General features: G+C 44.1%; 1 protein-coding gene across 1 annotated transcript; it reads right to left on the reverse strand.

The window, feature by feature from the left end:
- Positions 1–25160: 25160 nt before the first annotated feature.
- On the reverse strand, positions 25161–179834 carry ANXA10 (annexin A10). Its single transcript, XM_073644296.1, has 12 exons — positions 179679–179834; positions 133179–133263; positions 99367–99461; positions 89643–89756; positions 69052–69142; positions 63943–64022; positions 60674–60727; positions 59244–59337; positions 54504–54599; positions 44592–44650; positions 34196–34318; positions 25161–25379 (listed from the first exon to the last, which is right to left on the reverse strand). Exons 1-12 carry the CDS (start codon positions 179694–179696, stop codon positions 25311–25313), a joined length of 978 nt encoding a protein of 325 aa, XP_073500397.1. The 5' UTR covers positions 179697–179834; the 3' UTR covers positions 25161–25310.
- Positions 179835–288358: the final 108524 nt, after the last annotated feature.

Here is a 288358-nt window from a genome sequence, read left to right on the forward strand (position 1 = left end):
TTTTGCGCAAAGAGCCTCAGGAGTGGGCCTTTTCTTTGCAACCTAGTGATACATGCTTCAGATCAGTGGATAGTTTTTTTTCTGCTTTGGGGCTATTATATGATGATCCTGACCGTGTCTCATCAGCTGAGACTGAGTTAAGACGTTTGAGACAGGGATCAGGTAATGTGGAAAAATATTGTACTCATTTCCGTCGTTGGTCTACTCAAACAGGGTGGAACGATTCTGCTCTGAAAAGTCTATTTCTTGCTGGGCTCAATGAACGGGTTAAAGACCTGCTAATTGCTTATCCTACACCTGAAGATTTGCAACAGGCTATGCAATTAGCTATACGGGTGGATAGGAGACTGTGTGCAAGGGTTAATGAGAGCAAATCCTCTGCTATGTCAGTTTCTGGTTATGAGAATGTGTGTACTAACAGTGGTGAACCGATGGAGATTGGATCGGTGGCACCTCGCTCTCAAGAAAAAGACCGTAGATTTTCTGAAGGCTTGTGTTTCTATTGCGGAAAATCTGGTCATTTGATTAAAGGCTGTGAGCTTCGTATGAAGAAAGAAAAAAAAATGGTCAGTCATGCCCGTATTGCCTGTTTAAATTCCAAGGGTGTATTTTTAGCTGCTTCCACGATTGCTCAGGAAAAATTAATGGAATTTTGGGTGTTTGTTGATTGTGGGTCTACTCTGAATGTAATTGATGGGGGATTCTTGGAAAGACTCAATTTAAAACCCGAACCTTTATCATCCCCCATTGCTGTGGTTTCTGTGGATGGTTCCCCTTTGAAGAATATTACTCTCAAGGTCTGTGAATTTCCTCTCACTATTAATGGTGTTCACCATGAGAAATTGGATTTGGTAGTTTTGAATAACTTGCCTTCTCCAGTAATATTGGGATTGCCCTGGTTAAAATTTCACAATCCTGTACTGGATTGGTCTACCAGTGAAATTAAATCCTGGAGCCATAAATGTTATGACAAGTGTTGTAACGGGCGTATTGCAGCTTTGGATAGGGGAGAATTGCCTGTTCCTATTCAGGATTTTTGGAGAGTTTTTTCTGAGAAGGAATCGCAGGTTTTGCCTCCTCATAGAGACTATGATTGTTCTATTGAATTTGTCCCTGGAGCGACTCTTCCTAAAAGTCGTTTATTTAACCTTACTATTCCTGAGAGGAAGGCTTTGGAGGAATACATACAGACAAGTTTGGCCGCCGGTCACATTAGGCCCTCTAAGTCTCCTGTGGCGGTTGGATTTTTTTTTGTAAAAAAAAAAGGACGGCGGTTTACGTCCTTGTCTGGATTTTCGTGAGATTAACAAAATTACTGTACGCAATCCTTACCCACTGCCATTGATTCCTGATCTGTTTAACCAGTTAATGGGGGCTAAGTGGTTCTCTAAAATTGACCTTAAGGGGGCATACAATCTGTTGCGCATGAAGGAGGGTGACGAATGGAAGACTGCTTTTAACACTCCTGTGGGTCATTTTGAGAATCTGGTTATGCCTTTTGGTCTTACTAATGCTCCTGCATTTTTTCAGAATCTTATTAATGACATCCTTAGACCTTTGATCGGCAAAAATGTGGTTGTGTATTTGGATGACATTTTGATTTATTCGCCGGATCTGGAGTCTCATTGGCGTAGCGTACGTGAGGTATTACAGTTATTAATGGACAATTCGCTTTTTGCTAAGCTGGAGAAATGTGAGTTCGCTGTACAGAGAATTAGTTTTTTGGGTTACATTATCTCCAGCGAAGGTTTTGAGATGGACCCGGTTAAAGTTCAAGCTGTACAGGAATGGCCTAGGCCTATTGGTTTGAAATCGATACAGAGGTTTTTAGGTTTCGCCAATTATTACAGAAAATTCATAAAAAATTTTTCTAGTATTGTCAAACCTCTGACCGATCTCACCAGGAAAGGTGCTGATGCGGTTCAGTGGTCTTCTGAGGCCATTGAAGCTTTTGTGTATCTCAAGGAGAGGTTCACCTCTGCTCCCATCCTTATGCAGCCTGATGTGACTAAGCCGTTTTTGGTTGAGGTTGATGCTTCCTCTGTGGGGGTTGGCGCAGTATTGTCTCAGGATAACGGGGATGGATTACATCCCTGTGCCTTTTTTTCAAAAAAATTTTCGGAGACTGAACTGAATTACGATATTGGTAATCGGGAATTATTGGCTATTAAACTCGCATTTGAACACTGGCGCCACTTCTTGGAAGGTGCGGAATTTCCCGTTCAGGTTCTTACGGATCATAAAAATCTGATATATCTTGATGCTGCCAAGCGCCTGAATGCCCATCAGGCTAGGTGGGCACTGTTTTTCTCGCGGTTTAATTTCTCCGTTACTTACATCCCTGGTACTAAGAATGTTAAGGCGGATGCCTTGTCTCGCAGTTTTTCTCCCATAGTCGGTGCTGAGAAAGAGGAGAACATTTTGCAAGAAGGTGTTGTGATAGCTGCTTTGGACTCCGTTTTGGAAGATGAGATTCTTAAAGCACAGGAGAATGCCCCATCTAACACTCCTCATGGGAGGTTGTTTGTGCCTGGGACCTTTAGGAGAGATTTGTTTGTTGAGTGTCACGAATCTCGGTTGGCAGGTCATCCCGGAATCTCTGAGACCAAGAGACTGGTGGGTCGCAGTTTTTGGTGGCCTGGATGGCAGAAGGAAGTCATTAAGTGGGTGCGTCAATGTACTATATGTGCTAGATCTAAGTCCTCACATACTCCTGCTGCGGGGTTGCTTTGTCCTTTGGAGGTTCCTACCTCCTGGAGAATTAATCCGGTATTTCATGTCTCTCTGTTGAAAAAAGCTGTTGTATCGGATTGTGACGCCTCTGCCTCTGTTCCTCCGGTGGTGGAGGACGGGGAATATGAAATTTCTCGCATCCTTAACTCTAGACGGTATAGAGGTAGTTTGCAGTATCTTGTGGCCTGGAAAGGTTTCGGACCCGAGGATAACTCTTGGGTGAGGTCGGAAGATGTTTCCGCGTCCAGACTTATCAGAGCGTTTCACAGGAGATTTCCTGATAAGCCTGGTCCTAGGGGATCCGGAGGATCCTCTTAGAAGGGGGGGGTACTGTTAGAACCTTGCTCTTAGGTTTTTTCCTTTGCTGGTCACATGACCTTGTTGGCCTATTTAATCCTGCTCCGCCCTTCTGGCTTTGCTGGACTTCATTGTATAACTACTTTCTAGCTAGCCTGTGCTCTGTATCTAACTCTGTTAGTTTGCTTGGTCTACGGACCTCTGTGTTCTTTATATTTTGTTTGTTCGTCTGTCTGCTACTATTTCTGTTAGGAGGTGTCCCATTTTCCTCCCAGTCCTTAGTACTTGTAGGGATTCCTTCCCCACATCTATAGGTCTCCGTACAGACTAGCTTAGGACTTTAGCAGGTCTGATCGCAGGATCAGGTCCCCTGTTACATCGTAGGGATTAAGCTGAGTTCTATTGTAGGGACAGATCTCCTCTCTTTCCTTAGCTCTGGTAGCAGAACATAACAGTAACTTGTTATGAATGTTTCTCCCTGCTCTCTATGATATGCACTTTAAGTTCCTATTCTTTAAGTGTGAGTTCCTATTCTATCCTGATAAGGTATATAAAGTGAACTTGGAACACCTCCAACAAAAAAATAAGTTTTCCAATTTTGACAACAATGGAAGACCAACTGTATGATCAGATTTGAGATTCTACACTGCAACAGGACAAAAGTAGTGTGAACTCGATCATCGACAACCTGATGGATCATTTTCAAACAGATCACAACATTTCATCTGCCTACCACCCACAAACAAATGGCCAGCGGGAACGTGACAATCGAACACTCAAAGAATCTCTTAGCAAGCTTGTCATTGACCAAGGAACTAACTGGGACCAGTTCATCCCTGGTGTTTTGTTTGCCTATTACACATCTGTGCATGCCTCAACCAAGTGCACTCCATTTAAGGTCATGTATGGACGAAAGGCTAAGTTCTTATTGACCTCAATACATCAGCAAATGACACTGTGGATGTCATGTCTCTTTCAGATGATGCCAACCCTGATGTGCTAAATACACTCACAACCATTCATAACAGGATCCACTCAACTGTAAGTACCAACATCCATTCTGCTCAGGAACACGAAAAGTGTACCTTTAATCACCGACACAACAGCAACAAAGAAATCACTGTTGGCACCATTGTTTATATCAAGAATCAATATCGTATTCATCGCATGGGTTCAAATATGGAACCACGCTGGGTTGGACCCTACTTAGTTGTGGAATCCTTAACCAAGGAATGAGTAAAACTTAAGAACAATAAGACTGGCAAGATACTAAGCAACACCTACCATGCCAGCAACCTTAAGATTTACCAGGATGAAGAGACTTCTCTACTACCCCAGTCCCCTGATGACTGTCCCAGTGACTCTGCCACAGAGAAACACAATCAAAGCAAGACTTTCAACCCACTACCAAGTTCAGGAAGGAAGTATCTTACCACCACTCTTGACCTTATGTTTAGTAGGGTTGTGTACTTTGGATGCACAAGAGATCTTGGACAACCACAGCGTACATATAAAACCAAAGGTGATGGGAACTGCTACTTTCGGGCCATCAGCCCTGTTCCTGACAGGAACAGAGGACAACTACTCCCTTCTCAGAGCTAAAGTCATCCACCACATGAAAACTGACTTGTCCAAAAAACTACAGGGCTACTTTAATCAAAATGTGAATGAATATGTGAACACCTCTGCCATCTCTCGTGATGGAGTCTGGGCAACTGATGCAGAAATCATGGCCACAGCAAATCTGTTGAGTTGTGACATCGTCATCCACACAAAAGTCGGTGACACCATGGATTGGTTGACCTATCCCGCAAACTTCAATCTGCAGTCAACAACAGAGCATGCACTTTATTTTGAAAACAAGCATGATCATTTTAATGTTGTTATCAGTGTTCACTTATCATTTTAATGTTATCAGTGTTTACCTTTGAACGTTTATATTGTAGTGTCCTGTCACCAGCCATGTGTACGATTATCGGCCGAAAGCCTCTCTGGAACCAATAATCGCCCCATGTAAAGGTACCTTTATAAGTTGAAGTTTCAGAATGTTATGAACAAGTTTTTTATGAACCATCAAGGTTTTCTAGTTGAAGTAAAAAAAGTCTGTGTGTTTAGAGTTTGAAACAATAAAATGTTGAAAAATTGTTTTCTGGTTGAAGTAACAAAAGTCTGTGTGTTTAGAGTTTTAAACAATAAAATGTTGAAAAATTATGTAATTCTTGAGTATATCACTCAATGGTGCTCATAAACGTGAAAAATCTGATCTTTAATATACTTTAATATACTTTAATATTTAATATACTCAAGAACAGGGCCCCAGACATCGTACAGGGGCCCCAGACATCACACATCGCACAGGGGCCCCAGACATCACACAGGATTGAGTGATATACTCAAGAACAAGGCCCCAGACATCGCACAGGGGGTCCCAAACAGTGCACAGGGGACCTAGACATCACACAGGGGCACCAGACATCGCACAGGGGCCCCAGACAACACACATGCGCGCTGTCTCTCCCCCACCCTTGCGCCCTGTCTCTGCCCCCCTGTGCGTTGTCTGGGGCCCTGTGCACTGTCTCTGCCCCCCTGTGTGCTGCCTGGGGCCCCATTATTGAGTATATCACTCAATGGTTCTCAAAAGCGTGAAAAATCTGACCTACAGCAGCTGGGGTATATTCTGACCCGGAGGGGTATAATCTGGCCTAGGACAATTTATACCCCGGGGTATAGTTTGGCCTAGGCCAGAATATACCCGGGGAATATTCTGGCCCATAGGAGTATAATCTGGCCTACGCTAATTTATACCCCGGGTTATAGTTTGGCCTAGGCCAGAATATACCCGGGGTATAATCTGCCCTAGGCCACTTTAACCTCGGGTTTATTCTTGGCATGGGATTAATCTGGCCTGTTACACCGGGAGATCTTAAACTATTGTAGGTCCTGCCCCACCAGCCAGATAACCCCGCCCACATCCCACTTCCGTAGCCCCTTAGTTCCCATACCTGTGATAGAAGTTCCCTTTGAAAGGATTGCCATGGACCTCGTGGGCCCCTTAGTTAAATCGGCACTCGGAACTCGTCCAGTAGGAGCATAGCTCGGGAACTTGTCCACATCTTTGCCAGGACCGGCCTGCCAAAGGAAATCCTGATGGAGCAAGGAACCCCATTCATGAGCAAGGTGATGAAGGAGCTGTGTAAAGTGCTTCGAATTACCCAGCTGTGAACCTCCGTCTACCATCCGCAGACCGATGGCCTGGTGGAGCGCTTTAATAAAACTCTGAAAGCAATGCTCAAAAAGGTCTTCAAGAAGGATGGTCGAGACTGGGACTACCTGCTTCCGTTTCTACTGTTTTCCATCAGGGAAGTTTCCCAAGCCTCCACTGGCTTCTCTCCGTTTGAGCTTCTGTATGGCCGGCATCCAAGGGGTCTTCTAGATATCACCAAGGAAATCTGGGAGGCTGAGGTCACCCCCCCACCGGAGCATCATCGAACATGTCGCCCAGTTACAGGAGAGAATGGCGAAAGTGATGCCCATGGTGAAGGAACATCTCTTCCGGGCACAGGAAGTCCAGACGAGGGTGTATAACAGGTCGGCAAGGCTGAGACAGTTCCAGCCTGGGGATCGCGTTCTGGTTCTCATTCCCACTGTTGAAAGTAAATTCTTGGCCAAGTGGCAAGGCCCGATTGAGGTGGTGGAGAAACTCAGTGAAGTGAACTACCGAGTCCACCAGCCTGGCCAAAGAAAGCCACACCAAGTATACCATGTGAATTTGCTCAAGCCGTGGCGGGACTGGGAACCGGTGGAAACTCCTTGCCTGGGAGCCACTCCTGAAGGCAAAGTGGAAGATGTCACTATAGCAGAGACTCTATCGCAGGCCCAGAAGCAACAATGTCGAGAACTACTACAGCGAAATCGGGAGTTGTTCTCAGAGTTGCCAGGGCATACTCAGGTGGTAGAGCATGACGTACTTACAGAGCCACATGTAAGAGTGAATCTGAAGCCGCACCAGATTCCGGAAGCACGCTGGAAGGTGATCTCCGACGAGGTAAAGAGGATGTTAGACCTCGGGGTAATAGAGGAGTCAAAGAGTGGGTGGTCAAGCCCAATCGTCCTCGTGCCAAAACTCAGTGGAGAATGGAGATTTTGTAATGACTACCGCCGGCTGAATGAGGTATCCAAGTGTGACGCGTACCTCATGCCCCGCGTCGACGAACTCATCGAGAGGCTTGGACCGACGAGGTACATCACCACTCTTGACCTGGCGAAGGGCTACTGGCAGATCCCCATGTCCTAGACAGCCAAGGAGAAGACAGCTTTCTCGACACCTGATGGGTGCTTTCAATATACTCTGATTCCATTTGGACTACTGGGAGCCCCAGCCACCTTCCAGAGGGCTATGGATCGGATCCTAGCCCCACATAAGAAGTATGCCGCAGCCTATCTAGACGACATTAATACAAAATGAGATGGAACTATTTAAATGGGTATGGACCATAGTATCAAAAAAGGGTCCTCCCAGACTAAATGTATGAAACAATGCTGAACAAAAAAGGAGTTGTGACCCAAGAAGCAGTCAAAGCAGCAATAATAAAACGTAATGACATTTATTAAATCCATTAAAAAACAGAACTAATCGCACACATAATCGTGGAGGGTGAGAGATAAAAAGACACAAACATGTGACAAATTTGGCACTGCTGTGTAATATAATATTGCACATAGGGTGTCTAGACATCTGGAAGAACTAAGATGCAAAGGGACAAAATCCATATGAGGAAAGTATCTAAGGTCAATTGTAAAGTCCCTATAACAATTAATTAATGCATGTCCAACGTAATTCCAGTATTGGCCAGAGGGGCCTTCTGTCCAGAAAAAACACAATAGCGTATACGACCAGTAAACTCACCCATAAAGTGCTGCAGTGCCAAATTGAGTCAAACAGACAAACAAACAGGAGCCCCTATGTGCGTTTCGCGTGGGCTTCGTTAGTTCTTCCAGGTGTCTAGACACCCTATGTGCAATATTATATTACACAGCAGTGCCAAATTTGTCACACGTTTGTGTCTTTTTATCTCTCACCCTCCACGATTATGTGTACGATTAGTTCTGTTTTTTAATGGATTTAATAAATGTCATTACGTTTTATTATTGTTGCATTGACTGCTTCTTGGGTCACAACTCCTTTTTTTTATCTAGATGACATTGTAGTCTTTAGCCCAGACTGGGCTAGTCATCTACCTAAGCTACAGGCTTTTCTGGATGCTCTAAGGAAGGAGAGATTTACTATAAATCCGAAAAAATGTGCCGTCGGAAAAGAGGAGGCCAAGTACTTGGGCTATGTCGTCAGCAGAGGCGAAATAAAGCCGCAAGTTAATAAAGTGGAGGCAATCCAGACCTGGCCGAAACCCCTCTCCAAGAAGCAATTGAGACCGTTCCTGGGAATGGTGGGATATTACCAGTGGTTTATCCCAAATTTTGCCATGATGGCCGCGCCACTGACTGATCTCCTAAAAGGCACCAGATCAACCATGGTGAAGTGGACGGAGGAAACAGAGACCGCGTTTCAACTGTTGAAGTCAGCACTGTTGAAGTCAGAGTTTGTGGTCCAGATAAACGCTTCAGAGGCTGGTCTAGGAGCCGTATTCTCTCAAGAGATAAAAGGGGAAAAACTACGCAATAGTAGAAAAAGAGTGTTTAGCCATGAAGTGGGCCGTAGATACACTAAGATACTACTTCTAGGCCGGAAGTTTAAGTTGATGTCAGGCCATACCCCATTGAGATGGTTGAAGGAAAAGAGGGGTAAAAATGCCAGGGTAACTAGATGGTTCCTAGCTCTTCGGGACTTCAACTTTCACGTAGAGCATAGGCCCGGAAAGTTACACGGGAACGCTGATGCCCTTTCTAGAATTCCCTGTCTGGTATCGGAGGGTGCTCAAACCCCCGGCTTTGGGCAGAGGGGGGAAATATGTGACAGAGTCACTGGTATGATCTATGAGGGGAGGTATGTGTCGCACAGGTTGCTAGCCTGTGTGAACTGAAACCAATGGACTTTCTGCCAGCTTGTTATGCTGGTGGGTTAACTCACTTAAAGGGCGTGGTTTTAGGGGAATGACATAGTGATGAGAGGGACGTCATTCTCCATAACTCCACCTCTAGGTGTGGCTGAGCAACGTTTAAATGTTCAGTCCTGTTTTTTTTTGTCTGTATTGTGTTTCGAGAGGCAATGTCTCCAGACTGGACAGCCATAGCTCAGGAGGGAGCTGAAGGCTGGACACAACTTGTGTGAGCGACCCACACACACATATATGGACTGTGCTATAGTTTATCATTTTTTTGCTGTTTAGCCAAGTAAGGCTGTGTTTATTTTGCTGGAGTGCAGAGCTTTATGCTGTTAATAAAGCCTGCAAAGAAAACCCGGGTTCCTGAGTCTACTTCCGGAGGTGGCCAAGCGAGTCATCCTACCACACTGAATAGCAGACCCTCTCCTTTCTAATGGGAACATGTCATTACTGTGGGCCAGCTCTATGTGTCTTTAAATTGTTAGTGGGGTTTTTCCTAAATTTTGGCAGCCGTTGGACTCACTGCATACCCTATAACTGTATAGCAAACCCTCTCCTTTCTAATGGGAACATGTTGTTTCTGTGGCCCAGCTCTATGTGTCTTTAAATTGTTAGTGGGGTTTTTCCTAAATTTTGGCAGCCATTGAACTCACTGCATAGCCTATAACTGGATAGCAGACCCTCCGCTTTGTAATGGGAACATGTCGTTACTGTGGCCCAGCTCTATGTGTCTTTAAATTGTTAGTGGGGTTTTTCCTAAATTTTGGCAGCCATTGGACTCACTGCATACCCCATAACTGGATAATAGACCCTCTCCTTTCTAATGGGAACATGTTCTTACTGTGGCTCAGCTCTATGTCTCTTTAAATTGTTAGTGGGGTTTTTCCTAAATTTTTCAGCCGTTGGACTGACTCCATACCCCATAACTGGATAGCAGACCCTCTCCTTTCTAATGGGAACATGTAGTTACTGTGGGCCAGCTCTATGTGTCTTTAAATTGTTAGTGGAGTTTTTCATAAATTTTGGCAGCTTTTGGACTCACTCCATACCCTATAACAGTATAGCAGACTCTCTCCTTTATAATGGGAACATGTTGTTACTGTGGCCCAGCTCTATGTGTCTGTAAATAGTTAGTGGGGTTTTTCCTAAATTTTGGCAGCTGTTGGACTCACTGCATACCCTATGACTGGATAGCAGACTCTCTCCTTTCTAATGGGAACATGTCATTACTGTGGCCCAGCTCTATGTGTCTGTAAATTGTTAGTGGGGTTTTTCCTAAATCTTGGAAGCCGTTGAACTCACTGCATACCCTATAACTGGATAGCAGACCCTCCGCTTTCTAATGGGAACACGTCGTTACTGTTGCCCAGCTCTATGTGTCTGTAAATTGCTAGTGGGGTTTTTCCGAAAATTTGGCAGCCTTTGTACTCACTGCATACCCCATAACTGGATAGTAGACCCTCTCCTTTCTATTGGGAACATGTCGTTACTGTGGCTCAGCTCTATGTGTCTTTAAATTGTTAGTGGGGTTTTTCCTAAATTTTGTCAGCCGTTGGACTGACTCCATACCCTATAACTGTATAGCAGACCATCTGCTTTCTAATGGGAACATGTCATTATTGTGGCCCAGCTCTATGTGTCTTTAAATTGTTAGTGGGGTTTTTCCTAAATTTTGGCAGCCGTTGGACTCACTGCATACCGTATAAATGGATAGCAGACCCTCTCCTTTCTAATGGGAACATGTCGTTACTGTGGCCCTGCTCTATGTGTGTTTAAATTGTTAGTGTGGTTTTTCCCAAATTTTGGGAGCCCTTGCAGTCACAGCTTGGGCATTACCACTATAGGAAACTCACTTCTTTATAATGGGAACATTTTTTTTACTGAGACCCTACTCTATGTCTCTTCAAAGGGATATTGGGTTGTGTCCAAATTTTTGGCAACCCTTGCAGTCACTGCATAAGCAATAACAGTATAGGAGACCCACTCTTTAATAATGGGAACAACAAAGCATAGCCAACTGCTGGCCCTTTAAGAATAGTAAGGCTGTAAAAATAGTGTTCCTGACTTTCACAATCCCTCCTTCATAAATGAAACAGGATGTATCTGATGGTGTTTCACACACCACATGGCCAGATAAGGTTGTAAAATGTTAAAATGACATTTCCCAGTGAATGCATTTGTCACGGCTGAAAGCAATGCAAAAGTGCAAAAACGCATCAAAAACGCTATGTGTGAACATAGCCCAAGGTGTGGAGGAGCATTTTTTTGGGTTATTTATTTTGCCTTATATACAAGTCATTACCCTGGAAAGGATGTTGCTTGACATATTTCCCAGGAAATTCTATTTTGGCTTCGTTCTTGTATGTTTTATTGTGAGTCCGTAAAAGTGGCGTAATACCTCTGACAACATTGTTGACAGCAGTGACCTGGGAGTCAGAAATGCTTCCAGGTGTCTTCCCCATGCTGTTCTCATGTCATTTGAGCACTGTTCCCATCGATTTGGGCAATTTTTAGGCTCTCTGCAGACCGCTGGGGGGTGCCGCCGTAAAAGTGCTCGAGTTTCCCATAGACTTACATTGGGCTCGTTACTCGGACCGAGAACTCGAGCATTCCAATTTGCTCTACCCGAGCAATGAGTACCCGAGCATTTTAGTGCTCGCTCATCACGAGTCCTCACTACTGAGCGAGCTAGAATGTATGGGCTGCAGTCAGGACCTGGAAGGAGCCAATACATTCTAGGCTCAACCATGGAGAGATGACACCAAGGAGTTGAGGTGTTTTGTGGGCGCAGATAAGTGGATGTTCTGGTATGGGTGCTGCATGTTGGAGGGCTGCTCAGGGAGCAGGGGAATTTTGTAGGTGTGGGGAAGGAGGGGGTGCTGTTACTTGCATGGGGCTGTGTGCTGGGGGTCTGCATGGGAAAGGAGGGGCCCTGTTACTTGCATGGGGCTGCATGCTGTGGGTCTGCATTGGAAAGGAGGAGGCCCCCTTACTTGCATGGGGCTGCATGCTGGGGGTCTGCGTGGGGAAGGAGGGGGCACTGTTGCTTGCATGGAGCTGGGGGTCTGCATTGGAAGGAAGGGTGTTCTGTTACTTGCGTGGGGCTGCATGCTCGGGGTCTGCGTGGAGAAGAAGGGGGTGCTGTTACTTGCATGGGGCTGCGTGCTGGGGGTCTGTGTGGGGAGGGAGGGGCACTGTTACTTGCATGGGGTTGCGTACTGGAGGTCTGCGTGAGAAAGGAGGGGGTCCTGTTACTTGCATAGGGCTGCGTGCTTGGGGTCTGCGTGAGGAAGGAGGGGGTCCTGTTACTTGCATGGAGACGCGTGCTGGGGGTCTACATGGGGAAGGAGGAGGTGCTTTTTGTTGTGTGAGGCTGCATACTGGGGAACTGCGTGGGGAAGGAGGGGGTGCTGTTGCTTGCATGGGCCTGGGGGTTTGTGTGGGGAAGGAGGTGATCCTGTTAATTGCGTGGGGCCGGGGGTCTATATGGGAAAGGAGGGGGTCCTGTTACTTGCATGGGATTGCGTGCTGGGGATCTGCACTGGAAAGGAGAGGGTGCTGTTACTTGCATGGGGCACTGTGCAGGGGGTCTATGTGGGGAAGGAGGGGGTACTGCTTCTTGTGTGAGGCTGCATGCTGGGGGTCTGCGTGGAGAAGGGGGAGGTGCTGTTGCTTGCGTGTGCCTGCGTGCTGGCGGTCTATGTGGGGAAGTAGGGGGCCCTGTCACTTGCACAGCCTCCGTAGGTGGAATCGTGATCCAACCGCAGGTGTTAACATGTTAAATGCCGCTGTCAATCTTTGACGGCGGTATTTAACTGACGCTTACATGAAGCGTGTCACTAACGCCGCCCATGGGCACCCATGTCACATGACTGCAGGTCGCCGATGGGTTGGCGTGACAACCCGAAGTCTGCAGGAGCCCCCTACGGTTGTCATTGCCAGATTGCTATGAGCGCCGCCCAGCGGTTGGCGCTCATTGTAAGTGAGCATTTCTGCTACACACAGGCAATCAGCTTCTAGACTCCCATGGAGACTATTGAAGCATGCAAAAAGTAAAAAAAAAATTTTTGGAAAAATAAGTTTAAATCAGTCCCCTTTACGCCCCATTCAAAAGAAAACAATAAAAAGAAAAATCAAATATACACATTTGGTATCGCCGCGTTCAGAATCACCTGATCTATCAATATATAAAAAGAATGAATCTGATCGCACCTGTTCACACCTATTTCTTATTTTGTAAGTGGCAGCCAGTTTTTTCTGATTCTATGTATAAGCTTTGACTGTGCACTCTTCCTCTAGGCCACAGGTGCTTTTAATTGCAGCAGGATCTTATTATCCCACACACAAGCAGACATTTGTCTCTTAGAGAGGAGTTCACATTGATAGGGTCCTGGTATTTTGAGAGACGCCTTACTGCGGCTACCAGGTGCACATGAATTGTGGGGCCCATTATTCTGTATGGAAGACTATGTGGGGCCCATTATTCTGTATGGAGGACTATGTGGTGCCCATTATTCTGTATAGAGGACTATGTGGGGCCCATTATTCTGTCTGGAGGACTATGTGGGGCCCATTATTCTCTATGGAGGACTATGTGGTGCCCATTATTCTGTATGGAGGACTATGTGAGGCCCAATATTCTGTATAGAGGACTATGTGGGGCCCATTATTCTGTATGGAGGACGATGTGGGGCCCATTATTCTGTATGGAGGACGATGTGGGGCCCATTATTCTGTATGGAGGACGATGTGGGGCCCATTATTCTGTATGGACGACAATGTGGGGCCCATTATTCTGTATGGAGGACGATGTGGGGCCCATTATTCTGTATGGAGGACTATGTGGGGCCTGTTATTCTGTATGGAAGACTATGTGGGGCCCATTACTCTGTGTGGAGGACTATGTAGGGCCCATTATTCTGCATGGAGGACGATGTGGGCCCATTATTCTGTTTGGAGGACTATGTAGGGCCCATTATTCTGTATGGAGGACTATGTGGGGCACATTATTTTGTGTGGAGGACGATGTGGGGCCCATTATTCTGTATGGAGGACGATGCGGGGCCCATTATTCTGTATGGACGACGATGTGGGGCCCATTATTCTGTATGGAGGACGATGTGGGGCCCATTATTCTGTATGGAAGACTATGTGGGGCCCATTATTCTGTATGGAGGACTATGTGGTGCCCATTATTCTGTATAGAGGACTATGTGGGGCCCATTATTCTGTCTGGAGGACTATGTGGGGCCCATTATTCTCTATGGAGGACTATGTGGTGCCCATTATTCTGTATGGAGGACTATGTGAGGCCCAATATTCTGTATAGAGGACTATGTGGGGCCCATTATTCTGTATGGAGGACGATGTGGGGCCCATTATTCTGTATGGAGGACGATGTGGGGCCCATTATTCTGTATGGAGGACGATGTGGGGCCCATTATTCTGTATGGACGACAATGTGGGGCCCATTATTCTGTATGGAGGACGATGTGGGGCCCATTATTCTGTATGGAGGACTATGTGGGGCCTGTTATTCTGTATGGAAGACTATGTGGGGCCCATTACTCTGTGTGGAGGACTATGTAGGGCCCATTATTCTGCATGGAGGACGATGTGGGCCCATTATTCTGTTTGGAGGACTATGTAGGGCCCATTATTCTGTATGGAGGACTATGTGGGGCACATTATTTTGTGTGGAGGACGATGTGGGGCCCATTATTCTGTATGGAGGACGATGCGGGGCCCATTATTCTGTATGGACGACGATGTGGGGCCCATTATTCTGTATGGAGGACGATGTGGGGCCCATTATTCTGTATGGAAGACTATGTGGGGCCCATTATTCTGTATGGAAGACTATGTGGTGCCCATTATTCTGTATGGAGGACTATGTGAGGCCCATTATTCTGTATAGAGGACTATGTGGGGCCCATTATTCTGTATGGAGGACTATGTGGGGCCCATTATTCTGTATGGAGGACTATGTGGGGCTCATTATTCTGTAGAGGACTATATGGGGCCCATTATTCTGTATAGAGGACTATGTGGGGCCCATTATTCTGTATGGAGGACTATGTGGGGCCCATTATTCTGTATGGAGGACTATGTGGGGCTCATTATTCTGTAGAGGACTATATGGTGCCCATTATTCTGTATAGAGGACTATGTGGAGTCCATTATTCTGTATGGAGCACTATGTGCGGCCCGTTATTCTGTATGGAGGACGATGTGGGGCCCATTATTCTGTCTGGAGGACTATGTAGGGCCTATTACTCTGTATGGAGGACTATGTGGGGCCCATTATTCTGTGTGGAGGACTATGTGGTGCCCATTATTCTGTATGGAGGACGATGTGGGCCCATTATTCTGTATGGAGGACTATGTAGGGCCCATTATTCTGTATGGAGGACTATGTGGAGCCCATTATTCTGTATGGAGGACTATGTGGGGCTCATTATTCTGTATGGAGGACTATGTGGGGCCCATTATTCTGTATGGAGGACTATGTGGGGCTCATTATTCTGTAGAGGACAATGTGGGGCCCATTATTCTGTATGGAGGACGATGTGGGGCCCATTATTCTGTATGAAGGACGATGTGGGGCCCATTATACTGTATGGACGACAATGTGGGGCCCATTATTCTGTATGGAGGACGATGTGGGGCCCATTATTCTGTATGGAGGACTATGTGGGGCCTGTTATTCTGTATGGAGGACTATGTGGGGCCCATTATTCTGTGTGAAGGACTATGTAGGGCTCATCATTCTGTATGGAGGACGATGTGGGCCCATTATTCTGTTTGGAGGACTATGTAGGGCACTTTATTCTGTATGGAGGACTATGTGGGGCCCATTATTCTGTGTGGAGGACGATGTGGGGCCCATTATTCTGTATGGAGGATGATGCGGGGCCCATTATTCTGTATGGACGACGATGTGGGGCCCATTATTCTGTATGGAGGACTATGTGGGGCCCATTATACTGTATGGAGGACTACGTGGGGCCCATTATTCTGTATGGAAGACTATGTGGGGCCCATTATTCTGTATGGAAGACTATGTGGTGCCCATTATTCTGTATGGAGGACTATGTGAGGCCCATTATTCTGTATAGAGGACTATGTGGGGCCCATTATTCTGTATGGAGGACTATGTGGGGCCCATTATTCTGTATGGACGACGATGTGGGGCCCATTATTCTGTATGGAGGACTATGTGGGGCCCATTATACTGTATGGAGGACTATGTGGGGCCCATTATTCTGTATGGAAGACTATGTGGGGCCCATTATTCTGTATGGAAGACTATGTGGGGCCCATTATTCTGTTTGGAAGACTACGTGGGGCCCATTATTCTGTATGGAAGACTATGTGGTACCCATTATTCTGTATGGAGGACTATGTGAGGCCCATTATTCTGTATGGAGGACTATGTGAGGCCCATTATTCTGTATAGAAGACTATGTGGTGCCCATTATTCTGTATGGAGGACTATGTGGGGCCCATTATTCTGTATGGAGGACTATGTGGGGCCCGTTATTCTGTATGGAGGACGATGTGGGGCCCATTATTCTCTATGGAGGACTATGTGGTGACGTTATTCTGTATGGAGGACTATGTAAGGCCCATTATTCTGTATAAAGGACTATGTGGGGCCCATTTTTCTGTATAGAGGACTATGTGGAGTCCATTATTCTGTATGGAGGACTATGTGGGGCCCGTTATTCTGTATGGAGGACGATGTGGGGCCCATTATTCTGTATGGACGACAATGTGGGGCCCATTATTCTGTATGGAGGACGATGTGGGGCCCATTATTCTGTATGGAGTACTATGTGGGGCCTGTTATTCTGTATGGAGGACTATGTAGGGCCCATTATTCTGTGTGGAGGACTATGTAGGGCCCATTATTCTGTATGAAGGACGATGTGGGCCCATTATTCTGTATGGAGGACTATGTAGGGCCCATTATTCTGTATGGAGGACTATGTGGGGCCCATTATTCTGTGTGGAGGACTATGTAGGGCCCATTATTCTGTATGGAGGACGATGTGGCCCATTATTCTGTGTGGAGGACTATGTAGGGCCCATTATTCTGTATGGAGGACTATGTGGAGCCCATTATTCTGTATGGAGGACTATGTGGGGCTCATTATTCTGTATGGAGGACTATGTGGGGCCCATTATTCTGTATGGAGGACTATGTGGGGCTCATTATTCTGTAGAGGACTATGTGGGGCCCATTATTCTGTATAGAGGACTATGTGGAGTCCATTATTCTGTATGGAGGACTATGTGGGGCTCATTATTCTGTAGAGGACTATGTGGGGCCCATTATTCTGTATAGAGGACTATGTAGAGTCCATTATTCTGTATGGAGGACTATGTGGGGCCCATTTTTCTGTATAGAGGACTATGTGGGGCCCGTTATTCTGTATGGAGGACGATGTGGGGCCCATTATTCTGTATGGAGGACTATGTGGGGCCCATTATTCTGTATGGAGGACTATGTGGGGCCCATTATTCTGTATGGTGGACTATGTGGGGTCCATTATACTGTATGGAGGACTATGTGGGGCTCATTATTCTGTATGGAGGACTATGTGGTGCCCATTATTCTGTATGGAGGACTATGTAGGGCCATTATTCTGTATGGAGGACTATGTGGGGCTCATTATTCTGTAGAGGACTATGTGGGGCCCATTATTCTGTATAGAGGACTATGTGGGGCCCATTATTCTGTATGGAGGACTATGTGGGGCTCATTATTCTGTATGGAGGACTATGTGGTGCCCATTATTCTGTATGGAGGACTATATGGGGCCCATTATTCTGTATAGAGGACTATGTAGGACCCATTATTCTGTATGGAGGAGTATGTGAGGCCCATTATACTGTATGGAGGACTGTGTGGGACCCATTATACTGTATGGAGGACTATATGGGGCCCATTATACTGTATGGAGGACTGTGTGGGACCCATTATACTGTGTACTGGTTATCCTGCAACTTTGTCCATGTTTTTCTTTTGGCCCTCTATGAGTTTGAGTTTAACATCCCTGACTTAGAATGTCCCTGTCTCTTCTCTAACAAAATCTCAAAAGAGAGGAGGGGGAAGTCTGCTATCACAAGCTGTGACAAGACTGTCATAGCTTTCCCCCATACCTGGACTATAAATTAGCAGTCAGGGTATGGAATTGTTTGCACTATTTACTATTATTCTAAAGCACTGCTTATGGGGTTAAAAAAAGTAGATAAAGAAGTGAGTGTGGTTTGTGTGGCAAATGTGTGAAACTAGCAATTCTCACTCCAGTAGGGAGGCAGGGTGCGACCTGGTGGTAAATTCTCTACTTGCAGGCTGGTAAAATTAAAATATTTTTAGCAAAAGTCTTTTTTGTTTTTTTTTCATTTCTGTATTCTTACTCAGTGTGATTTTACGATACTTTTTCATTTACTGTTGGCCTCTATCACACCAGTGTACATTACTGTATACTATATGAAGAAAAGTAAGGGGAAAACCTGCACATTATGAATTGTTTTACTTTGTGTCAAAAATTTGCTACACAATGTTAGTGTAATCTTTGCGGGCAGTGTCGTATTTTAAGTCATGCTCTCTCCCGCTAACACTTGTTGAGCAAGCTTGTGAACCGTCTAAAACACTTAGTAAATGTGGTGCAAAGCATTTTTTTGGTGCAAGCTACACCATATTTCTAGTGCATTTAGCATGTCTCCTTCACTGTTTCTCATCCAACATCCAAGCCCTCATTCAAATGTAGCAAATTATCATTGTGGATTTAAAAGGTACCTGCCACGCCGGATAACCTTATTAACTTGCACATATAGGGCTTATCTGCAGGTTAATAGTGTTAGGAGCACAGCCACCGTACTGAATGCACAGCTTTCGGGAGAAAGTCAACTTTGTTCCTCCCGGAAACCACTGGCTTACAGTCACATAGGTGTGCCGACACAGCTTCAGTCACGGCTTTGATCAGCTGTCATGTGCCTCTAACAGCCGTGGGTGGAATTGCGCTCCACCTACGGCTGTTAACATGTTAAATGCTGCTGTCAATTTCTGACAGCGGCATTTAACTTGCGCCTGGCGGAAGTGCGTCACAAGACATGCCCATCAGTGTCCCTGTGTCATGATGGTGGGGCGCCGATGGGTTGTCATGACAGTCGAGGGTCTGCAGAAGACCCCCGTTCTTGTTATTTCTGATCTCCTATGAATAACAGAGATGATGATTTCTGCTACACATAGCAGGGCTGAAGTCCTCCTATATGTAGCATAAGCAATCGGATTATTGCGGCTTCAAGTCTCCTAAGGAGACTATTGAAGCCAGTAAAAAGTTAAAAAAAAAGTAAAAAAAATAAATATAAGTTCAAATCACCCATCTTTTGCTTCAATCAAAATAAAACAATAATAAAAAAAAATTACACATATTTGGTATCGCTGCGTTCGGAAATGTCTGATCTATCAAAATGTAAACTAAATTAATAAAATCGGTAAATGGTGTAACAAGAAAAAAAAAATCAAAACGCCAGAATTATGTTTTTTCGGTCGCCACAACATTGCAACACAATGCAATAACAGGCGATCAAAACATCGTATCTAAAAATGGAGACGCTACGGGTCTCGGAAAATGACACATTTTTTTTTTCTTACAAGCTTTAGATTTTTTTGTCACCACTTAACTAAAAAAAAAAACCTATACATGTTTGGTATCTGCGTACTCATACTGACCTGGACAATCATAATGGCAGGTCAGTTTTAGCATTTTATGAATATGGTAAATAAAAAAATAAAAAAACAGTTGTGGAATTGCACTTTTTTTGCAATTAAATTTTACCAGTACCTACATTACAAGTAGGAGTATAATTCGCGCTTGGGTAGTGGGAAAAGGGAAATTAGGGAGATACCAATGAGAAGGCGTTACTATGGACTAGTCGTAGATTGGATAAAAATTAAATGAGCTTTATTTGGAATAAATAGATAAAAAGTATTAAAAACATTAAAAGTTGATGAAGTCTCCGAACCAGAGGCCAGTATATCTTAGAGAATAGAAGTAACTTATTTTGATAGAAGATGATCCTTAACGTGGTCCAGAGGTGTAAAACCTGTGGAAAAGGGTAAGGGGGGTTAGTTTAGTGTGATTCTATAATAAGGTCTAGATGAGATAGATAGTAACCAATGTACCTGTTATAGGGTCCTTGTTCTTATTTCTGCACTGGTGGATAGGTACCATGGACTATGGACTGCTAGGTAGGTGATCTTATTCCGTGGTGGGAGAACCAACGGGGCTAAATAATAGATATGGAGGATAAATTTAAATAGAAAGGTGCTGTAAAGTAAATGGAATAAATAGAATGAATGTACCTATTGTAATCCGGGCGGAAATTAGTTTCGGGTAAGAAGAGGTCCAGGGTCTCTGGGCTTCCTGTAGAACTGGGGTCCTCAATAATCACTTTATTCTACCTACGGTGCGAAGGTAGAGAGTAGGTAAAAAACGATTTTGCCCTGGTGGGGGCTATAATTAGGTAGTAAATAGTTACCTGATGATGCAGGTGTGCTCCAGTAGGTGACCTGTAGCAGTCAAGGGGAGGTCTGGTGGGTCTCATACTGTGGTGGCCCTGTACGTCCTGGTGGTTATGACAAATATACCTGTAGTGAGGTAAGTCACATGGGTCAGGTGAAGCAAGATGTCAACCAAGTCAAGGTAGGAGAATCCTTAATAGGTATACCTTGTCAGGGGAGTTTGTTTATGGCACGGTGGTTCCCCTAGGTCCTAGAGCCGGTTGGTGCCAGATAGAAGAATAAAATGGTAGGGGTAGCCTCTATGTATAGATAGGCCTGGTTCTAGGAGAGAACCGGCCGGTTAATCAATATAGGGTAAAGCTGTGTATGTTGACGAAGCAGCGCAACGTCCAGTTACTCACAGTTGGAGAGGTCTCCGTGGATCTAAATAGGACAGTAGTCCCAGGGTCGGTGGCGTCCTGTCGGCAGGTACCGTGACTGGTATCCGGAACGAGAGCGGAGTCCCGGCTCTCGGATAGGGAAAGCGCGCACTTCCTGCAGAAAGTGCGCGAGACTTGTGTGACGCGCTGACACGTAACACACAGGATGCAGCGGTCTCTTAGCGCTAGTGTGAGCTGGGATAGGACGGGTCCTACGCGTTTCGAAAGATTCGTCTTTCTTCCTCAGGGATAGTCCTACCCAGTATTAGTGCCCTTATGTACTCTGGGCTACGGAATCTACTAAAAGAAAAGAGGCTGATCAACTGACAAGAAAGTTCCTTGAGAAAGGATATAATGCTAAATTTCTTAATGAAATAGTAGATTCCGTAGCCCAAATACCACGGGAAACCCTTTTGAACCCATCCAGAAATACCAATAAAAAACCACAGTATGATAGTGAACAGCTTAACATTCCGATCATCACACCATATTGCTCCAATATCCATCTATTCAGAAAAATCGTGGGGAAACATTGGCACATACTCAGGGATGACAAAATAATCGGAGACCAGATACCTGACAAACCCCAATTTATATATAAAAAGGCACGGAATCTAAGAAACATATTAGCAGCAACAACAAATAATTTTTCATTAAACAATCAAATATACACCCCTTTTAAACAAAAAATTAAAGGTTTTTTTCCTTGTAAAAAATGTAAAATGTGCAGAATGGTAAAAACCTGCAAACAAAGTACTGTCAACCATGGAGCTGAAACATACCCCATTAAGGACTTTATCACCTGCACAAGCACAGGAGTAATATACGGTCTGACATGCCCTTGCCAAAAGATGTATGTAGGGCGAACTAAAAGACCTATGAATGTCCGAATAAACGAACATCTAAGGAACATAAAAAACAAATATAAGGAACACCCGCTCTCCAAGCATTACATGGAAAAACATAATGGATGCATAAATGGGACCCAAATCACAGGTATCCAGATTGTACCAACACACTGGAGAGCTGGTAATTTTATTAATACTATGTCCAGAACAGAAAGTAAGTGGATATTCCAACTAAACACCCTTAAACTCAAAGGGTTAAATAGTGACATCGAGCTGTTTGCATTTAATGACTGACAGACCTGTGCGTGTTCAGTAAACATGCACATGACTGACAGGTAGTTATCAAGACCATTCCCGACTAGAGTATATAAGGGCACTAATACTGGTTAGGGCTATCCCTGAGGAAGAAAGACGAATCTTTCGAAACGCGTAGGACCCGTCCTATCCCAGCTCACACTAGCGCTAAGAGACCGCTGCATCCTGTGTGTTACGTGTCAGCGCGTCACACAAGTCTCGCGCGCTTTCTGCAGGAAGTGCGCGCTTTCCCTATCCGAGATCACGCGAGAAGCGGAAGTCACCGGCCGGGACTCCGCTCTCGTTCCGGATACCAGTCACGGTACCTGCCGACAGGACGCCACCGACCCTGGGACTACTGTCCTATTTAGATCCACGGAGACCTCTCCAACTGTGAGTAACTGGACGTTGCGCTGCTTCGTCAACATACACAGCTTTACCCTATATTGATTAACCGGCCGGTTCTCTCCTAGAACCAGGCCTATCTATACATAGAGGCTACCCCTACCATTTTATTCTCCTATCTGGCACCGACCGGCTCTAGGACCTAGGGGAACCACCGTGCCATAAACAAACTCCCCTGACAAGGTATACCTATTAAGGATTCTCCTACCTTGACTTGGTTGACATCTTGCTTCACCTGACCCATGTGACTTACCTCACTACAGGTATATTTGTCATAACCACCAGGACGTACAGGGCCACCACTGTATGAGACCCACCAGACCTCCCCTTGACTGCTACAGGTCACCTACTGGAGCACACCTGCATCATCAGGTAACTATTTACTACCTAATTATAGCCCCCACCAGGGCAAAAATAGTTTTTTACCTACTCTCTACCTTCGCACCGTAGGTAGAATAAAGTGATTATTGAGGACCCCAGTTCTACAGGAAGCCCAGAGCCCCTGGACCTCTTCTTACCCGAAACTAATATCCGCCGGATTACAATAGGTACATTCATTCTACTTATTCCATTTACTTTACAGCACCTTTCTATTTTAATTTATCCTCCATACCTATTATTTAGCCCCGTTGGTGCTCCCACCACGGAATAAGATCACCTACCTAGCAGTCCATAGTCCATGGTACCTATCCACCAGTGCAGAAATAAGAACAAGGACCCTATAACAGGTACATTGGTTACCATCTATCTCATCTAGACCTTATTATAGAATCCCACTAAACTAACCCCCCTTACCCTTTTCCACAGGTTTTACACCTCTGGACCACGTTAAGGATCATCTTCTATCAAAATAAGTTACTTCTATTCTCTAAGATATACTGGCCTCTGGTTCGGAGACTTCATCAACTTTTAATGTTTTTAATACTTTTTATCTATTTATTCCAAATAAAGCTCATTTAATTTTTATCCAATCTACGACTAGTCCTTAGTAACGCCTTCTCATTGGTATCTCCCTAATTTCCCTTTTCCCACTACCCAAGCGCGAATTATACTCCTACTTGTATTGGTACTATCCCCTGACACATAGTGGTTTGTGTCTCTTTATTCGCTGCTGACCAGTGACCAGCCTACTAGCGCCTCCTACCTTTCATTTGGCTAATTGGATCAGTACCTACATTACTATAACTTCTTATCCATCTAAGTAATCATTTGTTTTATTTAGTTGATTACTTACTAGCTACTCTTATTGTTGATTCTTGGTTAATACTTTGCCATTTGATTATGTTTGCTATACCTTGCATGTTTAGCTGCAGTCTGATTTTCTACTTATACTACTTTTAGTATGTTTACTATTGTCAATAAAGATTATTTTATGATAAAATACCCTCTTGTCTCTTGTATCTTGGGCTTCATTCAGTCTGTTATCCTAGTGTTGCATTGTTATATTTGAGTTCCTACTTTATTATAATTAGACTTCACAAGGGTACTTTGTTGCAATTTTTCCATGAAGACTACTTCTGGCCAAACTTCTCTGAACAGTAGATGGGTGCAGCTGGGTCCCACTGGTTGCTGCTATTTCTGAGCTGATGGCACCACTGGACATCTACCAATTTTGAAGGGAAGTAGGCATGAGGTGTCTTTCAACTACTGCACTGTTTCCTTGGGAGACCATTTTGTCTATGGTCCTGAACTAGTTCCACTATTCCCTCCCACCTCCTCCAGTCCCTTTCCCCAGCTATCATTATCTTCCTAATTAAATGTTATCTCTCTTTCTTCTGTTATCCTTCCCACCTATTTTAAACATGCAATCCTAACACCATTACTAAAAATACATCCCTTAACCAGAACTACTCTGCTAATTGTAGACCTGTCTCTAATCTCCCCTTCATCTTTACTTGCATTTTGTTCTTTGATATCAGTAAACAATTATTAACATTTCAATTTTTTAAAGCATTTTTACTTTGCATTATTTTTTCCATACCGGCCTAAAACTTTTGCACACTACTGTAAAAGGTGTAATGATAACATCCACGGGCCAGACAGGTCCTTTCAGGAAGAAAAATAACCACCGATAAGCAGTATGTTTGCCTAGCACACCGGGTAGCATAAACATATACCTGTTGATGCAACTTCAGGTGGATAGCTATGGCCTCACACCCCTGTTCCATCCAAACTCTACCTATTTTGGTGATGCTCTGCGAAACTGGTGTGAAAACTCCAAAAGTAGCAACATGTAGTATGCACAACTCCGAGTTAAGCAAAAATTTTGCAACTTTTTAAAACTTTTTATGACAGAATTCTGATGTAAAAGCTTTGATGAATCAGGGTCACAGTGTTAGGAAAAAAAACAATCTTCGGAACTATACCAAAGTTATTACCAGATAAAATCAGGCATCAGAGTTGAGAAATGGAGCAGATCAAAACTTGATTCGATGGTAAGGGGTTAAGGAAATGCTTTGCAGAGGGAAGGCTGATTTACATTGTGTGACGCGGTGTCGACTAGACATAATTACATGTCATGTTATTCTATTTTTGCTATGTAGAAAGAAAACATTTTCTTAAATTAGTATTTATGGGAATTTCGATGACTCTTTATTTAGCACATTGGTTAAGAATCGGATCATGAACATGTTATGATTGAATATTTATATTCTGCTGCAAGTCAGTGATAATTTATTATCATTCATGTCATCAATTCACATTCTCCCGGAGCCATCTCTCAGAAGTCCTGTCCATCACCTGCACAGAGCGCGAGCAAGGCTTTCTCATAGTGTCCTGAAGCAAAGTGCTGCAAAGGAAATTAGAATCAGGTTAGTTTTCTTCTCACATTATTCTCATTCATATGATTTCAGTGCAGACTGTAAAAATTATTTATATTTTGTTGTCAGATACTAGTAACAGTTAAGTTAGTTAGAACCCCAGCAATCAGCAAGTTGTCACTTATCTTATGGATAGGTGATAGCATTAATACTTGTTACAATCTCTATAAAGGTAATATATCATAAGAAAATAACCTATAATTTAACCTCTTACCAACATATGATGTAATGGTACGTCATATGTTGGCTCCCTGTTTTTGCTGCAGGCTCAGGAGCTGAGCCTGGATCTTTGCCTGCAGATAGCAGGGTACTGACGTGTTGCCATGATGGCCGGCATCTGCCTGTCGCTGGCATTTATAGAAGACTGATTTTTTTTATATATATTGCCAAATATAGTACAAATGATCAGCTGATCGCAGGTTCAAGTCCCCTAAGGGGACTACAAAATACAGTGAAAGGTAAAAAAAAAAAGAGAGAAGGTTGGATTACCTCTTTTTCCCCCATGAAAGATAAAGAAATATTAAAAAAAAATACATATGTGTGACATCTCCAATTCAGTAAAAGTCAGATCTATCAGCATATAAAATTAATTAAATCGATTTTGTATACCGTGTAATGAGAAAAAAATCTAAATGGCAAAATTGCGGTTTTTCGACCATTGTAACACCGAAAAAAAAATTCAATAAGAGTCAATCAAAACATCAAAATGGCATGAATACATCATCAGCTTAGTGTAATGTCTGCCTGAGGCCACAGGCTGAAAGGATTGCCTAGGACAAACTTGGCACAAGCCACTCCAGAGAAATTCCAATACCCTACAATAGGACCCAGTGAAATGCTACCATCCAAGGACTGTCGTCCAGTGACAGAAATGGTCACCAAGCAGGGTCAGAGCCAAGAGGTGACATCAAGGACAAAATCAAGATCCGTAAGAATAGTCAGAAACAAGACGGGTCAAAATAGGACTACATTAAACCAAACAGGAGCAGAAGCCGCACACCTAGCCAAGGAAACACTAAACTATATCTGGCAGCTTCCAGCAGCAAGCTGGAAGCCTTTGTAGGGTGTGGTGCTCTCCAATTGGACAGAGCAGGGAGCTGATAACTTTGGCTGGACAGCACACACGCCCATACTGCCAGACTGGACAAGATTGTAATATGAAAAAAAAATGGCAACATTTTTTTAAAAACACATTTAGGGAACCCAACAGCTGATACATGCAATAGCTGCTGGAGGCTGAGCCACACAGGAGACTAGTGTCACGATTCCTCCACTCATTGTGGTGAGTAGCAGTTCAGCTATCCAATCTGGGCCAGGGTCGTGCTGAGCTGTCAGTATTGTGATAGACAGCTTAGCCATCCAATCTGATACTTGTGCATGCTGGGCTGTCAGTATTGTGATAGACAGCTCAGCGGTCCAATCTGAGACTTTGGTGTGCTGGAATGTCAGTATTGTGAGAAACAGCTCAGCTGTCCAATCTGAGGCTTGAGCGTGCTGGGCTGTCAGGGTGGAGAGTGACAGTCGAGTCGCCCAATCAGGGTCCAGGCATGCTGGGCTTCCTACAGGTGTCTCCTGTTTGGAGTGATTCCCAGGCTATGTAGCTGTCTGTCTGCCTCTCTTCTCTGCCAGTTGTAGCTTTCAGCTCTGTGTGGCTTGTCCTCTGTGCCTTTTTCCCTGACTTCTGATATTTTGTTGCCAGACCCTGGACTTTCCTGTTGACTACCTGTTTGTTTTGCCCCTTTTGCCTTGACGCACTCTGACCTTGGAATTCTGACTCTGGACCGTGACATGACTAGGCCTTTTGTCTTACCCCTTTGTATCTGACGATCCCTCTTGGTATTTGACCTTGGACCTCTTGACTATCCAAGCCTCACAGCTTGCCCATGAATAGTGACTAGCATCACAACTAGCTTCTCCCCATCCGCTCTTTTTGAGTAACAGGTCTCTCTCTATACATGCATACAGGGTTACTCCAGTGTAGCAGGCATAGAGAAGCCACCGGGAATCTGCTTGTCACCCGTGTGGCTCGGTCCACGGCAGCTATTAAACTATGTTTTTCTCTGAAACATCGCAGCATTTCAGAGCTAAACATACAAGACTGTTATCATACAGCCAGTGGCTGATACATGCTGCCTGTGGATCGGACAGCATGTATGAGCTATCAGGTTCCCTTTAACATGAACCCCGGATTTAAACAATAGGTTATTTTCTGATTAAACATTCCCTTTAAGCTTTAGTTGTAAAGATATAATGACATAACTAGTAGACATCCGGAACAAACCCTTTAATTATAGAACTATCAGTATGATTTTCCTATGGTGTGTCTTTCATGATATATTTCACTGCAATAAATAATATGTTTTATCTTGTTATTGAGAGTTCTGACTGCAGAAATGACTAGATCAGCAAGTATCAGTAGTGCCATATGCAGTGCACTGCCATTCAGATAAACTAGCAGGGTTCTCGCATATGTATTGTGGATTTTTATATCCAGTATGACATCTCTTTGCAAATAAAAAAAGTCATGAGAGACATTTGGATTTCTTTGTTTGTAGCAATGTCTTACTAATTAGATGGAAAGAAAACTGAATTTGCTGTTTTAATAGCATTTGACATTTTGTGTTATGCGATGTGCTGCATATCTGCAAAATGGCCAAATAGGATTATTACTCCTTCTGGCTAAAATATGCTGCAACTGAGATGTTTTATTTTAGGGAATGACAAAAAAGAGACCAATACATCTTTATTGTAAATTAAATATGTGAGAACACCATATGGCATTTGTATTATTGACTATAAACAGTGCAGGAAGCCATAGAATGAAAGGTCTGGAGAAAGTGAAAGCTTTTGTTAAGTCGTGGCATCTTCTCTGCATGAAATCGTAGTGTAATTGCTCAGCATTATTTTCAGATAGGAGAAAATATAAAGAGTTCAAAAAGTGTTGACTTAAAGGGATTAGACAGGTTCTTGTTATGTTCTTTTTCCTAACACTTTATACTAAAATTTTACCGGTGGACAGTATATTAAATAATAACAAAGTGATACTCACTTTGCTCCAGCGCAGGCCCCTCCATAATCTGTTTCCACCAGAAGAGAGATGGCACTGTTCAAGCTGCAGCAGGACCACTGTGATTGGCTGTCGTGGTCATGTGACTCCAGCAGCGCATCATCGGTGATGTCAGTGTTGACGCATTGCTGAATTTTCCTGACCGCAGCAGCCAATCACAGGTTGCAGCGGTCCTGCTGCTGCTGGAATGGTGACAACTCCCTGCGGTAAAATGGAGCGGCCTGCGCTGGATTCAGGTCAGTGCCGTTAGGTGAGTATCACTTAATTAGTTATTTTTTAATATTTCAGGCCACCAGTAAAATTATAATTTTGCCCTCACAACCCCTTTAAGCTGAAAGAGGGGGGACATTTAAATCACTTGGTTATCTTTTCAATGTAATGCACAGTCCTTGAGGACCACAGAATAGACTGCAGAATGGACATCTCATGTTATATGAAAAACATACTGCGGCTGAACTTTATAGGAGAAAGTTAGTTTATTTATACACTGCAATACAGTAGTGTTATTGCGGATTCAAGCCTACTAAGAGGACTAAAAAAGTAAAATAAAAGTTGTTAAAAATTTAAATCACCCCATTAATTGTAAAAAAGATTTTAAAAAGCTTATTTGGCATTGTCACAACCGTAATCTATCAACAGTCCGATCTATCAACATTTTTTAATTAAGCCGAATTGTAAACACCATAATGAGGAAAAAATCAAAATACCCAAAAATGCAGGGGGGGGGGTTTGTTGCCATGGCTCAAAAAAAAGTATAAATAATAAATACAGATCAAAAAAGTCATGTTTGTCTAAAAAAGGTATCAATAAAAAGTGACAAAAAGCAAGCCTTTACATAGCTTAACTCCTTCGAAGGTAAAAATAAAAAAATATGTTTGGTATTACTATAGTCATACTGACAAGGAAAATCATGTTGCAGGGTCATTTTTATCACACATTGAACATCGGAAGAACAAAACCCATTAAAACAATGGCAGAACGACATTTTTTTTTGCAGTCTTACCGTACTTCAAATTTATTTCCCATTTTGTCAATCAAAACATTACGCAGTTCCACAAAAAAAAAAAAAATAAACAGACCCTCATATGTCTATGTTGGCTTAAAAATAAAAAAGTTACAGCTCTTGGAAGAAGGGGAGGAAAAAACAGAAGCGCAAAAAATTAAAAATCACCCTTTGATGAAGGGGTTAAATATGTCTACACTATGGACATCAATTTGCCATTGGACATTCTGTAGGACAAATACTCATCAACCTTCTTCTGTATTAGACTTTTAAAGATATCTACCATAATTTACAAGAGGAGAGGACAGCAATCAGACTGCAAAACTTGATGGCACAGGCTTTAAGAATGCCATTCTTTATCAGTGGTCAAAGCAAAAAGAAAAGGCAGTGACTTTCATGTGTCTGCTAATCGTCTCAACCCTAGGCAGGCTAGATGGACTTTGTTTTTTACTAGGATCAATTTTTTGTCACTTTCCGTCCAGGGGTCAAAAACATCAAGGCTGATGCGTTGTCCCGGTGCTTCCCTGGTGGTAGTGACCATGACAACCCTGTCCCTATTTTGCAGAAGGGGGTGGTCATTTTGGCCTTGTACCCTGTCCTTCGGGGAGGTTGTTTGTGCCATCTAATCTGCGCCGTAAAGTAATTAGGTAACATAACAACTCTGTACTTGCTGGTCATCCAGGTAGTAAGGCAACTGTGGACCTCCTTTCCCGTAGTTTTTGGTGGCCGAGATTGCATCAGGATGTGGTTGACCATGTGTCTGCTTGCTGTATTTTTGTGTGCTCTTAAGTATCGCATACTCGTCCGTCTCTTCTGCTGCTGCCTATTCCTAGTAGACCATGGACACAATTGTCCATGGATTTTATTACTGACCTACCAGTATCTGCAGGCAAGACTGTGGTTTTGGTGGTTGTGGATAGATTCAGTAAGATGGTACATTTCATCGCATTACCGGCACTTCCGAATGCCAAGATTCTGGCTTAGGTATTCATTAATGAGATTGTGAAGCTTCAAGGGGTTTCTTCTGGTGTGGTGTCAGATCGGGGGACCCAGTTTATTTCTAAATTCTGGAAAGCTTTTTGTGCTCAACTGAGGTTGCAGTTATCTCTTTCTTCTGCCCAGGAGGATTGGGCATTGTAATGCACACGCCCGGATTGACTGGCGTGTGCGTGTATATGTAGTGATTCCACTGGACCGTACTGGAGAGTGAATGCCTGGAGGGGCGTAACTAAGTATCCACCCGATCCGACCAAGGTCGCACGACGGCATACGACGCCAGTGCACCAAGGAGGGACCGAGCAGAGGGACCAGGTGCTACTCCAGGTCAGACCCCAGACACGGCTGTTGACCCACACCGGGGAATACAGGAACAGGCAGGTTAGGCTGGCACACAGACTGGTGGGTACAGGCTGACACGGCAGGTATGCAGATGGGTGGATGCTGGCAAGCACGACTGGCATGCAGGCAGGGAGGTACTGGCAGGTACGACAGGTTGGAGCACAGAGTGGATAGGACCCAGTACAGACTGGGACTCAGGAACAGAACCGCAGATGCGGTGGACAAGCACAGCAGAGTGAGGCCGCCCGGAGCGGCGAGCAAGAGCAGAGCAAGACGAGACCGCCTGGAGCGGTGAGCGAGAGTAGAGCAGGACGAGGCCGCCTGGAGCAGCGAGCAAAGGGTCAGAGCAGAGCGAGACTGCCAGAGCAGCGAGCAAAGGGTCAGAGCAGAGCGAGACTGCCGGAGCAGCGAGCAAAGGGTCAGAGCAGAGCGAGACTGCCGGAGCAGCGAGCAAAGGGTCAGAGCAGAGCGAGACTGCCAGAGCAGCGAGCAAAGGGTCAGAGCAGAGCGAGATTGCCGGAGCAGCGAGCAAAGGGTCAGAGCAGAGCGAGACTGCCGGAGCAGCGAGCAAAGGGTCAGAGCAGAGCGAGACTGCCGGAGCAGCGAGCAAAGGGTCAGAGCAGAGCGAGACTGCCGGAGCAGCGAGCAAAGGGTCAGAGCAGAGCGAGATTGCCGGAGCAGCGAGCAAAGGGTCAGAGCAGAGCGAGACTGCCGGAGCAGCGAGCAAAGGGTCAGAGCAGAGCGAGACTGCCGGAGCAACGAGCAAAGGGTCAGAGCAGAGTGAGACTGCTGGAGCAGCGAGCAAAGGGTCAGAGCAGAGCGAGACTGCTGGAGCAGCGAGCAAAGGGTCAGAGCAGAGCAAGACTGCCGGAGCAGCGAGCAAAGGTTCAGAGCAGAGCGAGACTGCCGGAGCAGCGAGCAAAGGTTCAGAGCAGAGCGAGACTGCCGGAGCAGCGAGCAAAAGGTCAGAGCAGAGCGAGACTGCCGGAGCAGTGAGCAAAGGGTCAGAGCAGAGCGAGACTGCCGGAGCAGCGAGCAAAGGGTCAGAGCAGAGCGAGACTGCCGGAGCAGCGAGCAAAGGTTCAGAGCAGAGCGAGACTGTCTGGAGCGGTGAGCAAGGCCGAGCAGGCAAGAACCGCCGGAGCGGCGAGCAAGGCAGAGCAGAGGGGACAGGGCTCTGTTCACATGGAACAGACAGGAAGGGAAAGGCAGAACCAGATACCCACAGGGTACTTGCAGTGAAGTAGCGAGTGACCACAAACTCATAAACGGAAGTACAGTGACAATGAGCAGGAGTTAGGTACGAGTTCAGACTCAGCAGAAAAAGGGAAGATATGGGCGTAGAGAGAAACGGGAAACAGGCTGGAAGATAGATAGGGCAGGAACAGACACTGGGAAAAGACACAGACAACAGATCTAGGTATACGGCCCCTAGAGGGCAGAAGGAGCAGGCTAAGAGCGTGTTCACACGGGCCTGGAAATACAGCCTCCAGGAAAGGCAGCTGGCTAGAATACACAGACAGGACTCAGTTCAGACACGGGAACTGATACCGCAAGGCAGGAAACATAGACAGGACCTGGCACATCAGTGACAAGACGCCAACTGACAGAACAAGATGCTCAGGCGAGGATTCCAGGGAGGAGCTGGGTTAAATACCAGGTGACAGACAGCAATAGGCTGAGGACGCATTAGGGGTGTGTCTGCAGCAGCTACAAGAAACAGGAAGTTCAGCGGGCGTCGCCCTAAGCAGACAGAGGAGAGCAAAGCAGACCATATGGAAAGAAGCCAAAGTGATAGTCTGGACTGGAAATCAAGTGTGCGCTCTTGCACAGTGGGAGATGGACCACTATGCAAGGACGCCACCAGGTATGTTACAGGCATCTTATTTACCGTTGGCCGAGTTTGCTATAAACAATCGTCACCACAAGTCTACTGGCTGGTCACCTTTCTTTGGTGCATGCAGTTTTCATCCGCAGCTTGGTACCTTTAGTGGTGTAGAGGCTTCGGAAGTTCCTGAGCAGGAGCATTTTGCTTTGTCGCTCTCTTCTGTGTGGCAGGAGTTTCAAAATAATTTGAAACTCATGGGAGACAGATACAAACATATGGCTGACAGGAAACGCTCACCAGGTCCGGACCTAAGTGTGAATGACTTTGTGTCTTTGTCTACCAGGAATATCAAGCTGAAGGTTCCTTCCTGGAAGCTGGGACCTAGATTTATTGGTCCCTATAAAATAACCGCCGTCATTAACCCAGCAGAGTTTCATCTGGAGTTACCGCAATGTGTTTCACAGGTCTCTGCTCAAGAAGTATGTGGTACCTCTTGAGTCCTCCCCCTTACCGCTACCCCCAATCATGGTTGATGGCAATTTAGAGTTCCAAATATCGAAGATTGTGGATTATCATCTTCAGCGTCGTTCCCTTCAGTACTTGGTACTCTGGAGGGGTTACGGTCCAGAGGAAAGGATGTAGGTTTCAGCATCGGATGTGAATGCCTCTAGGTTGGTTCGTTTATTCCATGCCTCTCATCCAGATCTGGTCCTGAGTGTCTAGAGACCACTTCTAGAAGGGGGGGGGGTACTGTCACGGGTGTATCAGGGTTGATAGACAGTCATACGGTGTCTGGCTGTAGAAGGTCAATGCATTTGGCCTTATAAACATCTCTCTGATCCTTTTATGTTTCCTCTCCATTTAGGACCCTGAGGTATCCTCACCTTTTCATCATTAATAAGCACTTCCTTGCTGTGTCCATAAATACACTCAGATTGCTCAGAGAATCGCTGGTGATAACGTTTTATACCTATTCAGGCTTGGGATTCTAGTAGTTGGCTAGAATTATTTTGGAGTTCCTTTGTGGATTGTTTCTGTGCTTTCTCCACTGTCATCTTGAAGCTAAGTGTATTCCCCTGTTTGTTTCCCCTGTGTGTACTTTAGTTGGTAGTGGGGCTGACTTGGTCCTCACCCCTCCTGCCCCCTACCTAGGGCCTGGCCTTGGGGTCAGCTAGGGCCAAGCTTCCTGCTCGGCGATAGGTGCAGAACCTATTTGTGGTCTATATAGAAGTCAGAGTTTGTTGTTTAGATCTGTTTAGGGATCTCCACTCTGCCTTTCCCTAGTTGTAGGGCTCCCTTCCCTTTTCCTGTCGTTATGCGCTGGGTTCTCTCCATAACTAGCGTGACACCGGGACCGCTAGTGCCGACAATGCTGGAATGGCGCCGGCATGGGGGTGAGTATAGGTTTTCTTTATTTTAATGGGGCCAAGCATGGGGTATGATAAGGAGTTGTCCAAGTAGTGGACAAATTCTTTAAACACAGACTTGTGAAGGAGGCCTAAGAATTAGACAGTATTGCTAATTATACCCCGATGTCTTTTCAATTTACCTTAATGTCATGGTAGAGGGTTTTTCCATATCTCTCCTTGTATCTCTGTCTGATAGTCAGGAGATCTATTTCACATCTGGCAATGATGGTTCTTATTACTGTTTTATTGTGGAAGCCAAAGTCCTAAAGAGAAGAAGGGACAAATCCAGGTCACATATGGCAGCATACTAAGAAAACTGAACTTTACATTACATTCCTACATATGAACTATAAGGAGTAAAGGGCACTTCTATTGAATACTAAAACCTACAAAGAAATGGAAGTACTGTATAACGCCCAGAGATAAAATGAAATATTTTTTTCTAGATTACAAAAAATATATAGAAAAACAAATAGAAAAAGGGGGATGGATAATGTGTACTGAGATACTACGTCACTCAAGTGTCCCAGCAAATAATCAAGACAAATGTCACATGTATGCCAAAACCACCAAAAGACTAAGCAGTCAAATAAATAGTGGCAAATGTTGTTACAAAGTGATTGGATGGCAGAGGATGGTATTTAATATTTACCATAGATGACTGTAGGTTTTGTGGCCATATAAAAATAGATGACCCACATTCCAGTAGACTTAACAAAAATGGAGACAATAACAGTTTAATAAGTGACTTGTGTTATCTTATATCACACTTCAAAATATAATACCATCAAGTCGGAGTTGCCACAATGTAGTGCAATGTCCAATAGTAAAGAAAAAATATATAAAATACAAATTAAGACCAAGTGGCCATAAAAATGAGTGTTTCATGATACAATGCTCTTATGCATAATAGGAGATAGTAAAAATACAGGTATTAAACGGACAAGGCAATAAGGATAACCAGTTTACACACATAAAAGTACATAATATAACATAAGCAACCAAAGGCATGAGGCAAAGCTGGGTAAATAACCTGAGTGGCAGTAGAGAGACCCCGAAGCGTGTTTCGCGTATACCTTCTTCCAGGGGAAGAATAAAGACAAAAGCAAACAATGCTCTGATGATCAGGTAATTAGTTACTCACTACAGACTTTCTACTGTTGTAATTGAAGGGAGCTACAAATGGCCGCTTATAAATGTCATTTTAATGAATAGTCCTCAATGTTATTCAAAGTAGTACCAAGTCCATTAGAGCAGAAACTCCTCTGTGCATAATAGAGCATATGTCGTAATTGGGCACATATGATAATACTTGCATAGTGCTCAGTGGTGCCCCAGTACTTAATGGGAACCTGTCAGCCTGGAAATGCTGTTCAAGCTATGGGCAACATGTCATAGCTCCTACTCTGGGTCAAGGGGCAGTGCTAATCAATGATTGACCTCTCTCTGTTTACACACTTATACAGTAGAGGATGGAAATCACGGATTAGGATCCCGCCTTCTTGACTCCTAAGCCCAGACAGATTTCATTAATTAAACTACAAGTCACACCCAATCTGTCCCATACATCTATCTATCAATCTATTTAGCTTCTTCCGTTCTATACCACACAGCTGGCAGATCCCAGCGTGACAAGCTGCCTTTAATTGCAGTGCACTGTACTGGTTTCTCCAGGTAGCTTGTACCTTCTGTGCAGAAAACTAGCTGAAACCTTTGATTCAGTGATGCAGGGTGACACTTAGCAAGTCACCTTTTTCTCAATACATACAAAGATATTGGAAATATCTGATAGTTGTTAAGTGTGATTAGATAGGAAGATTGTTTTTTTAAAGACTTTGGAGTTTTATCCACAGTGAGTTTTCAACAACGCTGTTTTTCTCAGCTCTTCTTTCTTTCTGACGTCTCTTTGTAAACACACAATGCCATCTGTGATCAAGTGTGATTCATTCTGCCTGCTATAGAAACACTACACGTCTGTATAACAGTCATGAAAATGCCCTCTGTGTTGTAGGTGCCCTAAATGCTCCCCATATTATGTATTCATCCATAGAAAACGGCTGTAATGTAAAAGGGCTATTAGGTGAGTGTTGAAAATGGTCTCTATATTGAAAGTGGGCCATTTAAAGGGGTTTACTGAGATCCATGTCAGCACCTAAAAACCTCCAAATTTCCCATAATATTTATAAATAGTTCAGCTTTGAATATTATATAGCCAAAAAATTTTTTAAGCAGGTAACTACAGCCCTCAACTTTGTTTGTTTACGGGGGCCGTAAAAATTATGCCCACAATATCCATCCACAAAGTAAGTCTTGTAATAATGAGAAATGATACAGGGAAAAAGTATTAAGCATGCTTACTGAAATTTATTTTATACTTCGTACAAAAGTCTTTTGGTGATGACAGCTTCAAGGTGCCTCCTGTATGGAGAAACTAGTCGCATGCATTGCTCAGGTGTGATTTTGGCCCATTCTTCCACACAAACACTCTTCAAATCCTGAAGGTTCTGTGGGCTCCTTCTATGAACTCTGAGATTTAGTTCCTTCCATAAATTTTCTATTGAACTCAAGTCCGGTGATTGGCTGGGTCATTCTAGCAGCTTTATTTTTTTTCTCTGAAACCCATTGAGAGTTTCCTTGGTCATGTGTTTGGCAACATTGTGTTGCTGAAATGTCCACCCTCGTTTCATCTTCATCATCCTGTTAGATGGCAGCAGATTTTTTATCAAGAATGTCTCGGTACATTTGTCCATTCATCCTTCCGTCAATTATATGAAGTTTGCCAGTGTCATATGCTGAAACACAGTCCCACATCATGGTGTTACCACCTCCAAACTTTCCTGTTGGTATGGTGTTTTGGGGGTAATATGCAGAGCCTTTTGGCCTTCAAACATGGTGTGTATTCTGGCATCCAAAGAGTTCAATTTTGGTCTCATCTGACCAGACTATATTCTCTCAGTATTTCACAGGCTTGTCTAAATGTTGTTAAGTAAACGGTAAACGTGCTTGAACATACTTTTTGTTCAGCAATGGAGTCTTGCGTGGTGAGTGTACATACAGGCCATGGAGTTTGAGTGCATTACTTATCATTTTCTTTGAATTTTTGTACCTGCTGATTCCAGGTCTTTCTGTAGCTCTCCACAGATGGTCCTTGGCTCCCTGGGACCTTCAGTTGTTCAGACATTCTTCTCTAACCATTGCCATTAGTATGTTTTGCAATAATAGGATTGTGAAGATCTTGGGACAGCTCACTGGTTTAACCCATCAGGAGATGTTTCTTGTGAGGCACCTTGGTAATGAGACACGTTTTTATAGGCCATCAGCTGAACCTGCTATTATTTTTCACTAAGTGGCAGGATTGCTTTCTAATTACTGATAGATTTCAGCTTGTGTCATGACTTTCCATGGCTTTTTGCACCTCTCTTTCTTCATGTGTTCAATACTTTTTCCCTGTCATTTCTCATTATTATAGATATAGGATGAAAGATTTGAGGAGTTTTTCGGTGCTGCCGAAGATTGAAGACATCAGATGCCAGGAAATAATACCATGCGGTTTTATTCAACGAAGTATAACACACTTCTTCTTCAAGAAGTAACCACATAGAAGTGCATTGACATAAAAGACAGTTTTACTGTAAATGGGTGAATTACAAATGAAGATTGGAGCCCCATCTCATTTTGCTATAGGGCCCTATGACTTCTAGCTATGCCACTATCACTACATTGCATTCTTTAATGCTGTATTTACCGTATTTTTCTGACTATAAGATGCACTTTTTTCCTCCAAAATCTTGGAGGAAAGTGGGAGGTGCATCTTATAGTCCGGATAATACATTCCGGCTGTGGATGGTGGTGGTGGGGGGGAGTGGCGGCGGAGGAACAGGGCACAGGCAGTAGCCGTAGCCTGCTGATGCCGCGATCACATGTGCCTGCTACTAAGGAGAATGAATATTCACTCCTCCCCACGCCCATGGGAGTGGAGAGGAGTGAATATTCATTCTCCTTAATAGCGCACACTGTCAGTTGCAGCCGCCAGCTTCCTGCAGTAGCTCAGCGATCCTGAGTGCCCGCTATTAGAGAGTATGAATAGTCACTCCTCACCACTCCCATGGGCATGGAGAGGAGTGAATATTCATTCTCTTTAGTAGCAGGCACATGTGATTGCCAAACTGCAGCCGGAAGCCGTGGCTGCGATTAACAGTGTGTGCTGTTAAAGAAAATTAATGTTCACTCCTCTCCACGCCCATAGTCCTGGTGTAGAGGGGAGTGACTATCCTGGCAGCAGATATCAGAGTGTGAGGGCACATGGCAGTGAGGTCATGCCCTGCTAGCACACTGAGATCAGCAACAGGACACAGCGCTGGAGCACAGGGAAGGAACATGAGTAGAAGTGTTTTTCTTTCATGTGTGCAGTGATGGGGGGCCTTGCAAACCAGGATAGGGATGGGGTGCCATGCATACCAGGATTGGGAATGAGGGGGCCATTCTTAACAGGATGGGGATGAGGGGGCCATGCATACCTGAATTGGTGATGAGGGGACCATGCTTACCAGTATAGGGATGAGGGGGCCATGCTTACCAGGATGGGAATGAGGGGGCCACACATACCAGGATGTGGATGGGGACAATGCATACCAGAATGGGGATGGGGGGCCATTATTACCAGAATGGGGATGGGGGCCATGGATACCAGGATGAGGATGGGGGAGCCATGCATATCAGGATGGGGATGGAGGGCCATGCATATCAGCATGGGGATGGGGGGGGCCTGCATATCAGGATAGAGATAGGGGGCCATGCATATCAGGATGGGGATGGGAGGCCATGCATACCAGGATGTGGGGCCATGCATACCAGGATGGGGATGAGGAGTGCCATACATACCAGGATGGGGATGAGGGGTGCCATGCATACCAGGATGGGGATTGGGGTGCCATGCATACCAGGATAGGGATGAGGGGTGCCATGCATTCCAGGATGGGGATGGGGGGCCATGCATACCAAGATGGAGATGGGCTACCATGCATACCAGAATGGGGATGGGGGGCATGCATACCAGGATGGGGATGAGGGGTGCCATGCAAACCAGGATGGGGATGGGGGGCCATGCATACCAGGATAGGGGACCATGCATACCAGGATGGGGATTAGGGGACCATGCATACCAGGATTAGGATGGGGGCCATATATACCAGGATGGGGACATATATGTACCAGGATCGGGGACATTAGTACAGAATTGTGGGAGATTACCCCTATAACAGTGTCAGCAGCAGACCTCCTTCCTCCATAACAGTGGGTCATGACCACATATTTTGCTTAAATCTTTTTTCCTATTTTCATCCTCTAAAACCTAGCTGCACCTTATAGTCCAAAAAATACGATACATGAAAACTGTATCCCTCCATGTGAAATCTGAGGCATACAGAATCTTTGTAGGGCTCAAAAAACCTCTATTTGCGCCATTACGGCTTCACATATTTAACCCCTTTACAGCCCAAGGCGTACTAATACATACCTGCGCCCTGGGCTTTAAGAGCCAGGTACGTATTAGTATGCCCTGTTGATTTCGATGCGATCACTGCTGGGTGTCAGCTGATTGTCACAGCTGACACCCGGTGCTATGTGCTGGGAGCAGTCCCGCACCACTCCTGGCACATTAACCCCCGCAATGCTGCGATCGCGGTACTCACCTCCTCTCCCGGCCTCCAGCGCTGTCTGCCGCGGCTTCCCAGATGTGCATGACCAAAGTATCTTCTGCATCTGCAGCTCTGACAGACTGTATAGCCCTGGGATGGTGCTCCATCCCTATGCTATACAGGCGATCAGAATGTAAAAAGTGAAAGTCCCATAGTGGGACAAAGTATGAAAGTCCAAAAAGTGTTAAAAAAAGCAAAAAAAAAAAAAAATTGTAAATATATAAAATAAATTTTTTTTTAAAAAAATCCACCAAAAATAAAAATATAATGTACCCATCAATAAGTATTATTATGAAAAAAAACAAAAAAACAATAAAAGTACGCATATCTGATATCGCTGCGTCCGGTACGACCTGACCTATAAAACTGTCCAACTAGTTAACCCCTTTAGTAAACACGGTAAAAAAAAATAATAAAAAATGAAGCAAAAAACAATGCTTTATCATCATACTGCTAAACAAAAAATGGAATAACACGCAATCAAAAAAACAAATATAAATAAAAATGGTACCGCTGAAAACGTCAACTTGTCCTGCAAAAAACAAGCCACCATACAGCTCCATCAGCCGAAAAATAAAAAAGTTATAGCTCTCACAATAAAGCGATGCAAAAAATATTTTTTTCTATAAAATAGCTTTTATTGTGTAAAAGCGCTAAAACATAGAAAAACGATATAAATGTGGTACTGCTATAAACATACTGACCCGAAGAATAAAGCTGCCTTATCAATTTTACCACACGCGGAACAGTATAAAAAAAAACCCATAAAAACAATTCTGGAATTGCTGGTTTTTGGTTATTCTGCCTCCGAAAAATCAGAATAGAAAGCGATCAAAAACTGTCACGTGCCTAAAAATGGTACCAATAAAAACGTCAACTCATCCCGCAAAAAACAAGCTGTCACATGACTCTGTTGGCCAAAATATGGAAAAATTATATCTCTCAAAATATGGCAATGCAAAAACTAGATTTTACAAAAAAATGCGTCTTTTAGTGTGTGACAGCTGTCAATCATAAAAACCGGATATGATTCTAGTATCGCTGTAATCGCACCGACCTGAAGAATAAAGTCGTCTAATCAATTATACTGCACTTGGAATGGCGTCAAAAATAAACTTTAGGGTTAGGGTTGTGCTAGGGTTAGGGTTAAGGCTAGGGTTAGGGTTGGGGTTGGGGTTAGGGTTGGGCTAGGGTTAGGGTTGGGCTAGGGTTAGGGTTGGGGTAGGGTTGGGGTAGGGTTGGGGTTAGGGTTGGGCTAGGGTTAGGGTTGGGTTGGGGTTAGTGTTGGGGTTAGGGTTGGGGTTGGGGCTAGGGTTGGGGTTGGGATTAGGGTTAGAGTTGGGCTACGGTTAGGGTTGGGCTGGGTTTGGGCTAAGGTTAGGGTTGGGGTTGGGCTAGGGTTAGGGTTGGTCTTGGTTTGGGCTAGGGTTGGGGTTGGGGTTAGGGTCATGCTAGGGTTAGGGTTGGGGTTGTATTAGGGTTGGGGTTGTATTAGGGTTGGGGTTAGGGTTGGGATTTTTTGCAAAAGTAAAAAAAAAAGATGACAATATGGCGACTAGTGTTGAGCGCAAGTGCTCGCTACTTGAGTTTGCATCGGGTGCATGTCACTCGAGCACGCACGATACTTGGTGCACACCCAAGTACCTGATGCAAACTTAAGTAGCAAGCACTTGCACTCAACTAATGACCACTTATTCAATATGATGATCCAATATTATCAAATTCTGTGTCGTACCTCTGGGTTCAAAATGTTCACTATACCCCTTGATAAAGTCCTTGAGGGGTGTAGTTTCCAAAATGGGGTCACTCATGGGGGGTTTCCACTATTTAGGCACATCAGGGGCTCTCCAAATGCGACATGGCGTCCGCTCTCAATTCCAGCCAATTTTGTGTTCAAAAAGTCACACAGTGCTCCTTCCCTTCTGAACCCCGCCGTGCGCCCAAACACTGTATTTTCCCCACATATGGGGTATTGGCGTACTCAGGAGAAATTGCACAACAACTTTTTGGGGTCCATTTTCTCCTCTCACCCTTGTGAAAATAAAAAAATTGGGGCTAAAACATAATTTTTGTGGAAAAAGTTTGATTTTTTTATTTTCATGGCTCCATGTTATAACATTCTGTAAAGCACTTGGGGGTTCAGGGTACTCACCACACATCTAGATAAGTTCCCTGAGGGGTCTAGTTTCCAAGATGATGGCACTTGTGGGGTTTTTCCACTGTTAGGCACATCAAGGGCACATCCGCTAATTATTCAAGCAAATTTTACATTCAAAAAGTCAAATGGTGCTCCTTCCCTTCCGAACCTGCCGTATGCCCAAGCAGTGGATTTCCCCCACATATGGGGTATCGGCATACTCAGGAGAAATTGCACAACAAACTGCATGGTGCAATTTTTCCTGTTACCCTCATGAAAATGCAAAATTGGGGGCTGAAAAACATTTTTGTGGGAAAAATGTGAAAATGTAATTTTTACGGCTCAATGTTATAAACTTCTGTGAAGCACCTGGGGGTTCAAGGTGCTCACCACACATCTAGATAAGTTCCCTGAGGGGTCTAGTTTCCAAAATGGTGTCACTTGTGGGGGGTTTCCACTGTTTAGGCATATCAGGGGCTCTCAAATGAAACATGGCATCCTCTAATCATTTAAGCAAATTTTACATTCAAAAAGTCAAATGGCGCTCCTTCCCTTCCGAGCCCTGCCGTGCGCCCAAACAGTGTTTTTCCCCCACATATGGGGTATTGGCGTGCTCAGGAGGAATTGCACAACAAATCGCATGGTGCAATTTCTCCTGTTACTCTCATGAAAATGCAAAGGCTAGAAAGAGAAATATTGCATCCTGTGTTGCAAACATGATGCCTGTTGAGAGCTTTTGCTGCAAACATCTAGAAGGTGGCTCAGTGGTTAGCACTGTTGCTTTACAGCACTGGGGTCCTTTGTTCAAATCCTACCAGTGATAACATCTGCAAAGGGTTTGTATGTTTCCTCCCACACTCCAAAGATATATTGATAAGGAATTTGAAATTATGAGCCCCAAGGGGGACAGTGATGATGATATCTATAAATCTCTGTGAATTTATTGGCTCTAAATAAGGGAGTAATGTATTAAAAATAACAGAAGGTGAGATCAGTTCTAAACTACTATCAGTTGTCACAGATCTAATAATTGTATCTGATATAACTGCAGTTGTTGGAAGGATATATTAAAACTCAACACCAGGTGGCAGCAAAGTCCAAATAAAAATATCTCAGCACTGCAGAAATAATAAACATTACAATTTTTAACTACTAGTATTTCTCCACCAGCCACCAATTATCTACAGCCTTTTATCAGCTCAGAACAAGTCATTTTTATCACAAATGTATTATTTTACAGCAAAGGCAGTGTAGCAACGGAGTGCTTGAGCCAAGTGACTTCTATGAGGTGTAATATTTTAGGCAATGTTAAATTTGAAATGATAAAATGTTCTGCACAAACTGGTAAAAACACATGGTTTAAACTTTAACCTCTGGGCCCTTTAGCAATTATCTCAGATCGGGGGGACTTTTATTATCAACTGGGGTTATCAGACATAGACAGTAGGTCTAATGATAGGACTCTGTTCACATCTGCATCCCAGGCATTAGAGATCCGGCCAAAAATACTGACTAAAATAGTGCAGCATGCCCCATGAGAGAAGCTGAGCTATACTGAGATTAGGATTGTGTACAGTATGTCAGGGATTCGGTGTCGCCATTAATTGAGTTTTTTTTCCTACTCTGATGGAACAGGACCATTAACATTTATTAAAAAGAAAAGAAGTGAACAGAGGCTTACCTAATGCTCTAAGTATATGTTAAAATTGAGTTTTTTGATGATTTTTTTGCTGCGGATTCTGTTCAAGAATCCAAATTATTAAAAAAATTAATAAAAAAATGCTGAAAACATGGGTCAAGAACTGCACCAAACTAGCATCAAAAACTGTGCGTTCTTACAAAGTCATGACAAAAAAAAGTGTCTTTTAGGCTATTTTTGGCATGGATTCTTCTGGCCGAAAAATCGACACCTAAAAACAGCTTCTAAAATACATAATATACATTATTAAAGAAAATGTGTTTTTCAACAGTTTTTTAATGCAGTTTTTGACGCATTTTTTAGCCTTAGTTTTGAAGTGTTTTTAAGTAAAATAGGTGTGTTTGTGGTGATTTCCACAGAAAAAACCTTGACTAAAAACACATCGAAACACCTATTTTGAAATGGTTTATACATCAAAGAGTAGACATAACATGTAAAGCGCCATGGAATGAATAATAATAATAATGCTTTTTCATATAGGTATAACCAAAAGGAGTGGACAAAAATGTGGCGTTCACTATTGGCACTTTTATTCAAATGAATGAGAAATCTTGTTGCAAGCAGATTTGTAGCTGTTTTTATGCTGTTTTTAATACTGAAGCCATGCCAAAAATCTCTATAGCCTTAGAGGAAGTTTTTAGATGTGGATTTCTCAGCCTGAAAAATCCATGTAAACAAACTTTGTATGATTGTACCCTTTCAGGGTATATATACTTAGAGATTGATTACCGAAATGTAGACAACAGAAATCTGATCCTTATACATTATGTGAGTTGGTCTATTTCTACAGCAAGCATATGGATTAAGATGAATGGGGAAGTTGCAGAAATTGTGGCAACAAATCTGCTGTGTGAATTCACTCTAATGATAATAATTTTAAGTTAAAAATCCTGAATATCTCATGAAGCTCAGATCACCTCTGAATTAGGTTGTGCTCTCTACCTATTACCTTTGATGAACAGTACGCATAATTATAATATGTATGATAAAGAATATCCACTTACATGAATTGCAGCGTGCAGCCTGTATGCAAAGTATGATGGCTTGTCTCGAACACAAGACACTGAGAAATAGACAAAAATGTAAAATAAAGGATTCATTTTATTTTATAATCAAGCATTTGTTAGGTGAAAGATGACAGTTCAACGTCTGTTGTTTTCCATCACATATTTCACTCATTGAAGAGGTTGTCCGGTACTTTAATATTGATGGTCCATCCTTAGGCAGGTCATCAGTATCTGATTGGTGGAGGAGCTGTTCCTAATTCCAGTGGCTGAATGTGCTCATTTGCGGAGCTTCACAACTCCATCAAATGTATAGTGGCCATAGCCAGGTACTGCACATCCATCCCATATTCGGGGGGTGGATATGCAGTACCCAGGCAAAACCACTATTTAGTTGATGGAGCTCTACAGCTCCGCAAATGAGAACATCCGACTGCCACCAGCACTGGAAACAGCTGATTGACGGGGGTGTCAAGTTTCGTACCCCACTGATCAGATCTTGATCACTTATCCTAAGGTTAGGCCATCAACGTAAAAGTGCTGGACAACCCCTTTAAGACCTGTTTCACATCACGTTTTTGTAATTTTTAACAGCCTCACCTTATTATATTCTAAACAAAAAAAAAACTAATATATTGTAGAATTGATTCAAATGGATGCATTTTCAAAAGCAAGATTTTTTCTTTCCTTACCATAAACATTGCAGTCATTTTTTAAAAAAAAATTAAAGTGGATCTGTTTTGTTTTTAAACGATATGGTGGAGGGAGAATTACGAGATCATGGTACTTGTTTTTTGATGTATATGACAAAACATGCATATTCAAAATGTTGAATAAAAATAATGTTTCTAATCTTTTTTTTTTTAGAGATGAAAAAGCACAGTGGATTGTGTTTTTTGCAACCTATAAAAAAAAACGGATCACAACGGATTTGTGCACAAAGGTATGTGAAAAAGATACCTATATGACATACATTTTTGTCATTATATTTTACTTATAGGAGCACTGCCACAAAGATTTTTTTCTACTAAATGTGTGTATATATGCATGTAATGTAGTGTGAGCGTATTAATATACTCACCTACTGCTGCTCTCTCTGGTGTCCAGCTCCTTTCTGCTCCTCTTCTCAGTGACGTCACCGCTCTTCAGACTCTCCAGATCACTTTATGCTTTATCGTGAGCCGGAAGTCTCTTTTAGGCCTCCTTCACATGTCCATGTCTCCGGTACGTATAACATCTGTTTTTACACGTACCGAAGACACGTATCCACACGTACCTATTAAGTCCAATGGTGATCTTCACATGTCCGTGTTTTAATATGGACCTTGTGTTCATGTGAACCACACGGAGACATGTCCATCATCCAGCACGGATGACAAGGGCCAATACAAGTCAATGGGTCCATGTAAATACGTACAGCATACGGATGACATCTGTGTGCCATCCGTGTGACACATACCAGAATAAAATGCATGTATAGCTGATTGTACATATAATATCCTAATAAATAAATAAATAAATGAAATAAAATGACTTGGGGTCCCCCCCATTTTTGTTAACCAGCAAAGGCAAAGCAGACAGTTGAGAGCTGATATTATCAGGCTGGGAAGGTGCATGATTATTTGGCCCTTCCTAGCCTAAAAATACCAGCCCTCAGCCACCCCAAAAGTGGAGCATCACATGAGATACTCCAATTCTGGCACTTCGCCTTGCCTCTTCCTGATGCCCTGTGCATTGGCAATCGGGATAATGGTACTTTGGGTTGATGTCAGCTGTGAAGTGTCCAAAACACAACTGACATCAAGCCATGGTGCTAGAAATGGAGAGGTGTCTATCAGATGCCCCCATTACTAACTTAGTAATAAAAAAGAAACACACATGAAAATACTTTATTGAAATAAACATTCCCTGACACTTTCCCTGGTTCACCACTTTATTAAAAAAAAAAAATCCAACACAGCTTCGGCGTAGTCTACCGAATCCAATGTAGCCCAGCGAATCTGTCGAAGTCTAGTGAATCCGCCATACAAAGCCTATGGAGCCTCATTCTGACGCTCTATAGCCTTTGCAAATAATCACTTCTGGGTTGCACAGCGCTGCATGAGACCCGGCGCCTCTGAAGAGGGCTTACGTCAGTAACGGAAGCTGGACTTCGACAGATTCGGTGGACTACGTCGGACCTGCATGGGATTTTTTTATTTTTTAATAAAGTGATGAACCATGGAAAGTGTATTTTTGTGTATGTTTCTTTTTTTAGAACTGGGTTAGAAATGGGGTCCTCTCCATTATTACAGGGCTTGATGTCAGCTGTGTTTTTGGACAACTCACAGCTGATATCATCCTTAAGGACCATTACTCGATTGCAAACACACCAGGGCAATCAGGAAGAACCAAGGCAATGCGCCAGAATTGGAGCATCTCATGTGATACTCCACTTCTGGGGCTGGTACTTTTAGGCTGGCAAGGGCCCAATAACCATGTACCTTCCCAGCCTGATAATATTAGCTCTCCACTGTCTACGATCTATCTACACTGTGTGCAGAATTATTAGGCAAGTTGTATTTTAGAGGATTATTTTTATTATTGATCAACAACTATGTTCTCAATCAACCCAAAAGACTCATAAATATCCAAGCTTAATATTTTTGGAAGTTGGAGTGTTTTTTTTTTAGTTTTGGCTATCTTAGGAGGATATCTGTTTGTGCAGGTAACTATTACTGTGCAGAATTATTAGGCAACTTAATAAAAAACAAATATAATCCCATCTCACTTGTTTATTTTCACCAGGTAAACCAATATCAGTGCACAAAATTTAGAAATAAACATTTCTGACGTACAAAAACAAAAAAAATTAGTGATTAATATAGCCACCTTTCTTTATGATGACACTCAACAGCCTTCCATCCATAGATTCTGTCAGTTGGTTGATCTGTTTTCGATCAACATTGCGTGCAGCAGCCACCACAGCCTCCCAGACACTGTTCCGAGAGGTGTACTGTTTTCCCTCCCTGTAGATCTCACATTTTATTATGGACCACAGGTTCTCTATGGGGTTCAGATCAGGTGAACAAGGGGGCCATATCATTATTTTTTTTTCTCTAAGACCTTTACTGGCCAGCCACGTTGTGGAGTAGTTGGATGCATGTGATGGAGCATTGTCCTGCATGAAAATTATGTTTTCCTTGAACGATACCGACTTCTTCCTGTACCACTGCTTGAAGAAGTTGTCTTCCAGAAACTGGCAGTAGGTCTGGGAGTTGAGCTTCACTCCATCCTCAACCCGAAAAGGTCCCACAAGTTCATATTTGATGATACCAGCCCATACCAGTACCCCACCTCCACCTTGCTGGCGTCTGAGTCGGAGTGGAGCTCTCTGCCCTTTACTGATCCAGCCTCTGGCCCATCCATCTAGCCCATCAAGAGTCAATCTCATTTCATCAGTCCATAAAACCTTTGAAAAATCAGTCTTAACATATTTCTTGGTCCATTCTTGAGTTTTTATCTTATGTTTCTTGTTCATAGGTGGTCGTTTTTCAGCCTTCCTTACCTTGGCCATGTCCCTGAGTATCGCACACCTTGTGCTTTTTGTTACTCCAGTAACGTTGCAGCTCTGAAATATGGCAAAACTGGTGGCGAATGGCATCTTGGCAGCTTCATGCTTGATTTTCCTCAATTCATGGGCAGTTATTTTGCGCCTTTTTTGGCCAACACGCTTCTTGCGACCCTGTTGGCTATTTGCCATGAAACACTTGATTGTTTGGTGATCACGCTTCAAAAGTTTGGAAATTTCAAGACTGGTGCATCCCTCTGCAAGACATCTCACAATTTTGGACTTTTCAGAGCCCGTCAAATCTCTCTTTTGACCCATTTTGCCAAAGGAAAGGAAGTTGACTAATAATTAAGCACACCATATATATGGTGTTGATGTCATTAGTCAACACCCCTTCTCATTACAGAGATGCACATCACCAGATTTACTTAATAGGTAGTTGGCTCTCAAGCCTATGCAGCTTGGAGTAGGACAACATGTATAAAAAGTATCATGTAATCAAAATACTCATTTGCCTAATAATTCTGCACACAGTGTATTCTATCTATTATCTTTGCACATGTTTAATACATAAAAATCAGTAATTTCTTAAATGCATTTTATTTCAGTACGTGTCACACAGACGGCATACAAATGGCACACGGATGGTACACACGTACACACGGATGGCCAACAGAAAACCACATGAATGGTAAAAGCAGACCGTCTCATGCGTACGTTTCTTTAAGCGTGTGTATGAAGGGTGCCTTACAATGTAAGCCTTTGGAGCATCGTTCTGACTCTACACAGGTTTACATTGTAAGGCAGCGACCCCACTCTCAGTATTTGGTCAGTATTCAGTCAGTATTTTTTCTCAGGAGTGGGAGCCAAAACCAGGTGACAAACAATCAGAGAAAATGTATAATAGAAACAAGTCACCAATTCTGCATTTATCACCCACTCCTGGTTTTGGGTCCCACTCCTGAGAAAAAATACTGACTGAATACTGATGAAATACTGATGGTGGGGCCGTGGCCTTAGAGCCACTTCTGGATCACATATAGAGTGACCTGGATAGTCTGTAGTGCAGTGACGTCACTAAGAAGAGAAGCAGAACAGCGCTGGATTTTGGAGAAGGTGGCGGTAGGTGAGTATATTAACACATACACACTACATTACATGCACAGATTTAATAAAACAAAATCTTCATGGAAGGGTTTCTTTAAATACAAATGTATCCAATTTAATTTTTTTTTTTAAAGTACAAAGGATATATCAGGTCCACCACAAAAAATGTGGTGTGAAACAGACCTAACAGGTTTGTCCAGAAATTAGTTATGATGAACGGTCCTTAGGATAGCTCGTTACTATCATCGGTGAGGTCTGACACCCAAAAGCCACACTGATCAGCTGTTTGCAGCTCTCTCTACAGCCGAATGTACACAGCTGCAGCACCTAAAAATGACCATTAGGGAACGCTCACATCAGCGTATATAAGGTAGCAGAGATTCTCAGCCAGAAAAGTTGGAGAGTGTGAGGCGAGTGTCATGCGTTTTTTTCCTCACCTAGCATCTGTATGACATGGGTAAGTAATCTGTATGCAATGCGCTTTTAACATCTGCTTTTACATACAGTAATTGTCATTTCAAGCTAGTTTTCTAACTAATAAAGCAATCTAATATACAGATATTGATAGATAGTTAGATGGATGCCCCCTTCTCAGACTATTAAGACCAGCTCTCAGCTGTCTGATTTCCCTCAGCTGGTAAAAAAAAATAAGGGGGACCCCACTCCATTTTTTCTTTTACTTATTTAATTATTAACTAAATATACACTGCTCAAAAAAATAAAGGGAACACTCAAATAACACATCCTAGATCTGAATGAATGAAATATTCTCACTGAATACTTTGTTCTGTACAAAGTTGAATGTGCTGACAACAAAATCACACAAAAATCATCAATGGAAATCAAATTTATTAACCAATGGAGGCCTGGATCTGGAGTCACCCCCAAAATTAAAGTGGAAAAACATACTACAGGCTGATCCAACTTTGATGTAATGTCCTTAAAACAAGTCAAAATGAGGCTCAGTATTGTGTGTGGCCTCCACGTGCCTGTATGAGCTCCCTACAATGCCTGGGCATGCTCCTGATGAGGTTGCGGATGGTCTCCTGTGGGATCTCCTCCCAGACCTGGACTAAAGCATCCGCCAACTCCTGGACAGTCTATGGTGCAACGTGACGTTGGTGGATGGAGCGAGATATGATGTCCCAGATGTGCACAATCGGATTCAGGTCTGGGGAAAGGACAGGCCGGTCCATAGCTTCAATGCCTTCATCTTGCAGGAACTGCTGACACACTCCAGCCACATGAGGTCTAGCATTGTCCTGCATTAGGAGGAACCCAGGGCCAACCGCACCAGCATATGGTCTCACAAGGGGTCTGAGGATCTCATCTCAGTACCCAATGGCAGTCAGGCTACCTCTGGCAAGCACATGGAGGGCTGTGCGGCCCTCCAAAGAAATGCCACCCCACACCATTACTGACCCACTGCCAAACCGGTCATGCTGAAGGATGTTGCAGGCAGCAGATCACTCTCCACGGCGTCTCCAGACTCTGTCACGTCAGTCACATGTGCTTAGTGTGAACCTGCTTTCATCTGTGAAGAGCACAGGGTGCCAGTGGCAACTTGCAAATCCTGGTGTTCTGTGGCAAATGCCAAGCATCCTGCACGGTGTTGGGCTGTGAGCACAACCCCCATCTGTGGACATCGGGCCCTCATACCTCCCTAATGGAGTCGGTTTCTAACCATTTGTGCAGACACATGCACATTTGTGGCCTGCTGGAGGTCATTTTGCAGGGATCTGGCAGTGCTCCTCCTGTTCCTCCTTGCACAAAGGCGGAGGTAGTAAAATAGGGGAAAGGAAGAGAATGGGAAAAAAGTGTGGATATATACTACTATAATTAAAATAAATTATATTTATTAAATTTACAAATTGTGGACATTTTAAAACCTAATACTTTATTAAATGTATTAAAATATAGTGAATACACATGCATCAAACGATGCATATAAGGCAACCTCCCTGTGATTTCCAAACGTGGTGCCCACTAATAAATCTGGCTGAATGAGGTGTGGGATAAGTTAGGAGTGCCTCAGTCCAGTCCCTTAATTTTTGGACTGTGGCTGTATATTATACAAGGAGTCCCCCATATATAAGAATTGACTTGATGTTTGTACCACATCAAATAGCACAATTGAATTGAATTAATAATAGAATTTGAAATAAACGAGGTACTTGGATGCCTCAATTCAGTCCCCTAATTATTGCACTATAACTGTATATTAAACAAGGAGTCCCTCATATATGAGAATTAACTCGGTGTTTTTACCATATCAAGTGACAAAGTTTAATTCAATTATTGTAGAATTTGAGGTACTTGATAGTATAGTAACAGATTGTAATTTAAATGTTGCGCATATCATGTAACAGTCAGCCTATCTGGCGTAACTGTTTGACAGAAAATAAGGTGTATACCCCTAACTGACAGTCGCCAAGCAGTGAATAATGTTAAACAGCAGTGAGGAATAGTTAGTTATGTCAAACAACTCCTGACACCTCTATCACGCTATCCAAACATGTGGCCGGCATTCGCAAGTAACATAGTGTGTATGAGCTGCTGCACACATCACACTACAAAGCCGGTGAGGGTGGTCGGTGCCGGCAAGAGGTGATTATCTCACTGCCAAGCGGTCGGTCTGTATGGTCACGGTGAGGAGCAGTCCGCTTTGCCGAACACCTCCTCACACCCCTGCTCCCGCTGTTTACACAAAAGGTCGGCGTGTCCTGGTCACACAGCTGACCGCTGGAGTTGAAACCACTTGGACAGCTGTGTTAGATATGCAACATTGTGACTGTGTACAGATTCTTAGGGCTAATCCATATCCGACCTAAACACTCTCATTCAAGCTCAGATTGTGATCCCTGACGCGCGTTTCGCCGGTATACCGGCTTTTTCCTAAGGGTCAAAGGTGGAGGTAGCGGTCCTGCTGCTGGGTTGTTGCCCTCCTATGGCCCCCTCCACGTCTCCTGGTGTACTGGCCTGTCTCCTAGTAGCGCCTCCAGCCTCTGGACACTACGCTGACAGACACAGCAAACTTTCTTGCCATAGCTCGCATTGATGTGCCATCCTGGATGAGCTGCACTACCTGAGCAACTTCTGTGGGTTGTAGAGTCCGTCTCATGCTACCATGAGTGTGAAAGCACAACCAACATTCAAAAGTGACCAAAACATCAGCCAGAAAGCATTATTACTGAGATGTGGTCTGTGGTCCCCACCTGCAGAACTATTCCTTTATTGAGGGTGTCTTGATAATTGCCAATAATTTCCATCTATTGTTTATTCCATTTGCACAACAGCATGTGAAATTGATTGTCAATCAGTGTTGCTTCCTAAGTGGACAGTTTGATTCCACAGAAGTTTGATTTACTTGGAGTTATATTCTGTTGTTTAAGTGTTCCCTTTATTTTTTTGAGCAGTGTATATACCGTAATCTACACACGCACTGCACTAATTATATATGTCACTGACATCTTTTTATCTATCTATTCTATCTATTCTATTCTGACAGTTCACATTGTGAATTTACTGTACTCGGCTGATGAAATGTAGTGTTTCCTATGAGATGGGTGTGATTTTTTTTCTCGCACCCAGTGACTTGCATTGGTGAGTCTCGGCCATTTTACCCCACCATACGCAGCATGCTGCGATTTTTTCCTCACCCTGATTCCAGGTGATGAAAAACTCACAGATGAACATTGCCTTATTGTATAACGTTGTGGTGAGTGCAATGCAATTTTTTTCTCACATTGCGCTCACCAGAAAGCATATTCATGTCCCTTTCAAGTTAAGTGCTGCCATTTTTTACATGTATTTTGTTTTAAAAAAAAGTGTGTAAAGGAAGCCTAAAGTATCGTCAAGTGGATGGGTAATGTTTAAAAAAATAATTACATTTACTCCTGGAATTAGATGTAAGCAGGAATCACATTAGAGCCTAGCAGGCATGAGTAAAGCAACAGGGGTTTTCAAAGAAACATGCTACCTTGACCCTAGGCTGCTACTTTCTATTAAGGGTCATATGAAAAATATTAGTTTAAAATGTTCCCCATAGACTCAGCTGGCATCTCACCTCAAAGCTTGTATAAAACAAATGTCAAGAAGGAAATTAACACATCTACATCCTAGCTTCAGGGAAGGGAATTGGGGATCAGTAATACCCATTACTTTAATTAGATAAGATTTTATTTTTTTACTATGTTCAAGTCAAGGACTGATGTAAATTGCAGGATCTTCCAGGGATGTGTCCTATGTATATATTTAAATACCTGCATAGAGCCAATAGCAATGGTGCAAAAGTGTTTCCCTTTTCTTTATACAGGTAATTACCAAAGGGAGATTTAAAGGGAACCTGTCAGGTGATACATAATGCCCAATCTGTGGGCAGCATATATCAGCCGCTGGCTGTACGATCAGAGCTATGTATGTTTGTCTTTGAAACCGCCTGTGCGACTAGTGCACAGTGCGGCTCGGTCCCCGGCAGCTTCTCACCACCCGCTGTCAGTGAGTGACAAGTCTCTGACTGTATGGGCAGAGGATTGCCAATCACTGTCAGTGGGCAAGGAGAAGCCACCGGAGACCCGCCTATACGACTAGTCACCCGTGCAGCTTGGTCCCGGTAGCTATTAAAAGTATGTTTTTCTCTGAAATGCCGCAGTGTTTTGAGACAAAACTACAAGGCTGTGATCATACAGCCAGTGGCTGATACATGCGGACCACGGTTTGGGCAGCATGGATTATCTGACATGTTCCCTTTAACTAGAAGCTGCATATACAAATTGTGGTGAATGAAGATTATGATGTACCTTGTTTGTCTCTTTTTGTAAAGAAGCAGATGGAATAGGTCTGAATATTCACACAAATCTCTTTCCGTGGTAACAACATAGACAACAACTGACCCAACAAATATGATTTGTAGAAACAGAAGCGGGAGCTCTTATGTACGATGACATTTCATAGTAATGCATTCTGCCTCAAGCATCTTGCAAAATAAGAAAGAGTATTATCCCAAGAGGAAATTGCATTTATATAAATTAATCTTCTCTGTATGGATACAGAACATTACTCCCATTGTAGAGTGAAAGCTTCAGCATACTGTATAAATTAAATCTTATTCGCATTTCAAGTCCTGACTATTATGTGGTATAAATTGGCCACTTCTACCTTTTAAATAATGAACATCATTTAAGGATACTAATTATAGATTAGCAGAAACAGGTGGTAAATGTATATCTAACACATGGAATAATATAGATACTAACCTATCGCCAAGAGCAGCTGCTGAAAGTATCCATCGTAGCAATTTTCAATGACCACTGCTATGTCTTGTCCAGAAATGTTTTGAAATTCCTGAAAAACTTAAAAAGATAAAATTACTTGAAAATGTTGTAATTATCCAGTTTTTCTTCAATATAACCTTTGAGTAGCATGAAATGTACTTCATTTTATGCACCACCTGCAATATACATCAGTTTAAAGGAGTTGTAAAGCCCCCCCCGCAAAGATTCCAAAAAGCAATGATGGTTTCAAAATAATAAGATCAGACAACCCTAACCTCTGTGGATTCATTTCAGACCATTCTGCACCAGGACAGTGTAAAGTAAGTTCCTTTATCTGTGGTTGTCCAGCACCTTTAACTAGGGCTTCCACGGACAGGCTAGCTACTCTGACTATCAGGCAAGGAGACAGTCAAGGGACTAATCTTAACTGAGTCCCATGAAATTAAACTGGCCTGCCTTGTTGCCCAGCATCACCCGCAGTGAAGGTGCAGTGCCTCCCAGTGGCTGAAGATTAAACAGAGAAGGCAGGTATCAACATGCATTAGGACATAAGGTTTAGTATAGGGCTTAGAGGTTAGGTTAGGAAGGAAGATATGCAGTGGTGGGCATATTAGTAGTAGGATATAGTTTACAGGTTAGGATACAGTTAATATGTTTGGCAACAGCCCAGCATGGGAGGGGGTAGCTCAGACAAAAAGGGAAAGTATTTCCTGATTAGATCAGATAGTGATAGGCAAAGAAAAAGCTGAAGGTCAAGGGCAGTGGGCTGTGGAGGCTTAAGAACTACCTATTGTTCTGCCTGTATGGGATGATTGGAAATTCCTTACTGACATTCCTACAACATCCGGAGCCTCGGGCTCGAGTCAGTGACTAAAGAGAGTGCTGACAACCCTTCCATAATGTAAAAGTTGGATGTAGCACCGTGTGAGTGGAAGATAAAGAATCTCATGGGTACTGCGGAGCCGGATTGGAAATCCCTGAGGCTGATGGAGAAAGTAAGCGGTGGGATAGTTCAGGCTGAAGGAACCGAGAACATGAAAGTGTACTGTGCTATGGACTTAAGAGGAAAGGAAGGTTGTGCCCAATAATGCATGTTGTCATTTATTGAACTTGGGCTGTTAAGTAAACGTGGACTGGTTAATCTGAACCAGGTGTCCCCTAATTTATGTGCAGCTGTTCCTGGATCCGTAGGCTCGGAGACAGCGGCGGCTTGTGGCCAAAACGTTAGTGTTCTGCACCACACACACACGTTTTACTTGTAAGGAGCAAGGGAGACGTGAGGTAGGCCCCTAGACCCTTACTACCGCCCTGCCCACCTTACAAATGTACATTCAAATATAATAAAAAATTGGGTTTAAAGTTTGTGGTTGAAAAATTTCTATACAATGAAATGCATAATGGCAAATTTGCACAAAGCGAATAGTGAAAACTTCAGATATGGGTAAATCCAAATTTACAAATGCAATGCATAATAGTAACCTATAAATAACGGCTGCTGAAAAACAAGTACACGTATGTGTGATGCACTGGAGAGGTGATACATCTTTGACAATAGATGTGAGGTTCCAACCCTGAAGGCTCTCTGCACCCCAACATGAGTTTTACTTTTGCTTCTTTTCTTCTTCAATTAACCTCTTGGAAGAAGCACAAGAGATACAAACTTTGCGTTGCAAAGAGTATGCAAAGTTGATACTATATATATATAAATATATATATATCTATATATTGGAATGTACACTTGTGGCTTTTTTGTTTTATACTCCATGTTTTGTGCATTCAGCCAATGTGCAATTCTATATTATACATTTTTTATGATGGTAAAATTACTATTTTATCCTGATGGAGTGTAAAGTATGTTTTTCTGTATAGAATTTGAGATAGTTTGGGTACTCTACTGTTTACTATGATTGTTCTTCCTTTCTTCTTTTTCCAAATACAATGAGATGCTATCTCTTACATACACACACATATCACATCTCTAGCTGTGAGGCAAGCCTCTGTGGCACAACGTGAAGTCATACCAGGCTCCTTCCTAATAGAAGATCATTGACAATAGTCTCTAGCCCAGGGGCGGACCTACCGCCCGTGCAGCCCGTTCATTGAACGGGAGCCCCGAGGGAGAGGGGGCCCCTCCAGCCTCCAGCAGGGCCGCCATCAGGGCATGACTGTCCTGACTCCAGTATGGTGCCCGGACGGTCGGGGCCCCCTCGGAGGCCCGTTGGGGCCCCCCTCTTGTGCGTCTCCTCATGGGCCCCCGCAGGGCCAGCGTCAGCACTAGGGCAAATGCCGGGGCCCTGAGCAGGCGGGGGGGCCCTCACCGTCAGGCACCCCGCCCACTATGGGGCCCGTAAGCGGAGGAGAGCGGTGTCAGCGCCCGCTCCCCCCCGCTTGCTCAGGACCACGGCACCCGTCACAATACTTACCCCTCCCCATGCCTCCGCAGCAGCTCCTGCATCCTCCGCGGCTGCTGCACTGTGATGTCTCAGGTCAGAGGGCACGGTGACGTCTTTACACCGTGCTCTCTCCTGAGCAGTCACAGCGCAGAGCGGGATGAGGCCGGCGACCCTGGAGTCTGGAGCAGCAGCAGGTGAGACGTGAGGTGAGTATTTGATTTTTTTTTATTGTATGGAGGCCTATGGCAGTATAAGGGAGGGGGTGAGGTGGGGGTGTGTGACATCCTGCATGGGGCATTATAAGCGGGGCGTGACATCCTGCATGGGGCATTATAAGGGAGGGGGGGTGTGACATCCTGCATGGGGCATTATAAGGGAGGGGGGTGTGTGTGTGACATCCTGCATGGGGCAATATAAGGGAGGGGGTGTGTGTGACATCCTGCATGGGGCATTATAAGGGAAGTGGGTGTGTGACATCCTGCATGGGGCATTATAAGGAAGGGGGGGTGTGACATCCTGCATGGGGCATTATAAGGGAGGGTGTGTGTGTGACATCCTGCATGGGGCATTATAAGGAAGGGGGGGTGTCATCCTGCATGGGGCATTATAAGGGGGGGTGACGTCCTATATGCGGGGGAACAGCCTGCATGGGGCATTATGTGTGGGGAACAGCCTGCATGGAGCGTTATATGGGGGCCAGTATTCTGTATGGAGCATTACATGGGGGACAGTATTCTGTATGGAGCATTATATAGAGGCCAGTATCCGGTATGGAGCGTTATATGGGAGCCAGTATTCTGTATGGAGCGTTATATGGGGGCCAGTATCCTGTATGGAGCGTTATATGGGGACCAGTATCCTGTATGGAACATTTTATGGGGGCCAGTATTCTGTATGGAGCATTTTATGGGGGCCAGTATACTGTGTGGAGCGATTCGCTGGTTTCTGAGCTATTGTGGAATTTACAATAGATATCACTAATGTAATGTAAGAAGTGAAATGTTTGCATTGTACTATATATATATTTCTCTTCGGTATCTGTGCATCATGAATCGTGGTATGTGTTAAAGGGGCCCACTGAGACTCTTTCGCCTGGGGCCCACAAAAACCTGGAGCTGGCCCTGTGCCCCTTGCCCCATGCTGAGCGCTAAGCGCCGGGACATTTCAGCGCTGCTTTCCTCTGTGTAGCAGTGCAGCGCTGCAGCGGCAGCGCCTCCATGATTCCCCTGACTTCCGGTCATGTGACGGCGCCGTCACATGGCCGGAAGTCAGGAGAACCTGGTGGAAGCGACGTGGACGAGCGCCAGGATTCTGCAGGGATCACATGGGGGCAAGTATAACAAGTTTTATTTTTTTTTAATACAATTAATTAACTAGGAGTGAGGGGAATCAGATATGCACAGGGGGATGAGAGATGCACGGGGGGGGATGAGAGATGCACGGGGGGATGAGATGCACTGGGGGGAATGAGATGCACGGGGGGGTGAGATGCACGGGGGATAAGATGCACGGGGGAGGGGATGAGATGCATGGGTGAGGGGATGAGATGCACGGGGGGGGTGAGAACTGCACATGGGGGGGATGAGAGCTGCACATGGGGGGATGAGAGCTGCACATGGGGGGATGAGAGCTGCACATGGGGGGGATGAGAGATGCACGAGGGGGATGAGATGCACATGGGGGGGATGAGAGATGCACGGGGGGATGAGAGCTGCACATGGGGATGAGAGCTGCACATGGGGGGATGAGAGCTGCACATGGGGGGGATGAGAGATGCACGAGGGGGATGAGATGCACATGGGGGGGATGAGAGATGCACGGGGGATGAGAGCTGCACATGGGGGGGATGAGAGATGCACATGGGGGGGTTATGTTTGCATAACTTTGTTGCCCTATGAAGGGCAGGGGGAGGGGGGGGGGGCAAAAATTTATTGCACAGGGGCCCACTACAGTCTGTGTCCGCCCCTGCTCTAGCCACATGGTATTATGGCATTTGTTGATAGAAATAAGGAATGGGCACTTGGATTTCAATATGCCCAATCATTTTGTTCCCAAGGAGCAAGAGATATCTGCCAGCAGTTTGCTCCCCTCATCCCATATAAAACACAGACACACTTTGTCAAGATGAACAATGCATGCTTATGGGAATATAGAGGAAACAACTGTCAGCCAAATGAGTGCATGTAATGTGCATGGCTTGCTTAAAAGTAACTTATTTTCGAATGACAGCCTTAAAAGCCAGTTCTGTCAGCTTCATGCATCTCACAAAATAGTATTTGTTAATAAAAACATTTTCTTATGTACAGATACAATAATAAGGAAACATTACCCATCCATAACTGCTGGTGGCTTTTATTACATAAGATCATTTGCATCATGTTTTTGTGCTCCCCTGATCTTCTTTGACATGCATCCCACAGGACCTAGAACATATCAAGAGACAACTTTATGCTATTTAGGACTAGTTCACATGTTAATTTTTCACACACGAATGTTACCCTTTTATTTCAGAGATATCATTCCTACCTATGATACTCTATATCAAGGCAGAAGAAAGTCGGAACTCCATTCTCCTTGGTTCAACATTTTATAGGAAATCAATGTGCAACAATGACAATAAAATCTTCAAACCATCTGACGCATTTTGGAATACAGTTCTTTAGTCATAGTCATTCTCCTTGGTTGAACACTTTATTGGACATCCATGTGCAACAAAGATAGTAAAATCATCAAACCATCTGATGCGTTTTGAAATACAATTTCTTGGACATAGTAATCTATGAATTATATTCCAAAATGCGTCAGCAAGTTTCAAAAATTTACCTGTCATTGTTGCAAATGGATGTCCAATAAAGTGTTGAACCAAGGAGAATGACTGACACATGGATGTCCAATAAAGTGTTGAACCAAGGAGAATGGCTATGACACATGGATGTCCAATAAAGTGTTGAACCAAGGAGAATGACTGACACATGGATGTCCAATGAAGTGTTGAACCAAGGAGAATGACTATGACACATGGATGTCCAATAAAGTGTTGAGCCTAGGAGAATGGAGTGCTGACTTTCTTCTGCACTGATATTTTCTATTCCCTGCTCAGGCCGCCATGCACCCCTCAGGTTTGGTGAGCTGTCGTTGTTCGTGTTGTTATGGTACTCTATGAGACTGTTCACATGTCAGATTTTTTCCTCTGCCCGATTGATCTGTGCAAAATGACAGAGACTTCCAAAATTGATATGAGTGTCAGATCAAAATCAACAAGGCAAGATGATATCCGTGTGCTTTCCGATTTTCACTGACTGATAAATAGGAGAAAGTAGAGAAACTTTCTTTTATTTTCTCATCAGTGAAAAAAACTGATGAAACTCACCAAACTCTAATGAAAATCATTGATGAAACTTGGTCAGTTTTTCTCGTTCTTGAAAAAAAACCTCATATCTGCATGAGCCCTTAGGTGGAGAACCTGTTTACACAGTAGCCAATGAATCCAATTGATATACTAGTAAACCAAAGAGAAACTCTCATTTTTATTAAAATTAGTTTTCTATTTTCTCATTATATACAGTGACCTCCCAAAATTGCAGTGAAAATTGTCTTTGGAATGGAAGGTGGCTCTCACATAAAAGAGTAGCTTTGTATAAAGAGGATATAACGGAAATTCAAAAATGATCACATATTTAAATGACCACAAAAAAAAATTAAATTCTAAAATACTGAATAATAATCAATTTTGTTGCCTGCGAACCACACAGCACATACCATAGCATCCTGCGCTGCCATGCCAGGATCAGCATATCCTTCCTCTCTTACTCCCTGTAACAAAAAGATAATATGAAGGTACCACTAATGCATGTCATTACTTTAATAACATTGTCTTTAAAGGGAACCTGTCATCAGATTCATGCTGCGCGATTTCAGCCAGGTATGTGTGCTGCGGCGTCTCAGAGTACACATACTAAGTGTCTTGGCTCACTAGTCCAAGGCACGTCCTTTGCCAATGTCTCCCCGCTGCAGTTGATCAACAGATCTCCCCCTGTCATCCACACAGAGAAAACCATTGTTTAGGCAGCATGAATCTAATTACTGGTTCCCTTTAATGGATACATTAAGTGACAAAAATGAGTTTTAATGTGTATATTATCACAGTAGTCAAGCAGTCGTAGAAAAAAGGCAAATCTGTGGAGGAATTATCATGAGTGGAATGGAGAGGAGGGAATCGAGCCAACATGGACATGTGATTGGTGATGCCGCCTTTTGTAAAGATTATTGGCACTCCCCAGGCTAGTGCATGACAGCGTCTTCCTCTTTTACTGTCGCTGCCGTATAACAGAAGGACCTTAAGAAAAGCCTCCAAAAGAATTTAGTTCTTGACTTAAAAGGAGAAGCCCATCGTGGGTCAACAAACACCAAATGAGATCAAGACAGTCAGCTAGAATACAATCACAGCCCCATAGTCACTGCCTGTTGTAATGGTTGATGGCTAAAATATAACATTAATACATTGATTATATGTGCAGTATTTTTCTAAAAAAATATGTATTTTCCCAAAAGATTAGATCAGATTTTTTTATATGTAGAAATAGTGTAAGCTAATACTAACACAATGTACAATGTACCGTAATTGTTCTGCCTCGAGATGACAATATATTTAAGCTGTACATTGTATGTCTGAGTATGGCTGCTCCTAAACAGCAAAAAATGTAGTAAAGCATGACAATGCATTTAAAACTCGATAGTTTCACATGGGATTTTAAAGAGGTTCTGCTACAATTGACATTTATTACTTATGCAAAAGATAGATAATAAATGTCAATCATTTATCGACAGGACTTCTATTGATAAATCATTGGAAGTCTTGACGAATACCGCTGTGTTCAGTGTTTGCCTGGTGCATTTTAATCCTTGTATGCGAAACAACAAAAAAATCCTTTACACAAAGTACCTATTTCATCTAGAGCAATGGACTTGGCACTCTCAAAACAGAAATAAAGAAAGGGATTCTGTCACCAGGTATTTGCTAATCTGAGAGCAGCAAAATGTAGGGGCAAAGACCATGATTCCAGCAATATGTAACTTACTGGACTGCTCAGTGTAGTTTTAAGAAAATAACTTTGATCAGCAGGAGATCATCACTAGAGGACTAGTAACCCTGCTGTCATGTAGTCCTCCATATTCATGGTCTCTGTATAACCCCCACCACTGATTGGCAGCTTACTGAGTATGTGCAGAATGCTTCCAATGAGTGATGTGGGAGGGATTATACAGAGCTCAGCATTCAGACACCTGCTAGAGCCCAAATAGCCCAGTAAGTGACACATCTCTGGAATCGGTGTCTCTGCCCCTACATTATACTGCTTTCAGATTGACTGACAGATTTCCTTTAAACTTTGAAAAAGGACATTTAAAAAAGCAATGAAAGAGTTTAAATGATAAAATAAAAAATAAATAAAATTCAGATTAATTACCTACCTGTAGTTCAGAGCTAAGTAATATGCAAGGATCTGCTTGGCAGATGACATTTATATTTCTTCTACAGACACAGGAGTATTAAAGGGAATCTGTCACCCCCTGGGACTTATCTGACCTCTAATATGGGCATGCATGTGATAGAAATGTAAATCTGTACTTACCTGTATGCCTCATATTAGAGGTCTTGTTGCTGTGAAATAGATTTTTATTCAGTTAAGTTTCCAATGCTTGGGGGCCCGCGGCCTGGAAGAAATCCTGCCTACTGTGTTAATGTTTCCCCCCTCCCCTGCATGTCACAGTAACCCTGTGACGTGCCATTTCGGCGGCCAGATCCTGCGCACTTCACCTTTTACGCAAGGCGCACTTGTGCTATGTACTATGCAGTCATATTACTGCAGGGATCTTGTGCGCAGGCGAGTCACTGTGACTTCCCAGGTGCCTGCGCACCACATCTCTGCAGTACTATGACCGCATAGTACATAGTACAAGTGCGCCTTGCGTAAAAGGTGAAGTGCTCATGCACTGTATGTATGCCCATATTAGTAGGTCAGATAAGTGCCAGGGGGTGACAGATTCCCTTTAAGCTTGGAAGTGTATTCAGGTTTAAAAATAATGGTCTGATTTTTTTTTCCAAAAACAATGCAAAGTCTTTCCATGGCCTATGACTGGTATTGAAACTGAGCCCTATACATTTAAAGGGAACCTGTCACATCAAAAAACGCTAATAACCCTCATGGTTGATCTGCAGGTTTCTGAAGCTGCCTGGCGCCCGCACTGAGAGCCCCACTGCTGGGAGGAAATTAACTTTATCCCCCCCGGCAACGTTTGGCCTTTAGTAACAGGGGTGGTGCCAGCATGGGTTCAATTGCCACTCTGTGTATTGTGGGTGGCAGCTGTAACCACACCACCGACACTGACTGACAGCAGCTCAGCATAAGGGCTGGCTGTCAGTCAGTGTCAGGGGTGTGGTTACAGCCGCCGCTCTCTATACATAGAGCGGTGACTGACCTAATGTTGGCGCTGCCCCTTTGACTAAAGGCCAAACGTTGCAGGGGGAATAAAATGAATTTCCTCCCGGCAGCAGGACTTTCAGTGTGGACACTGGGAAGATTCAGAAACCTGCAGAATAACCCTATATCTGCAGGTTAATAGTGTTTCTTCACATGACAGGTTCTTTTTATAAAGGAGATGAGCTGAAATATCAGACACAGCCAAGAAATAGATGTGGGTCTGTTGTTTTCTATTTCTGCAAATCCCTTATCACTAAAAGGCTCTGAAATAATTGGAACTCCTACACTGAGAGTAGTTGTCGTTAATGAGAACGCTGTAAATTGCAATTGACCATGATCATCAACTTTTAAAAACAATATGGTCAATGGCGGAAATTTTACTGTATTGATGTAAAGCTTGTAAACATCGTTATTTATATTGAAAATATTTTTGTGGTTTTAACATGTTGGATTTCATTATCTATTATTTTTTTTATCACAGTTTCTTGTGATTGCATGTTCTGGTTATAGTTTATCTTTTTACAATAGAATACAATATATATACAGTACCTGGGCTAAGTTTATTAAAGCATCTCTAAAATGCCCTGAGGTTTCCGAATAAATGTCTTGATCCAGATTGTTTCCATATTCTACAAAGGAAGCAAATGTTTGCATATTATTTTAAATGTCATGCATGTGTTCTATGAAAACATCCATTCTGTGTAATCAAACATCTGAAGTGCTGAGTACGTCACCACAAATGTTTCTGTGAAGAACAGTTTTGGGCAGATCTTCAAAAAATATCGAAGACTCATCAAACTGCATTCAGAGCAACACAAACCAGACACCCACCATGGAAGTAACCTGCTTCTAAAGTGTTTGGGATACCCAAAGCCGAATAATCAGGCTTTTGGGCTTTAATCTTTTATCTTTTTTTATGTCTTTGAAGCCCCCATCTAACAACATTTCCAGTGTATACACAGTTGTTTAACTGCACAAAGGCCCCTTACACATCTATAATAAAAGGAAACATCAAAGTAACAAATGTACAAACACCATACGACTATAGAAAGTAAACTGTATGGTTGCTCATTTTTGTCAGACTCCTCTAATCGATGCAGATTCTTATTATTTTTCTTTAGCAAACCTTGTAGGGTTTTTTTGCATACTGTTTAAGACTGTATGTATAATGAATTTTTAAGGGAAGTCTGTCAGCAGAAAATGACCTTTCAAACCAAGCACAAGTGTTCGGTGTAGACAAGACAGTTCAGTGCACCACCTACTTATTTAGCATCTATTTCTGCCCTGTGGCTTCACAGGAGATTGATGGAGGGCAAGTAGGTAAGAAGGTGAATTGAACTGCTCGGCCATACCAATTATGCACCGAGTACATATGCTTGGTTTGAATAGTCATTTTTGGTTGACAGACTCCATTTAAAGGGAATCTGTCAGTAGGTTTTTGTTATTTAATCTGATAGCAGCATAATATAGACGCAGAGAGTCTGATTCCAGGGATGTGTCACTTACTGGGCTGTTTGCTGTAGTTTCAGTATAATCAGTGTTTAGCAGCAGGAGATTATCACTGCTGGACTAGCTGACCCATACAGCTAATCTGAGTAACCACGCCCCCACTATTGATTGGCAGATTGCTGACAGGACACAGGAAGCTGCCAATCAGGGATGTGGGTTATACACAGCTCAGCATTCTGACCACTGCTACATTTGCAGCAGAGAAAACAGGGATTCTATCAAAACTGCACCAAGCAGCCCAGTAAGTGACACATCACTGGAATCAGGCTCTCTGCCTTAAATAATGCAGCTCTCGGATTTTATAGGAAAAGCCTGCTGACAGATTCCCTTAAATAAACATCTGAGGTGTATAGACATTACATTAAATATAGAACAGACAATTGTCTAAAAAAAAAAGGAGAGAAAGGAGATAGGTTGTTGCACTTTCTCGCCTAGAATATCTCCATTGGCAGTCTTGTGCCACTGCAGGAAATTAGTCATATGCTAGCCACCGAAAACAGCCACATCCTAATGAATGAAAACTATTTCAGTAGCAGAAATTTCTGCAATAAACTACAGCATGAAAATCCACCTCATGTCAATGGCTGTAATGCAGGCCTAGTACTGCTGCAAGCCCCGGCCTAATTGAAAGCCTTCCAAGCAAAACTAAGGACATCATTGATCAATATGAGACTGTTAATTTATATTGTATATCTACTCCAAGTCTGTGATCACAAGTTCCAGCAGCGACATGCAGAAGAGAACATGGACAGTGTTTTTAATTGGCCTGTAGACAGTCCACAGTGTGGCAAGTGTGGTGCTGTTTCTTAAAGAAAGCAGCCAAGTTTTTGCAATCTTATACTACTTCTTTAAGGGCTCACTCACACTTGCGTATACATCGGACGAATGCTATCTGATATTTTATTGGATAGCACCCGGACCAATGTTATTCAAAGGGGAAGTGCAGATGACTGATTTTTTTCACTGACAGAATTTGTTTCACTCTGAAATCGGATGGCACTTACTCATTCAAGTCTATGGGTGCGTGGAAAACATCAGACTGAACTTGGATGACATCAGAGTGCAGTCCGATTTACAAGGACTCACACAATGGAAAAGATGGAGAAATTTTGTTCTCCATCTTCTCACCTGTGCCAAGGTTCTCTCACACTAAGCTGACACTCAGATCAAAGATTGATCGGAGTGTCATTAGCATAATCGACCCAATTCTCTCGGATGAGAATCTACGGTCGTGTGACCCTAGCCATGCTAAATATGGAGTGAAAACTAATGCCCATAAAAATGCACTTAGTCACATATAAGTGATCTTTTCTTGAGATTTTCAGACAACTTTTGTGTGACAGATACTGAGGTAGCGTTTCATAAACTAGCACACAAGAAAGATATCACAATGTAGAATGTTAACATTTAACATTACAATAGCCACAGAATTTGTAGTTAGGTGTCAATTGTCTCTTCAGAGAGGAAGAGAACTAGAACTCTAGTGCCACCTATTGGAAATTGCTGTCCTAAAAGTCAATATTGACCCTTTAACAAGCCTTGTCACATGACTTAAGATAAAAGCCAAGACCAGAAACTCAATTTGCAGACACTGTGTTTCGGGGTACTGCCCCTCGTCAGTGCAAAGTGTGAGTTCTGGTATGGCTGGGTAAGAGGCATTAGACCGGTATCTAAGAAGTAACGTTTCTCCTTGTGGAGAGCGACATGCTAAGCACGTCAAGGCTTGAAAAGTCTCCACACCTTGACATGCTTAGCATGTTGCTCTCTGCCATGCACAGGCAATCCCCGCATGTTTTTTTTTGGGAGTCCGTGAAACATACGGGGCTGGGACTCGAGCACGCGCGATACTTGGTGCATACCCGAGTACCCAATGCAAACTCAAGTAGCGAGCACTTGCGCTCAAGACTAATGACAACTTATTCAATATGATTACCTAATGTTTTAAAATTCTGGGTACCTCTGGGTTCAAAATGTTCACTATACCCCTTGATGAAATCCTTGAGAGGTCTAGTTTCCAAAATGGGGTTACTTGTGGGGGGTTTCCACTATTTAGGCACATCAGGGGCTCTCCAAACGTGACATGGCGTCCGCTTTCGATTCCAGCCAATTTTGCGTTCAAAAAGTCGCACAGTGCTCTTTCCCTTCTGAACACTGCCGTGCGCCCAAAAAGTGTTTTTTCCTCACATATGGGGTATCGGCATACTCAAGAGAAATTGCCCAACAGTTTTTGGGGTCCATTTTCTCCTCTTAACCTTGTGAAAATAAAAAAATTGGGGGCTAAAAGATATTTTTTGTGGAAAAAGTTAGATTTTTTTATTTTCACGGCTCTACATTATAAACTTCTGTGAAGCACCTGGGGGTTCAGGGTGCTCACCACACATCTAGATAAATTCCCTGAGGGGTCTAGTTTCCAAAATGGGGTCACTTGTGGGGGGTTTCCACTGTCTAGGCACATCAGAGGCTCCCAAAATGCGACATGGCGCCCGCTAATTTTTCAAGCAAATTTTACATTCAAAAAGTAAACTAGCACTCCTTCCCTTCCCAACCCAGCCGTGCGCCTAAACAGTGGTTTTCCCCCACATATGGGGAGTCGGCTTACTCAGGAGAAATTGCACAACAAATTGCATGGTGCAATTTCTCCTGTTAACCTTATGAAAATGCAAAATTGAGAGCTGAAAAACATTTTTGTGGGAAAAATGTGAAAATTTTATTTTTACGGCTCAATGTTATAAACTTCTGTGAAGCCCCTGGGGGTTCAAGGTGCTCACCACACATCTAGATAAGTTCCCTGAGCAGTCTAGTTTCCAAAATGGTGTCACTTGTGGGAGGTTTTTACTGTTTAGGCACATCAGGGGCTCCCCAAACGCGACATGACGTCACCTAATTATTCAAGGAAATTTTACATTCAAAAAGACAAATGGTGGTATTCCCTTACATATGGGGTATCGGCGTGCTCAGGAGAAATTGCACAACAAATTTTGGGGTCCATTTTTTCCTGTTACCCTTGCGAAAATAAAAAAAAATTGGGTCTAAAGTAACATTTTTGTGAAAAAAAGTTAAATGTTCATTGTCTTCTTCCACATTCCAAAAATTCCTATGAGGCACCTGAAGGGTTAATAAAATTCGTCTATGTGGTTTTGAGCACCTTGAGGAGGTGTAGTTTTTTAGAATGGTGTCACTTTTGGGTATTTTCTGTCATATAGACCCCTCAAAGTTACTTCAAATGTGACGTGGTCAATAAAAAAATGGTTTTGTAAATTTTGTTGGAAAAATGAGAAATCGCTGGTCAACTTTTAACCCTTATAACTTCCTAACAAAAAAAAATTTGGTTCCAAAAATGTGCTGATGTAAAGTAAACATATGGGAAATGTTATGTATTAATTATTTTGTGTGACCTATCTCTTAATCTGATTTAAGGGCATGAAAATTAAAATTTTGAAAATTGCAAAATTTTTGCAAAATTTCAGATTTTTTCACAAATAAACGCAAGTGATATCGAATAAATTTTACCTTTATCATGAAGTACAATATGTCATGAGAAAAACAATCTCAGAATCAGGGGGATCCGTTGAAGCGTTCCAGAGTTATTACCTTATAAAGTGACAGTGATCAGAATAGTAAAAATTGGCCAGGTTATTAACGTGCAGATCTCCTTTGGGTGTCTTATGCATACACGCCCTTCATTAAGACTTGCGTATGAATAGTCAGTTCTAATGAATTGGGGCCTTGGACTAGAAAAAGCTTCACAAATCATGTCGTCTGGGGCTGCACATACTTTTTGTAATCCAGTAGGTTTTTTTGGAATTGTTTTGAGGTTTGCGCATGACTTTCATGTAACTTGTGCACAACTTTTTACCTAAGATAATCATTGTGGGATTTTTATTATTCATCCTCAATGTCTCAGTATTTCCATAAAGAGCTAAATAAAAAGATGGCAAAAAGACTCAATTTGTTATATATCCTTAATGAGCCAAACACATTAGAAACTCTACACTATAAGACATACATTTAACGGACCCAACCACAGCTGCAGTTCATTTGATAAATTGCACAAAAATAATTGGTTTGTTTCCTCTGCGAATGCTACAATGTAGACAATGCAACAGTTATTTAATTAGTTTAGAATATTGTGACTAAAAGAATACTCACGCATTAAATAGACTTCCTTCAACTGAAATATATCTGAAGTTGTTCTTGAAGCTAAAATATCAATAAGGCAATTTTCATCCGTGCCGGCTCCCTGTAAACAATTGCGTTGTGTGAAAAAGATGTGACACAAGTGAACAAATTAATGTTTTTAAAGGCAGTGTACAATACTGTCACGTCCTGGGTACATACTGTATGTCATAAACACAACCACTACCAATTAACATGACTGATAAGGGACATTCTTTTTCAGATGGGCATGAAATGTACATTTTAATGAGATAGTTTTCTAGGAAAATGAAGCATATGATTCCATATGACACAATAATATGATCCAATCATTGCTTATATCTATTTATATGCTGTTCTTGTGCCCTGGGAATAGTAGGAATTATGTAAATTGTTATAAGTTTTCAAAGCTTTATTAAAGCATTACGCATCCTATGTCTCACATTATAGACCACTGCTACAGCCAGGGTTGTGTTTTTTCATATGGATCATATCAGCAGATGAGCAGCAAGTGCATGGGGCGCTGCAACGTCTGTATTCCCTATTCAGATTAGATTAGATTTCCACATAATGGGGAGAATTGTTAAAACTAAGGGCTCATTCAGATATCAGTTTTTCTCATCTGTTTTTTTTACAAATAGCACTAGGACTTATGAACTTATGTCTGATTTTTTTTCCTCCGACTGAGTAGTCCATTTGAAAAATTGGAGACAGGTCCAATTTTGATCCAAGGGTCAGATCAAAATTTGTGATGCAAATGTATGGGTCTGTGAAAAATGAGACTGCACTCAGATGGTCCGATTTTCATGGATTGTCGTATAGAAGAAGGTGAAGAAACTATTTTTTCATGTACAAGAAAAACGAATGACATTTGGACCATATTCTGTTCAAACTCTTATCAAAGTCTGATCAGAATAATCGGTCGGTTTTCCTCATACGTGGAAAATACTGATGTCTGTATGAGGCCTTAGAGAACTGAACAATGGAGACGTTTGCAATGGCAACCAGGGACGGACTGGCCCACCAGAGGATTGGGAAAACCCCCGGTGGGCCCTGGGTCCCGTTGGCCATGCCCCCAAGCCCCGCCCTCTACCCCCCCAGGCCCTGCCGATATGATTAGTGATGGGCCCTCTGCAGCGGCGAAGCAGGGAGCGCGATCTCCCTGCTCTGCCTGCTGCCGCAGTGCCCCTCTGCCTCCTCTGCGCAGCGCGACACTGACGGTGCGTGCGCAGGAAGTCAGTCTCAGGGCGATGACATCATCGCCCTGGGACTGCTTCTTGTGCGCGCTGTAGAGGACGGACCCGGCGTCGCCCCAGGCAGCGGCAGCAGAATCCATGGGATCCTGTCAGGTATGTATTATTGGAGGCAGCAGAATGTATGGGCTCCTGTCACGTATATATTATTGGAGGCAGGAGAATGTATGGGCTCCTGTCAGGTATATAGTATTGGAGGCAGCAGAATCTATGGGCTCCTGTCAGGTATATAGTATTGGAGGCAGCAGAATCTATGGGCTCCTGTCAGGTATATAGTATTGGAGGCAGCAGAATCTATGGGCTCCTACCAGGTATTTAATATTGGAGGCAGCAGAATCTATGGGATCCTGTCAGGTATATATTATCGGAGGCAGCAGAATCTATGGGCTCCTGTCAGGTATATAGTATTGGAGGCAGCAGAATCTATGGGCTCCTGTCAGGTATATAGTATTGGAGGCAGCAGAATCTATGGGCTCCTACCAGGTATATAGTATTGGAGGCAGCAGAATCTATGGGCTCCTGTCAGGTATATATTATTGGAGGCAGGAGAATCTATGGGCTCCTGTCAGGTATATATTATTGGAGGCAGCAGAATCCATGGGCTCCTGTCAGGTATATATTATTGGAGGCAGCAGAATCTATGGGCTCCTGTCAGGTATATATTATTGGAGGTAGGAGAATGTATGGGCTTCTGTCAGGTATATATTATTGGAGGCAGCAGAATGTATGGGCTCCTGTCAGGTATATATTATTGGAGGCTGCAGAATCTATGGGCTCCTGTCAGGTATATAATATTGGAGGCAGCAGAATCTATGGGCTCCTGTCAGGTATATATTATTGGAGGCAGCAGAATCTATGGGCTCCTGTCAGGTATATATTATTGGAGGTAGGAGAATGTATGGGCTTCTGTCAGGTATATATTATTGGAGGCAGCAGAATGTATGGGCTCCTGTCAGGTATATATTATTGGAGGCTGCAGAATCTATGGGCTCCTGTCAGGTATATAGTATTGGAGGCAGCAGAATCTATGGGCTCCTGTCAGGTATATATTATTGGAGGCAGCAGAATCTTCTATGGGCTCCTGTCATGTATATATTATTAGAGGCAGGAGAATGTATGTGTAGCACCCCGAGGGCTCGGCTGCTACAGGGGTATTGCACCTCAAACCAGAGGTGTGATATTCCACTCCCGGGTAAGGATGAAGTGTGGACCAGGACTCGTTTAGCTGCATGCACCACACACACCCCATTTCCAAGGGACAGGTCAACGGTGCTCCCACTAGACAGAAGTGCAGGCACGACAGCATCTGTCCCTGGCTGGAGTGGGGCGTGGGGTGGAATACCCAGTGGTGTAGGAGCAGATAGGGGTGGGTTTCTGGGCATAGGTAGGAGCCCATTGGTTGCAAGTCACCTGGGCTCACACATAGAAGGAGGTATTTAAGGTGGGCACCATCTTAGGACAGGAGCCAGTTCAGTCAGTGTTAAAAGTGAGAGGAGAAGACAGGAAGCAGAGCCTCTGCATGGGCTCTGCTCCGCAGGCAGGCCTTGTCAGAAGGCTGGAGCCTGAGAGAGAGAAGAAAGGATAGAAAGGAAAGTAAGAAAGGAACTGGAACAGAGGAGAAAGGAAGCAAGGAACACAGAGAAAGGCCCAGAGACACGAGGACAGAAGGAACCCCATATGCCCAGGAGATACAGGGTGAAGGGTTGGCAGAACAGGGTACCGGAACCCAAATTGGTGGAGTCAACAGATTCCTCAGCCAAAGACCGGAGGTTGTTACCACATCTTGGTGCGACCCCTCACTACATCCACCAGGAAAGCATACCGCATAGGGTCAGGGAAACCGGAGATAGGTTTCGCCAACAGAAGGCCCGAGGGAGCTGGACAAAGGTGGGTCACTGGTGGGGACGGCCAGAGAAAGGAAAGGAAGGGAGCCCTGTGCCACGCTCTGGAATTGCCTGGGAGTTGGTCGAGTCCCTTGCCTGGTGAACGCAGCACGGCTCCGGCGGTCCCTCATGTGCACAAGTGACCAGAATAACAACTGTGAGTAAAGCATTGGAAACTGCAATTACAAGTCTCTGTGTTTCATCGCCGCACCAGCACCATTAGTACCGGGACCCTCACACCATCACTCCAACCATCTTCTACACTAGCTGCCCTGAGGCAATACTTCTCCCGTGGGGAGTTATTCCATACTCGGCTGCGCAAACTACATCAGCCTCAGCGGTCTGCAGCGCAGCGGCGGTCCCCACTGACCGCAATCCACGGGTGGCGTAGTCGAACATTGTTATAATACCAATAGACTGCCACTGGTTTGACCGCCCTGGTCACGGACCGGGTCGCCGCCACACGGAGACTACAACCCCCAGCATCTTACAGAAGGCCCGGCTCCGGGTATCCCCTGCACAGTACAGGCCCAGGGGGCGCGTCAACTTTTGGCGTAGTCGGCAGGATCTTTACCAACCCGCCACAAGCGGGTATTGCGTGCCTGAAGAAGATCGTACATGTACCTTGAAAAGAAGTCTCCCACTATTTCCAGAAGTTTCCCGCCGTCCGGAGTCGTTTCCCGCCATCAGACGCCATTTTGGACCGTTTCCCGCCATCTTCATCCGTTTTTCCCGCCCTGGCAGAGCGGACACCATTATATGCGCACCAAAGGACAGCAGGAAGCCGCCTCCTATCGTGGGCCAGGTCCCAGAGTGGCGCCAAAGGAGGGGCCCGCCCCCGCCAGCCATAAATGCAGCAGTGGAGATGTCCATCAACGTGGGGGGGCTGCCCCTAAAGGTGATTGTCAGCAGATGCCCCCAAGACCACCCCCCATGGGGGCGGATAGGAAAGAAAACTGTGGGGCCGGGCGCGGCCTGGATCAGTCTGGACCTGCTGCACCCGGAGATGGAGGGAGCAGAGAACTCCACCAGCACCCTGGCCCGCAGCCTGCTGCAAGCTGAGCCACCCTGCAGCCTGACTGAGTTGCTAGCCCAGCTGCCCAGGGATCCGGACAGTGCGCGCGCAGCGGTGGAAGACCTGAACAGGAGGATGGTCCGGGCGCAGCGGGATGTGTTTGCCGGGTGGAGAGAGGAGATGGCCCGGCAGCACGAAGGCAGCCAGCGGAGGACTCCACCGGGACCGGGCAGCGCGCTTACCGCTGGGCGCGGAGAAGAGGGACTGGCAGCTGCAGACGATGCCGCGGAGGAGGCCACGGAGACCGAGGCAGGTAATGGGGACGCCACCACCCCAAGCCCTGGGAACACCAGCCTGCCCTCACCCTCCACTGCAGGACCCGAAGCCCCGGGGACCATACCTGACATCATGCCTCCACCGCCGCCAGTTAGGCCTCAGGCTGCAAACGTCACCGCCATGCCCCGCCCCGCGCTGTGCCCTCTGAACCCGGGCGCCGTAAAGCGGGAGACGTCACAGGCCGGGACGCAAGGCCCAGCACACCCAGGCGCCGCTGCCTCACCAGCGCCCCCTACCTTGGCGGTGCCACCCCCGGGCGCGACCAACAAGCGACCACCGGCCTGGTCGCAAGGCCGAGTGCCCCCGGGCGCTGCCACACGTCTGAAGCCCGCGGTGCCACCCCTGGGTGCGGACCTGTACGCCCAATATACCAGCCTGGACGGGCTGCCCTTTGAGTGGCCACCGGAGTTTGCCAACCCCCGTCTCCGGAGAGAACAACCCCTGAGCGAGCCTCTGATCCCGGCCCCGGAGCCTGCCAACATCGCTCCACCCCCGCTGGAGGATGCCCAGTTTGCATGGGACCCCACCGGCGAGAATCCCATGGGGTTCACCCAGGAGACCCGGGAGGAAGCAGCCCAGTGCCTGGATTGCTGCCGTCAGCAGCTGGCCATCTATGAAAGGGAGCGACGGCAGAGGCGCATCAGGGAGGAGCGACTCCAAGCCAGGAGCGCGGAACAGAAGAGGAGGGCCCGACAAGACGCCCACGCCATCCGCGGTCCCAGAGCCACCGGGACCGTAGTAAAGTTCCAGCTAGAGCATGGCTGGGGCTTCATCAGAGACCCGGAGGTTGACACCGACGTCTTCGTCACTAGAAGGGATGTTGAAAGCCACTTGCCAGAGGGACATCACGGCCGTGACCTTTACCCCGGCGACGTGGTCACCTACACCCGGCACAAGGGCGCAAAGGGACTGTATGCCCTCCATGTCCACCGTCTAACGGAGGAGAAACTGCGGTACCGCCCAGACATGGACTACCCTGAGGATCCGGACGGACCTGAAGACTACCCGGAAGAGCGAGGAGGACACCGTTACCAGTAAATGGTAAAATGGAACTGTTCCCGTTTGTGAAAGTGTGGTCCCCGTTGGGACAAATAGTGAACTGTTGACTGTTTAAAAATTGCCCCTAATCCCTAACCAGGCTGAGGACTGTGAGCAGCCATTCTCCTATCCCCACTGGCCGAGGACTGAGAGCGGCCACCCCTTGTAAATAGTTGCGCTTCTTAAAGCGCCCCCTACTGGTTTTATACAAAAACCGCAACGTCTACCTCAAGGCGGATTAAATGGACTGTTGCACCTTTTCCTGGTCGCAAGTTGCACAGCGGCCAGAGTTCAAGAACCTGTTTGAAAATGTTTTACTTGAAAATGTCTTAAATTGAAAAGTTTAATATGCTGCTAAAATAATAATGCCAAAGTTTTATATAGTGTTCTATAAAAGAGTTCTGGTGGCATTAGTAAAATGTTTTATACCTGTAACGTTAAAAAGAGAAGAGTACCTCCCATAAAGGGATGAGTGAAAAGTTAATGTCTTATATGCAAATGCATTCTAAAAATTTTGTATGTTTTAAAATTGTTTTATTCTATTCCAGCCCGAGGACGTGCTGTGATTTACCAGGGGGGAATGTAGCACCCCGAGGGCTCGGCTGCTACAGGGGTATTGCACCTCAAACCAGAGGTGTGATATTCCACTCCCGGGTAAGGATGGAGTGTGGACCAGGACTCGTTTAGCTGCATGCACCACACACACCCCATTTCCGAGGGACAGGTCAACGGTGCTCCCACTAGACAGAAGTGCAGGCACGACAGCATCTGTCCCTGGCTGGAGTGGGGCGGGGGGTGGAATACCCAGTGATGTAGGAGCAGATAGGGGTGGGTTTCTGGGCATAGGTAGGAGCCCATTGGTTGCAAGTCACCTGGGCTCACACATAGAAGGAGGTATTTAAGGTGGGCACCATCTTAGGACAGGAGCCAGTTCAGTCAGTGTTAAGAGTGAGAGGAGAAGACAGGAAGCAGAGCCTCTGCATGGGCTCTGCTCCGCAGGCAGGCCTTGTCAGAAGGCTGGAGCCTGAGAGAGAGAAGAAAGGACAGAAAGGAAAGTAAGAAAGGAACTGGAACAGAGGAGAAAGGAAGCAAGGAACACAGAGAAAGGCCCAGAGACACGAGGACAGAAGGAACCCCATATGCCCAGGAGATACAGGGTGAAGTGTTGGCAGAACAGGGTACCGAAACCCAAATTGGTGGAGGCAACAGATTCCTCAGCCAAAGACCGGAGGTTGTTACCACATCTTGGTGCGACCCCTCACTACATCCACCAGGAAAGCATACCGCATAGGGTCAGGGAAACCGGAGATAGGTTTCGCCAACAGAAGGCCCGAGAGAGCTGGGCAAAGGTGGGTCACTGGTGGGGACGGCCAGAGAAAGGAAAGGAAGGGAGCCCTGTGCCACGCTCTGGAATTGCCTGGGAGTTGGTCGAGTCCCTTGCCTGGTGAACGCAGCACGGCTCCGGCGGTCCCTCATGTGCACAAGTGCCAGAATAACAACTGTGAGTAAAGCATTGGAAACTGCAATTACAAGTCTCTGTGTTTCATCGCCGCACCAGCACCATTAGTACCGGGACGCTCACACCATCACTCCAATCATCTTCTACACTAGCTGCCCTGAGGCAATACTTCTCCCGTGGGGAGTTATTCCATACTCGGCTGCGCAAACTACATCAGCCTCAGCGGTCTGCAGCGCAGCAGCGGTCCCCACTGACCGCAATCCACGGGTGGCGTAGTCGAACATTGTTACAATACCAATAGACTGCCACTGGTTTGACCGCCCTGGGCATGGACCGGGTCGCCGCCACACGGAGACTACAACCCCCAGCATCTTACAGAAGGCCCGGCTCCGGGTATCCCCTGCACAGTTCAGGCCCAGGGGGCGCGTCATATGGGCTCCTACCAGGTATATATTGGAGGCAGCAGAATCTTCTATGGGCTCCTGTCAGGTATATATTATTGGAGGCAGCAGAATCTTCTATGGGCTCCTGTCAGGTATATATTATTGGAGGCAGGAGAATGTATGGGCTCCTACCAGGTATATATTATTGGAGGCAGGAGAATGTATGGGCTCCTGTCAGGTATCTATTATTGGAGGCAGCAGAATCTTAGTGCTCCTGTTCGGTATATATTAATGGAGCCAGCAGAATCTATGGGCTCCTGTCAGATATATATTATTTGATAATCATGCCCATTGCCCAGCTCCCGCCATATGTTGATCGCCAGCCAGATAAAACAAGGCAGCTGGGGCCTGGGATTCGCAGCATGGTAAGGCCCAAGCGTTCTTGGCCCCCCACGCTGAAAATCGCAGCCCGCAGCCACCCCTTCCATTTCCAGGTGCTTTACCCGGCTCTTCCAGTGGCCCTGGTGGTGAGTGGCACCCTGGGTAATAATAGGGTTAGTACCAGGCCAGTTTTGTATTATCAGCTGGTACTAAGCCTGAAATTCATGGTGTCATGCCAAATTAGACATAGCCACCATGAATTTCTAGTAAACAGAAAAAAAAAAGACAGATTTTTTTTTTTTTATTAAAAATAAAACACATTTAGGGACTCCATCTTTAATAAAGAAAAATCCTCACTCCAGCGTAATCCATAGGTCTTCTGTCTTCAGCTCTGCTACATCTTTGCCATCAGACAAATATGTCTGCTGACAGAGATGAGCAGGCACAGAATGACACTGGAGCACTGTTACTGTGTAGTGCGGCACTATGTTTCTTTTTTTGTCATTTCATGCAGTGTAGAAATCTTGGGAAAAGTGTGGATTGTGCTCTGGAAGTGATCAGTTATAGCTAACTATGTTATTTTCTGCAGAGATAAGTCTGTATAGAAGATGTGATATATCGGTCTGCGGCAGATAAAGAACTTTACCTAGAGACATCACTGGTGAGTATGTGTATTACCTATACACACACACTGACACTATATACAGAGCTTCTGTGTGTAATGTCACTGGTGATCACTGTATTACCTATACACACACACTGACACTATATACAGAGCTCCTGTGCATAATGTCACTGGTGATCACTGTATTACCTATACACACACACTGACACTATATACAGAGCTCCTGTGTGTAATGTCACTGGTGATCACTGTATTACCTATACGCACACACTGACACTATATACAGAGCTCCTGTGCATAATGTCACTGGTGAGCACTGTATTACCTGTACACTATATACAGAGCTCCTGTGTATAATGTCACTGGTAATCTCTACATTATCTGTACACGGACTCTATATACAGAGATTTTTTACATTTTCATTATCAGCCACTATCTGGTGCCATTATGTGCCATGGTCATGGCGTGGCGGAATTTGTCCCTTGTATGTGCTATTATTCGGACAGTCACTATGTGGTGGTAATATGTGGTCTTCTCATGGTGTGGCAGTATATATACCTTGTACTTGGTAGTATTTGATCACTATGTGGTGGCATGTGTTCTGGGCATGGTGTGGTGGTATTTCTCTCTTCTATATGGTATTATTAGTCTAGAGATGGTTGTCAGTCATTTGTTTTTTCGGATATTAAGAATGGGAACATTCTTTATTTGCAATACATATTAAATACTTGGATGTTTAACTTCTCCCTGTGTTGTGACTACTACACAGCAGCAGAGATGCACGTCAGCTCAAGATGCAAAAAATAAGCCATCACACAGCCCCAGATCCAAAAAAATGAGAACATTACGGTGCGCAGAACATGGCGTGAAAAGTGTGATTTTTTTTTTCAAACTTATGAATTTGTTTTCACCACTTAGATACCAGTAAAGGTATACATGTTTGGTATCTACAAACTCGTACTGACCCGAGGCATCACCCTGTCATGTCGGTTTTTCCATATAGTGAACATGGTGACTGAAAAACCCAATAAACAAACGTGTAATTGCACTTTTTTTTGCAATTTTACTGCACTTGGAATTTTTGTTGCCATTTCCCTGTACACTATACGGTAAAATAAATGATTGCATCTGAAAGTACAACTCGTCCTCTCAAAAAAACTGTCTTTCCTGCTGCTACAGACTTTTATATGACTACAATTTACATTCTGCTGCTTATGCAAACATTTTTGCAGTTTACAAGACACTTCTTACACTTGCTTGCACCCAGGTTTCATGTGAAAGAGTGTTCTCAAAGCTGAAAATTGTAAAAAATAGTCTGAGGTCTTCGATTGGACAGGAGCTTTTAGAGTCACTCCTTCTGTTGAACATTGAGTATGACATTTCAAGGAACTTAAACTATGATGACATTATTAATAACTATGTAATGTAATCTTCTGTTCTGAAAAAAAAACTTTTGTAATTTTGCTGCTGAATGACTGTTACGCTCGCGCCCGGACTGACTGGCGTGAGCGTGCTTAGTGATCCCACTGTACCATGAACCGAGGAGTGCCTGGAGGGGCGTAACTAAGTATCAACCCGATCCGACCAAGGTCGCACGGCGGCTCAGTCGACTTCGTGAACCAAGGAGAAACCGAGCAGAGGGACCAGGTGCTACTCCAGGTCAGACCCCGGTCACAGCTGTTGACCCACACTGGGGAATGCAGGAACAGGCAGGTTAGACCGGCATACAGACAGGTGGGTATTGGCAGGCACGGCTGGTATGCAGACAGGTGGATACTGGTAAGCACGGCTGGTATTCAGACAGGTGGGCACTGACAAGCACGGCTGGTATGCAGACAGGTGGGAACTGACAAGCACGGCTGGTATGCAGACAGGTGGGCACTGACAAGCACGGCTGGTATGCAGACAGGTGGGCACTGGCAAGCACGGCTGGAATGCAGACAGGGAGATACTGGCAAGCAGTGCAGAAAGGGAGGTACTAGCAGGTTGGAGCGCAGGCTGGATAAGGTTCAGTACAGACTCGGAGACAGGAACAGAGCTGCAGATGCGGTAGACAAGCAGAGTAAAGCGAAACCACCGGAGCGGAGGACAAGGCAGAGCAGAGCGGAACCGCCGGAGCGGTGGACAAGGCAGAGCAGAGCGGAACCGCCGATGCAGTGAGCAAGTAGAGCAGAGCGAAACCGCAGGTGCGGTGGACAAGGCAGAGCAGAGCGGAACCACCGGAGCGGTGGACAAGGCAGAGCAGAGCGGAACCGCCAGAGCGGTGGACAAGGCAGAGCAGAGCGAAACCGCAGGTGCGGTGAGCAGGCGGGGCAGAGCAAAACCGCAGGTGCAGTGGACAAGGCAGAGCAGAGAGGAACCGCCAGAGCGGTGGGGCAAGGCAGAGCAGAGAGAAGCCACCGAAGCGATGGACAAGGCAGAGCAGAGAGAAACCGCAGGCACGGTGAGCAAGCAGAGCAGAACAGGGCTGAAGGTGCAGGCAGAGAGGACAGGGCTCTGTTCACATGGAACAGACTGGAAAATACAGGAAGATGGCTAGAACACAGGAGGTAGATATGGAGGAAGGGAAAAGGAACAAGCAGAACCAGATACACACAAGGTATTTACAATGAAGTAGCGAGTGGACACAAAACTCACAAACAGAAGTACAGAGACAATGAGTTGGAGTTAGGTGCAGGTTCAGACACTGCAGGAAAAGGGAAGGTACGGAAATAGAGACAAACAGGTAACAGGCTAGGAGACAGTTCAGACAGGAACTGATACTGCAACGAGATACAAGAACGAGCCTGGGTATACAGCCCCCAGAGTGGCGGAAACAGACTAGAAGTCAGAAATAACAGCCCGGGGTATACAGCCCCCAGAGTGGCGGAAACAGACTAGAAGTCAGAGATAACAGGCCTGGGTATGCAGTCCCCAGAGTGGCGGAAACAGACTAGAAGTCAGAGATAACAGGCCTGGGTATGCAGCCCCCAGGGTGGCAGAAACAGACTAGAAGACAGAGATAACAGGCCTGGGTATGCAGCCCCCAGGGTGGCAGAAACAGACAACATACAGGACAAGACCTGGCAACTCAGAGGCAAGGAGCACGCTGATAGTTAGTGTTGCTCAGGCACCTCCTTCTGGGTGGAGGGGGTTTAAATATCCAGTGACTCACAGCAATAGGCTGGGGACGCATTAGGAGCGCGCCCACAGCAGCTATAAGAATTAGGAAGTAACCGGGCCGCCGCCCTAAGCAATCAGACAAGAGACATGCACACAGCATGAACTGGAGCAAGGTTTGCAGGCTGGACTGATGGGTAAGATTGCGGTCTTGCATAGTGGGAGGTGGTGCACTATGAAAGCACGCCGCCAGGGATGTTACAATGACTGTTAGTGTGTGTTTATTTGTTGTTTTGGGCCTGTCACTAACAATTGAATGGTACTGTATTATAGAGGAGAGGAAAACGTGCAATAAAAACAAATTCTTTAAGTTTTCCCATTGGGCCAAGTTTGGTGCTGCTACAATGATGCTGGCTGCTGGGATGCAGGTTCAATTTGTGGCACTTATACTTTAAGAGAATGTACCTTGAAAGTATTTATTGTTCTGTTATGGCACTTTATCACACACTGGTGTGAATAAGATAACAGTGTTCCTCTTTTGCCAGGAGTGTTTCTTTAGTTTGTTATTTATTCATTATATTGGTTATTTATTGGTTAATAAAGTTGATTCATTTTGAAAGAGTTTATGGACTTATGTTATTCCTATATACGGTAACTGCATGGTGCTGGTGGGCCCCAAGATTGATTTTTTCCTGGTGGGCCCTAGGTACTCCAGTCCGGCGCTGATGGCAACCAATGGCTGGAATAACTGGAGGGGAGATGTGAATCTCCCGTATCAGAGTTTGAGGTGTGAGATACTGTACGCCTCTCACTCAATCCTCTTAAAATGGCACAGAGGAGAAGAGACTCGTGTCCTTTCTGACTGAAGAAGAGTACCTTTGCCAAATGCCATTTTCAGAGGACTGAATAATCAGCTTACAGCAATGCCAAACATCCTGAGCCTGCCCTCGCTATTCTTAACTACCCTTAGGTGTTGTATAAATTTATATCAAATATCTCATGAAAATGGCACTTTAAGCTCAGTCTGTGCTGAAATTTTCTTGGCCACATTTCCATTTCTTATGGTTGAACGTCCACAAGCAATGTTAGCAAAGAAAAGCCAGAGGGAACTGACCCTAAAGGCATTATACCCTTGTCTCCAACAATGGTTTAGAAGAAATGAACAAATTCAGGGCACGAAACTGCTCCAAGAGTTGGACTCATTATTTAGTTTATGACCTGAATACCTAATCATCCAGCACATTGGGATAACTGGCTCAGACTTTGCTATAGGAAACAGACAATTATAGTTCTTTATCCATCTTCACTGCGCTACGTTTTAGGTCTTCATGACCTTATTTTTAAATGCTTCTCATACATTTGTGAAAAGTGTAGCTGGCTATAGTATTAGGTAAAGTTTAACATTTTTTTTTAAATTAATATTTGCCATCTTTGCCAAATTTTTCCAGAAAATTTGATTTGCAATATATTAATTGCAACAAATCAAAAGTATCTCAAAGCCTCCAACTGTACTAACACTCTGAAATCTACCTGGACAATATTTTAGGACATTCAAGCTTATTAATGAAAACATAGCCTTAATAATATCAAAGTAAGTGTCCGCAACATAAATGGCTGTGGATAACCAGGCCACAAAGAAAACAGTAATTATGGAATCCATGTATTTTTTAGCCTTTTGTGCCCAGTCCTACAATTTTTGCTTGCAGAAAATATTACACACTGTTGCAGTTGAGTGAAAAGCATACTTGCTAGCTGAGAAAAGTTCATTATGCATACAGCATACAAATGGTTAACCACTGGACTAGGAAGCGAATGCAGATAGTTGATATACAAGTAGGAATTTGCTAAAGATTTGATTAGCCAGTCGATGGTGAGAATAATTACTGAAGGTCATGTGGTCAATGAATGCTATGCTTATGCTATTCCACAAAGATAGTGAATGGCGATAATGCCATCATCAGCGCAATGATCCCACTTCTGTGCCTACTTAAACAGTCGCTGCTGACAATTAAACATGAAGCTTTGCATAAGGAGCGGGTATGAAAAGTTTTTAAAGATGGTCAAGCAATACCTGGCCAACAAAACCAGCATACTCCCTAATTCTTCTGCAACCTTCAGCTATTGGGTCTCAAAGCTGGACACCTGGCATGAGCTTTCCCTCTATGCCTTGGAGGTGTTGTACTGCCCTGCTTCTAGCTTCTTCTCTAAGTGGGTTTTTAGTGTAACCGAGGGGTCAAAACTAACAGGTGCTTTCGCCTATCAACAGAAAGTGCTGACAGGCTCACTATGATAAAAATGAACAAAGCTTTGATTAGCCCCAACTTTTCCACACCATCTGATGACAGCAGCGCATAAAGTGTTTTTAATATTCAATATTTTAATGAGGCCTGCCAGTTGTTGCCTTCAAGGGTCTATGGGTGACTTATCATTTTTTCATGGCTTTGCACTGTGTGCAGAGCCTTTATGAGTGTAGAAGTGCCACAACTACACTTTCTTAATATTTTTAGGAGGCACAGTTGGTGCCTTCAAGAGTGTATGGATGACCCAGCTTGTAATTTTTGGCAGGCTTTGCACTGTGTGCAGAGCTTTTATGAGTGTAAAAGTACCACAACTACACTTTGTTCACAATATTTGAATGAGGTACTACAGCTGTTGCCTTCACGGGTGTATGGATGACCCTGTTTGTAATTTTTGGCAGGCTTTAAAACTTAGTGCATAGCCTTTATGAGTCTAGGAGTACCACTGCATGACAATTTGAACAGAATGTGTATAAGGCCCTCCTTAACCTCTAATACATGGTGTATCTGAGTCCCTACTCCATCACATTGTTGGCTGTTATTGCTTCCTTCATAAATTACTCAAAAATTTCCAGTGTTTTAATAAAAATTTCAATTTTGGTTTACTTAAATATTTTTTTTAATCCTTTTAAATATTGCCTTATATACAAGTCATTATACAGGAAAGAATATTTCGTAACATGTTTTTTCCTGCAAACTCCAATTTCTCTTTGATTTTGAATGTTTATTGTCAGTCCTTAAAGTGGAGTAATGGCCCCGTCACACTTAGCCACGCTGCAACGATCCCGACAATGATACGACCTGTCAGGGATCATTGCTGCGTCGCTATGTGGTCGCTGGTGAGCTGTCAAACAGGCAGGCTCACCAACGATCAGGGGAGCAGCGACATCGTGGAAAGAATCTTTCCACGATGTCCTGCTCCTGGTTACGAGCCTGCTGAAGCAGGAGCAGGCTGGTAACTATGGTAAACATCGGGTTACTAGGGGCACACGCGCACCTAGTAACCCGCTGTTTATCATGGTTACCACTCTGCTACAGTGAGCGGGAGGTTACCGCTCACTTTAGCAGGCTCGTAACCATGATAAACAACGGGTTACTAGGTGCGCGTGTGCCCCTAGTAACCCGATGTTTACCATAGTTACCAGCCTGATCGCTGCTCCCGCTGGTCACACACAGCGATGTGTGCTGACCAGCGGGAGAGCAATGACCAAAAAATGGTCCAGGACACTTTGCAGCGATCAGCGACCTCACAGCAGGGGCCTGATCGTTGCAAAGTGTCACACATAGCGACATCGCTGGTGAGGTCGCTGTTGCGTCACCAAAACCGTGACACAGCAGCGATCTGTGTGACACCATTGTTCTCAGCAGTGATCTTGGAGTCAGAGATGATTCCTGGGGTCTTCCCCATGCTGTTCTACTTCCATTCAGCACTTTTTCCATCCATTCAAACATTTTCACTGCCCCCCAGACCTCCTTATAGGGTCTTCTGGAAAAATGCACGGATTTCCCATTGACTCCCATTATACTCGTTACTTGAAACAAGCATCCGAGCATTAGGAATTGCTTGGTTCAAGTAACGAGCATCCGAGTTTTTTAATGACCATTTTTGCTTCTGTTTTGCCTGGTACATAATCATTTCAGATCAGTTTCAGTTGCCGACATAGTTAGCTGTACAAAAACAAGCTAACCTTTAGTTAACCTTCCCAGGTCCAGTGCTGTGTCACCTCTGTTATATTGGTTGTTTGGCTGCAGCAGTGACATCACATCAACAGCACTGCTGCCATTCACTAAGCTCAGTTTCTCATGCTGTCATTGGTAAAAGTTGACAACTCCTTTAAAGGGAAGCTGTCAGAAACTTCTATGCACCAAACCATTTATATGACTGTATAGCCCTTTAAAAAAAGCATGTTAATCTCTTTATAAGCCCCAAAGCAGCAGTGAAAAATTACGTCTTGAAGTTCTGTATATATGTGTCTGTAAGTGTGTTGGGGCATGATAATGCCCTTACAACTCCTTAAACTCATACTGTATTTACTGCCGTGAATCAGAGAAAGCGATCTGTCAATCATCCAGAGTAGAGTGGCACTGTGCAGGGAATGCAGCTTAAGGGCACATGTATTTCTATGCAGCTGTCACGCTCAGGTCACGGGAGCTGCCGGTCAGTCCAAGGATTGCGATGTGATCCTCAGACAAGGAATATGGCTGTCTGACTGCTCCCTTAGGCTGAGGAGCTGAAAGTGCATCATCATGCCCCAATATATTAAAGGAACCTGTCAACTTCAGAAATACCTGCAGATATAGTGGTAATATGCAGGTAAATAGTGTTTCAATCATGTCTGCTCGGCTTACTCAAGCAGCAGTCACAGGCAGAAAATGAAGTTATATTATCTCTGCATCCGCTCACTTGCAGAACAGGCTGTCAATCAATGTGCTTGGAAGTGATTACAGCGTGTTCACAGTACGGTGAGTGGTGGCTTCAATAACTCCCTGTGCCACCCAGATAAGTGAGAGGCTCCAGAGAGAATATAGCAATTTTCTCCCTGTAGCCACTGCTCCATTTATCCAGCCAGGTATGATTTAAATGATTGAACTGCAGGTCAGTACGATTACGCAACAAACATGTATCTTTTTTTTTTCATTTAAGTGGTGAAAAACTTCAGAAATTTGTATAAGAATTTTTTTTTGGCTTGGGTCGCCATTTTCTGAGACCTGTAACGGTTTTCATTTTCGGGATATGGGGTTGTGCGAGGGCTTATATTTTCTGTCCCAAGCTGACGTTTTTACTGATACAAACTTGGGGTAGATAGAATGTTTTGATCGCCTCTTATTGCATTTTATTGCAAAAAACGTAATTCTGGAATTTTGTTCTTTTTTCCTGCTACGCCATTTACCGATTGTATCAATTTATTTTATATTTTGAAGGATAGGACTTTTACGAATGCAGCGATACAAGATATATGCATTTTTAATTCTTTTTTTATTACTTCATTTTTAATGGTGCAAAAGGGACATGATTTTAACTTTTGTATATTATTTTATTCCTTTCATATTTTTAAAAACATTTGTTTTTCACTTTTTACTGTATTTGTTAGTTCCCTTAGGGGACTTGAATCTGTGATAATGTGATTGTTTGTACTGCACGTAGCAGTTAGGTTAAGTGCCCACGTAGCGTTTTTGTAGCGTTTTTGCGGTGTTTTTACGGCTGCGAAAATGCCGCGAAAATGCTTGTAAAACAGTCTGCCATGCAAGCAATGTGAATTCGGATGTGCTGTGCACATGATGCGCTAATTTGCGCACCGAATTCGCATTGCGTTGCAAAACACAGCATGACCATTTCTACCGCGATTACGCTGCAAATTCGCGGCCATTGAGGAACATTGAAGCGCAGCAAACCCGCAGGTATATGTGGATTTGCTGCGTTTCAATTAAATTCAATGGCTGCGAATTTGCAGCGTAATCGCGGTGCGTGTGGTACTCGGGATGAAGAGGAGACTACAACTCCTTTTCATCCCGGCTACCACGCGGTGAAAAAAAGAAATAAAAAAGTTAAAAATAAACAAAACCTGTATATTCACCTCTCCGGCGGCCCCCGGTCTGCTCTCCGGTCTGCTCCCGCCAACGTCATCTCTCCTTGGTGTCCCGCGGCGTACTGTCAGGACCAGCGGTGACGTCATTTAGTCACCTGATGGTCACGCGACTGCTGACGTCGGCGGTCAGGTGATGGTCGCATGACCATCAGCTGACTAAATGACGTCACCGCAGGTCCTGACAGTATACTGCGGGACGACGAAGAGAGAGGATGCCGCCGGGAGCAGACTGGAGGAGACCGGAGAGGTGAGTATACAGGTTTTTTTTATTTTTAACGTTTTAATTCTCTTTTTTTTTACTATAGATGCTGCATTTAAAGCATCAGTTGTTCACGCATTATAAATCCATGCCGGTTGCATGGATTTATATTGTGTGACCAACTTGTCAAGCACTTTTCCAAGTGATGCTCAAAATCGCTTGGAAGAGTGCTTGAAAAAACACATGCGGAAATGCATGTAAAAACGCTGAAAAAACGCTTCTCTCTGGCAGAAAAAACGCATGTAAATCTGCATGCATTTTTTTCTGCCAGAGAGAGGCAAAAACGCTCTGCATCTAATCTGCTGCGTGGGCACATAGCCTTAATCAGCACTGCTATGAATAGTGAAAATCACGGTCTCCTATGAACGCTAGCTACATGCTGATCTTTTTCAGCAGATTTCCTGCTGTCATGGGCCCTGCGATCACGTCACGGGCGCGACAATGGGCTCATGGAATGACTTGCCCTCCTTCCCGTCACATGTCGGGAAGGGGTTAAAGAAAACCTACCAAGAGGATGTAGGCCCCTATACTTCAGACACTTTTTTATAATGTATAGCTGCCTATACATGTAACTATATCTATAATCAGTACCCGCATTTTACTGCACATGTGCTGGAAGTCGACAGCCTGTCAATAGATTTATACTTGCTTGTGGTGATATATTCCTGCCAAAGCCATAATGGGTGCTATTTGAAAGCAGCCATCCTGATTTTTTACCCCGGTGGTTTCACCTTCATGACTTTATGCCATGATATTGGAGAGTGTAGCTTGCAATAACTGTGCTTAAAAAGAACCTGTCAGAAGGATCAACCCTCCTAAGGCATCAATTTGGGTACATAGGTTATAGAAAGTTGAATAAATCTATACCTTGATATCTGCAATTTGGTGTCTTATTCCAGAGAAATCTACATAAAAAACAAGTAAATGAGCTTTCTGAGAGTCTACTTGTACTTCTTCCCCCTGGATGAGGTTGAGCAGTCATAAGCAGATAGCAATATGCCGGGTAAATAATAAGACACCCCCACAATAGCTTGGAGCTGGTGTCTCAGTGTGAAACATGTAATGAGAGACATTCTATTCTCCCTGATATCCCTGCTGAGCTGTGCATGATTGCAAAGTGCCTTGAGAAGAATAGAGATGAGTGTGATTACTAAAACTTCTACAACTTTCATTATGGCAGTCAGTTTGGGGCGAGGGGATACACCAGAGCTGACAACCCTATGACAGGAAAGCTGATAGAAGGGTTTGTAATGAGTCAAAGCTCAGCTCAGCTGTACTGCCCCTCTCCCCAACACTTTCTGCCTTGGTGAAAGCTGGAGAAGTTTTAATAATCAAATTCATCTCTATTCTACTCTTGGCATTATATAATCACATACAGCTCAGCAGGGAGATAAGTGAAGAGAACAGGCTGCATGTCATTGCATGTCTCACACTGAGAAACCTGCGTTAAGCTAATGTCAGTGGGTGTTCTTATTCCCCTTGCATGTTGCTGCCTGCTTATGATTAGTCAGCTTCATACATTAGGAGGAACTGCAAGCCCTAAGAGTCAGACTTCAGGGAAGATCTTTGTCCCACCCATAGATCTTAACAGTTAATTGACATATTAAGAAAAATGATGATTTTTCTGAAATAATACATTGGATTGCAGATATCAATGTGCTATTTTATACAACTTTCTATGACCGGCATGTCCATATAGACGGCTTAGGAGGGTTCATCCTTCTGACAGATTATCTTTCATTTATTATCTTCCTAAGTACTGTATGCAGCTTTTGGGTCTTGAGAGCCTAGTAATGTTTTCTATATTTGAAATACTGTGTTCCAAGACCTATAGCTGTCTAATTTTTCATTCAACGTAGTTATATGAAGGCTTGTTGTTTGTAAGACAAGTTATATTTTTAAATGGTATTATTCTGAGGTTTATACAAACATAAATACATACAATTCTGCAGTGTATTTTTTTTCCTATGGTGTTTACTATGCATGGTTAATGATTTCTTATCTTTATTCTAAGGGTTAGTATGATTATGGTGATACCAAGTTTATTTAGTTTTTGTTTTTTCATAATTTTGTACAATAAAATCCACATTTTTAAGCTTTTGTATTTGTTTGTTTTTTTGTTCAAATTTTCGAGAGGCAGATGAACGAAAAATAGCTATTCCGAATATTTTTCTATGCCATTTCTCGCATGCGTAAACTAATATGTTATTTTTATAATGGTGGAGCTTGTTATTGTTTCATATTTGATTAATTTACATAATAAAGAAATGGGTAAGGGCAATGACGTGAGTTTTCAAATATATTTTTAGATTTGTTCATTTTTTTAAACTTCTTATTTTAGTTTCACTTGGGAACTTCATCTCTCATATGATACACTGATACACTACAATACTTCTGCATTGTCTGTATTGTATTATCTCTTTGTCAGCGTAATGCTTACAGTCATCCCGTTAGACTCAGGCTTTGACCAAGTCTGTGGAGGACCAAGGTGGCAGCCATGAAGCTCTTTGTTAGACTGCCATACCAGCTCATTGACACCTCTGCATTTGGGTTGCGAGAGCGCAAGAGGCTGGTGGAGGGAGCTCTATCGCTCTGTCATACCTGTGTCAAATCAACTACGGATCACGACGGCTACTGACCATTTTATCTAAGGGGTTAGACTGGGTTAAACTGCGTGTATTGGCATGATGGATGTTTCTTTGATTTATCTTTAGGAGATACAGTGTACATTTTTTATATATCTGGTGCATTTCAAAATTGTCTAAATTGTCCATTTAAATTTCTTTTTATGTGTCAAATGATTAGCCTTACATCTGGACCACGGATTTGCAGCTTTTCAACCTATGCCTTTGATAATGTGTCTTAAAAGTACATTTAGAATAATGAATAATACTTATACGCCTATGAGTCCAGGCTTAATTTAAGTAGTAAAGCATATTGGTATTTAGTGACCTGTGATATCAGCATTACCTTCATAGCATGCCAGAGTTCATGAGCATCAAATGTAGGTGGAGAGTATATCAAGCCAACCATAACTTCCTTAAAATGACCATCTAGATTTTCTTTTAAGTCTTCAAGCAAGTTCTTTGGAAAAAAAATAAAGAATTAAAAAGTTGTGTTTTTTGTGCGACAGCACTTCTTCTATAAGAATTAGAACTAAGACAAACCTGGACAGCTAGAATGAGCTTCACTTTTGAAAATATTTTCTATTGTGTAGATTGCTTTCCACATGGAGAATTTTGCCCATATGATGGGAAATATTGCGCATTTACTTTGCCTTACTTACATTTATATACATATGAAATATATATATATATATAAATAAATATTTACTTATGTACTCCTCGACATTGAAATTGCAACACTAAAAAGAAAACCTCGTAAAACAGGATCGATAGACAGTGGAAACAAAAGTTTTAAAACATCTCAATATATTCAGTATGAAGAAGCGGCACCATGCGCTGAAATTCACGCAATTACACTCCTTGGCATGCTATCAATGAGGTTGTTAATGGTTGTCTGAGGAATGTTCTGCCATACTGAATGCATTTGGGCACACAAATAATCAAGATCTGCTGTATGCAGCTTACTTTGCAATTGCCGACCAATGACTTCCTACATATGCACAGTGGAGACAAGTCCGGAGATGCTGTAGGCCATAGTAGCATGATTAGGCCACACAGACTGCTCATAGTGGCTCAAGCAACATGTAGCCTGGTGTTGTCATGTTGAAAAACAGCTTCTGGAACACTTTGGAGAAATAGTCATAACACTGGTTCCATGATCTAATCAGTGTATGTAGAGCTGTTAATTTACCTGGAATGAAGACTAGAAAGGTCCAGCTACTGTACATTATGCCAACCTACACCATAATCCCGGGAGCAGGACTAGTGTGATGTTCCCTCATGAAAGCTTCTTCAATGCTTCTCGTTACTGATCTCAAAGGCTGTAATGGGGCAGAGCAAGACAACAATGGAGACTGGAATGGAGGTGTTTCCTCTTCAGTTATGAATCCCGGTTTTGTCATGGACACAATGATAGCCAGGGATTGGTCTGTAGACAACATGGGCAATGCCATGAAGAGGTTTTCACACCAGGTAAGAGAATGTCATACTGCATGGTAGCCAGACCCCACTAGTCTTCATTCAGGTACACTAACAGTTCAGCATTACATTGATTTGGTCAAAGGGAGCTGCCAGCAGCAGATCTTGAAGATTTGTGTTCACAAATGCATCTAGCATGGCAGAACATTCCTCAGACAACATTAATATTAATAACCTCCTTGATAGTAGCCAAGGCCTGTACGGTAAGTGTAAGAGTATTTTTGCTTGTGGCACTCTTACTCAATACTTAAAAAATCGAGATATTTTGAAATTTTTGCTTCCATTCTTTAATCATATGTACAACTCTGGCAAAAATTAAGAGACCACTGAACAGTTTTCTATTGGAAAGCATGGAAAGACTGGTGGAAAGCATGCCAAGACGCATGAAAGATGTGATTAAAAATCATGGTTAGTCCACCAAATATTGATTTCTGAACTCTTCCTGAGTTAAAACATGAGTAATTCGAGGTCTGAAAGCACTGTTTCTTTTTTAGTGTTTTGACGCTTTATCATTTGCTGCAAATAAATACAACATTTTTAGCTTTGAATTTTGGAGACATGTTGTCAGTGGCTTATAGAATAAAACAACAATGTACATTTTACTCAAAAATATATCTATAAAGAAAAAAATCAGAGAAACTGAAAATTTTGCAGTGGTCTCTTAATTTTTGCCAGATCTGTATATCATTAACAGGGCTATTCATCCTGTGATCTCATTAGTTCCACAACTTTTTCTTCTCTTTTTGGTGTTATAATTTCAATGTTGAGAAGTGTATATACTGCATATGTACTTTTTCTACAGTCAGCCTTTATATGATAGCGTAGATAAATTATAACCTTTCCAAATTATTCTTTTAGCAGTAATGTATCCTCCAGTGTTTCTATAAGGCGGCCTATGTTACACAGAGGATATGCGCTGTAAGTGCAAAGTGCTATAATGAGTGCTTTTATGACTATTTTTTCTTGCCTGCATGGTATATGTAATTGCCAGTCTATGCACAGCTTCAGCTACATTGCACTAAGAATGCAATGTGTAAAAAACACAACATATAATTCTTTTTAACATTAGCATCATCAGTTAAATATTAAGGCAACCTATAGAACTCTGCTCACAAAAAGCATTACATCAATTTAGTTACATAATACAACGTTATTATCTGGAGTGATCTAAAAATATTCCTGGATGGAAAATTTCCCATTGGCAGTACATGCTTTGCTAACCATTAAACAACATTCTAGATATTTTTTCAATGACGTTCATACTCAGGTTTCATAAAACAGCCAATGTACCAACGCACATAAACATATCTGGGGTCCTTGTCACGGTAATGCCTTGTAATGCAGCCATGCATACTGGATCAAAATGTAGTGGTACACAAAGATTTTTTATTCAGCATCCAAAGAAAAAACAATCCTTGCATGATCCATTAGTTGCTATATGTTTTTTAAGTTCATTCCTTAGACGTACTGATTTCCTTAAAAGTCTTGACAAATATTCTAACATACAAAACCCGAGACAGAAACTAAATAAAAAATACCCTGCTGTAAGTAAAAGCAATATTGCATATAAATAACATAAAAAAACATTGTTCACTAAGTACCCTATCAAACATAGCCTAAAAACTCAATGTCTGCCGGACAGTGTCTGTCCGGCATAGCAGTGCTGCTGGTTCCAATGAGACACAGATCAGCTATACCAGTGTCTTTTGTCTTTGTAGTTGGCTATTATAGTTTCTTTTTTCTTCTGTAACTGGGGGTCCTATGGACACACCAGTTACAGTGGTAAAAAAACACAATAAAGGAAAAAATAGGTCTCTTGGAGAAAAATGATGTAAAAAATAAATTCACATAAACAGTGGATACGGAAAGTATTCAGACCTCTTTAAATCTTTCACTCTTTGTTTCATTGCAGCCATTTGGTAAATTCTAAAAAGTTCAATTTTTTTTCTCATTAAAGTACACTCTGCACCACATCTTGACTGAAAAAAACAAATATAGAAATGTTTGCAAATTTATTAAAAAAGAAAAACTGAAATATCACATGGTCATAAGTATTCAGACCCTTTGCTCAGACACTCATATTTAAGTCACATGCTGTCCATTTCCTTGTGATCCTCCTTGAGATGGTTCTACTCCTTAATTGGAGTCCAGCTGTGTTTAATTAAACTGATAGGACTTGATTTGGAAAGGCACACACCTGTCTATTTAAGACCTCACAGTTCACAGTGCATGTCAGACCAATTGAGAATCATGAGCTCAAAGGAACTGCCCAAGGAGCTCAGAGACAGAATTGTGGCAAGGCACAGATGTGGCAAGGTTACGAAAGAATTTCTGCATTACTCAAGGTTACTAAGAGCACAGTGGCCTCCATAATCCTTAAATGGAAGAAGTTTGGGACCACCAGAAGCCTTCCTAGACCTGGCCTTCCAGCCAAACTGAGCAATCGTGGGAGAAGAGCCTTTGTGAGAGAGGTAAAGACGAACCCCAAGATCACTGTGGCTGAGCTCCAGAGACACAGTAGGGAGATGGGAGAAAGTTCCACAAAGTCAACTATCACTGCAGCCCTTCACCAGTCGGGCCTTTATGGCAGGGTGGCCCTGTTAGGGTGAACACTTTGGTATGTTCACTAGTTGCCTTCTCCTGGCCTAATGGATATGATCAAGTGCATGCAAGAAAGAATAACATCAGACACACACAGTCGGATGTAAGCTCTCCTTGATCAGCTATGGCACAGCTCCAAGTGTCCTTTATTCAACCCGAACATAGACTTATATATACTGTAAATAGGGGCTCGGTTAGCCCTAGAATGTGAGTAACCAGATGTATTTATTGGTTAGTCCATGGGCAGATCCATGAGGTCATCAGGGTGGATTTGGTCCATGAGGTCATCAGGGGGCGTAGTCCGTGAGGTCATCAAGGTGGATTGGTCCATGAGGTCATCAGGGGGCGTGATCCATGCAATGTGTCGCTCTGTGGTTAGTTAGTCCTTCTATAGAATGCAGCTTCCTACCAGAACAGAGCATGGTGTGATGAAACAGGAAATGGCAGCCATGTTTTGATCTAAACAACCTTATGTAAGGTGAAGTAATACACTTTGTGGGTCTTTTCTCTCAATCTCCTATGTCTTGAGGTTAATTAAGTATTTGAGCCTATGGCTCTCCTCAACAGCCCGACGGAAGCCTCTGCTCAGTGCAAGATATATGAAAGAATGCATAGAGTTTGCTCAAAAACATATGAACGACTCCAAGACTATGAGAAATAAGATTCTCTGGCCTAATGAGACAAAGATAGAACTTTTTGGTGATAATTCTAAGCGGTATGTGTGGAGAAAACCAGGCACTACTCATCACCTGCCCAATACAATCCCAACAGTGAAAGATGGTGGTGGCAGCATCATGCTATGGGGGTGTTTTTCAGCTGCAGGGACAGGACGACTGGTTGCAATTGAAGGAAACATGAATGCGGCCAAGTACAGAGATATCCTGGATGAAAACCTCTTCCAGAGTGCTCTGGACCTCAGACTTGGCCAAAGGTTCACCTTCCAACAAGACAATGACCCTAAGCACACAGCTAAAATAACAAAGGAGTGGCTTCAGAACAACTCTGTGACCATTCTTGACTGGCCCAGCTACAGCCCTGACCTAAACCCAGTTGAGCATCTCTGGAGAGACCTGAAAATGGCTGTCCACCAACGTTCACCATCCAACCTGATTGAACTGTAGAGGATATGCAAGGAAGAATGCAGAGGATCCCCAAATCTAAGTGTGAAAAACTTGTTGCATCATTCCCAAGAAGACTCATGTCTGTACTAGCTCAAAAGGGTGCTTCTACTCAATACTGAGCAAAGGGTCTGAATACTTATGACCATGTGATATTTCAGTTTTTCTTTTTAATAAATTTGCAAAAATTGCTACATTTCTGTTTTTTTCAGTCAAAATGGGGTTCAGAGTGTACTTTAATAAGAAACAAATGAACTTTTTAGAATTGACCAAATGGCTGCAATGAAACAAAGAGTGAAAAATTTAAAGGGGTCTCAATACTTTCCGTACACACTGTATTTATATATATATATATATATATATATATATATATATATATACAGTACAGACCAAAAGTTTGGACACACCTTCTCATTTAAAGATTTTTCTGTATTTTCTTGACTATGGAAATTGTACATTCACACTGAAGGCATCAAAACTATGAATTAACACATGTGGAATTATATACTTTACAAAAAAGTGTGAAACAACTGAAAATATGTCTTATATTCTAGGTTCTTCAAAGCAGCCACCTTTCGCTTTGATGACTGCTCTGCACACTCTTGGCATTCTCTTGATAAGCTTCAAGAGGTAGTCACCGGAAATGGTCTTCCAACAATCTTGAAGGAGTTCCCAGAGATTCTTAGCACTTGTTGGCCCTTTTGCCTTCACTCTGCGGTCCAGCTCACCCCAAACCATCTCGATTGGGTTCAGGTCTGGTGACTGTGGAGGCCAGGTCATCTGGCGTAGCACCCCATAACTCTTCTCCTTGGTCAAATAGCCCTTACACAGCCTGGAGGTGTGTTTGGGGTCAGTGTCCTGTTGAAAAATAAATGATGGTCCAACTAAACGCAAACCGGATGGAATAGCATGCTGCTGCAAGATGCTCTGGTAGCCATGCTGGTTGAGTATGCCTTCAATTTTGAATAAACCCCAAACAGTGTCACCAGCAAAGCACCCCCACACCATCACACCTCCTCCTCCATGCTTCACGGTGGGAACCAGGCATGTAGAGTCTATCTGTTCACTTTTTCTGCGTCGCACAAAGACACGGTGGTTGGAACCAAAGATCTCAAATTTGGACTCATCAGACCAAAGCACAGATCTCCACTGGTCTAATGTCCATTCCTTGTGTTCTTTAGCCCAAACAAGTCTCTTCTGCTTGTTGCCTGTCCTTAGCAGTGGTTTTCTAGCAGCTATTTTACCCTGAAGGCCTGCTGCACAAAGTCTCCTCTTAACAGTTGTTGAAGAGATGTGTCTGCTGCTAGAACTCTGTGTGGCATTGAACTGGTCTCTAATCAGAGCTGCTGTGAACCTGCGATTTCTGAGGCTGGTGACTCAGATAAACTTATCCTTAGAAGCAGAGGTGACTCTTGGTCTTCCTTTCCTGGGGCGGTCCTCATGTGAGCCAGTTTCTTTGTAGCGCTTGATGATTTTTGCAACTGCACTTGGGGACACTTTCAAAGTTTTCCCAATTTTTTGCACTGACTGACCTTCATCTCTTAAAGTAATGATGGCCACTCGTTTTTCTTTACTTAGCTGCTTTTTTCTTGCCATAATACAAATTCTAACAGTCTATTCAGTAGGACTATCAGCTGTGTATCCACCTGACTTCTGCACAACACAACTGATGGTCCCAACCCCATTTACAAGGCAAGAAATCCCACTTATTAAACCTGACTGGGCATACCTGTGAAGTGAAAACCATTTCCGGTGACTACCTCTTGAAGCTCATCAAGAGAATGCCAAGAGTGTGCAAAGCAGTCATCAAAGCAAAAGGTGGCTACTTTGAAGAACCTAGAATATAAGACATATTTTCAGTTGTTTCACACTTTTTGTTAAGTATATAATTCCACATGTGTTGATTCATAGTTTTGATGCCTTCAGTGTGAATGTACAATTTTCTTAGTCATGAAAATACAGAAAAATCTTTAAATGAGAAGGTGTGTCCAAACTTTTGGTCTGTACTGTATTTAACTCTCCTGTTAGGTTTTTTCTAGTTTGCTGGTCACATGACCATTTTTGCCTATTTAATCCGGCTCCGCCCTCCTGGCCTTGCTGGACTTCATTGTATTTACTACTCTTGAGCTAGCTTGGTGCTCTGTTACCGTTCTCTGTTAGTTTTGCTAGGTCTTCGGACCTCTATGTTCTTTGTTGTGTGTTGTCTTTGACTGCTACAATTTCTGCTAGGAGGTGTCCATCTTTATCCCAGTCCCTAGTTCTTGTAGGGATCCCTCCCTTGCATCTATAGGTCTTCGTACAGACTAGCCGAGGACTTTAGCGGGTCTGATCGCAGGATCAGGTTCCCCGTTACATCGTAGGGATCCAGTTTAGTTCTATTGTAGGGACAGATCTCCTGTCTTTCCTTAGTGCTTGTAGCAGATCATAACAATTACAACAACTGTTAAGAGGAGACTTTGTGCAGCAGGCCTTCATGGTAAAATAGCTGCTAGGAAACCACTGCTAAGGACAGGCTACAAGCAGAAGAGACTTGTTTGGGCTAAAGAACACAAGAAATGGACATTAGACCAGTGGAAATCTGTGCTTTGGTCTGATGAGTCCAAATTTGAGATCTTTGGTTCCAACCACCGTGTCTTTGTGCGACGCAGAAAAGGTGAACGAATGGACTCTACATGCCTGGTTCCCACCATGAAGCATGGAGGAGGAGGTGTGATGGTGTGGGGGTGCTTTGCTGGTGACACTGTTGGGGGTTTATTCAAAATTGAAGGCATACTGAACCAGCAAGGCTACCAGAGCATCTTGCAGCGGCATGCTATTCCATCCGGTTTGCGTTTAGTTGGACCATCATTTATTTTTCAACAGGACAATGACCCCAAACACATCTCCAGGCTGTGTAAGGGCTATTTCACCAAGAAGGAGAGTGATGGGGTGCTACGCCAGATGACCTGGCCTCCACAGTCACCAGACCTGAACCCAATCGAGATGATCTGGGGTGAGCTGGACCGCAGAGTGAAGGCAAAAGGGCCAACAAGTGCTAAGCATCTCTGGGAACTCCTTCAAGATTGTTGGAAGACCATTTCCGGTGACTACCTCTTGAAGCTCATCAAGAGAATGCCAAGAGTGTGCAAAGCAGCCATCAAAGCAAAAGGTGACTACTTTGAAGAACCTAGAATATAATACATATTTTCAGTTGTTACACACTTTTTTGCTAAGTATATAATTTCACATGTGTTAATTCATAGTTTTGATGCCTTCAGTGTGAACGTACAATTTTCAAAGTCATGAAAATACAGAAAAATATTTAGATGAGAAGGTGTGTCCAAACTTTTGGTTTGTACTGTATATATATATATATATATATGTATATATATATATATATATATATATATATATATATATACACATATATGTATGGAAATGTATATAAATGTAAATATTGTAAAAGAAAATATAAAGTTTTTTCAGCAAAAGTTCAACAAAATGTGATTTTCATATAAAATACATTTTGTTACATATGCACAGTGTATACATAAAGCTTCACCTAATAAAGTATCCACATGACTGTAAAGACTTAAAAAAATCATTTAACAGTTTTTTTGGTGTGAAACTTGAACAGTAAAAAAAGATAACCATAAAAAACTTATTTTTTTCAATATTTGTATAGCAAAAAAATAGTTTTTATTAAAATATATGTATTTCAATACCACACTAAATAAAAATACAATTTTCCTGCATAATAAAAGTCTCCTATAGCCTAACCACTGCAAAAAATAAAAAGGTTATGGATGCTGAAAGGAATAGATGCAAAAATGAAAGAAAAAAAAAATTTGTCTGGTTATTAAAGGGTTATCCAGGACTTTTATTATTTTTGTTTATGGGGCTAAGCACTAACAGGCAGGTAGTTACTAATTACCTTCATGAAATGCATAGGGACGATCGCTCCCAGCTCAGCTGGCAATTCCTCTCCTTTATTTCACCGCTCGTTAACAGAGCAGCACCTTCTCTAGCGGTCTGCTCTGTTGACATGGCGAAACTGCAGACATCATGCTGATTGAAATCCAGCTCGCTTCAGTTAAGTAGCGGGGAGCAAAGCTGTCACTTATCATGACATCGGCAGTGATGACCCGTGAGCAGAGCAGAGTGGAAGAGAAGACGCTGCTCTGTCGACGTAACATCAGCAGAAGCAGGGGAATTGCCAACAGGAGTGGTTCATGACTGCTCTGCGCTGGTAGAAATCTTCACTGGGTAGAACAGGCAGGTAGTTAGAGTTACACACCTGGCCCTGGTATTCCAGTAAATGTTTTTTCCCCCTGGGTCCGCTGCCTGTAGTTGTGGTCCACGTCTGGTTTTGCAAGTTGCCCAGCGTGGCTCATTGACATCACCTCCCTAGTTTTATTTAAGGCTCACTGACACACACATCTGTGTTTTCAGATTGTGGTTCAGGACTATTGTTTGGTTTTCTTCACTTCCAGTGAACACTATGCTAACCTGCCTCCTTCTTTGCTGACGTCACCCAGATCTGGGGCATAGTGGGTCCACTGCACAAAGTGAGATTAACAGTTAGCAACTACCTGCCTATTAGTTCTTGGCTCCATAAGCAAAAATAATAAAGTCCCAGATAACCCCTTTAAGGCTCTTTCAGGCCTGGTCATCTAGGTGTAAATAGAAACTATTAGGGTACAATCACATCTGCGTATAAAAAGTAGCTGAGATTCTTAGTCAGAAAAGTTGGAGAGTATCAGGCGACTCTCATGCGTTTTTTTCCTCAGATCTTTATCATATGTATTAAAGCAATAGATATAATACAATAATGATAGACTATAACACAACAGATCATTCTCTGCAAATAACAGATATTTAGATATTTTATACCCTGCCATACAAACTCCCATAGGCCTCTGCGATCATAATTCTTTGTGCACTGCTGCGTTGGGTAAGAATATCAATCAACACGTCCTTGTCACAACCTGGAGAGAAATAACATAGTTAACATTTGTTTTGTACTACACACATCTATCTATCTATCTATCTATCTATCTATCTATCTATCTATCTATCTATCTATCTATACATATATATATGTGTGATTCAGCACTACTGGAAATGTCTACACAGGGCCTTGCTTTTTTACTTTTTTTTGGTAGTGTTAGAAGCATCTGCTTTGTAATTGTATGTTTTACATATCGCTAATAGCCTGATAATTCTACAAGTTTTTGTGGCTGGATAATGTTTTGCGGCTGATACATTATCTCTTAAAAGTGTCAGGGTATAATCACAAGGAGTTTATCTCATGTATATGTTACTGTAAAAGTCAGAAGGCCGGTAAAACCTAGGATTTACCGGTCAATCTGGCCCTTTACCGAGTCCGTCGGTAAAAGCTCAAAATGAAAAGTAAAATTGGACTTTTACCTGTGAAGTCTTGGTAAATGTTAACATTTACCGTTGAGCGTGGTAAAAGTCATAAATATCAGGTGTGAAGATGGAACATCTGACTTTAACTAAGCGTAGTTGGTAAATGTGCACATTTACCACGGCTTCTTGGTAAATGTAGCTGAGAAGGGTGTAATAAAAAGTGTAAGCCACCGCGGGAAAGGTGTCTGATTAGGCAGATACGGCGAGGAAATGGAGGACACAGTGGGAAAGGTGTCTGATTAGGCAGATACGGCAGGAAATGGAGGACACAGTGTTCAAAGTTTTTATAAATGTAATAAGAGTAAATGGGGAAAATATGGTAATAACAATGAACAAAATCTGCTACCCTGTAAGGTATCTGCTACCCTGTAACGTATGTACGTTCTATATATACAGATGTCAATCCTGACTATCCTTAACGTATGTACGTTCTATATATACAGATGTCAATCCTGACTATGATCCTATGATTATTGTTCCGATCATACAAAAAGTGCCCACTTCCCGCTAACATACAACCACTAACCCCACACTAAAATATGCAAAAGAGAACGTCCTATGAATCTTAGGGTATCAGTGTTCCGCAGCACCCTCTCACAAAAAGTTACAAGAAGTACACACGCTGCCGGTGTAGTAGTGTATAAATTGTCCTGTACTTAGCTTCCTGTAGAGCGCAGAGTCCAAAGTCTTTCCAAGGGCCCCTTGCAAGGTGGATGCTAACACCGCTCACACGATTTACCGTTGCCGCGCCAATGTGGTAGAACCAGAAGATATGCAGATAAGCTCTGAGCCGGAGTTGCTGGGTGCCATGAACAGTCTGTTCCACCCGAGCACCGTAGTCTCTGATCAGGGGAATCGGAAGACAGCGCATTCCGAGAAAAGGCTGGAAGGAAACAGCGCAACAGCCCTGTCTGGGCTCAGTCTAGTCAGCACAGCACCAGTCCTCTCACTCTCCCTAAAATAGCTCCTGCCTCAAGTCCTAGTTTCCTGGGGTGCTCTTCTTAGATTGCTGCCCAATCACTGCCTGAAGAAAATCACTAACTCATCAATGGCAGTGTTAGACCAGTAGATGGTGCTGTTGTACAGTCTTTCACACAATGCTGAGTAACCCTATTACAAAAGAACATGGGATTCTTGCCAAGCAGTGTGGGTAAATGGGCGTACTTCCTGTTTGTGTCCTCATGCTGGACGACTGCCTGAGTGTTTTGCAAGCTGCACATACTGCTCAAAGCTGCATAGCCGACTGCCTGTCAAAGCTGCACAGGCACTAGCTGATTGTCAGATCATGAGTGAGAAAATGGAAGATCGTTTTTCAGAGCTCTTGAATGAAGTGGTGGAGAAAAAGCGAGATAACAATTTTTATCTCACGAACGATAAATACGAGAATATATTGAAAGAAGTGAATGAGGCTAAGGTGGCGGTACCTAAACAGAGTATTCACTACAGGCGTTTGAAGAGGTACGAAATCATGATCGTCGGAAGTGATGAAAAGTTAATTGCACCAATCTCGTGTGAAAAAGACAACGTGTTGCATTACGTTCGGTGTGCAGAACTGTTTAGTGTCATTCATAATGCGCACATCAGTACCGGCCACGGAGGGCGGACCAGGATCCTAAAGGAGGTGAACCGTAAGTTCAAAAATGTCACAACGGAGTCAATAGTTATTTATCTGCGACTCTGCCAGCCATGCCAGAAAAAACAGAAGATTACCAAAAAAGGCCTTGTTGTGAAACCCATCCTACACAGTGAAATGAATTCTCGTGCTCAAGTCGATCTCATTGACATGCAATCCAATTGTGATAATGATTTCAAGTTCATATTCGTCTATCAAGACCACGTCACTTAATTTGTTCTTCTACGTGCTTTATGCACTAAAAGAGCAGAAGAGGTTGCGTACCACCTCCTTGACATTTTTTCCACTTTTGGTGCCCCGTGTATTCTGCATTCTGATAATGGGAGGGAATTTTGTAATAAGGTCATACAGAGTTTGTGCGCGATGTGGCCTGATAATAGTGCATGGTAAACCAAGACACAGCCAGTCCCAAGGCTCCGTGGAAAGAGCAAATCAAGACATTGAAAACATGTTGTCAACGTGGATGGAAACAAATAAGACACCCAAGTGGTCTGAGGGCCTTTGCTTTGTACAAGCAATGAAAAATAGAGCATACCAAGAGGGAATAAAATGCTCGCCCTATGAAGCTATGTTCGGAGTACCAATGCAGATGGGTCTAGCTACCTCCAAAATTCCTAGTGATGGGATCAGAAATCTCTCTTCAGAAGAAGATCTTGAAAAAATGTTTGTTGGTTTGCAAGAGGAACCTAGTGATCCGACATCACCAACAGAAGCCGAAGGGTCAGATGAATCTAACTTTCATCACACGTCAGCACCGACAGCCGCATAAGCTTCGGATGAATCCAACTGTCATCAGCTGTTCACAACGGAAGGAGAAGCTTTGGACTTATCCAACTGTCCGCACACCTTAACAGCATATGAAACTCCACCAATTTTGCCATCCAAGAATAATGAAGACCTAAAAGAAAAAAGTGTCTAGTCAAAGCCTTCTAAGAAAGATGGAGAACTTCATGATGATCAGCAACCTGACGTTTTGATTTCGCATACAATCAATAGAAGAATTGGTGCGGTCAGAAGAGTTCGAAAAGCTGCAAGAGAAGGACTTGAAACACAGGCCAAGAAAATGTTGAAATGTTCCAGTCAAAAATTACCCGAACCTAACATTGGACAGAACATTAGAAACAGAATTCCAGACGTCGACCGTTCAAAAATGGACCCTAAGTCGATCATTGCGATTATTATAAAAAAAGAAGATGACTTCTACCAAGTGGGGACTGCCGCTGTGATCCTAAATGCAGTAGGAACTCCCCACCCACTAGGGTCATCCCGCCCTCTGGCCGGACCCCCCTTCTCCACCACTTAAGGATCACTACTTACCGGAGGCTACCAGAGGCTTCCCAGGTCTCGTCGGCCGGCCGCATCCTCCTTCTTCCGGGTCACATGACTGCATACGTCACCACGAAAGTGACAGGTGCATAAGTCATGTGACACGAGTTGTGTCACATGACTTACGCATGCGTCACTTGCGTGGTGATGTATGCAGTCATGTTACCCGGAAGGAGAACGCGGACGACGAGACCTGGGAAACCTCCGGTAAGTAGCAATTTAGCTTTATACCTGTCTGCCCTGCACACTCGCACCATCCATGCCTTCCGATGATGCATGAAACATGCATTATCGGAAGGCACGGATATATCTGACAGATATCGGGATTATCCGTATCCGTACAGCTCGTTATCCGCTCGGATAACGGGTCTGGATGGATCTATCCGCTTATCCCTAGTCACAATTACAGAATTACATAGTTTTGAAGTTGCGTTATTCTTGTATTTGCGTTAATTTGACATTTTTGAGAAGTATTTTCCTACATAAATGTTTCCTATTTGAATTCAGAATTACATAGTTTTGAAGTTGTGTTATTCTTGTATTTGCGGTAATTTGTCATTTTTGAGAAGTATTTTCCTACATAAATGTTTTCTATTTGCATTTTCCTATTTGCATTCAGAATTACATAGTTTTGAAGTTGCGTTATTCTTGTATTTGCGGTAATTTGTCATTTTTGAGAAGTATTTTCCTACATAAATGTTTTCTATTGCATTTTCCTATTTGTATTTGTTCATTTGCATTTGCATTTTGAAGAATAAAATTATTTCTAACGATTAAGGCCTTCATCAGAGTCGTAAATTGCATTTAGTTAACTTTTACCACCATCATCTGCTGGTAAGAGTCAGAATTCTGTGACTTAAAGTTACTTTTACCAACACATGCTGGTAGTTACTTTTACCAACACATGCTGGTAAATGTAAAGATTTACCAATTCGCCCAGGTAAAAGTCCAAAATCGTTCGTTTATATGGAATACATCTGACTTTTACCAACGCTGTTGAGAAATGTTAAGATTTACCAAGACTCCACCGGTAAAAGTCCAATTTTACTTTTCATTTTGAGCTTTTACCGACGGCCTCGGTAAATGTCCAGATTGACCGGTAAATCCTAGGTTTTAACGACCTTCTGACTTTTACAGTAACATATACACATCAAAATTCGCATGAAAAGTGCCCACAAACCTCTTCCCATTATTTCTTTATTTTACACAGAAAATGCTTTACTTCATATAGTATTTTTCTACTGAAGATTTGAAGAACACTTTAATAAATAACATGTCAATTATTGAATCAGTTTCAATGCTACAGTGTCCATTTTAGGACATGATCAGGTATCAAAATCAAACATCAGAATGATGAGGCTAAATACCCTGTTTGAGAACTGATTTTGATAAGTGATTCTGACGAGTGATTCTGACAAGTGATTTTGACAAATGATTTTGATGAGTGATTTTGACGGGTGATTTTGATGAGTGATTCTGACAAGTGATTCTGACAAGAGATTTTGAAAAGTGATTCTGACGAGTGATTTTGACGAGTGATTCTGACAAGTAATTTTGACGAGTGATTTTGACGAGTGATTCTGACGAGTGATTCTGACGAGTAATTTTGATGAGTGATTCTGACAAGTGATTCTGACAAGTGATTTTGACAAGTGATTCTGACGAATGATTTTGACGAGTGATTTTGATGAGTGATTCTGACGAGTGATTCTGACAAGTGATTCTGACGAGTGATTTTGACGAGTGAATCTGACGAGTGATTCTGACGAGTGATTCTGACGGGTGATTCTGATGAGTGATTCTGACCAGTGATTTTGACAAGAATCACTTGTCAGAATCATTTGTCAAAATCACTTGTCAGAATCACTTGTCAGAATCTCCTCATCAAAATCACTCATCAAAATCACTCGTCAAAATCACTTGTCAGAATCACTTGTCAGAATCACTCATCAAAATCACTCATCAGAATCACTTGTCAGAATCACTTGTCAGAATCACTCATCAAAATCACTTGTCAGAATCACTCATCAAAATCACACGTCAAAATCACTTGTCAGAATCACTCATCAAAATCACTCGTCAAAATCACTTGTCAGAATCACTTGTCAGAATCACTTATCAAAATCAGTTCTCAGACAGGGTATTTAGCCTCAAACTGACATCATTCTGATGTTTGGTTTTGATATCTGATCATGTCCTAAAATGGACACTGTACATTGCATATTCCATCCAGAATATGCAGGTCAAACTGAAAATCTGCAACAGAAATTGGAGCTTTGGATTTTTGCTGCAAATTCTGCTGCAAAAGCAGTCAAGATTTTCTCGTATTAGTGCAGCCATATTTAGTTAATATATGATGTGAGTTTTGTCATGGGACTGGAAATTTAGTGCAGATTTCAAAAAGTTAAATGTTACATCTGTACTACAAACTTGTATGAGGGCGAGCTCACATGCAGTAGAAAGGTTGGAGAATATAATGCACTAGCATTCTATGCCCGGGTGGCGAGCATTTTTATTGGTATATGGTCTCCCATGCTGGTATGTGTGGTATGTGCTGCCCTCCTCCTGGTTTTTGTGCTGCCCCCATCCTGTCCCCACCATCCTATCCTGGTATGCATGGCACCCCTCATCCCTATTCTGGTATGCATGGCACCCCTCATCCCCAATCCCGGCATGCATGGCACCCCTCATCCCCAATCCCGGTATGCATGGCACCCCTCATCCCCTATCCCGGTATGCATGGCACCCCTCAATCCCAATCCCGGTATGTGTGGCACCGCTCACCCCCAGTCCTGGTATGCGTGGCACCCCTCATCCCCAATCCTGGTATGCATGGCACCCCTCATCCCCAATCCTGGTATGCATGGTACCCCATCCCTCATCCCTATCCTGGTATGTATGGTACCCCATCCCTCATTCCCATACTGGTATGCATGGCCCCTCATCCGAATCCCAGTATGCATGGCACCCCTCATCCCCAATCCCGGTATGCATGGCACCCCTCATCCCCAATCCCGGTATGCATGGCAACCCTCATTCCCAATCCCGGTATGCATGGTACCCCTTATCCCCAATCCCGGTATGCATGGCACCCCTCATCCCCAATCCCGGTATGCATGGCACCCCTCATCCCCAATCCCGGTATGCGTGGCACCCCTCATCCCGAATCCCGGTATGCGTGGCACCCCTCATTCCCAATCCCGGTATGCGTGGCACCCCTCAACCCCAATCCCTGTATGCGTGGCACCCCTCATCCCCAATCCTGGTATGCGTGGCTCCCTCACCCACCAATCCTGGTATGCGTGGTCCCCTCATCCCCAATCCTGGTATGCGTGGTCCCCTCACCCCCCAACCCTGGTATACGTGGTACCCCTCAACCCCCAATCCTGGTATGCATGGCACCCCTCATCCCCAATCCCTGTATGCGTGGCACCCCTCATCCCCAATCCCTGTATGCGTGGCACCCCTCATCCCAAATCCCTGTATGCGTGGCACCCCTCATCCCTAATCCCTGTATGCGTGGCTCCCCTCATCCCCAATCCCGGTATGCATGGCTCCCCTCATCCCCAATCCCGGTATGCGTGGCTTCCCTCATCCCCAATCCCGGTATGCGTGGCTCCCCTCATCCCCATTCCCGGTATGCGTGTCACTCCTCATCCCCAATCCTGGTATGCGTGGCTCCCCTCATCCCCAATCCCGGTATGCGTGGCTCCCCTCATCCCCAATCCCGGTATGCGTGGCTCCTCTCATCCCCAATCCCGGTATGCGTGGCTCCCCTCATCCTCATTCCCTGTATGCGTGGCTCCCCTCATCCCCATTCCCAGTATGCGTGGCACCCCTCATCCCCAATCCTGGTATGAGTGGCACCCCTCATCCCCAATCCCGGTATGCGTGGCTCTCCTCATCCCCAATCCCGGTATGCGTGGCTCCCCTCATCCCCACTCCCGGTATGCGTGGCTCCCCTCATCCCCAATCCCGGTATGTGTGGCTCCCCTCATCCCCAATCCCGATATGCATGGCTCCCCTCATCCCCAATCCTGGTATGCGTGGTACCCTTCCTCCCCAATCCCGGTATGCGTGGTACCCCTCACCCCACAATCCTAGTATATGCATGGTCCCCTCACCCCTCAATCCTGGTATATGCATGGTCCCCTCACCCCACAATCCTGGTATGTGTGGCCCCCTCATCCCTTTCACACTGTACACACATACAAAAAAAAATGAACAATTTTACTCACCTTTCTTCTCTGTACTCCAGCGCTGCAGCGTCCTGTTCTGCCGGAGGCTGGGGGAGGAGAGCGGCGCCGGAGCACCGCGCTGTCCAGCTCCATTTTGTTGAAGACACACTGTAAATGTGTCTTCAGTAAAATTGCGTAGGATAGCGCTATGCGCTCGCGCCAATCCGACGCCTCACTCCGCCCCCGGTCTCCGGCCAGAAGAGACGCGCAGCAGCAACGCTCCTCACGGTCACGTAAATATGCAAGTATGGCGCCGGAGATCGCGGTATGCGTTCAGTGTCTACGCATACTGCGATCTCCGGCGCCATACACTCCTCTGACCTGTAACGGCTGGATGCCGGCTTCTGTCTGGAGCCAGACTGCGCGTCACTCATGCGCAGTCTATCGAGGCTTCAGACAGAGGGAGGCATCCCCGGTTATATTATAGATTCTTGTCATGATTGTAATCGTGTGAAATCAGGACTGCTACAAAAAGCCATCCCATGTGAGATAATGTATTAGAACATAACCTACTGATTAAATCAAGTGTCTTATGTTAAACACATATTAACTTTCTAGGTCATATTAATTCTAATTTTCCATATTATGATTATTTTAAAGCATATCTCTAATTTCAGATAACTTTTCAGAAAAGGCTGTCAGGTATGTGTACATGAGCAAAATCACCATTTCTAGTAATATATGACTTGTGTGCTCTCAGTTCTTTTTGAGTGGGTGGTTGGAGATTAGCTGCTAGGATCTCTCAATACACATCACACATAAGGGTGAGTGGACCAATGGAAGTTAGGGTCCGTCAGGTTCGGCCTAACTTAAGTCCAAAGTTCGGTTCGGGCACCAGAATTTGACCCGAACTTGACCCCAAACCACATATAAGTCAATGGGGACCCGAACTTTGGTGCTGTAAAATGGCTGTAAATTGGTCATATTAAGGGCCATTTTTGGGGTTTTGTTTGAAATTGTGTTTTTTTTGTGTTGTTCCAATATACACAAAGGAAATAAACATCTGTATAACAAAACATATGTAATTACTATAACTTTCTGGGAGAAATACTTCATTTTCTGAAACAATTTCAAGGGTGCCAACACTTTCGGCCATGATTGTATATCCAGGCATCACTTTCCTATGTCTAATGGCTCCTTCAGATGTACAGATCATGGCTGTTAGAGAGGACATGTCTCTTGCTCCAAAATATTGAGTTGCATACCTTGTAAAAAACAGAGATATTCACATTTGTTGCTTTTGTAGAGCAAAAACGGGAAATCTCTGCTTGCAGTCCAACTGGGCGATTCTTCAGAGTCTTGTTGAGTGTGTGCATTTAAACTCCTTCCTCACAGACTTTGAGAATTACAGCTGTGAGTGGCAGTGTCTGGGAAGGAGAGGTTTAAAGTGTACGCTCCCAGCGAAGATTCTGAAGAGTTTTGACTACAAGTAGAGATTTCACATACTGCACTACAAAAGCAACAAATAATGCAGCGCAAAAAGAAAAAGAGCTGCAGTATCAGGGGAACTCAGGGATTTTTCAAAGTATTTAGCTACATATTTTTGACTAGTGACAGGTCCTCTTTAAAAAAAAACACCAACTGGCTGTGTACAAAAATATTAAGTGAAAAATATTTATGAAAAATATCAATCATATTAAAAAATAAATTGTTTAGTATCTGGTTTAATGCAATAAAAAAATACTGGTGATTCATCCAATCTAAATCTAGATTTCAAACAACTTGTCACATCTCCTTTGGGACCTGCTCTTGCAACATCTGCTTCTGTCACCAGGCACCACTGTATTAATTTTGCAGATGTCGCTGGTAATGAAGGAGAAATTGGGAGCAGAAACTCTGGGTGGCGCAAGTTCTGTCCAGCTACTAAGACTAAGGCGGCTGGGATCTGTAATGCTCTCTAGTCTGGCAGTAAGGGCTTGCTCTCATGAGCATATAACATGGCCGAGTGCTATCCGATGTTTTATCGGATAGCACTCGGACCAATTTTATACTATGAGGCTGTGCAGATCTGTGATATTTTTCTAATGACCGAAACTGTCTATTGAAAAAATCGCAGCATGCTGTGAGTGGCTCCGGAATTCGAACCACGCACACCCATCCAAGCACTTTGGGTGCTTGTGAAATATTGTCCTGCAATCAGATGTCATCCAAGAGCAGTCCGACTTCCGCAGACTCAGACAATGGAGAAGATGGAGAAATTAAGTTCTCCATCTTCTTCACACCTGTGCTTCTAATTAGCATGTAAGAGAATTGGATCACACTAAGAGGACACTTAGATCAAACTCTGATCAGTGTCAATAGCATAATCGATCCGATTCTCCCGCATGAGAGAATCTATGATCATGTGAACAAGCCCTAAGAGTCTGTGTGCTGTCCAGCTTGAGTAATCAGCTCACTGCTTTGGCCAATGGGAGAGCACCATACTCTTCTAATACTCCCAGCTTAATGCTGGGAGCTGCCAGATTATGTTTTACTAGCCCTGGTTCACATCTTTTTACCAAAATACTTGTATTATTCCTTTTTTTATTGTGGCCTGTTTTGCTGATTGTTCTGCCTTGTGATGTTGTATCTTGTCTGCCCTCCTGGTTCTGACCCGGCTACCTGATGACTCCTGCCAGCAGCCTATTCCATGGCTACATCTCTGGGGTCCCTGTGTAAGTCCAGATCCTAAAGGGTGAAGGCCAGGGTGACCCCTGGAATCTGGTAAACGGAGTGGCTAGCACAAACAGTGCCCCATTACACAACTGACGATGAATCATACTGTATTTATATGTTGAGTCCTATTCTGTGTAATAGTGAATATGGGAAAGCTAACACTAGAACTTCAAGAGTTTACTGTTATTTGTTTCTAGTTAGAGATCTAATTTAACCAGTTCATTTTACACCATTCCTGTCAGGCACATTTTGGGGTTTCATCATACATGTGCTTTTAATGACTCTAAAAAATGCTCTCATTCAGATATTCAAATGATTTTTGCCAGCTTCCCACTCCACAGATACATGATCTCATTTAAGCTTATTATATTGCATTGACATTTTAAAATGTCAGTGCAGAGAAAAGTGTGGACTGCCACATGAATATAACCTATGAGCAGTCTGTAAGTAGTTAAATGAATCCTCTTCAAAGAATACATTGCTTTGTAATAATAAATACAACAATGTTTTGATCAATTCTTTACATTATATATTATAATGATGGCTGGATCATATATGACAAGCAAGATCTACCTATTGTATCCCCCATTTCCTTATAGATTGTAAGTTTGCAAGCAAGGCACTAACTCCTCCTGTAACTGTTGAACTATTTGTTACTTTGTAATGTCTTTGTCTGTTCATGTCCCCTCTTAATTTTAAAGTGTTGTGGAATATGTTGGCACTATATAAATAAAGTTATTATTTTTATTATTACATTAGTATTTGTAAGGAAAAATCAGGAATGTTTTAGATTCCGATTTTGATTTACAAATACGGATGTAAGAGGTAACATTTCTCTTTGTGGAGCGTGACATGCCTAGCATGTCAGTGAAAGGAGGCTCCTCTGGCAAATTAAATATGCAAATTGCCTCTTCAGAGAGCAATCCTAAAAGTTATTGAAATTGTCTTTTAGGATTGCTACTTCCATTAGGTGGCATTAGAGTTCAAGTCCTCTTTCTCTCTGAAGAGGCAATTTGCAAATAGAGATGTAAACTAGTGTAAATTTTCCTTAAAAAATTCAAATTGTCCTACCTATAAAACCCATGACTTTGTCTGTTACTTTTCTGAACCTTAGTCCCTAAAGGACCAGGCAATTTTTCATTTTTGTAATTTCGTTTTTTCCTTGCCTTCTTCCATGAGCCATAACTTTTAGATTTTTCCATTGAAATAGATGAGAGATTGTTTTTTGTGGCATAAATAATAGTTTTGAATGACACCATTCATTTTTTCATATAATATCCTTCAAAATGGAAAAAAATCAAGTTAAATGAAATGGTGACGAAAAATGTAATTTAGCCATTGTTTTTTTGGGTTTGTTTATAAGGTGTTCATTGTGCAGTAAAAATAACCTAGTCACTATGATTATGCTGATGTCAGGCATGCATCGTTTTTTTTCTATTTAAGTGATTAACTAAAAATTCAGAATATTGTAAAAAAGCTTTGTGTTGCCATTTTCCAACACCTATAACATTTTTATTTTTCTGTTGATGGTCCTGAGTGAAGGCTTGTTTTTTGCATTGCGAGCTGACATTTTGATACTAATTTTGTGTCTTACACACACCCTCTTCTGTCATAATAACCCACTGGTCCTCGACAATCATCTCATGGGTGGCTGAAGTGAGCTGGCGCACAAGAGAACTGGAGTGTGTCCCATTAAAATACCACAGTCAAAAATTGACAGCAGTATTTAAATGGTTAACAGCCGTGACAAGAACTTGGCACCAGCTATGGCTGTTAGAGTCAGATGTTGGCTATGTAATATAGCTGGTTCTGCTGGATCAGCTTCTGAGCCCCTTTCATACTTGAGGACCCCTTCCCAGGTCTTGAATACAACATCCTTTTGCGGGAAGGGGTCAAACATCTGTCAATAAAGTTTATAGACAAAATTCTGTAGTCTAATGTTTTCTAGTTAAATGAATAATAAGCTTATATAGAAAATGTTACAATTTGTTCCTAAAGTGGACAATTGTCATAGCAGCCTTGGCCTTGAGTGAGCTCGGATTGCATAGCTAATGAAATAACAGAAAAAATAAAGAAAGAAAGGTTTACTTGTCTCAATCTGTCAGTTCAAGGAGGAATAAATACACTGTTCCATCTAATAGTAGTCACTGATCACAAAGTGAATTGAATAGATGTATGTACAGATGTATCTACAGCTATTCATACTCATAGACAATAGATTCCATAGTTACCATTCTCTCACTTCCTGGCCCTTTATGACAATATGTGAGAGCTTGATTTCTCTTCCAGATTTACAAATAAGAATTGGGTAATTATTATTCAACTACTATAATTAATCAACAGAAAAACTTTCTTCCTCTACATCGCTTATTCTTATGCGGAGGCGTTAGATAAAGGTTTGAACTGATAAAAGCAATTCTCAAAAATCTTCAATATATATTAACATGTTCACTCTATCAAGGTTAGCCGAAACATATACGTACAGAGAGCTCGTTCAGAACAACACCTCCACAAATTATCAGATAATGGCCAAACGCAAGTAGTATCAGGCTAGTGCTGTGAACACAGAACACACAAACAACATAGGACTCAAAGGCAGATATTGCAACTGGATGAAGCCAAACCAAGGACCCTAAGGCTATGTGCCCACGTAGCAGATTTGATGCAGAGCGTTTTTGCCTCTCTCTGGCAGAAAAAAACGCATGCAGATTTACATGCGTTTTTTCTGCCAGAGAGAAGCGTTTTTTCAGCGTTTTCGCATGCGTTTTTTTAAATCACTTTTCCAAGTGATTTTGAGCATCACTTGGAAAAGTGCTTGACAAGTTTGTCACACAATATAAATCCATGCAACCGGCATGGATTTATATTGTGTGATCAACTTAGATGCTTTAAATGCAGCATCTATAGTAAAAAAAAAAGAATTAAAAAGTTAAAAATAGAAAAAACTGTATAGTCACCTGTCCAGCGGCCTCCAGTCTGCTCCCGGCGGCGATCCTCTCTCTTCGGCATCCCGCAGTATACTGCTAGCACCTGCAGTGACGTCATTTAGTCAGCTGATGGTCACGCGACCATCACCTGACCGCTGACGTCAGCGGTCTCGTGACCATCAGCTGACTAAATGACGTCACCGCAGGTCCTGCAAGTACACTGCAGGATGCCAAGGAGAGAGGACTCCGCCGGGAGCAGACTGGGGGCCACCAGAGAGGTGAATATACATGTTTTTTTTTTATTTTTAACTTTTTTATTTCTTTTTTTCACCACGTGGTAGCCGGGATGAAGAGGAGTTGTAGTCTCCTCTTCATCCTGGGTACCACACGCACCGCGATTACTCTGCAAATTTGTGACCATTGAGTTTAATTGAAACGCAGCAAATCCACATATACCTGTGGGTTTGCTGCGTTTCAATGTTCCTCAATGGCTCAACGTTCCTCAATTTGCAGCGTAATCGCGGTAGAAATGGTCATGCTGCGTTTTGCAACACAATGCGAATTCGGCACGCTAATTAGCGAATCATGTGCACAGCACATCCGAATTCACATTGCTTTGCATGGCAGACAGTTTTACAAGCGTTTTTGCGGCGTTTTTGTGGCCGTAAAGACGCCGCAAAAACGCTACAAAAACGCTACGTGGGCACATGGCCTAAGGCTTACCAGTGAGCCACCTTTTTCCTCAGAGCATGATGTTATGTATCTATGTTCCTTATGTGGTATATTTAGCTGTATTGTTTGGCTTGTTTTATGTCTTTGGCATTATTTCCAGGCAATTCCTATAGGCTTCCCTATAGGATTTGATTAACGCCTAAAAAAATGTTGAAAATCTTCAATATAACAAAAAATTGCAACGAAAAGAAAAATAATTGTTGCAAATGTCAACAACAGAAAGAAGGAAAAAAAACACACAAAAAATTCTTTGTAGTGTGTTTTATTTCCTTGTCGGTTTTCTGCTTCTGGGTGCACATATTCTCCCTTTGGTTCCTTTATTTTTCAATTTTTGCAGGTCTTATTAGTGTGACATTCGACAATCAAAGTCCTGGGGATGAAAGATTAGCAGGAATGTGTAATTGTTTTTACTATCTAGCAAAATTTGCTGGAACATAATTTGCTAATCTTCTAACAATATATTTGATATTCTTTTTTTCTTGATATGAATATGTTTGAAACCATCTTATTTGAGATGAGTCGTGACAGCTGTTTAGAGATACAGATGGCACCTAGATATAAGAAACTATTGTCTTTTATGTCATAGTTTTGTGAGCATGCTCTGTGACAAGTACAGAGGTCACTACGCAGGGAGAGGAGGAAGAGCTAAGCTGTGGTGTTGCTTACCTATTGTACATATGTAAATGGTGGATCCTGTATTATGATGGAGGTGTTAATTTTCATTTGAAACCAATTACCTATTGATAATGAGAAATCTGACCCTGCATCCAGTGTACACCATAAAGGAAGCTACTGTATATAACGTACTGGATACACTTGTTCATACAATGGTCTTTCTTTTCTTAATTATGCACAGTATATTCAGACTTCAGGCAGCAAAATCATGAAGAAGCACGAATGGAAACAAGGCATAAAGAAACAAATATGAAACAAATCAAAAAATGTGTCAAAACTTTGAATCCTCCAAGTACCCCACTTTTATTCTGATGACAGCTTTACATACCCCTGGCATTCTCTCAAGGAGCTACGTCAGTTAGTCACTTGGAATGGCTTTCCAACAAATTTAAAGGAGTTCCCAGAGGTGCTGACTACTTTTTGGCTGCTTTGCCTTTACTATGTGCTTCAACTAATCCCAAATCATCTTACTTGGATTGAGGTCAGGTGATTGTGCAGGCCATATCACCTGACTCAGCACTCCATTCCTCCCTCTCTTGGTTACACAGCCCTTATTAGGCCTGGAGGATTGTTTTGGATCATTGTCCAGTTGCAACACAAAATCATGGTCAAATCAGATGAGATGGCGTGTCGTTGCACAATGCTGTGGTAGCCATGCTGGGTAAAATTTGGAATAAATCACCAACAGTGTCACCAGCAAAGCACTCACACACCATTACTATCCTTCCCAATTGACACCACACATGTAGAAAACATATGCTCACCTTTCCTGCTTTTTACAAAAACATGGCGGTTGGTACAAAACGTAAAATTTTGATGCATCAGACGACAGAACAGTTTTCAACTTCGCTAATTTTCAGTCCTTGATTGCTTGGCCAATCTCTTCTTCTTGTTTGTGGTCCTCAGTAGTGGATTCTTTGTAGCAATTCAATCATAAAAGCCCCTACTCACAGTTTCCACTTCTCATCTGAACTGTTGATGTTGAGATGTATCTGCTACTTGATGCATCATTTGGGAGTACTGAGTGAGGTGCTGTCAATTTGCAGTTTTAGAGACTAGCAACTTTATAGCAGAGGTAATTCTTGGTCTTCCTTTCTTGGCCAGTTTCATTATGATGGTACTTGAGGATACGTTCAAGGTTCTATCAAATTTCTGAATTAACTGATTGCCATATTATAGCTTAAAACAGTTGTTTAATAGAGCTCTGCAGGACATGGAACTGGATACCAACACTGGCTCTACAAAACACACCAGATGGTCGCAAACACATTCTGAAGGCCGGTAATTCCACAAAATGATTCTTGATGAGACAAAACTGTTCATTAAATGCAATTCCACGTGACTACCTGATGAAGCTGCTTGAGAGAATGCCAAAGGGATATAATGCTGTCATCAGAGTAATAGGGGGATAATTTGAGGATTCTAATGTTTAACACTTAATCTAGTTTGTTTCATACTTGTTTCTTCACTCCTTGCTTCCATATGTGTTCCTTCAGTCTGAATCTACTCTGTTCACATACCAATAAGGAAAACCACTACATGAACATGTGACTTCAATCTTTTGACTAGTGTTATTACTCTTTCCTTAAAAAACAGCTTCAATTCTTCTTGGCACACTTTCACACAGTTTTTAAAGAAACTTAGCAAAGAGGTTGTTCCAAACATCTTTCAGAACTTACCACAGATCTTTGGCTCTAGGCTAGTGTTGAGCCACCCCCGTAGTGTTCGAGTTCGGTTCGGTTCGTCGAACACCCGTGTGTTCGCCGAACTGTTCGTCGAACTGTTCGTCGAACACCTTCGAACACCGTTAAAACCAATGGCAGGCAAACAAAAACACATAGAAACACATAGAAAACACCTTCAAAGGTGTCCAAAAGCTGACAAACTGCTCAGAAGACACAACTAACACATGGAAAAGTGACAAGTACATATAGTCATGCGAAAAGAAAAGAGGTGGAGGAGTAAAAGGAGGGGGAGACACAGATATAGGCATGTCATGCCCTTCTAAAATCCAAAAAGTGAGAAGCCGAGACGGCCAGTCCGCTCCTGCCCGTGCCACCTCCGTGTCGCCGGGTTTGTGCCAGAGCCGCGGTGAACCCTGACGGCCAGCCCCCCTCTCCCAATACTGGTGCCTGTCCGCTGGTGGGTCGAGAGAGCCCCCCTGTGGTGGAGGCAGCTCTAAGCTTTTTAATTTAAATTGTCCCTCTAATTTGAATGAATACACTTTAAATCCATTTACAAGGATCTATTGGAGGGCAAGTCTCATGCCAGCAGCCGCGTAATTCCAGCTCCAGTAGCGTCCACTAAAGCTGCTGCAGTTAAAAAGCTTTTATAAGGATCGAGCTCGGCTGTCCACAGCAAGGCATCCTAGTGCCAGTCCCAGCCCCTATGCCTTGGGGTGCCTCCTGATGCTCTTCACTAAGTATCCCGTGGTCCCGAAGCATTTCCTTTGAAAAAATTAAGTGTCCAAACTACAGGTGGTGTAGCTTGCTTAACAGCCGGGATAATCCGCTGACTAGCAGACACTGCTACTAGGCACAAAGTATTTCCTGGGCTAGATGCAGTTAAAAATTTGTAAGTAGATACTCTTGTTGGATGCTGAGAAAGCATTCCATAGAGTCTCCTGGCACGCCATATATGATTCTCTTAAAAAGCTTGGGGTAGGGGTCTAGGGGACCCTTTTATAGCCAAAATCACGGCCCTGTATCACAATACGTCACCTAGGCTGAAGATAAATGGAACTGTAGCACCGAGGGCTCGGTTGCTACAGACGTATTGCACCTCACCCAGAGGTGTGATATCTCACTCTCAGATAAGGATGGAGTGTGGATCAGGACCCGACACCTGCATGCATTACACCACATTGCCGTGGGGCAGGGCGACCAATATGCCCCTGAGATGGGCACGACAGTCCCTGTCCCTGGCTGGAGTGGGGGGAGGGAACACTGAGGAAGGGGAACCCTGCAGTGCAGGAGCAGGGAGGAAGCAGTTCCTGGGTGCATTGAGAAGGGAGTATAAAAGGTGGGCACCATCTTAGTTCAGTGCAGAGAAGTCTGAGCAGAAGTGGCAGGGAGCAGGGGCTCTGCATGAGCTCTGCTCCGGAGGCGGGCCTAGTAACAGAGGCCCAGGCCTGCAAGAGGGAGAAGGAAGGAAGAGGAGCGGAGAAGGCTCCAGGAATGAGGAATGAAGGGATCCCAGGGGTGCGGACGGGCGAGTCGCCACCGCACGCCCGAATCCACCTGCGTGGAGGGGTCAGGCCAAAGGGGGAGACCGGTCCCCGAACTAGTGGAGGCAGGAAACGACCCTCAGCTAGAAACCGGAGGCTCTGACATTTTATGTGGCGCAGCCCCTTGCTCCACCCGCTAGGAAGGCACCACATAGGGTCAGGGAAACTGGCGCCAAGTTTACCAAGAGGAGGCCCGAGGCAGCCGGACAGAAGTGTTGGTAAGAAAGGCCAGACAAAGGACACACAAAGGGGGTCCTGTGAAGCGCTCCAAAGTTATCTGGGAGTTGTCTGAGCCCCTCACCTGGTGAGCACAGTACGACGTGGGCAGCCGTTACCTGCAGACGTGGTCTGGATAATAAGAACTGTGAGTAAAGGCCCTGAACTGCATCACTGACTCCGTGTCGTTACTGCTGCTGCCCTGCACCATCACCCCCATCCTCCGCATACACTGCCCTGAGGCTATACTCCTCCCGTGGGGAGTTATGCTACGCTCTGCTGCACCCACAACACCAGCCTTAGCGGTCTGCCCTGTAGCGGCGGTTCACTCTGACCGCAATCCACGGGTGGCGTAGTCGGACATTTAAACATCAAAACCACATAAATAGTTCCGCCACTGGTTTGACCGCCCTGAGCCACGGAACCGGATCGCCGCCACGAAGACTACAACCACCAGCATCCACCAAAAAGTGTCCGGCTCCGGGTGTCCCAAGGCCCAGGGGGTGCGTCAGAACATTTTCATCACCTTTCACAATCACCAATGGGACAAGGCAGGGATGTCCTCTGTCCCCTCTCTTATACATCCTAGTGACGGAGCACCTGCTCTCATCAATTCGCCATAACCCCAATATTAGGTGGATTGAGGTGGGAGGCACCGAGTACAAGTGCTCTCTATTTGCTGATGATGTCCTAGTATATATCACTCAATCACATATATCCATCCCTGCTGTTATGGCTGAAATAGATCACTTTGTTACATGGTAAAATTTTAAAATCAATGCAGCGAAGTCTGAGGCCCTCGATGTCTCCCTCCCTAAATCCATATAGGATTCCATCCAGTCCAACTTTCCCTTTGCCTGGCCCTCACAGGGTATCAAATACTTAGGAATTCCTATTCATAGAGACCTCTCCCATCTATGTTATCTTAATTTTGGGCCCTTTATTGAACAATTCCATACAGACCACGGTTGGCAAGTTAGAACTGTAAGATTCACTACGTGAACCACTGGTGTTTTGTGGAAAAGCACATGTACACCGCGTTCCAAATTATTATGCAAAAAGTGTTTAGGAGTGATAAGGGAAGAATTTGTTTGTTTGTCAGTTAAACTCATTGATGGTGATGTGTGTCAGGGCTCTTTATATCACTGTAAGCAATTGCAGACACCTGTGCTAATTAGTTTGGCAGGTGTGTCCAATGAAAGGCAAGACTACTTAAGAAGGCTCTCTCACATTATTAAGCAGCCTACATTTTCTGCCAAAATGGGAAAGAAAAAGGATGTGTCGGCTGCTGAGAAGCAACAAATTGTGGAGTGTTTAGGTCAAGGCATGACTACAATCAACATTGTGCGATGATCAGGATGAAGTGTCTTGGCAATCAAGAAGTATGTAGCTGATTCACAGTACACACGTGTGCGTGCTGATAAGGGCAAATTGAGGACTCTTTCCTACAGGCAATTACGTCAGGTTGAAACAGCAGCGGCAAAAAAGCCTTGTCATAGCAGCAGACAAGTTTTTGAAGCTGCTTGTGCCTCCAACGTCCCCCGAACAACAAGATGCAGGGTCCTTCAGAGGTTTGCAGCTGTGCATATGCCATCCTGTCGACCTCCTCTATCCACTTCACACAAGCAGAAACGGCTCCAGTGGGCCAAACATTACATGAAGACTGATTTCAAAACTGTTTTGTTCACGGATGAGTGCCGTGCAGCGCTCGATGGTCCAGATGAATGGAGTGGAGGATGGCTGGTTGATGGACACCCCACGCAAACACGGCTACAGCGCCAACAAGGAGGAGGTGGAGTAATGTTTTGGGCTGGAATCATGGGGAGAGAGATTGTCGGCCCCTTTAGGATCCCTGAAGGCGCTAAAGATGAACTCCATAATGTATGTGGATTTTCTCAAACAGCACTTCCTGCCATGGTTCAAGAAGAAGAACCGTGTATTTCACAGCAAGATCATTTTTCTGCATGATAATGCACCATCTCATGCTGCACATAAAACATCTGCATCTCTGGCTGATATGGGCATAAAAGGGGACAAACTTATGGTGTGACCCCCATGCTCCCCTGACCTCTACCCCATTCAGAACCTTTGGAGCATCATTAAAAGGAGTGTCTATGATGGCGGGAGGCAGTTCACATCTAAGCAACAGCTCTGGGAGGGTATTCTGTCCTCATGCAAAACAATTGAAGCAGAAACCATCCAAAACCTGACAAATTCAATGGACGAGAGAGTTCAGAAGCTCCTTTCGAACAAGGGGTCCTATGTGAAAATGTAACATCACCTAGAATAAAGTTTTGAGTTGAAAACTGTTTGATTTCAGTTTCTAACAACCTGCTAATGCTTATAATTTCAAAAATGACCATTTTTTTGGTCTTTATTAAAATGAAAAGGTTGATCGAAAAGTTTGGGGGATCTAAGAGTGTGGCAACCCAGTAGTCATGATTACTTCGAATTCTGACAATATGAGGGTCATGCTGCAGGTAGTGCAGCAAGAAGGCACTTATGTGTCTTGCGCATCTCGGAGCCCCAAAATTATTTTCCGGGCTAGATGCAGCTAAAAAATATTTTTAATTTTAAATCTGGTGAAGCTTATTATAGATGGCCTAATAGGATCAGTGCTGCACACTGCTACAAAGCCCAAATTATTTTCCAGTCAAGATACAGATAAACATGATTAGTAATTTGAAAGCTTAAAATGGTTGGTAGGGTGATTTTAACCAATCATCAAGCTTTTACTCTCCCCAGGATGACACAGGGGTAGAAAAGTCGTTTCGGATCCATGATTTGTTCATCTTTATGAACGTGAGTCTGTCTACATTATCAGTGGAGAGCCGCGTGCGCTTATCTGTCAGCACACCACCAGCGGCGCTGAACACACGTTCAGACAGAACGCTGGCTGCGGGGCATGACAAGATCTCCAAGGCGTAAGTGGCTAGCTCCGGCCATTTATCCAGATTGGAAGCCCAAAAAGAGCAAGGGTCCAGTGACACAGTCGTGGCTTCAATGTTTACTTGGAGATACTCCTGTACCATCGTCTCTAGGCGTTGACTATGTGTCAGACTTCTTGTCTCCTGTGGCCTTGCAAAGGATGGGCTAAAAAAGTGGTGAAATGATTCCGCAAAATTGATGTTACCAGCAGATACTGTGGTTCTGTTACGGTTTGAGTGCTGAACACTTGACGGTCCCACGGTTGGCAAGTTGGAACTGTGAGATTCACTACGTGCACCACTGGTATTTTGTGGAAAAGCACATGTAAGATTCTGCAACAGTCTCTGCTGATACTCCTGCATGCGTGCATCCCTTTCTATGGCAGGAATAATTTCTGCAAATTTACTTTTGTACCGGGGATCTAACAGTGTGGCAACCCAGTAGTCAGGATTATTTCTAATTCTCACAATTCGAGGGTCATGTTGCAGGTAGTGCAGCAAGAAGGCACTCATGTGTGTTGCGCATCCAGGAGCACCAAGTCCCTGTTGTGTTGGTGGCGAGGTAACAATCATGCTTCCTTCCTCTGTCCTCTCCCCCCAACCTCGCACAACAGAAATGTGATCAAGGTCTCCCTCATCTGATGAGTCTTCCATCAGTTCGTCCTCCACTTCTTCCTGGGCTCCTGCACCTTCCTCACTAGTTTGGCTGCTACCATGCGCCCTGGTAAAACCATCTCCCCCACCCTCACATGCCTGCCGCCTTGGTGCTGCCGACCGTCTGGACCTTGCAGATGTTAGCCCTTCCGCATACAACTCCTCCTCCTCTACTTCCTCCACCTCCTCTTGTGCCACCACCTGACTCCGAATTCTGTTTAACATGTGCTCCAGCATGTAAATCACCGGAATAGTCATGCTGATAATGGCATCGTCAGCACTAAACATCTTCGTCGCCATTTCAAAACTGTGCAGAAGGGTGCATAGGTTCCTGATCTGAGACCACTCCTCCAGCGTGATTTGCCCCACCTCTGAATCTCGTTGGCCCAGGCTATACGTCAGAACGTATTGCACCAGGGCTTGTCGGTGCTGCCACAGTCGCTGCAACATGTGCAGAGTTGAATTCCACCGGGTAGGCACATCGCATTTTAGCCGGTGAAGTGGCAGGCCCAACGACTTCTGTAGAGATGTAAGTCGCTGAGCTGCGGGATGCGAACGGCGGAAGTGAGCACACAGCGACCGTGCCCTCTGCAGAAGGCCATCTAGTCTGGGATAGTGGGCTAAAAATTGCTGGACAACCAGGTTCAACACGTGAGCCATACAAGGCACGTGTGTGACATTGCCCCGGCGAAGGGCCGCACCCAGGTTTGCAGCATTGTCTCACACGGCCTTCCCTGGTTTCAGGTCCAGTGGAGACAACCATTCATGAAATTGGTTCTCCAGAGCTGACCACAACTCCTCAGCTGTGTGACTCACATTTCCCAGACATTTCAATGTAAAAACCGCCTGATGACGTTGAGCCCTACTGCCAGCATAGTAAGGAGGTGTGCAGGATCCCTTCTGCGCAGTTAGAAAGCTTGTGGCATGACCAGACAGGCTTTGGGTGCAGGTGGAAGACCGAGAGGAGGTTGAGGAGGCAGAAGCAGTGGAGGAACTTTGACATAAAGAGGATTGACGCACAACTCGTGGGGACGGCAAGACTTGGACAGCAGCCCCTTGTCCTGCTGTCACCATAGTTACCCAGTGCCCAGTCAGTGACATGTAACGCCCCTGTCCATGCCTACTCGTCCAAGTGTCTGTGGTGAAATGCACCCTGTCACACACAGAGTTTCTCAAAGAAGCGGTGATGTTGTGTGCGACATGCTGGTGGAGCGCAGGCACACCTTTCTTTGAGAAGTAGTGCCGACTGGGCATCTGGTACTGGGGCACTGCGACGGACATAAGGTCTCGAAAATCCTCTGTGTCCACCAGGCGGAAAGGCAGCATTTCTGTAGCCAAGAGCTTGCAGATGGTGAAATTCAACCTCTTAGCTTTCTCATGGCTAGGAGGAAATGGTCTTTTACTTGTCCACATCTGAGGGACCGAGGGCTGGCTATTGTGCTTAGATGGGGTTGATAAGGGTGTCCCCGGCAAACTGCCGGTCTGTGAGGAAGATGGAGGCGGACATGTTAGGTTGCCTTGATCCAAAGGTGGTGCTATCGATGTCGGACAGCGCTCAACACCAGCTGGTGTTACCACCTCCAAAGAAAATGATGACCTGCCAATCACGCTGGCTGTTGCGGGTAAAGAGGTGGCAGGTCTGCGCCCCAAAACAGGTGTGACTGCTGTCCCCCCAGTCACAGAGGATGAAGAGGCCGCGGATGCACAAGATATGGCAGACGGTGATTGGCCCGGCCGGCTAGGCCGCATTGTAGCACACTGAGCTTCCCACTGCAACTTATGCTTCATGTCCATGTGCCGGTTCATGCATGAAGTACTCAAACTATGTATTTTTTGGCCTCTACTTAGCTTTTGCTGACAAATGTTACAGATAACACGAGTTGGGTCATCTTTATCGATCTGAAAAAATGCCCAGGCTATGCAAGGCTTAGCACCCATGCGACCTGAAGAGCCACCACGACTTGTGGTGAGAGGCAGAGTTGTGTTTGAGGATGCAGTTGTTGACGTGCTTCCAGTACTACGTCTCTGTCCAGGAAGGCGCAACCTGACCTCGTCGTCACTAGCATCTTCCTCCACCTCCTCTGCTGACCTCATCTCTTGGCTGACTGTGGGTTGACAGTAAGTGGGATCTCCGACCTCATCATCATCACCCTGTGCGTTATCACACCCGTCGTCCTCAGAGCCAACCTGTTCCTGCCCTGACAAAAAACTAAAGTTGTCGCTCCAATCAGGTATTTGAGTCTTATCATCGTCTTCCTCATTGTCTCCACCAACAGGAGTTACAGTTTGGGAATGAGGGTCTACATTATGGTCAGAACCTTCTGCGTCTGGTCCTGGATCCGACTCATAAAGATTCTGGGCATCAGTGCAGATCATTTCCCCGTCTGGATTCACAGAAGCGCTGGAGTCGACCTCTGATTTCCAGGCTATAGTATGAGTAAACAGCTCTGCAGACTCAACCATCTGTTCTACCTCATACTCAGACGGGCAGCTGGAGATTTGGGAGCTGTGAGGAAGCAAGTGCGATTTGGGTGACACCTTTGAGGACTGGAGTATTTGTGATGTTGAAGTTGATGTGGAGGAGAGCCCACTTAAAGGAGCACTTGATATCCGTTGAAGCACCTGCTGTTTTTGTGCCTCATCTGGAATTTGTAGCGATTGGCGTGGCCGTAAGAAAGGGATCTTATCACATTGTCCGCTAAAAGAAGTAGACATTTTAGTTTGGCTGGAAGATGGTCTTTCTTCTGCACCTACCCCACGGACACAACCTTTTTTCCCCTTCCCAACACGCCTATTCCCCTTTCCACCAGCAGCAGGCCTTTTTCCACTCATTTTGGTGGTTAACTAATTCACAACTCTGGAGTTGTTTGCACAAAAAAACAATGGATGGTAACCGAGCAGAGCTGAGTGGCCAAACTGTGGTATTAGGCCAAAACTATTGGCTGGGCTAGATGCAGAAAAAAATTATTTTTAATTTGCAACCTGATGGAGGTCAGTATAGATGGACTAATAGAACAAGTCCCACACGCTGCTAGAAGCCCAAATATTTTTTCAGAGATAAATGAAGAAAAAAATTATTTTTAATTTGCAACCTGATGGAGGTCAGTATAGATGGACTAATAGACCAAGTCCCACACACTGCTAGAAGCCCAAATATTTTTTCAGAGCTAGATGCAGAAAAAAATTATTTTTAATTTGCAACCTGATGGAGGTCAGTATAGATGGACTAATAGACCAAGTCCCACACACTGCTAGAAGCCCAAATATTTTTTCAGAGCTAGATGCAGAAAAAAATTATTTTTAATTTGCAACCTGATGGAGGTCAGTATAGATGGACTAATAGACCAAGTCCCACACACCGCTAGAAGCCCAAATATTTTTTCAGAGCTAGATGCAGAAAAAAATTATTTTTAATTTGCAACCTGATGGAGGTCAGTATAGATGGACTAATAGACCAAGTCCCACACACTGCTAGAAGCCCAAATATTTTTTCAGAGCTAGATGCAGAAAAAAATTATTTTTAATTTGCAACCTGATGGAGGTCAGTATAGATGGACTAATAGAACAAGTCCCACACGCTGCTAGAAGCCCAAATATTTTTTCAGAGATAAATGAAGAAAAAAATTATTTTTAATTTGCAACCTGATGGAGGTCAGTATAGATGGACTAATAGACCAAGTCCCACACACTGCTAGAAGCCCAAATATTTTTTCAGAGCTAGATACAGAAAAAAATTATTTTTAATTTGCAACCTGATGGAGGTCAGTATAGATGGACTAATAGACCAAGTCCCACACACTGCTAGAAGCCCAAATATTTTTTCAGAGCTAGATGCAGAAAAAAATTATTTTTAATTTGCAACCTGATGGAGGTCAGTATAGATGGACTAATAGACCAAGTCCCACACACCGCTAGAAGCCCAAATATTTTTTCAGAGCTAGATGCAGAAAAAAATTATTTTTAATTTGCAACCTGATGGAGGTCAGTATAGATGGACTAATAGACCAAGTCCCACACACTGCTAGAAGCCCAAATATTTTTTCAGAGCTAGATGCAGAAAAAAATTATTTTTAATTTGCAACCTGATGGAGGTCAGTATAGATGGACTAATAGAACAAGTCCCACACGCTTCTAGAAGCCCAAATATTTTTTCAGAGATAAATGAAGAAAAAAATTATTTTTAATTTGCAACCTGATGGAGGTCAGTATAGATGGACTAATAGACCAAGTCCCACACACTGCTAGAAGCCCAAATATTTTTTCAGAGCTAGATGCAGAAAAAAATTATTTTTAATTTGCAACCTGATGGAGGTCAGTATAGATGGACTAATAGACCAAGTCCCACACACTGCTAGAAGCCCAAATATTTTTTCAGAGCTAGATGCAGAAAAAAATTATTTTTAATTTGCAACCTGATGGAGGTCAGTATAGATGGACTAATAGACCAAGTCCCACACACCGCTAGAAGCCCAAATATTTTTTCAGAGCTAGATGCAGAAAAAAATTATTTTTAATTTGCAACCTGATGGAGGTCAGTATAGATGGACTAATAGACCAAGTCCCACACACTGCTAGAAGCCCAAATATTTTTTCAGAGCTAGATGCAGAAAAAAATTATATTCAATTTGCAACCTGCTGGAGGTCAGTATAGAAGGACTAATAGAACAAGTCCCACACACTGCTAGAAGCCCAAATATTTTTTCAGAGCTAAATGAAGAAAAAATTTTTTTTTAATTTGCAACCTGATGGAGGTCAGTATAGATGGACTAATAGACCAAGTCCCACACACTGCTAGAAGCCCAAATATTTTTTCAGAGCTAGATGCAGAAAAAAATTATTTTTAATTTGCAACCTGATGGAGGTCAGTATAGATGGACTAATAGACCAAGTCCCACACACTGCTAGAAGCCCAAATATTTTTTCAGAGCTAGATGCAGAAAAAAATTATTTTTAATTTGCAACCTGATGGAGGTCAGTATAGATGGACTAATAGACCAAGTCCCACACACCGCTAGAAGCCCAAATATTTTTTCAGAGCTAGATGCAGAAAAAAATTATATTCAATTTGCAACCTGCTGGACGTCAGTATAGAAGGACTAATAGAACAAGTCCCACACACTGCTAGAAGCCCAAATATTTTTTCAGAGCTAAATGAAGAAAAAAATTATTTTTAATTTGCAACCTGATGGAGGTCAGTATAGATGGACTAATAGACCAAGTCCCACACACTGCTAGAAGCCCAAATATTTTTTCAGAGCTAGATGCAGAAAAAAATTATTTTTAATTTGCAACCTGATGGAGGTCAGTATAGATGGACTAATAGACCAAGTCCCACACACCGCTAGAAGCCCAAATATTTTTTCAGAGCTAGATGCAGAAAAAAATTATATTCAATTTGCAACCTGCTGGAGGTCAGTATAGAAGGACTAATAGAACAAGTCCCACACACTGCTAGAAGCCCAAATATTTTTTCAGAGCTAAATGAAGAAAAAAATTATTTTTAATTTGCAACCTGATGGAGGTCAGTATAGATGGACTAATAGACCAAGTCCCACACACTGCTAGAAGCCCAAATATTTTTTCAGAGCTAGATGCAGAAAAAAATTATATTCAGTTTGCAACCTGATGGAGGTCAGTATAGATGGACTAATAGAATGATGCTATGCCCAAAAGATTTTACTTCACTAGGTGCAGTAAAAAAATTGGTACTACTCCACTGACTAACACACTCTGCAATAGGCCAAAAAGGATTAGCTTTGCTAGATTCAGCCAAATGCTGTGAAAAAAACTTGCACAGCACTGGCACAGACCTGCCTGGCAAAAACTGATAGGAACTGATGTAACCTAGTCCTGAAAAGGACTCCAATTACAATTCGTCTTTACTCCCACAATCTATCTATTTAAGAGCACAGACCTGCCTGATAAAAGTCGTAGGAAATGCTGTAACCTAGTCCTTAAAAGGACTGCAATCACAACTATTCCCTACTCCCAAGCTATCTGTATATTTGTGCGAAAATTGGCTTGAAATTAACAAGGTATAGCGCACACAGCAACAGCGGTGCCGTCTAACACGCAGCTACAGCAGTGAGAAAATGGTGGCGACGGGGAAAATGGCTTGGTCTTATAGGGCAAGGACATGTGACATACACTGCCAATCACACATGCCCTTGCTTGTGTGAAAAAAAGCACTTCGCTCCGTGTGTCCGCTGCTGATAGGCTGACAGATTGCACCTCCCCACTGCAAATGCGGGAAAGAGAAAAAAAAATGGAGATCTTCATTGTTCCTGCAGAGATCCATCCCCTGCCCCTCCCCCCGCCCCGCTGTACACTCAAACTGCGTATTAACATTAATTTTCATCATTACTGAGAAAAAATCCAGTTATGATTTTGGTGCACGAACAGTTATCGAACATAACCTCGAACAGCCGAATTTTTCTCAAATTGTTCGTGTTCGCCGACCGGCTCGAACACTGCCCAAAACAGCTCGAATTTGAGATTGGCGAACAGTTCGAGTAGAACAACGCTCATCTCTACTCTAGGCTTGTACAAATCCTTCTGTCTTTTCAAGTAATCCCAGACAAACAAGGTGATGTTGAGATCACGGCTATATGGAGGCCATATCATTGCTTCCTGAACTCATTGTTCTTTTTACACTTATAATAATTCTTCATGAAATTAGCTGGGTATTTGGGATTGTCTTGCTGCAGAATAACGAGAGACACTAAGACACCCTTCAATGGTATGATATAATGGATAAATACACCATTAATCCTGACCAAATAATCAGCTATGTTTACCAAAATGCAGGGCCAAACTTACATGGAACCTCCACTATGCTTCATCTGTACTTTGAGATACTCATTTTGAATCAATCTCCAGCCCTTCGCCAATAAAATTACCTTTCATTGCAGCCAAATTTTGACTGATCAGTTCAGAGCACTTGCTGCCATTTTTCTGCACCCCCAGTTCCTATGTTTTCAGCCTTGTTTCTAGGTATGGGTTTTAAGCTGCAGTTCTTCCCTGAAGACCACTACTGGTCGGACTTCTCTGAAAAAATGGGTGTAACTGGATCCCACTGGTTGCTGCCAGTTCTGAGTTGGACATTTTCCGCAATGGGAATTAAGCATAAAGTGTCTTTCTTCTGTTGCACTAAGTTTCCTTGGCCAACCATTGCATCTTTGGTCATCAGCGTTGCTCATTTATTGGTATTTCTTCAAAAGAGCTTGAACAGCATATCTATAACCACAGTCTGCTTTGATTTTTTTTCCTGGGAGAGACATTACTGATGTAGTATAGCTACCTTGTGTCTGAGCTGTGCTACGTCTTACCAAGGTGTATGACCTGTGACATGAATCTGTCTTCCACAACCTCACCTTTGTAGCAGATTTGGCTGTTCTTTACCCAGTTTTCAGCCTTTTACACAGCTGTTGCTGTTTCAGTTAATGACTATGTTTCAGCCTACGTATGAAAATGATGATCATAATCAGCTGTATAGTGTAACTGTATACTGTAATCCTATAAAATCCCTGATTTTGAGCAAGTGTGTCTAGAAGATTTATGCTCTTTTAAAGGCGAAGGATGGTCACACCAAATATTGATATGATTTAGATTTTTCACGTGTTAATTTACCTTGCATTTTATTAATTGATAAAAATAAACTTTTAACACTTGTATTTTTTAAAGCATTTTTATTTTGAAGCATTTTTTCTACACCTGGTGAAAACTTTTGCGCAGTACTGAACGAAAAAAAAAAAAAGCCCCCACCAATACAATTTTTAAAAAATATGTTTAACATAAAAGCTTGATTTAAACAGTAGGTCATTTTTATAACACATTCCCTTTAAAGCAGATAGACCCATGCTGAATTATTCAGTAAAACGCAATTTACATTTATTTACCGGTAGGAGATTAAGTGCGTAATTGTAACATAACGAAGCATCAGTTTTATTGATTTATGGGACAACATATAATGTTTTTCTTTGATCAAATTGATGTAGAGAAACTTTGAAGAAAACAAAGTCCTTCTCTAAATTGCTAGAATTTAAGGAGGAGGTTAGTAACAAAATGTCTCTTCTTGCACCATTTACAATGATGATTCAGAGTGCTGTGCATGCAGGATAGTTTATGTAGTGCAGACAGATTGTGTTGCAGTATATTTAGTATACACTATACGTACACGTTTATCTTTGCATAAAAGAATAGCTGGTTAATTTATAGCTTGCAACTTTTGATCTGTGCTGAGAATAAATTGCTAATGAGATGTCTAAATTTATAATTGCCTATAACTCTGCCTAGCATTCGTATATACCCGATTAAAATTCAATGTAGATGCATCATTTAAACTATAAACTGAATGTATCTCAGATGAGCAACGTTTTGTGCCTTTAGCATACAGTGCCTAGTAATTAAACTCTATTAAATTCCTTGTAGATGGAGTGTTTCGTGGAACAGTTGCTAAAGTGCTTAAAATAATCAGTTATCAAAAAGTGCTCTAAATACCAGAAACAATTAAAGCACTCATTTCAGAAACATTAATGATAGGCATCTTGTGCTGATGAAGTGAAGTAGGGACTGAAATGGAGGCTTTAAAGTCACATTAACGTTATTGATTATTTAATTACAATATCTAACCTTAAAGCATCAGAGGATCTTTTTAGATTTGGTAATTTTGATCACAGGAATGGCGCTAAACACTATGCTAATGTTTCCGCCAAATTTACTAAAACCAATGAAATTAAGAGAATTGTGTAGATGTCAACAGAGGCTAGTTTTATTTGGGGTACAGTTCATATTATGTGACAAATGCAAAAAGTGAAAGCTTCTTATCTGATAATTATAATTGGGTTTCCAGGACTTAGTTATTGAGGGTTGTTGGAGCCCAACATGGACAATATCTATAGTACGTGTAACATGAATGACTGAACTCACAATTTGATCCACAAGCTCTGTATAGCACTAAAGTTCATCAAAGGACTACATCAAAGAGATTGACCATGTGCTGTGGAGTCATACAACCTGTGAGGCTGGAAGTCAATTGTGTGTCCTGTGGTGTGGTGCATTTTGTTCTATTGATAGAGTAAAGAGAGCACCTACATGGAAGATGGACATCTTGTCTGGCCTCTTGAAAGGTACATAACCCCTGTGGTGTTTGGATTACAAACCATTGCTCTTCAAGTTGTCCTCTTTATCTGCAACCAAAATGCAGTTGAACCTATCCTTAGGCCACTTGATACAAAGACCTTTTGGCTATATACCAGATGCCATCTGCAGGAAGATGAAGACCACTGCAATCACGTATGGCCCCTGACCCTCTTATCCATTCTGGTCCTAAGTGCGCCACCTTCAGGAGTGTCTGCATCAACAGCCATGTGCATGTTATTGGAGAACTCCAAAGACTGTGACCTGATTGGATGGTACCATTATGTTGAGGTCTTACAGGGATAGGCAATGTATGGGCCATGTCTGACTGTGTAACTGATATAAAGGTAGCACATCAAACTAGTTAGGCATTCTTCTTCTTCTTCCCACTTCCCATCTTCTACAACCCTCTCCTTTTACCTTTTCCCTTTCATCATTCCCTTGTCCCTTAGTCAGGTTTCCCTTATGTATGTTATTGTAAATAACCTATTTGTAATAAATCCCCTTTTAAAGATCTAGTATCTCTTGTTAATTAATATTAACTGGCACCCCAAAACTCAGCAGATTCCACAAGGGTCTATCCACAAAACAGGTAATCGATATTCAATCAATGGGGGGCCCATCATCTAAGACCCCTCAACCGATCAGCTGTTCTCAGCTCCTGGAGGGGCCAAATGTACATAGTGTACAGAGTGGGAACGGCACATCTCTGTCCACTGTGTAGTGACCGTTCTTGAGTACTGGAGGCTGAGTTGCAGTACCAGAGCATGTCCACTACACAGTGTCTGTGTCACGCCAGGTATGGGAATGACTTAGTGCAACACAGAGGGAAGAGGGAAAGGGAGCCCAGACACTAGGGAAAGGGGGAAGTGGAGACCTCCTAGTCTGGTCTAGTATCATCCTGTCTCAACTACCGTCCCTATATTGCCTCTTCAGCAATCTCCGCACACATGCCTCTCCCCGTCTTTCCCTGGCCTATGGCTAAGGCTAGGGATGGGAGTAGCTGAGCACTAGTCAATCTCCACTAAACTCTATAGACAACAAGGGCAGACAAACAGGGGGAGATTCCTTAGCTTTAGGCGACTCCAGACAAATGCGAACTCGGCCTCAAGCTCCAGAAAGGACGAAGTACTGCTCTTGATAAGCCTTCACAAGTAGAAATGAATAGAGCTGGCACTTCCCTCTCAGACACACCAGGTATATATTATATACACCCAGGCCAGGTAGCTAATTACCAGAGGGAGGTAGCCGCTAGGTCCTAGAGACAGCATCTCATCTAAGAAGATGTCTGTAATGCCAAACGTAGAGATCTCCTGCAATCAACTGCAGGGCGACTGTCTGTCACCTCTGATACACCCGTGACAGTCTGGAGCTGTGCTGTTCCAGATATCTACATCTGGACACTGCGGCAGCGGCAAACAGTTCAACGTGGGAAGTAAACGGTGTAAGATCTGATGCTGATAATCATCCGTAGTACTGGAAAACCTCTTTAAGTACATGGCATAATTTGAGCCATAAATTATTTTTATTTTTTTCATCTCCATATTTCAAAGGTCATACTTTTTATTTCTCTGTTGATGTAGCATCATTAACCCCTTAAGGACGGAGCCAATTATGTCCTTAATGACCAAGTAAATTTTTACAATTCTGACCACTGTCACTTTATGGGGTAATAACTCTGGAACACTTCAATGAATCCCGCTGATTCTGACATTGTTTTTTCTTGACATATTGTACTTCATGATAGTGGTAAAATTTCTTTGATATGACTTTAATTTATTTGTGAAAAAATCTGAAATTTGGTGAAAATGTTGAAAATTTCACAATTTTCAAAATTTTAATTTTTGCATTAGCCCCAAATTTCTCACTTTTTACAGAGGTAACACCAAAAGTGGCAATCACATGACACTGGACCAGAAAAACCGTCTCTGATCATGTTCTCTGGGGTCTCAGCTACCCCCGGTAGCTGAGACCCCGGAGAATTTCCAACGCTGGGGGGCGCTACACTATTATTCCTCAGTGACGCATTTTAACAGCGCTGAGGAATAAGTACCCTTAATGACTGCCGTAAAAATCCGTTATGGTGGTCGTTAAGGGATTAAGGCTTGTTTTGGAGTATCAGTTGTATTTTTATTGACCATTTTGATATATATATAATGTATTGAAAAACTCTTATTAACACACATATTTAGTGTTTTAGTTTCAAATGGCGACACTGTTGATACAAAATTGATGAGTTTTTGATGTTTCACTGATTTTGCATCAACACTTTTTTAAAAAATGCTTTGTTTTTTTGTCACTCCATTTGAAGAGCTGTCACTTTTTATTCTTTGGATAGTTGCTGTAGGAGGTCTTGGAGGATAAGTTGTAGTTTTCATTGGTGCTGTTTTGGATTTTTACAACTTGTTAACTATCTTTTTAAGAGAAGGGATGAAAAAACACTGCAGTTCTGACATTATTTTTTATTTCTTTTTAATAATAAATAGCACCCATGTCACAAAGAATTTGTTAGGATATCGAGTGTGTCCCCTCCTGCTGTAAAACCACTTAGTTCCCGCGGTTAAATAACAAATCTCTGACTCCAGCTGTTGGAGCAGGCTGTCAGCTGTACAATACAGTAGGCACCCTCAAGTGATTTTGGCAATGCTCTTATTTTCACACCATCGTTTCATCAAAATATTACAGCAGTTTGCAGAAGCAAACCTCATACATACTGTTATGCCACAAGGTGCGAATTTGTTATATGTGTATGTGTGTATATACAGTATGAGTATATGTGTGTGTGTTGTACTAATATATGCCAGTTTTGAGTTTAAAAGATAGGTAACTCTTCTTACTTTGGACAACATACACATTTAATAAATGATAAACAATTTCTATATGGTACATAACACATATATTTCAGAATTACAATATAATACAGACCAAATCCTTGTAGAGCTCCTCCAATCAGTTGTGCGTCTATCATGGGATCACAGTTGGGGTTTGGGAATACTGTCCCCTGGACCTGCTGAGTTGTCAAAATATAAATAATTACACTACTGAAAATCAGGATTTCATAAAAGAAAAAAAAATGAAAATCCATAGTGAAGCAGACATTGAGACATGTGTTGCACTGTAGCAAGATTTCCTTTTGGGATTTGCTTAAGCAATTACACTTGAAAGAGACTCTCACACAAGCAAAGCAACAAATGTTACTACAAAAGAAAGATGTCCTTGTCCATTTAAGCTATCAATATGACCAGAATGGGATAAATTACACAACAGGTACAGTATATGGTGATAATTTTGTCCAGAGTTTGCATTAGCAATAGACATATTAAATACAGCCTAAACTTGCCTCCCAGTCAGTATTTGAGCCCGAATATACAAGTGTTTCTCACTAAATTAGAATATCATCAAAAAGTAAATTTATTTCAGTTCTTCAATACAAAAAGTGAAACTCATATATTATATAGAGTCATTACTAGAGATGAGCGTTGTTCTACTCGAACTGTTCGCCAATCTCAAATTCGAGCTATTTTGGGCGGTGTTCGAGCTGTTCGGCGAACACGAACAATTTGAGAAAAATTCGGCTGTTCGAGGTTATGTTCGATAACTGTTCGTGCACCAAAATCATAACTGGATTTTTTCTCAGTAATGATGAAAATTAATGTTAATACGCAGTTTGAGTGTACAGTGGGGTGGGGGGAGGGGCAGGGGATGGATCTCTGCAGGAACAATGAAGATCTCCATTTTTTTTCTCTTTCCCGCATTTACAGTGGGGAGGTGCAATCTGTCAGCCTATCAGCAGCGCACACACGGAGCGAAGTGCTTTTTTTCACACAAGCAAGGGCTTGTGTCATTGGCAGTGTATGTCACATGTCCTTGCCCTATAAGACCAAGCCATTTTCCCCGTCGCCACCATTTTCTCACTGCTGCAGCTGCGTGTTAGACGGCACCGCTGTTGCTGTGTGCTCTATACCTTGTTAATTTCAAGCCAATTTTCGCACAAATCTACAGATAGCTTGGGAGTAGGGAATAGTTGTGATTGCAGTCCTTTTAAGGACTAGGTTACAGCATTTCCTACGACTTTTATCAGGCAGGTCTGTGCTCTTAAATAGATAGGTTGTGGGAGTAAAGACTAATTGTAATTGGAGTCCTTTTCAGGACTAGGTTACATCAGTTCCTATCAGTTTTTGCCAGGCAGGTCTGTGCCAGTGCTGTGCAAGTTTTTTTCACAGCATTTGGCTGAATCTAGCAAAGCTAATCCTTTTTGGCCTATTGCAGAGTGTGTTAGTCAGTGGAGTAGCCTATCTGTGTTGCAAGATATACCACCTGTGTATAGAATACCAATTTTTTTACTGCACCTAGTGAAGTAAAATCTTTTGGGCATAGCATCATTCTATTAGTCCATCTATACTGACCTCCATCAGGTTGCAAACTGAATCTATTTTTTTTCTGCATCTAGCTCTGAAAAAATATTTGTCCTTCTAGCAGTGTGTCGGACTTTCTCTATTAGTCTATCTATACTGACCTCCATCAGGTTGCAAATTCAAAATAATTTTTATCTGCATCTACAGTACCTCTGAAAAAATATTTGGGCTTCTAGCTGTGTGTGGGACTTGTTGTATTAGTCCATCTATACTGACCTCCATCAGGTTGCAAACTGAAAATATTTTTTTCTGCATCTACCTCTGAAAAAATATTGGGCTTCTAGCTGTGTGTGGGACTTGTTGTATTAGTCCATCTATACTGACCTCCATCAGGTTGCAAACTGAATATATTTTTTTCTGCATCTACCTCTGAAAAAATATTGGGCTTCTAGCTGTGTGTGGGACTTGTTGTATTAGTCCATCTATACTGACCTCCATCAGGTTGCAAACTGAATATAATTTTTTTCTGCATCTAGCTCTGAAAAAATATTTGGCCTTCTAGTAGTGTGTCGGACTTTCTCTATTAGTCCATCTATACTGACCTCCATCAGGTTGCAAATTAAAAATAATTTTTATCTGCATCTACAGTACCTCTGAAAAAATATTTGGCCTTCTAGCAGTGTGTCGGACTTTCTCTATTAGTCCATCTATACTGACCTCCATCAGGTTGCAAATTCAAAATAATTTTTATCTGCATCTACAGTACCTCTGAAAAAATATTTGGGCTTCTAGCGGTGTGTGGGACTTGTTGTATTAGTCCATCTATACTGACCTCCATCAGGTTGCAAACTGAATATATTTTTTTCTGCATCTACCTCTGAAAAAATATTGGGCTTCTAGCTGTGTGTGGGTCTTGTTCTATTAATCCATCTATACAGACCTCCATCAGGTTGCAAACTGAATATAATTTTTTTCTGCATCTAGCTCTGAAAAAATATTTGGCCTTCTAGCAGTGTGTGAGACTTTCTCTGTTAGTCCATCTATACTGACCTCCATCAGGTTGCAAACTGAATATATTTTTTTCTGCATCTACCTCTGAAAAAATATTGGGCTTCTAGCTGTGTGTGGGTCTTGTTCTATTAATCCATCTATACTGACCTCCATCAGGTTGCAAACTGAATATAATTTTTTTCTGCATCTAGCTCTGAAAAAATATTTGGCCTTCTAGTAGTGTGTCGGACTTTCTCTATTAGTCCATCTATACTGACCTCCATCAGGTTGCAAATTAAAAATAATTTTAATCTGCATCTACAGTACCTCTGAAAAAATATTTGAGCTTCTAGCTGTGTGTGGGACTTGTTGTATTAGTCCATCTATACTGACCTCCATCAGGTTGCAAACTGAATATATTTTTTTCTGCATCTACCTCTGAAAAAATATTGGGCTTCTAGCTGTGTGTGGGACTTGTTGTATTAGTCCATCTATACTGACCTCCATCAGGTTGCAAACTGAATATATTTTTTTCTGCATCTACCTCTGAAAAAATATTGGGCTTCTAGCTGTGTGTGGGACTTGTTGTATTAGTCCATCTATACTGACCTCCATCAGGTTGCAAACTGAATATATTTTTTTCTGCATCTACCTCTGAAAAAATATTGGGCTTCTAGCTGTGTGTGGGTCTTGTTCTATTAATCCATCTATACAGACCTCCATCAGGTTGCAAACTGAATCTAATTTTTTTCTGCATCTAGCTCTGAAAAAATATTTGGCCTTCTAGCAGTGTGTCGGACTTTCTCTATTAGTCCATCTATACTGACCTCCATCAGGTTGCAAATTAAAAATAATTTTTATCTGCATCTACAGTACCTCTGAAAAAATATTTGGGCTTCTAGCTGTGTGTGGGACTTGTTGTATTAGTCCATCTATACTGACCTTCATCAGGTTGCAAACTGAATATATTTTTTTCTGCATCTACCTCTGAAAAAATATTGGGCTTCTAGCTGTGTGTGGGACTTGTTGTATTAGTCCATCTATACTGACCTCCATCAGGTTGCAAATTGAATATAATTTTTTTCTGCATCTAACCCAGCCAATAGTTTTGGCCTAATACCACAGTTTGGCCACTCAGCTCTGCTCGGTTACCATCCATTGTTTTTTTGTGCAAACAACTCCAGAGTTGTGAATTAGTCAACCACCAAAATGAGTGGAAAAAGGCCTGCTGCTGGTGGAAAGGGGAATAGGCGTGTTGGGAAGGGGAAAAAAGGTTGTGTCCGTGGGGTAGGTGTTAAAGCAACAGTAACATCTGCAGAAGAAAGACCATCTTCCAGCCAAACTAAAATGTCTACTTCTTTTAGCGGACAATGTGATAAGATCCCTTTCTTACGGCCACGCCAATCGCTACAAATTCCAGATGAGGCACAAAAACAGCAGGTGCTTCAACGGATATCAAGTGCTCCTTTAAGTGGGCTCTCCTCCACATCAACTTCAACATCACAAATACTCCAGTCCTCAAAGGTGTCACCCAAATCGCACTTGCTTCCTCACAGCTCCCAAATCTCCAGCTGCCCGTCTGAGTATGAGGTAGAACAGATGGTTAAGTCTGCAGAGCTGTTTACTCATACTATAGCCTGGGAATCAGAGGTCGACTCCAGCGCTTCTGTGAATCCAGACGAGGAAATGATCTGCACTGATGCCCAGAATCTTTATGAGTCGGATCCAGGACCAGACGCAGAAGGTTCTGACCATAATGTAGACCCTCATTCCCAAACTGTAACTCCTGTTGGTGGAGACAATGAGGAAGACGATGATAAGACTCAAATACCTGATTGGAGCGACAACTTTAGTTTTTTGTCAGGGCAGGAACAGGTTGGCTCTGAGGACGATGGGTGTGATAACACACAGGGTGATGATGATGAGGTTGGAGATCCCACTTACTGTCAACCCACAGTCAGCCAAGAGATGAGGTCAGCAGAGGAGGTGGAGGAAGATGCTAGTGACGACGAGGTCAGGTTGCGCCTTCCTGGACAGAGACGTAGTACTGGAAGCACGTCAACAACTGCATCCTCAAACACAACTCTGCCTCTCACCACAAGTCGTGGTGGCTCTTCAGGTCGCATGGGTGCTAAGCCTTGCATAGCCTGGGCATTTTTTCAGATCGATAAAGATGACCCAACTCGTGTTATCTGTAACATTTGTCAGCAAAAGCTAAGTAGAGGCCAAAAAATACATAGTTTGAGTACTTCATGCATGAACCGGCACATGGACATGAAGCATAAGTTGCAGTGGGAAGCTCAGTGTGCTACAATGCGGCCTAGCCGGCCGGGCCAACCACCGTCTGCCATATCTTGTGCATCCGCGGCCTCTTCATCCTCTGTGACTGGGGGGACAGCAGTCACACCTGTTTTGGGGTGCAGACCTGCCACCTCTTTACCCGCAACAGCCAGCGTGATTGGCAGGTCATCATTTTCTTTGGAGGTGGTAACACCAGCTGGTGTTGAGCGCTGTCCGACATCGATAGCACCACCTTTGGATCAAGGCAACCTAACATGTCCGCCTGCATCTTCCTCACAGACCGGCAGTTTGCCGGGGACACCCTTATCAACCCCGTCTAAGCACAATAGCCAGCCCTCGGTCCCTCAGATGTGGACAAGTAAAAGACCATTTGCTCCTAGCCATGAGAAAGCTAAGAGGTTGAATTTCACCATCTGCAAGCTCTTGGCTACAGAAATGCTGCCTTTCCGCCTGGTGGACACAGAGGATTTTCGAGACCTTATGTCCGTCGCAGTGCCCCAGTACCAGATGCCCAGTCGGCACTACTTCTCAAAGAAAGGTGTGCCTGCGCTCCACCAGCATGTCGCACACAACATCACCGCTTCTTTGAGAAACTCTGTGTGTGACAGGGTGCATTTCACCACAGACACTTGGACGAGTAGGCATGGACAGGGGCGTTACATGTCGCTGACTGGGCACTGGGCAACTATGGTGACAGCAGGACAAGGGGCTGCTGTCCAAGTCTTGCCGTCCCCACGAGTTGTGCGTCAATCCTCTTTATGTCAAAGTTCCTCCACTGCTTCTGCCTCCTCAACCTCCTCTCGGTCTTCCACCTGCACCCAAAGCCTGTCTGGTCATGCCACAAGCTTTCTAATTGCGCAGAAGGGATCCTGCACACCTCCTTACTATGCTGGCAGTAGGGCTCAACGTCATCAGGCGGTTTTTACTTTGAAATGTCTGGGAAATGTGAGTCACACAGCTGAGGAGTTGTGGTCAGCTCTGGAGAACCAATTTCATGAATGGTTGTCTCCACTGGACCTGAAACCAGGGAAGGCCATGTGCGACAATGCTGCAAACCTGGGTGCGGCCCTTCGCTGGGGCAATGTCACACACGTGCCTTGTATGGCTCACGTGTTGAACCTGGTTGTCCAGCAATTTTTAGCCCACTATCCCAGACTAGATGGCCTTCTGCAGAGGGCACGGTCGCTGTGTGCTCACTTCCGCCGTTCGCATCCCGCAGCTCAGCGACTTACATCTCTACAGAAGTCGTTGGGCCTGCCACTTCACCGGCTAAAATGCGATGTGCCTACCCGGTGGAATTCAACTCTGCACATGTTGCAGCGACTGTGGCAGCACCGACAAGCCCTGGTGCAATACGTTCTGACGTATAGCCTGGGCCAACGAGATTCAGAGGTGGGGCAAATCACGCTGGAGGAGTGGTCTCAGATCAGGGACCTATGCACCCTTCTGCACAGTTTTGAAATGGCGACGAAGATGTTTAGTGCTGACGATGTCATTATCAGCATGACTATTCCGGTGATTTACATGCTGGAGCACATGTTAAACAGAATTCGGAGTCAGGTGGTGGCACAAGAGGAGGTGGAGGAAGTAGAGGAGGAGGAGTTGTATGCGGAAGGGCTAACATCTGCAAGGTCCAGACGGTCGGCAGCACCAAGGCGGCAGGCATGTGAGGGTGGGGGAGATGGTTTTACCAGGGCGCATGGTAGCAGCCAAACTAGTGAGGAAGGTGCAGGAGCCCAGGAAGAAGTGGAGGACGAACTGATGGAAGACTCATCAGATGAGGGAGACCTTGATCACATTTCTGTTGTGCGAGGTTGGGGGGAGAGGACAGAGGAAGGAAGCATGATTGTTACCTCGCCACCAACACAACAGGGACTTGGTGCTCCTGGATGCGCAACACACATGAGTGCCTTCTTGCTGCACTACCTGCAACATGACCCTCGAATTGTGAGAATTAGAAATAATCCTGACTACTGGGTTGCCACACTGTTAGATCCCCGGTACAAAAGTAAATTTGCAGAAATTATTCCTGCCATAGAAAGGGATGCACGCATGCAGGAGTATCAGCAGAGACTGTTGCAGAATCTTACATGTGCTTTTCCACAAAATACCAGTGGTGCACGTAGTGAATCTCACAGTTCCAACTTGCCAACCGTGGGACCGTCAAGTGTTCAGCACTCAAACCGTAACAGAACCACAGTATCTGCTGGTAACATCAATTTTGCGGAATCATTTCACCACTTTTTTAGCCCATCCTTTGCAAGGCCACAGGAGACAAGAAGTCTGACACATAGTCAACGCCTAGAGACGATGGTACAGGAGTATCTCCAAGTAAACATTGAAGCCACGACTGTGTCACTGGACCCTTGCTCTTTTTGGGCTTCCAATCTGGATAAATGGCCGGAGCTAGCCACTTACGCCTTGGAGATCTTGTCATGCCCCGCAGCCAGCGTTCTGTCTGAACGTGTGTTCAGCGCTGCTGGTGGTGTGCTGACAGATAAGCGCACGCGGCTCTCCACTGATAATGTAGACAGACTCACGTTCATAAAGATGAACAAATCATGGATCCGAAACGACTTTTCTACCCCTGTGTCATCCTGGGGAGAGTAAAAGCTTGATGATTGGTTAAAATCACCCTACCAACCGTTTTAAGCTTTCAAATTACTAATCATGTTTATCTGTATCTTGACTGGAAAATAATTTGGGCTTTGTAGCAGTGTGCAGCACTGATCCTATTAGGCCATCTATAATAAGCTCCACCAGATTTAAAATTAAAAATAATTTTTAGCTGCATCTAGCCCGGAAAATAATTTTGGGGCTCCGAGATGCGCAAGACACATAAGTGCCTTCTTGCTGCACTACCTGCAGCATGACCCTCATATTGTCAGAATTCGAAGTAATCATGACTACTGGGTTGCCACACTCTTAGATCCCCCAAACTTTTCGATCAACCTTTTCATTTTAATAAAGACCAAAAAAATGGTCATTTTTGAAATTATAAGCATTAGCAGGTTGTTAGAAACTGAAATCAAACAGTTTTCAACTCAAAACTTTATTGTAGGTGATGTTACATTTTCACATAGGACCCCTTGTTCGAAAGGAGCTTCTGAGCTCTCTCGTCCATTGAATTTGTCAGGTTTTGGATGGTTTCTGCTTCAATTGTTTTGCATGAGGACAGAATACCCTCCCAGAGCTGTTGCTTAGATGTGAACTGCCTCCCGCCATCATAGACACTCCTTTTAATGATGCTCCAAAGGTTCTGAATGGGTTAGAGGTCAGGGGAGCATGGGGGTCACACCATAAGTTTGTCCCCTTTTATGCCCATATCAGCCAGAGATGCAGATGTTTTATGTGCAGCATGAGATGGTGCATTATCATGCAGAAAAATGATCTTGCTGTGAAATACACGGTTCTTCTTCTTGAACCATGGCAGGAAGTGCTGTTTGAGAAAATCCACATACATTATGGAGTTCATCTTTAGCGCCTTCAGGGATCCTAAAGGGGCCAACAATCTCTCTCCCCATGATTCCAGCCCAAAACATTACTCCACCTCCTCCTTGTTGGCGCTGTAGCCGTGTTTGCGTGGGGTGTCCATCAACCAGCCATCCTCCACTCCATCCATCTGGACCATCGAGCGCTGCACGGCACTCATCCGTGAACAAAACAGTTTTGAAATCAGTCTTCATGTAATGTTTGGCCCACTGGAGCCGTTTCTGCTTGTGTGAAGTGGATAGAGGAGGTCGACAGGATGGCGTATGCACAGCTGCAAACCTCTGAAGGACCCTGCATCTTGTTGTTCGGGGGACGTTGGAGGCACCAGCAGCTTCAAAAACTTGTCTGCTGCTATGACAAGGCTTTCTTGCCGCTGCTCTTTTAACCTGACGTAATTGCCTGTAGGAAAGAGTCCTCAATTTGCCCTTATCAGCACGCACACGTGTGTACTGTGAATCAGCTACATACTTCTTGATTGCCAAGACACTTCATCCTGATCATCGCACAATGTTGATTGTAGTCATGCCTTGACCTAAACACTCCACAATTTGTTGCTTCTCAGCAGCCGACACATCCTTTTTCTTTCCCATTTTGGCAGAAAATGTAGGCTGCTTAATAATGTGAGAGAGCCTTCTTAAGTAGTCTTGCCTTTCATTGGACACACCTGCCAAACTAATTAGCACAGGTGTCTGCAATTGCTTACAGTGATATAAAGAGCCCTGACACACATCACCATCAATGAGTTTAACTGACAAACAAACAAATTCTTCCCTTATCACTCCTAAACACTTTTTGCATAATAATTTGGAACGCAGTGTACATGTGCTTTTCCACAAAACACCAGTGGTTCACGTAGTGAATCTTACAGTTCTAACTTGCCAACCGTGGTCTGTATGGAATTGTTCAATAAAGGGCCCAAAATTAAGATAACATAGATGGGAGAGGTCTCTATGAATAGGAATTCCTAAGTTTTTGATACCCTGTGAGGGCCAGGCAAAGGGAAAGTTGAACTGGATGGAATCCTATATGGATTTGGGGAGGGAGAGATCGAGGGCCTCAGACTTCGCTACATTGATTTTAAAATTTTACCATGTAACAAAGTGATCTATTTCAGCCATAACAGCAGGGATGGATATATGTGATTGAGTGATATATACTAGGACATCATCAGCAAATAGAGAGCACTCGTACTCGGTGCCTCCCACCTCAATCCACCTAATATTGGGGTTATGGCGAATTGATGAGAGCAGGTGCTCCGTCACTAGGATGTATAAGAGAGGGGACAGAGGACATCCCTGCCTTGTCCCATTGGTGATTGTGAAAGGTGATGAAAATGCTCTGACGCACCCCCTGGGCCTTGGGACACCCGGAGCCGGACCCTTTTTGGTGGATGCTGGTGGTTGTAGTCTTCGTGGCGGCGACCCGGTTCCGTGGCTCAGGGCGGTCAAACCAGTGGCGGAACTATTTATGTGGTTTTGATGTTTAAATGTCCGACTACGCCACCCGTGGATTGCGGTCAGAGTGAACCGCCGCTACAGGGCAGACCGCTGAGGCTGGTGTTGTGGGTGCAGCAGAGCGTAGCATAACTCCCCACGGGAGGAGTATAGCCTCAGGGCAGTGTATGCGGAGGATGGGGGTGATGGTGCAGGGCAGCAGCAGTAACGACACGGAGTCAGTGATGCAGTCCAGGGCCTTTACTCACAGTTCTTATTATCCAGACCACGTCTGCAGGTAACGGCTGCCCACGTCGTACTGTGCTCACCAGGTGAGGGGCTCAGACAACTCCCAGATAACTTTGGAGCACTTCACAGGACCCCCTTTGTGTGTCCTTTGCCTGGCCTTTCTTACCAACACTTCTGTCCGGCTGCCTCGGGCCTCCTCTTGGTAAACTTGGCACCAGTTTCCCTGACCCTATGTGGTGCCTTCCTAGCGGGTGTAGCGAGGGGCTGCGCCACATAAAATGTCAGAGCCTCCGGTTTCTAGCTGAGGGTCGTTTCCTGCCTCCACTAGTTCGGGGACCGGTCTCCCCCTTTGGCCTGACCCCTCCACGCAGGTGGATTCGGGCGTGCGGTGGCGACTCGCCCGTCCGCACCCCTGGGATCCCTTCATTCCTCGTTCCTGGAGCCTTCTCCGCTCCTCTTCCTTCCTTCTCCCTCTTCCAGGCCTGGGCCTCTGTTACTAGGCCCGCCTCCGGAGCAGAGCTCATGCAGAGCCCCTGCTCCCTGCCACTTCTGCTCAGACTTCTCTGCACTGAACTAAGATGGTGCCCACCTTTTATACTCCCTTCTCAATGCACCCAGGAACTGCTTCCTCCCTGCTCCTGCACTACAGGGTTCCCCTTCCTCAGTGTTCCCTCCCCCCACTCCAGCCAGGGACAGGGACTGTCGTGCCCATCTCAGGTGCATATTGGTCGCCCTGCCCCACGGCAATGTGGTGTAATGCATGGAGGTGTCGGGTCCTGATCCACACTCCATCCTTACCTGAGAGTGAGATATCACACCTCTGGGTGAGGTGCAATACGTCTGTAGCAACCGAGCCCTCAGGGTGCTACAGTTCCATTTATCTTCAGCCTAGGTGACGTATTGCGATACAGGGCCGTGATTTTGGCTATAAAAGGGTCCCCTAGACCCCTACCCCAAGCTTTTTAAGAGAATCATATATGGCGTGCCAGGAGACTCTATGGAATGCTTTCTCAGCATCCAACGAGAGTATCTAATTACAAATTTTTAACTGCATCTAGCCCAGGAAATACTTTGTGCCTAGTAGCAGTGTCTGCTAGTCAGCGGATTATCCCGGCTGTTAAGCAAGCTACACCACCTGTAGTTTAGACACTTAATTTTTTCAAAGGAAATGCTTCGGGACCATGGGATACTTAGTGAAGAGCATCAGGAGGCACCCCAAGGCATAGGGGCTGGGACTGGCAGTAGGATGCCTTGCGGTGGACAGCCGAGCTCGTTCCTTATAAAAGCTTTTTAACTGCAGCAGCTTTAGTGGACGCTACTGGAGCTGGAATTACCGCGGCTGCTGGCATGAGACTTGCCCTCCAATAGATCCTTGTAAATGGATTTAAAGTGTATTCATTCAAATTAGAGAGACAATTTAAATTAAAAAGCTTAGAGCTGCCTCCACCACAGGGGGGCTCGCTCGACCCACCAGCGGACAGGCACCAGTATTGAGAGAGGGGGGCTGGCCGTCAGGGTTCACCGCGGCTCTGGCACAAACCCGGCGACACGGAGGTGGCACGGGCAGGAGCGGACTGGCCGTGTCGGCTTCTCACTTTTTGGATTTTAGAAGGGCATGACATGCCTATATCTGTGTCTCCCCCTCCTTTTACTCCTCCACCTCTTTTCTTTTCGCATGACTATATGTACTTGTCACTTTTCCATGTGTTAGTTATGTCTTCTGAGCAGTTTGTCAGCTTTTGGACTCCTTTGAAGGTGTTTTCTATGTGTTTCTATGTGTTTTTGTTTGCCTGCCATTGGTTTTAACGGTGTTCGAAGGTGTTCGACGAACAGTTCGACGAACAGTTCGGCGAACACACGGGTGTTCGACGAACCGAACCGAACTCGAACACTACGGGGGTGGCTCAACACTAGTCATTACAAACAGAGTGATCTATTTCAAGTGTTTATTTCTGTTAATGTTGATGATTATAGCTTACAGCCAATATAAACACAAAAGTCATTATCTCAGTAAATTAGAATAATTAAAAAACACCTGCAAAGGCTTCCGATGCATTTAAAAAGGTCCCTTAGTCTGTTTCAGTAGGCTCCACAATCATGGGGAAGACTGCTGACTTGACAGCTATCCAGAAGGCAGTCAATGACACAATCCACAAGGAGGGTAAGCCACGAAAGGTCATTGCTAAAGAAGCTGGTTGTTCACAGAGTGCTGTATCCAAGCATATTAATGAAAAGTTGAGTGGACGGAAAAAGGGTGGTAGAAAAAGGTGCACAAGCTACTGGGATAACCGCAGCCTTGAAAGGATTGTTATGAAAAGACCATTCAAAAATTTGGGGGAGATTCACAAGTAGTGGACTGCTGCTGGAGTCATTGATTCAAGAGCCACCACACACAGACATATCCAGGACATGGGCTACAAGTGTCGCATTCCTTGTGTCAAGCCACTCATGATCAATAAATAATGCCAGAAGCGTCTTACCTGGGCCAAGGAGAAAATGACCTGGACTGTTGCTCAGTGGTCCAATGTGTTTTCAGATGAAAGTAAATTTTGCATTTCATTTGGAAATCAAGGTCCCAGAGTCTGGAGGAAGTGTGAAGAGGCACAAAATCCAAGCTGCTTGAGGTCTAGTGTGAAGTTTCCACAATCAGTGATGGTTTGGGGAGCCATGTCATCTGCTGGTGTAGGTCCACTGTATTTTATCAGGACCAAAGTCAGCGCAGCCGTCTACCATGAAATTTTAGAGTACTTCATGTTCCCTCTGCCAACAAGCTTTTTGGAGATGGAAATTTCACTCTCCAGCAGGACATGGCACCTGTCCACGCTGCCAAAAGTACCAATACCAGGTTTAAAAACAACATTATCACTGTGCTTGATTGGCCAGAAAACTCACCTGACCTTAAACCCATAGACAATCTATGGGGTATTGTCAAGAAAAAGTTGAGAGACACCAGACCAAACAATGCAGACGAGCCGAAGGCTGCTATCAAAGCAACCTGGGCTTCTATAGCACCTCAGCAGTGTCACAGGCTGATTTCCTCCATGCCACGCCACATTGATGCAGTAATTGATGCAAAATGAGCTCCGACCAAGAATTGAGTGCATTTACTGAACATACATTTCAGTAGGCCAACATTTTGCATTTTAAATTTTTTTTTCAAGCTGTTACAATACAATACAGTATTCTAATTTACTGAGATAATGACATTTGTGTTTTCATTGGCTGTAAGCCATAATCATCAACATTAACAGAAATAACCACTTGAAATAGATCACTGTTTGTAATGACTCTATATAATATATGAGTTTCACTTTTTGTATTGAAGAACTGAAATAAATTAACTTTTTGATGATTTTCTAATTTAGTGAGAAGCACTTGTATAAGTGCAGACTGATGTGATTAGGCTAGCTGCTGCATCGAACTTAGCCCATGGTTAGGCCCTATTAGAGACATGGTCTACAAAATGTATGACATAACCCTCCCTGAAGAAATATTTCAGGATATTAGGACCCCAGAAAAAAATTGACGTAGGGCCCCCTATAAATTCTAACCAGCAAAGGCTAAACAGACAGCTGTGGGCTGATATTAATAGCCAGGGAAGGGGTCATGGATATTGACCCACTCCGAGGCTAATAACATCAGCCCTCAGCGGCCCCAGAAATGGTGCATCAATAAGATGCCTAAACATGCTATTGTAAGGGATATGGACTGGACTGTCGCATTCCTACCCTTGAAGACACCAATTGCATTGTGTGTATAGTGTCATGTGTCTTTTGTATATATCGTGTCATGTGATATTTTACTGTACGATGTAGTAATGTATAATGTAAGATACTTAAGTAATGTTAGTAGGGTACAGTGTAGGGTAAGACATAATGTAGGACATAAGATAGGTAGGATAATAAAGTTAATGTAAGAGTTAATGTTTGGGACTAGCCCATAGTGGGAGGGGCTTGGTGTTAGGACAAGTGACTGCTTCCTGCAGTGAGTTAGATATGGCCAAGTTCAAATTTGAGTAGGAAGTGTTGGTGAGCAGTGCTGTCATTTTGCGTGAACTACAGAAATGGAGACAAAGGAGTAGCACCACCTTGAAGTTACCAACGAGACAGAATGGCCTTCCACAGAAAAGGGGTCTTTGGATAGGATGACATGTCATGAGAAACCCTGAGCTTGCTAAACACCGATGGTAACGGGCCTAAACAGGACTTAGTTCTTGGCACTAGTGGGTGTCCCAAGTGGTAGATCCAGGGCGCCAGTAGTAGAAGAAATAGGACGCAGAACTGCTAAGCAAGTAGAGAGACTTGCTGATCAGGACTGTGGTGACAAGCTAGACTGTGACAAAGTAGGGCAAAGCAGTGTGCTTCACCGGCCCTGGGGTAGACTACAGTAGAAATATACTGTGTGTATGAAATACGACTTAAACTGCAAAGCAAACGTCCATAAGACTTTGTACCCACTACCCCTTGTACATAACCCTTGCTAAGTTACTGTTCAGTAAAGACTGTTTTACAACAGGAGTCTCCTTTATTAAACTGTGGGACATATGGTCCTGGCCAGCCAACACCACCGGCTATAGGCGGCCTCCACGGGCGCAAGGCCCACCCAGCACTAACATCAATACCGAACCAGTACCCACACTTTCATGCAGTGTGCCAGGGCGTGAAAGGAAGAGACCAGTGCCTCGCCCGCGGCTGCCACCCTGAGCCGCTCTACTCTACCATGTCCTTGATCATCTCCAGACTTGTCTCCTATCAAGTACATCTGGGACATCACTGGTCAACAATTACAAAGGGAGCTGCCAGCAGTGGATCAGACAAGCATCAATTAACTCATTGAAAATTTTGTTTACATCTCTTTAGCATTTGCTTATTATTAACGTGTCTGTTTATCCTGTCATATCTAAAATTCAATGACTTTTTTTTGTTGCAATTTCAATGTGAGGAGTGCCTGTATATTTTAGCAATGGCAAGTAGGCTAGAGTTAAATCCTTGCTCTGCAGGCTTTGATTAGTACACCTGGCTGGCTCTGTTTATAAACAGGCTAGGTGTTCATCTAGATCAGGGTTCCCCAACTCCAGTCCTCAAGGCCCACCAACAGGTCATGTTTTCAGGATTTCCTTAGTATTGCACAGGTGATGTAACTATTGCCTGTGCTGATGATGGAATTATCACCTGTGCAATACTAAGGAAATCCTGAAAACATGACCTGTTGGTGGGCCTTGAGGACTGGAGTTGGGGAACCCTGATCTAGATAAGTCAACTTGGGGGGAAAGCTGACCAGAGTTGATCTGTGTTGGTGCCAAACAGAGGGACAAGATAGAATCTCTCTCTGAGAAGAAACCGCACAGGCCATGTGCACCAAACTTCAAGTATCAGTGGTTGCTGTGAACAATAGCTGTTTGAATGGATTGTAACTAGCTCAGCCATGTATGAATAGCAAGGGTCTGTGTTGTTTAGAAGAAGGTGTGTCCAAACTTTTGGTCTGTACTGTATATGTACAGAGTGTATAAGTAAATATATATACAGTACAGACCAAAAGTTTGGACTCACCTTCTCATTTAAAGATTTTTCTGTATTTTCATGAGTTTGAAAATTGTACATTCACACTGAAGGCATCAAATCTATGAATTAACACATATTGAATTATATACTTAACAAAAAAGTGTGAAACAACTGAAAATATGTCTTATATTCTAGGTTCATCAAAGCAGCCACCTTTTGCTTTGATGACTGCTTTGCACACTCTTGCATTCTCTTGATGAGCTTCAAAGTCATGAAAATACAGAAAAATCTTTAAATGAGAAGGTGGTCTGTACTGTATATATATGCATATGTGGCGTCCCTGAGGGTTCGACCGCCACAGGGATGCAGCACTTCTTTAATGGAGTGTAGTGTTCCTCCTCTGAGGTAAGAACAGTGTGATAGTCGTGACCCAACCTTTGCATCCAACACCACATTTCTCCACCAGAGGGAGCTAGTATGCACTAGGTGCTGCTCCCCTGGTTACAGGGAGACTGGGGAACCAAGTGTTAGGGGAACCAGTTAGTGGGTGAGGGTGGAGGACTTACAAGTTAGTTACACTTTAAATTTCATATTTAATAAAAATCCATCTTTGGTCTTGGTCTTTTGCTGGTCATTGTTAGTCAAGGCCTTTCGGCTGTTCTCTGTGCTGTCATATACTGTGTGAAATGTGACCTCCCTCCCGGAGCGCAGATCCTGTGTGGGCCTGCACCGGCAAGGGACACAGCCCTCATACCTTAGCCTTGGGTCGAGGGGCAGGTTGCAGACGAGGAATGTCTCAACCCGGCCAATGACCAGGACCAAGAAGGCCCGGAGCTCAAGAGTGTGGCTCCACGGCAAATGGATCCCAGACAGGATGCAGACGGAGCGGTGTACGCCACCTGTCCTCACCATGCTGATATATTCAGAGGGACTCTGGCTGCAAGAGGGGTACCAGCCCCCGGCACCCGACCTTGCTACTCCACGTCCTGGTCGGGAAAGCCCGGTAGGCCCAGAGGATCCCACCGGGTATCGGACGAAGCGGAGCTGCCACCCGTGCCCTTGTTCTGAGAGGAGTTCAGAGGGAGTCCCGGCCTATTTGCACACACACGGACAGGAAAGGATTCGGTCTGTAGTTCAGGAACACTCTGCAGTAGGGTCCCGACTGAATGCTGGACTTACTCGGGGGTTGTCGGACCCCCGTCCCTGGTGACCGCAGGACTCCGCAAGGAGCAGGGAGTCGCCTTCCTTCTGCCATCTCTAAAGTGAGTAAAGCCTTGGAAGTTCACCCCTATGGCCTCCGGACTGTTATTTCTGCGCCACACCGCGAGACGCAGCGCCCGTCACCCTCTACTACTACCCCCTCCATCCTGTCCCTCTGCCCTGAGGCCTTGCTCCGCTTGTGGGGAGTAGTAATAACTTTGGCCGCCATAACACCAGGCCTCAGCGGACTGCAGCGGCGCTGGTGGCCCTTCACCAAGCACCACAGGTGGCGTAGTCGTTAAATTAGCCACTCAACCCGGATGAGCCCACACCATCCTTCTTTTTAATGTGACGGCTCTGAGCACGGGTCGGGTCCGGGCCACGGCTGCACCCCATCTCTTCATCACAGGACCCGACTCCGAGTCCCCCATCACCCAGGGTAAACTAAAGGGCTTTTTTGAGCATGAGGCGTCACAACCTGGCGTAGTCGCCAGGATCGCGTGCCCGCAGCAAAGGAAGGAGTACCCATTGCTACCGGGTACTGTGTGCCTTACACCTTGAACTGTCATTTTACACTTAAAATGGCACCCGCCCAAGAAGAACAGGCGCCATAATGCTGTGAAAAGACTGTCTTTGAACGCCTCCCATCGTGTGCTGGGCTCCCGCTTGGCGCCAAAAATGTGGACTGCCCCTTCCATCAGAGACTGTCCGCGGGGTAATGCCCGTCAAACCGGATGGGCTGAACGAAGGAGGGCCTGTCAGCATTCCGCCCAGGAACCGCCCCGAAAGAGGAGGAAGAAGAAAAGCAACAAGGTGCGGCCATTGCAGTCGGAGCTTGGCATTCGTCAGAGGCAGACATGGACGCTTCTGGGGAGCAAACCCACGCACCTTCTGAACCCGGTTCAGGCCCTTCACCCGGCAGAGAGCGAGGCAGCAGTATCCTCACATCGGGAGACTTTGAATTTCTCCGGCAGGAAGCTCCGGGACTCTTGAGAAGGCAAAGAGAGGCCCAGGAGGCGGCGATGGCTGCGTGGCGGGAGGAGATGCTGCTGCGTACCCAGGACCGCCGCCAAGGAGTTGACGTCCCAGGACAAGGTGACGCGGTGACAGAGGTCGAGGGGGCCCAGCGGCGGGTGAGTGTGCAACCCCTGCCCCAGCTGCACAGCCTACTGTGACAATCCTGGACCTCATGATGGAGTATTTAATTCCCCACGTGGCCACCTGGGAGCAGGCTATGGCTCCGGAGCTGCAAGCGGCAGCTATGGGTGGGGACCTGCGATGCCGCCCAAACCCTGACTCAGAGGTGCCTGAAACTGCGGAGGAATCCAACGGCTCCAACCCGGACTGGTCCGTGCCTGTAGAGAACCCGCAGCAACCTGTCTTGACCCCGCTACCCGCACCAGCAGTATCCTTGCCCGAGGCTGAGGAGTGGGCCTGGGAAAACCAGGGGGGCGACCTGATGGGCTTCCCCCGGGAATCCCGGGCTGAAGCGCGGAGGAGGAGCCAGTAGTGCAGCGACCAGATTTTCCTGCTCGCTCGGGAGCAGCGTCAACCGGAGCAGCGCTGCGAGCGCCTCGAGGTGCGGGCCAAAGCTGCCAAATCCCGGGCTCGTCAAGAAGAGGCCACCCATCCCAGTCCCCAAGTGGAAGGCCGAGTCGTCCGCTTCCACCATGAGGCGGGGTGGGGGTTCATCCGAAGTCCCCAGTACCAAGGACCACGTGTTCGTCAGCCGGCGGGACGTCGAGCCGCGTCTGAAGAAAGGACACCCTGGTCGGAACCTCTTCCCGGGCGATACAGTAACCTTTTCTTGCCACCAGGGGCTGCGAGGGTGGTATGCCCTGGATGTACACAAAGTGTCCGGGAGTGACGCCACCCTGCGCTCAGCCTCAGGGGACCGGTTAGCCTCAGTCGGGGGGAATGAGCCTTTTCCTAGGAGGGAGCCCGAGGTCTAAAGCAGCCCCCGGCTGTTGCAGTTTTCGTTTACCAGTTTATAAGTGTTGACTTTCCTACTTTTGCTTATTTTTAAACCCCGATTTCTAGAGACGTGTCCCTGCGGACTGGCAGCAGACAGACTTTTTCTATTGTATATAGTTTGCATCTTTTTAGGTGCTCCATATTCTTTTTATACAAAAACCGCTGATAATTTCTACCTCATGAAAACCTGTCAGGGTGGCTCTCTGTGAGGTCCAACTCGAGATCTTCATGCCCTGCAGCCACCCCAGGGCCCACGTTGAGGGTTTGAGGGCAGGTCCCTCTCACTTCTGAACTGAAAAAATGCTAGCACTTTTATAATTTTATACATTTGTAATTTTATACTGCATAACCTGTTATGCAACGTTTAAGATGATGTGCCTCCCATAAAGGGAAGATAGTTCATGTTATATTAAAAAGAAAATTTCTGGGGTGTTACTTCTTTTGCAGCCCGTGGACATGCTGTGTTTTACCAGGGGGGAATGTGGCGCCCCTGAGGGTTCGACCGTCACAGGGATGCTGCACTTCTTTAATGGAGTGTAGTGTTCCTCCTCTGAGGTAAGAACAGTGTGATAGTCGTGACCCAACCTTTGCATCCAACACCACATTTCTCCACCAGAGGGAGCTAGTATGCACTAGGTGCTGCTCCCCTGGTTACAGGGAGACTGGGGAACCAAGTGTTAGGGGAACCAGTTAGTGGGTGAGGGTGGAGGACTTACAAGTTAGTTACACTTTAAATTTCATATTTAATAAAAAGCCATCTTTGGTCTTGGTCTTTTGCTGGTCCTTCTTAGTCAAGGCCTTTCGGCTGTTCTCTGTGCTGTCATATACTGTGTGAAATGTGACCTCCCTCCCGGAGCGCAGATCCTGTGTGGGCCTGCACCGGCAAGGGACACAGCCCTCATACCTTAGCCTTGGGACGAGGGGCAGGTTGCAGACGAGGAATGTCTCAACCCGGCCAATGACCAGGACCAAGAAGGCCCGGAGCTCAAGAGTGTGGCTCCACGGCAAATGGATCCCAGGCAGGATGCAGACGGAGCGGTGTACGCCACCTGTCCTCGCCATGCTGATATATTCAGAGGGACTCCGGCTGCAAGAGAGGTACCGGCCCCCGGCTCCCGACCTTGCTACTCCACGTCCTGGTCGGGAAAGGCCGGTAGGCTCAGAGGATCCCACCGGGTATCGGACGGAGCGGAGCTGCCACCCGTGCCCTTGTTCTGAGAGGAGTTCAGAGGGAGTCCCGGCCTATTTGCACACACACGGACAGGAAAGCATTCGGTCTGTAGTTCAGGAACACTCTGCAGTAGGGTCCCGACTGAATGCTGGACTTACTCGGGGGTTGTCGGACCCCCGTCCCTGGTGACCGCAGGACTCTGCAAGGAGCAGGGAGTCGCCTTCTTTCTGCCATCTCTAAAGTGAGTAAAGCCTTGGAAGTTCACCTCTATGGCCTCCGGACTGTTATTTCTGTGCCACACCGCGAGACGCGACACCTGTCTCCCTCTACTACTACCCCCTCCATCCTGTCCCTCTGCCCTGAGGCCTTGCTCTGCCTGTGGGGAGTAGTAATAACTTTGGCCGCCATAACACCAGGCCTCAGCGGACTGCAGCGGCGCTGGTGGCCCTTCACCAGGCACCACAGGTGGCGTAGTCATTAAATCAGCCACTCGATCCAGATGAGCCCACACCATCCTTCTTTTTAATGTGATGGCCCTGAGCACCCCATCACCCAGGGTAAACTAAAGGGCTTTTTCGAGCATGAGGCGTCACACATATATATACTATATATATATATATATATATATATATATATATTTATTGTGGTAGATTGACTCACTCGGCTTCTTAAAGAGGCAGACAGAGGAACCGTTTCTATTTAAAGTGCGTCTGGTTTATTGCAATCCTCATAAACCACGTCACCAGAAAACATAAATACAGTCTTTGTCCGGCAGAAGGTAAAGCATAAATTATTAAGTCCATACAATATTGCTGGTTAGCCCACCTGGCTTAGAGTCCCACTTCCATGTCCTTTAACAAAGGACATTCAGTCCAGGAGACCTGCAATCTACATATATCCAGCATGTGTGAAAAAAAAGCTCAGAGCTGTTACCTCCAGGCCCACCCCACACCAAATGCTTAAAGGCTATGAATTTTATCCTCTGACCTCCTCCCTCTCTACAGGTGTTCAATCATCCTAGCACTAAACATGGCTGATTAACCCCTTATTCCTTTGTGTGCTGGAACCTTTTTCCTATGTTTAATTACTGGAGCTAACAATCTTAGTGCTACATATCTCCCCTCCAGTACTTTGCCAGTGACTTTGTCACACTATATATACACACACACACACGTGTGCTGATAAATTACTAGTTTTGAATTTGTTGTGAATGCATTTAGAATTTTAGAACAAAACCAAAATCTAAAAAGAATTAGCAGATTTGACAGATGTAGAAAAGTGTCAGAGATGCGTTTTAGGGTATAATGAAACTTTCATGTGGATCTGCGTCAAAGTCTGTATGAAACCCATCCACAATATGTCTCCCAATTTTTCCAGTGTGAGAGGTTTACATGTGGAACCAGGTAAGGACACTAAGTAGCGTTAATCCATCTGCAGACCCCATGCAGGTCACACTGCTGATCCTCAGGTAAAATCCAAGGAACAGCTTTGGATTTCTGCCTGGTTCCACTGCATATACCCATCAGATTTTTCCACTGGAGAATTCAAGGTGTGATCATAGCCTAATAATTTAAGAATATGTTCAGATATGGCAGATTTGACATGGATTTTTGGACTGATTTTAAATTGAAAATCTCCAATAATTTACAGGACATGACAATGATTTTTTATAAAACCCCATTCACATACCCAAGAAAAAAAAATAGCTGCTTTCAAAGCATGGTGCAGATTTTCAAATCTACATGTATGCCCATGTGGTTGCAGACACTACTCTATTCACCTTGTCCCAGACTTATGGGAAGTATTCACACTTAATGTCTAGGGCAGCATCTGTAAAAACAGCCCTGCTGACATCCTTCTCCATCATTTTGAGAACAGGAGAGCTGTGTAGCCTGTGAGAGAGGGTGAATTAGCACGTGCAGCAGAAGAACGTGCAATACTTACTTATACAGTATATTAATGACTGCGACAAAATCATGTCCCCAACACATTTGTCAAAATTAATAAAACGAAAAGTAGTTAAACCATTTAATATAAGTGGGTTCAAAATACAAAATGTTTGGCAAATCCTTCACTGTACTATATACCGTGTTGTCTCTTTATTTGTAGGAAGACAGATGGACCGATGAGTATCCGTTATTTTACTGATTACTGACCTTTACACAAAACACACAGGAGTGTAAAAGCCAAAGATAGGTGTACATGCAATTTACTAGAATAATGGAAAACATTTTAAAAGTGCAAATATAAAGGTGCAGTGGAGCATAGCAGCCAAAGCGACATTTGCTTCTATTGTGTAAACTATATTATACCAATCACAGGTAATTCCCAGCATACTGAGAAAGGTAATTGTATTGTCACATTTACCTCCATATTAGTAAATAACTCGCATTGTGACATCGAACACTTATTCCATTATAATCCCCTTCTACACAATGAAATAATTAACGCAATATGACAATATGTGCTGTGCTTCAGTTACGCTATTACATGCATTATTCTGCACTGTATGTACTCTGCTTGAATACAGATAAGGCCAAGGCCCCACTATCAGTATTTGGTCAGTATTTTTTCTCAGGTGTGGGAGCCAAAACCAGGTGAGGAACAATCAGAGAAAAGGTATAATAGAAACAAGTCACCAATTCTGCATTTATCACCCACTCCTGGTTTTGGCTCCCACTCCTGAGAAAAAATACTGACCGCATACTGACCAAATACTAATAGTGGGGCCATAGCCTAAGAGTGAGCAAAGCACAGTATATAGAGAAAGCTGGATGGGCAGTGTAAGGGCTTGTTCAGATGAGCATGTGATGTTCATGGACACAATTGGCAGGACACATACTGGACACTGACCAATATTAAAGAGAACCTGACATGTCCTTTTTAGCATGTAAACTGTCCGCAATGCAGATGAAAAATCCTGCGCTTGCGCAGTGTCGATCATGGAGCCGCACTTGTGCAGTGGCAATCGGGCAGCCATGCTTGCCCACTGTCGATCGGGCAGCCACGCATGCGCCATGGGGAGCAGCTACCTGCGCTTGTGCCGTGATACTGTCAGTGAAGCTGGGTACTACACACAGCTTCAGTGTGCACACGCAGGGAGTCGCTCGTCACGGCGCAAGCTCGGCACCCTGATCGACACTGCGCCAGCGCAGGATTTTTCAAAGCGTATTTGAGTCACGTAGGCACAACCCCAGGAACATCATTCAAATTGCGTGGGCGGCAACAAGGTCTGACTGAATGAAATGAAGCACACCCTTATGACTAAATGAGCAAGTACAATCTAACTATATAAAGTGCTTTTTGCACATGATTAGACCCCCGTTTTAAATGGAAAAAACATATTAGTGATGCAGATTGGATCACTAACAACGCACTGGGGACAGTTTACATGCTGTAAGATGGCTGCCGGACATGTCCTTGAGGGGAGATATGTATCGCTGAGGTTGGTAGCTTCAGTGATGTAAAATCGGGAAAGCATGCTCCAGCACACATAGTGCTGAGAGGGTTAATTGGGCATATCAGGGCCGTTTTTTTGGATCAGTTATAAGAGACGGGTGGGATTGGCTGCTCACATATCCCCACCCCAGGGCGTGTGTATAAAACGGAGACCGAGAGTCTCATTCAGTTTCTGTGGCTGGAGTTGTGGAGACCTCCAGAGTGTTTTTGCTAAAGGACACTGACCGTGAGCGGACGAACCCGCCATATTGTATGGACTGTTTATTTTCTGTTTTGTTACACTGTGCTGGACTGGGCTGTCTTTTGTTTACTTCTAAAAGTGCGGTTTATGCAGACATAATAAACCTGCCTTGGACGTTTTTAAAGAAACGGCATCCTGTGTCTACCTCTAACGCAGCTGAGTTAGTACCAAACCCTACAATGCTAAAAAGGACATGACAGGTTTCCTTTAACCTATGTGCAAGTGCACGTAAGCAATTTTTGGTCCAAGTGGAATTAAATCGCAGCATGCACTATCCTGGTCCATTTTAAAGACCAAAACAGTGCATGACATAGCAGGCAGGTGTCTGGGATGTGGATGGGCATGCTGAGGTACACATGGAACCAGCCATTTGCAGACATACTGACTGAAACTAAGACAAAAGAAGCATTCCCCATATAATGGCTTTTCCTTTTATCTTGGAAAAGGCCAAATTCTAAAATAAAATATATTGGAAAGTTATTTCATTTTAGTTTTTATTTCACCAAAGCCTCATTCAGGTGTCTATGTTTTTATGGATCGATCACGTACCCATTATAGTCTTTGGGGCTGTTCACATGTTCGTGTTTTTGAGAATCATGTGTCTCCAAATAAAATCACGCAGATATGTCTATTATTGATCTGAGTTACAGATCAAAATTACGCACACAAGTCTATGGGTCTATGATAATTACGGACAACACACAGATGCCATACATGTACAGCATGGGGGCTGTCTGTTTCTAGCATTGCAGTGGGCAGGAGAAGCTTTCAAATTTATTTTTTCATATGTGAAAATCACTGATGAAGCACTGATGGTAAAGCTGACACTGACCAAATACTGATGAAAATTGGATAGAAATCACTGATGACACTCGGACTGTTTTTGCCAGGGTCGGCTCCAGGTTTTTCTGGGCCCCGGGCGAAAGAGTCTCTGTGGGCCCCTTTAACACATACCACGCTTCATGATGCACAGATACCACAGAGAAATATATATAGTACAATGCCGAAGGTTTCACTTCTTACATTACATGACCGATATCTATTGTAAATTCCACAACAGCTCAGAAACCGGTGAATCGCTCCATACAGAATAATGGCCCCATAAAATGCTCCATACAGGATACTGGCCCCCATATTACGCTCTGTACAGGATACTGGCCCCCTTATAATGCTCCATACAGAATACTGGCCCCCAAATAATGCTCCATGCAGGATACTGACCCCCATATTACGCTCTGTACAGAACACTGGCCCCCTTATAATGCTCCATACAGAATACTGACCCCCAAATAATTCTCCATGCAGGATACTGGCCCCCATATTACGCTCAGCACAGGATACTGGCTCCCTTATAATGCTCCCTACAGAATACTGGCCCCAAAATAATGCCCCATGCAGGATACTGGCCCCCATATTACGCTGTGTACAGGATACTGGCCCCCTTATAATGCTCCATACAGAATACTGGCCCCCAAATAATTCTCCATGCAGGATACTGGCCCCATATTACGCTCTGCACAGGATACTGGCCCCCTTATAATGCTCCATACAGAATACTGGCCCCAAAATAATACTCCATGCAGGATACTGGCCCCCATATTATGCTCTGTACAGGATACTGGCCCCCTTATAATGCTCCATACAGAATACTGGCCCCAAAATAATGCCCCATGCAGGCTGTTCCCCCCACATAATGCCCCATGTGTTAGAACTCTCCTGTTAGGTTTTTTCTAGTTTGCTGGTCACATGACCATTTTTGCCTATTTAATCTGGCTCCGCCCTCCTGGCCTTGCTGGTCTTCATTGTATTTACTACTCTTGAGCTAGCTTGGTGCTCTGTTACCGGTCTCTGTTAGTTTTGCTAGGTCTTCGGACCTCTATGTTCTTTGTTGTGTGTTTGTCTTTGACTGCTACAATTTCTGCTAGGAGGTGTCCAACTTTATCCCAGTCCCTAGTTCTTGTAGGGATTCCTCCCTTGCATCTATAGGTCTTCGTACAGACTAGCCGAGGACTTTAGCGGGTCTGATCGCAGGATCAGGTTCCCCGTTACATCGTAGGGATCCAGTTTAGTTCGATTGTAGGGACAGATCTCCTGTCTTTCCTTAGTGCTTGTAGCAGATCATAACAGTAAGTCCAGCCCAAAAAAATTCTCTAAGGAAAGACCTCCAGTTTCCATCATGGTCTCGGTTCAAGATTTGGCTCAACGCTTGCAGGGACTCTCTCTGGAGGTGGCCGAGCTCCAACAACACGTGAGTAGCTGCTCTGGAGCACATTTGGTAGAGCCAAAGGTACATCTGCCTGATCTATTTTTTGGTGAACAACAAGATTTTTTTTCTTTTAAAAATGCTTGTTTATTGTATTTTCGTTTAAGACCCGGATCCTCTGGTGATGAATCACAGCGCATAGGGTTCATAATGTCACTTTTGCGCAAGGATCCTTTTTCTCTCCAACCTAGTGATCCGTGCTTTAGATCAGTGGATAGTTTTTTTTCTGCTTTGGGTTTGTTGTACAATGATCCTGATCGTGTCTCATCTGCTGAGTCTGAATTGAGACGTTTGAGGCAGGGATCAGGTAATGAGGAAAAGTATTGTTCTCCCTTCCGTCGGTGGTCTGCCCAGGTGGGGTGGAACGATTCAGCTTTGAAAAGTTTTTTTCTGGCGGGGCTAGGTGAAAGGGTTAAAGATTTGCTGATTGCTTATCCCACACCTGGAAACTTGCAGGAGGCTATGAATTAGCTATACGGGTGGACAGGAGACTGCGTGCAAGGGTTAATGAGAGCAAATCCTCTGCTATGTCAGCTCCGAGTCTTGAGAGGGTCTGTGCTGACAAAGGAGAGCCGATGGAGATTGGGGCGATGACACCCCGCTCTCAGGAAAAAGACCGCAGGCTTTCTGAAGGTTTGTGCTTCTATTGCGGAAATTCTGGTCATTTTATTAAGAACTGTGTGCTTCGTATGAACAAAGAAAAAAAAATGGTCAGTTATGCATGTATAGCCTGTTTAAATACAAAGGGAGTATTCCTATCTGCTACTAACACTGCTCAGGAAGAATTAATTGAATTTCGGGTATTTGTGGATTGTGGTTCTACTCTGAATGTGATTGATGGGGGATTCTTGGAAAAACTTACATTAAAACCTAAACCTTTGTCATCCCCTATTGCTGTGGTTTCTGTCGATGGCTCTCCCTTGAAGAGTGTTACTCACAAGGTCTGTGAATTTCCCCTCACTATTAATGGTGTTCATCAAGAGAATTTGGATTTGGTAGTATTGAATAATTTGCCTTCTCCAGTAATATTGGGGTTGCCCTGGTTAAAATTGCATAATCCTGTACTGGATTGGTCTACCAATGAAATTAAGTCCTGGAGCCCTAAATGTTATGACAAGTGTTGTAACGGACGTATTTCTGCGGTGGAAAAAGGGGAATTACCTGTACCTATTCAGGATTTTTGGAGAGTTTTTTCTGAGGAGGAGTCACAAATTTTGCCTCCCCATAGAGACTATGATTGTACCATTGAATTTGTCCCTGGAGCGACTCTTCCTAAAAGTCGTTTATTTAATCTTACTATTCCTGAGAGAAAGGCTTTGGAGGAATACATACAGACAAGCTTGGCCGCCGGTCACATTAGGCCTTCCAAGTCTCCTGTGGCTGTTGGATTTTTTTTTGTTAAAAAAAAAGATGGCGGTTTACGTCCTTGTCTGGACTTTCGTGAGATTAATAAAATTACTGTACGCAATCCTTACGCAGTGTCATTGATTCCTGATTTGTTTAACCAGTTAGTGGGGGCCAAGTGGTTCTCTAAAATTGATCTCCGTGGGGCATACAATTTGTTGCGCATGAAGGAGGGTGATGAATGGAAGACTGCTTTTAACACTCCTGTGGGTCATTTTGAGAATCTGGTTATGCCTTTTGGTCTTACCAATGCTCCAGCATTTTTTCAGAATCTTATTAATGACATCCTTAGACCTTTGATCGGCAAAAATGTGGTTGTGTATTTGGATGACATTCTGATTTATTCGCCTGATCTGGAGTCTCATTGGCGGAGCGTACGTGAGGTTTTACAGTTATTAATGGACAATTCGCTTTTTGCTAAGCTAGAGAAATGTGAGTTCGCTGTACAGAGAATTAGTTTTTTGGGTTACATTATCTCCAGTGAAGGTTTTGAGATGGACCCGGTTAAAGTTCAAGCTGTGCAGGAATGGCCTAGGCCTAATGGTTTGAAATCGATACAGAGGTTTTTGGGTTTCGCCAATTATTACAGAAAATTCATAAAAAAATTTTCTATTATTGTCAAACCGCTGACCGATCTCACTAGGAAAGGTGCTAATGCGGTTCAGTGGACTTCTGAGGCCATTGAAGCTTTTGTGTTTCTAAAGGAGAGGTTCACCTCTGCTCCCATCCTTATGCAGCCTGATGTGACTAAGCCATTTTTGGTTGAGGTTGATGCTTCTTCTGTGGGGGTCGGTGCGGTGTTGTCTCAGGAAAGCAAGGATGGAGTACATCCCTGTGCCTTTTTTTCAAAAAAATTTTGTGAGACTGAACTTAATTACGATATTGGTAATCAGGAATTGCTGGCTATTAAACTCGCATTTGAACACTGGCGTTATCTCTTGGAAGGTGCTGAATTTCCCATTCAGGTTTTCACTGATCATAAAAATCTGATCTATCTTGATGCTGCCAAGCGCTTGAATGCCCGTCAGGCTAGGTGGGCACTTTTTTTCTCGCGGTTTAATTTTTCCGTTACTTACATCCCGGTTACCAAGAATGTTAAAGCGGATGCTTTGTCTCGCAGCTTTTCTCCTATGGTCAGTGCTGAGGAGGAGGAGGAGAGCATTTTACAAGAAGGTGTTGTGATTGCTGCTTTGGACTCCGTTTTGGAGGATGAGATTTTTAAAGCTCAGGAGAATGCCCCATCTAACACTCCCCATGGGAGGTTGTTTGTGCCTAGGACCTTTAGGAGAGATTTGTTTGTTGAGTGTCATGAGTCTCGGTTGGCAGGTCATCCAGGAATTTCTGAGACCAAGAGACTTGTGAGTCGCAGTTTTTGGTGGCCTGGATGGCAGAAGGAAGTCATTAAGTGGGTGCGTCAATGTACTGTGTGTGCTAGATCTAAGTCTTCGCATGCTCCTGCTGCGGGGTTGCTTTGCCCTCTGGAGGTTCCTAGTGCACCTTGGACACATCTGGCTATGGACTTTATTACTGACTTTCCCCCCTCTGAAGGTTTCACGGTCATCTGGGTGGTCGTGGACCATTTTAGCAAGATGTGTCACTTGGTTCCCTTCATCAAACTGCCTTGCGCTAAGACACTCGCTAAGGCCTTTGTCAAGGAAATTGTCAGACTACATGGCGTTCCTACTGACATTGTTTCTGATAGGGGACCTCAGTTCGTGGCTCATTTTTGGCGTGCCTTTTGTGACAGGTTGGGAGTTCATTTGTCGTTTTCATCCGGATATCATCCTGAGTCTAATGGCCAGACAGAAAGAAAGAACCAGGATGTTGAGCAGTTCTTGCGTTGCTTTGTGGCAGACAATCAAGAGGGGTGGTCTGAGTTTCTGCCACTTGCTGAAATTGCTCTTAACAACCATACATCCTCTTCTGCTGGGTGTTTGCCTTTTTTTTGTTGTACTGGGAGACATCCGTCTTTTGGGTCATTCTCCAAATTGGTATCGGCTGTGCCGGAGGAGGAGAGTTTTTCCGGTGATTTGGAGAGAGTTTGGACGGATGTGCGTGATAATCTTCAGGAGGCTAACAAAAAATCTAAGAGGTACTTTGATAGGAAACGGCAAGAGGTTTCGTTTGCTATTGGTGAAATGGTTTGGCTGTCCTCTAAGAATCTGCGATTGAGGATTCCTTAGAAAAAATTGGGTCCCAAGTTTGTAGGGCCCTTTAAGGTGCTTCAGATAGTTAACCAATCTGCTGTTAGGTTGGAGGTTCCTACCTCCTGGAAAATTAATCCGGTGTTTCATGTTTCTCTGTTGAAAAAAGCTGATGTGTCGGTTGGTAACGCCTCTGCCACTGTTCCTCCGGTGGTGGAGGACGGGGAATATGAAATTTCCCGCATCCTAAATTCTAGACGGTATAGAGGGAGTTTGCAGTATCTCGTCGCTTGGAAGGGTTTCGGACCCGAGGATAACTCATGGGTGAGGGCGGATGATGTTTCTGCTTCCAGACTTGTCAGAGCGTTTCACAAGAGGTTTCCTGATAAGCCCGGTCCTAGGGGATCCGGAGGATCCTCTTAGAAGAGGGGGTACTGTTAGAACTCTCCTGTTAGGTTTTTTCTAGTTTGCTGGTCACATGACCATTTTTGCCTATTTAATCCGGCTCCGCCCTCATGGCCTTGCTGGACTTCATTGTATTTACTACTCTTGAGCTAGCTTGGTGCTCTGTTACCGTTCTCTGTTAGTTTTGCTAGGTCTTCGGACCTCTATGTTCTTTGTTGTGTGTTTGTCTTTGACTGCTACAATTTCTGCTAGGAGGTGTCCAACTTTATCCCAGTCCCTAGTTCTTGTAGGGATTCCTCCCTTGCATCTATAGGTCTTCGTACAGACTAGCCGAGGACTTTAGCGGGTCTGATCGCAGGATCAGGTTCCCCGTTACATCGTAGGGATCCAGTTTAGTTCGATTGTAGGGACAGATCTCCTGTCTTTCCTTAGTGCTTGTAGCAGATCATAACACCATGCAGTCTGTTCCCCCACATAATGCCCCATGCAGGCTGTTCCCCCCACATAATGCCCCATGCAGGATGTCACCTCTCCCCTCCCTTATAATGCCCCATGCAGGATGTCACCCCCTTATAATGTCCCACTCAAGGATGTCACCCCCCTTATAATGCCCCATGCAGGATATCAACCCCCCCTTATAATGCCCCATGCAGGCTGTTCCCCTCTTATAATGCCCCATGCAGGATGTCACCCCCTCTTATAATGCCCCCATGCAGGATGTCAACCCCCTTATAATGCCCCATGCAGGATGTCTTCCCTCATTTATTGCCCCATGCAGGATGTCGCCCCTCATATAATGCCCCATGCAGGGTGTCACCCCTCATATAATGCCCCATGCAGGATGTCATCTCTCCCCCTATATAATACCCCATGCAGGATGTCAGCCACTCTTATAATGCCCCATGCAGGATGTCACCCCCCTTTATAATGCCCCATGCAGGATGTCGCCCCCTCTTATGATGCCCCATGCAGGATGTCACCCCCCCTCTTATAATGCCCCATGCAGGATGTCACCCCCACCTTATAATGCCCCCATGCAGGATGTCATCTATCCCCCCCTTATAATGCCCCATGCAGGATGTCATGTCTCCCACCCTTATAATGCCCCATGCCTCCATATATTAAAAAACAAAAAAACAAATACCTCACTTCTCATCTTCTGCCGCTGCTCCGGACTCCTCACCCGCACCGGTGTCTTCCCGCTCTGTGAGGTGACGGCTCAGGAGAGAGCACGGTATAAAGACGTCACCGCGCCCTCTGACCTGAGACGTCGCAGTGCAGCAGCCGCGGAAGAGACAGGAGCTGCTGCGGAGGCACAGGGAGGGGTAAGTATTGCTCCGTGTGCCTGGGCCCTGAGCAAGCGGCAGCTCAGGGCCCCTGCACTTGCCTGGGTGCGCCGGGTGCTGACTCTGGCCCTGGTTTTTGCGTACCAGAAAAATCACTGAATCGTCTCAATAAAACGTTAAATTCATGCATTAACCACTTTAATGCAGAGGTTTATACAGGGTGGTCCAAAAGTAGGTGGACAGAAAGTGTAATAAGGTTATGAAGGGGGAGATTTATCAAACATGGTGTAAAGTGAAACTGGCTCAGTTGCCCTTAGCAACTAATCAGATTCCACTTTTCATTCCTCACAGACTCTTTGGAAAATGAAAGGTGGAATCTGATTGGTTGCTAAGGGCAACTGAGCCAGTTTCACAGATCTAGTTTTCACAGATAGATCTCCCCCAAATCTGTTTTCTTTTCAGATAATTCAGATAACACATAATGGCAAATAATTTAAATACAGATCAAAGAAAATGGATTTTAACAGAGTATTGGAAATCTCAAAATGCTGAAACCGTTAGAACAAATTGGGTTGAAACATTTGGTACTCAAGCCCCAAAGAGACAAACCATTTACCCCATTCGTGACAAATTCAATGCCACTGGCTCAATCCTTAATGCTCCAAAAACTGGTCGACCCAAAGCAGTCTGCACAGAAGATAATAAACAACTTGTTGCTGAAACATATGTTCAGAGTCCAAAAAAGTCCACCAGAAGAGCCTCTTTGGAATTGGGAATTTCACGAGCTTCTATCATGCGAATCCTGAAATCTATTGGGTGGAAAGCTTATCGTCCACATCTAATTCATGGTTTATTGGAGGATGATCCTGACAGGCGGCAGCAATTTAGTGATTGATAAATCTCCCCCTTCATAACCTTATTACACTTTCTGTCCACCTACTTTTGGACCACCCTGTATATGGCCTCTGTTGAACCTACATACTTTATTGGGAGGCTGGCCATGTTCACAGAGCATGCCCACTTATATCTGAACTTGCAGGGTTTGTGAACCATAGTGTTTTTTCAAGGGACAAACAGATCTTAGATAATGAAAAATAATACAAAGATTTCTTTTAATCTGTCCTTCTTTCTCACATTTCATGAAAAATTAGCAATAGTTTGTATAATAGAATATTTAAAGATCTGTAGATTGCAACTTTGCAAAACAATTACGTATTAAGAATACAGCAACTCAGGCTTCATAATATCCACCAGATTTCTGTTTAACCCTTTTCTTTTACTTGTGTGGCTTCATTGGAGGATTAAGTTGGTGGCAACGGTGTTCGCTGGCTGCCATAACCCATTGGCATTCTGCAATCAATGGGAGTTGGTACATGCGGGCATCAACAGTCACATCATTTAAAGGGAATCTGTCAGTAGGATCAACCCTCCTAAGCCGTCTATATGGGCACACAGGTCATATGAAGCTGAATAAAATGATACCTCGATATTTGCAATCCAATGTCTTATTTCAGTGAAATTTATACTTTTCTTATAGGTAAATGAGCTGTTCAGGGCTACGGGCCAGACACTGATCTATATGAGAATCTGCCTCCAGAGATTATTTTACATGAAAGGGATGTTACCAGTGTGATGTGCAATGACCGCTCTCTGCTCTGCTGATCTCACTGCAGAGCTGTGTGTGATTATATGTGACACATCTGCAGCTTCCTCTTAGCTTCCATCTCACAGGCAGACCGTTTTAAAATACAGCAGAGCTGTGAGAGCTGCAGCAAATGTATTTGCAAGAAGACAAAGTTCAGTTCTCCTGTTCTGTGATAGTTACATCCCTTTTATTAAAAGTAATCTCTGGAGACAGATTCTTGTGTAGATCAGTGTCTGCCCCATAGCCCTGAACAGCTCATTAACATTTAAGAAAAACGTGGATTTCTCTGGAATAAGACATCAGATCACAGATATCAAGGTGTCATTTTATTCACCTTCCTATGACCTATATGCCCATATAGACGACTTAGGAGGGTTGATCCTACTGACATATTCGCTTTGAATTCCACTGAACATAATTGACAACAGCATTTAAATAGTAACTATCATTTAAATTTTTAATTTCTCTGCCAGGACTGATCTTTCATTATCAAAATTTTCAATTCCCAGGTAAAAATTAGTATTCAGTAAACATAGGTTTTTACATTACTGAGATAGGAGATGGCATTTGCTGCTGCTGCCATCACTGGGACACAAGAGAATTTTTGGTATGGGATCCTTATAATCATGTTTATTACTTCATGATATATTTATCATGTCTTTTTATTGCACTCAGCACTTTATATCCTTTATCTATGTGGGGTCAATTTTTGCTATATGAATTTTTGCATGTGCTCCTCATGTGATTATCCCTATTTGACATTGCATTACACACTTCTTTTGCACTGGCAAATGCACTGTATGTTCTGTGCATTTGAAGTTTATTATTTACTTTACATGGTTATCTATCTATCTATCATGGCTTTATTTTTAATCATTCCATTTTCATTTTAAACATGTTTGTATTTAAGAAAAATATATATATATATTAATATACACTGCTGAAAAAAATAAAGGGAACACTCAAATATCACATCCTAGATCTGAATGAATGAAATATTCTCATTGAATACTTTGTTCTGTACAACAAAATCACACAAAAATCATCAATGGAAATCAAATTTATTATCCAATGGAGGCCTGGATTTGGAGTCACCCCCAAAATTAAAGTGGAAAAACACACTACAGGCTGATCCAACTTTGGTGTAATGGCCTTAAAACAAGTCAAAATGAGGCTCAGTATTGTGTGTGGCCTCCACGTGCCTGTATGACCTCCCTACAACGCCTGGGCATGCTCCTGATGAGATTGAGGATGGTCTCCTGTGGGATCTCCTCCCAGACCTGGACTAAATTGTCCGCCAACTCCTGGACAGTCTGTGGTGCAACGTGACGTTGGTGGATGGAGCGAAACATGATGTCCCAGATGTGCTTAATCGGATTCAGGTTTGGGGAATGGGCGGGCCAGTCCATAGCTTCAATGCCTTCATCTTGCTGGAACTGCTGACACACTCCAGCCACATGAGGTCTGGCATTGTCCTGCATTAGGAGGAACCCAGGGCCAACCACATCAGCATTTGGTCTCACAAGAGGTCTGAGGATCTCATCTTGGCACCTAATGGCAGTCAGGCTGCCTCTGGCGAGCACATGGAGGGCTGTGCGACCCTCCAAAGAAATGCCACCCCACACCATTACTGATCCACTGCCAAACCGGTCATGCTGAAGGATGTTGCAGGCAGCAGATTGCTCTCCATGGCGTCTCCAGACTCTGTCACGTCTGTCACATGTGCTCAGGGTGAGCCTGCTTTCATTTGTGAAGAGCACAGGGCGCCAGTGGCGACTTTGCCAATCCTGGTGTTCTGTGGCAAATGCCAAGCATCCGGCAGAGTGTTGGGCTGTTAAAACAACCCGCATCAGTGGACGTCGGGCCCTCATACTACCCTCATGGAGTCAGTTTCTAACCGTTTGTGCAGACACATGTACATTTGTGGCTTGCTGGAGGTCATTTTGCAGGGCTCTGGCAGTGCTCCTCTTGTTCCTCCTTGCCCTCCTACGGCCCCCTCCATGTCTCCTGGTGTACTGGCCTGTCCCCTGGTAGCGCCTCCAGCCTCTGGACACTACGCTGACAGACACAGCAAACCTTCTTGCCACAGCTTGCAATGATGTGCCATCCTGGATGAGCTGCACTACCTGAGCAACTTCTGTGGGTTGTAGAGTCCGTCTCATGCTACCACGAGTGTGAAAGCACAACCAACATTCAAAAATGACTGAAACATCAGCCAGAAAGCATTGGTACTGAGATTTGGTCTGTGGTCCCCACCTACAGAGCCGCTCCTTTATTGACAGTGTCTTGATAATTGCCAATAATTTCCATCTATTGTCTATTCTATTTGCACAACAGCATGTGAAATTGATTGTCAATCAGTGTTGCTTCCTAAGTGGACAATTTGATTTCACAGAAGTTTGATTTACTTGGAGTTATATTCTGTTGTTTAAGTGTTCCCTTTATTTTTTTGAGCAGTGTATATATAACGTTATATGTATTTACTCTTGTGCTATTAAACTCTTCTTCTTTATAGGATACAATAAGATTCTATGAAGAGGACAGGAGGATGGGGGAGTGGCTAGAGGCAGAGCTCCTTCTCCCACCTCTCTTCTACATAGAATCTTATAGAAACCAACTTCCATCTCCTATCTCAGTAATGTAAAAATCTGTCTTCACTGAATACAGATTTTATCTCAGAACTGAGAATTTTGAGATTAAATAAATGATCAGTCCTGGACAACAAAGAATCATTTTGCTCTGATAAGATACAGTGGGTACGGAAAGTATTCAGACCCCTTTAAACTTTTCACTCATTATTTCATTGCAGCCATTTAGTAAATTCTAAAAAGTTCATTTTTTTTCTCATTAAAGTACACTCTGCTCCCCATCATGACTGAAAAAAACAGAAATGTAGAAATTTTTGCAAATTTGTTAAAAAAAGAAAAACTGAAATATCACATGGTCATAAGTATTCAGACCCTTTGCTCAGTATTGAGCAGACGCATCCTTTTGAGCTAGTACAGCCATGAGTCTTCTTTGGAATGATGCAAAAAGTTTTTCACACCTGGATTTGGAGATCCTATGCCATTCTTCCTTGCAGATCCTCTCCAGTTCCGTCAGGTTGGATGGTGAACGTTGGTGGACAGCCATTTTCAGGCCTCTCCAGAGATGCTCAACTGGGTTTAGGTCAGGGCTCTGGCTGGGCCAGTCAAGAATGGTCACAGAGTTGTTCTGAAGCAACTCCTTTGTTATTTTAGCTGTGTGCTTTGGGTCATTGTCTTGTTGGAAGGTGAACCTTCGGCCAAGTCTGAGGTCCAGAGCACTCTGGAAGAGGTTTTCATTCAGAATATCTCTGTACTTGGCCGCATTCATGTTTCCTTCAATTGCAACCAGTCGTCCTGTCCCTGCAGCTGAAAAACACCCCCATAGCATGATGCTGCCACCACCATGTTTCACTTTTGGGATTGTATTGGGCAGGTGATGAGCAGTGCCTGGTTTTCTCCACACATACCGCTTAGAATTAATACCACAAAGTTCTATCTTTGTCTCATCAGACCAGAGAATCTTATTTCTCATAGTCTGGGAGCCCTTCATGTGTTTTTGAGCAAACGGTATGAGGGCTTTCATATGTCTTGCACTGAGGAGAGGCTTCCGTCGGGCCACTCTGCCATAAAGGCCCGACTGGTGGAGGGCTTCAGTGATAGTTGACTTTGTGGAACTTTCTCCCATCTCCCTAATGCATCTTTGGAGCTCAGCCACAGTGATCTTGGGGTTCTTTTTTACCTCTCTCACCAAGGCTCTTCTCCCATGATTGCTCAGTTTGGCTGGACGGCCAGGTCTAGGAAGACTTCTTGTGGTCCCAAACTTCTTCCATTTAAGGATTATGGAGGCCACTCTGCTCTTAGGAACCTTGAGTAATGCAGAAATTCTTTTATAACCTTGGCCAGATCTGTGTCTTGCCACAATTCTGTCTCTGAGCTCCTTGGGCGGTTCCTTTGAGCTCATGATTCTCCTTTGGTCTGACATGCACTGTGAGCTGTGAGGTCTTATATAGACAGGTGTGTGCCTTTCCAAATCAAGTCCTATCAGTTTAATTAAACACAGCTGGACTCCAATGAAGGAGAAGAACCATCTCAAGGAGGATCACAAGGAAATGGACAGCATGTGACTTAAATATGAGTGTCTTAGCAAAGGGTCTGAATACTTATGACCATGTGATATTTCAGTTTTTCTTTTTTAATAAATTTGCAACAAATTCTACATTTCTGTTTTTTTTTCAGTCAAGATTGGGTGCAGAGTGTACTTTAATGAGAAAAAAATGAACTTTTTAGAATTTACCAAATGGCTACAATGAAACAAAGAGTGAAAAATTTAAAGGGGTCTAAATATTTTTCGTACCCACTGTATATTACAAAGTTGCTTATTTTCATTGCTATTGATTTAAAAAATAAAATTTAAAACGACGGGTACTCTTTAATTCCTCTACCACCTTGGACGTTTGAGTATGTCCATGGTAGTATCCCTGTACTCCATGCGGGCTCAGCCCCTAACAGTCATGGCTAAGAACTATACATATTTTTATGTTTGAAATGAGCAGGACTTTTTCTCAGGATGTCCTGTTTGCAATCATACGTGTTTTTCCTATCTTTTTAATGGATCAATAAAGCTTTTTTTTTACTTGGAAATTTGGAGATCGAGCGCTGGACAAAATTACCGTTTTTTCACATGTGTTCTATCATCCTTCCAACTGGGATTCAGTGTCCAAGCAAACCTTGGGAGTCCAAAGCTTTTTTCTCATCAAGCGAGATAAACATTTCTTTTTTTGTGAAAGGAAGCTGTGAAAATACAGTTTTCAACTGCAGTGCCAGTGCAGTATATGAACATAGCCTTATAACATCAGGGCACACATACAGTATTATTCTTTTTCAGCCTTACGTACCCCCTGGCACTCCGGTGTCTTGTTTTTATTAAAATGCAATATGAATTTGCCACACTCCAGCATTTATGTATTTGCCTTCCTTAGAAAGTCTTTTCCTAACGCCATTTTAGAACATGAGAACATGCGGAAAACAAAACTCTTTTGTGTCTCTGCATCCAAAGACACCAAAATACATCGATATTGAGCATGCAATGGTTATAAAAAATCTGCAGTAGGGTCTCAAAAACACAGAGTGCATTGAATGAAAAATCATAATTTCCCATTAAAATGTGGCTACTTTTCATGCAAAGCATTTGGCGGCTTTCAAAAAAATTTTTCTATAAGAACTTTATTGTAAAGGGTATTTATATGGAGATTATTACACTGTACAAGTAGAGCTCTGTGGACCATTAATATGGAGAGGATTGTGTAGCGTGAAACAAGCGTTCAGGCAGAATTTAGCAAATGTCATTACGTAATATAAAACCTACATCCATTGTGCATCATTTTCCAGTAAGCAATGGAAGTTTTCATTTTGTCCATGTCCAGGGACATTTTTTCTTATATATTATATTAGTGAAAGAAACACAATAATAATAGATATTTATACATGTCAATGACATTGCCCTGGTAGAAGGAATGGAAATCTATAGTTAACATAGCTGCCTGCATTTAGAGAATGGAAAAGAATGCAACGATTGAAATACTACATGACAAACCTATTATTTGTCCTTCTACATAGCATTACTTGTTAAAAGGGTACCTTGGTGAAATCTGGATCAGGCAGACCTGGCTATTGTGTCCATAGATGCTAAAATGCATTCATTTTAAAGGGCCTGTTCTAAGTTTATAAGTTATCTGTATACACAAGCTAAGGTTTGCTAAAGGTAAAACTACTGGGACCTCATCGTTTACAAAAAACGAAGGTCCAATGAGTGTAATTTTATTTAATTCATGCTCTATAGGAGTGCAAGACATAGCCGAGCACAGCACAGAGCACAGGCTAATAGGGACCTTAAAATAATTATTAGTACTCTTCCGCCTAATGTGAAATCTGCCATTGAGAGACACGACTGCACACTGGGCAATCAGGTTGGTAAGACAAATGCCCAATGCCAAGTGAGTATCCAATCATGGTCCCATAAAATAGAATAGGACCCATGTATGATATTCATGTGACGTGCCCCCTGGGCTGTGGGGTACTCGGTGCCGGGCCGGTCGTTGCTAGGGGAGATGTCACAGTGGCGGTGACCCAGTCCGTGACTCAGGGCGGTTAATCAAAAGGGGAATATCATTTACAGGGGATTTATAGTTCTTATATACAGTTCGTGACTCCACCTATGGTATGCGGCTATATGGAGCCGCCGCTGAGGAGCAGGTCCTTTGGAGCTGGTGTAAATGCAGCAGAGTTGGTTCAGCTCTCCACAGGCAGCTGCAGGGGGGTGATAGCGCAGCTGTAATAACTGACAGACGGTGGGGTGCAGTCTTCCGGATTTACTCACAGTTCTCACTTTGCTCCTGGTTACAACTGCAGATCATAACTTCCCACGTTGTCTTGTGCTTACTCAGGGAGGGGTTCAGCCAACCCTCAGGTACCTCCGGAGTACATAACAGGACCCCCTTCTGTGTGTTCCTTCTGGCCGTCTCCCTTCACCTCACACCTAGTGTCCTCTGGTTTCCTAGTTGAGGCTTAAAGAACTCCGCTAGTTCTTTAAGCCTCAACTTTAAGTCCCCTTTGTGCGACCTGACTCCTCCACCTCCTGGCAGATTCGGGCATACGGGTAGCCTCCAGCACTACCCGTACCCCTGGGGTCCCTTCCACGTTCCTGGAGCCTTTCTCCTGCTCCTCTCTCTTTTCAGTCTTGGGCCTCTCTGGCTAGGCCCTCCTCCTGAGCAGAGCTCCTACTGAGCTTCTGCTCCTCTCACTGTCCTCCCCTGACTGAACTGACTGAACTCCCAAGATGGCTTCCCTCTTTATACTATTCCTAACAAGTGCTCCCCTGATTTACTTCCTCCACCCACACCCACTACATGGTTCCCCCTACTTTGGCTCCCCCCACTCCAGCCAGGGACAGGGCTCAGCAGGGAAGTGACGCATCTTGCCCCTCCTGCTGGTCTGGAGTAGTATAGTGTTGGATGCAGGTGTTAGGGTCCCGGGCAGTACTCCTTCCTTACCTGAGAGTGAGATACCACACCACTGGGTGAGATGCAGTACCTCTGTGGCGACTGAACCCGCAGGGGCACCACACATGCATCTCTCAATGTAATATGGGATGGGAGAAAACTCTTGGGAAACCCTTTACGGTGCTTTTTGGCAGTTAATCCATTCACTAGTTGCAAAAATAGTAGCTATCAATTTGAGGGTTGTATACACGACGACAATAGCTGTAGTGTACCACAGCACCCGATAGCGCCCCTACACTATTTAGGTAGTACACTGTTGTTCATTCAAAGTGCTCAGGAATTGTCATTTTAAATCAGGGATGCACAACCTTTTCTGGCCCGAGGGCCACATCGCCTTGTTGAATCACTCCCAAGGGCCACAATAAAGTTATAAGGGTACTACCATCAGAGACATTTCCGTCATTACAAAAATATATGCCTGATAGATAGTAGACAACAAAGTGGGATCTGCACCTACTGGAAGAATGGGGGTCCCCCTTTACCTTTAGTTAGGACTTAGGAGAGGGGGAAGTCATGTGTAAATATAGCTATCCCAATGCAAACGTAAATGGCATAAACTATAATGTAGAGAGCTGCAACTCTAGTTGTCCACCTGTATACATCTTTCTTGAGTGACATGGCGGGGTCAATGGACCCCATTCTCCTAACATTTATGGGAACATTTATGGGACACAGCGATGATTGTGTGAAGCCGTCCCTCTTTTTATATGGAAACTACAAGCAAACAGCCACACACAGGCAAGCATTTCTGTGACCAGATTGTTGGGGACCATATAGAATGAAAAGAGGTCCACATGTGGCCTGACCCTAGGCCGCAGATAAACATAGTAACATAGTAACATAGTCTTTAAAGCCGAATAAAGACTTGCGTCCATCAAGCTCGACCTATTAGTTCTGTAATTGCTAAAGTTGATCCAGAGGAGGGCAAAAACCTCAAATGATTTAGCCAATCTTCACCTGAGGAAAAATTCCCTCCCGACTCTGAAACCAGCAGTCAGAATAAATCCCTGTATCAACCTACTATTTTATTTTATTTTTAAGTATATGCTGAAATCTGCCTGGTATCTAGAAATGCATCCAGTCCCCGCTTGAACTGGTGTAGTGAATCCGACATTACCGTCTCCTCACTCAGTGAATTCCATATTCTCACTGCTCTTACCGTAAAGAACCCCTTCCTATGCTGGTGCTGAAACCTTTTCTCTTCCAGTCTTAGTGAATGCCCTCTTGTTACCGTAATATCCCTCCTTTTGAACAAATCCCGGGCAAGATCTCTATACCGTCCCCTAACATATTTGTACACATTTATTATGTCCCCACTCAACCTTCTCTTTTCCAGGCTGAATAGTCCTAGTTTTGCCAACCTCTCTGGGTATTGCAGTCCCTCCATTCCCTTTATTAATTTTGTTGCCCTCCTTTGTACCTTTTCAAGCTCATTTATATCCTTTCTATATATTGGGGCCCATAACTGAGCACAGTATTCCAAGTGTGGTCTGACCAGTGCTTTGTACAGTGGAAGAACAATGTTCTCATCCTTTGCAGCTATACCTCTTCTGATACATCCCATTACCCTGTTTGCCCTTACAGCAGCGGCCTGACTTTGGGTACTCCAATTTAGTTTGCTATCAATCAAGATGCCCAAGTCCTTCTCCATCTCTGAATTCCCCAATGATTTCCCATTCAGTGAGTACTGGTGACTTCCATTTTTCCTTCCCATATGTATGACCTTACATTTCTCCTCATTAAACCTCATTTGCCAATTAATGCTCCACCTACCCAGCTTATCCAAATCCCTCTGTAGGTCTGCACTGTCCTCTTTTGTATTAATTGTTTTACATAACTTTGTGTCATCTGCAAATATTGATATTTTACTATTTATCCCGTTGACTATGTCGTTAATAAAGATATTAAATAACATTGGGCATAGTACAGACCCCTGTGGTACCCCACTAGTGACGCTTACCCAATCTGAGTATATTCCATTTATAACCACCCTCTGCCTTCTATCCCTTGCTACCACTTGCAAACATTTTCCCCCAGCCCCATCATTCTCATTTTGTATACCAGCCTATTATGTGGCACGCTATCGAACGCTTTTGAGAAGTCGAGATACACGACATCCACTGGTTCCCCCTGATCTACTCGAGAGCTAACCACCTCGTAGATATCAATCAGGTTTGTTTGGCAGAAGCGATTCCTCATGAATCCATGTTGGTTCAGGGTTAAAAGATTATTAGCATCAAGAAGCTGCGTAATCGCCTCTTTAATGAAACTTTCAAAAATTTTGCCCACAACGGATGTCAGACTCACCGGCCGATAGTTTCCGGCGTCACTTTTTGCTCCCTTTTTGAATATTGGCACTACATTCGCCTGTCGCCAATCAAGTGGTACAGACCCAGTCTCAACAGAGTCCTTAAATATAAGATATAACAGTCTGTCTATCACATTACTTAGTTCCCTTAGTACCCGTGGGTGTATGCCATCAGGTCCTGGTGATTTGTTTATTTTAATGTTACTGAGGCGTTTCTGTACCCCAACTTGGGTTAGATTTGTCATACTTAGTGGAGGATTAAGCTTGTCACTTCTCATTTGGCCTGTTAGTTCTATTTCCTTTGTGAAAGTTGTCGAAAAAAAAATTATTTAATAGATTAGCTTTATCCTCATCTTTCTCTATGATTTTGCCTTCATCACTTTTTATCGGTCCAATATTATCCGATTTAATCCTTTTACTATTTATATACGTAAAGAACAGTTTGGGATTTGATCTACTTTCCCTAGCAATACGTCTCTCTGTTTCCTCCTTCGCTATTTTTATTTGTTTTTTTGCAGGTTCTCGTTTTTTCCTTGTAACACATTAGTGCCTCCTTACTGTTTTCCTGTTTTAACCTCTTGAATGCCTCTTTTTTGCTATTTAACGCCCCTTTTACGTTCTTGTTCAACCATATTGGTTTCCTCTTATTTCTGGCCCTTTTATTCCCATACGGTATATATCTCTCGCACTGAGTATTCAGAATTCTTTTGAAGGTTTCCCATTTACTATTCGTATTCCTTTGATTAAGAAATTTGTCCCAGTCAATAAGTTGGAGGTTTTCTATCAGCTGATCAAACTTCGCCCTCCTAAAGTTTAATGTTTTTGTTCCCTTATTGATAACCCTACTGAAGGGCATTTTGAAGTCGATAATATTATGGTCGCTATTACCTAGGTGCCCCCCTATCTGTACCTCAGTTATTCTATCAGGCCTATTAGTCAATATTAAGTCCAACACGGCCTTCCCTCTCGTTGGTTCCTGCACTAGTTGGGAGAGATAATTATCCTTAATATTTGTCAAGAACCTTTTTCCTTTCTGAGATCTACAGGTTTCTGTTTCCCAGTCAATATCCGGGTAGTTGAAGTCCCCCATTACAATCACTTCATTATGTTTTGCTACTTTGTCTATTTGTCCTAATAGGAGATTCTCATTCTCTTCTGTTATATTTGGTGGCACCCTTGCTCTTAATAGTGTATAGCGCCAAGGCCATAACATTGGTGGCTGCTACATCTGTAACTTGTTAATTCCAATATTTGTTTATTTATTCCCAGTTTTTTATGTGTCGAACTTCATTAGTCTTAGGGCAAAGGTAGCATGAAACAACTGCTTACCAGGTATTTAGTGTTATTTTACTAACATTAGAGTAGTCATATTAATATACTATTTAGAGAAAATACTAAATAGCTAAGCCTTTATGTAGCATATGATATACAGTAGCACACTGAATTTCCCTGTAAATTATGACTTGTTTGCAGAAAAAGCTTATCACAAAGTCAACTTTTGTTGGTGACCAAGCCCATTAGTGCTCAGTTTACCTTACAATATGCTGGTGATATGGCTGACTATGGCTTGTAAAATAGATTTCTTCCCTTAATCGTTGCTACTTATTTTTCCTTAAAAGCAATCCCTAAAATACAATTTCTGCTATTTTCCAAAATCTTCCCACACAGTCCAATGTTTGGATGAACCAACATACAATTTGTGTGCACAGAAGCCTGAAATTAAGTAGCCCGTTTTACATCGCAGCTTTTAATTACAATATTGAGGCAATGACAAAAAATACACAACACAGAAAATACTGCAGCTCCTGATAAGAAATCCCTGTAGACTGTACACATGATTAGCTTGTAGGCTTTGCTGGGAGCAATGTTTGCTTTCTCTAGCAACCTTTATAACATATATGGTATTTAACATATATAGTCGATTTGGCTACTAAGGCTTTTATTTTAGATAGAAGCGTTCTTGCTAGCAATGGATAGAAGAGGACTGGATTCTCTATAAGGTCGAATTCAGATGTCCGTGTATCACGGAATATGTACGGACTGTGATGACTGGCCGAGGGTCCCCTGACCCGAACTTGACAGCCTTTTCTATGCCTATGAGGCTGTCAGGTTCAGGTCAGAAGACCCTTGGCCAGTCCATGCATCATGGTCTGTACTTAGACCATCGGGATACACGTATTTCTGAATTCGACCTTAGGCTTGAGATGTCTTTGTTTTTATGAGTGTGCATTGTAGGAAGGGTCTCTGGTCCTTAGCATAACAATCAAATTGGGCCTCCTAATGAAAACTAGTACAGACAAAACTTTATGATGTTACCTATAAAAACTACAACTAAATATTAGCTATTTTTTTTGTAAAGAAGGCTCAAAAATAAATGCAGTTGCAATGGGCAAAATCTCCAGTTCTCCTGAATATTTTTATATCAGGTCCATCATAACTCGTGCAGTGATTATTGGTGCAGTAGTCTCCATATATTTAAAGAGGTTGTCCACTACAATAAATAATGCCCCCATCGATTGAAACTTTGGAAAGAAGTATTTTTGCAAATTCCTCTTGTTGCTATTCTTGCCTGTGAGCAGCGCTATTGCTGACCGCTCACAGGCATCATGTGACCTTGGCTGCAGCCGGCTCTGACATCCGCTCATATCACGTCAAGTTCCGAACTCACGCAGGTGTGACCCAGTGACACGCTCCCCCCGATTGACTGGGCTGTGAGCGGTGTTTCTCCTCACGTCACAGCCCAGCACCCAGTGCACGCTTGTGACCAATGAATGTAGAGAAGAGAAGGAAAGCGCGCTGATTGCTGGGCTGTGACGTGAGGTGAAACACCACCCACAGCCCAGTCAGAAGGGTGCGCGTCACTGGTTCACGCCTACGTGAATCCCGAACTTGAAGTAACATCAGCGGATGTCAGCGGCGGCTACAGCCGGGGTCACGTGATGTCCAATGAGCGGTCAGCCATAGGGCAGCTCACAGGCAAGAATGGCGACAAGAGATATTTACAAAAAGACTTTTTTCCAATGTTTCAATCGATGGGGGCATTATTTATTGTAGTGAACTACCTCTTTAATGGTAGCGCCCTTGACCATGGTAATTATCATGTTTCTATAGTAAAACCACTTTTTACTGTACAATATTTGCATTCAATGCTTTTAAGCCATGTTTTTCTTTGAATTGATGCATCGATTCAGAGTCGAACATGCATGGCTGTAATCATCTGATACATGTGGCCTGTGGATTGGGAAGCACATATCAGCTGTCAGGTTCCATTTAATCAAACTAGTATAAAATAATTTGCTTATTTCATAAATTATTTGTGCAGGAATTGGAGCATACAATGCTTGGATTCTATTTGTAAAATCATAAAGAGAGCATTATAGTTAGCTGTGGTCATCACGAGGGGGAAGCTTGACTTCACTTGGAGCCATATTAATCTACTCTACATGCAGTGATCTCTACTTATGTACAGCTCTAGACAAACAGAATGAGTTGATCACAGCATTATTTTATTATATTTCCCTAGAATATGCATTAAATGTTGAATAGTGGAATCACTCAGAGACAAAGGAATCCCCTCTGATGACAAATAAGACAAGAGTTCACTTTACTTTTCTATATTCTGGGGCCCTTTGTTGTCTATATCCGCCTCTGATCTAAGTGTATTATATTGTACTGTGTTACCTAAAGTTGCTACATTACTGGCATGCTAAAAGTCTTTAATTAAAACATGTCTTACTGTGAAATATAGGAATAGCCACATTAGAGGAAATCGATAATGGGTCAGATCTAGTGTTGAGCGAGTATGTCTCATTAACCCTTTCGGCGAGCACGCTTGGCGAAACAGACAGCTGTGACACTTACAGTAAAAGAAATGCCGAGCACGCCAAAATACTCGGCGAGCACCCACGCGTGCTTGCCGAAAGGGTTAATGAGACATACTCGCTCAACACTAGTCATATCATAATATTTCCGCATATAATACCGCACTCCTCAATACCAAGAATAAAATATAGTGTAGCTTGAATAAAATGTTCCGCATGGTTATATTTAACAGTCACAGGAAAAATAAAAAGTGTGCCATCTACAGTGTATAAATTCATAAATTCATTCTCATTTATGGATTTTGTGATTTTTTTACGATTCAGTGACCTCAGTCAAAGGTCACACATCATAGAACAGAATGGACAATGCCAAAGGGAAAAAAAAAATCTGATATATAAAAAAAATGGGAAAAAAATCACAAATAAAACATACAATTTACAATTTTGATAGAAGCGCATAACACAAAATGTATGTCACAAAAATATACTAGTCGGAGCATGAGCCATACTTAAATTGTCTCATTCTTACCCCAAACATCAAGTTATATAATAATTACTTTGTACTTATCAAAGGGGGAAAATAATAATGTACAGTATGTATAACCAAAGCATGGCAATAACATTCACCAATATTCTTAGATCTATACGTAAAACCTGTGTTATTCTAATATATGTTATCAATACAGTAATAAAACTTACATAGCCCCCGCAAAACATTGTGACGTAGGTCGCCTTCTGAAGCCGGTGAGCGGATGAATACTCGAACAGACTCCAAATGAAGCAGGCTTGGTTGAAACCTACGATGGTAATGTGCCAACTCCACCCAATCTGATAATGTAACCCACACACGTATCACATTTAGTTTGCTCGAAACAAAGGAAAGCACTTCTTGGTGCCAGGTATGTGCGCTAAATCATCAATCATGTTCAAGAAACAAATTAATTTTGCAATACAAATAAAACTTAATCTTTGCTTTACCAATGACAGATATGAACCAACCAATCAAGCCTCAAGTTCACAGAAAAGGATTTAGTTAATAATTAATCGAATGACACATTATACAGTTACTACATCTTTGCCTACAATGAAATTTATGTTCTGTTTTATACATAGCAGAAATGTACCATTAATGAGACAATGCATAATTAGTAATAAAAATGTATATATATTACAAGTCTACTATAAGGTATTGTTCATAAATCTATGGAGTTAATATCTAATGGAGAGAATGTTTTCGAAATTGATGGTTTGAGTTTTGTTGTAATTTCACTGTATTGTTCAAAGTCATATTTAAAATGAACAGGTGGAAAAGAAACAGCAAAGCAGTGTGGTAAATTTTATATATTCTAATACTTAAAGCAGCATGCCAGCAAACAGAGTATTATAGTGCAGCATAGGCTATAATAATAACGAAAAAGGTATAGGACCCCACACTCTATGGCCCTAATTCATTTCACGTGACAAAAATCGCTTATTTCTTTTAATAGTTGGGAAATTTTTGCACAATATGAGACTGTGCAAAAATGTAGAGAATTTTGGCGTTTTGATGCTATTTTCGCCCAGGTCTAACAAAGTGGGCAGGGGCAGGATGAGACATGGCAACCCCCACTCATCAAATTTTTGAATCCCCATGAATCTGGGTCTATCAGTACACCTTTTTTAGTTGATATACCATGTCAGGGATGTCTGATTCCTTTTTACATTCTGATATGGTTAACTTAATGTAAACTGCAAATCCCATGATGTCAGAGTCTTATCACATTGCTCTTGCATCAGCCTAATGGCAACAGTAATAGATCAGAAACACAGAGATGTTGCTCCCGATGTACACAGCAGAGACTTATTGTATCCTATGTGATGAATACAGCAGTCTCGGTGTATCCTGCGGATTTTTTGTAATTTGCTACTGTGCAGTTTCAGCAAAATGGAGGCCATTGGCCACCATTTTTCTGAACCTTAAAAGGCCATCAAAATTATAAAAAATAGAAATTAATCTTTATACCTACCACTCAGCTCTTTAGCCACTCCACTCCTCACCACCACTCATCTGATCCTTGTTGCATCTTCTGATTGCCATCGACCACACTGAAATCTCTGGGCCTCTCATGCTTGGCTGAGATTTCCGGGTTTGATGAACCTAGGCCTATCAAACCTGGAAGCCCCAGACTAGCGTGAAAGGACAGTGGGATTTCTGCACAGATTCTGGCAATCCAAAGATGTGACAAGGATGGGACAGGTGACGGTGAGTGAGAGGCCGGACAGGTGAGGGCAGGTATAAGGATTTTTTTTTTCATAATTCGTTATTATGCTCTCGGGTCTGCACAGACTCCAGGGCATACTAAGGGATAATAATAATAATAAGGCCTAATAAGGGATATTATATTTGTGGAGAATTACTTCCCCATTAATCAGATTTCCATGGAAAATCTGCATAAACAGGCAAATTTGAATTTTGCCTGATCCTCTCATCTTTAATTCTACACAACATATATATCAGAGTATTCTGAGTGCTGTATGCACAGCAGTCTCAGTGAAAGTTATGTGATGTATATAGCAGAGCCTCGCTATATAATATATGATGCAAATGGTAGAGCCTCAGTGTTTCTTATGTGATTTATATACAGTTGTCACAGTGTATACTATGTGATATATAAAGCAGAGTCTCAGTGTATCCGATCTGATTTATCCAGCTGAGTCTCAGTTTATCCTATGAAATATATCCAGCAGAGTCTCAGTGTATCCATTGTGATTTATATACAGCAGTCTCAGTGTATCCTAAGTGATATATAGAGCAGAGTCTCAGTGTAATCTGTGTTATATATGCAGCAGAATTTCAGTGTATCCCATGTGATATATACATCAGAGTCTCAGTGCATCCTGCAGTCCTGCTCATCATTATTGGCACCCATGAAGTTTAAGTACATAATATGGAATATCTCCTGAAAAAAACAAATCAAGTGAAACAGATTTTTTGTATAGAGCCCTCGTGTTAAATACAGAAGAGCAAATGATAAACAATAATTTAAAACAAAAAACAATGGGAGGGAAAAATAGAAAAACCTAAAGCTTGCTGTGTCAATGGTATTGGCACCCTTTACATTAGTTCAGTATGGAAACACATTGTGACTCGCCTGTGGTAAATCACAAAAGAGATTCACCTGTGATTAATTGTTGGTGCCCATGTGTCATGAATTAGCCAATGAATGATGACTTCATTGTTTTTAAAAGTCACATTGTTGGCCCTGTTCCTTTGTCATAATGGTGAAGACAATGGAGCTTTTTGAGGACATCAGAACTGCTATTATTAGCAAATGCAAGACTTCCAAACGGTATAAGGCCATCTCCAAAGACTTTGGTATCCCAGTGTGCAACGTTACTAAGAAGTTTTCCAAGCATGGAACCGTCGAGAAACTCCCCGGACGTGGGTGAAAGAGGAGGATTGACAAGAGATGTCGTCGAAGGTTAGTGCAAATAGTGGATAAAACACCATGTCAAACATTCAAAGACCTGAAGGACAACCTAGAACAGTCTGGGGTCATGGTTCCATAAGTGCCATACGCCTCACACTAAACCAAGCAGAGCTCTATGGGCGAAGGCCAAAGAAGAAACCATTGCTCAAGAAAATACATAAAAAGGAACAACTGATCTTTGCCAGAGTACCTGGACAATCCTGTGAAAATGTTCTGTGGACAGATGAAACAAAAATAGAGCTTTTTGGCAATGCAAAGCAACAGTTTGTTATCAGATGGCGCAATGAAGTGTATATGGAAAAGAACAGCTTACCAACAGTTAAGCATGGTGGATGATCCATAATGCTGTGGTGTTGCTTTGCTGCGTCTGATACTAGAGGTCTTGACAATATCACCGGAATCATGAAATCAGAGAATTATCAAGAGATTTTAGAGCAAAATGTCCTACCCAGTGTAAGAAACTTGGTTTGAGTCGAAGATCATGGTCCTCCAGAAAGACAATGACCCAAAGCACACATCCAAAAGTACACAAGAATGGTTGAAACATAAAAAATGGCCACCAATGAGTCCTGACCTCAATTCCATTAAAAAATTTTGGGGTCTGCTGAAATCTGCCATTGGGTAAAAGAACCCTGAAACATTCAAGAGCTTGAACAAACTGCAAAGGAAGAGTGGAGGGAAATTCCAGCTGAGAAGTGCAAGATGCTTCTAGATGGCTACAAGAAATGTTTGGAGGCTGTCAGCAATGCCAAAGGGTGTGCAACCAAATATTAGTTAGGGGCGCCTTTATTGCTGCATATGCAGTTTATTCTGTTTTTATTTTGAAATTGCAGCATGGAAGTTGAAAAACAATCTTTTATTATTGTGCTACCTTGGAACACTAATTAAAAAATCCTGAGGATATAACTTTTTTACATTTCCATTTATTTCTGAAGATATTGTACAGTCTATGAAAAAAATGAAGGGGTGTCAATAAATATGAGCAGCACTGTATGTAATATATCTAGCAGAGTCTCAGTGTATTCTGTTAAGGGGAGTGGTTGCAGACAACTTTATTTAATGGAACGCAACCGACCACGGGGTCCGCGATGCAGCCTAGAGGACTGCTGCCGAACACTTCCCGGGTGGAAAGGCAAACGACAACTAAATGATAAACCCTTCCGTGTTAACTTCACACCGGACAGGGTATAGCGGTACGCTCTATCTCTGTTTACTGCACGGAGGAGAGAGCGACCGGTGACGCACCTAACAATAATCTTATCCCTTCGTGTTAACGCACACGGAAGGGTAAGACGGTACGCACAATCTCCAAGAACCGCAGGGAGACGTGCGTCCGTGGGAACAGCAGTAGCCCTGTCTTTGATACAGGTGCTACGCTATGGGGATTGGCGCTAAAGCGGTTCACACAATCTCCAAGAACCGCAGGGAGACGTGTGACCGGACTATGAGCAGTAGCCCTGTCTTCGGTACAGGCGCTACGCTATAGGAGACGGTGCTAGCTTGTGGGTGATTCCCGCCGGGTATTCGAGCACTCAGCCGGCGTGCTACCGGACTGAGCAAACCCGCTCTATTAAACTCACAGGCGGCTCGGGGTGTAAGGGCGAACCCCCTGGTCAGAGCCAGTCAGCGAAGCAAAGCTACATGCCTCTATGAAGCTAACCTGCCTCTATGGAGCTAAACCTGCCTAGCGGAAACTATGGCTCTTTGAGCCCGGAGTCAGCGTGCACACCACAAACAGCTAGCTCAAATGATCTGAGCGTGCCGCCATGTTTGTGGGCGGGCCTTTTAAAGACTAAGCCCTGCCCAGCGACGCGCTATTGGTAACGTTACCCGTGGACCAATCAGGGAGTGCCAGGTCACCGAGTCAGGTGGGTGCCAACCCACCAATCATGATCCGCCAGGTCACGGACATGCTCAGTGCGGCGAATCCTGGACTTAGACTCCACGAGCCCTGTCTCCCTCTGCAGCCTATGCTTAACACTGCTAGGCACAAATGCCTGGGAGACAATCTGCAGGGCTCGTGGAGCAGCTAAGCGTTGAGGCTGACAACCATGTTGAGCAGCATCATCCCTGGCTGGCCTGGAATGGGTGACCACAGAAGTTCTTGGACCCATTTCAAATCCAGCCCCAGACTGACACCTAACAGTATTCTATGTGATGTATCCAGCAGAATCTCAGTGTATCCCATATGATGTATACATCAGAGTCTCAGTATAACCTATGTAATATATCCAGCAGAGTATCATGTGTAATCTTGTGTGATTTATACAGTGGGGTCTCATTGTTTTCTATGTAATCTATCTAGCAGAATATCAGTTTATTCATGTCATGTAGAATGCAGTCTCATTGAATCCTATGCGGTGTACAGAGCAGTCTCAGTGTATCCTATGCAATGTGTACATCAGAGTCTTAGTATATTCTATATGATGTATATGCTATGTTATGTACATATAGCAATCTCAGTGTATCTTATGTGACTTTTAGAGCAGAGTCGCCTTGTATCCTATGTGGTGTATCCAGAAGAGTCTCAGTGTATCCCATGTGATGTAAACAGCAGTTTTATAGTATCATATGAGATGTATGCAACCGACTCTCAGCATATCCTATGTAATTCATCCAGCATAGTCTCAGTGTATCCTGTGTGATCCTATGTAATTTATACAGTAGTGTATCATTGTTTTCTATGTGGGGTATCAAGAAGAGTCTCAGTGTATCCCATATGATGTACACAGCAGTCTCAATGTATTTTGTGTGATGTATACAGCAGTCTCAGTGCAGTCTCAGTGTATCCTATGCGATACTTATACATCAATCTCAGTATATAGTATGTGATATACACATCAGCCTCAGTGTATCCTATGTGATATATTGAGCAGAGTCTAAGCTTCACTTTAACTCTAGAATATCTGTCCTGCATCCACAATGAACAATGAGGTGACTGCACATGAACAGCATGTATTTCTTGTGGTGAAAACTGCAGAGCATGCTTATTAATATTAATAAATCAAGAAACATGTTGAAACCTTTTTTTGTGCTCTCAATCATTACAGCATCCAGAATTGTAATAGGAAGTAAATTTGCTACCAAGTAAATAGAATATTGTTATTTTAAGTTAATTTACCTTTAACTGAATCAGAGTAATGTTAATAAATGCATAACGTAGAGGTGTGGTGTGCAGCGCTGGCATGAATCATTAGTGCTTTGAAAGAAATTAGTTTTATAATGGAGAAACAAATTGCTGAGAAAAGGTGATATATTAACTGTGTAATTCAGAAGCTAAGTTCACATGTGCATAAATAAACCAACTCCTAGAGTAATGTGAACATGACAAGGTGAATTAAATGAGTTATTCATTCCACTGGATAATTAAATTGTTACTTTTGATCTTTAATTAGCAGCTCCATATAGCTGTCTAGATAATGGGGAAAAGGCTATGGGCGAACAATATTAAAAGGAACTGTATTCACAATATTAAAGACGCAGTATTAATATTGTATTATAAAGTAAAGAATTTGTTGTGCTCACATAGGCAGCCACCTATAAAGAGGAAAAAACATTTGCCTGAGGAAGGCCCCTGGTTTTGATCGATTTGTTGTACCTCATTCATAAACTGGTTATGTAATCAATAAATATTCACTAATCAATTTCTTTTGGATAAGGCTTGTCTCTAATTCCCAGAGGATGTCATGTAGATCCTTGGCAGAAACAGGCACAGAAACATTGAAAGAAGTCCTGTCATCCATCCTAGAATGCATGATGTGCACCAGGCATGACTGGATTAAGACCTCTGGACAAAATATTTAATGGAGTAACATTATACTTCTGTAACCTATATCCTCTATGTTACCCACATATAGAAGTGGTAAAGGCATACATGGTCCACCCAAATTAATCACATCATAGTGTTTACCTAAGCCTTCAACAGAGAGGGCCACCTTTTCACCTCTTCTCGGTTTTGACAATATTGCCAAGAAGCCATTGGGAAACTTAGTTTTCCTAAGAGGTGAAGGTCTCAGTGGTGAATGCTATCCAATTAAATAATAACTGTCAGGGGTAAAACTAGAAATGCAGAACCCCATAGCAAGCTAACACATGCCGCTAAAGATCCCCCCTCCACAGCAGCTTTCAATTGTCATTCTCCTAATATTAAATAACTAATTAAAGAGCCATTAATTTTATTTAGATTTGCATAGATAAAAATTAGATGAATAAATAGATAGATATATACAGTGGCTTGCGAAAGTATTCACCCTCCTTGGATTTTTACCTATTTTGTTACATTACAACCTTTTGGAGACACGGGGGTCAGTGGATGCTCTCATCCGCTGACCCAAAACCGCCTGAACCAGGCCTCATCCCACTGAACAACCACTCTCCTTTTCCGTGGGCATAATACTACTCAGACAACACAGGGTGAGGGTAAAACAGTGTGTCAATACTTTATTGAACCACCAAACAGACAATAAACATATAGAACAGTCCCAGCAAATACCCAAGATAGTGCAAATTACAGAGTCTCACCCTTCCGCTTACTCGGCGGATTAGAACAGCTGCGACTTCCAGGGCCAATTACCCCCACCAGTGACACTCCACTTTTGGTGGGCACCCACAGAGAGGAGGTAACGACAAGCTTAGGAAGCTAATCGAGAGCAGTGAGGTATGTGGCCAGGTGGCCTGATTGTCCCAAACTGGATTCTTCAAGACATCTCTAAGGGTTCAATGGAGCAGATCTGTGTTCTTTCAGCTGGGGTCGTGGTCCCCTAAGCTGATGTTCTTTAGAGTCACATCTGTGTCCCTCTTGATTCAGTCATGGTGTCCTGGCAGCTGTCCTATAGCGTGTTCCTGGCTGTGTTCTGTCAAGTCACTCTTGATACAAAGGCATATCCCCCTTATATAGTTCACAACTGTCCTTCAAGCCACCATCCACAGGTCAAGGGGAAGGTGTGATGAGATTAACTCGCATTGTTTGAGTATTTAATCAATCTGCCTAGTTTGTCCTCCGTTTTGCAGGTCAATAATGTAGCTGGTCTGGTACACTGTGTAATCAACATATTATTAAACATCTATTGTTCAATTACCCTATGTCCCTGTCCCTCAAAGAAAACAGACAATAAAATGCAGCAAATAACAAACAGATCTGCTTGACAGCGTGGCAAATCAGGGATGTTCGTGGGGGGAGACGATTTTTTTGCGCGAACATGCCGGAACCCCGAACACGAATTTGAAATGCCGAACAAATTCGCTCAACACTAGTCAAAATATACAAAGTATTATTTTTGATAAAGGGAAATACAAGTCTGACATATTTAATCAGCATGTAAGATGTGTGAAAATGATTACATTGTTGACACCGTGCTGTATTAGGGAGCACAAATATTATTTTTTGCTCATAGAGTTTTGGATAATTTAAGTTGTTTTTCCATTCTTCTACCAGTAAATACATCTTCATTTTCTGTATATTATATGTAAGACGTGTTTCTTCCTTTTTGCTCTGTTACACGTTTCTTCATTATCCTTGACTGCAGAATGCATTGACATTTAGTAAACAGGCATCGCAAACTGAAAAGAGAAAGGTTCATCTGTTAATTCTTTTTGTCTTCCTTTTGATTTATCCACACAGCAAAATGTAATTCTTTTCAGGAAATTGATGAAACATTGTCTTCTTTGGTTTATTCACTTAGAACACAATACATTTCTTAAACATTTGTATTGTAAATTGAGAAATTAGTGTTAAATCTAAGGTATGAATGGCATAAAAGAAAATATCAGTATTTTGTTAATTATACTCTTTTCATCTTTCCATATATTTTATATTCTTTCATATGCAGAAGAGAAATGTGCTGTTATTCATTGGGGGAGTTGAACAGAAAACCAAAACCTTCATCTATCTTCAATTGTGAATGGTACAACTGTATAGTCATTGTAATTATTACAAAGAAGCAGATGCTGTAGCACAATATATTTGCATATGAAGTCACCACAAACGCATGTATGTAGATTGCAGTATTAATAAAATGCTTGTATCTCACATCTCTCATGGATTACAAAGGCTAACCGATATTCTTAAATAAATGTGTTAATATTACACATTAAAATCAGTTGTATTTATATCAGAATATGCAGAGTCCTCCGGAGATGGTAATTATCACTAAAGCCTGTGGTGCAATGTTATGCAAAGCAAAAAAAATTAACATTATGGAAATAATCTTATAATAAACGTGACATTATGGCAGATTTTCTAGGTTGTACATTTTAAAAGTTGCCTTTAGTATAATTTATACTGTGGTTTCACAATCACTTCCTTTCTGCCATTAAAGGGATAAAGATGTCATATAGGGGTCCATCGCTTGCGCCACCTCTCTATGAGCCAGTAAAGAGAACCACTGGTAGATGTGTATTACATGAGCAGCCATTGATTTCAATAGCTAGCAGCTCTTACATTTTCCTACAGTATTTGAGTGCTCACTGCAAAGGAAACGGACAGTATGTCTGGCTGCTGCCTCTCCCAGTGACAGGAACTGATTGCCAGGAAAATATGAAGCGGGACTGATCTCTAAATTGGCTTTGTTTTGAAAGGATGTTACGTTCATTAAACCTTAACAATTTTCATGACTAGGGATGAGCATCCGAACTTCAATCAGAACCCGAACCATATTGAAAACAATGGCGACCTGAACTTTTGATCTGGAAAAAAAATCTCACTCTCTGCAACGGACTTCCCCCAGGACTCCGAACATTGCAATGGACTTCCGGGAGAAGTCTGTGTACAGAGATTAGCACCGGGAACGGACTGTCCAATACAAACCCCGACCTTTTAAGTTTGCGTTCGCTCATCTCTATTTATGACCCATGTTTCCAGAATACTAATTCAGGTGGCTGCATTTCATAACGTTTCAGTAATAGGCCTCCAGGGTGTTGTTTGGAGGCTTGGTGACCAATGCATACCAATGCATGCTTACCTCCTATACCAGAAACACTTTTCCAGTTTCAGGCTTGTGTTCTCCACTGGCAGGGGCGGACATACCATCGGTCCAACAAGTGCAGATGCACAGGGGCTCAAGGAAAAAGAGCCCACTCCTACCTCCAAAGTATGTTGTTAAATTGTGCATTATGATGAGTATTGTACTGCAAAGAACCATATATTGTTCTTGCTCTTCTGTCATGTCCGCTCCTGTCCATCAATCTCCTAATGTAAACAATGTCACATGACTGCTGCAATTGATTAGCAGCTACTGATTGACTGCAGTGTTTACAATTATGTTTATGTGGAAAAATAGTGTGTCTTCCGCTGTGAAGGAAATGTGAAAGCTGTAGCCAATGAATATCACTTAGAGATGGATGAATTTTTTGAGTGGAATTGAATTCTACTCAAATTTACAAAAATTCTTATTTTTCAGAATGTTAGTAATCTCCAGATTTTGAGGAATTTGCTCCTTGTGAATTCAGCAAAATGGTGGCCAGCTGGACACCTTTTTTGTTGAACCATAAAGAGTTGGCAAAATGTTACAAAACAATAAAAACTACCGTAATACTCCCCTCACCACTCACCTCTTTGTCTGCCCCTGCTGCTCACTGTTTTACCTACGCTGGACACTGAAACCCCAGGTCTGGACTTAAAGTCACAACGTTGTAATGCCACCATGTTCATTGCTAGGCTATGACTTCCGGTCGTGACCAAGCCCGGGACTTCTCTGCGTATGCATGTCATAAGAATCTGACATCAGAACACGCACCTACTGGGAAGAGTCCCATGGTTTCAGCCCTAAGTAACAGTAAGAAGAGACTCCAAGGACCAGACTGCAGATAGCAAGCAGTGGACACAGCCGGAGAAGTGAGCAGTGTGGTGAGTATTTTTTTTTCTACTTTTTTACTGTGGTTATGCTGTGGGGTTTAGATAGACCACGGAGCATAGTAAGGGACATTCAATTCACAGAAAATAAATTAGCTTTGATTCTGTAGTAGCAACTTATTGGCTGCTGGGATCATGTGGCATTGTCTAAGTAAGGAGGCACAGTGCTGGAAAGGTGTGGTGCTGGACAAGGAAGGAAGTATATATTGCCTTTAATTACAGCCGCATCCTAGGGCCATTAATAAGGGGCCGTCCAGTAGTGGAAAACCCCCTTCAGATTAAATTGAGACTTGCACCCAAGAGAAAAATGCCCATTGTTGGCACAGACTGCTGAGGATAGAAGTGAATCCCCATCTAATTTTAAAGGGGAAGATTTGGGTTTTATAGTTAAGTAAGTTTTTATTTATATGATTAGACTATATAGTACCAGTGTTCCATAAAAGATGGAGAAGATTTTGGAGTTTAAATGCTTAGTTGTTTCATTATATTTGCTGAGAAACTGGTTTGAGGGACATGGTTCTGAATTATTTTTTGAATGAAACAAAACAAATAGAATTTTAGTACATTATATTTGGGATGTTCCATTTTTTTCTATGGATTGTTTTTTTTTTTTATTGCTTTGTTCTCATAGCAGCCAAAAAATGATTCTGAAGTCATTAAAATCAATGAGTTTGAAAGACAATTTTCTTTTAAAAAGAGTATTTATCTAATTTAAAATTTGTTTCCATATATGTGATAAAATCTTCCTCATGGTTATTGTCTGAGAGTATAAAATAAAATTCTAAAACAGCCTGAGAACAAGAGTTAGACTGTTTCTGGAAAAATAGGCAGATTTTTCAATCTACCTTATGAAATACATGATCAGAAAAATTATCTATTGTTTAAATCAATTGTTATGTGTAAGAAAGCAGGAGGTAAGGTCCTGGATGGCAGACATGTGTCACCAAGGTGATTGGCCTTGGTAACATAAAGTCTGTATCAGTAACACTAAGTTACAGAGAGATTTAATTTGACTGGATTTTGGGACCGGGAGCAACCAAAAGAGTCTGTGTGGGAAAGGTTGTTCCCAATCCATCCTGTGGCCTAACAACTCATGATGAGCGAACGTGCTCTCCACTACTCGGTACTCGGCCGAGCATCATGGTACTCTACAAGCTCGGTGCTCGGCGAGTATTTCTGGGTTGGTCAGGCGGGAACTCGGGTCTCCGCCCTGCATGTTTGGCACGCTTTAAAGAGCCAATGAACATGCAGGGATTGCTTGCCACTCACTGTAATATCGTAGCCATGTTGGTTGTGGGCATTACAGTGATTGGCTGGCCACACAGCGTCATCAGGTCTATATAAGACAGTCTATCCTGGAAACAGGCGGAGTAGGGAGAGCTGCTGCTGAGTCAGGGAGAGATTTACTTGTTTATAGCTAATATAGGTATTCCACAACATATATCTATATATCCATCTGAACTAACAGTCTTTCTGAAGACTAAACCAGCTGCATATTTTCAGTGGCGAAGGTGATAGCAGGAGTTAGGCAGGCCGGCAGGGTATGTGAAAGACTGCAGTGCATGATAAAGCAAAAGAGGGTCCATTGCATGCTCAAATTCTGACTGATCCTGCTGTGACAAATATTTGTAGACATAGCCCCAGGTATCAGGGGCCAGGGCTAAATTTTTTTATCCTGGTTATTTGCTTAAAAAGCAATCCAGAGTACACCATTTACCTGCTCCATTTGCTTGTTAGCACTACAGAATACAGCCAAATCTTTTCCATATTATAGCGATAAAAATCCAGAAATTTGAACTGAACGTGGAAAATATTGGCCTCCATTTCCATTTTGTTGCAGTGTGTCGGTCAAGCTATTCACACGAGGTCTCTGTGAAGTATTATTAGTAAACTACAGGCCTGCTATTTAAAACTGTGGTTCTCTGTCAGACGTATCACATACAGTACAGACCAAAAGTATGCCTTCAATTTTGAATAAATCCCTAGAATATAAGACATATTTTCAGTTGTTTCACACTTTTTTGTTAAGTATATAATTCCACATGTGTTAATTCATAGTTTTGATGCCTTCAGTGTAAATGTACAATTTTCGTAGTCATGAAAATACAGAAAAATCTTTAAATGAGAAGGTGTGTCCAAACTTTTAATCTGTACTGTATAACTGCATTCCAAAATCAGCCATTTCTGGCTTCCATTTTCATTTCATTGCAATGTGTTGGTCAAGCTATTCACACTAGGTCTCTGTGAAGAATAGTATTAGTAAACTACAGGCCTACTATTTAAAACCGTGGTTCTCTGTCAGACGTATCACATATAACTGCGTTCTAAAATCAGCAATTTCTATTTCTAGTAAATGTGGAAAATATTGTCCTCCATTTAAAATGGGCAAGGTGCGTGGCAAGGGACGGGGAAGTGGACATGATGGTGATGGTGCTTGCAGAGGCTGAGTCCGTGGCCGTGGGCAAGCTGAAATTGTGCCACAACAAACACCCACATCTTGTCACTCTACCTTCATGTCCCAAATACTAGGGGATCACACAACACCACTATTGAACACAGAACACTGTCAAAAGGTTGTTGGTTGGATGGCAGATAATGCTTCCAGTCACTTTTGCCACCACCACCACCCTGTCTTCCACACGGTCAAGTCTCAGTAGCCGTGAGTCGGTACCACATATTCCTCACCCTGATCCTCCTTCCTCCCACCCTGCCGAGTGCCCGGAGACAACTGATAACACAGTTGGACACTCAGAAGAGCTGTCTTTCCATTTGTAGATTCGGGCCTCTCGCCCGGCCAGCTTCAAGCGAGTCAAGAGGAGAATGCATGTAGCGATGCCAAAATATTGGAGCAGCCACAGCCACAGAGCGAGGACAGCAGCACACAGGGGGAGGGAGGCGTAGCACCACAACAGGCAGGAAAAAGCAGTGTGGTGTCCGCAGACACAAGGCGGAAAAGTGTTTCCTGTAAAGCTAGCATGACAGAAGTTGCAAGTACAACTGTTAGGTCTTCCCGAGTCTGGTTGCTTTTTAAAGACTCTGCAGATAACCCCAGAAAGGTCATTTGCACCAGCTGCCATGCCAGCATCAGCAGGGGTAGCAAAATTAGCAGTCTGTCCACCACCAGCATGATCAGGCACATGGCAGCAAAGCACCCGACTAAGTGGGCCGAACCCCAGGGTCAAGAAACAGTATCTGCGGGTGATACCATTGCTTGTTCCGCTGTTGTTGTGCACACCAATCCCCTATCCATAGCGCATGCGAAGATGCCTCCCGCCCTGCACGTGTTGTTGCACACTCTTAACTAGCACCATCATCAAGCTCCTCCACGTCCTTGTCCCAGTGCAGCATTCAGTTGTCCCTACCCCAGTCCTTGGAACGCAAGCTCAAATACGCAGCCAACGCCCTACAGGCGACACTACTAAATTCACACATTTCGCGAATGCTTGTGCTAAAAATGTTGCCTTTTAGGCTCGTGGAGACAGAAACTTTCCACAACCTGATGACAGCGGCCGTCCCTCGGATCCCAGTCACCACTTTTTCTCCCGGTGTGCCTTCCCCCCATAACACGAGTACGTGTCCCACAACATTAGCCGTGCCCTCAACAATGCAGTTACTGTGAAAGTCCACCTAACCATGGACATGTGGACAAGTGCATGTGGGCAGGGATGGTACAGCTCGCTGATGGCACACTGGGTTAATATAGTGAAAGGGAAGCCGGGACCCAGTCGGACCTTGGGACTAGTGTTGAGCCACCCCCGTAGTGTTCGAGTTCGGTTCAGTTCGTCGAACACCCTTGTGTTTGCCGAACTGTTCGTCGAACTGTTCGTCGAACACCTTCGAACACCGTTAAAACCAATGGCAGGCAAACAAAAACACATAGAAACACATAGAAAACACCTTCAAAGGTGTCCAAAAGCTGAAAAACTGCTCAGAAGACATAATTAACACATGGAAAAGTGACAAGTACATATAGTCATGCGAAAAGAAAAGAGGTGGAGGAGTAAAAGGAGGGGGAGACACAGATATAGGCATGTCATGCCCTTCTAAAATCCAAAAAGTGAGAAGCCGACACGGCCAGTCCGTTCCTGCCCGTGCCACCTCCGTCTCGCCAGGTTCGTGCCAGAGCCGCGGTGGACCCTGACGGCCAGCCCCCCTCTTCCAATACTGGTGCCTGTCCGCTGGTGGGTCGAGCGAGCCCCCTGTGGTGGAGGCAGCTCTAAGCTTTTTAATTTAAATTGTCTCTCTAATTTGAATGAATACACTTTAAATCCTTTTACAAGGATCTATTGGAGGGCAAGTCTCATGCCAGCAGCCGAGTAATTCCAGCTCCAGTAGTGTCCACTAAAGCTGCTGCAGTTAAAAAGCTTTTATAAGGATCGAGCTCGGCGGTCCACCGCAAGGCGTCCTACCGCCAGTCCCAGCCCCTATGCCTTGGGGTGCCTTCCGATGCTCTTCACTGAGTATCCCGGGGTCCCGAAGCATTTCCTTTGAAAAAATTAAGTGTCCAAACTACAGGTGGTGTAGCTTGCTTAACAGCTGGGATAATCCACTGACTAGCAGACATTGCTACTAAGCACAAAGTATTTCCTGGGCTAGATGCAGTTAAAAATTTGTAATTAGATACTCTCGTTGGATGCTGAGAAAGCATTACATAGAGTCTCCTGGCACGCCATATATTATTCTCTTAAAAAGCTTTGGGTAGGGGTCTAGGGGACCCTTTTATAGCCAAAATCACGGCCCTGTATCGCAATACGTCACCTAGGCTGAAGATAAATGGAACTGTAGCACCCCGAGGGCTTGGTTGCTACAGAGGTATTGCACCTCACCCAGAGGTGTGATATCTCACTCTCAGGTAAGGATGGAGTGTGGATCAGGACCCCGACACCTGCATGCATTACACCACATTGCCGTGGGGCAGGGCGACCAATATGCCCCTGAGATGGGCACGACAGTCCCTGTCCCTGGCTGGAGTGGGGGGAGGGAACACCGAGGAAGGGGAACCCTGTAGTGCAGGAGCAGGAAGGAAGCAGTTCCTGGGTGCATTGAGAAGGGAGTATAAAAGGTGGGCACCATCTTAGTTCAGTGCAGAGAAGTCTGAGCAGAAGTGACTGGGAGCAGGGACTCTGCATGAGCTCTGCTCCGGAGGCGGGCCTAGTAACAGAGGCCCAGGCCTGGAAGAGGGAGAAGGAAGGAAGAGGAGAGGAAAAGGCTCCAGGAACGAAGGGATCCCAGGGGTGCGGACAGGCGAGTCGCCACCGCATGCCCGAATCCACCTGCGTGGAGGGGTCAGGCCAAAGGGGGAGACCGGTCCCCGAAACTAGTGGAGGCGGGAAACGACCCTCAGCTAGAAACTGGAGGCTGTGACATTTTATGTGGCGCAGCCCCTCGCTACACCCGCTAGGAAGGCACCACATAGGGTCAGGGAAACTGGCGCCAAGTTTACCAAGAGGAGGCCCGAGGCAGCCGGACAGAAGCGTTAGTAAGAAAGGCCAGACAAAGGACACACAAAGGGGGTCCTGTGAAGCGCTCCAAAGTTATCTGGGAGTTGTCTGAGCCCCTCACCTGGTGAGCACAGTACGACGTGGGCAGCCGTTACCTGCAGAAGTGGTCTGGATAATAAGAACTGTGAGTAAAGGCCCTGGACTGCATCACTGACTCTGTGTCGTTACTGCTGCTGCCCTGCACCATCACCCCCATCCTCTGCATACACTGACCTGAGGCTATACTCCTCCCGTGAGGAGCTATACTACGCTCTGCTGCACCCACAACACCAGCCTCAGCGGTCTGCCCTGCAGCGGCGGTTCACTCTGACCGCAATCCACGGGTGGCGTAGTCGGACATTTAAACATCAAAACCACATAAATAGTTCCGCCACTGGTTTGACCGCCCTGAGCTACGGAACCGGGTCGCCACCACGGAGACTACAACCACCAGCATCCACCAAAAAGGGTCCGGCTCCGGGTGTCCCAAGGCCCAGGGGGCGCGTCAGAACATTTTCATCACCTTTCATAATCACCAATGGGACAAGGCAGGGATGTCCTCTGTCCCCTCTCTTATACATCCTAGTGACGGAGCACCTGCTCTCATCAATTCGCCATAACCCCAATATTAGGTGGATTGAGGTGGGAGGCACCGAGTACAAGTGTTCTCTATTTGCTGATGATGTCCTAGTATATATCACTCAATCACATATATCCATCCCTGCTGTTATGGCTGAAATAGATCACTTTGTTACATGGTAAAATTTTAAAATCAATGCAGCGAAGTCTGAGGCCCTCGATGTCTCCCTCCCCAAATCCATACAGGATTCCATCCAGTCCAACTTTCCCTTTGCCTGTCCCTCACAGGGTATCAAATACTTAGGAATTCCTATTCATAGAGACCTCTCCCGTCTATGTTATCTTAATTTTGGGCCCTTTTTTGAACAACTCCATACAGACCACGGTTGGCAAGTTAGAACGGTAAGATTCACTACGTGAATCACTGGTGTTTTGTGGAAAAGCACATGTACACTGTGTTCCAAATTATTATGCAAAAAGTGTTTAGGAGTGATAAGGTAAGAATTTTTTTGTTTGTCAGTTAAACTCATTGATGGTGATGTGTGTCAGGGCTCTTTATATCACTGTAAGCAATTGCAGACACCTGTGCTATTTAGTTTGGCAGGTGTGTCCAATGAAAGGCAAGACTACTTAAGAAGGCTGTCCCACATTTTTAAGCAGCCTACATTTTCTGCCAAAATGGGAAAGAAAAAGGATGTGTCGGCTGCTGAGAAGCAACAAATTGTGGAGTGTTTAGGTCAAGGCATGACTACAATCAACATTGCCAAGACACTTCATGATGATCATCGCACAATCAAGAAGTATGTAGCTGATTCACAGTACACACGTGTGTGTGCTGATAAGGGCAAATTGAGGACTCTTTACTATAGGCAATTACGTCAGGTTAAAAGAGCAGCGGCAAAAAAACCTTGTCATAGCAGCAGACAAGTTTTTGAAGCTGCTGGTGCCTCCAAAGTCCCCCGAACAATAAGATGCAGGGTCCTTCAGAGGTTTGCAGCTGTGCATAAGCCATCCTGTCGACCTCCTCTATCCACTGCACACAAGCAGAAACGGCTCCAGTGGGCCAAACAATACATGAAGACTGACTTCAAAACTGTTTTGTTCACGGATGAGTGCCGTGCAACGCTCGATGGTCCAGATGGATGGAGTGGAGGATGGCTGGTTGATGGACACCCCACGTAAACACGGCTACACCGCCAACAATGAGGAGGTGGAGTAATGTTTTGGGCTGGAATCATGGGGAGAGAGATTGTCGGCCCCTTTAGGATCCCTGAAGGGGTAAAGATGAACTCCATAATGTATGTGGAGTTTCTCAAACAGCACTTCCTGCTATGGTTCAAGAAGAAGAACCGTGTATTCCACAGCAAGATCATTTTCATGCATGATAATGCACCGTCTCATGCTGCACATAACACATCTGCATCTCTGGCTGATATGGGCATAAAAGGGGACAAACTTATGGTGTGACCCCCATGCTCCCCTGACCTCAACCCCATTCAGAACCTCTGGAGCATCATCAAAAGGAGTGTCTATGATGGCGGGAGGCAGTTCACATCTAAGCAACAGTTCTGGGAGGGTATTCTGTCCTCATGTAAAACAATTGAAGCAGAAACCATCCAAAACCTGACAATTTCAATGAACAAGAGAGTTCAGAAGCTCCTTTCGAACAAGGGGTCCTATGTGCAAATGTAACATCACCTAGAATAAAGTTTTGAGTTGAAAACTGTTTGATTTCAGTTTCTAATAACCTGCTAATATATAATTTAAAAAATGACCATTTTTTTGCTCTTTATTAAAATGAAAAGGTTGATCGAAGAGTGTGGGGGATCTAAGAGTGTGGCAACCCAGTAGTCAGGATTACTTCGAATTCTGACAATCTGAGGGTCATGTTGCAGGTAGTGCAGCAAGAAGGCACTCATGTGTCTTGCGCATCTAGGAGCCCCAAAATTATTTTCCCGGCTAGATGCATCTAAAAGTTATTATTAATTTTAAATCTGGTGGAGCTTAGTATAGATGGCCTAATAGAATCAGTACTGCACACTGCTACAAAGCCCAAATAATTTTCCAGCCAAGATACAGATAAACATGATTATTAATTTTAAATCTGGTGGAGCTTAGTATAGATGGCCTAATAGAATCAGTACTGCATACTGCTACAAAGCCCAAATAATTTTCCAGCCAAGATACAGATAAACATGATTATTAATTTTTTAATCTGGTGGAGCTTAGTATAGATGGCCTAATAGAATCAGTACTGCACACTGCTACAAAGCCCATATAATTTTCCAGCCAAGATACAGATAAACATGATTATTAATTTTAAATCTGGTGGAGCTTAGGTTAGATGGCCTAATAGAATCAGTACTGCACACTGCTAAAAAGCCCAAATAATTTTCCAGCCAAGATACAGATAAACATGATTATTCATTTTAAATCTGGTGGAGCTTAGTATAGAAGGCCTAATAGAATCAGTACTGCACACTGCTACAAAGCCCAAATTATTTTCCAGCCAAGATACAGATAGACATGATTAGTAATTTTAAATATGGTGGAGCTTAGTATAGATGGCCTAATAGAATCAGTACTGCACACTGCTACAAAGCCCCAATAATTTTCCAGCCAAGATACCGATAAACATGATTAGTAATTTTAAATCTGGTGGAGCTTAGTATAGATGGCCTAATAGAATCATTACTGCACACTGCTACATAGCCCAAATTATTTTCCAGCCAAGATACAGATAAATATGATTAGTAATTTGAAAGCTTAAAACGGTTGGTGAGGTGATTTTAACCAATCATCAAGCTTTTACTCTCCCCAGGATGACACAGGGGAAGAAAAGTCATTTTGGATCCATGATTTGTTCATCTTTATGAACATGAGTCTGTCTACATTATCAGTGGAGAGCCGCGTGCGCTTATCTGTCAGCACACCACCAGAAGCGCTGAACCCACATTCAGACAGAACGCTGGCTGCGGTGCATGACAAGATCTCCAAGGCGTAAGTGGCGAGCTCTGGCCATTTATCCAGATTGGAAAAGAGCAAGGGTCCAGTGACACAGTCATGGCTTCAATGTTTACTTGGAGATACTCCTGTACCATCGTCTCTAGGCGTTGACTATGTGTCAGACTTCTTGTCTCCTGTGGCCTTGCAAAGGATGGGCTAAAAAAGTGGTGAAATGATTCCGCAAAATTGATGTTACCAGCAGATACTGTGTTTCTGTTACGGTTTGAGTGCTGAACACTCGACGGTCCCACGGTTGGCAAGTTGGAACTGTGAGATTCACTACGTGCACCACTGGTGTTTTGTGGAAATGCACATGTAAGATTCTGCAACAGTCTCTGCTGATACTCCTGCATGCGTGCATCCCTTTCTATGGCAGGAATAATTTCTGCAAATTTACTTTTGTACCGGGGATCTAACAGTGTGGCAACCCAGTAGTCAGGATTATTTCTAATTCTCACAATTCAAGGGTCATGTTGCAGGTAGTGCAGCAAGAAAGCACTCATGTGTCTTGCGCATCCAGGAGCAACTGTTTTGTTGGTGGTGAGGTAACAATCATGCTTCCTTCCTCTGTCCTCTCCCCCCAACCTCGCACAGCAGAAATGTGATCAAGGTCTTCCTCATCTGATGAGTCTTCCATCAGTTCGTCCTCCACTTCTTCCTGGGCTCCTGCACCTTCCTCACTAGTTTGGCTGCTACCATGCGCCCTGGTAAACCCATCTCCCCCACCCTCACATGCCTGCCGCCTTGGTGCTGCCGACCGTCCGGACCTTGCAAATGTTAGCCCTTCCGCATACAACTCCTCCTCCTCTACTTCCTCCACCTCCTCTTGTGCCACCACCTGACTCCGAATTCTGTTTATCATGTGCTCCAGCATGTAAATCACCGGAATAGTCATGCTGATAATGGCATCATCAGCACTAAACATCTTCGTCGCCATTTCAAAACTGTGCAGAAGGTTGCATAGGTCCCTGATCTGAGACCACTCCTCCAGCGTGATTTGCCCCACCTCTGGATCTCGTTGGCCCAGGCTATACGTCAGAACGTATTGCACCAGGGCTTGTCAGTGCTGCCACAGTCGCTGCAACATGTGCAGAGTTGAATTCCACCGGGTAGGCACATCGCATTTTAGCCGGTGAAGTGGCAGGCCCAACGACTTCTGTAGAGATGTAAGTCGCTGAGCTGCGGGATGCGAACGGCGGAAGTGAGCACACAGCGACCGTGCCCTCTGCAAAAGGCCATCTAGTCCGGGATAGTGCGCTAAAAATTGGTGGACAACCAGTTTCAACACGTGAGCCATAGAAGGCATGTGTGCGACATTGCCCCGGCGAAGTGCCGCACCCAGGTTTGCAGCATTGTCGCACACGGCCTTCCCTGGTTTCAGGTCCAGTGGAGACAACCATTCATGAAATTGGTTCTCCAGAGCTGACCACAACTCCTCAGCTGTGTGACTCACATTTCCCAGATATTTCAAAGTAAAAACCGCCTGATGACGTTGAGCCCTACTGCCAGCATAGTAAGGAGGTGTGCAGGATCCCTTCTGCGCAGTTAGAAAGCTTGTGGCATGACCAGACAGGCTTTGGGTCCAGGTGGAGGACCGGGAGGAGGTTGAGGAGGCAGAAGCAGTGAAGGAACTTTGAGATAAAGAGGATTGACGCACAACTCATGGGGACGGCAAGACTTGGACAGCAGCCCCTTGTCCTGCTGTCACCATAGTTACCCAGTGCCCAGTCAGCGACATGTAACGCCCCTGTCCATGCCTACTCGTCCAAGTGTCTGTGGTGAAATGCACCCTGTCGCACACAGAGTTTCTCAATGAAGCGGTGATGTTGTGTGCGACATGCTGGTGGAGCGCAGGCACACCTTTCTTTGAGAAGTAGTGCCGACTGGGCATCTGGTACTGGGGCGCTGCGACGGACATAAGGTCCCGAAAATCCTTTGTGTCCACCAGGCGGAAAGGCAGCATTTCTGTAGCCAAGACCTTGCAGATGGTGAAATTCAACCTCTTAGCTTTCTCATGGCTAGGAGGAAATGGTCTTTACTTGTCCACATCTGAGGGACCGAGGGCTGGCTGTTGTGCTTAGATGGGGTTGATAAGGGTGTCCCCGGCAAACTGCCGGTCTGTGAGGAAGATGTAGGCGGACATGTTAGGTTGCCTTGATCCAAAGGTGGTGCTATCAATGTCGGACAGCGCTCAACGCCAGCTGGTGTTACCACCTCCAAAGAAAATGATGACCTGCCAATCACGCTGGCTTTTGCGGGTAAAGAGGTGGCAGGTCTGCGTCCCAAAACAGGTGTGACTGCTGTCCCCCCAGTCACATAGGATGAAGAGGCCGCGGATGCACAAGATGTGGCAGATGGTGGTTGGCCCGGCCGGCTTGGCCGCATTGTAGCACAGTGAGCTTCCCACTGCAACTTATGCTTCATGTCCATGTGCCGGTTCATGCATGAAGTACTCAAACTATGTATTTTTTGGCCTCTACTTAGCTTTTGCTGACAAATGTTACAGATAACACGAGTTGGGTCATCTTTATCGATCTGAAAAAATGCCCAGGCTATGAAGGCTTAGCACCCATGCGACCTGAAGAGCCACCACGACTTGTGGTCAGAGGCAGAGTTGTGTTTGAGGATGGTGTTGTTGACGTGCTTCCAGTACTACGTCTCTGTCCAGGAAGGCGCAACCTGACCTTGTCATCACTAGCATCCTCCTCCACCTCCTCTGCTGACCTCATCTCTTGGCTGACTGTGGGTTGACAGTAAGTGGGATCTCCAACCTCATCATCATCACACTGTGTGTTATCACACCCGTCGTCCTCAGAGCCAACCTGTTCCTGCCCTTACAAAAAGCTAAAGTTGTCGCTCCAATCAGGTATTTGAGTCTCATCATCGTCTTCCTCATTGTCTCCACCAACAGGAGTTACAGTTTGGGAATGAGGGTCTACATTATGGTCAGAACCTTCTGCGTCTGGTCCTGGATCCGACTCATAAAGATTCTGGGCATCAGTGCAGATCATTTCCTCGTCTGGATTCACAGAATCTCTGGAGCCGACCTCTGATTCCCATGCTATAGTATGAGTAAACAGCTCTGCAGACTCAGCCATCTGTTCTACCCCATACTCAGATGGGCAGCTGGAGATTTGGGAGCTGTGAGGAAGCAAGTGCGATTGGGGTGACACCTCTGAGGACTGGAGTATTTGTGATGTTGAAGTTGAGGTGGAGGAGAGCCCACTTAAATGAGCACTTGATATCCATTGAAGCACCTGCTGTTTTTGTGCCTCATCTGGAATTTGTAGCGATTGGCGTGGCCGTAAGAAAGGGATCTTACTGCATTGTCCGCTAAAAGAAGTAGACATTTTAGTTTGGCTGGAAGATGGTCTTTCTTCTGCGGATGTTACTGTTGCTTTAACACCTACCCCACGGACACAACCTTTTTTCCCCTTTCCAACACGCCTATTCCCCTTTCCACCAGCAGCAGGCCTTTTTCCACTCATTTTGGTGGTTAACTAATTCACAACTCTGGAGTTGTTTGCACAAAAAAACAATGGATGGGAACCAAGCAGAGCTGAGTGGCGAAACTGTGGTATTAGGCCAAAAGTATTGGCTGGGTTAGATGCAGCTAAAAATGATATTGAATTTGCAACCTGATGGAGGTCAGTATAGATGGACTAATAGAACAAGTCCCACACACTGCTAGAAGCCCAAATATTTTTTCAGAGCTAGATGCAGAAAAAAATTATATTCAATTTGCAACCTGATGGAGGTTAGTATAGATGGACTAATAGAATGATGCTATGCCCATAAGGTTTTACTTCACTAGGTGCAGTAAAAAAATTGGTATTCTATACACAGGTGGTGTAGCCTGCAACACAGATAGGCTACTCCACTGACTAACACACTCTGCAATAGGCCAAAAAGGATTAGCTTTGCTAGATTTAGCCACATGCTGTGAAAAAAACTTGCACAGCACTGGCACTGGCACAGACCTGCCTGGCAAAAACTGATAGGAACTGATGTAACTTAGTCCTGAAAAGGACTGCAATTACAATTAGTCTTTACTCCCAACCTATATATTTAAGAGCACAGACCTGCCTGATAAAAGTCGTAGGAAATGCTGTAACCTAGTCCTTAAAAGGACTGCAATCACAACTCTTCCCTACTCCCAAACTATCTGTAGATTTGTGCGAAAATTGGCTTGAAATTAACAAGATATAGCGCACACAGCAACAGCGGTGCCGTCTAACACGCAGCTGCAGCAGTGAGAAAATGGTGGCGACGGGGAAAATGGCTGGGTCTTATAGGGCAAGGACATGTGACATACAATGCCAAATACACATGACCTTACTTGTGTGAAAAAAGCACTTCGCTCCGTGTGTGCGCTGCTGATAGGCTGACAGATTGCACCTCCCCACTGTAAATGCGGGAAAGAGAAAAAAAAATGGAGATCTTCATTATTCCTGCAGAGATCCATCCCCTGCCCCTCCCCCCGCCCCGCTGTACACTCAAACACTGCGTATTAACATTAATTTTCATCATTACTGAGAAAAAATCCAGTTATGATTTTGGTGCACGAACAGTTATCGAACATAACCTCGAACAGCAGAATTTTTTTCAAATCGTTCGTGTTCGCCGAACGGCTCGAACACCGCCCAAAACAGCTCGAATTTGAGATTGGCGAACAGTTCTAGTCGAACACCGCTCATCTCTACTTGGGACGGAACTCTTCCTCCTGACGCAGATGATTGCAGGCCCTGGGACAATCAGAGTTGCCCCCACATTCTACAGCTCCTGCACTTCCTCCTCCTCTTCAGCCTCCATCTCTGAAATGACCAGATCAGTCACAAGCTGGAACACTGCAGCACTGCCTCGACCAAGCGGCAACAGGCTGTGCTGAAGCTAATATGCTTAGGTGACAAACCGCACAACGCTGAACAGTTGTGGACAGATCTGAAAGAGCAGTCAGATCTATGGCTGGCACCTATAGCCAGGCATGGTCGTGTGTGGCAGCCCTGAGGCGAGCTTACACACGTACCATGCTCATGGTTCAGTGGTTTCTCTAAACCTACTCGGATTTGCAGGATCTGATTGTCAAAGTACGCTGCGTGTATGTCCATTTTAGAAAAACAGCTACAGCTTCTGCCGCCATTGCCGTGCTTCAGCAGCGTTTGCAGCTTCCAGCTCACCGACTGGTGTGCGATGTCCCCATGTGTTGGATCTCTACATTGTAGATGTTGGGAATGATTTATGAGGAGAAGAGGGCAGTTGTTAACTACAAGCATCAACAAGGTCGTCGGTATTCAGGTCAGACACCACATATAAATAACCCCTTTTTAACCCATGACGTCTTAGTACGCACATTTGCGTACCCCCCGTTCAGTGATGGCTGCTGCGCTGAGCCCTCACTGAACTGAGCACATGTCAGCTGATTCTTACAGCTGACATGTGCCCGCAACAGCTGCGGGTGGAATCGCAATCCACCCGCGGCTGTTAACATGTTAAATGCCGCTGTCAATCTCCGACAACAGCATTTAACGCGCGCTTCCGGGTTGCGCGTCATAAGCCCCACCCATCGGCGACCCCGTCACGTGATTGCGGGTCACCGATGGGTGGGCATGACAACTCAGGGTCTGCAGCAGACGCCTGTGGTTGTCATGATCTGGTCGCTATGAGCGCCACCTAGTGGTCGGCGCTCATAGCACAGGACCATTTCTGCTGCATGCAGGGGATCTGCTGGTCCCCTGTATGTAGCAGAGCCGATCAGACAACTGCTGCTTATAGTCTCCTATGGAGACTATTGAAGCATGCAGTAAGTGAAAAAAAAAAGTTTTTAATAATATAAAAAAAAATTAAAAAAATATAAAAGTCTAAATCACAACCCCTTTCACCCCATTCAAAATAAAATATAAAAAAAAACCTACATAGACATATTTGGTATCGCCGCATTCAGAATCGCCCCATCTATCAAGATAAAAAAAGAATTAATCCGATCGGTAAACGGTGTAACGAGAAAAAAATTCTGAACGGCAGAATTACGTTTTTTGGTCGCCGCAAAATTGCAACAAAATGCAATAACGGGCGATAAAAACATCGGTTCTACCCCAAAATGTTATCAATAAAAACGTCAGCCCGGCTCGCAAAAAATAAGCCCTCACTCAGCCCCAGATCACGAAAAATGGAGACGCTACAGGTCTCGGAAAATGTTTTTTTTTTACCAAATTTTGGAATTTTTTTTCACCACTTAAATATAAAAGAACCTATATATGTTTGGTGTCTATGAACTCGTAATGACCTGGAGAATAAGAATGGCAGGTCAGTTTTAGCATTCAGTGAACGTGGTAAAATAAATAAATAAAAAACAACTGTGGTATTGCACTTTTTTTGCAATTTTACCACACTTGGAATTTTTTTCCCGTTTTCCCGTACACGATATGGTAAAACTAGTAATGACGTTGAAAAGTACAACTCGTCCCGCAAAAAATAAGCCCTCACACGGCCATATTGACCAAAAAATAAAAACGCTATGGCTCTGGGAACAAGAGGAGAAAAAACGGCAAAACCCAAGGTTGCGAAAGGGTTAACAAACAAAGTAGCACTCTGCTAAGTATGTAAATATGAATAGCATTACTGTTGTAGAAAATAGAACCACTCATAAGACCTCAGGAGTGGACATGGATGTCAGACATCTGTACCATCCTCCAAAACTTGGAGGACTCCACCAAGATGGTGCCATAATTAGCGTCACCATCCCGCTTTTCTTTCTTCTGAAATGCTCTCTGCTCACAATTAAAGAGGATGCATTGCAGGCAGAGCCCGATGAGATGGAGCAAGGCACCCATGACTGAGTTTGTGTTACGTGCTTTTCCCGTGACCCTTGCGTTGTCCAAATTTTGGGCGACAGTCATTACTGGTTGGTGACACTTCTAAACCCACGCTACAAGGAGAACTTCCTGTCTCTTATTCTCGTGCAAGACAAACCTAATAAAATGGAGCACTATCAGAATGCACTTGTTATGGAATTATTAAAAAAATTCCCATCTGAAAACGCTGGTGGCAGAGGTCACAGTTTGTTGGACAACCAAGGAGTACAGGCGAGAGAGACACAACTGCAGTCCAGCAGAGGCAGGGCAACACTGCATCAAAGTTCTGGGACAGTTTCCTCAGACCCTTCCATCGCACAGGCCTTGAGGTGCGGGGTACTCTCACAAGGAAGGAAAAGTTTGGGAAGATGCTGAGGGAGTACCTTGTTGACTGTACCAATGTCCTCCATGATTCCTCTGTGCCTTATAATTATTTGGTGTCCAAGCTGGACACGTGGCATGAACTGGTTCTCTACGCCTTTAAGGCCCTGCCTGCCCTGCCACTAGAATTTTGTCAGAGAGGGTTTTTAGTGCCACTGGTGGAATTATAACTGATAGGCACATCCGACTGTCAACTGAAAATGCTGACAGGCTGACTCTTATAAAAATGAACAAGGGCTGGATTGGGCCAGACTTCTCAACACCACTGAATGATAGCAGCGTAACATAAACTCAAATACAGTGTCTTTTCTTGGGGAGGCCTAACTCTATTCCCATGCACCTCTGTTTTGACACCTAGACATGGGTATATGCTTCCTAATTTTGTCTATTTGCTCTTGTCCTCCTCCTTCTCCTCATCCTCATCCTCCACCACCATATCACCACCATATCTACCATATCACCATATCTACGTCTCTTACAAGGGGCATTGAAGTTCCTGCAAATTTTTGGCAGCCGTTGCATTCACTGCAAAAGCAAACAGTATGGGAGACCCACTTCCTAATAATAGGAGCATTGTTTTCAGGAGGCCCTCTGACCGCTATGTCTCTTGCAAGGGGCACTGGAGTTCCTCCAAATGTTTGACAGCCGTTGCATTTACTGCATAGGCAAACAGTATGGAAGACCTACTTCCTAATAATGGGAACATTGTTTCCAGGAGGCCTTCCGACCTCTACGTCTCTTGCAAGGGGCATTGGACTTCCTCCAAATTTTTGGCAGCCATTGCATTCACTGCATAAACAAACAGTATGGCAGACCCAATTCCTAATAATGGGAACATTTTCTTCAGGAGGCCCTCCGACCTCTACGTCTCCTGCAAGGGGCATTGTAGTTCCTTCAAATTTTTGGCAGTCATTGCATTCACTGCATAGGCAAACAGTATGGGAGACCCACTTCCTAATAATAGGAAAATTGTTTTCAGGAGGCTCTCCGACCTCTACATCTCTTGCAAGGACCATTGGAGTTCCTCCAAATTTTTGGCAGCGGTTGCATTCACTGCATAGGCAAACAGTATGGGAGACCCACTCCTTTCTAATGGGAACATGTTGTTACAGTGGCCCAGCTCTATGTGTCTTTAAATTGTTAGTGGGGTTTTTCCTAAATTTGGGCATTTGTTGGACTCACTGTATATCCTATAACTTCATAGCAGACCCGCTCCTTTGTGGGAACATGTCATTACTGAGGCCCAGCTCTATGTGTCTTTAAATTGGTATTGGGGTTTTACCTAATTTGGTCAGCCCTTGCAGTCACTGCATGGGCATTATCACTATAGGAGACCCACTCCTTTATAATGGGGACATTGTTTTTACTGAGGCTCTCCTCTATGTCTTTTCAAAGAGGTTTTGGGGTGCGTCCAAATTTTTGTCAGCCCCTGCAGTCACTGCATACCCAATAACAGTATAGGAGACACACTAATAATGGAAACTACAAAGCATAGCTGACTGCTGGCCCTTTAAGAATAGTAAGGGCTGCCTGATGACCCTATAAAAATAGTCTTTGTGATTTTCAGAGCCCCTCCTTCATAAATGAAACAGGATGTGTCTGATGATGTCTCACACACTACATGGCAAGATAAGGCAGTAAAATGTTAAAATGACATTCACTGGTGAATGTATTTTTCTCCATTGAAAGCAATGCAAAAGTGCAAAAACGCATAAAAAACGCTACGTGTGAACATAGCCCATGGTGTAGAGGAGCATTTTTTGTTTTTGTATATTCATTTTGCCTTATATACAAGTTATTATCCTGGAAAGGATATTCTCTAACATGTTTCCCAAGAAAATCCATTTTGGTTTTGTTTTTGTATGTTTTATTGTGAGTCCGTAAAAGAGGCATAATACCTCTGACAACATTGTTGACAGCAGTGACCTGGGAGTCAGAGATGCTTCATGGGGTCTTCCCCATACTGTTCCTATGTCATTTGAGCAATGTTCCCATCGATTTGGGCAATTTTTAGGCCCTCTGCAGACGGCGGAGGGAACGCCGGAAAAATGATCGAATTTCCCATAGAGTTACATTGGGCTCTTTACTTGGACCGAGCACTCGAGCATTCCAATTTGCTTGACCCGATCATTAAGTACCCGAGCATTTTATTGTTCGCTCATCACTACTAATAGCAAAACTGGGTTAGCTTAGCAAAGTGGAGTTTGGGCTGGAGCTGAACAGAGATGTTTGTTTAGTGATCATGTCCTGCACCATAACCTCTGCACAGCTCACAAAGCATGCCTAAACAACTCTTCCAAGTTTCTGAACATCTTCACACTATAATCCATGTGGATTCTGTAAAGGACATTTCTGAACAGGCAAAATGTCTGCCGTTATCATCTTGTACAAATAGAAGAAAAAATTAATGCAAATTAGAAAATCTAACATTAGAAAAACAATGTTTCAGTATACGGTTTTACTCAGTAAAAATATAGGTGATACATTTAACATCTGCTTCATAAAATAAAAAGGATTGTGATGCTTCATGAAATGTACATGAATATAGATATGATCTTGTACCGTATAGTTTGTATAGGGAACGTATTTGACCGAAGTCATTTTGCATATTGCTACGGAGACCTGCCCTTCCTTTACCTGTTAGTAATAAAAGAATGTAATAAAGAACATAGTGCACATATAAAACATTATAGAGCTTGTGAGCTATATTTATTGAAGAGTAGAGAGAGCAGTTTAGAAAAGAGGTTATGTCTCTGAAGGATGTAAGTGCTTTGAATAAAACCTTTAATAACACAGGCTGGTAAGTAAACCTTTCAGCTGCTGTGAAAATGTATAGTCTCTAGTGTTGATCGAGCACTAAAAGGCTCAGGTGCTCGAAGCTCAGGGCCGAGCTCGCCGTGATACTCGGGTGCTCGACCCGAGCAACGAGCCCAATGTTAGTCTATGGGAGACCCGAACATTTTTGCGGTGGCACCCTCGGCAGTCTTTTAAAAGCCGAACAAGTGCCCAAAACGATAGTGACAGTGCTCAAATGACATGGGGACAGCATGGGGATCGCCCCAGGAAGCATTTCTGACCCCAGGTCACTGCTGTCAACAACGTGGTCAGAGGTATTAAGCCACTTTTACGGGCTCACAATAAAATGTTCAAAAACGAAGCTGAAACTTTTTTCCTGTGAAATATGTTAAGGAATTTCTTTTCCAGGGTAAAGACTTGTGTATAAGGTAAAATAAATAACCAAAAACAAAAATACTCCTCCACACCTTGGGCTATGTTCACAAGTAGCATTTTTTATGGGTTTTTGCACTTTTGTATTGCTTTCAACTGTGACAAATGCATTCACCGGGAAATGTCATTTTAACATTTTACAACCTTATCTGGCCATGTGCTGTGTGACACATGCATAAAGTGCTGAAAAGACATGGGAACAGCATGGGGAAGACCCCTGGAAGCATCTCTGACACCCAGGTCACTGTCTAAAAGTGTGCCCATCTTAAGTGATCCTTGCCGCATCAGAAGATGCAGACTTGCAACTATCCCCGTGCAAGTTGTAGTCCCAGGGCAGTGTTCAATTGTACCTTTCCCATTCCTTGCAATAAAAACACAAGTAAGCAGCCTGCCACCCACCCACCCCCAGGCTGCAATACTATACTGCTTGCTTGCTTGCACTAGAAATTGGGCCTTTTAGGCATGTGGAGGCGGAATCTGGCCACCACGTCATGGCTGTGTTGGCGGCCTGGAATCCATATTCAGTCCCCAGCCGCCCGGCGGCCGGGTGTCCATGCTCGGTCCCCAGCCGCCCCGCGGCCGGGTGTCCACACACGGTTCCCAGCCGCCTGGGGGCAGCCGGGTGTCCATAAACGGTCCCCAGCCGCCCCTATTTCTCCTTGGAACATCCCCCCACACACTTTTCTTAGCCCGGCCTGCTTTAGGGCAGCATTGGACGAGCCCACCAGAGAACCAGACTCCTCCGGTGGGCCCTGACTTCTCCATCAGGGGAGTTGAGAGTACCAAGGTGAGGAGCATGATGATGATGACAGAAGTTAGCATCTGCTTTGTTTTCTTTTAATGCAAGTGTAAGTGTGCAGCCTGCCACCCACCCACCCCCAGACTGCAATGCCATACTGCTAGCTTGCACTTGAAATGGATCCTTTTAGTTTGGAGGAGGCCGAAGCTGGCCACTACCTCATGGCTGCTTCGGCAGCGAGGTATTCATACTCAGTCCCCAGCCGCCCCTATTTGTCCTGGTGTGCCTTATACATAAAATTAAGAGCGTATACCAAAACATTACCTGTGCCCTCCCCAGTGCATTTAGTGGGAAGGAGAGCCTATTCCGCTGTAGTGTGTGCATGCCAAACCCCTGTTCATGGTACATGCGAAGATACCTTCCACCCTGCACCTGTCATTGCAGACTTGCAACTATCCCCGTTCAAGTCCTTGTCCCAGGGCAGTGTTCAATTGTACCTCTCCCATTCCTTGCAATGCAAACGCAAGTATGCAGCCTGCCACCCACCCACCCTCAGGCTGCAATACCATACTGCTTGCTAGCTTGCACTTTAAATTGGGCCTTTTAGGCATGTGGAGGCGGAATCTGGCCACCACGCCATGGCTGCGTCGGCGGCCTGGTATCCATACTCAGTCCCCAGCCGGCCGGTGGCCGGATGTCCCCGCTTGCTCCCCAGCCTCAAGGGGGCGGCCGGGTGTCCATACTCGATCCCCAGCCACCCCTATTTGTCCCGGTAACCTTTCCCACACTTTTGTTAGCCTGGCCTGCTTTAGGGCAGCATTGGCCGAGCCCACCAGACAACCAGACTCCTCCGGTGGGCCCTGGCTTCTCCATCAGGGGAGTTGAGAGTGCCAAGGTGAGGAGCATGATGAGGATGATAGAAGTTAGCATCTGCTTTGTTTTGTTGGAATGCAAGCGCATGTATGTAGTAGCGGCTAGGCCAGAGGTGGTCAGCGTTTTGGCGCATATCCTACCTCCTCCGAGGATTGCTGGATGTTTTCCTGCTACTCTCCAAGTTCTATGACTCCCTTTAAAACAAAGCTTCAGGTGATAAATGATGGATGAGGTGGTGGCAAAGGAGAAAGAGCAGGAGGAACAGGGACCATTCACATCAATATCAGGCCAGTCAACCATATATGTCTTGTAGGATATGTTTCTGTAACAAAAGGAGCGGTTTGGCTACACAATTATAGGGCATACAGTGAGTGCAATGCCTACCAAAAATTTCGAGGCACTCTAATGCCCCTTGGAAATGACATGGAGGTCAGAGGGCCTTAACTAAACCTTTTCTTCCATTTATAGCAACTGGGTCTCCTGTGCACTGTTGGCCTAAGCAGTGAATGGAAGGCTTTACAAAAATTATGAGGAACTGCAATGCCCCTTACAAGAGCCATGCAGTACAGCATATTACAAGCATAAGTCCCATTATTGGGGAGTGGGTCTCCCATAGTATTTGCTTATGCCTTCCAAGCAAAAGCTTCCAAAAATTAGGACGGAGCAACTTGCAATGCCCCTTACAAATACCATGCAGTACAGCATATTACAAACATAAGTCCCATTATTGCGGAGTGGGTCTCCCATAGGATTTGCTTATGCCTTCCAAGCAAAAGCTTCCAAAAATTAGGACGGAGCAACTTGCAATGCCCCTTACAAGAGCCATGCAGTACAGCATATTATAAACATAAGTCCCATTATTGCGGAGTGGGTCTCCCATAGGATTTGCTTATGCCTTCCAAGCAAAAGCTTCCAAAAATTAGGACGGAGCAACTTGCAATGCCCCTTACAAGAACCATGCCGTACAGCATATTACAAACATAAGTCCCATTATTGCGGAGTGGGTCTCCCATAGGATTTGCTTATGCCTTCCAAGCAAAAGCTGACAAAAATAAGGACGGAGGAACTTGCAATGCTGGCACCCTGGTGGTATAGTGGTGGTGGAGGCTGAGGATAAGGAGAAGAACATAAAACAGCCGAAATGAGGAAGTGTATACCCATGTGTGGATGTGAAGCGGTGCATGTGAATACACCTCCCGAAATAACACAGTGGATTTGACTTTATGTTACTCTGCTGTCATTTGGTGGTGATGAGAAGTCTGGCCCAATCCAGCCCTTGTTCATTTTGATACGGGTCAGCTTGTCAGCATTGTCAGTTGACAGGCAAGTGTGCTTATCAGTTATAATTCCCCCAGCGGCACTAAAAACACGCTCCGACAACACGCTAGCGGCAGGGCAGGCCAGGACCTCCAAGGTGTACAGAGCGAGTTTATTCCAAGTGTCCAGCTTGGATACCCAATAATTAAAAGGCACAGAGGAAACACGAAGGACTCTGGTACGGTCGGCAAGGTACTCCCTCACCATTTTTTGAAACTTTCCACTCCTTGTGAGAGTACCCTGCGCCTCAGGGCCTGTAAGCTGGGCGGGTGTCAGAAATCTATCCCAGAACGCTGACAGTGCTCCCCTGCCTCTGCTGGATTGGAGTTGCATAACTCTCGCCTGTACGCCTTGGTTGGGCAACGAACTGTGACCTCTGCTGCTAGCGTGTTCAGATGGGAATTTTTTTAAGAGTTCTGCAGCAAGGGCCTTCTGGTACTGCCCCATTTTTGTAGACCTCTCCACCTCAGGAATAAGAGAGTGAAAGTTCTCCTTGTAGCGGGGGTCTAAAAGTGTCACCAACCAGTAATGACTGTCACCCAACATTTTGACAACGCGAGGGTCACGGTTAAGGCAGCGTAACATAAAGTCAGCCATGCGTGCCAGACTGGTAACGGGCAAGATTTCCGTGTCCTCACCAAGATGATGACTGACCATGCTCTCCTCCTCCTCCTTCTCCTCCCCCCTGTCCTCAGGCCACCCACGCTGAACCGACGGTATGACACTTGTACAGGTACTACCGTCTACAGCGCATGATACCAGCTCCTGTTCTTCCTCCGCCTCCTCCTCTCCCTCATTGTCCCCCAAAGCACATTGGGATGAGATGAGGCTGGGCTGTGTGTAATCGCCCACTACGGCTTCTTGATCCATCTCATCATACTCTGGCTGCAATGCCTCCTCTTTAATTCTCTGCAGAGAGCGTTGCAAAAGACAGACAAGTGGGATGCTGATACTAATGATGGCGTCATCGCCACTCACCATCTTGGTGGCCTCCTCAAAGTTTGTCAGGATGGTACATATGTCTGACATCCAGGTCCACTCCTGAGGTCTTATGTGTGGAGTCTGACCTGAATATCGACGGCCTTGTTGCATCTGGTACTCCACAACTGCTCTCTTCTGCTCACAAATCCTTTGCAACAGGTGGAGGGTAGAGTTGTAAAGTGTGGGAACATCACACACCAGTCGGTGTGCCAGAAGCTGAAAACGCTGCTGCAACACAGCAAGGGCGGCGGAAGCTGTAGCCGACTTGCGAAAATGAGCTGACAGGCGGCGTACTTTCACGAGCAGATCTGGCAAATCGGGGTACGATTTAAGAAACTGCTGAACCACGAGGTTAAGCACATGAGCCAGGCATGGTACGTGTGTGATCTCACCTCGCCTCAGAGCCGCCACCAGGTTACGGCCATTGTCACACACGACCATGCCGGGATGTAGGTTCAGCGGTCTCAGCCACAGATCTGCCTGCTCTTTCACAGCTGTCCACAACTCACAAGCAGTGTGAGGTTTATCAACTAAGCTTATGAGTTTCAGCACAGCCTGTTGCCGCTTGGCGGAGGCAGTACTGCAGTGCTTCCAGCTTGTAACTGATGTGGTGATATCTGAGATGGAGACTGAACATGAGGAGGAGGATGATGCGCAGGAGCTATACACTGTGGGGGCAACTATGACTAACATAGGGCCTGCAATCCTCGGTGTGGGGAGGACGTGTTCCGTACCAAGGTCAGACTGGGTCCCGGCTTTCACTATGTTTAACCAGTGTGCCGTCAGAGAGATGTACCATCCCTGGCCACAAGCACTTGTCCACGTGTCCGTTGTCAGGTGGACTCTCCCAGTAACTGCGTTGTTGAGGGCACGGCAGATGCTTTGGGACATGTGCTTGTGTAGTGCGGGGATCGCACACCAGGCAAAATAGTGTCGGCTGGGGACCGAGTACCGAGGGACGGCCACCGCCATAAGACTGCGGAAGGATTCCGTCTCCACCAGCCTAAAAGGCAGCATTTCCAACGCAAGCAGTCGTGAAATGTGCGAATTTAGGACTGTGGCCTGTGGGGCGTTAGCTGCGAATTTCTGCTTTCGTTCAAAGGTCTGGGATATGGACAATTGAGCGCTGCGGTGGGACGTGGACGTGGACGTTGATGCAGTTTATTGAGAAACTGCCATAACAAGGGAAGACTGAGAGGAGGGGGCATCTTTACATGCAGTATGGACAGGGGATTGCCTTGCACACACAACAGGGGGTTCTATTGCATGCACAACAGTGGAAGAAGCAGTGGTGACACCCGCTGACACTGGTCGTGGACCCTGGGTTTCGCCCCACAAAGTTGGGTGCTTTGCTGCCATGTGCCTGATCATGCTGGTGGTGGTCAGGCTGGTAGTTTTGTCACCCCTGCTGATGCTGGCATGGCAGGTGGAACATGTGGCCTTTTTGGCGTTATCAGCAGAGTCTTTAAAAAAATTCCAGACTCTGGAAGACCTACCGCTTGTACTGGCCACGTCCCTCGTGTTTGTGTTACGGGGAACGGTTGCCCGCCTTCTGTCTGCGGCCACCACACTGCTTCTTCCTGCCTGTTGGGATACTCTGCCTCCCTCCCCCTGTGTGCTGCTGGCCTCACTCTGCATGTCCTCCTGCCATGTTGGGTCCACCACCTCCTCCTCTTCCACTTGCGCACCACGATGCTCCTCCTCACTTGCTGGCAATTGTGTCACATCATCGTCCACCTCTTGTGACAAATTGCCAGCGTCGACTTCCTGTGGCCGTGGCTGTTCAAATATTTGGGCATCGCTACCTGGGATCTCCTCTTCCACCACTTCAAGCGTATCAGGCGAGGGGCACAAATCTGGAAATGGACCAGTGAACAGCTCTTCAGAGTGTCCAAGTGTGGGATCAATTGCTGTCTGACGACACTCGGCATGGTGGGAGGAAGGAGCATCAGGGTGAGGAGGAGTATGTGGTCGAGACTCACGGCTACTAAGAGTTGACCGTGTGGAAGACAGACCGGAGGTGGTGGTGCCCAGGTAACTGGAAATATTATCTGCTATCCAATTAATAACCTGTTCATACTGATCAGTTCTCAATACTGGTGTTGTTCTGTGCTTCCCTAGTAATTCGGTCAAGAAGTGGGAACGAGAAGATGTGGCTGTTGGTTGTGGCACATTTTCACCTTGGCCACGGCCCCGTCCTCTGCACGAACAATCACCAGATTGTCAACTTCCACGTCCCTTGCCACGCGCCTTGCCTATTGTAAAGGAAGTAAAATGGCTTACACTTGCACTATCAATGGAAAAAGCGTAATAAAAAGTAGATTAGAACCGTGTAAGAGGAAAACCACATTTCTATTTCTCTGGCCTACACCCGAATCTTTTAAACAATCTGAACAATCAGGGAGAAACTATTACTGTTTTTCTTTACGTAAAAAATACCAAAACCTGAATAATAGAGATTTTTTACCGTGGGATGGCAAAACCACAGTTATTGTTTACTGGGGTATACCAGACTTTTTTAAATAGATCTAATTGCGGCTGAACAGTGAGCGACACACTCAAACTGTGTTTTTTTAGATACCAAAGGCCCAAAACTGGATAGTACAGAGATTTGACCCATTGAACTGCAAAACCACACTGGGATTTGTCGGGCCTACACCAGACTATTTTCAACAGATATATTTTTGTGTCACAACAGTCAGGAGACACTACTGTTTTTCTTTACGGAAAATATACCAAAACCTGAATAATAGAGATTTTTTACCGTGGGATGGCAAAACCACAGTTATTGTTTACTGGGGTATACCAGACTTTTTTAAATAGATCTAATTGCGGCTGAACAGTGAGCGACACACTCAAACTGTGTTTTTTTAGATACTAAAGGCCCAAAACTGGATAGTACAGAGATTTGACCCGTTGAACTGCAAAACCACACTGGGATTTGTCGGGCCTACACCAGACTATTTTCAACAGATATATTTTGTGTCACAACAGTCAGGAGACGCTACTGTTTTTCTTTACGGAAAATATACCAAAACCTGAATAATAGAGATTTTTTACCGTGGGATGGCAAAACCACAGTTATTGTTTACTGGGGTATACCAGACTTTTTTAAATAGATCTAATTGCGGCTGAACAGTGAGCGACACACTCAAACTGTGTTTTTTTAGATACCAAATGGCCCAAAAGTGGATAATACAGAGGTTTGAACCGTGGAAGTGCAAAACAACACTTTTGTTTCTCTAGCCGACACCTGACTATTTTCAACAGATATATTTGTGTCTGAAAAATCAGAGACACGCTTTTTTTTTTGGGGGGGGGACACCAAAAGGTTAATAAGACGGGTATTTGTACAGTGTGAAGGAGGAAAAAAAAAAGAGGATTTAGATGAAAAAAAAAGGATTTTTCCTGTCCCCTGAGACCTGGAGCTAAGTCCAGCAATTTCAGCAACAGGAGCAGCACACAGGACTGTAATGCAGCGTTTGCTGGTATAACCACTACGTCTCCTATACAGCCTGCCTGCCTGATATCTGGGATGGATATTAGTCCTGAGAAGGACTGTTTGTTTGATCTGGCAGCCTTTACAGACCCTACACTAACTATTTCGCAGTTTCTATCTCTCCCTAAATCAGCAGCGCTGTCCCTACACTGTCTGATCCGGAGCGACTGTGTCCAAGATGGCGGCGCCCGGTTTTAAATACTCGAGGTGACGCTGTGCGGCCAGCCAATCACTGTAATGCCCACAACCAACATGGCTGCGGCATTACAGTGACTGGCTGGCAATCCCTGCATGTTCATTGACTCTGTAAAGAGCGCCAAACATGCAGGGCGGAGACCCGAGCTCCCGCCCGAGTAACCCGGAAATGCTCGGTGCTCGCCGAACATCCAGAGTAGCGTGATGCTCGGGCGAGTACTGAGCAGTGTCGAGCATGTTCGCTCAACACTAATAGTCTCCTTTTTTGTTGAGTTGAATTAATGGGAGTAATTTTTTTTAAATTAATTTTGTTAATGAACAAAAACTATTGAATGAAATGAAAAGATGTTTTTAATTAGTAATTAGGGGAGTTTTATATAAATATATTTTATGTATATTTTACCTTCACTGATGGCAAGAATGCACGTGTTACTGGATATGAGAGTATTTCAGTTTCTACACAGCCTATAGGGTGAGTAGGGTAAGGCCACGGCCCCATTCTCAGCATTTGGTCAGTATTCGGTCAGTATTTTTTCTCAGGAGTGGGAGCCAAAGCCAGGTGAGAAACAATCAGAGAAAAGATATAATAGAAACAAGTCACCAATAGAGATGAGCGTTGTTCTACTCGAACTGTTCGCCAAACTCAAATTCGAGCTGTTTTGGGCGGTGTTCGAGCCGTTCGGCGAACACGAACGATTTGAGAAAAATTCGGCTGTTCGAGGTTATGTTCGATAACTGTTCGTGCACCAAAATTATAACTGGATTTTTTCTCAGTAATGATGAAAATTAATGTTAATACGCAGTTTGAGTGTACAGCGGGGTGGGGGGAGGGGCAGGGGATGGATCTCTGCAGGAATAATGAAGATCTCCATTTTTTTTTCTCTTTCCCGCATTTACAGTGGGGAGGTGCAATCTGTCAGCCTATCAGCAGCGCACACACGGAGCGAAGTGCTTTTTTCACACAAGCAAGGGCATGTGTCATTGGCAGTGTATGTCACATGTCCTTGCCCTATAAGACCAAGCCATTTTCCCCGTCGCCACCATTTTCTCACTGCTGCAGATGCGTGTTAGACGTCACCGCTGTTGCTGTGTGCGCTATACCTTGTTAATTTCAAGCCAATTTTCTCACAAATCTACAGATAGCTTGGGAGTAGGGAATAGTTGTGATTGCAGTCCTTTTAATGACTAGGTTACAGCATTTCCTATGACTTTTATCAGGCAGGTTTGTGCTCTTAAATAGATAGATTGTGGGAGTAAAGACTAATTGTAATTGCAGTCCTTTTCAGGACTAGGTTACATCAGTTCCTATCAGTTTTTGCCAGGCAGGTCTGTGCCAGTGCTGTGCAAGTTTTTTTCACAGCATTTGGCTGAATCTAGCAAAGCTAATCCTTTTTGGCCTATTGCAGAGTGTGTTAGTCAGTGGAGTAGCCTATCTGTGTTGCAAGATATACCATCTGTGTATAGAATACCAATTTTTTTACTGCACCTAGTGAAGTAAAATCTTTTGGGCATAGCATCATTCTATTAGTCCATCTATACTGACCTCCATCAGGTTGCAAATTGAATATAATTTTTTTCTGCATCTAGCTCTGAAAAAATATTTAGGTTTCTAGCAGTGTGTGGGACTTGTTCTATTAGTCCATCTATACTGACCTCCATCAGGTTGCAAACTGAATATAATTTTTTTCTGTATCTAGCTCTGAAAAAATATTTGGCCTTCTAGCAGTGTGTGGGACTTTCTCTATTAGTCCATCTATACTGACCTCCATCAGGTTGCAAACTGAATATATTTTTTTCTGCATCTACCTCTGAAAAAATATTGGGCTTCTAGCTGTGTGTGGGACTTGTTCTATTAATCCATCTATACAGACCTCCATCAGGTTGCAAACTGAATATAATTTTTTTCTGCATCTATATCTGAAAAAATATTTGGGCTTCTAGCTGTGTGTGGGACTTGTCCTATTAGTCCATCTATACTGACCTCCATCAGGTTGCAAATTAAAAATAATTTTTATCTGCATCTACCTCTGAAAAAATATTTGGCCTTCTAGCAGTGTGTGGGACTTTCTCTATTAGTCCATCTATACTGACCTCCATCAGGTTGCAAACTGAATATATTTTTTTCTGCATCTACCTCTGAAAAAATATTGGGCTTCTAGCTATGTGTGGGACTTGTTCTATTAATCCATCTATACAGACCTCCATCAGGTTGCAAACTGAATATAATTTTTTTCTGCATCTACCTCTGAAAAAATATTTGGGCTTCTAGCTGTGTGTGGGACTTGTTCTATTAGTCCATCTATACTGACCTCCATCAAGTTGCAAATTAAAAATAATTTTTATCTGCATCTACCTCTGAAAAAATATTTGGGCTTCTAGCTGTGTGTGTGACTTGTTTTATTAGTCCATCTATACTGACCTCCATCAGGTTGCAAACTGAATATAATTTTTTTCTGCATCTAGCTCTGAAAAAATATTTGGCCTTCTAGCAGTGTGTGGGACTTTCTCTAATAGTCCATCTATACTGACCTCCATCAGGTTGCAAATTAAAAATAATTTTTATCTGCATCCAGCTCTGAAAAAATATTTGGCCTTCTAGCAGTGTGTGGGACCTTCTCTATTAGTCCATCTATACTGACCTCCATCAGGTTGCAAATTAAAATAATTTTTTGTCTGCATATAGCTCTGAAAAAATATTTTCCTTCTAGCAGTGTGTGGGACTTTCTCTATTAGTCCATCTATACTGACCTCCATCAGGTTGCAAACTGAATATATTTTTTTTCTGCATCTACCTCTGAAAAAATATTGGGCTTCTAGCTGTGTGTGGGACTTGTTCTATTAATCCATCTATACAGACCTCCATCAGGTTGCAAACTGAATATAATTTTTTTCTGCATCTACCTCTGAAAAAATATTTGGGCTTCTAGCTGTGTGTGGGACTTGTTCTATTAGTCCATCTATACTGACCTCAATCAGGTTGCAAACTGAATATAATTTTTTTCTGCATCTACCTCTGAAAAAATATTTGGGCTTCTAGCTGTGTGTGGGACTTTCTGTATTAGTCCATCTATACTGACCTCCATCAGGTTGCAAATTAAAAATAATTTTTTGTCTGCATCTAGCTCTGAAAAAATATTTGGCCTTCTAGCAGTGTGTGGGACTTTCTCTATTAGTCCATCTATACTGACCTCCATCAGGTTGCAAACTGAATATATTTTTTTTCTGCATCTACCTCTGAAAAAATATTGGGCTTCTAGCTGTGTGTGGGACTTGTTCTATTAATCCATCTATACAGACCTCCATCAGGTTGCAAACTGAATATAATTTTTTTCTGCATCTACCTCTGAAAAAATATTTGGGCTTCTAGCTGTGTGTGGGACTTGTTCTATTAGTCCATCTATACTGACCTCCATCAGGTTGCAAACTGAAAATAATTTTTTGTCTGCATCTAGCTCTGAAAAAATATTTGGCCTTCTAGCAGTGTGTGGGACTTTCTCTATTAGTCCATCTATACTGACCTCCATCAGGTTGCAAATTAAAAATAATTTTTATCTGCATCTACCTCTGAAAAAATATTTGGGCTTCTAGCTGTGTGTGGGACTTGTTCTATTAGTCCATCTATACTGACCTCCATCAGGTTGCAAACTGAATATAATTTTTTTCTGCATCTAGCTCTGAAAAAATATTTGGCCTTCTAGCAGTGTGTGGGACTTTCTCTATTAGTCCATCTATACTGACCTCCATCAGGTTGCAAATTAAAAATAATTTTTATCTGCATCCAGCTCTGAAAAAATATTTGGCCTTCTAGCAGTGTGTGGGACTTTCTCTATTAGTCCATCTATACTGACCTCCATCAGGTTGCAAATTAAAAATAATTTTTTGTCTGAATCTAGCTCTGAAAAAATATTTGGCCTTCTAGCAGTGTGTGGGACTTTCTCTATTAGTCCATCTATACTGACCTCCATCAGGTTGCAAACTGAATATATATTTTTTCTGCATCTACCTCTGAAAAAATATTGGGCTTCTAGCTGTGTGTGGGACTTGTTCTATTAATCCATCTATACAGACCTCCATCAGGTTGCAAACTGAATATAATTTTTTTCTGCATCTACCTCTGAAAAAATATTTGGGCTTCTGGCTGTGTGTGGGACTTGTTCTATTAGTCCATCTATACTGACCTCCATCAGGTTGCAAACTGAAAATAATTTTTTGTCTGCATCTACCTCTGAAAAAATATTTGGGCTTCTAGCTGTGTGTGGGACTTGTTCTATTAGTCCATCTATACTGACCTCCATCATTTTGCAAAATGAATATAATTTTTTTCTGCATCTAGCTCTGAAAAAATATTTGGCCTTCTAGCAGTGTGTGGGACTTTCTCTATTAGTCCATCTATACTGACCTCCATCAGGTTGCAAATTAAAAATATTTTTTATCTGCATCCAGCTCTGAAAAAATATTTGGCCTTCTAGCAGTGTGTGGGACTTTCTCTATTAGTCCATCTATACTGACCTCCATCAGGTTGCAAAATGAATTTAATTTTTTTCTGCATCTAGCTCTGAAAAAATATTTGGCCTTCTAGCAGTGTGTGGGACTTTCCCTATTAGTCCATCTATACTGACCTCCATCAGGTTGCAAACTGAATATATTTTTTTTCTGCATCTACCTCTGAAAAAATATTGGGCTTCTAGCTGTGTGTGGGACTTGTTCTATTAATCCATCTATACAGACCTCCATCAGGTTGCAAACTGAATATAATTTTTTTCTGCATCTACCTCTGAAAAAATATTTGGGCTTCTAGCTGTGTGTGGGACTTGTTCTATTAGTCCATCTATACTGACCTCCATCAGGTTGCAAACTGAAAATAATTTTTTGTCTGCATCTAGCTCTGAAAAAATATTTGGCCTTCTAGCAGTGTGTGGGACTTTCTCTATTAGTCCATCTATACTGACCTCCATCAGGTTGCAAATTAAAAATAATTTTTATCTGCATCTACCTCTGAAAAAATATTTGGGCTTCAAGCTGTGTGTGGGACTTGTTCTATTAGTCCATCTATACTGACCTCCATCAGGTTGCAAACTGAATATAATTTTTTCTACATCTACCTCTGAAAAAATATTTGGCCTTCTAGCAGTGTGTGGGACTTTCTCTATTAGTCCATTTATACTGACCTCCATCAGGTTGCAAACTGAATATATTTTTTTTCTGCATCTACCTCTGAAAAAATATTTGGGCTTCTAGCTGTGTGTAGGACTTTCTCTATTAGTCCATCAATAGTGACCTCCATCAGGTTGCAAATTGAATATAATTTTTTTCTGCATCTAACCCAGCCAATAGTTTTGGCCTAAAACCACAGTTTGGCCACTCAGCTCTGCTCGGTTCCCATCCATTGTTTTTTTTGTGCAAACAATTCCAGAGTTGTGAATTAGTTAACCACCAAAATGAGTGGAAAAAGGCCTGCTGCTGGTGGAAAGGGGAATAAGCGTGTTGGGAAGGGGAAAAAAGGTTGTGTCCGTGGGGTAGGTGTTAAAGCAACAGTAACATCTGCAGAAGAAAGACCATCTTCCAGCCAAACTAAAATGTCTACTTCTTTTAGCGGACAATGTGATAAGATCCCTTTCTTACGGCCACGCCAATCGCTACAAATTCCAGATGAGGCACAAAAACAGCAGGTGCTTCAACGGATATCAAGTGCTCCTTTAAGTGGGCTCTCCTCCACATCAACTTCAACATCACAAATACTCCAGTCCTCAAAGGTGTCACCCCAATCGCACTTGCTTCCTCACAGCTCCCAAATCTCCAGCTGCCCGTCTGAGTATGAGGTAGAACAGATGGTTGAGTCTGCAGAGCTGTTTACTCATACTATAGCCTGGGAATCAGAGGTCGACTCCAGCGTTTCTGTGAATCCAGACGAGGAAATGATCTGCACTGATGCCCAGAATCTTTATGAATCGGATCCAGGACCAGACGCAGAAGGTTCTGACCATAATGTAGACCCTCATTCCCAAACTGTAACTCCTGTTGGTGGAGACAATGAGGAAGACGATGATGAGACTCAAATACCTGATTGGAGCGACAACTTTAGTTTTTTGTCAGGGCAGGAACAGGTTGGCTCTGAGGACGACGGGTGTGATAACGCACAGGGTGATGATGATGAGGTTGGAGATCCCACTTACTGTCAACCCACAGTCAGCCAAGAGATGAGGTCAGCAGAGGAGGTGGTGGAAGATGCTAGTGACGACGAGGTCAGGTTGCGCCTTCCTGGACAGAGACGTAGTACTGGAAGCACGTCAACAACTGCATCCTCAAACACAACTCTGCCTCTCACCACAAGTCGTGGTGGCTCTTCAGGTCGCATGGGTGCTAAGCCTTGCATAGCCTGGGCATTTTTTCAGATCGATAAAGATGACCCAACTCGTGTTATCTGTAACATTTGTCAGCAAAAGCTAAGTAGAGGCCAAAAAATACATAGTTTGAGTACTTCATGCATGAACCGGCACATGGACATGAAGCATAAGTTGCAGTGGGAAGCTCAGTGTGCTACAATGCGGCCTAGCCGGCCGGGCCAACCACCGTCTGCCATATCTTGTGCATCCGCGGCCTCTTCATCCTCTGTGACTGGGGGGACAGCAGTCACACCTGTTTTGGAGCGCAGACCTGCCACCTCTTTACCCGCAACAGCCAGCGTGATTGGCAGGTCATAATTTTCTTTGGAGGTGGTAACACCAGCTGGTGTTGAGCGCTGTCCGACATCGATAGCACCACCTTTGGATCAAGGCAACCTAACATGTCCGCCTGCATCTTTCTCACAGACTGGCAGTTTGCCGGGGACACCCTTATCAACCCCGTCTAAGCACAATAGCCAGCCCTCGGTCCCTCAGATGTGGACAAGTAAAAGACCATTTCCTCCTAGCCATGAGAAAGCTAAGAGGTTGAATTTCACCATCTGCAAGCTCTTGGCTACAGAAATGCTGCCTTTCCGCCTGGTGGACACAGAGGATTTTCGAGACCTTATGTCCGTCGCAGTGCCCCAGTACCAGATGCCCAGTCGGCACTACTTCTCAAAGAAAGGTGTGCCTGCGCTCCACCAGCATGTCGCACCCAACATCACCGCTTCTTTGAGAAACTCTGTGTGTGACAGGGTGCATTTCACCACAGACACTTGGACGAGTAGGCATGGACAGGGGCGTTACATGTCGCTGACTGGGCAATGGGTAACTATGGTCACAGCAGGACATGGGGCTGCTGTCCAAGTCTTGCCGTCCCCACGAGTTGTGCGTCAATCCTCTTTATGTCAAAGTTCCTCCACTGCTTCTGCCTCCTCAACCTCCTCTCGGTCTTCCACCTGCACCCAAAGCCTGTCTGGTCATGCCACAAGCTTTCTAACTGCGCAGAAGGGATCCTGCACACCTCCTTACTATGCTGGCAGTAGGGCTCAACGTCATCAGGCGGTTTTTACTTTGAAATGTCTGGGAAATGTGAGTCACACAGCTGAGGAGTTGTGGTCAGCTCTGGAGAACCAATTTCATGAATGGTTGTCTCCACTGGACCTGAAACCAGGGAAGGCCGTGTGCGACAATGCTGCAAACCTGGGTGCGGCCCTTCGCCGGGGCAATGTCACACACGTGCCTTGTATGGCTCACGTGTTGAACCTGGTTGTCCAGCAATTTTTAGCCCACTATCCCAGACTAGATGGCCTTCTGCAGAGGGCACGGTCGCTGTGTGCTCACTTCCGCCGTTCGCATCCCGCAGCTCAGCTTACATCTCTACAGAAGTCGTTGGGCCTGCCACTTCACCGGCTAAAATGCGATGTGCCTACCCGGTGGAATTCAACTCTGCACATGTTGCAGCGACTGTGGCAGCACCGAAAAGCCCTGGTGCAATACGTTCTGACGTATAGCCTGGGCCAACGAGATCCGGAGGTGGGGCAAATCACGCTGGAGGAGTGGTCTCAGATCAGGGACCTATGCACCCTTCTGCACAGTTTTGAAATGGCGACGAAGATGTTTAATGCTGACGATGCCATTATCAGCATGACTATTCCGGTGATTTACATGCTGGAGCACATGTTAAACAGAATTCGGAGTCAGGTGGTGGCACAAGAGGAGGTGGAGGAAGTAGAGGAGGAGGAGTTGTATGCGGAAGGGCTAATATCTGCAAGGTCCAGATGGTCGGCAGCACCAAGGCAGCAGGCATGTGAGGGTGGGGGAGATGGTTTTACCAGGGCGCATGGTAGCAGCCAAACTAGTGAGGAAGGTGCAGGAGCCCAGGAAGAAGTGGAGGACGAACTGATGGAAGACTCATCAGATGAGGGAGACCTTGATCACATTTCTGTTGTGCGAGGTTGGGGGGAGAGGACAGAGGAAGGAAGCATGATTGTTACCTCGCCACCAACACAACAGGGACTTGGTGCTCCTGGATGCGCAACACACATGAGTGCCTTCTTGCTGCACTACCTGCAACATGACCCTCGAATTGTGAGAATTAGAAATAATCCTGACTACTGGGTTGCCACACTGTTAGATCCCCGGTACAAAAGTAAATTTGCAGAAATTATTCCTGCCATAGAAAGGGATGCACGCATGCAGGAGTATCAGCAGAGACTGTTGCAGAATCTTACATGTGCTTTTCCACAAAACACCAGTGGTGCACGTAGTGAATCTCACAGTTCCAACTTGCCAACCGTGGGACCGTCAAGTGTTCAGCACTCAAACCGTAACAGAACCACAGTATCTGCTGGTAACATCAATTTTGCGGAATCATTTCACCACTTTTTTAGCCCATCCTTTGCAAGGCCACAGGAGACAAGAAGTCTGACACATAGTCAACGCCTAGAGACGATGGTACAGGAGTATCTCCAAGTAAACATTGAAACCATGACTGTGTCACTGGACCCTTGCTCTTTTTGGGCTTCCAATCTGGATAAATGGCCGGAGCTAGCCACTTACGCCTTGGAGATCTTGTCATGCCCCGCAGCCAGCGTTCTGTCTGAACGTGTGTTCAGCGCTGCTGGTGGTGTGCTGACAGATAAGCGCACGCGGCTTTCCACTGATATTGTAGACAGACTCACGTTCATAAAGATGAACAAATCATGGATCCGAAACGACTTTTCTACCCCTGTGTCATCCTGGGGAGAGTAAAAGCTTGATGATTGGTTAAAATCACCCTACCAACCGTTTTAAGCTTTCAAATTACTAATCATGTTTATCTGTATCTTGACTGGAAAATAATTTGGGCTTTGTTGCAGTGTGCAGCACTGATCCTATTAGCCCATCTATACTAAGCTCCACCAGATTTAAAATTAATAATAATTTGCAGCTGCATCTAGCCCGGAAAATAATTTTGGGGCTCCGAGATGCGCAAGACACATAAGTGCCTTCTTGCTGCCCTACCTGCAACATGACCCTCATATTGTCAGAATTCGAAGTAATCATGACTACTGGGTTGCCACACTCTTAGATCCCCCAAACTTTTCGATCAACCTTTTCATTTTAATAAAGACCAAAAAAATGGTCATTTTTGAAATTATAAGCATTAGCAGGTTATTAGAAACTGAAATCAAACAGTTTTCAACTCAAAACTTTATTCTAGGTGATGTTACATTTTCACATAGGACCCCTTGTTCGAAAGGAGCTTCTGAACTCTCTCTTCCATTGAATTTGTCAGGTTTTGGATGGTTTCTGCTTCAATTGTTTTGCATGAGGACAGAATACCCTCCCAGAGCTGTTGCTTAGATGTGAACTGCCTCCCGCCATCATAGACACTCCTTTTGATGATGCTCCAGAGGTTCTGAATGGGGTAGAGGTCAGGGGAGCATGGGGGTCACACCATAAGTTTGTCCCCTTTTATGCCCATATCAGCCAGAGATGCAGATGTTTTATGTGCAGCATGAGATGGTGCATTATCATGCAAAAAAATGATCTTGCTGTGAAATACATGGTTCTTCTTCTTGAACCATGGCAGGAAGTGCTGTTTGAGAAAATCCACATACATTATGGAGTTCATCTTTAGCGCCTTCAGGGATCCTAAAGGGGCCGACAATTTCTCTCCCCATGATTCCAGCCCAAAACATTACTCCACCTCCTCCTTGTTGGCGCTGTAGCCGTGTTTGCGTGGGGTGTCCATCAACCAGCCATCCTCCACTCCATCCATCTGGACCATCGAGCGCTGCATGGCACTCATCCGTGAACAAAACAGTTTTGAAATCAGTCTTCATGTAATGTTTGGCCCACTGGAGCCGTTTCTGCTTGTGTGAAGTGGATAGAGGAGGTCGACAGGATGGCGTATGCACAGCTGCAAACCTCTGAAGGACCCTGCATCTTGTTGTTCGGGGGACGTTGGAGGCACCAGCAGCTTCAAAAACTTGTCTGCTGCTATGACAAGGCTTTTTTGCCGCTGCTCTTTTAACCTGACGTAATTGCCTGTAGGAAAGAGTCCTCAATTTGCCCTTATCAGCACGCACACGTGTGTACTGTGAATCAGCTACATACTTCTTGATTGCCAAGACACTTCATCCTGATCATCGCACAATGTTGATTGTAGTCATGCCTTGACCTAAACACTCCACAATTTGTTGCTTCTCAGCAGCCGACACATCCTTTTTCTTTCCCATTTTGGCAGAAAATGTAGGCTGCTTAATAATGTGAGACAGCCTTCTTAAGTAGTCTTGCCTTTCATTGGACACACCTGCCAAACTAATTAGCACAGGTGTCTGCAATTGCTTACAGTGATATAAAGAGCCCTGACACACATCACCATCAATGAGTTTAACTGACAAACAAACAAATTCTTCCCTTATCACTCCTAAACACTTTTTGCATAATAATTTGGAACACAGTGTACATGTGCTTTTCCACAAAACACCAGTGGTTCACGTAGTGAATCTTACAGTTCTAACTTGCCAACCGTGGTCTGTATGGAGTTGTTCAATAAAGGGCCCAAAATTAAGATAACATAGATGGGAGAGTTCTCTATGAATAGGAATTCCTAAGTATTTGATACCCTGTGAGGGCCAGGCAAAGGGAAATTTGGACTGGATGGAATCCTATATGGATTTGGGGAGGGAGACATCGAGGGCCTCAGACTTCGCTGCATTGATTTTAAAATTTGACCATGTAACAAAGTGATCTATTTCAGCCATAACAGCATGGATGGATATATGTGATTGAGTGATATATACTAGGACATCATCAGCAAATAGAGAGCACTTGTACTCGGTGCCTCCCACCTCAATCCACCTAATATTGGGGTTATGGCGAATTGATGAGAGCAGGTGCTCCGTCACTAGGATGTATAAGAGAGGGGACAGAGGACATCCCTGCCTTGTCCCATTGGTGATTGTGAAAGGTGATGAAAATGTTCTGATGCACCCCCTGGGCCTTGGGACACCCGGAGCCGGACCCTTTTTGGTGGATGCTGGTGGTTGTAGTCTTCGTGGCGGCGACCCGGTTCCGTGGCTCAGGGTGGTCAAACCAGTGGCAGAACTATTTATGTGGTTTTGATGTTTAAATGTCCGACTACGCCACCCGTGGATTGCGGTCAGAGTGAACCGCCGCTGCAGGGCAGACCGCTGAGGCTGGTGTTGTGGGTGCAGCCGAGCATAGCATAACTCCGCACGGGAGGAGTATAGCCTCAGGGCAGTGTATGCGGAGGATGGGGGTGATGGTGCAGGGCAGCAGCAGTAACGACACGGAGTCAGTGATGCAGTCCAGGGCCTTTACTCACAGTTCTTATTATCCAGACCACGTCTGCAGGTAACGGCTGCCCACGTCGTACTGTGCTCACCAGGTGAGGGGCTCAGACAACTCCCAGATAACTTTGGAGCGCTTCACAGGACCCCCTTTGTGTGTCCTTTGTCTGGCCTTTCTTACCAACCCTTCTGTCCGGCTGCCTCGGGCCTCCTCTTGGTAAACTTGGCGCCAGTTTCCCTGACCCTATGTGCTGCCCTCCTAGCGGGTGTAGCGAGGGGCTGCACCACATAAATTGTCACAGCCTCCGGTTTCTAGCTGAGGGTCGTTTCCTGCCTCCACTAGTTTCGGGGACCGGTCTCCCCCTTTGGCCTGACCCCTCGATGCAGGTGGATTCGGGCGTGCAGTGGCGACTCGCCCGTCCGCACCCCTGGGATCCCTTCATTCCTCGTTCCTGGAGCCTTCTCCGCTCCTCTTCCTTCCTTCTCCCTCTTCCAGGCCTGGGCCTCTGTTACTAGGCCTGCCTCCGGAGCAGAGCTCATGCAGAGCCCCTGCTCCCTGCCACTTCTGCTCAGACTTCTCTGCACTGAACTAAGATGGTGCCCACCTTTTATACTCCCTTCTCAATGCACCCAGGAACTGCTTCCTCCCTGCTCCTGCACTACAGGGTTCCCCTTCCTCAGTGTTCCCTCCCCCCACTCCAGCCAGGGACAGGGACTGTCATGCCCATCTCAGGGGCATATTGGTCGCCCTGCCCCACGGCAATGTGGTGTAATGTATGCAGGTGTCGGGTCCTGATCCACACTCCATCCTTACCTGAGAGTGAGATATCACACCTCTGGGTGAGGTGCAGTACCTCTGTAGCAACCGAGCCCTCAGGGTGCTACAGTTCCATTTATCTTCAGCCTAGGTGACGTATTGCGATACAGGGCCGTGATTTTGGCTATAAAAGGGTCCACTAGACCCCTACCCCAAGCTTTTTAAGAGAATCATATATGGCGTGCCAGGAGACTCTATGGAATGTTTTCTCAGCATCCAACGAGAGTATCTAATTACAAATGTTTAACTGCATCTAGCCCAGGAAATACTTTGTGCCTAGTAGCAGTGTCTGCTAGTCAGCGGATTATCCCGGCTGTTAAGCAAGCTACACCACCTGTAGTTTGGACACTTAATTTTTTCAAAGGAAATGCTTCGGGACCACGGGATACTCAGTGAAGAGCATCAGGAGGCACCCCAAGGCATAGGGGCTGGGACTGGCAGTAGGATGCCTTGCGGTGGACAGCCGAGCTCGATCCTTATAAAAGCTTTTTAACTGCAGCAGCTTTAGTGGACGCTACTGGAGCTGGAATTACGTGGCTGCTGGCATGAGACTTGCCCTCCAATAGATCCTTGTAAATGAATTTAAAGTGTATTCATTCAAATTAGAGAGACAATTTAAATTAAAAAGCTTAGAGCTGCCTCCACCACAGGGGGGCTCGCTCGACCCACCAGCGGACAGGCACCAGTATTGGGAGAGGGGGGCTGGCCGTCAGGGTTCACCGCGGCTCTGGCACAAACCCGGCGACACGGAGGTGGCACGGGCAGGAGCGGACTGAACGTGTCGGCTTCTCACTTTTTGGATTTTAGAAGGGCATGACATGCCTATATCTGTGTCTCCCCCTCCTTTTACTCCTCCACCTCTTTTCTTTTCTCATGACTATATGTACTTGTCACTTTTCCATGTGTTAGTTGTGTCTTCTGAGCAGTTTGTCAGCTTTTGGACACCTTTGAAGGTGTTTTCTATGTGTTTCTATGTGTTTTTGTTTGCCTGCCATTGGTTTTAATGGTGTTCGAAGGTGTTCGACGAACAGTTCGACGAACAGTTCGGCGAACACACGGGTGTTCGACGAACCGAACCGAACTCGAACACTACGGGGGTGGCTCAACACTAGTCACCAATTCTGCATTTTTCACCCACTCCTGGTTTTGTCTCCCACTCCTGAGAAAAAATACTGACCAAATACTGATCGTGGGGCCGTGGCCTTAAGAGGAGTGTTGCATTGAAGAAAAACAGAAGTGACCGCTGCTTGATTGCCATTACTCATAGTAGTCCATCTTCTCCACTGGAGCTCACAAGCTAAATTGCAAATTAACTTTTTAGTATTTTTTTTTGGTTTCTTTGTATGCATAGAAATCCACGCAAACATGGAAAGCGAACAAATTTAATGAAAGAAAAAATAAGGAGAACATCATCACTAAAGTCATTTTCAGGCAGCTGCTAAGTCTCCAAGTGAAAAAGTATAGAAACACGTCACCACTTCTGCATTTTTCACCCACTTCTGGTTTTGGCTTACAATTACTGAGGTAAAAAACTCACCAAATACTCAACATATGCCAAGACTCCAGTTCTCATATGGTATCCCATACCAAAAAAAAGTTAGCAGTTGCCATGTGAGAATAGGAGGTAAAGAAGAACAAGGGACATTAAGTTTCAAGCTTGAAAATGGCTCCATGGTAGAGCTGAAATGAGACACGTCTCTAAGACTCGGGTGAATAAACAGCTTTCTTTGAATCTTGGTGCGCTGCTTAAATTTTTGTACACAAATAAAAACCAAGAAGAATTGTTCAGGTCACCTCATCAAAAATTGTGAACTCCCATGATGTGCACAGACATTGGATCATTCTTGAAGAGGATGAGGGTTCGGCCACGTTCACGCATTCAGTATTTGGTCAGTATTTTACATCAGTATTAGTAAGCCAAAACCAGGAGTGGAACAGAGGAAAAGTATAATAGAAACAAGTCCCCACTTCGGTATTTTTCACCCACTCCTGGTTTTGGCTTACAAATACTGATGTAAAATACTGACCAAGTACTGAACGTGTGAATGTGGCCTAATGCATATAGAAAAATAATTATTTCTGTCCCGCACTCAGTCACTAAATAAAAAATATATTTGCTTCATAACTCTATTACAAGGATGATGTATAAAAAAAAAATACACAAGAAAAACCCTACATGTTTTGAACCTGAAAATATAACCTGTTCTTAATCATGGTATTGGTGTAAATCCATTTTATGCTCTCTTTCTATGTTTGAATCCAGAATAACTACACTGAAAAGACCCCGACAAAACTGGGTGTGTTTTTGTTAGCAATTAATAAACAAGTTTGCAATACAAAGCCCATGTGAAATTTAATAAAAACACACTTTAGTGCAAGGTGCATTTAATGGAATAATAATGCAAAAACATTTTTCATTGAAGATTGACTGCTGGACAAAAATCATTGTTTTCCTATTTTATGTTTGTTACCAAACTTTGTGCAGATGTGGCCCTTGGATAGATTTAAACACTAGATACCATTACTGCAAGGCAACAAATTAACAATAGAAATATCTGTATTCATAGCTGCTTTATTAGTAATGTTCTTTTGAGTCTTTAGCTGTAGATGTGGGCAGACATTTTGGTCCTTTACTAATTTAATTTTATGGGTACATTAATTTTTACCATTGTCACTGTCAGGTACCTTAGACCTATTCCTAAGTTCCCTGGCTGGGGCAGAGTGGCTTACTGGTGCCACTTTGACCTCCAGCACAACATGCCTCACTTGTCTCTCAAAGATAAGACATCTAAAATCAAAGAACATCTTAGGCTAAGTGCCTACGATGCAGAAATGCTCCGGATTTTTCCTGAGCGTTTCTGCATCTCCCTGGCAGAAAAAACGCATGCGGATTTTGCATGCGTTTTTTCTGCCAGGGACAAGTGTTTGTGAAGCGTTTTTAGCAAGCGATTTTAGCTTGGATTTTATTTAGTGTGACGAAGTTAGTTAAAATAAAGGATAAAAATTGTAAAAAAACAAACAAAAAAAACAATATACTCACCTTTCGATGGCCTCCGGTCTCCTTATCCGATGTGTCCGGTCTCCCCTGTGTCTCGTGGTGGTCTAAAAGGACCTTCCATGACGTCATTTAATCATATGACAGGTCACGTGACCGCCGGCTTCAGCGGTCGCGTGACCCGTCACATGACTAAATGACGTCATGGAAGGTCCTTTTAGACCATCGCGAGCTGCCGGGGAGACCGGGGGGCCATCACAAGGTGAGTATAATGTAATTTTTTATTTTAAATTCTTTTTTTTTACAGGTACTATGGTACCCGGGTCTGGAGGAGAGTCTCCTCTTCTCCAGACCCGGGTACCATCCGCACATTGAATTGCTTGAAATCCGCATGTGCACATGTAGTCATGCGGATATTAAGCGATTCAATGCAAGTCAATGGCGGCAAAATCGCCGCGATTCCGCAAAATAATTGGTAGTGCTGGGGATTTTTCCGCAATGATAATCCGCTGCGGAAATTTCCACAGCATGTGCACAGCACATGCGGATTATTATTGGGGAACATTGCAGACCTTCTACCAAGCGTTTTTTAAGCGTTTCTGCGGCAGAATTTCCGCTGCGGAAACGCTTGAAAAACGCATAGTGGGCACACAGCCTTATAGTTTCACTGGCCTTTCCTTTATTCTTATATCATCAGTTCATTTGTCAGAACTAGCAATATATCTTGGCTTTCTCAGACAGTAGTAATTAGGAGGATGTTATGCTACAGTAGGTTGATTGTTGCATCCGGCTGTTAAAATAATTTCAATAAATATATTATTTTTTGAAATAGTGCTGAAAAGAAGATAAAAGAGGATGTATATATATCAAGTAGACAGTTATTATGTTAAATAGAACAAAAGCTAGCTGTTAGTTGAAAATGTACATTATTTTCTACTATTTCCTGTGATTTGCATTCTTCATAAGACAATTTTCAACTTTGACTTTTTGTTCTCTTCCTTCAGGAACAAAACTTAGTTTTCGGTAAAATAATAAAACAAAGTGTAAACGTATTTTGGGCTGTACTTTAATCTCAATTTAAACACCATTTAAATATCTCTGCAGGGCACCATTAAATCCTCTCAAGTCTTCATTCCCTATACTTATTCTAACTATCCTGTTAGGGTTGAAACTAAACCAAGCCATGCTGTCAGCTTTTATAGCTAATTTGTGAAAACAGTTTTATTTTGCTGCATGTACGGAGAATAATATATCTTCTTAATTTGCCCATATAGATACTTTTGCTGTCAGTTGAACAGTCATTCATTCCTTGACTCCCCTATAACTATTTACATTTCTTCTTGCATGTTGCAGATTTCTAAAAAAAAAGATCAAAGATTTTGATATTATGTAGTGGTAGGTCAATATGTAACTGAGGGTTTCAAGGCCTTTTAGCAAGGGTGTATGGCAATTAACAGTCTTTAGCCAGAAATATGCTTCAGATTAAGGATCCTACCAACCATTGTCAAATTACAGTGGCTTGCAAAAGTATTTGCCATTTTTTGTTTTGCTACCTCACAACCTGGAAATTCACTGTTTTTTTGAGGGTTTGCATCAGTTCATGTAAAGAGCATACCTACAACATTTGGTTTTCTTTTAATTTTGAAGCAAACAACTAATAGGGCAAAATAACTGAAAACTTCAGTGTGCATAACTATTCACCCCTCTAAAGTCAGTACTTTGTAAAGTCTCCTTTTACAGCAATTACAACTGCAAGTCACTTTGGATAAATCTCTATGAGCTTGCCACGTCTTGCCACTGGAATTTTTGCCCATTCCTCAAGGCAAAACTGCTCCAGCTCCTTCAAGTTAGATGGTTTCGTCTGATGAACAGCAATCTTCAAGTCTGACCACAGATTCTCAATTGGATTAAGGTCTTCCATCCATCTTCCCCTTGACTCAGACCATTTTCCCTTTCCCTGCTGCCAAAAAAACATCCCCAAACCACCATGTTTCACTGTGTGGATGGTGTTCTTGGGAAGATGAGCTGTGTTGGTTTGGTGCCACACATAGTGTTTACCTTGGTGGCCAAACCAATTTAAACTTTGGTCTCATCTGACCACAGCACCTTCCTCCATACATTTGGGGGATCTCCCACATGTCTTTTGGCAAACTGAAACGAGCCTTACAATTATTGTGTGTAATTAAACACTTTTTTTCTGCCCACTCTTGCATAAAGGCCACCTCTATGGAGAGTATGACTTATTGTGGTCGTATGGACAGATACTCCAGTCCCTGCTTGGGAACTCTGCAGCTCTTTCAGGGTTACCTTTGGTTTCTGTGCTGCCTCTCTGATTAATGCCCTCCTTGCCCAGGCTGAGAGTTTTGGTGGGCGGCCCTCTCTTGCCACATTTGTTGTTGCACCATGTTCTTTCCATTTGATGATAATGGTTTTGATGGCTCTGCGTGAGATCATTAGAGATTGGGATATTTTTTTATAACCCAACACTTCTTTCTTTCTTAATAATCTTTTTTTTATTTATATAGCGCCAACGTATTCCGCAGCACTTTACAATTCAGACAATTTTACAGACATTATGGGCACTGTCCCCATTGGGGCTCACAATCTACATTCCCTATCAGTATGTCTTTGGAGTGTGGGAGGAAACCAGAGAACCCAGAGGAAACCCAAGCAAACACGGAGAGAACATACAAACTCCTTACAGATGTTGTCCTTGGTGGGATTTGAACCCAGGACCCCAGCACTGCAAGGTACTTCCCAACAACTTTGTCCCAGACTTGTTTGTAGATCTCCTTAGTCTTCATGCTGTTGTTTGGTTAGTGGTGCCTCTTGCTTAATGGTGTTGCAGCCTCTGTGGTCTTTCAGAAAAGGTGTGTATATACTGACAGACCAAGTGACACTTAGATTGCACACAGGTTGACTTCCTTTAACTAAGCATGTCAATTATGAAGGTAATTGCTTGCACCTGATCTTTTTAGGGTCTTCATAGCAAAAGGGGTGCACATATCCACATGCCAGATTTTAGTTATTTTATCCCATGAATTTAATTGATGCCTATATTATTCTCACTTCACTTCACTAACTTAGACTATTTAGTGCTGATGCATCACACACAAATCAGATTACAAAATATTTAAACACAGGTTGTAATGTAACAAAATAGGTAAAAAGCCTAGGAGGGGTGAATACTTTCTCAAGCCACTGTATGAGAAAAAAAGATAGCCTGGTTAATAGATAGATGACAGATGTGTAGTGCTTCAACATAAAAAAAGTTCTACAGACTCAGAATGCAAAGTGTAAACAAAGTCTACGTTGATGTAAAAATTCAAACAAGGGGCACAAAAATTGTAATGGCTTCTCTCTGTCTAAAGGCAGAAAACGTATCAGTTGTGAACTGGTACAACACTTGTAGGTCATTATAGAATAAGCAGTGACATCTTCCTGGGAAATCTCAGTGACATTTTTGAGGGTAGTCCGTTTATGGCTATCCTCATCCCTAAGTCTCTATATCAGGGAAGTTTTACCTCACTTTCAATGGCAGTAGTCTTTGCAGCCCACTCAGCAACTAACTAATCTTAATTATCATAGGTGATGGTGTTGGAAGGGATAGCTATTGGGGAACAAGCAATTTGGCTGACAGCTGTACCGTAAAGATGTGCTTTGGCTGGTTTACTTTCTGGGAAGCTTCATCTCTAATATATGCCTTAACATGCGGTCTCACAAATTTGAAAGTATTTTGTGGAGCGTGGTTTTCCTCACTTATTTTGAAAATTTTCAATCCTTGGAGTATTAAGAAAATGCTACATTTGTAGAGTATTATGATACCACCCTCCAAGGCCCGGTCACTGCCATTATTAACCACTTCTCCACCTGGCTTCTACACGTTCTCTCTGTTTACATTCCGACCATCATCTTGAGTGACTTCAACATCCCCACTGACCCCTGCCTGTCGGCAGCCTCCAAACTCCTGTCGCTCACTTCAGTCTTTGGTCTTACTGAGTGGTCCTCTGCAGCCACTCACACAGACGAACATACATTAGACCTTATCTTCACCCGCTTCTTCTCCTATCAAATCTGACAACCTCACCTCTCCCCTATTTGATCACCATCTACTCACTTTCTCATTCCTGTCCTCTTCACCTACTATCACACTGTTGGGTATAGACCTTCTGCGTGACGGACCAGGCTTTCCCTGAATGGGTGGGTACTAGTGCCTACTGGGTAGTCTCCTGCCCTCTACTGGTGAGGTGAGACTTGGCTGCCAACAGACACCAAGAACCATGCTGGGGCAGTCCCTGGATGCCACGCTCCATCAAGGAGCCAGACGATGCACGGCGAGACGGATGAGAAGGGGAGCACTGGCACTAGGGAAAGGTAAGGGGGCAACCCATGAGACTTTCCCTGCATATCCCTGAGCTCTCTGACATTTTTTCTTAGCTCTATTCTAACACTGTCCTTTAAATCTTCACTCCATGACACAGACAATGCCAATGTTTTCTACAATGCCACATTGACATCAGCTGTTGACTCAGTTACCCCTCTCATGCATGGCAGAGTGCAATGAACCAATAGACAACCCTGGCACAACAACCTCACTAAAAATATTCGGCAAGTGCCTAAGGTTGTAGAGCGGCACTGGAAGAAAACACATTCACAAGACAACTTCACTTCATTCAAACAAGCAACTTTCACGTTCAAGTCGGCCCTCACCTCTGCTAAGCAGGACTACTTAACAACCCTCATATCTACTTTAACCCATAACCCCAGTTATTCAACACTCTTAACTCCCTCCTCCGCCCACCACTGCCCCCTGCGACCTCCTTCATCTCTGCAGAAGACTTTGCCGCACATTTCAAAAGCAAGATCGACCAAACCAGGCAAGTTTTTACTGTTCAGCCACCACAACCCCTATTTATAACAGCCTACTATCCTCCCATAACCTTCCTCCCACCATCACTAACAGAGACTCATCTTCTCTCCAACTCACACCTCACCACTTCTGCCTTTGACCCGATTTCATCCCACCTCCTCCCCAACCTCACCAGCATGCTTATCCTGGCCCTAATCGATCTCTCCAACTTACCTTACCTTCTGCTTTCAAACATGCCATGGTCACACCCTTCCGGAAAAAACATCCCTCGACCTGACCTCTACGTCTAGCTGTTTTCTCATTTCACTGCTCCTGTTCTCCTCCAAGCTCCTCGAACGGCATGTCCATGCTGAACTTTCCTCCCACCTTTCATCTAACTCACTCTTTGACAACCAACAATCTAACTTCCATTCCTACCACTCAACCAAAACGTCCCTAACCAAAATTACTAATGACTTACTGCCAAAGCTAACAGACAATCCTCTATACTCCTCCTTCTAGACCTGTCCTTTGCCTTTGGCACAGTCAACCTCTCCCCCCTACTACAAATCCTTGGCATCAAAGACCTTGCCCTCTCTTGGATCTCCACATACCTTTCCAACCACACAATTAGTGTCTCCCACTCCCATAATACCTCCTCATCCTGCCCTCTCTCTGTCGGTGTCCCTTAAGGCTCTGAACTGGGAGCCCTACTTTTCTCAAGCTATACCTTTGGCCTGGGACAACCCATGAAGTCCAAAGACTTCCAATACCACCTATATACTGATGACACTCAGATCTACCTCTCTGGCTCAGACATCACCTCTTTGCTGTTCAGAATCCCAGAGCTTCTTTCAGCCATATCATCCTTCTCATCATGCTTCCTAAAGCTGAATGTGGACAAAACCGAACTTTATCATCTATTCTTCATCTCACCCAACTCCTCTTCCCATTCTATCTATCAAAATAAATGACATTACTTTCCCCTGTACCAAAAGTTTGCTGCCTCTGAGTAACCCTCGACTCTGCCCTCTCCTTCAAACCACACATCAAAGCTCTTACCACCTCCAACTCAAAAATATTTCAAAAGTCCATCCTTTCCTCAACCCTCAATCTACAAAATGTTAGTGCATGCCCTCATCATCTCCCGCCTCGACTATTGTAATATCTGTCTCTGTGGCCTCCCTGCTAACACTCTCTTGTCTCTCCAGTCCATCTTTCACTCTGCTGCCTGACTAATCCACCTCTTACCTCACTACTCCTCCACTTGTCCCCTGTGCAAATCCCTTCATTGGCTCCCAATTTTCCAATGAATCCAGTTCAAACTACTAACATTGACTTACAAAGCCTACCATAATCTGTCTTTTCTGTATATATCTCCGAACTAATCTCTCATTATCTTCCAACACGTAATCTCCTGTCTTCCCAGGTCCTCCTTCTCTCTTCCAGACTTATACGTTCCTCATGCAATCACCTCCAAAACATCTGCCAAGTATCCCCCATCCTCTGGAAATCTGTGCCCCAACATGTCCGATTATCTACTACATTCAGAACTTTCAGACGGAACCTGAAAATGAATCTCTTCAAGAAAACTTACAGCCTGCACTAATTCACCTCATGAAGCTGCCGCAACTCCCCTAACCTATGCCCATTATCCTGTAGAATATAAGCCCACCAAGGGCAGACACCTCCCCCTTCTGTACCAGTCTGTCATTGCTAGTTTGTTCAGTGTCAGTTTTATTTGTATTTTGTATATAACCCCTTCTCATATACAGCACTATGGAATCAATGGTGCTATAAAAATAAATAACAATAATATTGAATACAGTTAGACATGACCCCTATTATTTAAAGATTTAGTAAATCTCAAACAAAATATTCACAAAATAGGTTAACAGTCACCTTGAAGTATGGATAAAGTTGGTATACAAGCAATGTGTAGGAGCATGTTCACACTGGCCCATTACACAAACAAAACCTAAGCTAGAAACAAAATTAATATATACCGTATTTTTCGGACCATAAGATGCACTTTTTTCCTCCCAAATTTTGGAGGAAAATGGGGGGTGCGTCTTATAGTCTGAATGTTGGGGGGGGGTGTATATTTATGTGTTTATGTGTGGTGTGGGGGGAGCGGTATCGGTAGAGGAGCGGGGCACAGGAAGCTGCAGCCTACACTGTCCCCGCTGCTAAAGAAAATGAATATTCAGTGCTCCCCACGCCCATGGGGCGTGGGGAGCACTCAATATTCATGCTCCTTAATAGTGGTATACAGTGTAGCCGCGCTGTGGCTCCTGCTGCTGCCGGCTATCTCCTGTGCCCTCTGTTAAAGGGCATGAATATTCAATCTCTCTCCACGCCCATGGGCATGGGAGGGGGTGAATATTCATGCCCTTTAATGAGCGGGCACAGGAGATAGCCGGCAGCAGCAGCAGCCGCAGCGCGGCTCCGCTGTGTGCCGGCTATGAAGGAGAGTGAAGTCACGGCTCCCCGCGCACACAGTCCCGGAGTGGGGAACAGTGTCTTCCGGCAGCTGATCTCTCCTTGTGAGCCGCGCATGGCAATGATGTCATTCACGGCTCACATGGAGAGATCAGTGCAGGCAGACCAGACCCAGCGCTGGAGGAGAGAAGAAAGGTGAGTAGGCGTGTTTATTTTTTTTTTATGTGCTGCCTGATGGGGATTAGGGGGACCATGCATACTAGGACAGGGATTAGGGGTGCTATGCATACCAGGACAGGGATTAGGGGTGCCATGCATACCAGGACAGGGATGAGGGGTGCCAAGCATACCAGGACAGGGATGAGGGGTGCCATGAATACCAGGACACGGATGAGGGGTGCCATGCATACCAGGACAGGGATTAGGGGTGCCATGCACACCAGGATAGGGATGAGGGGTGCCATGCATACCAGGATAGAGATGATGGGTGCCATGCATACCAGGATAGGGACTAGGGGTGCCATGCATACCAGGACAGGGATGAGAGGTACCATGCATACTAGAACAGGGATGAGGGGTGCCATGCATATCAGGATAGGTATGAGGGGTGCCATGCATACCAGGATAAGGATGAGGGGTGTCATGCATACCAGGATGAAGGGATGCCAGACATACCAGGATGGGGATGGGGACCACATATAAAGGAAGGGGGGCGGCTTATATACCAGGATGGGGGATATTGTCAGAATTGGGGGACATTACCCCTATACCAGTGTCAGCAGAAGACCCCCTCCCCCTTAAAAGTGCATCAGGACTATATTTTTAGCTTAAATTTTTATTTTTTATTTTCCTCCTCTAAAACCTAGGTGCGTCTTATGGTCCAGTGCGTCTTATAGTCCGAAAAACACGGTACCCTGCTAAACATAAGTAAAAAACAATATTGCATATAAATAACATAGGGTACTTAGTAAACACTAGTTTTGATGAAAAAAAGCGTAAAAGCCATCCCACCAGTGGCAAGGTGTACCCAGTCAGGATGGTCCTAACCTCTAGTATTAAAACCTTACCGTTTGTCAAAAATGACCTCAATTTGAATAAGGGAGGAGCAGAACCATGGCCCAACTATGGACACCCAGTAATGGGAAGCTACATAAATGTAAAGCCCAAGTCAAAGAAGGGGTGCCACACCCTTGTGTGCACTGAGTGCACGAACCTAAAGCATTGAGGTAATTTTTGACACATATAAATGTACATAATTTGCACTTAATAGAACCAACAGTGCTGCGGGCAATTGAGGACTAGTTTGAATGTTGTATCCAGATGTCCCAGTATACATAAAAATAAGAATTAGCTATATATCTCAATATACATGAAGTAAAGGAATTAATTATATATCCTTAGAAAGTCACCAAGTAGATACTAAATGAGGCATTAGAATTAATGGTGTTATAGTTGGTAGGTATGTATAAGAATTGTTAATTAGCATAGGCTATTGGAATTGTAGCTTCAAATGAGGTCCACCATTAAATAGTTAATCTCACTTGCAGAGCGGTGAGTGAGAAATGTACCTCATGCTGTCAGTATGAAATCCGGATGATTTCACTTCGGCGTGCTGTTTAATGAGATGATCCAAAGTGCATGAGCGGTGCCTCGGCCGGTGACATGCGCTCTCAGTATAGAACCTCCTCGGGAGAAAAGCTGGCGGAGACTCGCAGCAAATCAAAGCATTCATGACGTCACACTGTCAGAGTAGTATGGATAGTAGCTTGGACCAGAAATACTATTTCAGAAAAATATGGTTTCCTTCTTTCAGGGATCCCTGAAAACAGTACCATAGGCAGCGTCTAACAGGAAATCTGCCTGTGTAATGCCATAGGTTTCATGTATTGCAGTGCTGGTGCATTGCAATGCATGATGTAGAAACAAAAATAAACAAAAAAAGTATACATATTTGGTATTGCCGCATTTCAGAACGACCGAATTTATAAAACTATCATGCTAGTTAACCCCTACAGTGAATGCCGTAAACAAATAAGTAAATAAAAATCGTGTTAAAAAACTATGTTTTTTCATCACACTGCTGGAAAAAAAGTGGAATAAAACATGATCAAAAAGACCAATTGAAATAAAAATGGTATCCCTGAAAATGTCATCTTGTCCCGCAAAAAAACAAGCCACAATACAGCTCTATCAGTCCAAAAAATAAAAAAGCTGTATCTCTCAGAGTATAGCGATGCAAAAATGATATTTTTTCTATAAAATGGTGTTTATAGTGTAAAATCGACAAAACAAAAAAACTATATAAATGTAGTATCGCTGTAATCATACTGATCCGAAGAATAAAGCTGTCTTATCACTTTTACCACATGGAGTACCACACAAACCCCCCCAAGAAATTATTCCTGAATTGCTGGTGTTTGCTCATTCTGCCTCCCAAAAATCATAATAGAAAGTGATCAAAAAATGTTGTGCCTGAAAATGGTGCCAATAAATATGTCAAATTGTCCCGCAAAAAACAAGCACTTTCATGACTCTGTCAGCAGAAATATAGAAAATTTATTTTGCAAAAAAAATCATCGCTTTGTGTGTGACAGTAGCCAAACATAAAAAACTTATATAAATCTGCTATCGCTGTAATTGCACCGACCCCGAAGAAAAAGTAGTCTAATCACTTTTACTACCTGAGGAACGGCATAAAAAATAAATAAAACCAATTCTTTACCTGCTGTTGATTTGTTTGGTGATCACAGTATGGCTCAGCTCACATTTATCCTGTGCTCCGTGCTGAGCGCTTCCACCAGGGTTTCCATATTAAGCTCTGAAATACGTGACTCGCCCCCTGGGCCGTGGGGCACTCGGAACCGGGCCTTCGAGTGGACGGTGCTGATGGGGGTAGTAGTGGCAACCCGATCCCGTGGCTCAGGGTGGTCAGACCAGTGGCAGTCTTCTATAAGTTTTGCAATGTCCGACTACGCCACCCGTGGATTGCGGTCAGAGCGAACCGCCGCTGCAGAGCAGACCGCTGAGGCTGGTGTTGTGGGTGCAGCAGGGAATAGTACAACTCCCCATGGGAGGAGTGTAGCCTCAGGGCAGTGAGCGTAGATGGTGGGGGTTGTAGTGCAGGGCGTCCCAGTACCGTTAGTGCTGGCGTGGTTAGAAACACAACGACAACGTGTTGCAGTCCAGGGTCTTTTACTCACAGTTCGTATACTCCAAGCCACTTCTGTACAGGTAGTGACTGCCCAAGCCGTGCTGAGTCCACCAGGTGAGGGGCTCGGTCAACCCCCAGGCAATTCAGGAGTATGGCACAGAACTCCCTTCTATCCTTCCTCTGGCCGTGCCCTACCAGTGACCAAACTTCTGTCCGGCTGCCTCGGGCCTTCTCTGGGAGAACTTGGCGCCAGCTTCCCTGGCCCTATGTGGTGCCTTCCTAGTAGGTTTAGCGAGGGGCGCACCAATAAATGATCATGACCTCCGGTTCTTGGCTGAGGATTATTTGCCTCCGCCAACTTGGGATCTGGTACCCTTTTCTTGCCTGACCCGTCACCCGTAATCTCCTGGGTCCTTAGGGTCCCTTCTACCTTCGTGTTCCTGGGCCTTCCTGCTGTTCCTTTCTCTTTCTGTTCTGTTCCTTTTCCTTCTCTGTTCCGTTCCTTTTCCTTCTCTCCCTCTCGCCCTGCCCGTGTCCCTAGGCCTGGCTCCGGAGCAGAACTCCAGCGGAGCCTCTGCTCCCCTTCTCCTCCACTCTCACTTCCTCCTCACAGACTGAACTGAACTCTGTTCTAAGATGGTGCCCACCTTTTATACCTCCTCCTCCGTGTCTGAGCTCAGGTGACCTGCATCCAATGAGCTCCTTCCTATGCCCAGAAACCAGCCCCTATCTGCTCCCACATCACTAGGGTTCCCCCCCTCCCCACTCCAGCCATGGACATAGTCAGTCGTGCCTGCATACTAATGGGAGCACCTTAGAGCTGTCCCCCGGAAATGAGGAGTGTATATGTGTGCAGCTAACTGAGCCCTTGTCCATACTCCATCCTTACCCAGGAGTGGAATACCACACCTCTGGTTGAGGTGCAATACCCCTGTAGCGGCCGAACCCTCGGGGCGCTACATTCGTGATTCAGATGGAACCTTGACCGGAGATACCTTATAATGAAGCAGATGAAGGCACTGTGGATGCTGTCTGTCCTATGATCTGGTGATGTCCGTCTTTTTAGGCGTGTATAAAAGTGCGGTCAAACACAGTTTTGTGCACTTCTGAAAAGCTGGATACCGCCAAACAGAACCTAGACAGAGTCCAGAGTATCTCTGCAGCCTCATTAGTGAATGGATCCCTTGGGGGTTTCATCCGAATCATGTATTTTGTAGGTTTAGATGGAAACCCGATGTAAGTGCTCAGCATGTGATTTAGGCACACTGTGTGGCTCAGTATGGAAGAATTATGGAAGAATTATATGTGAGGGACGGTAGAGATGGGGTGCACCTTACGAAGACTGGAAAACATGTATTTGGAAGTCGCCTTGCTACACTCATCAGAAGAGCTTTAAACTAGAACAATGTGGGAAGGGAAGCAAAAGGCCAGAAAAAGCCATACAACTGACAAATACTATTGAGATCTCTGCTACTGGAAGTGGAAAGGAAGAACAAAGACAAAACAATTTAAATAATAAAAATATGGGAGGAAGAGAAACCAATCACAAACTAAAATGTTTTTATACAAATGCACAAAGCATGGGCAACAAACAAGGAGAATTGGAACTACTAATGCAGGAAAAGGAATATGATGTCATTGGAATCACTGAAACTTGGTGGGACGATACACATGATTGGAATAAAAGGCTAAAAGGATACAACTTATTTGCAAGAAACAGACTTGATAAACGAGGAGGAGGTGTTGCATTGTATGTTAGAAAAGCGTATATCTGCACAGAGATTGAAGCTTCAGAGACTGGGAGTTCTGTGGAAACTGTTTGGGTAAGAATACAAGGAGAGAACAACGGAAAGGACACCATTGTAGGCATTTACTACAGGCCACCTGGGCAAGCTGAAGATATGGATGAACTCTTTATGTATCAAATGACCAAGTTCTCCAAAAAATATGACATAGTGGTCATGGGAGATTTCAACTATCCAGACATTTGTTGGGAATCTCTCTCAAGTAAAACTAACAGGTCAAGCAAATTCTTATCCTCTCTTGCTGACAACTTTATCTTCCAAAAGGTAGGGGAGAAAACAAGGGGATCTGCTACTTTGGATCTAATCCTTATAAACAGGGAGGAAATGGTTGAGGAGGTAAAGGTGGCTGGGACCCTAGGAGGCAGCGATCATGCTATTATAGAATTTTGGATAACTAGAGGAGGAAGACATGTGAAGACTCAAACTTCAAGGTTAGATTTTAGAAAGGCAGATTTTAAGAGACTCAGAAAGAGAATAGGAGGGATCCAATGGCTGGATGTCCTTAAGGACAAAAATGTCCAGGAAGGATGGGAAATTTTTAAAAATGAGATTCTCAAAGCACAATCGTTAACAATCCCGAAAAGTAGGAAGAATGGGAAGCATTTAAGGAAACCAGGATGGATGAACACAGAACTTAAACACATGCTAAAAAGAAAGAAAGAAATGTTTATTAAATGGAAAGAGGGAGGCATATCTAAAGAAGATTATAATGCAGTCTGCAGATCCTGCAGGGCACCTATCAGGTTAGCTAAAGCTGACAATGAATTAAGGCTTGCAAGAGATGTCAAAAGCAATAAAAAAGGATTTTGGGGGTATGTCAAAAGTAAAAGAAAAGTCAAAGATGCTATAGGATTTTTACAGGATGAAAATGGAGAAATGGTAAGAGAGGATGTTGAGAAGGCCGAACTTTTTAATTCCTATTTTGCATCTGTTTTCTCTCAGAAACAAAATGTAACATCAACTGATCTTCACTGTCCTTTTAAAGGAATAGAGGAATCCAAGTTATCTGTAAACAGAAAGACTGTGAGGGAATTTTTAGCTAACATAAATGAGTTCAAGTCTCCAGGTCCAGATGAATTACACCCCAGAGTACTGAAGGAGATCGTAGAAGAAATTTTAGAACCACTCTCCATAATCTTTGAAAATTCTTGGAGAACAGGAGAAGTCCCAGAAGACTGGAGAAGAGCAAATGTTGTTCCTATCTTCAAAAAGGGGAAGAAGGTGGACCCAGGGAACTATAGGCCGGTGAGTCTGACTTCTATACCAGGAAAGATCTTTGAACAAATTATTAAACAACATGTATGTAAGTACATGGATAAGAATGAAGTGATTAACCAGAGTCAGCATGGGTTTGTAACTAACAAGTCATGTCAGACTAACTTAATTTCCTTCTATGACAGAATCACTGACTGGGTGGATCAGGGAAATGCTGTAGATATAGTATATCTTGACTTCAGCAAAGCATTTGACAAAGTATCTCACACCATCCTTATTGAAAAAATGACCAAGTATGCAATGGACCAGGCAACTGTTAGGTGGATTCATAACTGGCTTAGTGATCGGACTCAAAGGGTGGTTGTAAATGGCTTCACATCCAGCTGGATGAATGTCTCAAGTGGGGTACCACAGGGCTCCGTCCTGGGACCTGTATTGTTCAACATCTTTATCAATGATTTAGATGAAGGAATTGAGGGTAAACTGATTAAATTTGCTGATGACACAAAGCTAGGAGGGATAGCTAATACTAGAGAAGAGAGAGAGAGGATTCAAAAAGACCTAAATAAACTGGAGCAGTGGGCAGCAACCAACAGAATGGTTTTTAACAGGGAAAAATGCAAAGTACTACATCTGGGCAATAAAAATGAAAAAAGCATATACAGAATGGGAGGAATAGAGCTAAGCAACAGTACATGTGAAAAAGACTTAGGTATACTAATAGATCATAGACTGAACATGAGTCAACAGTGTGATGCAGCAGCAAAAAAGGCAAATACAATTCTGGGATGTATTAACAGAAGCATACAGTCTAGATCACGTGAAGTCATTATCGGTCTTTACTCCTCTTTGGTCAGACCTCATCTGGAATACTGTGTACAGTTTTGGGCACCACATTTTAAAAAAGACATAGACAAACTGGAGCAAGTTCAGAGAAGAGCGACCAGAATGGTGACTGGTCTGCAAACCATGTCCTATGAGGAACGGTTGCAGGATTTGGGAATGTTTAGCTTGCAAAAAAGAAGACTGAGAGGAGACTTAATAGCTGTCTACAAATATGTCAAGGGCTGTCACATTGTAGAAGGATCATCTTTATTCTCATTTGCACCAGGAAAGACTAGAAGCAATGGGATGAAACTAAATGGGAGGAGACACAGATTAGATATTAGAAAAAACTTTTTGACAGTTAGGGTGATTAATGAGTGGAACAGGCTGCCACGAGAGGTGGTGAGTTCCCCTTCAATGGACGTCTTCAAACAGAGGCTGGACAGACATCTGTCTGAGATGATCTAGTGAATCCTGCTTTGAGCAGGGGGTTGGACCAGATGACCCAGGAGGTCCCTTCCAACTCTACCATTCTATGATTCTATGATTCTATGATTCTATCCCCCAGAATGCACATAGAAGCATATTGAACCCGCTGGAGTGCATTGCAATCACAGATGTAGCTGTGGTTGCAGTGCAGAATAAAAGTAAGTTTGAACTTAGGCAAGCTATTTGACCAAGGCAGATTTAGTAAAACCCGGCTGTGTGTATGTGTGTGTGCTGTATGCATGTCTAAGCACTATGTGCATGTCTGCGCATCGTGTGCATGTCTGCGTACCATGTGCATGTCTGCGTACCATGTGCATGTCTGCGTACTGTATGCGTGTGCATGCCTGTGTATTGTGTGCATGTGCATGTCTCTATACTGTGTATGTGTGTGTGTATGTGTGTGTACTGTGTGCATGTCTGCATACTGAGTGTGTGCGCATGTCTGTGTACTGTGGGTGTGCTCATGTCTGCGTACTGTGTGTGTGTTTGCATGTCTGTGTACTGTGTGTGTGCATGTCTGCCTACTGTGTGTGCGCATGTCTGCGTATGTGAAAGATGAGGGGGAAGCCTGGGCCCTGTGTGGTATACCTATATTTCTCTGCCCTATCTGTGCATCATGAATCGTGGTATGTGCTCAAGGGGCCCACTGAAACCCTTTCGCCCTGGGCCCATGAAAACCTGGAGCCAGCCCTGATCAACCAGCATTGTGAAGGATTGTATATGGGTCGGAGAACGAGAAATCTCTTTCTCCAGGGCAGAGACTCTCTTGGAGAGAGAGGCAGTAACAGTTCTTGCTGTTAATGAGTCATCCCTAATGGCAGTGAGGGCTTGTTCTTGAGAGGCTTCAACTCTTAATTTTAATGCGTCCATATCTTGCCTCATTGGTAGAGTTTTATTCAGCTCATGGAGGCTCTGCAATTCAGACTGTGTCATAGATGGCTGAGAGCTAGAAGTAGACGGAGCACCATGAAGGTGTTGCAGCATGGCTGACTCACCACGATGCCACCAGCGGAGGAAGCGAGAGGTTTCATACCTTTTGCGAGACCGGGGTTCAGCAAGACAGCACCCGCACAATCCCTCTCCTTGTGGGTTGCAGCTCCGAAGGTTCGGGCATCATTACAGAGGATGCCATTCCCGGCTTGCTGTAGTTGAAGAAGCAGACCACGGTAGAGTTATCAGCACCTCCTTCTACAATGGTATGGGAAAGGTTGCAGGGTTCATTTTTCTTTCTCGTCGACTTCGTAGGTGAACTTTATATTGGTTTGGACAGACTTTTGGCACCTGGGTCTGCGGAGCTCCAGCAATGTGCTTCTTCATGCCACCATAGCTAAGCCACGCCCCCAAAACACCTTTTTGCGAACATGCTGTGAATTTTTAAAAACAATCTCTAAAATGACACCAAGTGCTAGAAGACGTTACAAACATGCAAAAAAATGCTGTAGATGTAGAAATTCACATAACTATTAATATAAAATAGCACAAAAAACGTAATGAAAATTTGACAAAACTTTGTGTGTGAGATTATACTAATCTGATAAGTACATGTTATATTTAAAAATGACAAAAATCTAGTGATTGTTGTAATTCTAACCACATAGTGGCCTTATAAATAATTATGGAAAACAAACAATGTTACAACTTTCCAATAAGTAATTAGAATTTGGCATTTGCTTATAGTTTAAATCTAGTTTAATGATTTATCGCTAGTAATAACATTAGGATTTACCTGTCTTCATCATAATAACTTCCAAAGGAAATTAGAAAATTAGCATAATAGCTTTGAGAAGAGTCTTCTTTTTGCTAAGTTAACATTTTCTTTAACCCCCTCTGTGACCTCTGCTGGCTTTAGTGGCTTGAGATAGATAAGCCATTTTTGATATACGCCTGTTTTTTTACATTGTTTCCGCACATTTTTGTAAATGCTCCCTTGGGCACATGGCAGAGCCCAAAATTAAAGGATGTTCATCCAGGTCTCAATTTCAACAAAAAAATGCAACATAAATCTACATGTTCACTCATCTTTCTGTGAGTTTTCTTAGTGTTGTGTCCCATTTTAAAGAATTTGTCTTGTCTATGACAGATGGACTGGCAGTGTGGGTTCATACACTTTGATTTAATAGTGCACTAAGAACCTCACTTTTATGTCTGTGATGATAATGTAATTAAAAAATTACATATTTAAATGTTTACATAGTCCTGTAAAATGAAAATTGTAATCTTAATTTATTATTATTTATTATTATAGCGCCATTAATTCCATGGGGCTTTACATGTTTAAAAGGGGTATACATAGCAAACAACAAGTACAATAATTTGAACAAAAACTAGTCAGCGACTGGTACAGGAGGAGAGAGGACCCTGCCCACGAGGGCTCACAAACTACAAGGGATGGGTGAGGATACAGTAGGAGAGGGTAGAGCTGGTCATGCAAAAGTATGTTGGAGTGAGGCTTACTGCAGGTTGTAGACTTGTCGGAAGAGGTGGGTCTTCAGGTTCCTTTTGAAGGTTTCCACGGTAGGCGACAGTCTGATGCATTGGGGTAGAGAGTTTCAGAGTAGGGGGGATGCACGGAAGAAATCTTGTATGCGGTTGTGGGAAGAGGAGATAAGAGGGGAGTAGAGAAGGAGATCTTCTGAGGATCAGAGATTGCGTGCAGGTAAGTACCGGGATACTAGTTCACAGATGTATGGAGCAGAAAGGTTGTGGATGGCTTTATATGCCATGGTTAGGATTTTGAACTGGAATCTCTGAACAATGGGGAGCCAGTGAAGGGCATGTCAGAGAGGAGAGGCCGGGGAATAGCGCGGGGAAGGTGGATTAGTCGGGCAGCAGAGTTTAGGATAAATTGGAGGGATGCGAGAGTGGTAGAAGGGAGGCCACAGAGCAGGAGATTGCAGTAGTTGAGGTGGAAGATGAGGGCATGCAGTAGTATTTTTGCAGATGCGTGGTTGAGGAATGTGAGGATCCAGGAAAAATTTTTGAGCTGGAGTAGGCAGGAAGTGGAAAGGGCTTGGATATGAGGTTTGATGGAGAGATCAGAGTCAAGGGTTACCCCGAGGCAGCGAGCTTGCGGGACTGGGAAGAGTGGACATCCATTGACTTTGATAGATAGGTCAGATGGGGGGTTGAGCAAAATGGTGGAAAGATGATCTTTTTCTTTAGTGCTCTGCATCTCATTAACCCCTTCACGACATCCGCCGTATATGTACGGCATAGCGGGAGCATCAGCAATCAGGAGAGGAGAAAGATGATCTCCCATATTGGGACAAGGTAAAAAAGTTAAAATAAAGTTTTAAAAAATTGTAAAAATATAAAAAAGAAATCACAAATTAAAGAACAAAAGAACAAAAAGAAAAATATTAATCCAATAATTACCATATTTTCTTGGACTATAAGATTCACTGGACCATAAGATGCACCCCATATTTTGTGGTGGAAAAAAATATTTTTTCTAAGATGTGGGTCCATCTTACAGTCCGAATAGGTATCTCACATGGGGGGTGGTGGAGCAGGGGTCACAGGAGGCATGGTTCCTCAGGAAGCCGGCAGAGGCAGAAGTGATCAATGCTGCGGGCCCTGGGTGGGAGAAATAGGTGCCCCAGCAGCAATGGGTTGTGGTGGTGGTCAAGCGGGATTGCAGGAAGCAGGGTCCCTCCCTCAGGAACCCTGCAGTGGCAATAGCGGTGAGATGCTATGGGGCCAGTGTCAGTGGTCAGGCAAAGTGGAGTGCATGGCTTTTCCGGGGGCCACGCCCATCTTCCTGAAGCCATGATCTACAGGGAAATGGCCGCCCAAGCTGGCGCATGCACAGACTGAGATCTCGGTGGCCATCTTCCTGAAGCCGTGGGTATTACTATAATCGCACTGACCCGAAGAATAAAGCTGTCTTATTAATTTTACCACATGGTGTACGGCCTAAAAAAAAATTCCTGAATTGCTGGTTTTTGTTAGTTCTGCTCCCCAAAAATCGGAATAGAAAGCGATCAAAAAATGTCATGGGACCAAAAATGGTACCAATAAGAATGTCATGTCATCCCGCAAAAAACAAGCCCTTACATGACTGTCGGCAGAAATTTTAAAAAATTATAGCTCTCAAAAACTTTAATAGTGATTTTTAGTGTGTGATAGCAGCCAAATATAAAAAAAATTGTAAATCTGGTATCACTGTAATCACCCTGACCCAAAGAATAAAGCCATCTAATCACTTATACCGCATGGTAAATGGTGTACAAAATAAATAAAACCAATTGTTAACCTGCTGTTGATTTGTTCATTCTGCCTCCCAAAGATCGCAGTAAGGCTAGGCTCACATTTATCCTGCGCTCTACACAAGGGTTTCCTTGTAAATCTCTAAAATACATTATTCAGACAGAACACCTGGCAGAAGTTTCACTATAATGAGGCAGACGGAGACACTTTGGACTCTGTCTGGCCTATCATCTGGTGGTGTCCGTCTCTTTTAGCGTGCATAAAAGCACAGTTGGCCACAGTTTTGTGCACCTCTGAGAAGGACACCGCTGAACAGAGGCCTGACAGAGTACAGCGTAACCCTGCTGCCTCATTATAGTGAATGTATTTCTCTGGGATTTAATCGGAATCATGTAATTCATAGATTTATATGGAAACCTCGATATAAGTGCTCAGCGTTGAGCGCAGGATAAATGTGATCGAAAATGTTATGTAAATTGTTCTCAATAAAAGCTTTAACTCAATCCACAAAAAATGCAAGGTACCACTCAGGTCCATCATCTGTCAATGGAAATACAGGAGACTTCCACGTTATTGGTAGGGGGGACTGTGCTATTCGGGCACTTATGGGCTCTGGATATGGTCTGCAAACTATTCTATGATAATTTATCTCCAAGAGTCATATAGTGTTTCATTTGTTCTGAGTCTCGCCGTGTGGCTAAGCAGTACTCTACAGACAAATATGGTGTATTGCCACGTTCAGCAGAAAGTGTGTAATGATTTTGGTGCTACGTTTACCCATTTCACCATGTGAAAATGTAAAATCTGGGGCTAAGACTAAATTTTTCTGGCAAAAATGTAATTATTCTTTCTTCACCGCCCAATGGTATAAAACTCTGTGGCATACCCGTGGTGTCAATATGATCACTGCACCCTTAGATGAATTCATTGAGAGGTGCAGTTTGTGAAATGAGGTCACTCCACTGCTCCAGAATCTGACATGGCACCCACAAACCATAACAGCAAAATCTGCAATACAATATGGCCCTCCTTCCCTTCTGAGCTTTGCACTTTTCCACAAAAGTAGTTTTTGACTACATATGGGGTATTGACGCACTGAGTCAGGAGAAATTGTGTAACAAATTGTACCATTCATTTTCTCCTGTTATCCTTTTTGAAAATTGAAAACTTGAGGCCAAAGCAACATTTTAGTAGAAAAAAATGTTTATTTTTAGTGTTGAGCGAGCATGTTCGACACTGCTCGGTACTCGCCCGAGCATCTCACTACTCGGGATGTTCGGCGAGCACCGAGCATTTCCAGGTTACTCGGGTGGGAGCTCGGGTCTCCGCCCAGCACGTATGGCGCTCTTTACAGAGCCAATGAACATGCAGGGATTGCCAGCCAGTCACTGTAATGCCGCAGCCATGTTGTTTGTGGGCATTACAGTGATTGGCTGGCCGCACAGCGTCACCTTGAGTATTTAAAACCGGGCGCTGCCATCTTGGACACAGTCGCTCCGGATCAGCCAGTGTAGGGTCAGCGCTGCTGAGCTAGGGAGAGATTTATACTCCGAAATAGTTAGTGTAGGGTCTCTAAAGCCTGCCAAATCAAACAAACAGTCCTTCTCAGGACTAATATCCATCCCAGACATCAGGCAGGCAGGCAGGCTGTATAGGAGATGCAGTGGTTATACCAGCAAACGCTGCATTACAGTCCTGTGTGCTCCTGTTGGTCCAATTGCTAGACATCACCACGGTCTCAGGGGCCAGGAAAATTTTTTTTTTTTTTTTTCATTTAAATCCTATTTTTTTTTTCCTCAGTCAGACTGTCCAAATATGCGTCTTATCCTGTATTATCCTGTTTTTGGCATTTTTTGCTGTAAAAAAAACTGTAATAGTGTCTCCCTGACTGGTCAGACACCAATATATCTGTTTAAAAGAGTCTGGTGTAGGCCAGAAAATATAACTGTGGTTTTACAGTTCCACGGGTCAAATCTCTGTATTATCCTGTTATTGGCATTTTTTGCCGTAAAAAAAACTGCAATAGTGTCTCCCTGACTGGTCAGACACCAATATATCTGTTTAAAAGAGTCTGGTGTAGGCCAGAAAATTATAACTGTGGTTTTGCAGTTCCACGGTTGAAATCTCTGTATTATCCTGTTTTTGACCTTTTTTGTCGTAAAAAAAACAGTAATAGTGTCTCCCTGACTGGTCAGACACCATTATATCTGTTTAAAAGAGTCTGGTGTACGCCACATAACTATAACTGTGGTTTTGCAGTTCCACGGGTCAAATCTCTGTATTATCCTGTTTTGGGCATTTTTTGCCGTAAAAAAAAACTGTAATAGTGTCTCCCTGACTGGTCAGACACCAATATATCTGTTTAAAAGAGTCTGGTGTAGGCCAGAAAAATATAACTGTGGTTTTGCAGTTCCACGGGTCAAATCTCTGTATTATCCTGTTTTTGGCATTTTTTACTGTGAAAAAAACCTGTAATAGTGTCTCCCTGACTGGTCAGACACCAATATATCTGTTTAAAAGAGTCTGGTGTAGGCCAGAAAATATAACTGTGGTTTTACAGTTCCACGGGTCAAATCTCTGTATTATCCTGTTATTGGCATTTTTTGCCGTAAAAAAAACTGCAATAGTGTCTCCCTGACTGGTCAGACACCAATATATCTGTTTAAAAGAGTCTGGTGTAGGCCAGAAAAATATAACTGTGGTTTTGAAGTTCCACGGGTGAAATCTCTGTATTATCCTGTTTTTGACCTTTTTTGCCGTAAAAAAAACAGTAATAGTGTCTCCCTGACTGGTCAGACACCAATATATCTGTTTAAAAGAGTCTGGTGTATGCCACATAACTATAACTGTGGTTTTGCAGTTCCACGGGTCAAATCTCTGTATTATCCTGTTTTGGGCATTTTTTGCCGTAAAAGAAAACTGTAATAGTGTCTCCCTGACTGGTCAGACACCAATATATCTGTTTAAAAGAGTCTGGTGTAGGCCAGAAAAATATAACTGTGGTTTTGCACTTCCACGGGTCAAATCTCTGTATTATCCTGTTTTTGGCATTTTTTGCTGTAAAAAAAACCTGTAATAGTGTCTCCCTGACTAGTCAGACACCAATATATCTGTTTAAAAGAGTCTGGTGTAGGCCAGAAAATATAACTGTCGTTTTACAGTTCCACGGGTCAAATCTCTGTATCATCCTGTTTTCGGCATTTTTTGCCTTAAAAAAAAACTGCAATAGTGTCTCCCTGACTGATCAGACACCAATATATCTGTTTAAAAGAGTCTGGTGTAGGCAAGAAAAATATAACTGTGGTTTTTCAGTTCCACAGGTGAAATCTCTGTATTATCCTGTTTTTGGCATTTTTTACCTTAAAAACCCCAGTATTAGTGTCTCCCTTACTGGTCAGACACCAATATATCTTTTTAAAAGAGTCTGGTGTAGGCCAGAAAAATATAACTGTGGTTTTGCAGTTCCACGGGTCAAATCTCTGCATTATCCTGTTTTTGGCCTTTTTTGCCTTAAAACCCCCAGTAATAGTGTCTCCCTGACTGGTCAGACACCAGTATATCTGTTTAAAAGAGTCTGATGTAGGCCAGAAAAATATAACTGTGGTTTTGCAGTTCCACGGGTCAAATCTCTGTATTATCCTGTTTTTGGCATTTTTTGCTGTAAAAAAAAACTGTAATAGTGTCTCCCTGACTGGTCAGACACCAATATATCTGTTTAAAAGAGTCTGGTGTAGGCCAGAAAAATATAACTGTGGTTTTGCAGTTCCACGGGTGAAATCTCTGTATTATCCTGTTTTTGGCATTTTTTGCCGTAAAAAAAACCTGGAATAGTGTCTCCCTGACTGGTCAGACCCCAATATATCTGTTTAAAAGAGTCTGGTGTAGGCCAGAAAAATATAACTGTGGTTTTCAAGTTCCACGGTTCAAATCTCTGTATTATCCAGCTTTTGGTATTTTTTCTGTAAAGAAAAACAGTAATAGTGTCTCCCTGACTGGACAGGCACAAATATATGTGTTTGAAAGATTCTGGTGTACGCCACATAACTATAACTGAGGTTTTGCAGTTCCACGGTTCAAATCTCTGTATTATCCACTTTTTGGCCTTTATTACATAAAAAAAACAGTTTGAGTGTGTCACTGACTGTTCAGCCCCAAATATATCTATTTAAAAAAGTATTGTATACGCCAGTATATTAGAACTGTGGTTTTGCAGTTCCACGGTTCAAATCTATGTATTATCCAGGTTTTGGCCTGTTTTAAGTAAAAAAAAAAAAAATGGTGTCTCCCTGTCTGTTCAGTCACAAATATATCTGTTAAAAGATTCTGGTGTAGGCCAGAGAAATAGAACTGTGGTTTTCCTCTTCCACGGTTCTAATCTCCTTTTTATTACCCTTTTTCCATTGATAGTGTGAGTGTAAGCTATTTTACTTAATTTAAAATGGGCAAGGCGCGTGGCAAGGGACGTGGAACTGGACATTCTGGTAATGGTGCGTGTAGAGGACGGGGCCGTGGCCAAGGTGAAAAGGTGCCACAACCAACAGCCACATCTTCTCGCTCCCACTTCTTGACCGAATTACTAGGGAAGCACACTACAACACCACTATTGCGAACTGATCAGTGTGAACAGGTTATTCATTGGATAGCAGATAATACTTCCAGTTACCTGGGCACCACCACCTCCGGTCTGTCTTCCACACGGTCAAGTTTTAGTAGCCGTGAGTCTCGACCGCATACTCCTCTTCAACCTGCTCCTTCCTCCCACCATGCCGAGTGTCGTCAGACAGCAACTGATTCCACACTTGGACACTCTGAAGAGCTGTTCACTGGTCCATTTCCATATTTGTGTCCCTCGCCAGCTCCGCTTGAAGTGGTGGAAGAGGAGATCCCATGTACCGTTGCCCAAATATTTGAACAGCCACGGCCACAGGAAGTCGACGCTGGCAATTTGTCACAAGAGGTGGACGATGACGAGACACAATTGACAGAAAGTGAGGAGGAGGATCGTGGAGCGCAAGTGGAAGAGGAGGAGGTGGTGGATGATCTAGTAACTGACCCAACGTGGCAGGAGTACACGCAGAGTGAGGCCAGCAGCACACACGGGGAGGGAGGCAGAGTACCCCAACAGGCAGGAAGAAGCAGTGTGGTGGCCGCACACAGAAGGCGGGCAACAGTTCCCCGTAACACCAACACGAGGGACGTTGCCAGTACAACCGGTGGGTCTTCCAGAGTCTGGAATTTTTTTAAAGACTCTGCTGATAACCCGAAAAAGACCATTTGTACCACCTGCCATGCCAGCATCAGCAGGGGTGACAAAACTACCAGCCTGACCACCACCAGCATGATCAGGCACATGGCAGCAAAGCACCCGACTTTGTGAGGCGAACCCCAGGGTCCACGACCAGTGTCAGCGGGTGTCACCACTGCTTCTTCCACTGTTGTGCGTGTAATAGAACCCCCTGTTGTGTGTGCAAGGCAATCCCCTGTCCATACTGCATGCAAAAATGCCCCCTCCTCTCAGTCTTCCCTTGTTATGGCAGTTTCTCAAGAAACAGCATCAATGTGCACGTCAACGTCCCACCGCAGAGCTCAATTGTCCATATCCCAGAGCTTTGAACGAAAGCGCAAATTCACAGTCAACGCCCCACAGGCCACAGTCCTAAATTCACACATTTCACGACTGCTTGCATTGGAAATGCTGCCTTTTAGGCTGGTGGAGACGGAATCCTTCGGCAGCCTTATGGCGGTGGCTGTCCCTCGGTACTCGGTCCCCAGCCGACACTATTTTGCCCGGTTTGCCATCCCCGCACTACACAAGCACGTGTCCCAAAACATCTGCCGTGCACTCAACAACGCAGTTACTGGGAGAGTCCACCTGACAACGGACACGTGGACAATTGTTTGTGGCCAGGGACGGTACATCTCCCTGACGGCACACTGGGTAAACATAGTGGAAGCCGGGACTCAGTCAGACCTTGGGACGGAACACATCCCCCCCACACCGAGGATTGCGGGCCCTATGTCAGTCAGAGTTGCCCTCACAGTGTACAGCTCCTGCGCATCATCTTCCTCCTCCTCCTCTTCATGTTCAGCCTCCATCTCAGATATCACCACATCAGTTACAAGCTGGAAGCACTGCAGTACTGCCTCAGCCAAGCGGCAATAGGCTGTGCTGAAACTCATAAGCTTAGTTGATAATCCTCACACTGCTTGTGAGTTGTGGACAGCTGTGAAAGAGCAGGCAGATCTGTGGCTGAGACCACTTAACCTACATCCAGGCATGGTCGTGTGTGACAATGGCCGTAACCTGGTGGCGGCTCTGAGGCGAGATCACACACGTACCATGCCTGGCTCATGTGCTTAACCTCGTGGTTCAGCGGTTTCTTAAATCGTACCCCGAGTTGCCAGATCTGCTCGTCAAAGTACGCCGCTTGTCAGCTCATTTTCGCAAGTCGGCTACAGCTTCCGCCGCCCTTGCTGTGTTGCAGCAGCGTTCGCAGCTTCCGGCACACCGACTGGTGTGTGATGTCCCCACACGTTGGAACTCTACCCTCCACATGTTGCAAAGGATTTGTGAGCAGAAGAGAGCAGTTGTGGAGTACCAGCTGCAACAAGGCCGTCGATATTCAAGTCAGACTCCACACATAAGACCTCAGGAGTGGATCTGGATGTCTGACATATGTACCATCCTGACAAACTTTGATGAGTCCACCAAGATGGTGAGTGGCGATGACGCCATCATTAGTGTCAGCATCCCACTTGTCTGTCTTTTACAACGTTCTCTGCAGAGAATTAAAGAGGAGGCATTGCAGCCAGAGTATGATGAGATGGATCAAGAAGCCGTAGCGGGCAATTACACACAGCCCAGCCTCATCTCATCCCAACGTGCATTTGGGGACAATAGGGAGAGGAGGAGGAGGAGAACAGGAGCTGGTATCAAGCGCTTAGATGGTAGTACCTGTACAACTGTCATACCGTCGGTTCAGCGTGGGTGGTCTGAGGACAGGGGGGAGGAGGAGGAGGCGAGCATGGTCAGTCGTCATCTTGGTGAGGACACGGAAGTCTTGCCCATTACCAGTCTGGCACGCATGGCTGACTTTATGTTACGCTGCCTTAACTGTGACCCTCGCATCATAAAAATGTTGAGTGACAGTCATTACTGGTTGGTGACACTTTTAGACCCCCACTACAAGGAGAACTTTCGCTCTCTTATTCCTGAGGTGGAGAGGTCTACAAAAATGGGGCAGTACTAGAAGGCCCTTGCTGCAGAACTGTTAAAAAAATTCCCACCTGAACACACTAGCGGCAGAGATCACAGTTCGTTGCCCAACCAAGCCGTACAGGCGAGAGAGACACAACTCCAATCCAGCAGAGGCAGCGGAACACTGTCAACGTTCTGGGACAGTTTTCTGAGACCCGCCCAGCTTACAGGCCCTGAAGCATGGGGTACTTTCACAAGAAGTGGAAAATTTCAAAAGATGGTGAGGGAGTACCTTGCCGACCGTACCAGTGTCCTCCGTGATTTCTCTGTGCCTTTTAATTATTGGGTATCCAAGCTGGACACTTGGAATGAACTCGCTCTGTACGCCTTGGTGGTCCTGGCCTGCCCTGCCGCTAGCGTGTAATTGGAGCGTGTTTTTAGTGCCGCAGGGGGAATTATAACAGATAAGCGCATTCGCCTGTCAACTGACAATGCTGACAAGCTAACCCTTATCAAAATGAACAAGGGCTGGATTGGGCCAGACATCTCATCACCACAAAATGACAGCAGAGTAACATAAAGTCAAATCCACTGTGTTATTTCGGGAGGTATATTCCCATGCACCGTTTCACACCCACACATGGGTATACACTTCCTCATTTCAGCTGTATTTTGCTCTTCTCCTTATCCTCAGCCTCCAAAACCACCACTATGCAACCAGGGTGACCTTGGTCCATGTTGCCAGCATTGCAAGTTCCTCCATCCTAATTTTTGGTAGCTTTTGCTTGGAAGGCATAGGCAAAGACTATGGGAGACCCACTCCCCAATAATGGGACTAATGTTTTTAAGATGCTGTACTGCATGGCTCTTCCAAAGAGCATTTAAACTGTCTTGTTAAGCTACTGCAACCTCCATGTCTCTTCCAAGGGGCATTAAAAATGTCTTGTTAAGCTACTGCGACGTCCACCACTTTTTCAAGGGGCATTAAAACCATCTTGTTAAGCTACTGCGACCTCCACCACTTCTCCAAGGGGCATTAAAAATGTCTTGTTAAGCTACTGCGACCTCCACCACTTCTCCAAGGGGCATTAAAACCATCTTGTTAAGCTACTGCGACCTCCACCACTTTTCCAAGGGGCATTAAAACCATCTTGTTAAGTTACTGCGACCTCCACCACTCTTCCAAGGGGCATTGATATTGTCTTTTTATTCCACTGTGACCTCCACGTCTCTTCCAAGGGGCATTAAAACCATCTTGTTAAGCTACTGTGACCTCCACCGCTCTTCCAAGGGGCATTAAAACCGTCTTGTTAAGCTACTGTGACCTCCACCTCTTCTCCAAGGGGCATTAAAACTGTCTTGTTAAGCTACTGCGACCTCCACCACATTTTCAAGGGGCATTGATATTATCTTTTTATTCCACTCCGACCTCCACGTCTCTTCCAAGGGGCATTAAAACCATCTTGTTAAGCTACTGCGACCTCCACCACTTCTACAAGGGGCATTAAAACCATCTTGTTAAGCTACTGCGACCTCCACCACTTTTCCAAGGGGCATTGATATTGTCTTATTATTCCACTGCGACCTCCACCATTCTTCCCACGGGCATTGCATTTCCTCCTAATTTTAGTCAGCTTTTGCTTTTCAATGCATAGGCGAACACTAAGGGAGACCCACTCCCCAATAATGGGTAGAAGGTTTTTAGTACGCTGTAATCCACGTCTGTTTCAAGGGGCAATGCAGTTCCTCACAATTTTTGGAAAGCCTTCCATTCACTGCTTAGGCCAACAGTGCACAGGAGAACCAGTTGCTATAAATGGAAAGAACGGTTTAGTTAAGTCCCTCTGATCTCCATGTCACTTCCAAGGGGCATTGGAGTGCCTCGAAATTTTTGGTAGGCATTGCACTCACTGCATGCCCTTTAACTGTGTAGCCGAACCGCTCCTTTTGGTACAGAAACATATCCTACAAGACATGTGAGGTTGACTGGCCTGATATTGATGTGAATGGTCCCTGTTCCTCCAGCTCTTTCTCCTTTGCCACCACCTCATCCATCATTCATCACCTGAAGCTTTGTTTTAACGGGAGTCATAGAACTGGGATAGTAGCAGGAAAACATCCCGCAATCCTCGGAGGAGGTAGGATATGCGCCAAAGCGCTGACCACCTCAGGCCTAGCCGCTACTATATACATGCGCTTGCATTCCAAGAAAACAAAGCAGATGCTAACTTCTATTATCATCATCATGCACCTCATCTTGGCACTCTCAACTCCCCGATGGAGAAGCCAGGGCCCACCGGAGGAGTCTGGCTCTCTGGTGGGCTCGTCCAATGCTGCCCTAAAGCAGGCCAGGCTAAGAAAAGTGTGTGGGGGGATGTTTCAAGGAGAAATGGGGGCGGCTGGGGACCGTTTATGGACACCCGGCTGCCCCCAGGCGGCTGGGGAGCGTGTGTGGACACCCAGCCGCGGGGTGGCTGGGGACCGAGTATGGACTCCCGGCCGCCCCCTGGAAGCTGGGGACCGAGCGTGGACACCCGGCCGCCGGGCGGCTGGGGACTGAGTATGGATACCTCACTGCCGAAGCAACCAAGAGGTAGTGGCCAGCTTCGGCCTCCTCCATACTAAAAGGCCCCATTTCAAGTGCAAGTAAGCTAGCAGTATGGTATTGCAGCCTGGGGGGGGGGGTGGCAGGCTGCTTACTTGCGCTTGCATTGCAAGGAATGGGGGAGGTACAATTGAACACTGCCCTGGGACAAGGACTTGCACGGGGATAGTTGCAAGTCTGCATCTTCTGATGCGGAAAAGGATCACTTCTGATGGGCACACTTTTAGGCAGTGACCTGGGTGTCAGAGATGCTTCCAGGGGTCTTCCCCATGCTGTTCCTATGTCTTTTCAGCACTGTATGCATGTGTCACACAGCACATGGCCAGATATGATTGTAAAATGTTAAAATGACATTTCCCGGTGAATACATTTGTTACGGTTGAAAGCAATACAAAAGTGCAAAAACACATAATAAATGCTACTTGTGAGCATAGCCCAAGGTGTGGAGGAGTATTTTTGTTTTTGGTTATTTATTTTACCTTATACACAAGTCTTTACCCTGGAAAGGAAGTTCCTTAACATATTTCACAGGAAAACCGTTTCAGTTTAGTTTTTGAACGTTTTATTGTGAGCCTGTAAAAGTGGCTTAATACCTATGACCATTTTGTTGACAGCAGTGACCTGGGGTTCAGAAATGCTTCCTGGGGCGATGCCCATGCTGTCCCCATGTCTTTTGAGCACTGTCACTATCGTTTTGGGCACTTTTTAGGCTTTCTACAGACTGCCGGGGGTGATGCTGCAAAAATGCTCTGGTCTCCCATAGACTAACATTGGGCTCGTTGCTCGGGTCGAGCACCCGAGTATCACGGCGAGCTCGGCCCGAGCTTCGAGCACCCGAGCATTTTAATGCTCGCTCAACACTAGTTATTTTTAGAGATGAGCGTTGTTCTACTCGAACTGTTCGCCAATCTCAAATTCGAGCTGTTTTGGGCGGTGTTCGAGCCGGTCGGCGAACACGAACAATTTGAGAAAAATTCGGCTGTTCGAGGTTATGTTCGATAACTGTTCGTGCACCAAAATCATAACTGGATTTTTTCTCAGTAATGATGAAAATTAATGTTAATACGCAGTTTGAGTGTACAGCGGGGCGGGGGGAGGGGCAGGGGATGGATCTCTGCAGGAACAATGAAGATCTCCATTTTTTTTTCTCTTTCCCGCATTTGCAGTGGGGAGGTGCAATCTGTCAGCCTATCAGCAGCGCACACACGGAGCGAAGTGCTTTTTTTCACACAAGCAAGGGCATGTGTGATTGGCAGTGTATGTCACATGTCCTTGCCCTATAAGACCAAGCCATTTTCCCCGTCGCCACCATTTTCTCACTGCTGCAGCTGCGTGTTAGACGGCACCGCTGTTGCTGTGTGCGCTATACCTTGTTAATTTCAAGCCAATTTTCGCACAAATATACAGATAGCTTGGGAGTAGGGAATAGTTGTGATTGCAGTCCTTTTAAGGACTAGGTTACAGCATTTCCTACGACTTTTATCAAGCAGGTCTGTGCTCTTAAATAGATAGATTGTGGGAGTAAAGACTAATTGTAATTGGAGTCCTTTTCAGTACTAGGTTACATCAGTTCCTATCAGTTTTTGCCAGGCAGGTCTGTGCCAGTGCTGTGCAAGTTTTTTTCACAGCATTTGGCTGAATCTAGCAAAGCTAATCCTTTTTGGCCTATTGCAGAGTGTGTTAGTCAGTGGAGTAGCCTATCTGTGTTGCAAGATATACCACCTGTGTATAGAATACCAATTTTTTTACTGCACCTAGTGAAGTAAAATCTTTTGGGCATAGCATCATTCTATTAGTCCATCTATACTGACCTCCATCAGGTTGCAAACTGAATATAATTTTTTTCTGCATCTAGCTCTGAAAAAATATTTGGGCTTCTAGCAGTGTGTGGGACTTGGTCTATTAGTCCATCTATACTGACCTCCATCAGGTTGCAAATTAAAAATAATTTTTTTCTTCATTTAGCTCTGAAAAAATATTTGGGCTTCTAGCAGTGTGTGGGACTTGTTCTATTAGTCCTTCTATACTGACCTCCAGCAGGTTGCAAATTGAATATAATTTTTTTCTGCATCTAGCTCTGAAAAAATATTTGGGCTTCTAGCGGTGTGTGGGACTTGGTCTATTAGTCCATCTATACTGACCTCCATCAGGTTGCAAATTAAAAATAATTTTTTTCTGCATCTAGCTCTGAAAAAATATTTGGGCTTCTAGCAGTGTGTGGGACTTGGTCTATTAGTCCATCTATACTGACCTCCATCAGGTTGCAAATTAAAAATAATTTTTTTCTTCATTTATCTCTGAAAAAATATTTGGGCTTCTAGCAGCGTGTGGGACTTGTTCTATTAGTCCATCTATACTGACCTCCATCAGGTTGCAAATTAAAAATAATTTTTTTCTGCATCTAGCTCTGAAAAAATATTTGGGCTTCTAGCAGTGTGTGGGACTTGGTCTATTAGTCCATCTATACTGACCTCCATCAGGTTGCAAATTAAAAATAATTTTTTTCTGCATCTAGCTCTGAAAAAATATTTGGGCTTCTAGCAGTGTGTGGGACTTGGTCTATTAGTCCATCTATACTGACCTCCATCAGGTTGCAAATTAAAAATAATTTTTTCTGCATCTAGCTCTGAAAAAATATTTGGGCTTCTAGCAGTGTGTGGGACTTGGTCTATTAGTCAATCTATACTGACCTCCATCAGGTTGCAAATTGAATAAAAAAATTTTCTGCATCTAGCTCTGAAAAAATATTTGGGCTTCTAGCGGTGTGTGGGACTTGGTCTATTAGTCCATCTATACTGACCTCCATCAGGTTGCAAATTAAAAATTATTTTTTTCTGCATCTAGCTCTGAAAAAATATTTGGGCTTCTAGCAGTGTGTGGGACTTGGTCTATTAGTCCATCTATACTGACCTCCATCAGGTTGCAAATTAAAAATAATTTTTTTCTTCATTTAGCTCTGAAAAAATATTTGGGCTTCTAGCAGTGTGTGGGACTTGTTCTATTAGTCCTTCTATACTGACCTCCAGCAGGTTGCAAATTGAATATAATTTTTTTCTGCATCTAGCTCTGAAAAAATATTTGGGCTTCTAGCGGTGTGTGGGACTTGGTCTATTAGTCCATCTATACTGACCTCCATCAGGTTGCAAATAGTGTTGAGCCACCCCCGTATTGTTCGAGTTCGGTTCGGTTCGTCGAACACCCGTGTGTTCGCCGAACTGTTCGTCGAACTGTTCGTCGAACACCTTCGAACACCGTTAAAACCAATGGCAGGCAAACAAAAACGCATAGAAACACATAGAAAACACCTTCAAAGGTGTCCAAAAGCTGACAAACTGCTCAGAAGACACAACTAACACATGGAAAAGTGACAAGTACATATAGTCATGCGAAAAGAAAAGAGGTGGAGGAGTAAAAGGAGGGGGAGACACAGATATAGGCATGTCATGCCCTTCTAAAATCCAAAAAGTGAGAAGCCGAGACGGCCAGTCCGCTCCTGCCCGTGCCACCTCCGTGTCGCCGGGTTTGTGCCAGAGCCGCGGTGAACCCTGACGGCCAGCCCCCCTCTCCCAATACTGGTGCCTGTCCGCTGGTGGGTCGAGAGAGCCCCCCTGTGGTGGAGGCAGCTCTAAGCTTTTTAATTTAAATTGTCCCTCTAATTTGAATGAATGCACTTTAAATCCATTTACAAGGATGTATTGGAGGGCAAGTCTCATGCCAGCAGCTGCGTAATTCCAGCTCCAGTAGCGTCCACTAAAGCTGCTGCAGTTAAAAAGCTTTTATAAGGATCGAGCTCGGCTGTCCACCGCAAGGCATCCTAGTGCCAGTCCCAGCCCCTATGCCTTGGGGTGCCTCCTGATGCTCTTCACTAAGTATCCCGTGGTCCCGAAGCATTTCCTTTGAAAAAATTAAGTGTCCAAACTACAGGTGGTGTAGCTTGCTTAACAGCCGGGATAATCCGCTGACTAGCAGACACTGCTACTAGGCACAAAGTATTTCCTGGGCTAGATGCAGTTAAAAATTTGTAAGTAGATACTCTCGTTGGATGCTGAGAAAGCATTCCATAGAGTCTCCTGGCACGCCATATATGATTCTCTTAAAAAGCTTGGGGTAGGGGTCTAGGGGACCCTTTTATAGCCAAAATCACGGCCCTGTATCACAATACGTCACCTAGGCTGAAGATAAATGGAACTGTAGCACCGAGGGCTCGGTTGCTACAGACGTATTGCACCTCACCCAGAGGTGTGATATCTCACTCTCAGATAAGGATGGAGTGTGGATCAGGACCCGACACCTGCATGCATTACACCACATTGCCGTTGGGCAGGGCGACCAATATGCCCCTGAGATGGGCACGACAGTCCCTGTCCCTGGCTGGAGTGGGGGGAGGGAACACTGAGGAAGGGGAACCCTGCAGTGCAGGAGCAGGGAGGAAGCAGTTCCTGGGTGCATTGAGAAGGGAGTATAAAAGGTGGGCACCATCTTAGTTCAGTGCAGAGAAGTCTGAGCAGAAGTGGCAGGGAGCAGGGGCTCTGCATGAGCTCTGCTCCGGAGGCGGGCCTAGTAACAGAGGCCCAGGCCTGCAAGAGGGAGAAGGAAGGAAGAGGAGCGGAGAAGGCTCCAGGAACGAGGAATGAAGGGATCCCAGGGGTGCGGACGGGCGAGTCGCCACCGCACGCCCGAATCCACCTGCGTGGAGGGGTCAGGCCAAAGGGGGAGACCGGTCCCCGAACTAGTGGAGGCAGGAAACGACCCTCAGCTAGAAACCGGAGGCTCTGACATTTTATGTGGCGCAGCCCCTTGCTCCACCCGCTAGGAAGGCACCACATAGGGTCAGGGAAACTGGCGCCAAGTTTACCAAGAGGAGGCCCGAGGCAGCCGGACAGAAGTGTTGGTAAGAAAGGCCAGACAAAGGACACACAAAGGGGGTCCTGTGAAGCGCTCCAAAGTTATCTGGGAGTTGTCTGAGCCCCTCACCTGGTGAGCACAGTACGACGTGGGCAGCCGTTACCTGCAGACGTGGTCTGGATAATAAGAACTGTGAGTAAAGGCCCTGAACTGCATCACTGACTCCGTGTCGTTACTGCTGCTGCCCTGCACCATCACCCCCATCCTCCGCATACACTGCCCTGAGGCTATACTCCTCCCGTGGGGAGTTATGCTACGCTCTGCTGCACCCACAACACCAGCCTTAGCGGTCTGCCCTGTAGCGGCGGTTCACTCTGACCGCAATCCACGGGTGGCGTAGTCGGACATTTAAACATCAAAACCACATAAATAGTTCCGCCACTGGTTTGACCGCCCTGAGCCACGGAACCGGATCGCCGCCACGAAGACTACAACCACCAGCATCCACCAAAAAGGGTCCGGCTCCGGGTGTCCCAAGGCCCAGGGGGTGCGTCAGAACATTTTCATCACCTTTCACAATCACCAATGGGACAAGGCAGGGATGTCCTTTGTCCCCTCTCTTATACATCCTAGTGACGGAGCACCTGCTCTCATCAATTCGCCATAACCCCAATATTAGGTGGATTGAGGTGGGAGGCACCGAGTACAAGTGCTCTCTATTTGCTGATGATGTCCTAGTATATATCACTCAATCACATATATCCATCCCTGCTGTTATGGCTGAAATAGATCACTTTGTTACATGGTAAAATTTTAAAATCAATGCAGCGAAGTCTGAGGCCCTCGATGTCTCCCTCCCTAAATCCATATAGGATTCCATCCAGTCCAACTTTCCCTTTGCCTGGCCCTCACAGGGTATCAAATACTTAGGAATTCCTATTCATAGAGACCTCTCCCATCTATGTTATCTTAATTTTGGGCCCTTTATTGAACAATTCCATACAGACCACGGTTGGCAAGTTGGAACTGTGAGATTCACTACGTGCACCACTGGTATTTTGTGGAAAAGCACATGTAAGATTCTGCAACAGTCTCTGCTGATACTCCTGCATGCGTGCATCCCTTTCTATGGCAGGAATAATTTCTGCAAATTTACTTTTGTACCGGGGATCTAACAGTGTGGCAACCCAGTAGTCAGGATTATTTCTAATTCTCACAATTCGAGGGTCATGTTGCAGGTAGTGCAGCAAGAAGGCACTCATGTGTGTTGCGCATCCAGGAGCACCAAGTCCCTGTTGTGTTGGTGGCGAGGTAACAATCATGCTTCCTTCCTCTGTCCTCTCCCCCCAACCTCGCACAACAGAAATGTGATCAAGGTCTCCCTCATCTGATGAGTCTTCCATCAGTTCGTCCTCCACTTCTTCCTGGACTCCTGCACCTTCCTCACTAGTTTGGCTGCTACCATGCGCCCTGGTAAAATCATCTCCCCCACCCTCACATGCCTGCCGCCCTGGTGCTGCCGACCGTCTGGACCTTGCAGATGTTAGCCCTTCCGCATACAACTCCTCCTCCTCTACTTCCTCCACCTCCTCTTGTGCCACCACCTGACTCCGAATTCTGTTTAACATGTGCTCCAGCATGTAAATCACCGGAATAGTCATGCTGATAATGGCATCGTCAGCACTAAACATCTTCGTCGCCATTTCAAAACTGTGCAGAAGGGTGCATAGGTCCCTGATCTGAGACCACTCCTCCAGCGTGATTTGCCCCACCTCTGAATCTCGTTGGCCCAGGCTATACGTCAGAACGTATTGCACCAGGGCTTGTCGGTGCTGCCACAGTTGCTGCAACATGTGCAGAGTTGAATTCCACCGGGTAGGCACATCGCATTTTAGCCGGTGAAGTGGCAGGCCCAACGACTTCTGTAGAGATGTAAGTCGCTGAGCTGCGGGATGCGAACGGCGGAAGTGAGCACACAGCGACCGTGCCCTCTGCAGAAGGCCATCTAGTCTGGGATAGTGGGCTAAAAATTGCTGGACAACCAGGTTCAACACGTGAGCCATACAAGGCACGTGTGTGACATTGCCCCGGCGAAGGGCCGCACCCAGGTTTGCAGCATTGTCGCACACGGCCTTCCCTGGTTTCAGGTCCAGTGGAGACAACCATTCATGAAATTGGTTCTCCAGAGCTGACCACAACTCCTCAGCTGTGTGACTCACATTTCCCAGACATTTCAATGTAAAAACCGCCTGATGACGTTGAGCCCTACTGCCAGCATAGTAAGGAGGTGTGCAGGATCCCTTCTGCGAAGTTAGAAAGCTTGTGGCATGACCAGACAGGCTTTGGGTGCAGGTGGAAGACCGAGAGGAGGTTGAGGAGGCAGAAGCAGTGGAGGAAAAATGACATAAAGAGGATTGACGCACAACTCGTGGGGACGGCAAGACTTGGACAGCAGCCCCTTGTCCTGCTGTCACCATAGTTACCCAGTGCCCAGTCAGCGACATGTAACGCCCCTGTCCATGCCTACTCGTCCAAGTGTCTGTGGTGAAATGCACCCTGTCACACACAGAGTTTCTCAAAGAAGCGGTGATGTTGTGTGCGACATGCTGGTGGAGCGCAGGCACACCTTTCTTTGAGAAGTAGTGCCGACTGGGCATCTGGTACTGGGGCACTGCAACGGACATAAGGTCTCGAAAATCCTCTGTGTCCACCAGGCGGAAAGGCAGCATTTCTGTAGCCAAGAGCTTGCAGATGGTGAAATTCAACCTCTTAGCTTTCTCATGGCTAGGAGGAAATGGTCTTTTACTTGTCCACATCTGAGGGACCGAGGGCTGGCTATTGTGCTTAGACGGGGTTGATAAGGGTGTCCCCGGCAAACTGCCGGTCTGTGAGGAAGATGCAGGCGGACATGTTAGGTTGCCTTGATCCAAAGGTGGTGCTATCGATGTCGGACAGCGCTCAAGACCAGCTGGTGTTACCACCTCCAAAGAAAATGATGACCTGCCAATCACGCTGGCTGTTGCGGGTAAAGAGGTGGCAGGTCTGCGCCCCAAAACAGGTGTGACTGCTGTCCCCCCAGTCACAGAGGATGAAGAGGCCGCGGATGCACAAGATATGGCAGACGGTGGTTGGCCCGGCCGGCTAGACCGCATTGTAGCACACTGAGCTTCCCACTGCAACTTATGCTTCATGTCCATGTGCCGGTTCATGCATGAAGTACTCAAACTATGTATTTTTTGGCCTCTACTTAGCTTTTGCTGACAAATGTTACAGATAACACGAGTTGGGTCATCTTTATCGATCTGAAAAAATGCCCAGGCTATGCAAGGCTTAGCACCCATGCGACCTGAAGAGCCACCACGACTTGTGGTGAGAGGCAGAGTTGTGTTTGAGGATGCAGTTGTTGACGTGCTTCCAGTACTACGTCTCTGTCCAGGAAGGCGCAACCTGACCTCGTCGTCACTAGCATCTTCCTCCACCTCCTCTGCTGACCTCATCTCTTGGCTGACTGTGGGTTGACAGTAAGTGGGATCTCCGACCTCATCATCATCACCCTGTGCGTTATCACACCCGTCGTCCTCAGAGCCAACCTGTTCCTGCCCTGACAAAAAACTAAAGTTGTCGCTCCAATCAGGTATTTGAGTCTTATCATCGTCTTCCTCATTGTCTCCACCAACAGGAGTTACAGTTTGGGAATGAGGGTCTACATTATGGTCAGAACCTTCTGCGTCTGGTCCTGGATCCGACTCATAAAGATTCTGGGCATCAGTGCAGATCATTTCCTCGTCTGGATTCACAGAAGCGCTGGAGTCGACCTCTGATTCCCAGGCTATAGTATGAGTGAACAGCTCTGCAGACTCAACCATCTGTTCTACCTCATACTCAGACGGGCAGCTGGAGATTTGGGAGCTGTGAGGAAGCAAGTGCGATTTGGGTGACACCTTTGAGGACTGGAGTATTTGTGATGTTGAAGTTGATGTGGAGGAGAGCCCACTTAAAGGAGCACTTGATATCCGTTGAAGCACCTGCTGTTTTTGTGCCTCATCTGGAATTTGTAGCGATTGGCGTGGCCGTAAGAAAGGGATCTTATCACATTGTCCGCTAAAAGAAGTAGACATTTTAGTTTGGCTGGAAGATGGTCTTTCTTCTGCACCTACCCCACGGACACAACCTTTTTTCCCCTTCCCAACACGCCTATTCCCCTTTCCACCAGCAGCAGGCCTTTTTCCACTCATTTTGGTGGTTAACTAATTCACAACTCTGGAGTTGTTTGCACAAAAAAACAATGGATGGTAACCGAGCAGAGCTGAGTGGCCAAACTGTGGTATTAGGCCAAAACTATTGGCTGGGTTAGATGCAGAAAAAAATTATTTTTAATTTGCAACCTGATGGAGGTCAGTATAGATGGACTAATAGACCAAGTCCCACACACCGCTAGAAGCCCAAATATTTTTTCAGAGCTAGATGCAGAAAAAAATTATTTTTAATTTGCAACCTGATGGAGGTCAGTATAGATGGACTAATAGACCAAGTCCCACACACCGCTAGAAGCCCAAATATTTTTTCAGAGCTAGATGCAGAAAAAAATTATATTCAATTTGCAACCTGCTGGAGGTCAGTATAGAAGGACTAATAGAACAAGTCCCACACACTGCTAGAAGCCCAAATATTTTTTCAGAGCTAAATGAAGAAAAAAATTATTTTTAATTTGCAACCTGATGGAGGTCAGTATAGATGGACTAATAGACCAAGTCCCACACACTGCTAGAAGCCCAAATATTTTTTCAGAGCTAGATGCAGAAAAAAATTATTTTTAATTTGCAACCTGATGGAGGTCAGTATAGATGGACTAATAGACCAAGTCCCACACACTGCTAGAAGCCCAAATATTTTTTCAGAGCTAGATGCAGAAAAAAATTATTTTTAATTTGCAACCTGATGGAGGTCAGTATAGATGGACTAATAGACCAAGTCCCACACACCGCTAGAAGCCCAAATATTTTTTCAGAGCTAGATGCAGAAAAAAATTATATTCAATTTGCAACCTGCTGGACGTCAGTATAGAAGGACTAATAGAACAAGTCCCACACACTGCTAGAAGCCCAAATATTTTTTCAGAGCTAAATGAAGAAAAAAATTATTTTTAATTTGCAACCTGATGGAGGTCAGTATAGATGGACTAATAGACCAAGTCCCACACACTGCTAGAAGCCCAAATATTTTTTCAGAGCTAGATGCAGAAAAAAATTATTTTTAATTTGCAACCTGATGGAGGTCAGTATAGATGGACTAATAGACCAAGTCCCACACACCGCTAGAAGCCCAAATATTTTTTCAGAGCTAGATGCAGAAAATTTTTTTATTCAATTTGCAACCTGATGGAGGTCAGTATAGATGGACTAATAGACCAAGTCCCACACACTGCTAGAAGCCCAAATATTTTTTCAGAGCTAGATGCAGAAAAAAATTATTTTTAATTTGCAACCTGATGGAGGTCATTATAGATGGACTAATAGACCAAGTCCCACACACTGCTAGAAGCCCAAATATTTTTTCAGAGCTAGATGCAGAAAAAAATTATTTTTAATTTGCAACCTGATGGAGGTCAGTATAGATGGACTAATAGAACAAGTCCCACACGCTGCTAGAAGCCCAAATATTTTTTCAGAGATAAATGAAGAAAAAAATTATTTTTAATTTGCAACCTGATGGAGGTCAGTATAGATGGACTAATAGACCAAGTCCCACACACTGCTAGAAGCCCAAATATTTTTTCAGAGCTAGATGCAGAAAAAAATTATTTTTAATTTGCAACCTGATGGAGGTCAGTATAGATGGACTAATAGACCAAGTCCCACACACTGCTAGAAGCCCAAATATTTTTTCAGAGCTAGATGCAGAAAAAAATTATATTCAATTTGCAACCTGCTGGAGGTCAGTATAGAAGGACTAATAGAACAAGTCCCACACACTGCTAGAAGCCCAAATATTTTTTCAGAGCTAAATGAAGAAAAAAATTATTTTTAATTTGCATCCTGATGGAGGTCAGTATAGATGGACTAATAGACCAAGTCCCACACACTGCTAGAAGCCCAAATATTTTTTCAGAGCTAGATGCAGAAAAAAATTATATTCAGTTTGCAACCTGATGGAGGTCAGTATAGATGGACTAATAGAATGATGCTATGCCCAAAAGATTTTACTTCACTAGGTGCAGTAAAAAAATTGGTATTCTATACACAGGTGGTATATCTTGCAACACAGATAGGCTACTCCACTGACTAACACACTCTGCAATAGGCCAAAAAGGATTAGCTTTGCTAGATTCAGCCAAATGCTGTGAAAAAAACTTGCACAGCACTGGCACAGACCTGCCTGGCAAAAACTGATAGGAACTGATGTAACCTAGTCCTGAAAAGGACTCCAATTACAATTAGTCTTTACTCCCACAATCTATCTATTTAAGAGCACAGACCTGCCTGATAAAAGTCGTAGGAAATGCTGTAACCTAGTCCTTAAAAGGACTGCAATCACAACTATTCCCTACTCCCAAGCTATCTGTATATTTGTGCGAAAATTGGCTTGAAATTAACAAGGTATAGCGCACACAGCAACAGCGGTGCCGTCTAACACGCAGCTGCAGCAGTGAGAAAATGGTGGCGACGGGGAAAATGGCTTGGTCTTATAGGGCAAGGACATGTGACATACACTGCCAATCACACATGCCCTTGCTTGTGTGAAAAAAAGCACTTCGCTCCGTGTGTGCGCTGCTGATAGGCTGACAGATTGCACCTCCCCACTGCAAATGCGGGAAAGAGAAAAAAAAATGGAGATCTTCATTGTTCCTGCAGAGATCCATCCCCTGCCCCTCCCCCCGCCCCGCTGTACACTCAAACTGCGTATTAACATTAATTTTCATCATTACTGAGAAAAAATCCAGTTATGATTTTGGTGCACGAACAGTTATCGAACATAACCTCGAACAGCCGAATTTTTCTCAAATTGTTCGTGTTCGCCGACCGGCTCGAACACCGCCCAAAACAGCTCGAATTTGAGATTGGCGAACAGTTCGAGTAGAACAACGCTCATCTCTAGTTGCAAATTAAAAATAATTTTTTTCTGCATCTAGCTCTGAAAAAATATTTGGGCTTCTAGCAGTGTGTGGGACTTGGTCTATTAGTCCATCTATACTGACCTCCATCAGGTTGCAAATTGAATAAAAAAATTTTCTGCATCTAGCTCTGAAAAAATATTTGGGCTTCTAGCGGTGTGTGGGACTTGGTCTATTAGTCCATCTATACTGACCTCCATCAGGTTGCAAATTAAAAATAATTTTTTTCTGCATCTAGCTCTGAAAAAATATTTGGGCTTCTAGCAGCGTGTGGGACTTGTTCTATTAGTCCATCTATACTGACCTCCATCAGGTTGCAAATTAAAAATATTTTTTTTCTGCATCTAGCTCTGAAAAAATATTTGGGCTTCTAGCAGTGTGTGGGACTTGGTCTATTAGTCCATCTATACTGACCTCCATCAGGTTGCAAATTAAAAATAATTTTTTTCTTCATTTAGCTCTGAAAAAATATTTGGGCTTCTAGCAGTGTGTGGGACTTGTTCTATTAGTCCTTCTATACTGACCTCCAGCAGGTTGCAAATTGAATATAATTTTTTTCTGCATCTAGCTCTGAAAAAATATTTGGGCTTCTAGCGGTGTGTGGGACTTGGTCTATTAGTCCATCTATACTGACCTCCATCAGGTTGCAAATTAAAAATAATTTTTTTCTGCATCTAGCTCTGAAAAAATATTTGGGCTTCTAGCAGTGTGTGGGACTTGGTCTATTAGTCCATCTATACTGACCTCCATCAGGTTGCAAATTAAAAATAATTTTTTTCTGCATCTAGCTCTGAAAAAATATTTGGGCTTCTAGCAGTGTGTGGGACTTGGTCTATTAGTCCATCTATACTGACCTCCATCAGGTTGCAAATTAAAAATAATTTTTTTCTTCATTTATCTCTGAAAAAATATTTGGGCTTCTAGCAGCGTGTGGGACTTGTTCTATTAGTCCATCTATACTGACCTCCATCAGGTTGCAAATTAAAAATATTTTTTTTCTGCATCTAGCTCTGAAAAAATATTTGGGCTTCTAGCAGTGTGTGGGACTTGGTCTATTAGTCCATCTATACTGACCTCCATCAGGTTGCAAATTAAAAATAATTTTTTTCTTCATTTAGCTCTGAAAAAATATTTGGGCTTCTAGCAGTGTGTGGGACTTGTTCTATTAGTCCTTCTATACTGACCGCCAGCAGGTTGCAAATTGAATATAATTTTTTTCTGCATCTAGCTCTGAAAAAATATTTGGGCTTCTAGCAGTGTGTGGGACTTGGTCTATTAGTCCATCTATACTGACCTCCATCAGGTTGCAAATTAAAAATAATTTTTTTCTTCATTTAGCTCTGAAAAAATATTTGGGCTTCTAGCAGTGTGTGGGACTTGTTCTATTAGTCCTTCTATACAGACCTCCAGCAGGTTGCAAATTGAATATAATTTTTTTCTGCATCTAGCTCTGAAAAAATATTTGGGCTTCTAGCGGTGTGTGGGACTTGGTCTATTAGTCCATCTATACTGACCTCCATCAGGTTGCAAATTAAAAATAATTTTTTTCTGCATCTAACCCAGCAAATAGTTTTGGCCTAATACCACAGTTTGGCCACTCAGCTCTGCTCGGTTCCCATCCATTGTTTTTTTGTGCAAACAACTCCAGAGTTGTGAATTAGTTAACCACCAAAATGAGTGGAAAAAGGCCTGCTGCTGGTGGAAAGGGGAATAGGCGTGTTGGGAAGGGGAAAAAAGGTTGTGTCCGTGGGGTAGGTGCAGAAGAAAGACCATCTTCCAGCCAAACTAAAATGTCTACTTCTTTTAGCGGACAATGTGATAAGATCCCTTTCTTACGGCCACGCCAATCGCTACAAATTCCAGATGAGGCACAAAAACAGCAGGTGCTTCAACGGATATCAAGTGCTCCTTTAACTGGGCTCTCCTCCACATCAACTTCAACATCACAAATACTCCAGTCCTCAAAGGTGTCACCCAAATCGCACTTGCTTCCTCACAGCTCCCAAATCTCCAGCTGCCCGTCTGAGTATGAGGTAGAACAGATGGTTGATTCTGCAGAGCTGTTTACTCATACTATAGCCTGGGAATCAGAGGTCGACTCCAGCGCTTCTGTGAATCCAGACGAGGAAATGATCTGCACTGATGCCCAGAATCTTTATGAGTCGGATCCAGGACCAGACGCAGAAGGTTCTGACCATAATGTAGACCCTCATTCCCAAACTGTAACTCCTGTTGGTGGAGACAATGAGGAAGACGATGATAAGACTCAAATACCTGATTGGAGCGACAACTTTAGTTTTTTGTCAGGGCAGGAACAGGTTGGCTCTGAGGACGACGGGTGTGATAACGCACAGGGTGATGATGATGAGGTCGGAGATCCCACTTACTGTCAACCCACAGTCAGCCAAGAGATGAGGTCAGCAGAGGAGGTGGAGGAAGATGCTAGTGACGACGAGGTCAGGTTGCGCCTTCCTGGACAGAGACGTAGTACTGGAAGCACGTCAACAACTGCATCCTCAAACACAACTCTGCCTCTCACCACAAGTCGTGGTGGCTCTTCAGGTCGCATGGGTGCTAAGCCTTGCATAGCCTGGGCATTTTTTCAGATCGATAAAGATGACCCAACTCGTGTTATCTGTAACATTTGTCAGCAAAAGCTAAGTAGAGGCCAAAAAATACATAGTTTGAGTACTTCATGCATGAACCGGCACATGGACATGAAGCATAAGTTGCAGTGGGAAGCTCAGTGTGCTACAATGCGGCCTAGCCGGCCGGGCCAACCACCGTCTGCCATAACTTGTGCATCCGCGGCCTCTTCATCCTCTGTGACTGGGGGGACAGCAGTCACACCTGTTTTGGGGCGCAGACCTGCCACCTCTTTACCCGCAACAGCCAGCGTGATTGGCAGGTCATCATTTTCTTTGGAGGTGGTAACACCAGCTGGTCTTGAGCGCTGTCCGACATCGATAGCACCACCTTTGGATCAAGGCAACCTAACATGTCCGCCTGCATCTTCCTCACAGACCGGCAGTTTGCCGGGGACACCCTTATCAACCCCGTCTAAGCACAATAGCCAGCCCTCGGTCCCTCAGATGTGGACAAGTAAAAGACCATTTCCTCCTAGCCATGAGAAAGCTAAGAGGTTGAATTTCACCATCTGCAAGCTCTTGGCTACAGAAATGCTGCCTTTCCGCCTGGTGGACACAGAGGATTTTCGAGACCTTATGTCCGTCGCAGTGCCCCAGTACCAGATGCCCAGTCGGCACTACTTCTCAAAGAAAGGTGTGCCTGCGCTCCACCAGCATGTCGCACACAACATCACCGCTTCTTTGAGAAACTCTGTGTGTGACAGGGTGCATTTCACCACAGACACTTGGACGAGTAGGCATGGACAGGGGCGTTACATGTCGCTGACTGGGCACTGGGTAACTATGGTGACAGCAGGACAAGGGGCTGCTGTCCAAGTCTTGCCGTCCCCACGAGTTGTGCGTCAATCCTCTTTATGTCAAAGTTCCTCCACTGCTTCTGCCTCCTCAACCTCCTCTCGGTCTTCCACCTGCACCCAAAGCCTGTCTGGTCATGCCACAAGCTTTCTAACTGCGCAGAAGGGATCCTGCACACCTCCTTACTATGCTGGCAGTAGGGCTCAACGTCATCAGGCGGTTTTTACATTGAAATGTCTGGGAAATGTGAGTCACACAGCTGAGGAGTTGTGGTCAGCTCTGGAGAACCAATTTCATGAATGGTTGTCTCCACTGGACCTGAAACCAGGGAAGGCCGTGTGCGACAATGCTGCAAACCTGGGTGCGGCCCTTCGCCGGGGCAATGTCACACACGTGCCTTGTATGGCTCACGTGTTGAACCTGGTTGTCCAGCAATTTTTAGCCCACTATCCCAGACTAGATGGCCTTCTGCAGAGGGCATGGTCGCTGTGTGCTCACTTCCGCCGTTCGCATCCCGCAGCTCAGCGACTTACATCTCTACAGAAGTCGTTGGGCCTGCCACTTCACCGGCTAAAATGCGATGTGCCTACCCGGTGGAATTCAACTCTGCACATGTTGCAGCGACTGTGGCAGCACCGACAAGCCCTGGTGCAATACGTTCTGATGTATAGCCTGGGCCAACGAGATTCAGAGGTGGGGCAAATCACGCTGGAGGAGTGGTCTCAGATCAGGGACCTATGCACCCTTCTGCACAGTTTTGAAATGGCGACGAAGATGTTTAGTGCTGACGATGCCATTATCAGCATGACTATTCCGGTGATTTACATGCTGGAGCACATGTTAAACAGAATTCGGAGTCAGGTGGTGGCACAAGAGGAGGTGGAGGAAGTAGAGGAGGAGGCGTTGTATGCGGAAGGGCTAACATCTGCAAGGTCCAGACGGTCGGCAGCACCAAGGCGGCAGGCATGTGAGGGTGGGGGAGATGATTTTACCAGGGCACATGGTAGCAGCCAAACTAGTGAGGAAGGTGCAGGAGCCCAGGAAGAAGTGGAGGACGAACTGATGGAAGACTCATCAGATGAGGGAGACCTTGATCACATTTCTGTTGTGCGAGGTTGGGGGGAGAGGACAGAGGAAGGAAGCATGATTGTTACCTCGCCACCAACACAACAGGGACTTGGTGCTCCTGGATGCGCAACACACATGAGTGCCTTCTTGCTGCACTACCTGCAACATGACCCTCGAATTGTGAGAATTAGAAATAATCCTGACTACTGGGTTGCCACACTGTTAGATCCCCGGTACAAAAGTAAATTTGCAGAAATTATTCCTGCCATAGAAAGGGATGCACGCATGCAGGAGTATCAGCAGAGACTGTTGCAGAATCTTACATGTGCTTTTCCACAAAATACCAGTGGTGCACGTAGTGAATCTCACAGTTCCAACTTGCCAACCGTGGGACCGTCAAGTGTTCAGCACTCAAACCGTAACAGAACCACAGTATCTGCTGGTAACATCAATTTTGCGGAATCATTTCACCACTTTTTTAGCCCATCCTTTGCAAGGCCACAGGAGACAAGAAGTCTGACACATAGTCAACGCCTAGAGACGATGGTACAGGAGTATCTCCAAGTAAACATTGAAACCATGACTGTGTCACTGGACCCTTGCTCTTTTTGGGCTTCCAATCTGGATAAATGGCCGGAGCTAGCCACTTACGCCTTGGTGATCTTGTCATGCCCCGCAGCCAGCGTTCTGTCTGAACGTGTGTTCAGCGCTGCTGGTGGTGTGCTGACAGATAAGCGCACGCGGCTCTCCACTGATAATGTAGACAGACTCACGTTCATAAAGATGAACAAATCATGGATCCGAAACGACTTTTCTACCCCTGTGTCATCCTGGGGAGAGTAAAAGCTTGATGATTGGTTAAAATCACCCTACCAACCGTTTTAAGCTTTCAAATTACTAATCATGTTTATCTGTATCTTGACTGGAAAATAATTTGGGCTTTGTAGCAGTGTGCAGCACTGATCCTATTAGGCCATCTATAATAAGCTTCACCAGATTTAAAATTAAAAATAATTTTTAGCTGCATCTAGCCCGGAAAATAATTTTGGGGCTCCGAGATGCGCAAGACACATAAGTGCCTTCTTGCTGCACTACCTGCAGCATGACCCTCATATTGTCAGAATTCGAAGTAATCATGACTACTGGGTTGCCACACTCTTAGATCCCCCAAACTTTTCGATCAACCTTTTCATTTTAATAAAGACCAAAAAAATGGTCATTTTTGAAATTATAAGCATTAGCAGGTTGTTAGAAACTGAAATCAAACAGTTTTCAACTCAAAACTTTATTCTAGGTGATGTTACATTTTCACATAGGACCCCTTGTTCGAAAGGAGCTTCTGAACTCTCTCGTCCATTGAATTTGTCAGGTTTTGGATGGTTTCTGCTTCAATTGTTTTGCATGAGGACAGAATACCCTCCCAGAGCTGTTGCTTAGATGTGAACTGCCTCCCGCCATCATAGACACTCCTTTTAATGATGCTCCAAAGGTTCGGAATGGGGTAGAGGTCAGGGGAGCATGGGGGTCACACCATAAGTTTGTCCCCTTTTATGCCCATATCAGCCAGAGATGCAGATGTTTTATGTGCAGCATGAGATGGTGCATTATCATGCAGAAAAATGATCTTGCTGTGAAATACACGGTTCTTCTTCTTGAACCATGGCAGGAAGTGCTGTTTGAGAAAATCCACATACATTATGGAGTTCATCTTTAGCGCCTTCAGGGATCCTAAAGGGGCCGACAATCTCTCTCCCCATGATTCCAGCCCAAAACATTACTCCACCTCCTCCTTGTTGGCGCTGTAGCCGTGTTTGCGTGGGGTGTCCATCAACCAGCCATCCTCCACTCCATTCATCTGGACCATCGAGCGCTGCACGGCACTCATCCGTGAACAAAACAGTTTTGAAATCAGTCTTCATGTAATGTTTGGCCCACTGGAGCCGTTTCTGCTTGTGTGAAGTGGATAGAGGAGGTCGACAGGATGGCGTATGCACAGCTGCAAACCTCTGAAGGACCCTGCATCTTGTTGTTCGGGGGACGTTGGAGGCACAAGCAGCTTCAAAAACTTGTCTGCTGCTATGACAAGGCTTTTTTGCCGCTGCTCTTTCAACCTGACGTAATTGCCTGTAGGAAAGAGTCCTCAATTTGCCCTTATCAGCACGCACACGTGTGTACTGTGAATCAGCTACATACTTCTTGATTGCCAAGACACTTCATCCTGATCATCGCACAATGTTGATTGTAGTCATGCCTTGACCTAAACACTCCACAATTTGTTGCTTCTCAGCAGCCGACACATCCTTTTTCTTTCCCATTTTGGTAGAAAATGTAGGCTGCTTAATAATGTGAGAGAGCCTTCTTAAGTAGTCTTGCCTTTCATTGGACACACCTGCCAAACTAATTAGCACAGGTGTCTGCAATTGCTTACAGTGATATAAAGAGCCCTGACACACATCACCATCAATGAGTTTAACTGACAAACAAACAAATTCTTCCCTTATCACTCCTAAACACTTTTTGCATAATAATTTGGAACGCGGTGTACATGTGCTTTTCCACAAAACACCAGTGGTTCACGTAGTGAATCTTACAGTTCTAACTTGCCAACCGTGGTCTGTATGGAATTGTTCAATAAAGGGCCCAAAATTAAGATAACATAGATGGGAGAGGTCTCTATGAATAGGAATTCCTAAGTATTTGATACCCTGTGAGGGCCAGGCAAAGGGAAAGTTGGACTGGATGGAATCCTATATGGATTTAGGGAGGGAGACATCGAGGGCCTCAGACTTCGCTGCATTGATTTTAAAATTTTACCATGTAACAAAGTGATCTATTTCAGCCATAACAGCAGGGATGGATATATGTGATTGAGTGATATATACTAGGACATCATCAGCAAATAGAGAGCACTTGTACTCGGTGCCTCCCACCTCAATCCACCTAATATTGGGGTTATGGCGAATTGATGAGAGCAGGTGCTCCGTCACTAGGATGTATAAGAGAGGGGACAGAGGACATCCCTGCCTTGTCCCATTGGTGATTGTGAAAGGTGATGAAAATGTTCTGACGCACCCCCTGGGCCTTGGGACACCCGGAGCCGGACCCTTTTTGGTGGATGCTGGTGGTTGTAGTCTTCGTGGCGGCGATCCGGTTCCGTGGCTCAGGGCGGTCAAACCAGTGGCGGAACTATTTATGTGGTTTTGATGTTTAAATGTCCGACTACGCCACCCGTGGATTGCGGTCAGAGTGAACCGCCGCTACAGGGCAGACCGCTAAGGCTGGTGTTGTGGGTGCAGCAGAGCGTAGCATAACTCCCCACGGGAGGAGTATAGCCTCAGGGCAGTGTATGCGGAGGATGGGGGTGATGGTGCAGGGCAGCAGCAGTAACGACACGGAGTCAGTGATGCAGTTCAGGGCCTTTACTCACAGTTCTTATTATCCAGACCACGTCTGCAGGTAACGGCTGCCCACGTCGTACTGTGCTCACCAGGTGAGGGGCTCAGACAACTCTCAGATAACTTTGGAGCGCTTCACAGGACCCCCTTTGTGTGTCCTTTGTCTGGCCTTTCTTACCAACACTTCTGTCCGGCTGCCTCGGGCCTCCTCTTGGTAAACTTGGCGCCAGTTTCCCTGACCCTATGTGGTGCCTTCCTAGTGGGTGGAGCAAGGGGCTGCGCCACATAAAATGTCAGAGCCTCCGGTTTCTAGCTGAGGGTCGTTTCCTGCCTCCACTAGTTCGGGGACCGGTCTCCCCCTTTGGCCTGACCCCTCCACGCAGGTGGATTCGGGCGTGCGGTGGCGACTCGCCCGTCCGCACCCCTGGGATCCCTTCATTCCTCGTTCCTGGAGCCTTCTCCGCTCCTCTTCCTTCCTTCTCCCTCTTGCAGGCCTGGGCCTCTGTTACTAGGCCCGCCTCCGGAGCAGAGCTCATGCAGAGCCCCTGCTCCCTGCCACTTCTGCTCAGACTTCTCTGCACTGAACTAAGATGGTGCCCACCTTTTATACTCCCTTCTCAATGCACCCAGGAACTGCTTTCTCCCTGCTCCTGCACTACAGGGTTCCCCTTCCTCAGTGTTCCCTCCCCCCACTCCAGCCAGGGACAGGGACTGTCGTGCCCATCTCAGGGGCATATTGGTCGCCCTGCCCCACGGCAATGTGGTGTAATGCATGCAGGTGTCGGGTCCTGATCCACACTCCATCCTTACCTGAGAGTGAGATATCACACCTCTGGGTGAGGTGCAATACGTCTGTAGCAACCGAGCCCTCAGGGTGCTACAGTTCCATTTATCTTCAGCCTAGGTGACGTATTGCGATACAGGGCCGTGATTTTGGCTATAAAAGGGTCCCCTAGACCCCTACCCCAAGCTCTTTAAGAGAATCATATATGGCGTGCCAGGAGACTCTATGGAATGCTTTCTCAGCATCCAACGAGAGTATCTAATTACAAATTTTTAACTGCATCTAGCCCAGGAAATACTTTGTGCCTAGTAGCAGTGTCTGCTAGTCAGCGGATTATCCCGGCTGTTAAGCAAGCTACACCACCTGTAGTTTAGACACTTAATTTTTTCAAAGGAAATGCTTCGGGACCATGGGATACTTAGTGAAGAGCATCAGGAGGCACCCCAAGGCATAGGGGCTGGGACTGGCAGTAGGATGCCTTGCGGTGGACAGCCGAGCTCGATCCTTATAAAAGCTTTTTAACTGCAGCAGCTTTAGTGGACGCTACTGGAGCTGGAATTACCGCGGCTGCTGGCATGAGACTTGCCCTCCAATAGATCCTTGTAAATGGATTTAAAGTGTATTCATTCAAATTAGAGAGACAATTTAAATTAAAAAGCTTAGAGCTGCCTCCACCACAGGGGGGCTCGCTCGACCCACCAGCGGACAGGCACCAGTATTGGGAGAGGGGGGCTGGCCGTCAGGGTTCACCGCGGCTCTGGCACAAACCCGGCGACACGGAGGTGGCACGGGCAGGAGCGGACTGGCCGTGTCGGCTTCTCACTTTTTGGATTTTAGAAGGGGATGACATGCCTATATCTGTGTCTCCCCCTCCTTTTACTCCTCCACCTCTTTTATTTTCGCATGACTATATGTACTTGTCACTTTTCCATGTGTTAGTTATGTCTTCTGAGCAGTTTGTCAGCTTTTGGACACCTTTGAAGGTGTTTTCTATGTGTTTCTATGTGTTTTTGTTTGCCTGCCATTGGTTTTAACGGTGTTCGAAGGTGTTCGACGAACAGTTCGACGAACAGTTCGGCGAACACACGGGTGTTCGACGAACCGAACCGAACTCGAACACTACGGGGGTGGCTCAACACTAGTCAGGTGCTCTTCAAATGTGACTTGGCATCCACATTCTATTCCAGCCAAAATTGCGCTTCTGAATTTAATTGGCGCTCCTTTTCTTCCAAGCCATGTCTTGTACACAAACAATAGTTTCCCACCACATATGGGGTATCCGTGTACTCAGGAGAAATTTTACAACAAATTGTATGATCCATGTTCTCCTGTTACCCTTGTGAAAATGAAAAATTTGGGGCTGAAGCAACAATTTTGAATGAAAAATGTATTTTTTCATTTTCACGACTTAATGTTCTAAAATTCTGTGAAGCTCCTGTGGGTTCAAGGTGCTCACTACAACTCTATATAAATTCCTTGAGTGGTGTACTTTCCAAAATGGGGCCACTTGTGGGAGTTTCCACTGTTTAGGCATACCATTGGCTCTCCAAAAGTGACATGGCTTCTGCTATCTATTCCAGACAATTTTGCGCTCCAAAAGTCAAATGGCACCGATTCCATTCTGAGCAATGCCGTGCGCCAAAACAATAGTTCTCCTCAAAGTATGGGGTATCTGCATACTCATGACAAAATAGTGTATGGTTCATTGTCTCCTGTTAGCCTCGTAAAAGTGCAAAATTTGGGGCTAAATGAAAATTTTTGTGGGAAAAATTAAAATCTTAATATTTTTCTTCCACATTGCTTTAATTCCTGTAAAGCACCTAAAGGGTTAATAAACTTCTTGAAATGTCGTTTTGAGCACTTTGAGGGGTGCATTTTTTTAAATGGTGTAATTTTTGCTTATTTTTTGTCATATAGGCCCCTCAAAGTCACTTCTTTCTTACATTTTCTTGGAAAAAGGAGAAATTACTGATAAAATTTTAACCCTTCTAACTTCCTAACAAAAAAAAATATATTTAAAAAATGATGGTGTTGTAAAGTAAAAATATGGGAAATGTTATTTATAAATTATTTTGTCTAGCATGACTAACTGTTTTAAGGATATAAATATTGAAAGTTTGAAAATTGCAAAATTTACGTTAGTCAAAATTGCGAAATTTTCACATATAAACGCAAAAAAATTACCTAAATTTGCCACTAACATAAACTACAATTTGTCCCGAAAAAAACCAATGTCAGAATAACTGGGATCCTTTGACGCATTCTAGAGTTGTTACCACTTAAATTGACACTGGTCAGAATATGAAAATTTGGCCTTTTCAGGAAGGTGAAAATCACAAAAGTTTTGTTGCTCATGCCAAGCCCTAGGTTGGTGCAGTCAGTGAATAGAGCGCTGCAAAATTTCTTCAGAACTGGCACCAATGATGTCAGTGGCACAATTTCACTGTGTTATGCTATTAACACTGGTAATTTCCAAGTACTTCAGTTTAAAGAATTATAAGCAGCCAGTCATTGACTGTAGCACTGACGTGTAGATTGGCTGTAATGGTGTCTTATCTATGCACGCCATGCCATCATGCTGCCAATGTAAATACGATGTGACAGGAGTGCACAGTTCCAGTTCCACTTATATGGGTGTGGTGAACAATTTGTATAGTAATGTACTACATTTTCCTCTTAGTCATTAGATGTACCATGTCTCATTGAAATAGGTGGAGTTTGTGATTTATCCTGCCATAGTTTGTTTTTACATAAACATACTGCAAAAATTGTCATTAACCCCTTAAGGCACAATGAAGTACATGTACATCATAGATTGTCTTTAGTTAAAGCAATGGGGTTGCACTGGCTCAGAAGCTGTGCCCATGTGAACACATAAGGAGCTCAAGAGTGACTGACAACTGGAGTCTTGAAGTAACTGTTGAAATTAGAGGAAGCCCTCATTCCCACTATTTAACCACTTAGATGCTATATGCAATATGAAGGTACTCACTCTGTTACTGCATTGCCTACCTCCCACAACCTCATCATATGGTACCGATGCATAGCTATGATGACTGGAGGCCTAAAACTGGCCTGGAGGTCTGCCAACTACAGAAGTCTATTAGGCTATTAGACTACATATCAATAGACTTCTTTCAGGCGGACATGATACACTGCACCACAGCAGTTGTGCAGTGTATTCCATAAGTGATTAAAATAATGTTTTGTCAAGTCCCATTGTGAGACTAATAAATAATGTAAGAAAATAAAGTATTTAAGAATATAACAAATAAGCAGTAAAATAAAAATCTACTTTTTAACATCAAAACTTTTTTTATTATTATAAACGTAAGTAAAATTAGTATCCCCGCACCTTTAACAAACTGAACTATATAACATTCATTTGTATCTGCCTCTGTAAGATGATCTGATCTGACCTGACGTGCGCCAATGTGCTCATGCTGCTAATGATGCTGCGGCTTGATGAGATCACTTTATCACGCTACAGATATCACCTAAGAGCACAACCTATAAAGGAGGAGAAGGCGCCAGAGCCAGAAGCAGATAAGTGCTCATAGAGCTGAATATACAGTTTTTTTTACAATAGACATGGGTAGGTGGCTTACAGAGTGAAGCGTAGTGTGTGGGACAGTATGGAGGGGGACAGTATCAAGAGGGAGAAGCATGGGGGGCTCATAATGATGAAGGGGTTAGCATAAGGGGTCTTAGTAAGGAGAAGGGGCAGCATGGGGGGTTTAGTATGGAAAAGGGACAACATGGTGGCTTAATATAGAGAGGAGCAGCATGGGAGCTAAGTTTGGAGAAGGAACGGTATGGGCAGCTCAGTGTGGGGAAGGGGCAGTATAGGGGGCTCAGTATGGAAAAGGGGCAGAGTGGGGGCTCAGTATGATGAAGTGACTGTATGGGGGATTCAGTATAAAGAAGAGGCGACAGGGGGCTCAATGTGGAGAAGGTGCAGCGTGAGGGGATCAGTATAGAAAAGGGGAAGTGTGTAGGGTTCATTATGAAAAATGGCTGCATGGGGTACTCAGTATGGTGAAGGGTGAGTGTGGGGGGGACAGTGAAAAGAGGGGGCAGCATGGAGGAGACAGTGTGAAGAGGGGCCAACATTGAGGGGAAAGTGTGAAGGGGGGGCAGCATGGGGAAACAGTGCAGAATTCATAATTTATAAGGGACTAAAGTGTGTTAGATATAATTAATTAGGAAAGACAGTGTGGCAGTTGTAGCTTATAAAGGCATGGTGTGGTGGTCATAGTTCACAAGAGCAGACAGTATATTAGGGGGGACAGCGTAGTGGGAATATTTTATGGGAGACAATAGTGTGGAGGCCATGTATCATAAGAGGGACTATATAGGTAATTTATTGCGTACAGTGCACAGTGAGGGAAAATTATTTATGCACAGGATAGAGCTTATTTAGGGCAAATAATGTATGGTTATTTTAACTGAGGCAGCATTATAATGACACTATTATTTTTAAGGACATTCTGTTGGGATGTGCTGCAGAAGGCCAGAGAAGAGAGAAGTCTGGAAAGATCTGCTGTAGCTGTGAAAGTCATCATAGCGTCAGGACCAGATAAAGAAAAAAGGTATGAGAGGTACTATTACGGCCTTTAAACTACCTGAAATTATTTAATACACTGTTTAGTCAGCCTGATTGCATTCTCGCATGCACAGTACAATACTTAATATGATCATTCTGTTCACATAGAATAGCATTATTCTAGGCAGCACATTTTTACACAGAATTAACTACTTGCAAGAACAATAATATTTAACCCCTTCCCGCAAATGGATGTAACTGAATGTCCACATTGTAGGTGAATTCCTGCAATAAGGTGTACAGTTATGCGTGATTAAGGGCATGGGTAAAGGAGTGCCAATGCCATCTGCAGCAGTGTCCGGCTGTTACAGACAAGCTAGGATTATGCTGCAATTGATGAGGCCAGACATAGTGGCGATCTGAGGTCTTTAATCCCTCACCTGCTACAGTCAGTAGAGACAGCGGTATGTGAGGAATCTGACAATAGGAGAAAACCCCCTTTGTTAGCCCATTGACACCCCCGCAGAACAATCGCAATATGACAACAGAGAGGCCTGACTTTGGCCATATCGCTTAGTCAATCAGATCCCGCTGGAAGTGAGGGAAACTCAAGCACTTTTCCGGCCGTCTGTAGAGGGCCTAAAAATTTCCCAAATTGATGGGAACAGTGCTCAAATGACATGGGAACAGCATGGGGAAGACCCCTGGGAGCATTTCTGACTCCCAGGTCAATGCTGTCAACAACATTGTCAGAGGTATTATGCCACTTTTACAGACTCACAATAAAACATACAAAAACGAAACCAAAATGGATTTTCCTGGGAAATATGTTAAGGAACATTCTTTCCAGGATAATGACTTGTACAGTATATAAGGCAAAATAAATAACCAAAAACAAAAATGCTCCTCCACACCTTGGGCTATGTTCACACGTACCGTTTTTGATGCGTTTTTGCACTTTTACATTGCTTTCAACCAAGACAAATGCATTCACAAGGAAATGTCATTTTAACATTTTACAACCTTATCTGTCCATGTAGTGTGTGAAACATCATCAGACACATCCTGTTTCATTTATGAAGGAAGGATTATGAAAGTCACAAACACTATCTTTACAGCCTTACCATTCTTAAAAGGTCCAGCAGTCGACCCTCGCTTTTGTTAGAAAGCCATCAGCCGGCTATGCTTTGCTGTTCCCATTATTAATGAGTGGGTCTCCTATACTGTTATTGCGTATGCAGTGACTGCAAGGGCTGCCAAAAATTTGGACGCAACCCAATACCCCTTTTAAGAGACATAGAGGAGGGTCTCAGTAGAAAAAAAAGTTCCCATTATAAAGGAGTGGGTCTCCTATAGTGGTAATGCCCATGCTGTGACTGCAAGGGCTGCCAAAATTTGGGAAAAACCCCACTAACAATTTAAAGAAACATAGAGCTGGGCCTCAGTACCTCAT

This window comes from Phyllobates terribilis, unplaced genomic scaffold (genome assembly GCF_046119375.1).
Source record: "Phyllobates terribilis strain yellow unplaced genomic scaffold, ASM4611937v1 Scaffold_1__5_contigs__length_1240528914, whole genome shotgun sequence".
Taxonomy (NCBI): Eukaryota; Metazoa; Chordata; class Amphibia; order Anura; family Dendrobatidae; genus Phyllobates; species Phyllobates terribilis.

Coding starts and splice junctions, on each gene's coding strand:
- ANXA10 (XM_073644296.1), bottom strand. Junction 99,462..133,178: donor AGGAGCTCTACAAGGATTTG/GTCTGTATTATA, acceptor ATTTCTCTCCAG/GTTGTGACAAGGACGTGTTG. Junction 59,338..60,673: donor TGGCAGCGCAGGATGCTATG/GTATGTGCTGTG, acceptor GATATGTTCTAG/GTCCTGTGGGATGCATGTCA.